This window comes from Urocitellus parryii, chromosome X (genome assembly GCF_045843805.1).
Source record: "Urocitellus parryii isolate mUroPar1 chromosome X, mUroPar1.hap1, whole genome shotgun sequence".
In the NCBI taxonomy this organism is placed as follows: Eukaryota; Metazoa; Chordata; class Mammalia; order Rodentia; family Sciuridae; genus Urocitellus; species Urocitellus parryii.
The window spans coordinates 126,362,810-126,593,363 of record NC_135547.1 but is presented as its reverse complement, the minus strand read 5'-3'; the positions used below and the strand labels follow the sequence as shown (position 1 = coordinate 126,593,363).

The following is a 230,554-nucleotide window of genomic DNA, read 5'->3' as shown; positions in this document are numbered from 1 at the left end:
GCCTCTTCAGAGTACCCAAGAAGACAATAGGACTAAATGCAACGGGGTACCCTAAATGGGATCCCAGGACTGAAAGAAGGACATTAGGGGAAAACTAAAGGAATCCCAAAGGTACATCTGTTAATAATAAGGCACCCATGTTGGTAATTAACTGCAACAAATGTGCCATGATATGTAATCTGGGGAAGCTAGGGGTGGGGTGCATGGGAGCTCTGTGCTGCTAACTCAATGTCCTTACAAATCCAAAGCTGTTTGAATGCCAGCTGCCAGCAGAAACTGCAAGGGCAAAGAAATAGTCTCTCCCGGTGACTCCGGAGTGGGCACAGCCCGGCCCACACCTGGATTTCAGATTTCTGGCTTCCAGAACTGTGAGAGAGAAAAAAAAATTGTCTGGATCTAAGCCACCAAATTTATAGTAATTTGTTATAGTAGCTCTAATAAACTAACAGGGCATCTCACTGCAACCTGCCCTAATGAAACTCATTGCTTCCCCTTGCCTGCTCCTCCACTCCCATTTATCCATCAAGCTCCACTAGGTTACTTAGGTGGAGCTCCAGGAGTTGTTTTTGACACCATCCTCATTTCCTTGTGGATGTCTCCGAGTCCTCCCCTCCTGAGCTGTGCCATTGTCTCTTCCTGGACAGCATCTGCCTTTTAAAGCATTTTTTTCTGTATGCCGCGCTGAGGATGGAGCCCAGGGGCTACTGCGGGCTAGGCAAATGCTCCACCACTGAGATATGCCCCAGCCCTTTCCCTCTGCTCATGCCAATCAGCCCAGATGGCCAAATCTCCCAGGTGTTTCACTGGTTCCCTCCATAGTTTCTGCAGATCCCCATCTCCCTCCCCTTTTCCACTCTGAAACCCTCAAGCATCAGCAGAACCACTCAGTCTGCAACCTCCTCTCCAAATGTTTCCTGATGCAGCTGGCTCGCAAGGAGGCTTGGCTCTGCCCAGGTCTCTTCCTGGGCCTCAGCCCTGGGTGCAGGCTCATTTCTCCTCCCACTCTGCCAGGCTACCACAGGGGCTAAGGGAAGACCACCTCCTGGCTCCCACCAACCCTTCCAGACAACCAGCTCTCTCCCTCCTTGTAAAAAAACTGTATCATGAAGCTGCCATGTTCTGGGCACATGCCCTCAGTGAAATTATTTGCTGATAGCCAAGTCATGCCCCTTCATTCCCTGTAGCAATTGGTGCCATCTGGTGATATATATATTTTTTGGTGCTATTGGGGATAGAACTTAGGGGTGCTCTACCACTGAGCCATACCTCTAGCCCTTCTTACGTTGAGACAGGATGTCACTAAATTTCCCAGGCTGGCCTCAAACTCCCCATCTTCCTGCCTCAGTCTCCCACGCAGCTGGAGGACAGGTATGTACTACCTTGATAAATCTTTACTATTCAAATGTCCATGTAGATGATTCCTCTACTTCTGTGGCCTTTCAGTTCCTCGACTGGTCATCTTGTCCTCCTTGACTTTAACTACCACACTGAATCACACCTTCATCTCTGTCCCTACCAGCAGTGGCTATGATCCCTCCACAACCTCAAGGTCCACCCTTCAGATAACCTGGGGGTGGGGTAGGACTACAATTAGAGTGCCCCTTCAGACATGAGGACGATCTTTCAGAACCTGGCTTCAACATTGTCTGGAACCTTCTATCCTCACGAAGAGTTCTGCTTTCCATTCCTGAGGCTTTTCAACATTCCCATGAAGGGCTGTCCTGTCAACGGGCAGTCTTCACTCCTGGGTCTCCATTTGCTGAACCCTCCCTCAACTTCCTCTCCATCTCCAACTTAGTCATTATGGCTTAAAAATGCCTTTGAGATATTTTTTGGGGGGACAGTGGGTGATGGGTGAAAAAAAGTTCTACCTTTGTGTCTATTTAACATTTCCACAATGCAAGATGAAAAAGAAAAGAGTTGGGTGTAGTGGTGCTTGGGAGGCTGAGGCAGGAGGATCACGGATTCAAAGCCAGCCTCAGCAACAGCCAGGTGCTAAGCAACTCAGTGAGACCCTGTCTGTAAATAAAATTCAAAACGGAAGGGGCTGGGGATGTGCTTCAGTGGTCAAGTGCCCCTGAGTTCAATCCTCGGTACCAAAAAGAAAAAGAAAAAGAAAGAAAAAAGAAAAGGAAGATGTCACTAATGGCTTTTTATTTTTTCTTCTCTTCACTTTCATTTCTCTCCTGCTGGCACTTATAATTAGAAGCTGTTTAGCACTTAATTGTGCTGTTATTTTTTTCATGGATTTTATTAATTTTTTCTTACAACTAGAGTTAATTTTCATATTTCCTGCATCTTTTATATTCCTTGACACCCCTTCTCCCTTAATTGGGCAAGTAAGAAGTGCTTAGGAAATCTTACTCACTGGCTATGTTATTTTTTAAAAAAATAGTCATTGAAAATTTTTTTCCAAAACCAGGAGTGGTGATGCATGCCTGTAATCCCAGTAGCTCGGGAGGCTAAGGCAGGAGGATAGTGAGTTCAAAGCCAGCCTCAGCAACAGTGAGGTGCTAAACAATTCAGGGAGACCCTGCTCTAAATAAAATACAAAATAGGGCTGGGGATGTGGCTTAGTGGGTGAGTGCCCCTGAGTTCAATCCCTGGTAGCACCCGTCCCCCCCAAAAAAGGATTTTTTTTTCCAGAACTAGGAATTGAACCTTGGGCTTTGCACATGTTAAGCCTATACTCTACCATGGGGCTACCCAAGTCAATGAATTCTTTCTAAAACTGTATCTTAAAATATAATTTTTTTTTAAACCATGGCTTCAGGTAAATATTCCCTCTTTCTCTTTAGTGATTCCTGACTTAAAAAATTAGGTATTGATATGTATCTACATTTATTGCATAATATAGATAAATTGATCTATCTAGCCCTACTCACTACTTATTTAATCCTTTTAGATGCCAGAAAGAAAACCTGACAAGTCCAAATTATTTTTAAAACTTTTTTTTTTCTTTTTTTGCTGGTACTGGGAATTTAACCCAGGAGAGCTTAATCACTAAGCTGTATTCTTAGCCCTCCTCTCACTTTTTTTTTTAAATTTATCTTTTAATTTTGAGACCAGATGTCACTAAGTTGCTTAGGTAGGGCCTTGCTAAATTGCTGAGGCTGGCTTTGAACTTGAGGATCCTCCTGCCTCTGCTTCCCAAGTTGCTGGGATTACAAGCATGCATTACCACACCCAGGTTTTTCTTCTTCTTTTAAATGGGCTTATTATTGGGTTCATTGGGCATACCTGTAATCCCAGTGATTCAGGAGGCTGGGGCAGGAGGATCACAAATTCAAGGCCAGCCTGGCCAACTTACTGAGACCCTCTCTAAAAATAAAAAAATATATATACATAAAGGGCTTGGGATGTAGTTCAGTGGGTTCAATCCCCAGTATGAAAACAAACCCAGCATTATGGACATATAATTATATATACATCATATATGCCCTCCCCGCCCCAGTGCAAACCACTCTCTGCTACAGGTGCTTTTCCCCATGAGTAGAAATTTCCTTCAATGGACAACTGGGCTCAATGACCTCAGGAAAGTTATCTGACTCCTTTGGGTGTTGGTGTCTTCGTGTGTAAAATGGAATAATATGCACAACAGGCACATTTGCTGAGAGGACCTAAATTCATTCATATTACTCACCTAGTACATAGTAGGCACTCTTTGAATGATAGTTACCATTTTTGGTGAACCTGGAGCCTCATGCTGAACATTCACTCTACCTTTGAACTACACCCTTGTTTTTTTTTTTAATATTTTATTGGTGGCTATAATTATGTATAGAAATGGGATTCATTATGCCATATTTGTACATGTACATTATTTGACCAATCTCATTCCCCAGTAGCTTCTCTTCCCCCCTCATTTTTCCCCTCGATCAGCTTGCTACACTCTACTGATCTCGTTATTATTTTAGTTAATGCATTATAATCATATATATAAATGAGACTCATGCTCATATACATAGCATAATTTTGTATTTTCATTTTCCAGTACTTCCCCATGCCTTCTCCTCCTTAACCCTTTGTTTACTCTATATTGGTCTCCTGTTTATTTTCATGAGAGCCCTTCCCCACTCCCCCCCAAAAAATCATTCAATCTTTGTCTTTCTGAGTCTGGCTTATTTCATTTAGCATGATGATCTCCACTTTCATTCATTGAACAGCAAATGACATAATTTCATTCTTCTTTATGGCTGAGTAAAACTCCATTGTGTATGCATACCACATTTTCTTTATTAATTTGTCTGCTGATGGTACCTAGATTGGTTCCATAACTTGGCTATTGTGAATTGTACTGTCATCCCCTTACCTTTTAAAAATTATCGCATGGTGCTGGGGTTGTGGCTCAGTGGCAGAGTGCTTGCCTAGCATGTGCGAGGCACTGGATTTGAGTTGCAACACCACATATAATAAATAAAGGCCCATCAATAACTAATAAAAATGTTTTTTATAATTACCACATGAAAAAGATTTATGGAAAGTCTGACCCTACCAACTGATTTACCCACTAATTAGAAAGGTAAAATTTAGAACTTCATCCTATAACAAATTTTGAGTGTCTCTTTTCTTCTTAGAACAAAGCAAATAATTTGAGCTCTAGTTCATAAAGATTAGCTATTGATTCTTTGAAAGTGGGTTAGTTTGACTTTTATTTATTAACTCATTCACTGTTGACAAAGCCAAAGCAGAAGTACCTTCAGTTTCCCCTCTCTCTTCCCTTTCCAAGGATGTGTCAGATTTGTAAAAGTGGAACAAACACCTGTGGGTATTGCACCTTTCAACGTAGGTCCTCTGGAGTTGTGTTCTCAGCAGGCCCACAAGAGTATCTGCTTGCTAAAAGTTCAAAGAGAAGCAACAGAGACCAAGTATGTCTCCAGCTTTCCAAAAGGAGTCAAGACAGATTGTGAAACATATCCTACCTCTGCAAATTCCACCCAAGTCATGAGTTCTCAAGAGTCCACACTAGTTTAATGTCATACTAAACTCTTCCCAAGGGGATGCAAGGCTGATAAATTATGGGTAATGTCTTGCAGTCACAAGATGATAGTAATTTCAAAAGATGTTTGACAGTAGTTGGTGATGATGTAAAAAATAGGATACAGAAATCTAGATGTGTTGACAGCATGGACAGACGTGCTGAACAACATAACCTCAAGAATGCTAAAGAAAGGATTTATGATTTTGAGAGGGTATCTGTCTCATAGCAGGTCACATAAGTCTTGGTCCAGTCCCTTTAGCATATTTATTAATGTCAATATAGACAGCAGCCTTATAAATATTGAAGTAATGCTAAACTGGAGGGATGACTAATGTGAAATTAAAAAAAAACAAAACCCTTCAGCAAAATGATGTTTAACAAAGTGACTATAAATTTGCACCTAAGTTTTAAGAAATAAATTGAAGAAAAAGTATGAGCCTTTCAAATGGCAGTTGGGTAACCTGAGGATTACATAGTGAATATACAATGTTAAAAAGGACTTTGGGGCTGCATATAATAATGATGGATTTAAGGCAGCAACAAAATCACTGTTTCTGCTATGTAGTGTATCTATGGTCTGGATTTCAGTGGCAGGTAAAAGTTGAGACTTAAGTCATTACCAGTTTTGGGGGTAGGGGTGGGAAAAGGAGAGCAACAGGGACAGGGAACCTTCTGTAAATTCCAAAAAGCACACTAGGCCATTAACATTTGTCTTTTTCTTTTTTTTTTTTTAGAATTGTAGATGGACACAATACCTTTATATATTTTTATGTAGTGCTGAGGATTGAACTCAGTGCCTCACATATGCTAGGCTAGCACTCTACTGTCACAACCCCAGCCCTAACACTGTCTTTTATCTTTTCTTTTATCACATCCATCTATCCACTTCTTAAACTCTTTATTTGTGCATTGTAGCTGTGCACATTGGATTTGTTACATATGGATATGATGTAACAATGTAATTTGGCTGATATCCCTGCCCAGCACTCCCTCTCCATCTCCCACTCCTGATCCCCTTCCTCAATTCTGATCTCCCTTTGCTTTTCATGTGATCACCCCCACCACCACCACCCCACACACATGAACACACTTTCTTTTTTTCTTCTTTGTGGGAAGCCGGTACTGGGGATTGAATTCAGGGGCACTCAACCACTGAGCCACATCCCTAGCCCTTTTTTTTTTTTTTTTTTTGTATTTTTATTTAGAGACAGGGACTCAGTTGCTTAGTGCCTCACTGTTGCTGAGACTAGCTTTGAACTCTTGATCCTCCTGCCTCAGCTTCCCAAGCTGCTGGGATTATAGGCATGCGCTACCATGCCCAGCTCACACTTTCTTTTCCTTATTCCTCTCTGGCTTCCACATTAGACAGAAAATACAGGACCCTTGACCTTCTGACTTTGGTTTATTTCACTTAACGAAATGGTCCCAAGTTCCATCTACTTTTCCTACAAATGACATAATTTCATTTTTCTTTATAGCTGAATAAAACTCCAATATGTATGTAAACCACATTTTCTTTATCCATTCTTCTGCTGATGGATACCTAGGCTGGTTCCATAGTTTGGTTATTATGAATTGTGCTGCTATAAACATGGGTATGCATGTATTGCTCTATTATGATGTCTTTAATTCTTTATTTATTGGTTGGTACCAGGGCTTGAACCCAGGGGTGCTTAACCATTGAGCCATAGCCCCAATCTTTATTTTATTTAGAGACAAGGTCTTGATAAATTGCTGAGGCTGGCTTTGAACTGATGATCCTTCTGCCTCAGCCTCCCAAGCTGCTGGAATTACAGGTATGTGCCACCTGCTAGGCTTAATTCTTTAGGCTAGACACCCAGGAGTGGTATAGCTAGGTCATTTGGTGGTTCCATGCCTAGTTTTTTGAGGAAACTCCATACTGATTTCCATAGTGGTTATAATAATTTACAGACCCACCAACAAGTGTAAAACTGCCTTTTTGTCCACCTCCTCTCCAGCACTTATTATTGTTTGTATCCTCAATGACTGCCATTCTGACTGGTCGATTCACATTTAATTTGAAGAAATAATACAATATATATCTTATGTACCCTTCACCTGCCTCTCCCAATGGTAACATCTTATAAAATTATGGCAAAATATTTCACAGTTGGATATTGACATTAAAACAATCCACCAAGTTTATTTGGATTTCCCATATTTAGTTTTATGTAAATTCATGTGACCACCGTCACAACCAAGATATGCTTGGGAGTCTGGGAGTGTACAATTCAATGGTAGAGAGCTTGCCCAGCATTCTGTGAGGACCTGGGTTCAATTTGCAGCACATGCATGCACACACACACACACAACAAAAATAAAAGAAAAATCCAACAACACTTGGGTTTTTCTCCATTTAAAAAGAAAAAAAATCACCTCATTATTCTAACTGGAGGCATTGTAGAGACCACAGTGTAGAATTTATTTATGGGACAGTAATCATGTGGCAAGAGTCATAATAGGCAACAGTAGAGTATGGACGCTTTAATTCAATTGGCTGAATGAGACTCGAAATGATCAGTTACAGAATGCAGACCACAGAGTGTAAATCCCTCCTATGACCTTTGAAGAAACTCAGACCAGAGGTAAAATTCCTCAATCCGGTTTCAGTGGCGGGGCCCAAAGACCCAGGGATGCCGAACTCTTGGTCCATTGGTTTCCCAGTTTGTCTTTTCCATTAGCTCCCAGCATCTTCACCTGATGGAGCCACTTTGAGGAAAACAGGTGTTCACCAGCGCCCAGCTAAATATACAGATAGCAATGGAGAGAGAAAGAGAGAGAGAGAGAGAGAGAGAGAGAGAGAGAGAGAGAGAGAGAGAGAGAGAGACTTTTGCAAAGCATGCAAATACCTATCAGTACAGATATTTTTAATGTGGGTTGGAATTTCATGGAAACTGAAAAGGGGCAGTGCTATCTACACATTTTCATTAAATCCAGACCACCACTTCCCTTTTGCAGAAGATGTAAACGTGGTGACAGACATTAAGAACTCCTGGAACAATTCTATGAAAGATAAAAAGCAAGGTTTGAAAGAAAAACTTCCTGAGCTATGACAATAGGAAAAGCCCACAAGAAGCCATTCATTAGGCGGGCTGGCGCCACAGGAGAGAACTTGTGGGAGGCTGGGAAGGCGGAATCCTTCTCCAGTCCAGGCTTTCAGGACACCCACTATGGGCCAGGCTTTAAGGCGAGCCCGCAATATGCCCAGGGTGGGGGGTGTTGCAGCCCGGGGTAGGAGAGCGTCTGTGCACACTGAGGGCTGAAAGTACAGACCGTCCTAATGCACGCAGACCGGGGCCAAGAAGTGGCTGCGCAGACACAGCGCAGGTACGCAGGAGGGCCTCCTGCCCTGCTTCCGCCCTCACCTGTGCGGCCTCCGGGGACCAGCCGCAACAAAGGCGGGGGTGCCAGGAGGGAGGCGCGCTCTAAGAAGGAGGGACCCGGGCTCTGGCCACCGCGGCCGCCGCGCCCCGCCCAGCAGCAAGCGGGCGCTTCCGCTGCCTCACCTGCTGCGGCCCGGCGTCCAGGGCGACGGGTTGACCCGCCCCGAGCCTTCAAGCGCTGCCAAGCCCCCGCGCGGGAGGAAGGGCGGGACCTCAGGCCGCCTCCCTGGCCGCCCAGGTCCTTGCTGGCCGCGCTGGCCCAGAGCGTGATCGTCTTACTTCTGCCCGGCCAATTCCCTGAGCGCGCCCCTTCCAACAAGAACCTCCGCGGGCGCGAGCTCCTGCCCGGTGCGCCTCGCTCGCGCGGGCCCCGAGCGCGCCCCTGACCCCGCCCCCTCCTACCCCCAGGGCCCCGGGGCTGGCGCCCCCGAGCGCGCGCGCCCCGCCCCCGGCCCCGGCCCCGGCCCCGCGGCTCGAGCTCCAGCGAGCGCCTGCCCCGCCCCCCCCGCCCCCTCCCCGCCCACCCCTCCCCCGCGCGCCGCGCGCCTGCCCTCCCGGCTCCCTCCGGGGCCGGCCGGCACTTTCCTCCCAAGTTGCAGCGCAAGTTCGCGAGTGGCCGTCTGCGGCGAGGGCACCCGGAGTTTCCCTGGTCTCTGGCCGGCTGGGGCTCCTCGGAGTGCATGGGCGCGGGCCGAGCTGGCCCGGGGGGCTGAGCACCCCGCGCCCAGCGCCATGGAGGGAGCCGAGCCCCGTTCGCGGCCCGAGCGCCTGGCGGAGGCCGAGGCGCGGGCTGCCGACGGCGGGCGGCTGGTAGAGGTGCAGCTTAGCGGCGGCGCGCCGTGGGGCTTCACCCTGAAGGGCGGCCGCGAGCATGGCGAGCCGCTGGTCATCACCAAGGTAAGGCAGCCGCGGGGCCCGCGCGGTGACAGTCCCGAAGTGGCCGCGACGCTTAGTATTGTCCGGGGTAGGAGTACCGGAGGGAGCAGCCCTCTGTTCCGAGGCGTGCGACTGCTCGAGTCAGCGGCAGAGACCTGGGCACCGAGGCTGACCAAGGTGTGTGGTTCCGGCTTCACCGCGGCCGCTCTCAGGAGATTGCAGGCGCCGAACTGAGTTTCAATGGCTCCCGTTCCGGATCCCTTTCCCCTCCCCCTCCGGGAAAGGGCCTGGTGGAGTCCCCTCTGACTCCTGGTCTTCCAGAGGGCGACGACTTCTACCTGCGGGGCTGTCCGGAGGTGAGAGGAGGAACATTCCTAGGAGCCGGGGGGTAGACAGAATCGTCCCCACCTGTTTGCTTCTCTAGGGTCCCTAGTTCTGTACCCGTTATCACTATGAAACCCAGACTGGCAGCTGCCGCCTGCCCAGCTTCTCGATTTCCATCAGCGCATCAATATTTACTGACTTTCAGCTTCCAGACCTATATCCATGCGCACTGGATACCTGCAGAAACTTACAGAAACTTTTCGTCGTGCTTGCTTATGAAAGTAGGACTTGAAGAAAGTACTAACTGGCGTCAACTGGAATATGCATGTGTTGGGGAAGGGTTGCTTTAGAACTGGAACTCTCTTATCTCAAAACAAAATTCATCCTGAAACTTACCATTCCAAATCTGGATAAACCTGTAAAAACAAACAGCAAACCAGTCTGTTTTCTGCTAGTTGAAAGTGTCTAGTGGTCAGTTTCTTTGAAAAGCGTTGAGCCCAGCCATTGTTAGGGACAAAGTTCCCTTTAAAATGTAAATATTCCTGGCTACTAGAAGCTTTTGAAGGTGACTTACTGTTTTTCTCTGCTTTTCTCCCTCACCACAGCAGGAAGAAATTAAGTGACTCCTAACCCACCCCACCGGTAGTGAATTAGGGAAGTGAGATGGCTTTGTGGTCCAAACAGCAAATGAAATGCCAAATTTCTCTATTCTGTATTTTCTCTCTTCCTGTCTCTCCTCGGACTGGGTTTGAACCTGAAGGTCTTTGCCCACTCCATGAGTATTCCACCACAGAGCTACAACCCCAGGACCTCTCTTACATTTATAAAACTGGAGACTTGAAGGGGATACTTGCTTAGCTGTACACTGAATTTATGTTGAATTCAGGAAAGACAGTGGCCTCAGGAAAGAGGTTGTCATTGTTATAAATTTAAGGATGTGATCCTTTATCAAATTGGAATCTTTGAAAAATCAATGGGCAGTCATAGAGTGTTTACCCTCCCATCCAGGACATGCTTCTGAATATTTCTTAAAGCACATTAGCTTGTGCATTTAAAACAAGGTTTTAGAAGCCATTTCTTTCTTTCTTTCCTTCTTTTTTTAATGGATTGAACCCATGTGAGGCAAGCACTCTACCAACTGATCTATATCCCCAGCCCTTAAAGACCATTTCTGATGGCAGCAATTGAAAAGATGTCAGGTAAATAACACAGATCTTTAGCATTTCATGTACTTCTTTTCTTAAAACAATGTAGCCAGGCGCATTGGCACAGGCCTGTAATCCCAGCAGCTTGGGAGGCTGAGGCAGGAGAATCATAAGTTCAAAGCCAGCCTCTGCAACTGCACAGAGACACTAAGCAACTCAGTGAGACCCTGTCTCTAAATAAAAATACAAAATAGGGGTGGGGATGTGGCTCAATGTTCAAGTACCCCTGAGTTCAATCCCCAGTACAAAAAAAAAAAATTAAATTTAAAAAATGTTTTTTAAAATTCTATCTTTATAGCAGATGGAATAATTTATAAAATATTATTTGACGTGAAGTCTTGTGTTTTGGCCCTGCATGGTGTAAGAAGGTTGGTGGAGGTTACTTTAACTCTAAAATACACTAGTTTCATCAGAAGTTGCTCTTTTGTACAGGTACTCCAAGTTCTAAAAAACTCTGCATTCTTAGTGGCCCCCTGGTTCTTCCTATTTCTAGAAATTGAAAGATGTTGCTGGTCAAGCCCAGTAATGCTAAGCCCTCTACTACTGATCTGTATTTCCAGCCCTACTTAACTTTTACACATGCTCCAATGTGGTTTTGTTGCTTAGAATGGAGGGGATTCAGAAAATCTTGAGGGCATTTGTCCCTTATTTCCCTGCATATATATATGTAAATAGATACGTGCAGTTGCACCCTAACTTGTGCATGCATATATATTAGCCACATGTTCTATTGCATAGTATCAGCAATTTTTCACCTACCTGTCTTTTCTCCTGTGTTAAGATCACTGGTGATGCTTGCATATAGCCTGAGAGCTGGTAATTAACTGTCAAATTATTTAAAAGGAAGAAGGAAAATGTGTCTATTTATGGCTACTTGAAGAGTGAAAGCAAACTGTTGTGTTGGAGACTAGGGAAAATTATTCTACCACCAGAATTTGAATTAATCCAAATTTTGAATCTTCCCTTCCCAGTGGCTACTGAAAAAATCATCAGAAATCATTAAACAATAATTCTTGAAATAGTTCTTTTGCACTTAAAAAATACTTTGTAATTAAATGGTTACTTATTGGAGCCTTGGGATTTGCACAATTTATTTTCTATTTAGCCAGCTTTGAATTGAGAGTAGTTTGATCCAACAGCAAGAGGACACTTTTTTTTTTTTTTTTTTAAATGATTAAAGTGGTGTCATTCGAAAGTCTCACAGGAGTGCACACTTTAGAACTGGAAGGAGCTGGGGGTGGAGCTCTTGCCTAGTATGTGCAAGGTCCTGGGTATATCCCCAGCAGCACAGAGAGCAAGAGACTGGAAGGGATGTTAAGAACAAGGCTGGTTCAGTACTAATCTTCAGATGGAGGAGTTTCATTAGCCTATTTTAATAGTTGAAACAGCTGTGGCCAAGAGAGATTAAATGGTATATACTGAAGTCACAAACCTGGGGAGTCCTGGGAAGGACCCTGAATCTTCATCCCTCCTCCTCTAATCAGTGCTATCTACTTGCATCTGGAATTTCTTGGCAATGTCATGTTGAATAACTTGGTGACATTCATTAGGTAACAAATTTTCAACCTTGGCACTGTTGACATTTTGTGTTGAATGATTCTCTGTTGTGGGGACTGTTCCCCAAATTCCCTGGCCTCTACTTGCTGGATACCATTGGTTATCTGTCCACAGGTGTGACAACCAGATATATCCCCAGATGTTGCTTTATGTTAACCCAGTTGTGAATCACTTTGTTGAGTTAATGGTGTGTTACCTTTGCTCTTAAAGTGTCTTTGTGTTTATTTAATTCTTTTTGCCAACCCTGGCCTTGAGGGTGGTGTGTTTGGAGGCCCCTGGCCATTTCCACTGTTTGTGTGGAGGGCTGTTTTCTTTCCAAGTATTGGTCCTGAGAAAGGAGTTATTTACATAGTAAAAGGCAAACAGATACTTGCTTCATCTGCATTTTCATAGCCAGAAAAAGGAAATATCAAGTGGGACTCCCCTACTGCATTTTATAGTCATTCTGAGTGGCCTAGGTAAGGTCTGACTTTTCTCTGGGTCTAGTATAAAGTTAAAGGACACTAACTTCCAGAGAGCTTAATATTTATGGAATTTGAGGTGCATGCCTGAAAACCATTGAGACCACTGCTGACCGATGGCAGCATATGTAGCTCAAAGTCTTCCTTTTGTTAGTAAAAAATGCTTGAGAACCTATTTTTTCCTTGCTCTTTTTACAGAGAAAGCAGGAATAATGTTCCCACTCTAAGACCCTGCAGAGACTTGCTAGTATTTCAGGACCCTGTCTCAGGGCCTGTGTAGGCAGACGCGGTGGAGATTTGCAGTCCTGCTAGTTTTGCATATTTCTTTCCTCATCGGTTCAGCCAACAGAAAACTTCAATGGGGGAGGAGAGGGTGCTGACTTATAAACTTCACCCTAGTGGCTTGAATTCCCAACAGGCAGTTGGGGAATACTGTTCATTTGGAAACTTTAAGTACACCAGCTGGGTGTCAGGCGGCCCCCTGCTGCCTCAGGAATGTTTGTCAAGGACAGAGGAATGAAGCCTCAGCCCCGCCCATTCATGTTTCTTAGAGTCCCCCCACTAAGAATGCCAGAACCTTCCAAGAAGACATTCTTTTGGACCTGGCCTAGTCCCTCCCCTGGCAGCGCCCTTGGGTACCCATTAGTTTCCAGGTTGCCTTTGGTAACAGAGCAGTCTTGGAGGGGGACTGGACTGCTCTGGAGCTGGATGCTTGAAGATTTCCATAGGTTCCCCACCTGACTTGCCCTCTCAGAGTGCTTCAGGTAGGGCATTTTGCTGGATATGTGAACATTATGTATGTTTTTTATTGTGAATGCTCAAGGCAGAATCAGGGCACATTTGGTGGGGTGTGCACAATATCCTACATAAAGCATTAGACCAAGATGGCAGAGGGCTCAGAAGGACAGATCGTTAGGGATGCTTGGGGATGAGAGACCCCAAGCCTCTCACATTACAGTGATTTGATAAGGGGGGTTCACTTTAGGGGGCTGGCTGAATCAGGGTCACAATTGACTTGGGGACTGGGGAAGTCGGAGCAGCTGCTCTTTATGTCCTTATCTTTGTTAGGAGCCAAGTTCTTTGTCAAATATTAGTTAAGTCTTTGAAAAAGAGGGGTCCTTGAATTCAGCAGTAGATCTGGAACTGATGGATCTGAATTTTGTAGAGTTGGGTCAACTTCTGTGTTTACCCACAATTCATGCTGCTTTTATGGGTGTCTGAGAAATGGTAGGTGGGTGAGAGTTTGCGACCCTCTGCCTTATGGCATACCTAAGTGCTGTGGCCATAGCAGGTCTTTGGAATTGTAAAACCCATTCCCTTTTTGATGACAGTTACAGTGTCTTCTGAATTATTTAGGATGAGTGTACTTCTAAAGGCTCATTTGTACTTGAGAATTAATAGTATGCTTAAAAAACATGAGGTGAGTTTTCTTTCCTGTGCTGAAAGACCTTTTCAGTTGGGAGACCTTCCTTGCCAACCGGCTTTCAAATAGATCTTTATTACCCTTTCCCAGCCTGCAAATTAACTTGGCCCTGCTGAATTCTAATCCTTGTTCCTCCAGAGATGTTTTGGACAGTGGGGTGGCAAACTGCCTTTTAAAGTTCTTTTCCAAGGTCTGGTACCTGGAGGCTTTGAGGTTCAACGGGTGGAGGGTTCTTCCTCTTTGAGACATTAGTGTGCTTGACTCACACCTATAAATCCAGAGGCTTCCAGGATTATGAAAAGCTATAACTTAAGCTATGTATCACACTTCTGAACTATGTTGAATTTGGTCTTCGTGGCTCAGTTATGAGTATTTCTTAACATGTCCTAACATCTATCTGTTAGGGGGGGAAAAACTAGTTCTCCTGAGAGCTAAATGTGGAATAACAAATAGTAGTTTTCACCTTGTCATAATGAGCTAGGGTTTCTTAACCATTTTTATATTTCATGGCCAAAGAAACTGGGCTCCTCACTTGGGGAGGGCTGTTGTTTATTTTTTTAATTTAAAGAAATGCAGTTTGGACTTGTCTCCTCTCCCAGGGTTGTTTACTGTCAGCATGCAGATAAACCTGGATTTGTGACCAAGCTCTTAGGGGCAGAGGAGGAAAGCCCTAGGCTCTGTGGAATTTTTTTTTTTTTTTTTTGCACCCTGGGCATGTGGAGAGATTCTACAAGATAATTTTAGGGTATGAAGGCTGAATAGTCTTTTTATTCAGGTTGTCTTTTAGTTTCAAAGACCAGGTAGGAGTAGGGCAACACTTTGAGCAGAAATTCTACAGGTTTCTACAAGCCACAGCTTTTCCTACACATGTGAGCTAAAAATTTTAACCCTCAACAAGGATTTTGAAAGAACTCTGAATTCCATGTACTCTTTTAGACCTTAAAAAAAAATATATATATTGACTGGAACTGGGGGATGTAGCTCAGTGATAGAGTACTTGCCTAGCTTGTGTGGGGCTTCTATCCCCAACTCCACCCCAAACAAGCAAAACAAACTAACAAAGCACTGTCAGCCTCTGATACAAGGAGGGTATAGTTTGAAAGAATTATTTTCCTGTTATCTTGTTTGAGCAAAAATTTGCATTGTAGGAGATGGAGCCTGCTCCTTTTATGGATATGAATGAATGTAGACTTCTTGTTGGGGAAACATGTGGAATGAAGATGGTTTATCATTAAAAAATAATTGGGACTGGGGGTTTAGTCAGTGTTAGACACTTATCTAGCATGTATGAGGCCCTGGATTCCATCCCCACCAGGGAAAGAACAGAACAAAACAAAAAACAACTCAGAAAACTAACCTCACTATAGTTGAACCTTAAGCTAGGTTTTCTGAATTGCAAAGGTAACATTTTTTTTTTTTTTAAATCCCTAAGTATTAAGTTGCAAGTGATGTTGACTGATCTGTTGTATGAAGATGGCAGAAAAAAAGTGTTCTGGATTGGCTAGAAGGGTAGGGGTTACCTTTCTTTTGGCCAAAAGTGAATAAGACTTTCAGATCAAAGGCAAATACTGAAGGTCAAGGAGAAACCAGGCTGGGTAGATTGTGTGCCCTTGAAAGGCTCACTTACTGGATGAAGAAAGGAGACAAAGTGTCAAAAAATATATCTTTTTGATAGTTTGTTTTTATGTTTATCAAAGTGGCTCTTGCACAGAGTAAATAATCAAAAGACTCTTCTGAGTTGTTACATACCAACAGCTCCCCTCCCTAGAGACAGCCATTGAACTTGTGTCTTTTGGCACAGCCATCTCTATCCTTAAACAGTGGGTTTGCATTGTATATAGCTGCCACTTTTGTTGCTGTTTTGTTCTTTCCCCTATAGGAGGTTAGGGTTTAGATTTTCCCCCACTCTCTCTCTTTTTTTTAAAGAGAGATAATTTTAATATTTATTTTTTAGTTTTCGGTGGACACAACATCTTTGTCTGTCTGTCGTGCTGAGGATGGAACCGGGCCACACCGGGCGGCAAGCATGCTACCTCCTGAGCCACATCCCTAGCCCTTCCCCCACACTCTTTAACTGCCAGCCTGTCTTCTCCCAGCTTCATTTTTTTTTAACTCCTCGAACTCTCAATGTAATTACATCATAATTTTGTTTGGAAGGATTTTTTTTTTTCAGCCTTGGCGCTGCTGACATTTGGCCCAAAACAGTTGTGAGACTGTCTTTTTTGTAGTAGCCTCCCTGGCCTCTTCCCACTAGGTGCTAGTCACACCCCTCCACCTGTCTCCAGATATTGCCAGTTGTCCCTTGGGGGCAAAATAGCCCTCTTAGAGGAGCAGTGAGTTAACAGTATTCAGTGTTGACATTGTTTTGTATTTTTTGCGGGGCTGGGGGTCTAACCCAGGGCCTGGTGTACACCAGGCAAGCACTCTACCATTGAGTTAAACCAAAGATTTTATAGCTCTCTTGTACTTATTTTTTAAATTTTTATTTATTTTTTCTTTGTAGTGCTGGGGCTCCAACCCAGAATCTCACCTACGCTCTGCCATGGGAACCACATTCCCAATACTATATTGTTTTGATTACAAATGCTATCACTCTTGAGTCTGGGGGTACATACTTATTATTATTTTTCCTGCACAATATTTTGCAGTTGCTGGGATTAATTATACTTTTTCTTTGCTTAATTTCCTGTCTACTTATTATTGATTCATCTCCCAAATCTTCCTCAATTATGAAACATCTCTTATATTCACATACAGAGTGTGTCACCTTTTGAGACCTTCACTATCAGCAAATGTCATAATTTTATCTTGAGAAGTTTCATGGTTTGGTAAAGTCTCTGTTGGAGATTGTTGTCTCTTAGCACTCTGAAGGTGGTCTCCTTTTGATGCACAGTATTGCTAGAGGGACATCAGACTTTTCATCCTTTTGACTGGCTCTAAACTTATTTTTCAGTTCTTTATATTTTTGTTCTAGATTTCTAGGAGATTTTGTGTAACCTCATTTTCCAATCCTTCCTTTGAGTCTTAAATGTATATACTCTTTTTTTTCCACATTCCAAAATGTTGTTTTTTGGATGTTCCTTTTATATATGGTACTGAGATTGTTTCATGGTTCTTTCTTTTCTCTGATAATAGTAAGCTGGTTTCTACTAAGTTATCTTTCCACGTAGAGTCTATTTCCAAACTCTACTTTCATTGTTTGCTTTGGCTTCTCTCTTTCCCCATAGTAGTTTCCTTCAAATGTCTAGTGCTTCTTGGCCATCTACTGGTATTGAAGAGTATGTTGCCCAAAATAATGGAGGCTCTGTGCGTGTGGGCAAGTGATCTGGTGAGGCTCTTCTGTGGACTCCTCTAAGGCCATGGGCTTCAGATCATTTCCTTCTGAACTGGCCATGTCAGATAGTAACTTTTTCCTCTACCTAATAAATTTCTTGTACAGAGCATATTTAGAGGTGATGGGAAGTCTGCCAATGGAGGGGACCCTTGCCTTGCTCACCTGGGTGAGAGTCCCCATCTCTGTCCCCTTCTCTGACCACAGTGGTTCCAGTTTGGAGGGAAGGTCACCATTAGTAGTAAGTGGCAGTGCTTGCTTATGTCTGAAGCTGGATCTTGCATTTGGTTTCTAGGCTTATCTAATCTTTTTTTTTAAAGCTATTATTATTTTTAGTTGTAGTTATAGAAGGACACAATATCTTTATTTTTATGTGGTGCTGAGGATTGAACCCAGTGTTCCACATAAGCTAGTCACGTGCTCTACCACTAACTACACCTCCAGCTCCCCTCGGCTTATCTAATCCTTAATCCTTCAGTCCATCAAACTAGAATCACTTCTGTTTTATTGTATTAACATGGGGATTAAGTGAGGCAGTGTGTAAAACTAGCTGTAATAAATTTGAATTCCTTCTTAACTCTCCTCCCTCCATTTCCCTAATGAATTCATTAAGAATTCATTAAGAATTTGGGAAACTTGGCTGGATATGATGATGTACACTGGTAATTTCAGCAATTACAGAGGTGGTGGCAGGAGGATTGCAAGTTTAAGTTCAGCCTGGGTAACTTGGCAAAGCCCTCTCTCAAAGTAAAAAATGAAGAAAGGTGGGGATGTAGCTCAGTGGTAAAATACCTCTGGGTTCAATCCTTGGTACCACTGGTGGGCATTGGGGGGTATGGGTTAAGGAAGTATTTGGAACACTATTTTAGAAATATAAATTTATTGAATGACCCATATAGTATAGACAGATTCATAGCTAGGTTTTGAATGGCATATGATTTTGTGACTGGTTTTAACTGTTTAGTATGGGTTTATAGGAATGCATTTAATTACCAGATGCATCTATTGCCAGCTCCAGAATATCGTCTTGTGTTATATATAGTCCACTAAAAGTGATTATTTCTTCCCCACCTTCTAAACCACTTAAACCCCTCCTTTTAAACCACTTAAAAATAATACTGTTTTTTCTTTTCATTATAATATTTATGATTTTTTAGATCATATGATATTCAGAATAATATGATTTTTTTTTTGTGTGTGTGTGTGTGTATGTGTACTAAAGATTGTAACCAGGGAGGTTCTGCTACTGAGCTTTATCCCCAACCCTTTTTATTACTTATTTTAAGACATAGTCTTGCTGAGGCTGACACTGAACTTGAGATCCTCTTACCTCAATAAGCCGAGTCAATGGGATTACAGGCATGGGCCACCGTGTCTGGTAAGAAAACATTTTTAAAAGGTGATTTTTAGGAAGTGAAAACAGTGGAAAAGATGAACATTAAATATGCCTGTGACAACAGACTCCATGTCTTCACTCTTTGGCAGTAGAAAACCTTTCAGGGTGTACAGCTGTACCCACAGGTGTTTCAGGGATGCTGCTCTGCCGAAGTCGGTATCTTCTCTTCCTAGTGGGCATGTGTTAGACTCTGTATCCCAGCTTCTCTTGCAGGTGGGTGTGGCCATGTGACAGTGTTACCCAGGGGAGTGCTTGAGTAAGGGATGTCTACCATTTTATACTCCAGCTTGCCTTACTAGCACAGGTTCCTGAATGACAGAGGAGGTGACTTGTCATGGCATGTACCATTACATGAGCCAGAAATAAACCAGTGTTGTGTTTTGGTTCTTGGATAACATGCTGTGTCAGCCTATTCTAGCAAAAGAAATCTTGAGACAAATCAAAAGTTTTACATTCCACTTTGAGAGAAAAAAAAATAGATTTCATTTATACCCCATGAGCCAGTGTGACTCTTCAGTTTGTTGAAGGAATCCCTGTGGGTGTCCAATTAGCATGTAGCTTATTGCCTCCATACTTTAAATTGAGACTTTCACACCCAGTCTTTCCACCCCAGTCTTTTCTTTCTCTGAGCTGATAATTTGATTTTTCCCTCTGTCATGTTTTTCCTTCCCTTCCGTGCAGGTGATTGCCTGGGAGCTCGGGAGAGGTAGGGCAGGAGGCTGGGAGGATGCCCGGTGTAGAGTCGTCAGGTAGGGCTGGCCAGAGGCAGAGGGGGGTGGGCTGTCGGAATGGTTTCAGGGATTGGACCTTTCTCCTGGCTCTTCTGTCCTTCCTAACCACGTGGGTTTAAGTGCAGAACATTTTGCCTGGGAGGGGTACACTTTAAGTCATCATTAAGGGCTGTTATCAGATTAGTTAATTATAATCCTGTATGGTAGACTTTTTCTTCCCCTGAGGAATAGCACACAAGTACAGGAGTTAGATCAGCAGTGGGAAAGGAGATGAAGATGAGGGCCAAGTACAGCTGGCTTCAGGAGGAAGGTAGAGCTGGCAGTGGGCTGGGGAGGGTGCCTAGGAAGTGGAGAAGGAGGGCCTCATTTGTTCCAGGTACCATGTCACCTAAGGAGGAAGAGTTAGGAAACCTTATGGGGCCCCAGGGCCTGGATGCTTGGAGCTGCAACCCTCCCTGGTTTTGCAGTGCAGGTGAAGGTGATTCTTTGCTGATGGCTGGCAGATTCTGAAGCTGAGGAAATTCTGCCCCTTTGTTAATTGTACATATATGTGTAACTTTGTAAACACAAAGATATTTATCAGTGCTCATTGTACATATGCTTATAAAGTTATAAGGGTAGTGTTCTCTTTTTATTTTTATTCATTGCAAAAACATTAAGACAATATTGAAAACAAATTAAAGGAAGAGACTTAACAGTAGTCCACATACTTAGGTAAGCATTTTATTTGTGGAAGTACAACTATATTAATTCCCCTTCCCTCTATTGAATGCTTTACTTTGAATCGTTAGACCCACTTATTCATTGGTTGATGGTAATTCTTAAGAATTCCATTGTCAAGGGCTAGGAATGTAGCTGCTCAGTGTTAAAGTGCTTGCCTAGCATGCATGAGACTGTGGGTTCAGTCCCTAGCACTGCAAAAAAGAGGAAAAAATTACATTGTCAAGAGTCTTTGGGATCAGATCATAAATTAAAGGAAGTTTTAAGTTTTTTATATGACACTTGAAATGTTAAAAAGTGACATTTGGGGCGGGGTGGTGGTGGTGGTGGTGGTAGTGTAGCTCAGTGCTAGTAAAGCACTTGCCTAGTATGCACAAGGTCCTGGATTCCATCTCTAGCATCACCAGAAGGAAGAAAAAGAAAATAAAAAACAAATGATATTTTGTTATCATAGAACATATTAAGTTTTGTAATTTAATCTTTTCTAGATGGGCATATTACACACACACGCACGCACACACACACACACACACACACACACGAAAAACCCTACTTGTTTCTGGAAAACAAAGTTTAAGTTGATCAAAATGTCAGTTTTTGCAGCAACTGGGTTTCTGTTATGTTTTGGTATGTGCAGCTTTTCTTAACATTTTCATTATGTTTTTGAGGCCCTAAATCTTGAAGTTTGGAAAGAAAACATCTGGACTTAAAAAGACAGGCTTGCTTCTGCTCCAGTCATATTTATTTTCTGTTGATTTAACAACAGAAGTTTGTACACAGTGGATCCCACTTAGGGTTTATGAGCTGGGGGTGGTAGAGTTATCTTCACTCCCCCTCCCCATTTTCAGGGGCTGGTGTTTTGGAGAAGAGTAATTAAAACCCCATACCATTCTGCATATTTGTGAAATTTCAACCACAAAGATACTTTTGCATTCTTTGCTGCTTTCTGGGAATGGGTGCTCCTTCTTGTGCCCTGAAGAGGAACTCCCTTTGTTTTTACAGAGAGTTTAATTCTCAGATTACCCATGCTGTAATTGCAGTTCTGAAAAAGATGTTTAATTCACACACACACCACAAAAAAGAAACTCAGTCTCCTTTTCTTTTGAACTATTTTTGCAGTGACCTCTACGGGCTCATTTCCTTTGCCCTTTGCTGGAATGTTGCTTTCTCTGGAAGGGTTGTCTAGGGGGGGTCTCCTGTGCTTCTTGAACTGAAATGTGCATATAGACACTCATATCTACATGTGCAGTCTCAGCTGCTCTTCTGAACTCTGGGAATGCCTGTGAGTGTTGCTAAGATCCTTCAAGTGCAGCATGATCCAAATGGAAATTTTTCTTTTACCTTCTCTAATCCCTGTCCTCAATTTCTAATTTTAAAAAAATTCTTTTTAAAGATGTTGATAGACCTTTATTTATCTTATGTGGTGCTGAGAATCGAACCCAGTGCCTCACACATGCGAGGCAAGTGCGCTACCGCTGAGCCACAGCCCCAGCTCTTACAAACTTTTTTTTAAAAATTGATTTATTTTAAAATTTTGAGACAGGGTCTCTCTAGGCTTAGGGCCTTTGTTGGCCTTGAACTTTAGATCCTCCTGCCTCAGTCTCCAGAGTCTCTGGGATTACAGATGTGCACCACCATGCCTGACTTCTAATCTCCACCATGGATTCATCACTGAACCCAGAATTCATCCTTCATACCTCTCTGCCTTTCACTTTCCATAGCCAACTGATCACAAAATCCCTTTGGTGCCTAAATATCTTGGGACTTTTGCTTCTTTTCCATTTCCAGAGTGATTGCTTCTGTTAATCTTTGCCTGGTTAATCACAGTAGTCTCTAACGTAATCCTTGTCTGTGCAGACTATTCCAGACCACCAGCAATGTATGTGCCAGAACACCAAAGTGGTTTTCATGCCCTTGCCAGAAAGGCCTCAGGAACTCCTTCTAAAACACCTCAGCTGGGTGTAGAAAGTTCCTTATATTTTTGCTTCTATTTTCACCACCATTTGCTACTAACTTGTCACATAATACTTTACCCAGGGTATCAAACATTTTCCTCCCTGTGTCCCAGTCTCATCTGTTACCTTGGTTCTTTTGTCCAGAATTGTCTGATATGGTGACCACTTGTCATATGTGACTGCTGTCCAGTGATATTTTAACTGTAAGTTATACACACTGGATGTTAGAGTTAGTGTGAAACAACACCAGTGTATCATATTTCATTAATAACTACTTTGTATTGTATATGATCATGTGCAAATGATTATATTTTGACAACATTGGGTTAAATAAGTAAAATTATTAAAATTAATATCTTTTTACTTTTAAAAAAATATTTTTTAGTTGTCAGTGGACTTTTATTTATTTATATGCAGTGCTGAGAATCGAACTCAGTGCCTCACACATGCTAGGCAAGCACTCTACCACTGCCACAATCCCAGTCCCTATTTTTACTTTTTTAAGTGTGCTTCCTAAACCACTTAAAGTGTGTGTGTGTGTGTGTGTGTGTGTGTGTGTGTGTGTGTTTGTGTCTGTCTCTCATTTCTGTTGGACAGCTCTACTTTATACTTTTTCTTTCTTTTTTTTTAAGTATTTTTTTTTTTTTTAGTTCTTGTGGTGCTGAGGATCAAACCCAGGGCCTTGCACATGCTAGGTGAGCACTCACCGCCGAGCCACAACCCCGGCCCCATACTCCCCACCCGGCTTTACTGCCTGCCTTTTTTTTTTTTTTTTTGGTACTAGACATTGAACTGAGGGGTGCTCAACCACTGAATCACATTCCCCTTCTTTTTTTTTTAATATTTATTTTTTAGTTGCAGTTGGACACAATACCTTTACTTTATTCATTTATTTTTATGTGGTGCTGAGGATCAAACCCAGGGTCTCCCACATGCGAGGTAAGCGCTCGCTCTCCCGCTGAGCCACAACCCCAGCCCATATTTTTTATTTTGAAACAGGGTCTTGCTAAGTTGCTTAGGGCCTCACTAGATTGCTAAGGCTGGCTTTGAACTTTGGATCCTCTTGCCTCAGCTTCCCGAACCCCTGGGGTTATAGGAACTCCCTGCTGCTTTATACTTTTGTCAGGCAGATTTTTGTCCTTGGACCAGCAGCCCCTTAGAAGTGCAGAATCTCAGACCCTGTGTCAGACCTACAGAAACAGAATTATTACATGTAACAAGATCCCTAGGAGATTCGTTCAGATGGTGAAATATGGCAAGTACTGCTTTGGAGAAGGATTTGTTGGTCCCTTAACATCCTACATTATTTGAGGCTTTGCCAGGTTTCTTTCTGAGACATTCATAATTTTGTGGAAGGCTTCTCTCTATTGCACCACTCAGGAGAGTAGCTCCTGATCCTCCCTCCCTGATTATGCACAGTACTCCCATAGTGCCCTTCATGGACCTCACTAATCATTAATCTCACAGCCTAGAGACCAGTGGGCTAAGAGGTTCCTGTGATGCAGTTTGGATTGTACTAAACATATGCACATTGTTAATTGTTGCAATTAAACACTGCCAACTCTCAGAGTTGCTGCACAGATCACCTCAGTACACAGAAATCACTTTTTTCTCCTCCATGATGATATGCAGCAGATGGTGCTCATGCATGCAGTATGTTCCAAGGGCATACCTGGGCTTTGGCAGACCATGAAACAATTCTGCACCAAGGGAAAGAAGAGTACTTTTAAATTAATCTACTGCTGCTGTTTGGATAGCACAAGCTCATGATAGCTAGTGGTGTACGTGAGTGTGTTGAATAGAGGGACAGCTAAAAATCTTTGATTTGGGGGGTAGGGGAAACTGAGGATGGAACCAAGAGCCTTGTGCATGCCGGGCAAGTATACATCACTGAGCTGTGTTGAGGAAGGTGTGCTGGATCCACTAGACACTCCCTTGGTGGGAGGATCCAGAGCATTCTGTGGTATGTGATGGCCTATGGTCAGAGTACCCTTCTTTTTGTTCCTGTGTTCCCTGTGATAATTCCCATTGAATGAGGTCTTTAGAAAGGTGGGGTCCCAGGGGGCCATTTCCTTGGGGTGCAAAGAAAGTAGATGTGTGACTTACATTTTTACATCCAGCACTTGGGATCTTGAGTATTGCATAAATACAAGGGACTCTGTCCTTAAGGGAAGGTCACCTCTGTGACCAGCCTGCTGTGGCTGACAGGCCAGGTGGCTGAAACAAGAGCCTAGATTCTGTGACCTGAAAGGTTGGCCTCTCAGTTTCAGGCCACCTGGTTTCTGGCCCATTTTTCAACCCTTCACCCAAGATTTCACCCATGTTTCTGGGAGCATCGTAGCAAATTGCCTTTCAACTGATGTGTAAGAGTTGGTTTCTGGTGCTTGAAATGACCTAGTAAAAGGCTTGCAGGTTTTGGCACAGTATCATTTCTCATTTGTTACCTGATACATATATGGCACCAAACTGCTGTGGGAAAAGCTAGTAGTCTGAAGGGTCTGAAGCGTGGCGTCTGGAGAATGGCTGTGGTGAGTTGGAGGCGGCAGCTGTCTTTTAAACACTGACCACTGAGAATGAGTTTCCATTCTACTCTTGCTGGTGCTGGCGGATCTGGAGTCCTAGTAGAGCATTAGAAAATGACACCTGGTAGGTACTGAGCACCTATTGTATGCTAATCATTGTGCATTATGCTACAAAGTCTTGGGCACTGGGAATTGTCATATCTTGGTATCACCAAGTCATGCAGTGTTGAAGTTGTGCAGCTAGAATCCAAATAGCATCCGTAATGTTTCAATCTCTGGTTAATTTTATGTGAATGTCATAGCATTTCTGAGTAGTTTGTTATTGTTTTTGTTTGCAGTGCTAGGTATTAAACCCAGGGCCTCAAGCATACTAAATACATGGCTCTACCACTGTGTTCCATCTGAAGTAGCCCTTCAGGGTAGGTTTGTATTGGTGCTGTGGTCTGAACATTCCTATCCTTCCTCCACCCAAATTTCTGTATTGAAATCCTTGCCTCCACAATTTTGTATTAGGAGGTGGGGTCTTTAACAGGTGATAAGGTAGAGCCCTCATGAATGGGAGCTTGGTATAACAGTGTCCTTGGTACCCTTTCTATTGTGTGAGGACATAGTGAGAAGATGCCATCCATGAACTGAGAAATGGAACCTTAGCCTGCCTTGATCTTGGATCTCCAAAACTGTGAGAAATACATTTCTGGAATATACTGTAAGAAATGCATTTCTTGGGCTGGGGTTGTGGCTTAGTGGTAGAGCGCTTGCCTGGCACATATGAGGCACTGGTTTTGATCCTCAGCACCACATAAAAATAAATAAAATAAAGGTATTGTGTCTACAACTAAAAAGTAGGGGAAAATGAAAAAATGTATTTCTTATTTTTGAGCCATGAAGTCTATATATTTTTTCTTTTTCTTCTTTTTTTTTTTCTTGGTACCGGGGATTGAACCCAGGGGTACTTAAGCACTGAGCCACATCCCTAGCCCCCTGCCCCTTTTTAAAAGGAATCCAGTGCTATTTTTTTCCAGTGCTTTTTTTTTTTGTAGTTGTAGATGGACAGCATGCCTTTATTTTATTTGTTTATTTTTATGTGGTGCTGAGGATTGAACCCAGTACCTCACAGGTGCAAGGCGAGTGCTCTGCCCTAGCCCCCAGCCCCTTTTTGTATTTTATTTAGAGGCAGGGTCTCACTGAGTTGTTTATGTCTTGCTAAGTTGCTGAGGCTGGCTTTGAATTCATGATCCTCCTACCTTAGCCTCCCAAGCCACTGGGATTACAGGTATGTTCCACCATGTCTGGCATAAGTCTATGTATTCTTGTTATAGCAGCTAGAACAGCCTAAGACACTAGTGAGGAGAGTTAGGCTTAGAGATGTTAGGGATTTTCCTAACCTTGTAGCAGGTAATGTCTTCACTCAGCACAGCAGGTGTACTCTGGGGCTTATCAAAAACGGTTTCATTTTCATAAGGAGAAATGAATTTTTGGTACTAGAATTTTTTATTTTTACTTATTTTTTTGCTTTATAGTACTGGGGATAAACCCAGGTCCTCATGCATGCTAAGCAAATGCTCTACCTTAGAGCTCTGTCTCCAGCCAAGAAAATGTTTTGAAATATATTGTTTTAATATTAAATGTTATTCTATGTAATGTATAATACATATAGAACAAATATGTATCCTCAAGTTAGATTCGTTTAAGTGACAAATATGTAATTTTCATATGATGTATATTAATATATCAATGTTAACACAAGCATAAAATGCAATTTTAATACTTTTCCTATGGAGATAGGGCCCAGGGAAGGCTTCTGCAGTCAGGGTTACAACTAGCAAATGAAGAAACTAGGTTTTCATTCCTAGCTTTTCAGGGTAGGAGGAATAGTTCAGTGGTAGGACATGTACTTAGGATGCACAAGGCTCTGGATTCCATCCCCAGGATCCCAAAGAAAGAAAAACAAAGCATTCTAGCCTGTTCAAGGTCTCGTGAAGGTCTCTGCACTAGGTTCCCCAAGAATGGTCATAGCTAGTCCTGGGGCCATACCTAACACATTGAAGCCCACTCATTAGAGATTTGATAGTGCAGGATGGCCATCTTGTAAAAGGGCACTTGAACTGCTGGTATCCAAGCATTCATTCTGGTAACAGGGCCTGCATTGCTTCAGGTATGGGAGTTAGGGGGCCAGGGTCAGAGCATTCCCAGGACTGGGATGGAACCTAGGCCCTGTGCCCCCTAAGCACATGTCCTACCACTGGGACATGAGCGACACACCCCTGCTCTAAAAGGCTGAAATGAAAACCCAGCAGGTCACAAAGGGGCACTGTTTTCCATGAGTCTGGGCCACAGGGGCCTGTGGAGAAGCTGTGACTGCAGAGGGACTAAAGGAAAAGGCCTTAGGTATTTCTAAAAACCGAGGCTGAGGCATAACATGAAGGCATTACAAAATCATCCTTCCAGAGGCCTCCCAGCAACGTGCCATGTTATGTATAATGGAAATAAAGTCAGACTAAACCCAGTGTACTGGTCTAAACTGAAAAAAGGAGGAGGAGGGAAAAAAGTACTCCCTTCTCCAGCTCAGAAAGAAGTAAGGCAGACAGATTACAGTGGATACAGCAACCTGACTTTGTTTCCACTTTTTCAAATTGCTGGTAACGTGGCAATAAGGTACACTCACATATTTAAAGGAAACCTTGTTGAAGGTTCTCCCTGGGGACTGGGACCTGGGCATACCCTGGACTGTCAACTTCTTGCCAAGATGACATTTTTCTCTATTAGCTACTTCTAAGATCCTTTTGTGACTAGGTTTCAGTGTCGAAGGAAGGTCATGGAGGGGAGTGGCCCAGCAAGTGTGGAGGGCAAGATCCTGATTGATGTTGGCTGGTCTTGGGAGGAAGGCACACTTTGGCACAGGTAGCACTGAGCTGTTAGGCTGAGCTCTGCAGGAGGTCTGTCCAGCAGTTCAGAGTTTCCCTAGTCCAACTTACTTCCAGACCTTGTAACCCTGAGAATATTCTGATCTTGGGCTGTTTTAAAGTTTCTTCTAGTAAGTATGACCATTCTGAACACTCTCTGATTAAAGGTGGACGGACTTTCTTTCTTTGTTTCTTTCTTTCTTTCTCTTTTCTTTCTTCTTTCATTGAACCTAGGAGTATTTAATAATTGAGCCACATCTCCAGCCCTTTTTAAAATGTTTTATTTAGAGACAGGGTCTTACTTAGGGCCTTGCTAAGTTGCTGAGGCTGGCTTTGAATTAGCAATCCTCCTGCCTTAGCCTCCCAAGCCACTGGCATGCTACTGCACCTAGACATTTCTTTCATTTGTTATCTCCACATATATGTATTTTTTTTCTTTTTTCCTTTCAGTACTGAGGGCTAAACCCAAGGTTGCTCTAAAACTAAGCTACATCCCCAGTGCTTTTTATTTTATTTTGAGACTGAGACGGCGTGTCACTCAGTTGCCCAGTGTGGCCTTGAATTTACGATCCTCCTGCCTTGGGTGGAGGATGCTGGGGATAGCTCTGAAGGTAGGAGTGTGTCTGCAGTTTTTACTCCCCTCTCCCCTCCCTGCATCCCACCTGCTGTGTGGAGGGCATGGCTGAGCAGGGGTTAGTAACAAGGGTGCTGGTTCTTCCATCTGCGCCATGAGTGGGGCAGTTGGCATCTCCTCTGACTCACAGAAGCAATGGTGAGTCTGCTGTAGACCCAGCTCTTTTCTGTGCCCAGATACAGTTGGAGCTGTGGCAGGTGCTGCCTCAACATGCTTGCTCAGGGACACGTGGAGCAGGTGTGCTCAGGTGCCTCCAGGGGGGGCTGGGACTCCCCAGGGCCTCTGTTTCTTCCTTGAGGGCTCCTGCAAACTGGGGCACTGTGCATTGTCTATGCTCAGCCCTAACTGCTTGCAGAGGGAAGGACGCAGTTTATTGGAGAAGACTCCTTTTGGGAGATAATACAACTCAATGTAGAGCGCTTACCTAGCATGCACGAAGCCCTGGGCTCCATCCCCAACCCTGCCAAAAAAGGAAAAGAAGAGCTAAGACTTCATTTTTTTGAGAATTAGAATTATTAATGAATAGTTATCTAGCCAAAACATTTGGGTCACTTTGATTTAAATTTCCTCCTTTTTTATGAAATGGAAGTCATAAGGATGCCACAAATACATGAGAAGTGTGGGTGGGTCTTTCCTGAAAGGGAAGATTAGAGCCTTTCTTTTCTTTCTAAAAATAACATGCAGCCATTCATGCCTGGTAGGGATTGAATGTGATATTCAAAATTTTTGGAGCTCAAGAAATGACAAGACAGCAAATAAGAGGTTGTCCGTATCATTAACAAACAGCTGTGAAAGGTATCTTTTTTGTTTGTTTGTTTGTACTGGTGGTCAAACTTGGGTCTTTGCACATGGTAAGGATGTGCTGAGTACATTCCTACCTCTAAAAGTGTATCTTTATTGGAAGTATTTTCACTGTTTTAAGGGATGACACTTTTTTTGTGTGTTTAATTAAGAAGGTAATTTAAAAATCTTCCATAATCTAGCAAACACTAAAGAGCTTTGTGTTCATTTCTTAAGCTTTGGGGATCTAATTCCAGTGGTAGCATTTAAAGCCATATTTGCCCTTGTAATTCTACTTCAATTTGTGATCCAGTATAAATAATCAGTATAAAACTGTCACTCATCAAAACCACCTAATTTTGCACAGAGCAATAATCATTCCCTTTTTGGTGTGTATGTGGTGGGGGAGTATGTAACTGTGGATAGAACTGAAGGCACTTAACCACTGAGCTACATCCCCAGCCCTTTTTATTTTTTATTTTGAGAAAGGTTCTCACCAAGTTGCTGAGGTTGGCCTTGAACTTGCAATCTTTCTACCTCAGCCTCCCAAATCACAGGAATCATAGGCTTGTGTGCACTGCTGTGCCTGGCAATAATCATTCTAATTTTGTGACTACTACCAAATTATTTGCACTGTAGAATAAAAGCCTATTGTTATGGGATCAAATCAATCTTTTCAGTGTTTTTTTTTCTCATAAATTTTCTTCTTCTGGGGCTGGGGATGTGGCTCAAGCGGTAGCGCGCTCGCCTGGCATGCGTGCGGCCCGGGTTCGATCCTCAGCACCACATACCAACAAAGATGTTGTGTCCGCCAAAAACTAAAAAATAAATATTAAAATTAAAAAAAAAATTTCTTCTTCTTCTCCTCTGCCTCCCCCTCCCCCTCCTCCTCCTTTCCTTTTGCAGTTCTGGAGTTTCTTGTTAATCACTAAAATTTGAATTGGTGCCACAAGAAATGACATCTTAGATTGTGGGTGTGGCTCAGCGCAGCACCTCAAAAAAAGAAAAAGAAAAAAAAGAAATGGAATCTTATTTTTGTAGTCAAGATTTCAGTTCACATAAAATCATACAGTATGTCATGAAAACATAATCAGTTTCTATTCTGTACCTTTTCCAATAAGAAGCAGAATCCATACATGCTAGGCAAGTGTTCTACTACTGAGCTACACCCCCACCCAGCCTCAACATTTAGTGAATGATGTTCACTTACATTCTGTATCCCCATAATCTTTTTGGTTTAAAGAACAGTTTAAAAATTAAAAGACTGTCTGTTTCCAGCAAGAAAAGGGAACGTGTAAGTTGGGATACATGGACCTAGAAATTTTCCATGGATTTTTCCCTTCCTCCTCCCCTCCCTCCCTTCTTCCCAAGGAATCATTCATTTGGACAAAAGCAATTGCGTGAAACCTTTCTTAGCAAGCTCCTGGTGCCCACTGTGGAGGAAAGCTGGAAGAGCATTTGGGGTTTTGGAATGCTACAAGCTGATCAATAGCCCTGCTGAGCTTCTGTGACCCCAGTGTGCAAGAATTCCCTTTCTTTCAACTGTACAGGGTCTTAGCCTGGCTGGGCTGGATGATGATGTGGCTGATTTCTTCTATCAGGATGTCAATTACCTGTGAGTGTAGGGAGAGATGCTCCAAGGAAAACACTCCCCAGATTCTTCTGTGGGGTGACACTTGAGCAGCCTGCTCCCTGAGATATTCTCAGGATTGGAAAGGGGTGGGATGGGGTTTGCTTTCCTGTGAGGAGTGAGCCAGTTTTTTTTTTTTTTTTTCCCCTTCCTTTCTCTCTCTGTCTCTTGTTGTTCTTTCTTTTTGAAGTACTTATTTTCAGGTGGAGTGGAGCAGAGGCAGGAAAGCTTTCTCCTGAGTGAAATTTCACTATTTCTTGGAATGAGAGCTTTCGAAAAATCTCCCTAAATATTAGCATACAAAGGTTATAGAATAATATGTGTTTGGAATAGCTTTTAAGGTCTCTATCTAGAACATTCAAGTTGTTAAAAAACATTCTGTTTTCAGCTTGATAGTTAAAGAAAAAATGGGCCACTTTGGAAAAAGAAAAAAAGGAATCGTGAAGAATCATTTAAACCAATGTCCTTCTTGGGAGTTACTACCCTGTGACTCTCCTAGTAGACACCCCTGTTCTTTGTGTTGCTTTGTCTTCACTTCTAGAAAACAGTATGTGAACCAGTAATCCCATGACAGCATGAAATTTTAATTTTGACTTTCAAAGCTTCTTACAACATGGTGAGAATCTTCTGTTATTTTGTTCCCATAAACTCAATGGGGATGAGAACATTAATGAACAGGCGTTTTAGAGAAAGTTATGTTGTAACTTCCCTTCCTCTTCCTCTGTTTATGTCCACACTGATAAACAATGTCCACACTGATAAAAAAAACGAACTTTGTATAGCTCATTCACCAGGAACTGGAGTGTCAAGGACAGTCTGCTCCGCCCTGGGGAAATGGGCGTTACCTACCATTTATTTTTTTTTATTGGAAACTGGGGGCTCAAAGCTGTATTTTTGATGCCATAAGCCGTGTGTGTGTGTGTGTGTGTGTGTGTGTGTGTGTGTGTGTGTGTGTTTTCAGGGGCTTTGCTCTCTGTCATTGGTTATTGACCCTGACTGAACATTTTACCCACCTGGGCACTTTTTTTTTAAGGTGGCTTCAGAACCTCTGGGTTTTAAGCTGTCCGGGTGATTCTACACTCAGCCAAGGCTAGGAGCAAGCCTGCTTTGACCTTCAGCCTGCTGCAGGCACACCTGTCTCTACCTAGGTGGGAGTATGTGCTTTCAACGGTATCAACACTGGGGCTTCACAGTGTGGACCAGGGCTCTTCCAGGAGCAGCGTCCCCACTATTCTGCCCAGCATCTGCCATACTTGAGGTTCTCATTGAATGTTTCATGCATGGGACTTGTTAAATTCAGGAACTACCTTTCCTTCCTTTGGCTTCTTTGTGCACATTGGATTTTGCAAGCAGGTCTGTGGTCCCTGGAGCCATGCACTTCATGAATAACCTAGCCTTTACAAAGCATCACTGTTGGGCTCTGACAACCCAGAATAGAGATATAGAGATTATTCAAAATGCAAAGTTATAAGACATAAGTCTTATTCAGAAATAACCTCTACTTTAATGGCTATCACTTTTAAAAAAAAAATCTCTAATTTATTTATTTATTGGTGTTACCGACTGAACCTGGGGCCTTGTGCATGCTGAAAAACCCCTAAGATGAACTTTAGTTCTTATTGATCATTTAAAAATAACAGAAAAAGTCACTGCATAACTTTTACCTTTCACAGGATGAACAAGACTTGGGCGGATTCCCCATAAAGCTCAAACACTTTTGAAACATGGGCAGTGGTAAAGAATGCTGAGCCTTGGGGCCTCTGTTCAGATTTTAAAAGTGGTGAAAGAACTGCTCCTTAAGAATGTTACTGTAGGTCTCAGGTCTGTTTCCTCCAGTGCTGTGATTGAAGTCCTTGCTGCACATTCAAGTCTTCTGGGGCAACTTGGTCATGCGATTGGGGCCAGGCTGAGATGAATTAAGTGAGGATCCTGGAGCTGGGCACAGGTATTGGAGTTCTTGAAGCTCACTGAGTGCTATGATTGGAAGTGTCTTCCAAAAGCCCTTTAGCCTTGCTGTAGGCACACCTACCCCTACCTAAGTGGGAGTATGTGCTTTCCACGGTATCAACACCAACACTGTTAAAAAAAAAAGACTTTGTGGCCAGTGTCTGGCACTATGGGAGGGCGGTGGAAGCTTTAAGAGGGGCATTGTGGGAGGAAGTGGGGTCACTGAGGGTGTGCCCTTGAAGAGGATATTGGGACCCCCACCTCTTCTTCTCTGCTTGCTTCTGGATTGCCCCTGCCATGGTGCTGCCAAAGGCAACAGGGTCAAGCTGCCATGGACTGACACCTCTGAAACAGTGAGTCAAAATAAACCTTTCCGTCTTGTAATTTGATTATCTTAGGTGTTTTGTTAATAATAGCACAATGCTGATGTAACACACCAGTTTTACAGATAGCAAAGCAACAGTTATTTCCATTTTGGACCGGCAAAAAAACAAAAACAAAAACAAAAACTTAAGCATGGTAAGGTATAAAGATCATTGAGTTTTGTGTGCACTAGAAGTCCAAATTACTAATCCTTTCTGTTGATTGATTTTGAAATCTGTGGGCACAGATTTCCCATGTCTAAAGATGGGAAAATATAACTTCCCAGGGTTGTTGGAGAAGCTTTGGCAGCAGTATACATATTGGCTCATGGTGCTTTTATCAACAACACTAGCTAGATTCTCCATTTTTCAAATGCCCTTGTAATAGATGTGAGTGACTTGTTTGACTGTGAGCTGCCCCAGAGGTCAGTGATGGCAGTGACCAGGGACATTCTTTCATGATGGAATCCAGGCATGCTCATCCTGCTGATAGAAGAGGGACAGGGCTACTATCTATCCAGAGAATGGATGCCGGACTATGATTCCTTTTCAGCCCTCAGGGCACGTTGAGGTTTCACTGTCAAATTACACACACACACACACACACACACACACACGCACATACACACACGCGCGCGTGCACGCATATATTTTAAACATAAAAACAGGGAGGGAGAATCTCAAGGTTGAGAAATTACTGTTGGCTGAGGGTGAATCACAGGTGAAGCAACTTTCTAAAGTTAGCTTGTAAGTCAGATAGAAAGTGTGATTCAGATTTGGAAAAACCACTTAACTGCTTGTCATAGCAGAGCTACCTGAACATGCTTATTAAGACATTCAAGTTAGGGTAGGTACAAGATGATTTATCACGCGTGCTTTCAGGATGAGAAAATGAAGGACACAGACCTAATGTGATATTCTAGCTTCAGGCTCAGTTGATGCTTTTAGGAGACCGTTTTGAGGATGATTAGTTAATAGTTGAGATTAGTTGTAGATTCACAGCGTTGTCTTTTTTTGGGGGGGTGGGGTAAGCAAGTCAGGTTGTTTATGATAGGAGATTTGGAGAGGACCTCGAAGTCTAATTTGACCATCCATTAATCCCCAGAGGGAAGTGAAAAACAAACGAATACAAATGGTACAAAATGATGAAATTACTTCTGAAGAATTATCAAAACAACAATAGTTGATATTATTAAAAATCACATTGAAATTCCACTGGCTCAGGATGCTGAGGAAGAAGGGTCACCAGTTCAGAACCAGCCTCAGCAACCTAGTGAAGTCCTAAGCAACTTGGCAATACCCCGTCTCAAAATAAAAAATAAGAAGGGCTGGGAAGCCAGCTTGTGGTGCATGCCTGCAACTCCAGTGGCTCGGCAGGCGGAGGCAGGAGGATCCAGAGTTCAAAAGCGAGGTGCTAAGCAACTCAGTGAGACCTTGTCTCTAAATAAAATACAAAATAGGACTGGGGATGTGGCTCAGTTATCAAGTGCCCCTGAGTCCAATCCCTGGTACCAAAAAAAGAAGGGCGAATGCTAGGGATGTGGCTCAGTGGTAAAGCACACCTGGATTAAAAATCCCTGGTACAAAAATAAAAATTATACTGATAAAAGTCAGCCATTATTCTAATCTAAAATCAAGACAGATTTTGGTTCCTTGGTGTCTCTGTGGACATGATATTTTTTCCAATTAGAAATTTGTGGGCTGGCAATGTGAATTATAGGGTTAAAGTTTGGTTTAGATATTTCCAGCGGAGCAAAAAATTGTTACTTCTTATAAAGTGCTATAATGATTTTTTTTTGCCCCTCTGGGGATTGAACCCAAGGCCTTGTGCATGTTAGGTAAGTACTCTACCACTGAATTGCATCAGCCCCGACTCTTATTTATTTATTGGGCATTGGTGATTGAACCCAGGGCACCCGCTTTATCACTGAGCTACATCCCCAGCCCTTTTTATTTCTTATTTTGAGACAGGTCTTGCAAAGTTGCCTTGGCTAACCTCAACTTGTGGTCCTCCTGCTTCAGCTTCCCTGGTAACTGTGAGTAGCTGGGATTACAAGCTTGTGCCATCAACATAGCCTTTGAGAATTCATCTTTATACAAGTAGGTTTTACCATGTTAACTTTGCAAACTGCTCATTGATGGGAATCTTCCCTTCTAAGACAAAGTTTACTATAAATATAAAGATCTCATATTTTTATTTCAAAATGGGGAGTCAGGAAATTTGATCTGTGGTGCCAGAGGAGACCTGTTCTCTAATATTGCTTGGAGGACCAGAAATCCACAGGGACAAAGGGCATTTTTATGAATCTGTCCATCTGTCTCCCTCTTCCCAGCAGTTTTAATGTTTCAAGCCTTGCTGTTTATTCTAAGAGAATGAAACCAGCAGCACTTCATCTGTGGGGAAGCACATTACAAATGCAGACAATAAGTGAAAAAACAAAAAGAAACCCCTAGCTATGCTAGGTTTTAGGTAAATATTGCAACAACCCTTCTGTCATCCTATCAGGGTTGCAGAAGGCGCAATGAAATGAATTGAAGTGAAAGCAGAGCTAGTATAGTCCACGCATACACCCAGAAGTTTGCAGTTTTTATTTTATTTGTTTATTTTTATGTGGTGCTGAGGATCGAACCCAGGGTTTCACGCGTGCTAGGTGAGCGCTCTACCACAGGGCCACAACCCCAGCCCCCTAGGTTGCAGCTTTTAGAACAAGCAAATTGTAGAAGAATTTTCATTTTAGAAAACTGACTTTTTTCCAGAGCTTTTGAACAACACCAGCCCTGGCCTAGGGACTGGATGGACAAGCCCGCCTTGCTCCACCCTTCCTTCTGGCTCTGAGCAGAGGTTTTTGCTTGGAGGATAAACACAGGGTTTCACCTAGCAAAGCTGGCTGGGGCTGGAGTTCTGGAACCTGTCAGGAGAACTTCACTGAAGAGCTGTGCCCGGACCCAGAGCCACAGGCCACCCACAGAGCTGGAAGAGCTGGGCAGGGGAGCTTGTAGCAGAAGCCCCATGCCAGCTCTTTAAAGCTAAGCCCTTTGAAAGCCTTTCTACTAGAGAGAAAGGCTCAGGGTTTCTTTTTCCCCTGGACAGGTGACCTCAGGTGAAACAGGAACCATGGTCAGCCTCTTTTCCTCCTCTGTGAAGGGAGGATGACACCCTTGCAGCATTGTTCCTGGAGTCTGTCAGGCCTGACATATTGCCCAACACATAGATAATGCTTAACAGATTGGAACTAGAATTGTTAAGATCATTCTGACTCCTGTGCATGCATCTTTGGAATGTCTGCCTCCCCCCCACCCCCATCCCATTGCTGTCCTTAGGCAGCCTAGGGGCCTTTCTATCTTTCATTCCCTCCGCCCTTTATTTCACAGCTTTATGAAGGTTATAAGTTCCACACTAGAGAATTCACCCATTTTAAGTGTACAATTTAGTGACTTCTTGCGAATTCAGAGTTGTACATCTAATACCACAATTCAGTTTTGAAACATTTCCATCACCCTCCACCACCACCACCCATCGTTGGTCTCTTTGCTGTCTGTTCCAGTCTCAGCCCCAGGCAACCATGAATCTATTCTCCCTGTGGATTTGCCTATTCTGGACATGCCCTGAAAATGGACTCATATACTGTTAGTCCTTTTGTGTCTGGCTCTTTTATTTACCATGATGCTTTCAGGGTTTATTCATACTGTGGAACATATCACACTTCATTCTGCTTGTGGCTGAGTGTTGGTTTGGTGGTATGAATGGACCATGCTTGCCTGACCTGTTTGTCAGCTGATGGGCACTTTCCTTGGAAACAAGAAGTGTGAGACTGTGCACACAGAAAGTGATCAATCTCTGGAAATGACTAAGCTGAGTGGCTTCGGGCAGGTCATTTAAGTCCTTTGAATATAAACTCCATTGCTTATGATTGGGGTGAGTTTTTTTTTTTTAATAGCTGTATCCTAGGATTGTTAGAAAAAAATCTAATAAGCCAGATATTTGAAAAATGTGTTTCATGTTGCTTCTCTCTGACCTCAGGAAGTAACTCTCAATTCTGGTCATATGGAGAAAAATCTGCAACTTCATTAATCTGACAATGGAATGGGTAAAGCTCCTGCATAATCCCCATGCTATTTCTCAGGAGATACGACTGTACCATGCACATGGTTCAGGCTTCCTCCTGATGGTGTGGAATGTGAAACATGCTTAGAAAAAAGGCATTACAGTAGCGGCAAGTTTTGCCAAAGTGTGACCCTGGGCTGCACTCTGAAACACTCTTTCTCTGGTTGTGCTTTGTTTTCTTTGTTTTCTTTTTCTTTTTCTTTTTTTTTTTTTTAAAGAGAGAGAGAGAGAGAGAGAGAGAGAGAGAATTTTAATATTTATTTTTTAGTTCTCGGCGGACACAACATCTTTGTATGTGGTGCTGAGGATCGAACCCGGGCCGCACGCATGCCAGGCGAGCGCGCTACCGCTTGAGCCCCATGCTTTGTTTTCTTACTTGGAGATGGCACTAGGTGGTCAGACACCTGCAGGCCCTGGTCATGTGTCTGAGCTTTATTAAGAATGCTGCCTGGTGCCTTGTGCGCCTGTCTCTTCCTTCTCAACCTGGAGCCCAGTGTCTATAACATGTAGATTACTCCCCACATCAGGGAGGGTGCCTTCTGTAGGACACTGCAGTCATTTCTCCCAGCCTCAAGACAGTGAATGACACTTGCTCCTTAGGACATGGAGGTCACAATGCAACAGCTGGGATTGGGTGTCCTGGACATTCCCTTAGGGAGTAGGAATACTGAGTACTGAGGTTTGGGTGAGATTGGGTTATTGTTGGTACCCAGGACAATGGAAAACTGCCTGGAAAGGTTTACTGTAAGCATGTTTTATTTTGTTGTGTCACAGGGAACCTAGAATGCACAAACTCACAACATAGATCTTGATCAAATGTTGTAAATGAGGAAGGTGCTATAGTAATTTGCAGGGTAGTATCTAGACAGGAGGAACCCATTGTCACAGTATAACCCTTGTTTCCTTTAGACATTTTTAAAAAGTTTTCTTTTTTTTTTTTTTTTTTTTTTTTTTTTTGAGATTGAGTCTCACTTTCTTGCCCAGGCTGGTCTTAACTCCTGGGCTCAAGCAATCCTCTGCCTCAGCCTCCTGAATAACAGAGGTAGGTGCTTGACTTTCCTCTCAAAAACTTTCACAGTAAGTGATGCAAACCTAAGCCTCCCAGCAGTCAGAGGTAAGACAAATGAGCAAAGAGGAAACAAAAAACTTACGTAACAGAATTTTAAGACAACCTCCCCTTCCTCCCTTTTATGCCTCAATTTAGTTTGGAAAACATTTGCATTTGATAATCCAAGAGGGCCAGCACAGTTGTCTAGAAGTGGTATCAGACATTTCACTTGTGCAAGAGAAATGATCCGCTGAGATGCAGCTTGTAGTCTAACAGGGAAGGAAATTGGAAACCAGAGAAGAGAGGTGGATGTGTGAAAAGACCTGCGTCTTTCTTGACTGAAATTTCACCAGGTGGCTCTTGGCATTGAGATAGACATCACTGAGTGGTATCAGGTTATAACGAATATTAATTATTTCTTTCACTTCATTTTTGGTGTCCCAGATCTGGCAGCTGATATGTGTGTGTGTGTGTGTGTGTGTGTGTGTTGAATTCGTGAACCATTGTGGGTTTTTCCACAGCATTGATGTGCATGGCTTGGGGGTGCAGTCTTCTACAGGGTCCTCTCTGGGGTTTGGGTGCAGTATATTCAAGGGTTGATCACTTTCTTTCTTATCACCCATATTTTCTTACTGGGAATGGAATCTGGCCAGAAAGTAAATCTGTTTGTTAATGTCTCTTGTCTGTCTGAAGAGCTTCCTTCGTCCTGTGAAACCACCATCACAGTCCCAGAATGAACAATAGCCATAGTCCCCTTTTGCCAGTTCCCTCTAGCCCAACACAGGTGTGCTTTCGGCCTCTCTAGGTCAGTGTGCATTTTCTGGAATAAGTGTGAAGGGAGTCCTATTCAGGTATTCTCTTCTGGCTGGCTCCCTTCAATCAGAGTGATGATTTTTGAGGTTCACCCTTGTGGTAAGGATGAACCTCATTCCTTCTTATTACCATACCTCATGTAATTCACAGAGAGGACGTTGGGAATTGTCTCCCATTGCAGCACAAGTTCACATTCTTCATCTCCTGTTGCAGTGTCAGATGCAAGTTAGATGCTGGTGGATTTGCTTGCTCTCTCTCTCTCTCTCTCTCTCTCTCTCTCTTTTTCTTTCCTTTCTTTCTTTCTTTCTTTCTTTTTTTTTTTTAATATGGTGCTAGGAATCAATTCAGGGCCTCACACCTGCTAGGCAAGCCCTCTATCTGAACTACTCCAGCCCAACTTCTGTCTTTTGATGCATAAGTTCATTTGCAGTGCCTCTAAATGCAACTCTTAATGCAACCTTGACTTCACTTCCCAAATTTAGATAAGACCTGTTCTCTACCTATTAGGTCAGGCAAGGTCTCCTTTACTTTTTCATCAACAGAAGGGTGGTAGAGTAATTTGGAGAGAGAACCCATTGAAAGAAAGGCCTGCTTTCTTTCAATGCACCCGTCCCAAGGCTTCTTTATATGTGTGTTTGTGTGTGTGTGTGTGTGTGTGTGTGTGTGTAATCTTTAAAAAATTAAAAGAACATGCATATACTTAGAGGAAGTCTTGGTATACAGCAAACATTTATACATTGAGCTCATGAATAAAGTCGGTTCCTGTTTCAAATTCCTTTCAATATATGACAGAAAACAAAAACTTTTAACCTCAGAGTTAAAATCTATTGCTGCTGCTATTTGCACAGTTGCTAAGTGAAAACAGATTCAGAATTCTATGAAATTGTTCAGATGCTGGCTTCTCTCTTAGAAATCCGAGCTGCTGTTTATGAGGAGTTTATAGTAGGGCAACGGCTTCTAATTTAATGTAAAACTGCATGTGCCGTGGGGAAAGGGGAGAATAGAATTGGAGTGCATTGAGATACTGAAGGGTCTTTTGGTTGAGAAGTATGGGTGAGTCCCCCCTCACACTACTCTTTATACTTTTGTGTAATGTAAAACTTTGTACTGAATATTTTTGAAAAGCAGATAAATAAACATGATTTGCAAAACAGTTTTTCTCAATAGGGTTTCTTGAAAATTGAACGTCTTTTGATCTCCTTTTAAAGAATTCTTTGTATCCTTCATGGCAGTGAAGACCAATAATAATGTGAATGTGAAGTAAAATTCTATGCATGTGAGGACTTGATAATGCATAAAATCCTGTATAATGTGAAGAACTGTACTTGCTTTTTGATTTGGTTCATTCATCTTTTCCTTTTGGCTTTTGTTATCATGTTATAATGAATGATAAAGTCCCTGTAGAGTTTGTGACTTGGGCCATGTTGGAAGAGACGGGAGAGAGCGTGGGTGTAGGGTAATTGAGTTTTTTTTTTTTTTTTTTTTTGTCTGCTTTGTTACCCTGCTCAGCACCGGTCCCTTTTCTGCATTATTCTCAAGGGTTAGTAGTCCCCTCTACCTGCCCAAGGTCACCCAGCACAGCCTCAGCATTTGAGTCTCCCTAGAGCTGAGTATCTGGCCTTTCTGGCCATACTTTAGTGAGTACTTTGGATTGAGTTATATGCAAAACTGATTCCAGAGACTTGAGTGCAACAGGCCATTGAATTGAGTCTTTTGATGTTCAGTTATCCACATGTTGTGTTGTGACGCCATTGTGTGGTGTCTGCTTATTATAGTAATCTGGCAATTTATTTAGTGAACGCAGTCATAAACTTGTCATGTATGACTTCCTCGGTGTCTTTTCATTCTTGCTACAGCAACATAAATTTAGAGAGTTTGGATGATTTTCCTCTATTGTTCTACTTGGTGGTTGATACATTTTTTTTTCTTTGCTGCACCCAGGGCTTGTTGCATGCTAGGCACATACAATTGATGCATTTTTATTACCCCCCCCCCCCAAAAAAAAAAAAACCTCCTGAAGATCCACGTGGAATTGAGAGAGATTTCTCCAAAACGCACTCACGTCTTTTCCTTTAACCGTGGCCGGTCTGCCTGTGCCTGCCTGAGTCCTTGTGAGGTATTGGCTGTGATAAGGCATACAGTGGACCACTTCTGATGATCAGTTGTGAACACAGTGTCCCTGGAGAGCCAGTCTTGAGCCCCACTCCCTCCTTTAGTCTGAAGCCAGTACCTCGTTTGATGAACAAGCAACCATCTATGGCTCAGGGCTTTCAAAGGAGACCCCCCCCACACACACACACCACAGCCCACCACCACCATGAAAGGCTGGAGGGAGCTAGGGAGGTTTCAGGCCAGTTGTGTGGTCGTTTGATTTCCGCACAAACGCTAACCCAGAGGAATGCTGCCCGCCCCTGCATTCCACTGGTGGCCAGGAACAGGCCTGGCTGTTTCTGGATGTCTGCCCCTCCCTTTGCTCCCCTTCACTGCCCTCTGACCAGGGAGGCTGTCTCTGGGAGGGCAAAGGAGCCTGGAACTGGCCCCCAGATCTGTCTGGAGCTTCCCTTGCTCTGACATGGGCTGCCCATCAGAAAGGCTGGGTGCAGTTGGCAGGTGCTGTTTCCTGTATGTCGTGTTTCCTGGAAGTGCCTGTTAGGGACTCTGGGCTCAGAGGGCAGTGCTGGTCACTCTTGGGGTTGAGCATTTTATGACCTATGCGAACACTGGTACCTGGGCGTATTCTCATGTACCCCACACCCAGGTTCCCCCATTGTTAGTACCTTGTGTTGCTATGTTCATCTGTCCAAGCCATGGCCCAAGGTGGCGACGTTAGTTATTGTTAACTAAACCCCATCTCGATTCCCATATCCTTAGCTTCCCCTCAGACATTTCTGTCCCAGAATTCCATCCAGGATACAAGATTCCATGTAGTCTTCTGTGCCCTTGGGTTCATCTGGGCTGAAATAGCTGCTCAGTCTTCCTTGTTTTTGAGTATCCCAGTCCTTCTGAGATATGGGAGACTGCTTCTCTCCTGGAGTTCGTCTGATGATCCTCTCATGATAGAGTGAGTTTGGTTTTGGGGGAAGTGGAACACAGAAGTAAAGGCCATTTCATGTCACAGATATGTGAGATATATACGTAAACACACACACACGTACGCACACACAATTTTATTTTGATTTTCCAAATTTTTTTTCTTCTTCTTTTTTTTTTTTTTTTTTTTGTTTGTTTGTTGCTATTGGTAGAACCCAGGACCTTGTGTGTACCAGGCTGTTGCTGTACCCCTGAGCTACATCCCCAGAGCTTTTTATTTTGAGAGGATCTTACAGAGTTGTCCAGGCTGACCTCAAACCTGTGATCCTCCTGCCTCAGCCTCCCAAGTTGCAGGAATTAGAGTGCACACCACTATACCTGCCTCCAAGTTTTCTTAACTGTAAGAATCAAGATTTTTCACGTTACCTGTTCTTGGGAAAATTTCCATTAGTGATGAAATTCTTTTTTATTTGTTCTAATTGGTTAAACATGACAGTATGCATTTTGACACATCATACATAAATGGCATACAATTTCTCACTCTTCTAGTGTACACGATGTAGAGTCACACCTTTTGTGTAATCATATATACACATAGGGTAATGATCTGTCAAAGTACCTGTATTCTTCCCTAGCCCCTTAGTGATGAAAATTTTTTATGAAAAAAAACTAATTTTCTTCTGAAAGCACACTAATGAAGAAACTTTGTTAATTGGAATATTTTTGATATTGAAAATTAAATGCAGTGGAGATATAGTAGATTCATGGAGCTAATTATCCCAGAGAGGAAGGTCTGCTGAGTGTGTCCTGTGGTTATGTTGTCTTACTCTATATTAGTCTCTGTCCTAAAAATAAATATTTTAGGTTTTAAAAGAACATTTGGAACTCCTAGGTGAATTGATCTGCTGTGGTCACTTTACTGTTACTTCTGCAAAGTTACATTGTTACCCGCTTAAATCTTATGGTGTTAGGTTTACAAGTTAATATATTTCTCAAGTGCAGGAGTTGGCAAGCATTTTCTTTTAAGAGCTAGACAGTAAATGTTTTAGCTTTGGGCAGTCGCCTGATCTCTACCCTACTCAATGCTGTTGTAGCAGTTCCAGGCAATATATGGATGAATAGGTGTGACTTTGATTCCATAAATTTTTATTTGCAAACACAGGTGGCAGGCTATAGTGTGCTGACCCTCACTCTAGTGAAAGTGTTTGCTTCTTTTTTCCTTGTTCTTGGTTTTTGCTTTTCTTGGAGAGTCTGTCTCATTTGGTAAGTATTTACCGAATTTCCTCTGATTTTTAGGCAGCTAAGTGCACTGTTGCTAAAGAATGCTTTGGAGTGAGTTAGACCCACCCAGTAAAGCAGCCAAAGAGCAAGCCTGAACAGTTAGAGGGGGTCTCAGTTCTGCATATCATCTACCCTTGATTCCTGTAGGACTGCTTTTTAAACTGCAGGGAGGGGGGTCATTTCAAGCTAATGGACCTACCACACCAGCATTTCTGTTCTTCCTGAAAAACAATGGCTTTTATTATCTCTAGTGGTTGGGAAGGGCCAACAGGGTTTGGCTTCGGGAGTCAAAAGACCCAGACCCTGGAGTTGACCCTCACCTCTAGGCACACCAGCCCTCCTGGCTTCCCCCTTATTCTTCTTCCCTTCCTTCCTGGTTTGGCTCCTCCCAACTCTTGCTCTCATCTTCTCTGCTTCAGACAGCCCCCATTGTGAACTGAGAAACATTATTCCCTGCAGCTCCAGCATACAGCCCCTTCCTCTGAGTTGTGTGGTATGAACACAGCTATGTGACCCACTGCTGAGGTCGAGAAATAGAATGTTCAGGGCTGGGGATGTGGTGGAGCACTTTGCCCGGCATGCAGGAGGCCCTGGGTCCAATCAGAAGAGGGAGAGGAGAGGGGGAGGGGGAGAAGGAAGGAGAGGAGAGGAGAGGAGAACATTGCTATTGATATTCTAGGAAGGTTTGTGCTCCCTCTGCAAAGATGTGGCTCTCTTGAATGTTCATACCATAGGTCTACTCTGTGTCTAACTTTTTCTTGTAAATATTATTTTTGTGAGATTTATTCCTTTTTGCCAGTGACAGTAGTAATGCATTCATTTTCTTTGCTGTGGACACTTTATTTTTTTTAAAGGGTACTTTTGAAAACTTTTACTGGCCTTAGCCTTCTTGTGATCCCTTTTCATCCTTCCCCAGAGATTAGCTGTCTGCAGCACAGATTTGGCATCTGTGTTGCCTTAAAGCTCCTGCCCGGCTGCTCTGTGGCTGGCATCTGCCTTCCAGGAAATTCGTTGTTTCCCCACAGCCACTTTGCAACTGTTTCAGAAGAGTGTTGGGATTCACGCTAGCTGCTTCTGGGTTTCATTTCACCCAGGTTTGCATGTTTGATGGTTGTAAAGGTTGGCGGGGGTGAGCTTATAGAGGGAACCTGGACTCCAGGACACATTAACTTCCCACTTTTAGAAAGGCAATCCAACTGCCAGAACACTGTCTTTGATCTGTTGGTTTTTTTCATTTTGGTTTGTTAAGGCTGTTAAACATTTTTATTGTTCTGTGCTTGTGTTGGCTTCAACTCAATATCCATGAAACCAGACAAATCTTGTAGAATAAGCCTGGCAAACCAGACTTATAACCTGCAGCCCCCATGGAAAGGAATTAGACCTTGAAATTGTTGTAGGTCAGACTCTATTGGTCCTTTAGTGATTGGTTTGTTTTTATTATAAGATGAGTGAGCATATTATATTGTTTGGGCCAGGGGATCAGTTTAAGGACTTTCCGGGTTGAAGGCCTAGTCTGCCTGATAAGACTGTTGTCTCATAAACAGTCTTTTGCTGTGAGTGACCTGTGGTGTGTTGGAATGCAGCATGTGCCAGTGGCAGGTGGCATTTTTTTCTTGTTGTCACAATAGCTATGTGAATTTAGAAATGGCCTGAGAGTAACACTCTTCTAAGTTATTCAGCACAGACGAACACAAGAGACACTGGTGTGAGGGTGACAGAATAAGTTGAAATCCAAAGAAAGGGGGAAGTGAGGAGTGGGGATAACTAGGGAAAGATTTTTATCACGAGAATAACTGGTCAAACAAGCAGTGCCATAGCATGTGCTGGCAGTTCCTCGGAGGTCTTGGGGCAATCCTTGGCCGTCTCCAGCACAGTACAATGTGCTTGATACCTGGGACTAATTTTATGTAGTTCTGTTGTCCTTGCTAGCAGATTTGGAGCTTGCATTCCCATGTATTGCTAAATGCTTGTGCTGAGGTTCCTTTGTAAACTGCTATACGTGACATTCCCTAGTTCCTGGATATTTACAGTGTCTGCTGATTTTTTTCTAAGAATTTCTTCCATTCAGTTTACTTATGCCCCAATGAAATGGTTGTGTTCCCCCACCACCCCAAATCATTGGTTTTTTTACTTTAATTTTTGACATCTGTAGCTGCTCTTCTCCTTACCTGCAATTCTCAGGAAAGAGGTGGAAGGAGGGATATGTTATAGATTTAACATTCTGGGGACTGTTTGCCAAGTGCCTGAAAAGCTTGTATAATAGGGGGTTAATAGTACCCCTGTGTTATGCCAAATGCTGTGTTTAGTAAAAGAGTTAGTGTGGCTTAAATCTGTAAATCTATATTTATAGATTCCCCAGGGAATGGCTCGGTCACAGAGCAGCTCAAATACGTGTATTCCCTTGTGGATATTTTTGTGACTGAAATTAAGTTGGTTATGTGTCAAGAAGCTTGTTCTAAAAGTATTTAAGTGCTAAATATCTAGGAACGAAAAATCCCTTTGCCCCAGGTATCTCAGGAGAGGAATTGGGAGGAGGAGGAGCCTTTACAGGCTGATTTATGCTCCACCTCTGATTAGCTGTGTGACCTTGAGCAAGTTACTTCATATCAGAGCTGAATGAATAATCTGTCTGTCCTTTGACCAGTTTTTTCTTTTCTTCCTGAAACTTTTTATCTAAAATCAGGGACATTCAGGTACATCTGGGTTAAGGGATGGTTTAAATCATGATGTATGCTAAGAACCCAGATGATACCTCCATGTAAGCATTTGGTGAAAGGTATTCTGTGTTATTCCTAGAACATGTAGATTCCACTTGTTTACTTTGATCCACCTAAAGGGCCAGAGCAAATGTATTCATTCATGTCACTCCCCTCTGCAATGAATGACCCTGTTTCCATCTGCCAGGAGCTAACAGTATAGGGGGACCTGCCCATGTGTCTCCCAGAAGATAGTGCAGAGGAAATGCAGTGTATGGGTGCTAAATATCCATCCCTCCCTGGCTTCCTGTGCTTCACTGGTCTGGAGTTCTGAACTGGCCAGGGAGGGAGGCGTCTATAAGCAGTGGGAGCAATTGTGCTGTAAGCTGGATGCATCTAAGGGCCCAGTTAGATGGAGCATTTACCTTGGTAGTTAGGCCCAGATGCCATGAGGAGAGACAGCTGGTGTAGGCTAGCAGGAGTGATTCATATGGTGGCTTCCCCACTCCCCAGCTCCACTTCCCCCTCTGTGAATCTTGCATCCCTGTGCAGCAGCTTCCTAACCCTCCTGCGGTAACTTGGTCAAGTTAAACACACTTTTCCACAAGATGACTTCACAGCCACCCACCCATGGGGTACCATTGCTGCAGCTTCCCTAGGAGGCTGCTGGTAGCCATGAGGCACAAGCTGGGCAGGCATGACTGGGAGTTTGGAGCCATCAACCAATGTCTTCTCTGCTGAAGGATCACAGAATCAGTGGCCTAGAGTTGTCTTTATTGGCCCATGGATCAAGGGCCTTCTGCAGTCAATGGAGGGCTGAGGCCTATTATCTCCTCCCCACTCCTTTCAGGTACTTACAGTAATACGTCCAGTTAACTTCCTTTTTTTTTTCTTTCTTTTTTGTTTGCACACACACACACACACACACACACACACACACACACACACACTCTCTCTCTAAGGATTGGAACCCAGGGTGCTACATTCCCAACCCAGACTGGGTGTTTACAGTGGTATTGGTTTAAAACTAGCATCCATGTTTGCCAAGACTAGAAGCAGAACCTTTGATATGCTTTATATCACTGTTTCTTCTGGTCACGGTAACTTTCTGTTAATTTTTTTCTACGGACCACGTTGCTAACGGCCTCCTGAGTGTCTATGACAACAGAAGAAAGGCCACATCACTGGAGCTCTGGTATGCCTGTTTTTGAATCTTAAAAAAAAAAAAGTGAGTTGTGAATTGGTACCTGCTTCATCAACAACTCTCATTGTTGCTTCATGAGAGTTCATCATATCTTCAGAAACAGACCACCAGGACTGGGGTGTAGCTCACTGGTAGAACTCAGGCCTAGCATGAATGAGGCCTCGGTCTTGTCCCTGGCAACACACACAGAGCAGACAGTGGGCCTGTGTTTGCTGTGTGCTTGACTTCCTGACTCACACTCCCCTTCCCCATTTCCTTATAAAGGGGATCCTCTGCTTATTGTTGGGAGGTCTTGGCAGAGTGGTCCCTGCTCCCTCCACAGCCTCTGAGGGTCAGCCCAGGTGGCTGTGGATCCTGTTCCTGCACCATCTATCTTCATGATCCTCTTTTTGCCAACCCCTCACCCCCCTTTCTTCTTGCTCTGTCTTCAGTGCTGGGGATGGAATCCAGGGCCTTAAGCATGCTGGGGGTAGTGTTCTACCACTAGTTACACCCCAACCCCAGTCTTTTCTTTTAAATTAAACTCTTTATTTTGAGAAGATAGATTCACATGTAGTTGTAAGAATAGGGAGAGATGCCCTGCATCCTTTACCTGGCTTTCCCCCTGGCCACACAAGAAACACTGATAACATCACAACTGGGAGACTGATGTGGTTATAGTCAAGTGGAGAACATTTCCATCCCTGCGTGGATCCCTCCTGTTGTTTTCTTTTCTGGTCTTGAACTCCTGGACTCAAGTGATCCTCCTGCCTCAGCCTCCTGAGAGCTACAGGTGCACCACTGTGCCTGGCTTAGGATTGTGTTTTTTCAATATCTTACATAAATGGAGCTGTATTGCATGAAACCCTATCACAGTGGGTTCTTTTCGTATGGCAGGATTCTCTGGATTTGTCCAAGTTGTATGTTCTAGTAGTTGATTTCTTTTTATTGTTGAATGTCCTTCTATACTTTTCACCTGCTGAAGGACCTTGGACCATTCTTTTGTCTCTCCAAGTCTTTGGACTTTGGTCTTTGTGTGAGAAAGGAAGGAAGGAGGAAGCTGGTAGCATATTACCCAGCTTCCATGGGACCTTGGCATCCGCCCTAGCCAGTCTCTCTATCCCAGACATGCTGCGCTGTTTTTTGCTACTTTACTTTCTGGAAGTAAAGTAGTCCTGTAGACTCCTTGATTATAATGTATTCCACTTTGCTTTTGAAAAATGGACTTTTAGAGGTGCTGTCAATCAGAACTCTCAATATCAAGTCCATCACCCCTGTGTTAACTAGCCATGGGGGCAACTGAGATTTAGATCATGTGATGCTGGCCACTTAGACGTATGGCTTCCTTACCTGTTGTTATAGCATTTTCCTGTGAAGTGTACATGTGCTCACATAGACACATAGGAAGATACAGTGTGTTCTCTGTCAAAATATTGCAGTTTCCCCATATTGTATGTTTTTAGTTTGTACCTTGTGATACCACCTCTGCCTTGCTTTTGTATAGATAGAATCTTCCAAACCTTATTATGTTGTAAAACTCTGTTAATCAATTATCAGCCATTTGCACTGACTTAGAGTGGAGGATGTTCCCCAGGAGACTGAGGTCTGTTTTATCACTTCCAGCTTTTGGTTGTGAATTAACAGGAGTTTACTGTATTGGGGGAGATCATTCTGTTCCTTTAAAGAATTATGGTCTGGTGGCAGGGAGTATAACTATGGTAGAGTGCGTGCTTAGCATGTATGAGGCCCTGGGTTCCACCCCCAGTACCACAAAAAAAAAAAAAAGAGTTATGGTCCAGCAGGAAGGGCATACTCATTAAAAGCAGCCTCTCACGAAGCTGATCAAGATATATTGGAATGCAAGGCATGACTAGTAGTTGGCTGAGCAATTCAAATGCTTTGGAGCAGGTTAGTGCCCATGAAAAGGTTTATGGAATGGTCTGAAGAAAACTCCAAGCTATCTCCTGGCAACACATTCAGCCAAGGCTTTATTGAAACATTTAATGAACTAGATTTTTTTTTTCTATGCTGCTTGTTTATGAAAGATCCCCTAGGGTTGGGTGTGTAGCTCACCCAGTAGAACATTTGTATAGCATTCTAGGTTCTATTCTCAGTATTGCATGTATGCATAAGTAAATATTTTTTACACACACACCCATTCACATGGATCCAAGGATCCACCACTCTTCTTTGTGCTTTGGGAGGACAGTTGGTACCAAATGTACTGTCATTTGATTCTAGAACCACCTGCAAGGAGTTTTTCAGCAGGTATCTGTTAGGCTTCTTCTTGTTTTTTTTTTTTTTTTTTTTGTAGCATCTGAGACTTTATTCTTTTTTGTTTGTTTGTTTTTGTTTTTTTGTGGTGCTGAGGATTGAACCGTAGCCTCATGCTTGCTAAACAAGCACTGTAACACTGAGCTATACCCCCAGCCCTTTTAACTTTATTATTATTATTTTTTTAAAGAGAGTGAGAGAGAGAAAGGGAGAGAGAGAAAGAATTTTAATATTTATTTTTTAGTTTTCAGTGGACACAGCATCTTTGTTTGTATGTGGTGCTCAGGATCGAACCCGGGCTGCATGCATGTCAGGCGAGCACACTACCGCTTGAGCCACATCCCCAGCCCTAACTTTATTATTATTATTATTATTATTATTATTTTGAAATCAGGGGTGTTCTACCACTGAAGTGCCAGCCTTATTTATTTATTTGATACTGAGGATTGAACCTAGGGGTGCTTGACCACTGAGCCACATCTTTTGAGACAGAGCCTTGCTAAGTTGCTTAGGGCCTTGCTAAGTTGCTGAGGCTGGCCTTGAACTAGCGATCCTCCTGTCTTAGCTTCCTGAGTCACAGTGATTACAGGTGTGTGCCACCCTACCTGGCCTGAAGTTTCTCTCTTATTTTCACCACCTTGAAAGCCTGCCCTCAACTGGGTCTCCTAAAGGCTTTCTCCTGTTAGGCCCATTCTTTTCCTTGGTCACAAGTTTAAAGACAATAGTCTTTAATAGTTTAACCAACAGTAAAATTGATTATAGTCACAAAATTTTAAAGCCCCAAAAGATCTTGAAAATAAGCCAAGACTGAGCGGATCATTTTATGGATAAGGAAACTGAGAACAGCAAGGTTACTGGTTGGCCCCTAATGTGTTTTTGTCTCCATGGGGAAAGCTGGAGATTTACTCTGATCCTTCCGTCAGTGGGACCCAGCCTGTGTATGTTTTCAGTGATAGATGATAGAGACCTACTATGTGCCTCATGCTGCTGGCATGCAATTTAAAACAAACCAGAAATGTTATTGTCTAAAGCTTGGAGAATGTACTTCTCAGTGGGATTTTAGGTTGTTTTCTTTTTAAGAGGAAAGCCTATTTTTATGTTTCTTGGGTATAATAAACCTAGCACCTCCAGCTCACAGGGAACCCATGGTTCCTGCTATAGGTAGGAGGCAGAAGCATCGCACGGAGGAGCCAAGCACACCAGTCCCCCTGCTAGGATCCAGGAGTGGGACAGTGGGAGGGGTGAGATGAGTCTCCTTGGGGTCCAGCTGTGGATTCTTAGGAAAGCTGGAGCATGGGACAGCCTTGTCCCATTCTGGAGAATTTCACTGGCCACATCAGCAGTTCTTCATATGCATCTTCATAGGCTTTTTCTTTAGCAAAAAGGGAGCGTGTATTAGTTACCCAGGGCTTTCATAACAAAGATGTACAGTAAAACTTCTGGAAGTCAGACATCTAAAGTCAAGGTATTAGCAGGGCCAGTCACCTTTTGGAGGTTCTAGGGGAGGATCCTTCCTTGCCTCTTTTAGCTCCAGGCATTCCCTGCTCTGTGGATGCCATCATTCCAGCCTCTGCCTCCGGCTTCACATACTTCTCAGCCAGGTCTGAATTTCCATCTTCTTAAATGTAGACCAGCCATTGGATTAGGGCCACCCTACTCCAGGATGACCTCATCTCAATTACGGCTGTAATGATCCTGTTTCCTAATAAGGCCACATGCACAGGTTCTAGGGTTAGGGTTTCAACATCTTTTTTTGGTTATACAATTTAGCTCAAAATAAAGGGTATTATATTTTTCTTGAGATAAAATCTGCATACAGAAAAGTGTTCACGTTGTAAGCATAGACCTTGATGGATTTGCACATAGTGAACCACCCTTGTAATCTCCACCCAGATGAAGGAGTAGAAGAGATGGTCTCAATAAAGACCATCTCATACCCCACTCCTTTTAAGGAAATCCTGTGTTGGAAGGCATTTTCCCAGGGGCTCGTTAGTCTTCTCTATGCCTTTTAGGGTTAAATCTGACTCATCCTTGACACTTCAGGCCATATATACTACTATATAATAACCAATAATGTGAGATGTCTGTTATGAAGCATATCGTCCTAAAACAAATTTCGTCTTCAGTAGGAATTAGATTTAAGTCAGAGGTTCTGCCAAAGGTTCCTTGAATGAATCAATCTCAGGTGTGGCCAGTTACACCCTCAGGGCAGAAATGCTGCTCTCATCTGTCTTTACTGCTGTAGGAGAACCCTGGGCTCTCAGTCAGGCCTTCTCTCATGGTTCCATTCTGAGTGCCTTTTCTATAAGATGGTTGGTTTGTGTGGGTGACTGTCTTCAATGGGTAGCAGGAAGGGACTGTAGCCAGTGAGTGCTAGCACTGTGTCACACAGTCTGAGAGAGCTGAACTTCCTTGACACCAGCATGCTGAGGGCACCCAGATAGGGGTTGGAAGTCCCTATCTCCCTTTATTCTATGCTTGCTCCCATTTCAAACCCATACCATTCTTCCTGTGCTGTTCTTGTGAAAGTCACACATGGCAACTGTCACAGCAAGTCACTTTATCTTTGTGATCCTTGGTTTGCTTTCCTGTAGAGCTGAGAAGGAAATACTTGCCTGACCTCTTCATCTCTGAGTTGTTTTCAGAGCTGGGATCAAAGCTGGCAGGCAGGATGTTTAGAACCGTCGCTGTAGTGGATTCTGAGAAACCAAGCAGGGAATGAGTGAGGAATTCACTATGAGCAATGCAGGACGACGGTATTGAAATTGGGACCGCACTGTGGAAAGTTAGTTACATCGTTATTGAATTGATGAGCAACAGAATACAGGGAACCATGAGAGTCATACCACAGTATTGCAAAGTTCTCTTCAATGACCCCCTCCCCTATACTGGAGACTGAACTCAGGGATGCTTTACCATTGAGCTTTTTGATGTTTTATTTTGAGATGGGGTTTGTTAAGTTGCTGGGGCTGACCTCCAACTTGAGATCTTCCTTCTTCCTCCTTTAGACTTCTGAATCACGGGGACAGGTGTGTGCCACTGTGCCCTGCTAATGATTTTGACTCTGGCTCTTATGTTCCATGTCAGAACCAAAAACCACATTAAAGAATACAGCAGAGATACTGAAATGTTCCAGGGCTTTTTTTCCTTCTAATTTTTTATATGGGGCCTTGCTATACTGTTCAGACTAAGCCTTAAACTCTTGGGCTTCAGTGATCCTCCTGCTTCAGTCTCCTAAGTAGCTGGGACTACAGGTATCTTGCCATCACACTCAGCTCAGAAATTCTGTTCTAGTCTATGGTGAAAAGTATCTATTGTTTCCCTTTTTCTGAACACAGTGATAAATATCCCTATAGTGATCCTAATAGATAAATGTATTTATTATTTTTCATCAAAGTTTGTCCTTGAAAGAACTGAATGAGGACAGTTCAGGAGATTGGAATGGGACGAGGTTGTTGCTAAAGATGGCTTTGGTGCATCCTGGAGGTGGAGCTCCTGGGTATATGCTTAGTATGCATAAAACCCTGGGTTTGATCTGCGGCACACTACACACACACACACACACACACGCACACACACACAGGCTTTAGGAGGAATGGTAACTCCATCCTTGATTTGTGCAAGCGTGGGGTTAGAGTGACAGGTCATCACTTTGCCTTCCTCTGCAAGCTGGACACACACTTTACCCACTGTTTTGTTTTGTTTGCTACCTGGGATTGAACCCAAGGGCATGTAACTGCTAAGCCACATCACATTCCCACCCCCTTTTTATTGTTTATTTTGAGATAGGGTCTTGCTCAGTTGCTTAGGGCCTTGCCAAGTTCCTGAGGCAGGCCTCAAACTTGCAATTCTCCTGACTCAGCCTTCTGGTTGCTAGGATTACAGGAATGTGCCACCACATCCAACTTCACCCCTATTTTATGCCAACTGATGAGTAATTCAGTATTTAAATTGGGATGAGGGGACTGGGGTTGTGTCTCAGCGATAGAGCGCTCATCTAGCATGTGCAAGGCCCTGAATTCGATCCTCAGTACCACATAAAAATAAATAAATAAAATAAAGGTATTGTGTCCAATTACTTCTATAAATAAATATTTAAAAAAATAAATTGGGATGAAGTAGAAGTGACTCCTAAGCAAGTCCTGCCCTCCTGGTGGGAGGTGTCGGCCTCCCCCTACCCACTGAGCACATAAAAACCTTGTTCAGCTGCTCCACTTTAGCTGAGGCAGAAGTGCTACTGTGTCAGAAGAATTAGAAATTTTAATTCAAGCCATTTTTTTAAAAGAGTTAAGTATTATTTTTTAATTCCAAAACCATGAATGGGAGAAATAAATATATCTCTGAGGAATTAAGGTTTTTCACATCAGAATTGGTTGCTGATTAAACCAACAAAGGGTTTCTGGTTTTTGTTCAGTCTTGTCCTGTTTAGACTGCTGTAATCTTAAGGACTTTACTATTTTTAATTGGAGGATTTCAAGTTAGATAATAATTTGGCTATTTTTGTTTGATTCTAGTATTGAATTGGCCCGAATACTAGTACTGATGAGATGATGAACTGAAAAATCTGCCTCCAGGTAGTCCCTCTGCTTGTGAACTTGGCTCTCCATATCCCTTGGTTCTGCACCCATAGATTCAACTAGCCTCAGATAAAAAAATATTCAGAAAAAATTGCCTGTATTGAACATGTACACTTTTTTTCTTGTCATTACTTCCTAAGCAGTACAGTATAACAATTATGTACACGGCATTTACACTGTGTTAAATAATATAAATGATCTAGAGATGGTTTAAGGTCTACAGGAGGGTGTGTATAGCTTGCCTGCAAATAGTAAGCCATTTTATTTAAGGGACTTGGGCATCCTCTTACTTGGTCCCCCATGTATAGGAACAACAATTTTTCTTTGCCAGCAAAGAATGTAGGGATTGGATAAATACAAATGTCATACTCCATTGTAACTGGTAGATTTTTAGGGCAGATACAGTATATCTTGCTCTTTTTCTCTTTTTATGGTGCTTGAGATTGTGAATCCAGGACCTCACCCACAGAAACCACAATATATCATTGTTTTTCTTAGCTTATTTTTTAGACACAATAATACATTTTAACCCCTTAGTGGTTCTTTTTTAACTACAAAAGCAAGCAAAGTTTTGCTGTCTAGGACTGTTCTGTTTATTGGTGAGTTTTAAAAAGTATAAACATTAGAAGAAAAATTATTTGTATTGATAAAAAATTATGAACCATTCTAAAATGTTTTCTGAAAAGAGTTATCAGTTGTCCTGACCAACGTCTCCAGCCTTCCCAAGAGGATGCTGGGACTCCTGGATCAGCAAGTTCACTCATGCACCGGCAGCTCCTGGGGCTGCTGCATCCCCAGGCATCCTGTCTTTGTTTAAGCCCAGAGAAAAGGGAAAGGGTGGTCCTAGATGTCTCTGCCCTTTGAGTGGAAACAAAGGTTCTCTGCTGCAGCCCCCAGCTGACTTCTGCTTTCCTCTCTTCCTCCTCCTGCAGGCCACCTCACTGCAGGTGGTGGGGGGTTAAGGGGGTAAAGGGAGGATGAGGTTCCTGCAGGCTCTGTCTCTGAAGTAGAGAGCCAGGCCAGCAGCCACCATAGAGTGACATTAGTGATGAGGGAGGGAGGGGGCATCACTTCCAAAAGATGCATGAAGGAATCCCAGAGAACTTGGGAATTGATTGAAGCTCTGAAAGAGAGGTCAACTTTGGAGAGTCAGAAGGTCGCAGGTTAGTAAAGTCCAGGACAGAGAAGATAGCACAGGAATGTGGAGAAAACTGCCTTGGTGATCCTAACATAAAGGGGGCTGCTGTTCACACCTGAGAGTAGGATGTGAATTACCCAAATCAGAGGGTGCCAATAGTGGGTTACACATATGTGACCATCAGGCATGAGTATTGGTGGGAGGGGGTGGGGTGCTAGGCTGGCGGTCAAGTGGGGTAGGGGAGTGTTTTGTTTTCTTTTCTTTTGCATACCAGGTAAGCGCTCTACCCCTGAGCTATAACCCCAGCTTGGGTTTTACCTATTTTAAAAAGTGAAGATTGCTAAAATTTGAGGAAAGAGGGAGTTTACTCCTCTAGCATCCAGATTTTTAGTTGCTTTAAACAAACGGAAAAGCGTGTCTACCCTGGACAGTTAAGCCCCATGGTACTAGATGGTAGCTACACCCTGTGATGGCAGGACTCTGCCACTGCCCACAGGGCCCACTGCTGGGGCTGTGTGTTTTGTATGCCCGGCCGCTGCACTCACGTCAGCCCCTTACTAACCCCAGGAGCCTTTGCCTGTGCAACCCAGAACTCCTTGTTTTTCTTCCATTTCCTTAGGCTATGCTGACTAGGCTTTACAACAGGAATCGCTGAAGAATTTTTCAAAAGGAAAGCTAGCCCTTGTGATGAGTGAGGTCATCCATATTTTACCCACGAGAAAGATGAAGGCTTGTAGGGGATGTCTCCGAGTTCACTCCAAGGAAAGGTGAGGGATTCTCGCGCTGTTCCCCCTGGTTAATGCCTCCTAGGCAGCATTGGCTTGTCTGGAGGCCAGAATTGCCTTTGAATAGTGGTAGGATGTGAATGCCCATGAAAAATAAACAGCCCTCTGTGCAGAGGAGCAGGGAGACTATGTTCTCGCACCCAGCGGCTCCGCTTCCTGTTTCTCGATTGCATATCTCTTTCACATTGTGTTTTCACTTTGAAAACTGTAGATTTAAGTAATTCCAGCCATCTCTATTTAAGCAGGCACTTAAATGACCAGACTCATACATCAAAAGAGAAAGGGGCAGGGAGCAGGGCAGATCTGTGTTCCTAGATTGGCGGGAAGCCTGCTTGAGGGTCTTGATGCCACTAAAACCTACTTGAAAGGGCCATGATGGTGTTTTTCTCTTTGCTCCCATGGTTGTGAGATGAAAGCTGGGCTTTAGACAGGAACTCTGCTTATCTTTGCTGGTTCATTTCCTCTCTCTTTCGTTCTTTCCTGAATTGTCGCCTATTACATTGCACTGGACAAGTATATAGCACAGGAGGAACAAAGATGGGATTTGGGCTTTGTCCTTACAGAGATGGCAGTCTTATGGTGGCAAGAAGCATAAGCACGTTAGGAGCAGAGGCTGGTGGTGGTCCACAGAGGAGGGAGCCCTGTCCCATAATGGAAGCTCAAGGGCCCACCTGGGGTTCTAAGGACTGAATGGGGCCAAGCCAGGAAGAGCATGTGCATGTCAGTGATGGGGATGGATGGTGTGGCCAGAGGAGATCTGGTAAACAAAGCTTTGCAGTCAAGAAAGACCACTTTCTCTGAGGAGGAAGGACAGAGGCTCATTGTTGCAGTGTGTGATGTTTAGGCAGGGTTGATGGTGTCCAGAACCAGGCCTGTGTTGCATGGGAATGACAAACACTGTGGTTTGCCATTGGTTCAACACCGTGGCCCCCACCTGGCCTGACCAACCTGGTCTTTTGCAGAGGATTTGTGTGAGGCAGTGGCCGCCTGCTTCCTCCATGGTAAAAAAGGTGCCTTTAGAAGCAACTTGGTTTTGTTTTTCCTGTTCCACATGAGCCTTTCTGACCATCTCTAAAGGAGTGGTTCCGCACTGGGGTGATCTTGTGCTCTAAGAGATATCTGGAGGCATTTGTGGTGGTTACTTCTGGGCAGGGTGGGGGTGTTGTGCACTCAATACTAGCTTCTAGTGGAGGTAGGCAGGCATACTGCTGAACATCCAAAAGAGCACAGGACAACCCCCACCCCTGGCAATCAGTCATTGGCCTTAAAGTCCATAGGGCCAAGGTGGAAAAGCTTGATCTAAAGTATTCCACTGTTTGGTTATCCAAATGCTGTTGGTCATTGTAGCCAGTGTTGAGCTATTATAGATGGTACTGATACAGATATTCTTCTGTGGGTCTTTTGGTTAATCTGATTTGGCCTTAAAATATGTCCTGAAGGCTCATGTGTTGAAGCTTTGGTATCCCGCCTGTGGTGCTCTTGGGACATGTGGGACCTTTAAGAGGTGGAGCCCAGTGGGAGGGAGTTAGGTCAGTATAGGTGTTCCCTTGAAGGAGATAGGGGACCCTGGCCCCTTCCTGACTCTTTCTTTGCTTTCTGGCTGCCATAAGTTAAAAAGGTTTCCTCTGCTAGGTGCCTCTACTATGAGGTACTGCCATGCCACAGGCCCCAAAGCCATAGGGCCAAAGGACTGAAAGCTCTGAAATTCTGAGCCAAATAAAACCTTTCTTCCTTTAAATTTATTATCTCAGGATTCTGTTACAGCGACCAGAAGCTGAGTAACACATACTCATTGGCTTAGTTCAATTTGTTGTGTCAGTTGATGCATCTACCAAGTATGCAAGATTTGCAGAAATGGGAAATAGTCCAAATATCCCTGGGCAGATGGATAGATAAAGAAAATGCAGCCAGTACACATAGTGGGATGTTATTCGCCTCAAAAAGGAAAGCAGTCTTGTCACATGCTATAACATGAGTTAGGCTGAAATGACCCAGTCGGTCCCAAAAGACAGATGCCCTATGATCCCACTTATATGAGCCATCGAGAATAGCAACTGTACAGAAACGGTAAGTAGAGAGGTGGGTGCCAGAGGCTGGGGTGATGGAGAATGGGGAAATCAATGGGTATGTTTTCAGTTTTGTGAGGTAAAAATGTTTTAGAGATCTCTTATACCACAATGCAACTGTAGTTAATGCTACCAAATTTATATGATTTTTTTTTTTAAAGCACAATTGAAATACAAAGAGAGATGGATGTGCTTTCCCTTTTGGGCATCTTGTACCTAGTTACATTTCTGGAGTTTGGACACATTACCTACGGCACTTGTCCCATGTTGCCGGCTGCGTGGTCAGGCTATGCCCACAGGACAGGCCACCTCTTTCCAGAGGTCAGTCAGGAAGTAGAGGCACTTTGAATATTTTGGGGCAAAGAGATTGTAAAAGGAATAAAGTGATTGTGATTGTGGGAGAAGGACCACAGGGCAGTGTTGGAGGGTCCCACACTGTTTAGTTACTAACTGGTGTATTTGAGTAGCTGCCCATCAGTTTGGGGAAGGGACACTGTAGGGAGCCCAAGGAAAGCCCAGTCTTCCGTGCATCTGAGCCGGCATCTCCTGGTGGGCCTGTGGTCATGGTTGGTTTGTCATAGGACCCCGAACTGGGAAGAAGAAGGGGATGTAGAACAGTGGGGTATGACAACATGCTGATGCCTGCCTGGGCACCTCTTGCCCTGTGTGACTGTGATGTGACTTCTGGCATATATTGTCTGCTGCGTCACTTTTGCCTTCCATTCTTGGGCACCTTCCTCTTTTGACCAATTTAATGAAGAACCCTATAGGGACAGAGATTCTGGAAAACATAGTTCCCATTTTTAGCAGGATGGCTGGACACTTATACCTAACAAATAAATACTTGACCTATGCAGATGGTGTACTTTCAGAGGGCCAGCTGGGGAGATGTGCACACACTTTTAAAATTCATTGTTAGATTGTAAATACATGACATTTAAATCTATTTTTTTTTTTTGGTACCAAGATTTGAACCCAGGGATACCCAACCACTGAGCCACATCCCCAGCACCACCCCCCCTTTTTTTGAGACAGTGTCTCACTAAGTTGCCCCGGGCATTACTAAGTTGTTGAGGCTGGCTTTGAACTTTTGATCCTCCTACCTCAGCTTTGAGTCACTGGGATTACAGGCATGGGTCACTGTGCTCAGTTTCATTTTGTATTTTAAAAAGGTATTTATATCTCGAAAATTTAACTGCCCTTTAAATCATGTCTTTTCTTTTTTCTTCTTTAAATGGGGAAAATGTGACCTGGTTTCTATGTAATCCACTTAGGCTACACTTCCACAAAACGTTCCATTTATAAATTGCTACTTTCTGTGCTCTCTCTTTCCTAAAATGCTGTAGAAGGTTAAAAAAAAAAAAAAGGAAAATAAAACATTACATTATGTTTAAAGTAAATAGTAAGAATACCTAGGATAACTAAGCTTTGGGGTTTTGTTTTGTCTTCAGTCTTACATAAAAGAGTTTAGGAACCACTCTACCTAGATATCTGGGAGATTGTAAATGGAGAACTCTCCCTTTCTAGTAAACTATTTTCCTAGGAAGAACCTGATAGTGTGTCACTGAATCTGAGAGTGAGAATACCTTCCACAAGTGTCCAGACTCAGTTTGGACATAAATAAATTATAACAATAATAAATAAATAATTTGTAAATAAATACACTTGTACAATGCTTTGGAATTTGCAACATGTTACTTTCATCTCCCTGATTATCCTAGGATATAAGACAACTCACTCTTATCATCACTTTTGGGTGACCAAACCAGTACTAAAGAAAATTAAGTAACTTTCCCCAAGTCATGTAGAGACAAGTCTTAAGTGTCAGATCACTCCATCTTTTTGAAGCCTTCTAGGATACACAGTCCCTACCCCACCCTGTGATCTATTTCTTCTTCTTTGTCACCAGGTTGCCCTGTGCATGTCTGGTATTGCACTTGTCTCATGGAATCTGTATCAGTCCAGTTCCAGTTAGGAGGCAAACCACACGGTAATTGAAACAAGGAGTGTTTAATATAAATCAAGACAAGATGAATTGGCCAAATCTCACCATGCTCCCTTGCTAATTGTCTGTACTAGAACAAGCTTGAGCAATTGCTGGAGGGGGAGGGACCGTGTGGCTCACAAAGCAAAAATTATTTATTTATTCTGTGGCCCTTGATGACAGTTTACTTGCCCCCAGTGTGAAGAATTGTTATCTGGATGCAATGGTGTGTGCCTTAGTCCCAGCTATTTGGGAGGCTGAGGCAGGAGGATCACTTGAGCTCAGGAGTTCAGGGACAGCCTGGGCAACGTAATAAGAGGCCATCACTAAATAAGATAGTCAAGAACAGTGACAGGTTATTATTTACTCATTATTAACTAGTAACAACCACAGGTAAAGAGAGCTCTTAATTCCCCACCCTTGATATTTATCTCTTCCTAAACTACATACCCTTTTTTCCATGCCCTGGGTTTCATCTGTTTGCTCTAACCTTTTAACATGCAGTGATTTCTATAAACTTGTGCTCCTGGTGTGTGGGGTCATCAAGCATTTTCAATGGCCGGCTTCCACAAGTAATAAAAATTCACACTGCGTCTTCAGGTCACGAGAATTCATTTGTCCTCTATTTTCATTTATACTGTTTGCTTTACTCTCTGATGTGAGTTTATTTTGCATTTCTCTAATTTCTGAAGATATTAAGCTTCTTTTGATTATTATAAAGGGACTTGAGTCTCTCACCTTTTCTTTGGCATCCAGGTCTTTTTCTTGTTTTCAGTATTTTGTTATATATGAGGCAGTTAGTTTCTCCCAAGCTGTCACTTCACTTTGTACTCTTTAACTTTGTCACCTGGAGAATATGAGTTTTATTTTATTATATCCCAGTTTATGGATTAAAAAATATTGTTGGTCTAACTTTAGAAGGGGACGGGGAAGAACTCTTAACAGTACAGGCATATAATAAAGGAGCGGGCACTGACTACCTCCAGGACCAACCGAGGCAGAGCACCTGAGGAAGGGAGCAATCTGGAACTGTGACCCTGGATCCTTCCAAAGCCCATTTTCACATCTCATTGGCATGTGTGGACTGTGGTCCTCTGGAGAAATTCACTGAGGGTTCTCGGCCAGCTGGTGAGCCAGCGGGAAGCAGGCTGGGCGGTGGGTGGGGCCCACTGGAAAGCCACCTGAGGAACTGTTGTTAAAATTCCCTGGGGTGCCAGTGGAACTTGGTAGGAAGCCACCTAGCACCACAAGGCCCCTGGACTGCCAGGTCCCTCTGAGGCAGGCAGAGAACACTTCAGAAATGGAAGTGGGAAGCCCCTTCTTCCTTCTGTGTCCCTCTACTGCCCCCTGCTGACAACACTAACCCAGTGCCAGTCACAGGCTCAGGAGAAATGTTTCCAAGTCCCAACCCAGGATCACAGCCTGGGCAAGGAAGGCCACTGGGACCTGAATCTGGGCTTTGGAGGGGCCGGGTAGTGTGGGCTGTGGATGTCTCCCTTCCTTAGGCGTTGCCCTTCAGGCCTGGAGGTAGCACCTTCAGCTGTGAGTCCTGGATTTGGAGCTGAGGCAGTGCTCAGCTTATAAAGGAGTTGGAGTAGATTCTCCTTAAGTAGATTCACCTCAGGATTGTGGCTTCCTCTAACACACAGTGGTGTTCAGGGAAGGCTTCCTCAATGATGCTGTCTGTGAGCTGTCTCTTTGGGGGATCTTGGCTTTGCACTGTGGAGTCTGGTGCAGACTTGATATGGGCTTTGCTGTGTCCTGAGACCCTCAAACCAAAGCCAACTGGAGAGGAGGCTCCCAGCTCTGGGCTTTATTCTGCTCCCTGTGGAGACGGTGAGTCCTTGGCACTGCATGCATGCTCCTCTTTGGTTTCCTGTCCAGTTGGGCTGGGTGATGGTTCCACCCCTACCTAGTTCTCACCATCAGTCCTTGAGCAGTCAGTTCCATTTGGCTTACTCATTGCAGTCTCTACAGCCTCCATCTCCTCTGCTTGTCTTGTGAGGCCCCATGGCCTCCTCCCTTGCTGTTGTTGGTAGCCACATGCCCTCCTTGCACCTGAGCTGATCTTCAAGCCATGGCTTCCCTGTGGTCATCTCCCTCGCCTCTCTGTGTTTATCAACCAGCCTGGCTCTGTCTCCTTGTCCAGACCACATTTGCCTTTCTATGTCTTGTAGGTGTGTGTGTGTGTGTGTGTGTGTGTGTGTGTGTGTCTGTGTGTGTATGTGATATAACCAGCCCTTATTTAGGGGAGGTATGAAAAGATTGACCTTGTCTTTGTGTGTGCGTGTGTGTGTGCGCGCGCGCGCACATACACATTGCACCAGGGATTGAACTCGCATGCCGAGCACATGCTTTACCACTGAGCTACACCCCCAGCCCCTAGACCTTGATGTTCTTAAGCTCTGGACTAAATACCTATTGGATTATCTAGTTCCAAAGCATCTGAGGTGGAGTCTTGGTTTATTTTCCTCTCTTTTTTGTGTATTAAGTTTTTTCTTGCTTTTTTGATGTTGTTTGGTCACCTGTAAAGAATGGAATTATTTTTTCTTTTCATAATTAAGATTTTGGGGGCTGGGGTTGTAGCTCAGTGGTAGAGCACTTGCCTAGCATGTATGAGGCACTAGTTTCAATTGTAATCATCACATAGCACTTTATGTTTTATTTATTTATATCAACAACTAAAATTAAATTAAGTTAAAAGAATTTCTAAAAATAAGTGATAATTAGGATTTTGTTGGTTGGGCTGAGGGTGTAGCTCAGTGGTCGTGTACAGGCCATGGGTTCCACCCCCAGCACTGAAAAGCAAAAACAAAAACAGTGACTGAAAATAGTTTATGGGTTGTTTTGAAGATCAATACACAAGACATTCCAGTTTGTACACAGTTCTTAATGTTCTCTTCAAAAATCTAAAGTGCCATGTAGTTGTGATTCTTTCTAAACAGGAATAAATTTCCAACTTAAAATCTGAAGTCAAGTTTGCCTAAAGAGGATCACAGGAAGCAGTCTCTTCAGATGGTGATAAACTGTTAGGTCATAAGTTATCATTAATACTACAAACTCAAATTTTCTTTTTTCCTTTCCTTTTCTTCCCTTCCCTCCCTTCTTCCTCTCTCCTCCTCTCCCCTTCTCTCTCTTTCCTACCTCTTCTTTCTTCCCTTCTTTTCAGTAGGACTTGAACCCAGGGTCTCATGCATGTTAATCACCTGCTTTACCACCAAGCTACACCCCCAACCCCAAACTAAAAAGTTCTATCCTTTGAAGCATATTAACAAAATGATCAGGAAAATAGGCTGCCCTTTAGGGTACACGTATTTCTGACCAGGAGAGGTAGGGTGAAGGGGCAGGTTCTTTAGGAAACAATTATATTAAAACAACAGCAGCAAAACATGGGATTAGAAACTACTTAAATTGTTCGGGATGTATTAACTGTATATTGCCAGGGGACTTTGTACTACAGGGTATAAAAACTGCACCTCCTTATCTGTGATCATTTAACCTGACACTCAGGATAAAGCCTTGCCAAATTCAATATCCCTCTGTGTTCTAGTTGTACCAACAAATAAACAACCAGATGACTTTAACCTCTTAATAAAAAAAAAAGGAGAGAGAGAAAAAGAAAGCATTTGTACTTTTTAAAAAGGGGGCAGAGGTGAGGCAGGATTCTGTCCTTTAAAATGTTTCTAAGTTGGGTGCAGTGGCAGACACCTGTAGTCCCAGCATCTCGGGAGGATCTTGAGTTTTAGCAAGGTCTGGGCAATTTTGCAATACCCTGTCTCAAAATAAAAAGTTGCTGGGAAAGTAGCTCAGGAAAAAATAAAAAGTTTCTAGAGCCACTAAAGACTCACATTTACAAAACAGTTGGTGAATATGTTCCTCTGGCTCCAGGAAGGGAGATGGGGAATGCTGATGAATCAGGGTATTGATGTTAACCACATTACTTCTTTCCTGCTTCATCATGGCTACACTCTCATTGATGGTGGTTTCTCCTTTTTTATAGATAGAGCCTGAGTTGGCCCTTTGCGCCCCTTTCTTTCCATGTTGTCTGCACCTTCCCGTCTGAAGATGCATCCTTTCCTCTTGCCTTTTGGGCTTCATTTCCATGTGTGTCATCAGTTTGGCAGCCTCACCGGCCTCCTCTGGGCTCTCCTTTCTCTGCCCCTCAGGTGGAGTGAGTGGACATTCCTCTTGGGCATCTTGGCAGTGCTACGTGCCTGCACACCAGAATCTTTGTGAATCAGCGCTGCCTGGCTTCTGCCTCTTCTGCTGACCCAGCTGCTGGACCTGCAGTAGGAAGCCAGGAATTGATATTCTTAGTCTTGACACACTGGGCAGGGGTTTTTATTTTTCGTGGGCTCTCTTTATCAGAGCACAAGTGGATGAGGACTAGTCAGGTTATTTCGTCATCTGCTGCCTTTCCTGGATGAGTCAGGTTTCCTTTCTAAAGGAACCAGTCTCAAGAAGAATGAGTAAGAGAATTAAATTAAGCTTAGTAAGGAGGTGACTTCAGTGATTGTCCTGTCTAACAAAAGGCCTGGTCATAGTGTGAGAGATTCTTCTCTGGAAACTGGAACCATTCTCACAAGCGTCAGAACTGATAAATTGCAGGTGTGATTCATGGGCTTTGAAGTATGTTAGTCTTAGAAAACAAAGTTGTTTGTTCATGCATCTTTAATTTTGATCTCTGGTCACTGTGATCTTGCAAATCCCTCAGGCTCTTAATTGGGGCCATAGAAGTGAGCTTTGCATACAGAAATACCAATTAATAACTAAGAAAACAGTATTCAGCTCGATCTATGAACTTGGTGCTTTGTGTCTGTGCATGCCCACAGTGAGTACATGGACCGGTATGGGTGTGGGTTAATGTTTCTCCTGGCTTTGCCCAGGGACTTTTTGGAATTAGAACAAGTAAAACTAAGGATTTTTCTTAGCGACTCAAGAAGGGGAGTGCTCCATGATTGACTCTTAACATTCTACAGTCATTAGACAGTCACAGCCTAGAATAAAATAAGCATCATTTTGAATTCTGTAATGCATGTTGTATTTACCGTGGGAAAGCTGACAGTTATAGTATTCTCCTATGAAAAACAGTACCAACTTAGGTTTGTTCTTCATCAAGTTCAAGCCTAATTAGCTAAACAGAACTTTAGAGTTAGATGTGTCTAGAGCATAAAGTTTTGCAAACTTTTTTATTTCTGAGTACTTTCTCCATGAGTACAATAAATATCCTAGAGATACTTGGCAAGGAAGCCATTGATGGTGATGGGTGTTGGGATACTACTTTATCTCCCAAATCCAAACACTTTTGTTGGGAAATGAAGGTGGAGTATGGTTTGAAAAGGCAGGTGGTTATTTTGGAAAGTGATCTTCATTACTAGTGGAGGAACTGTAGGGAGCTTTGCAGATGAGAAATAACAAGATATTATCCTCTCTAGCGTAGGTGAACAGAGTCCTTAGTTGGCCGTACTCTGCAACCGTCTCTTGTTATAACAAGTGTTTGTGAGAATGAGACTGAGAACCCCAGCTGTAAAGGTTGAGTCAGACACAGGTAATGTGCCTGCTTCAAAACTATCCCAAGACCCTGAAAGGTCTCTAGCCATCATGGTTTTGCCTAAAGATTTTCTTGTAATACGCAGATTCATATCAGGGAGAAGGACCCACTTGTTTGGCACATATTATTCTTTTATTTATTTTTTTTTTATTGTTGGTCGTTCAAAACATTACATAGTTCTTAATACATCATATTTCACAGTTTGATTCAAGTGGGTTATGAACTCCCAATTTTACCCCGTATAAAGATTGCTGTATCACATCAGTTACCCTTCCATGGCACATATTATTCTTACACTGGGAAATAGTTTTCTTGTTTTTAAATATTGAGGAATGCATTTTTTTTCATGGTAAAAGACACATCAAATCCTAGCCCCCCTGCCTTTTTTTTGGTAGCAGGGTTTGAACTCAGGGGCACTCAGCCATTGACCACATCTCCAGTCCTATTTTGTATTTTATTTAGAGACAGGATCTCACTGAGTTGCTTAGTGCCTTACTGTTGCTGAGGCTGGCTTTGAACTCATGATCCTCCTGCCTCAGCCTCCTGAGCTGCTGGGATGACAGGCATGCACCACCATGCCTGGTGCTATTTTTAAGTATATAATTCAGTGGCATTAATTGCAGCTGTATACCCATCACCAGTGTCTGTTTTGAGAACTTTCCATCCTCCTAAACTGAAACTTGTTGTCCATTAAACACTCCCCATTCCCTCCTCTTCCCTGTCCTTGGCAACCATCCTTCTACTTTCTGTCTGTGTTGGACTCCTAGGTACCTCATGCAGTGGAATATACAGTATTTGTCTTTTTGTGATTGGCTTATTTCATTTAGAATAATGCCCTTAAGGTTCATCCATGTTATACCATGTAACAAATTGTCCTTTTTTAAAAAAAGCTGAATAATACTCCATTGTGTATACATACCAGATTTTACTTATCCATTCATTTGTTGATTGACATTCAGGTTGTTTCCATCTGGAATGTGTAATTGCTTAAAGGCAAAATCAACACGAGGTTGTTTCTCAGCCCACCCATCATGGTCTTGGACATCTACTGGATAAATGGGCTCTTTATCAGGATTCTGCAGGCTGACTTTAGTCAGTGATCCCCGAGTGACCCAGCTTGAGTGTTGGGGGTCCTCCCTCGATCCAGTGTCACTCTCCCTTCATCTGCTTCATGTACTTTGGGTTAGGGTGAGTTTCCATGACTCATTTATTCACATATATCTTCACATATATCTTTGGGGTACTCTGTCTTCCACTAATGTTGGAGGCCCAGGATTATTTCTGGGTATTCAGCCATCCTCCATGGTCTGTTTTCTGACTGGACATTTTCTCTTAGTACCCCTCAACCCCAACTCCAGGCTTTAAGTGCTTTTTATCATTGGTTACCCAAGTATAGACCATCTTTCCCTGGCCCCATCCCCAGCCAGCCAGCCGCCCACTAGCCCTTCTACCTGGATGGCCATTGTATCTCTTGCATGGGACCTGTCAAAACCAGGTGCCAAGTGCATCTTGACTGAGATGGCTGAGAGTGCACTTTTGGGCAGGTGGATATACTTAACAATCTACCTGCTAGGACACTGGGATAAAATTATCTTGATTTTTGAAGCCAGTTGTGAGTGGAACTAATTGCTTCATATTTTTGTTAGTTCTTCCAATTTTGTATATGTATGGCACTGACTTGCCACAAATAATTGCCTTTTTGGGAATAGGGATGGGTACCTGGGATTGAACTCAGGGCACTCAGCCACTGAGCCCCATCCCCAGCCCTATTCTGTATTTTATTTAGTGACAATGTCTCACTGCGTTGCTTGTGCCTCGCTTTTGTTGAGGCTGGCTTTGAACTCATGATCCTCCTGCCTCTGCTTCCTGAGCCACTGGGATTACAGGCATGTGCCCGGCAAATAATTGCTTTTTAGCCTCAGAATTTAGTTGTCCTGGGATATAGGATTTCAGGAAAATGTGTAGACTCATGGCCCAGGCTTCCATTGTAGGCTGTTTCATGAGCACTTTGGGCTGAGTTTTGGAGAGGTTATCCTCAGGTTAACTGAGGCCTACAATCATGGAACCCTGAACTTTCAAACTACACCAATGATCTGGAAGCGTCTCTCGCATCCCTATTGGGTTTCTTCACAGTTTGTAAAGCTTTGAGAGGTAAAACAGGAGTTGTCAGACCTTGTTAGAACTATTCAACTAGTAAGTATTTTTGCCTTTTTGGTTCATAGGACTCAGTGCTGCCCGGTAGCAGTGTGTCAATAAATAGGTGTGGCTCTGTTCAGGTAAAACTTTAATTGTGAACAACAACAGCAGAAGCAGGAAGGCAGCTGGTTGGATTGGGCTCCCTAGCCACAGTTTGCCAACCACTTGTACAGAAAATAGGCTTATCAACTGAGGTGAATTGCTCAGGTAGACTGGGGAGAATTGCTACCGAGTTGTATTATTATAGTATAAGAAAAACTGGTTAAGATCAGTCTTTCTCAGGATGAAAATGATCATCAAATGGATGACACTCAAGCCTGTTTCTTTTTGTGTGTTTGTGTGCACGGTGCTAGGGATCAAACCCAGCTATGTGCGCATGGTGCAAGTGCTCTACCATTGACCCATACCCCCAAATCCACATTTCAAGCTTTTGAGGAGCCATTGAAGACATATTCAGAGCACACTGTTTAGTGCAGTGTAGTAAATATCTTAGTATAAACAGCTTAGTATAATAATCTGACTAAGACCTTTATAAAAAACAGATGGTCATTGCTAGCAAAGGTGGACAACTTGGAACCTTCATGCACTGCTAGTGGGAGGTGTTGGAGTTGCTTTGGAAACTAGTCTGGTAGTTCCTCAAAATGTCAGACATAGTTACTGTAGGACTCAGCATTTCGACTGCAAGGTCCATTATATGACAGAAATGGAAAAAGTGTCCACACAAAAATGTGTACACCAGTGTTCATGGCAGCATCGTTCTTAATAGCCCAAAGTAGAAACAACTTGTTTATTCCCTGATGAATGGATAAGCAAAATGTAGCTTATTCATACCATGGAATTTAATTCAGCCATAAAAAGAAATGAAGTACTAATGCATGCAATAATACGGATCAACCTTGAAGGCATTATGCTAAGTGAAAGAAGCCAAACAGAAAAGGTCACATACTTCACGATTCCATTTATGTGTATTTTCCAACTTGGACACATCTGTAGTAGACACAGAAAGTCCCTTTCTAGTGATTGCCAGGGCCTGGGGGGGTTGAAAAGTGGTTGCTAATGAGCTTGAGCTTCCTTATGGGCTTAGGGAAATGTTCAGAAATTGGTAGTGGTGATGGTTGTACAGTTCTGTGAATAATAAAAATGGTCCAAAATTTTTGTTTGGATAAAGGAAATCTAGAAAACGAATCCATAATTTTGGAGTCCATATTTTTATTACGATTGTTTCTGAACTTTTCCATTTCCTTCAGTGAACAGCCTTCCACTTCTGTGGGGAGGCAGACCAGGTAATGGTTGGGTGAAAGAAGCCGTGTGTTCATGCATCCCTGGTCTGCTCGGTGGGGACTTGGTCAGCCTCAGGGGCCCTGGTCATTCCAGTCTTCCTGGCCCCAAATGGGTCCTTCTCTTGTGGTAATCCAGAAGCCAGTCTGGAGGGCCCATGAGCTGCATGTACCCCAGGGCATGTAGCATTTCTAGCTGCCTTCCGGGGGTTCTTCGCTTTTTCTCAGGAGTCACTTGCTCCTCCGTGAGGCTCATGGGATATGTTTCTTTGTCTGTTACAGATTGAAGAAGGAAGTAAAGCGGCAGCTGTGGACAAGTTGCTGGCTGGAGACGAGATTGTGGGCATCAATGACATTGGTCTCTCAGGGTTTAGACAGGAAGCTATTTGTCTGGTGAAAGGATCCCATAAGACCCTTAAGTTGGTGGTCAAAAGGTAAGATCTGTGCCTCCTGGTGTTTACCAAGATAAGCAGAAGTGTCTGTCCCTTCTATCTCTTCTACATGGTGTAATATTTGCACGTAGCTTTCCCATGTCCTCCTGTACGCTTTAAGTCTAGACACGACTTAATAATACCTAACATAATGTAAATGTTCTGTCAGTAGTTATTATATTGTATTGTTTAGGGAATGACGGGGGAAAGTCTGTAGATCTTTAGTACAGATGCAATTTTTTGTGTATGTAAACACTTTCTTTAAAAAAAAAAATCCATTAGAAGCTAGGGATGCAGAAACTTGGAGGTGAAGGGCTGTGACTGTATTCCTTGGCAAAGGATGAACCCAACACCAAAATTTTTCTTTTTTTTTTTTTTAAATTAAGCCTATTGAGTTCTTGTATCTTTTCTTGGATAATATGCAGATTATTTTCTTTGCAGATAGAAAGCCATGCCTGTGCTCCCAGTGAGGTGAAGTGTTGTTGCCTGCTGTTTACACAAGGTGGCAGGCTGCTGATTTTAGTTTTTATGCTGGGAAGGAAAGGGTGCTTCCCAGCAGCTGGAGGCCTAGCACTGTTCTGAGGTCTGGGGGAGCAAGATGCTTATTCTTACCAACTAAATTGTTGGTGGGAGCGTGGATGTCTCTCAGCGCTCAGGGATACGATGCTTTCATACACAGGGACGAACGTGATCCTCCCGGGCACCACCCAAGAGCTTCTTAGAAATCGTTCCCTACATTTTGTATTTGGCTGATCCAAAGCAAGGGTCTGCATGTCCTTTTTGACAGAATTAATACATTCTTTCAAAGGCTGACAGTAAAATTTTTTTTAATATTTAATTTTTAGTTGTAGGTGGACACAATATCTTTATTTTCTGTTTATGTGGTGCTGAGAATCAAACCCAGTGCCTCACGCATGCTAGGCAAGCACGCAACCACTTGAGCCACATCCCCAATCCCTGAAAGTAAATTTTAATGAGTAAATTGAGCCAAGCATTTATTTCAACATTTTAGCACAGACTTGAAAACATACTCCTGAAGAGAGTGTGTGTGTGTGTGTGTGTGTGTGTGTGTATGTATGTGTGCTTTGTTTGCCTCAAACAGCATCTAAGGTGGAGGTTCAGAAATGAGGAAGTGAATATGTTCCTTCATTTATCTTCCTCATCTTTAAGAGGTGCAAGCTATTCCTGAAGACCCTTTCAACCAGTCCTTGTAACTCATCATGGCAGTTTCTGAGCCTTTGAGGGGAGGGGGGTGGGCTATGAGAGGCGCTGGCATTCCCTGGGAGCCACTTCATTAATGCCTGGAAGGCAATCTGTTGATTCACTTAGACTCACAAGGGATGATGATGGGAAGAGCAGCTTATTTTTGCAGAGGTCAGATGTGTTTAGAGCCGTCTCTGTGGATCATCCCCCATCCCCCAGACAGGTGGCGGTTTTCCTCTTCTTCTTCTCCTCTATCCTCTTGGCTCCAGGCTGCCAGAGCCTTTCAAACATAGAAACTCATTCTTTGGTCTCCTCTGACTCTCTTTGGTGGGGAAGACAGTTAGTCAACACAGTGGCCAAGTTTTGTGACACCAGGGTCTCTCTGTGCATCTGAATTCCTAGCTGGGGAGTTTTGGAGTCCGAAGATAAATACATTGTGAACTTTTTTAGACATTCTAGAGACCTCAGATCACTTGTTTCTCTGCATCGTATCTGGTACAGAGTCTTCTGTTTGTTTTTTTTCTCTATGAATGTGATAGGTGAGAAATTGTTTTTATCACGTATGTTTGAATTTCTGTCACTATGAGTGAAACTGGGCTTCATTTCATGTGTTTAGTACAATATGTATAATTCTTTTTTCAACTAGAGGTACTATAATGTGAAACCTTTTCAAAGGGAAGCATCAGTGCCACCTGAGAGGGAAAGAGGAGGCCACAGGGCACCTGCTGGCTGATTTAGCTGGGTAGGTATTTAAAAGACTCTCAGGAAAGGGACCTAAACTTTTGCCCTGAAGGACTGATGGGAGCCACTCTGTAAAACCCCCACTTTGCATTTCACAACTCGGTTTCCTTTAAACAAGGGGAGTACAGATTGTGAAGTTTACATAGGATTTAATACTTTAACATGTAGAACGATATGTAAAAACAAAAGTTTATTCAAACCAATTTATTTTCAAACACACTTTAAATAACATACTCAGATGTTTTAAAATTCATCAAAATAATTTGTATAGGGCCTGGGATTGTGGCTCAGCAGTAGAGCGCTTGCCTAGCATGTGCGAAGTCCTGGGATTGATCCTCAGCACTACATAAAATAAAGATATTATGTCCAACTACAACTAAAAAATAAATATTGAAAAATAATAATTTGTGTTACTTTATAATAATAGATGTAGGGTTTTTTTTTTTTTTTTTTTTTGGTTTGTTTTTGGTACCAAGGATTGAACTCAGGGGCACTCAACCCACTGAGCCACAACCCCCCCTTGCTGTTGCTGAGGCTGGCTTTGAACTTGCGATCCTCCTGAGTCGCCTGGAATTATAGGCGTTCACCGCCACACCCAGCTGATGTAGGGTTTTTTTGTTTATTTGTTTGTTTTCCCCAGTTGGGCAGAAAACAAGTCTGACATGGAAGGAAGGACTGGGGATGTAGCTTTCTGGTAGAGTACTTGCCTAGCCTGTCCAAGGCACTGGGTTCCATCCCCAGCACCACACAAACGCGCGCGCACACACACACACACAAGTAATATTTGGTGTTTGGGATTCAGCTCAGTGGCAGAGTACTGGCCTAGCACATCAAAGGCCCTGGGTTTGGTCCTCAGTCCTGAGGGAGGAAAAGTAGGGAGATGTGAAGGAAATTTTTCTAAGCCATTAAATTAGTTAATGTTAGGATTTCTTGCTGTCACCTTAGCACATGGCGAATGACTAGTCTTAAAAGGTGTACATAATGAGGACTTGTAAAACTCTTTCTTTATTGCAAAAGCACCAGTAAGTACTTTTAATTTTGGGGGGTGGAGGGATAACTGGAGATTGAAACCAGAAGCACTTGACCTCTGAGCTACATTCCCAGCCCTTTTTATTTTTTATCTGAGACTGGGGCTCACTAAGTCACTGGGGATACTCCTGCCTTAGTCTCCTAAACTGCTGGGATTACATGCATGTGCCACTGCACCTGGCATAAAATTGTTCTTAAAGCTGGGGACATATATTCTTTATCTGAGTTTTAATCTCCCTACCATCTTCTTTCTCCATCCCCAAACAACCACTAATCTATCTTCTACCTCTGTGGATCAGTTAGCATTGATGGGCGTTTTATGTAGAGCTCCAAGACTGACTGCGCTAAGGTGGGGTGTAGCTCAGTGGTAGGCTATGTTCAGAGGCCCTGCATTCGATCCCCAGTACTAAGGGTGGGGGTGAATATCTAGTTAACGCATAACTATTGCATATTGCCCTACTTGAAAGCATGACCAAGTGGTAGATTAGGTGGCCCAGTCCTTATGTCAATGTCCCTGCCCAACTGAGGTGCCTAAGAACTGATACCTCTGTTTATAGCACATGCGGCCATGGTTTTTGTTTGTTTGTTTTCGCTGTTTGTTTTTGGTGGTACTGGAGATGGAACCCAGAGGCCCTCTACCACTGAACTACAGCCCCTGTCCTTTTTTGTTGGGTTAGGGGGAGACAGAGTCTTCCTAAATTGCTGAGGCTGGCTTTGAATTTTCTCCTGCCTCAGCCTCCCAAATTGCTGGAATTACAGGTGTGTGCTATCACACCTGGCTGACCGGCTGTCATGAACATTTGAATATTAGTTTAGCCACAAACTCCCTTCCCCTTAGCGACAGCTGCTGGTTGTCTTGTTTTGTATGCTTATTTCATTTTTGGAGACCAAGCTAATGGGAAAAGATGAGGTGGACCATTTTTAATGGAGTGGTGGGATCTTGTTTCATGCAGCATAGGGAAGATCAGCATCAAGAAGCTATGCCTGAGGCGTGGGTTGTGGCTTGGTGGTAAAGAGCTTGCCTAGTATGGGTGAGGCACTGGGTTTGATCCTCTGCACAGCATAAAAATACATAAAATGAAGGGTTTTTTGTGTCCATTTACAACTAAAAATTTTTAAAATAGTTTAAAAATAAAAAAGTTATGCCTGAGAAGACATAGAGATATCCCCCCACTCCCCAATAAAGATTTGTTCCTTTACAAACAACAAAAGTGGTTTGTTCTTTTGTCTTTGCTTTTTTTTGGGGGAGGGGGGTTACCAGGGATTGAACCCATGGGTGCATAACCACTGATACACATCCCCCGCCCTATTTTGCATTCTGTTTAGAGAGGGTCTTGCGGAGTTGCTTAGGGCCTCACTAAGTTGCTAAGACTGGCTTTGAACTCGACATCCTCCTCCTCAGCCTCCTGAGCCACTAGGATTGCAGGCATGTGCCACTGAGCCCTGCTCTTTCCCAGATAGTTGAAGGGGAGTGTTTTCTCTCTCCTAGGCAGGGTTAGCAGGAAGCAAAGTGCTTACATCAGTCATTCCCTCTAAGAGCACGTGTGTTCTTGGCCATGTCCAGGTGTGTCCACGGCCCATGAAATGGGGGTGGGTAGATGGGTGACTGTCTTGGAGGTGATCAGTTGTGGGGTTTGGAGGAGAGCTGAGAGTCAAGCATCTCTGCCTTTGTCTTCTCCCTCCTAAGTGGTTTGTTCCTTTGTCTTTGCCTTGGTCAAGGAAATGTACCTTGGCAGGAAAGTTCAGGGATGTTATGTGTTTGTGCAGGTGACATCTGCACTGTTTCTGTAGGTGCCTGGGCCCATCCCTAGAGATCCTGATGGTCAGGTGTGGAACGGACCTGAGCTCTGGGATCTTGGAAGGCCACAGGCTGTTTGGCTGGGTGCCTCTGGTGGTTTTGTTGCTCACTGGCTTAAGCAAATGTGCTTGGAGAGAAGGCCAAGGACAGAAACCGGGAGGCACTTTGGCATTTTCCTGATTGTCTTCACCCAATAGATAAACCCATTGCTGTGGGAAGGATGTCACTTGGCTCTCTTGGGCTTGTCCTGCTTCCTTAGTGCCAGAGGTCATGTCATTGCTGTTGCTGTTTGATGCCTTCAAATGGTCACTAACAGTTTGGGGGACACATTACCCATTTTTCTAAAACCAGAGGCAAATTATTATAATTTCAGTTCCTAAAAGGTACCTATATTTTCAAATGCCTTAGGGATATTTCTATTAAATATCACATCATAACTTATTTTCTAAAGCTCAAAATTACTCTTTTGATTTTTTTCTAAATTTACATTATAATATCCCCCCACCCCAACAAGTACATATACCTGCCGCCCCATCCTTAATCTCACTCTGTTTTTTCTGGACCCCCATCCTGAGTTGCAAGCAGTTTCCTTGGGGTGGAATCGACCATAGGGTTGATTTGTGCCATTCTCTGCCTCTTTGCTGGTGCCCTTAAACCTTCTGTGGACCTAATTACATCCACTAAGCTTGCATTCAGGAGCGGATTAACACCAAAGGAGATGGTAAGGCTTTTTGCAGGAGGCTGTAAGGGTTCCTGAGATGCTGTCCGGTGGTCACATATTTGAAGAAACAAGACTTCAGATAGAATAACAACATTCTTGCTTGTTCAGAGCAAGTTTCTTTCCATAAGCATCCCGTCTCTGATATTACAAATTCGTTTTGACTTCTGCTTGAAACTGCCACTGTGCAGTGCTCCCCTCTGTCCCTGGCTCCATGGAGCTGTCCTGGAGCGGGTGGCCCTGTGGCCCCAACATTGATCACACAGATGTTCCCGTGAGCCACAGAGTAAGGAGTAAGGGGCTGGCTGGGACATCAGCAGGTTGCATCTCTCCCCTTCTTTCCAGAGAGCTCTTCATGGGGAAAAATGTGGTGCGTGTGTGTGTGTGTGTGTGTGTGTGTGTATGTGTGCATGTGTGTGTTCATGTATTCATGTGTGTGTGTGTTCAGACTGTTTATTTGGAGGGTATGCTCCTATTGGGGGATACTGGGAGGTGAAACCCTGCTTTGGAGGGTGCGCTGACGTTGTTTTCTTATGGTTGTGGGTATGGGTGTGGGTAGGTCTCAATTCTATGAGTCTCTAGAGGCTTATGTGTTTATTTTCTACTTAACACAAATGAGACACTGAGGTTTACATTGGATGAGCATCCTGACTTATTTGGGCTATCATCCAGTATTTACGTTTTGATTAAGTAAAATCAAAGAGAAAAAAAAGTAAATCACATAGATCAGAATCGTTTTATTTGGGGCTTACTTCTCTTTAGGGTTAGACTTATTATGTGGCTTACATAATTTAATCAGATGGCTTTGTTGATTATGGGAGATGTTTCATATTATAAATCAAGTAGAGCATGGTAAGTTATTGGTTTTCAATTCTTTCTTTATTCATTGTGATAAAAGAACGGGGCCTTTAATGAGACCTGTCTGTATCTGTTCATGCTGATAACCAGGGCACGCAAATGAAATGTCGGTGGCATCTAATATGTTCACACACACACATAGCATTTTATTTATTTTTGTTTATTTGAGATTTCGAAAGGAATGTGAATATTGCATAACTGGGCTCACAGAGTACAGATTAAGTTCATTTGGAGTTTTAAGGAATTGAGAAATTAATCACAGCGTTAATAATGATGTCAGTTTTTCTTTCTTTCCTTCCTTCTGCTAGAAACTGAACCCATGGCCTCATACATGCTAAGTACCCGCTCTACCATTGAGCTACCACCCCTAGCCTTATTTATTTATTTATTTTTTAAGAGTTGCTCTAATGAGACCCACCTAATTCACAGCCCTTGGCTTTAGGAGAAAAAGTTTCTCTGTGCTGGCCAAATTCCAAGTTGGAAAGAGAAGTGTCTTGATGAGGATGTGGAGAGAAGCCTCTGGGAATGTCCCGAGACTGGGGAATGCTAAGATCCTGGGGTCTCCCTGGGCTCTGACCTTGTAATGGGCTTTACAGGCAGGAGGCCTATGTTCAGCTTATGTCCAGCGTTAACACCCAACCTTGTTGTCACTCCTAAGGAACAGGTGGCTCCCGAGGCTCTGTCCACCCCAACTGCACCCACTGAAGGGTCCCCCTCTCTATCTGCCCCGTCCTCAACTATAGCTGCACCTGTGGGCCTCATCTCCTCTGTGCTGTTTTGTCCAAGTAGAAATCCACTTTCAGCTTGTTGCCAAGGGGTGAGGAAGAGGTGACGTTGGTAGAGCTGGGAACAGATGGCTGCTGGAGAGGTCACGAAGCTTGTATAGAGGTCACATCTTAGAATTTGGCTGTAAAGGCCAGGCATAGTGGTGGCACATGCCTGTAATCCCAGTGGCTCTGGAGGCTGAGATAGGAGAATCGTGAGTTCAAAGCCAGCCTTAGCAAAAGCAAGGCACTAAGCAACTAAGTGAGACCTTATCTCTAAATAAAATACAAAATAGGGCTGGGGATGTGGCTCAGTAGCTGAGTGCCCCTGAGTTCAGTTCCCCAGTACCTCTGCCCCCCATCCAAAAAAAAAAAAAAAGAGAATTTTTCTGTTAAGCCCAAGGTCCAATCATATACACCCCTTGGGTCCAAGGCAGAGAGTCTTTGGGGGAGAAAAGAAGCTTAACATATGGCATTGGCACTTTTTAGAAAGAGGGGGCATGTGTAACTATTTTTTTTTGTGTGTGTGTCTTTATTTTTATTTTATTTTTTTATTAGTTACACATGACAGTACAATGATCTTGACATTTCATACATTTAAATCAAATGGGGTATAATTTCTCATTTTTTTGATTGTACAGGTTGCAGAATCACATTGGTCATACAGTCACCTATATACATACAGCAATAATAATGTCTATTCTGCTGCCCTTCCTATCCCCCCTTCCCCTCCCCTCCCCTCCCATCACTTCTCTCTACGAAATCTAATGTGACACACTCTTTTTTTTCTCCTCACAACATCATACATGTATTCTGTTTAATGATGAGGGTTTCCTTCCGTCTTCCGTGCAATTCCCCTTCTCCCTCCTTTTCCCTCCCACCTCTCTTCCCTATTTAGTGGTAATTTTCTTCTCATGCTCTTCCTCCCCATCCCATTTTGAGTCACCCTCCTTATATCAAAGAAGACATTCTGCATTTGTTTTTTAGGGATTGGCTAATTTCACTTAGCATAATCTGCTCTAATGCCATCCATTTCCCTGCAAATGCCACGATCTTGTTATTTTTTAGTGCTGAGTAATATTCCATTGTGTATAAATGCCACATTTTTTTTATGCATTCATCTATTGAAGGGCATCTAGGTTGGTTCCATAGTCTAGCTATTGTGAATTGTGCTGCTATAAACATTGATGTGGCTGTGCCTGTAGTATGCTCATTTTAGGTCTTTTGGGTATAGTCCGAGAAGGGGAATAGCTGGGTCAAATGGTGGTTCCATTCCCAGCTTTCCAAGGAATCTCCATACTGCTTTCCAAATTGGCTGCACCAATTTGCAGTCCCACCAGCAATGTACAAGTGTACCTTTTTCCCTGCATCCTCGCTATCACATGTTGTCGTTTGACTTCATAATGGCTGCCATTCTGACTGGAGTGAGATGGTATCTTAGAGTAGTTTTAATTTGCATTTCTCGTATTGCTAGAGGTGGTGAGCATTTTTTCGTGTATTTGTTGATTGATTGTATATCCTCCTGAGAAGTGTCTGTTCAGGTCCTTGGCCCATTTGTTGATTGGGTTGTTTATTTTTTTGTTGTTTAACTTTTTGAGTTCTTTGTATACTCTAGAGATCTACCTGAAGTGTGAGGGGTAAAAATTTGTTCCCAGGATGTAGGCTCCCTATTTACCTCACATATTATTTCTCTTGCCGAGAAAAAACTTTTTAGTTTGAATTCGTCCCATTTGTTGATTCCTGATTTTAACTCTTGTGCTATAGGTGTCCTATTAAGGAAAGACTGAGTGAGTTTGGTTTGGTTCTGCATTGCTTGCTTCCTTTAGGTGGAGAACATGCTCACCACGAGAACAGCTTCATGCCTGACGCCCTTCCCCCAGAGTTTGTCATCCCCTCCTACACCCTCATAAAACCCACCCAGAACAGTGCCTGGGAGCTTGATTTATCATGAAAGAAAGCCAGTTGGTGGAAGTTGAGAGTCTAAAGGCCTCTTTAACCAAAGTGGTGTCATGGACATGTATTCAGGAGGTATTTGCAGAAGGTTGACCACTGTAGCACAGCTGTTGTTGTGAAATGTGTTCTTCAGATAGCTCAGGTCATTCCTGTGTCCAGACCGTTGGTGGTCAGGTGGGATAGTCAGTGTCTTGGATGTCATGGGGCATGGCAGGCAAAGCTGCCTTTCACCTTAAAGAATGGCTGTACTGTCGAAACTATTGTGGTGGGATTGTTTGCATTTAATAAGATAGAGCAAGGTAAGTAAGAGGAGGTGACAGATCTTACTTGAGCATTCCTTCTTGAATTTTCCAACCATGACTGTAGTTCATTAATTAATTTTAATTTTTGCAGTGCTGAGGCTGGAACTGAAGGTATGATAGGCATATATCAGGTATGATAGGCAAACACTCTACCACTGAGCTACACCCCCAGTCCCTGTGTTTCATTACATAAAGGATAAAGAGGGCCATTCTGTGACTTGACGCTTATGCAAGGCAAGAGTGCCTTCCATTCTATATGATTCTATATGATAAAATAGGTGAACATTTTTAACAGCCAGTTAGCAAGAGAACTGGCAGTTTACCATAGTGACTGTACATGTATGGTATTATTGAATAGTTCTCCAAGTATGTAAAGGATCGTAGAGAGTATGGATTAAAATGATAGACTTCTTTTGGAGAAATATTATTTCTATCAGAATAGGTTGTTTTTTTTATTGTTTTGTTTTTACCACTGAACTACATCCCCAGCCTTCTTCTTCTTATTATTTTTTTTTCTCTTGAGAGGGGTTCTTTCTAAGTTGCTGAGGTCTTGCTGAGTTGCTGAGGCTGGCCTTAGTCTTGTGATCCTCTTGCCTCAGCCTCTTCAGTCACTGGGATTACAAGCATGCTTCACTGCACCTGGTGGAACAGCATTTGACTGTTGCCAATTCCAATAACCTTCAGCAGCAGGACCCATACTTTGTATTCAGATGAATTCTTGGTAAATTTCTGGGACCTTATTTTTTTTTTTTGAGTTTAAAGCAGAATGCCATCTCTTTCCATAGTCCTGGCTAACATTTCTTTGCCACTTTGTGACTGATGTCTTTTTTTTTTTTTAGTTGTAATTGGACCCAATACCTTTATTTTTATTTGTTTTTATTTTTATGTGGTGCTAAGGATTGAACCCAGCACCTCACACATGCTAGGTGAGTGCTCTACCGCTGAACCACAACCTCAGCCCCGTGACTGATATCTTTCTTGTGTTATTTTCTCTAAACTTCACAGTTCAGGTGTATATCCCTACTCCGTGTTCCTTTCTCTAAGAGAAATGTCTTCTTAATTTACTGGCTTTTGATCTGGGGATGCTAAAAGTAACCAAAGACTCCACAAACGGAATTTGTGGACAAATCATGAAGATGCAGTTAATTAGCATGGACTTGGATAATGGGCAGAATTCCAGGACAGGCTAGGTAGATTAATGTCATGGGGCCTTTTTACTTTTCCTTCATGTTTGTGTACATAGGTAGGTCTCTTTACATGTAGCATTGCTTATTTATTATTATTGTTGTAGTGCTGGGCGTTGAAGCCAGTGCATACATGCTAAGTGAGCACTACACCCTCAGCCCTACATATGGCATTTGAGGGATAGCAATTCACAATCTCTTGTTGCTTTTTTTTTTTTTTTGGCATAGCTTTACCTTATTTAAAATTTTTTTTTTGAAAATTTTTTTGTGTTTATTCTTATGTATAAGACTCATTGGCTCTGTTGCTAACCCTTAGGGCTATTTATGATACTAATAGCTGCACATTGAATGTCTTTTGAGTTTCTTTGCCAACACATCTGTTCTATTGAAATGTAGTGGGGATGTTTTGTTGGTGCCTTTTTAGACTGTTGGATAGTGGGGAAATGTGCTTTTTGGACCCAGGTGGCTTGGGTACAGGGAGACATTAGTAGGCTTGTAGAAATGAACAAGTAACAGCTGATAGAAGAAACGAGTCACTTGGGTGTGCTCCAACCTCACGTCCTGGTGGGGTGTTCATTTTGTGCCATTGATCCACAGTGGATCCTGCCAGAGTTCTGGAAGGAACACCGGAGGTGTGACCAGAAGCGTGGGCTTGCTTATTCTTCCTGGTGGAGAGGCGCAGAAAGCTGCTGGGCCGAGAAGGTCTCCAGAGCTTTCAACCTGGGTGAATGCTGCTGCCTTTGCTGAAAGTGCATCTTTGATATTTTGTATCAGTTTCAGCTACTGAGGTCATTTGGGAATTTTTATCTTTCTTTATTTTCATGTATAAAGGCAGGAACTACTTGATTCTTATCCCATGGGACCATAGATCTTTTTTTTTAAGATTTTTTTTAATATTCATTTTTTAGTTGTAGTTGGACACAATATCTTTAATTAATTTATTTATTTTTATGTGGTGCTGAAGATCAAACCCATGGCCTCACCTGTGCTAGGCGAGTGCTGTACCACTGAGCCACAACCCCAGCCCAGGACCATAGATCTTATCAGACATGATGTCACCATCCACATCATGGCACCTGTCTGTACCACTGCCCAGGAAAAGAATGTACTGCCATATAAATCTTCTCCCAATGCCGTTCGGGGCTAGTCTGCTTTTTTTCTTCCAGTCAACACACACACAAGGAGTTACCCTTCAGAGTATGCTCTAATACACATATTTTGTACATTCATTTAACTTGGGTAGAAGCACTCCTGCTGGGCCTGAAGTCTTTCCAGTAGGTCCTGCCTTCTGGAAGCCCACAGCTGAGTGGGCCAATAAGGCATGAGCCAGAAAACTCCGACAAGTGGTGACTCCAAAAGAGAAAAGGGTGGATGTAGACCCCAGGACAGCCTTTCCTGAGGACAGGGCAGTGCAAATGTCCTTCTAAGGCCAGGTTTGAGATGTAGATCACAAATCTCTGTGGGCTATATGAGATGCGCTCAAACTGGAAACCAAAGCTGTCAGTTTAAAAGAGTGTCAAAGGGGAAGAAGTGAAAGGGAGGCTTGAGAGGGGGAGGGAAGCGATAATGTGGAGCTCGAGTAAACACATTTGACCCAAGAAAGCCCTGAGATCCCGACACTGGTCCTAAGAATTTACTTTATCTACAAGTCCCCTAGTGATACTGAAAGCCCAGGCTGTGCTCTCATGAACTGCTGGGCTAGATGCTGGAGGACCTGGGAGCATGGGCATCCTTCTGTGGAGTAAGGGAGGGAGAAGATCTGCCTAGAGCTGTGCTGCTGGGAGGTGAATTTGGCAAGTGGGAGAGACAGACTTGGAGAGGCAAAGGTAAGAGGCTTGGTGGAAGGGAGGAAGCACGAGGTCAGAGCCAGGGCTCATTTCATGTTTTAAGAAGGTGTATTTTATTTATTTAAAAATTAGATATATGCATTGCCCGGGGCTAGCTCTTTCCCCCTCTTCCCCACCCCAAGGATTCCAAAGCATCCTACTTGCCTGTGCTCCCTGTGAGACTTGCCCCTCCAGGCCTGTGCACTCTGTCTACCCTCTCCAAGCCCTGGAACTCGTTCCAGTCCCTGAGCCCCTGGAGTATATTCAATTCTTCCCTACCCTCTCGCCAGCTGCCGCACTGACGAGATGAGCTAGGTTTAAAAGAGCTGGCTTCAACATTAGGATAAGAAAACAGCAAAGAAACACGCAACACACAAACATGAGTTTCTCAGATTGAGGGTAGGGTGGCTCTGTGAGTCAGCTGGGAAAAAGAGCGTGCATTCAGAATCTATTTTTATAGGGGGGACCCACAAAGAAGATTCGAAGGAATGTTCTGCACCAAATAAGGAAGGGGATAAGATTTCAAAGGCAGAGTCTTGCTTCATGATGTCTGGTAGTCAGCAGATTGATTGACATCTTGGCAAGTCACACCCATCTCGGGTGCTGTGTGGGATCACAGGCAGAGCAAGAGGAAAGCGCACTTGCATCTCACAGCCCAATCAGTGTGCAATGCCACACCTGCCCCTCATATAGCTCCAATGCACACAGCTCACACACACAGCCCATGGATGGCTCATGACACTACTCCACCCTTTATAACAAGGCCTTTCCAACTTCTGATTCCTGGAGATCAAGAAGTCTTCCCTTACCTGAGTGCAGGCCAAGACCATCCCCTCCACCCTGAAGTCACCCCCCACCTCCCAGCTGATCAGCCTAGCCCCCAGCCAGCACGTCCTGTTACTCTCAACTGATGTGGGGAGGGAGAGGGTGTAATGGAACACAATTGTATTTATTTTAGGGGTTGGTATATCTTTTCTTTCTTCTAAAAGTTTATGAAAATACCCCAACACTAATAAGATTTTTTCTTTTTTCTTTTTGGAGGAAAGGGAAGGAATTCTGTCCTTCTGCATGAATAATAAAGATTTCACTGAAGCAGCCCTTCTAACAGTAAAAAGAAACAGAATATTTGACATCTGAATCTGTTATGTTTCATTGTCAGTGGCATCTTAGCATTGTTTTTGTATTTTTGATCTGAATGCTGTCTTTAAAAAAAAGTCCCTAAAGATTTCCTAGCATATAAAATTGTTTTTAAAAATTACAGTAAGTGTACCGTGAGCCTGAGTTCAGTCCTGAGGACCACGGAGGAAAAAAATTAAATCAATTTTGGTGTAGAATTGGTGAGTGTATGGGAAAGGATTTCAGGAAAACCCTGGAAATTGTCTCTCTCTTTCTCTTTGTAAAAGGATTGAACTCAGGGGTGCTTAACCACTGAGCCACATCCCCAGCCCTTTCTGTTTTTTTTTGTTTTTTGTTTTTTTTGAGAAAGGATCTCATTAAGTTACTTAAGGGCCTCACTAAGTTGCTGAAGCTGGCTTTGAACTTGCAGTCCTCCTCCTTCAGCTCCACCAGGTCACTGGAATTCAGGCATGGCCACTGTGCCCAGCCTCTTTCATTTTTTGTAAGGAATCATTAGAACGTCATGGGTGAAATCTTTGTTATTCATTTTGTGGTGTGGGGAAGTGGGTACAAACTTGGTGCATTCAGAGGCCCCAGCATCAAGGTGCTTGGCTGGCTGTCTTACCATGGCACATACTGCAGAATGTCTGTGGCCTGCTCATGGGATCCTGTGCTTCCATGGGTGAGGTAGTTTAAAGCCGCTTCACTTTGTATCTTGCTGAGAAGGGAATCTCAAATCTCCTGTTCTGTAAGTTTCACTGCTGCCTAGGAGTGGGTAAACAGAGCCAGTGGGACCATGAGTATGGGTGAGCTGTAGATGGCGCCAGAGCACTCTGTCCCCAACTCCAGGGCCTTGGAATAGGAAGCAGCATGCAGGTGCTTCTCCTCAAGGGCAGCTGTTGCCAGGCATCAGAAGTGCTGATGAAGAGAAACCAGCCTGACCCTGACCCTTGGTTGATTTCCAGTTATGTTTGTGATGCACCGGGAAATTCAGAGCATATACATGAGAGACATTTCTCTGTCCCCAATAGCTCTGGCATTTTCAGTGCTAGTACAGAGGAGGGGAACCCTTTTTGCCAAGCATCTTTGCTCTGTATTAGGTAGCCCTCATGAATGTCCTCACTGTGGACTCTGTCTTTGTGAAATAGACACTTGCATTGTGTGTCATCTTTTTACAAAGGAGCCTCTGGGTGGGTTTGCATTCCTTTCTTGCTTCACTGGGCATTGCTCCTTATCTTCGGACAGCTCCCAAAGACATGAGCCAGGTGAGATGCATTTTATGAAAGTGCTAGAAGTTCACTCTCCTTAGCATCACATGGAACAAGAAACGTTTTGATCAGATGGCTAGCTGTTCAAGTCCACATTAGTTGGAAGCTGAATATTGTCATTATAGAATAAACTTGAGGGCAAAAGAGTAAATCTGAAATGTTTTCATTAATTATTATAAGTTTTTAAAAAACAGTCTTTAGGTTTTCACAGAGTAATATTTGGTCAGAGATGGAATTGCTTGGCTGTGTCAGCTGCTAGATTGCTTCTGTGGTCACTGTCTGATTCACTTACAAAATGAATAAGTAAGTTGTCATTAACTCATGAGATCATTGGAAGGGTGAGGGTTTATTTTATTTTTTTTGTTTATTCTGCTAGTGTAGGTTAATGTTATCTACCATACTGCTCTCCCCTCTGATAGTAACTAAGCTTGACTCCACTTCATATTCAAATTGTGTGTTTGGTGCCTGGAGGTGGTGCATTTTCTTCTACAGTTCTGAAGGTGAAGCTCTAGGTACTTGGAAAGGAAAGTGCTTGCTGGATACTTTCAGAAGCAGATTTATAATTGTTATACTCTGTTCTATTCATCTTTGCTGCATCAAAAGTCAACCTGAAATTAGTGGCATAAAATAAAATTTCCAGGGCTGGGGTTGTGGCTCAGTGGTAGAGCACTTGCCTAGCATGCATGAGGCACTGGATTCGATCCTCAGCACCGCGTAAAAATAAAACAAAGATATTGTATCCACCTAAAACTGAAAAATAAGTATTAAAAAAATAGAACTTCCAGTTATGAAATTGCATGACCACAGAGCAGTTTACCTGTAGGTAGGTACATAGAAGTGTACTATATGTTAGAGCTGATTATTTTGAGATTAAAAATTTGCTGAAGATAATCCCCCAGCAGTGGTTATTTACACTTGAAGGTTGGGTGAGTATGCAAGGGATTGGGGGGACAGAGACTTGACATTCATTTTTAAGTATTCAATGTATTTTATGAAGACAGATTTTATTGCTAATATTCTTTACATGTGCTTGCTAATGATAGCTTTTTTGGGAAAAGATTTCCTTCTCCCCATGGAGCATTGCTGCCCAGCTGATCCCAGATAGAACCTCAGGCATTCCTGTGGCAGGGTGCAAAGAGTGTCACCACAAGTGTTAGGCATTTTCTTTTCTCAGCCTTCTTTTTCTTCCTCTTCACCTCCAGTTTCAGTCAGTCTAGTTTATTTCTGTCATTAATTAATTATAAAGAACAATGAAAGAAGTCATGGATATTCTGGCACAGAAAAAGCCAGCTGAAAATGAAATTCACATGGCCAGAGCCTTTCTTACGAGGATTTTGAGAAATTCTATGAGGTACGGTCTTGGTTTTATAATTACTTATTTCTCTGGTGCAATGAATTCCTGTTTCACATGTATTTTTTTTTTTTAGTTCATGGGAAACTATTATAAAGTCAACATACTCCACATTTTACCACTCATATAAGTTTTCTCATTAAAGTTATCCAAGTCATCAAAAGGTTTGTTTTAAATGCTTTTCAGTTCTGTTTTGGAAGTTATTCTTCATTATATAATATTCTTTGATGTTTTCACCCACTAGGGAAAATGTCTAATCTCTCTCTATAAAAGTACCTAAAGAATGCTCAGTTGAGTTCTTTCTCCATTTTTGATTGGTCTATAAATTGTCCAAGGTGAGGTCATTTCTGTCTCAAATTAGAAAAGTGGAAAGTAAAGCTAGCTTCAAATAGTAACTTTGAAGACGAGAGCTTGGGTGGGTCTGTATATCTGACAACATCTAGTCATCTTTGCTGCATCAAAAGTCAACCTGAAATTAGTGGCATGAAGTAGAATTTCCAGGGCTGGGGTTGTGGCTCAGTGGTAGAGTGCTTGCCTCTACCACTGGAGAGACTCCATTATGTAAGTTACCAGCATCCCTAGAGACTTCAGCTGGACACACCTTGTGACACCTGACCTGGGCAGGTGTGCCCACATCTGGGAAGGTGCAGATGGTGGCGTGGGAACCTGGCAAGGTTCAGACCATGTAGAGAGGCCCTGGCTGGAAGGGACTCAAGCCTGTTGGTGCAGGACATCAAGGTCATTCAGTGGTTGAGCTGACAGTACATATGGAGAGACTCAGAAGAAGTTGACTCTCCTAGTCTTGGTTAATGACAAGACAGCTGGATTTACTTAGCTAGCAAATAGAGATATGCAGTCTAAACCGTGCCCCTGTCAGCAGGGCATGTGGGCACACTGACTACTTCTCCACTTCAGTCCCTTCTCACCAAGGAGGCTCAGGGTTCTGTTCAAAGTTATACTACAAAAGACAGGAAAATGTGTTTGCATTCTATATTACAGGGGGAAGAGAGAGGGCAAGTTTTGTTTACTTAGTTATTTGGAATAAATTTTATTTATTTTTTACATGTATAAATAAATGTCTTAATTGACAAATTGCATGTATACATTTTTAATGTTTTTTAGATGTTGACGAACCTTTATATTTTTATATCCATTTATTTATATGTGGTGCTGAGAATCGAACCCAGTGCCTCACATGTGCCAGGCAAATGCTCTACTACTGAGCCATAACCCCAGCCCAAATTGCATGTATTTTTGGATAACTGCTTCACATTTTGGAGCTTGTGATTGCCACTCTGCTTTTGCGCAAAAGGATCACTCATAAAATCTGAAATGAATAAGCCTGCGTGCATGGATATGGTGGGAAGCACGGGGTGCTGCAGATCCCTCCCGGACAGGTGCAACTGATCTCTGTTCCTGGGCTCCTGTCTTGGCACACATGTATCTAGGGTGTCAAATTTCCTCACATGTCTGCATTCTTTTCCAGGAGGAGTGAGCTGAGCTGGAGGCCTCACTCCTGGCACGCCACCAAGTTCTCCGATGGACACCCTGAGCCAGTCTCCTCTCAGTTCCCTGCTGCCAGTGGCTGCCCTTCCTGGCACAGCCGACACCATGCGAGGTAGATGCCCATTTTCCAGGAGGATGTAAAATCTGTAATAGTCTGCAGATGCTCAGATATTCCAGTGTGCTTCTTGACTTCAGAATGACTTTGACATTTCTCATCAGAAAACTCAATGCTTGAGTAGAGTTAGAACTGAATTTTTCACTAAGGAGGCATATGGGTGAGGGTGGAAAACAACTATAATAATGAAACTAAATGACAGTGCAATAATAAGCAAGCATACTTTCTCTCATGTGTCAGGGTGTTAGTGGCAGATAGCATAGTTTTGGGATGTGTGTGTTTATACATGTGTATGTATCCCCATGCATGTGTGAGTGTGCCTGTAAGCATATATGTGTGCATATCTGTGTGTATCTCTACGTATACTTGTATTTGAGTGTGCAAGTGTATCCATGTGCTTGTTAGTTTGTGTGTGTGTGTTTTGAAGCTAACATAACCATTTCAAAATCCATTTTTGGCTATTAATAAATGTCAGCTGCAAAACTACAAAGAAAAGTACTGAAGTAGTGTGAAGGAATTACCTCTCAAATACAGTATTTATTACTTGTTTAAGGTAGTGAGAAATTGGTATTTTTGAAAAGCCATAGATTCTCAACTGAGTCATAAAACTTAAGTGAAAAATGGGCTTTTCACTTCAAAACTAAGTGACTTTAATAGCATCTCCACTTAGTCTATGTGACTAAACACCCCCACCCTCCGAACTGGGGATTTAACCCAGGGAAGCTTAACCACTGAGTGACATCCCTGCTCACTCCTCTTTTTGAGATGGGGTCTCACTAAGTTGCTTAGGGTCTTGCTAAGTTGCTGAAGCTGCCTTCGAATTTGTGGTCCTCCTGCCTCAGCCTCCTGAGTCCCAGCAGTTACAGACATGCACCATCATGTCCAGCTGGCAGTCTCTTAATTAGAAATGAGTACTGCCCACATCTGTGTGGAAACTGTACTTAGTGTTGTTTCTGTCTGCCTGGAGTTAAGAACTTGTGGAAGAATCGTCCCTGGTGGGAGAATTTCAGGAACATGCAGTATTTCTGGTGATGCTGGTTCTGCCCTTAGAGGATGCAGTATAAAAACCTCATGTGACCAGCCAGTCCATTCTCCTCACTACACCCTTGTGCTTGTCATACTGCCTTCTTTCCCATCCTTGTTCTCCCCAAACCTAATTTAACCATGGCTTTTTTTTCTTGCTTGAAGCATGAATAGCACAGCTTTGTGAAACTTCAAGGGAAGAATCTAATATCCTGGATGAATATCTGTATCATTAAGATATATGAGTCATAGCATACAGTTACTATGTCAGAGAATATTTAATATCTTGATCAACCCTTTATTCCTCCTTCTTAGACATCATCCTGATTAGGAATATGTGATTTTTGTTGTTCGTGTATAGCACTAGTGAATCACAAGGTTTAATCATTTACCTGAACACAAGCAGCATATGATCTTGCTGGGAAAGCCTGTTGCTTCTTTTAAATATCAAACCAACTGAGCGTTTAGAGAAGAGCTAATCATACTCTGATATTTGGGTTTGGAAAAGAAATGTTATCCCTAAAGTCTCTTTTTTAACTTTAAAATTGTTCTCATTTGTTTACTTCCTTTGGGTGAATAATCCATAATAAGAATCTTTGGAACTGGGTGCAATGGCACACGTCTGTAATCCCAGCTCCTTGGGAGGCCAAGGCAGGAGGATGGCAGTTTGAGACGAGCTTCGGCAACTTAGCAGGATCCCTTCTCAAAAAACAGGGGTCTGGTGGTGTAGCTCAGTGGTAGACCAAAAAATAAAAAAAGAACTGGGTGTGTGGGCTGGGGTTGTAGCTCAGTAGCAGAGAACTTGTCTCATACATGTGAGGATGAATAAACAAAACAAAGAACTGGGTATATAACTTAGTGATACAGTGCTTGCTTAGCATACACATAGCCCAATCTCTGGTACTATAAGGGGAAAACAAAGTAGGGAATCAGAAAATCATTGCATACACTGAAACAGGGGTCTGAAAGCCGTTCTTTAAAGGGTTAGATAGTAAATATTTTCAGCTTTTCAGGTCAGACAATCTCTGCCACTTATTCACTCTGCTATGGTGGTGCCAAAGCAGCCACAGCCAATACGTCGACAAATGGGTATAGCTGTGCTCCAGAAAACTTCATTTATGAACTGAATTTTGAATTTCATATAATTTTCATAGGTTACATGGGAGAAATATTATGCCTTTGATTTCTTTTGCCTTGACCATTTGATAAGATAAGAACCACTCTTACTTAGCTCATGAATTATCATTTACCAACACCTACAGTTAGCTGTTGATGGGCCATAGGAGTGTTCATCGAGGCATTGCCTCCTAGTGATGTAGGCATGAAGTTGGGAAAATGTGCTGGCATTGCAAGGGGTCTGTTTAAAAGCAGGTAGGACATAGTCTCTTCAGCCTGCTCTCAGAGCATCTCACCAGGCCACAATTGAGATGTGCCAAACTAAAATCTCAGACCCAGGGATCTTACATTAAGAAGTTATCATCTAGCATCTTCACCCTCCACAGAGTGCCAGCCAGCTCTGTTCACAATTCCGTTGCCCTCTGATCTTGCCCTTTGTTGTCACTGGATGCTAAAGCAAACCATTCTTCTTGTTTTTGTAGTTCTTCCTCCCATGACCTGTCTGGCTCCTGGGAGCAGACGAACCTGCAGCGCACTTCTGACCACTTCAGCTCCCTGGGGAGCGTGGATAGCCTGGACCACTCCTCCCAGCCCTCTGGACGCCTCTCAGCTGCCAAGTCCAACAGCAGCATTGACCACCTGAGCAGCCACAGCAAGAGGGACTCGGCTTACGGCTCATTTTCCACCAGCTCCAGCACCCCTGACCACACTTTGCCCAAGGCCGATGCCTCGTCTGCAGAGAACATCCTCTACAAAGTTGGCCTTTGGGAGGCCTCTAGGCATAGCAGCCGGCAAGGCCAGGCCATGAGTGATCCTCAGGTCCCAGAGGACAGGTCACTGTGTTTCCCAGCCAGGGTACCTAATGATAGCAGTAAAAGCCCCTGGCCAGAGGACAATGCTGAGCCTAAGTTGGCCACTTCTGGGAGATCCAGTTTTGGGCCAGTTTGGTATGTTCCTGACAAGAAAAAAAACTCTTCTTCCCCCCCTCCTCCCCCACCTCCTCTGCGCAGTGATAGCTTTGCCGCCACCAAGAGCCATGAGAAGGTGCAAGGCCCTCCATTCTCAGAGGCGGCCACCACGCAGCACTTTACAGCCCTGGCTCGGGCTCAACCCCGCAGTGATTGGAGACCAGAGAGGACTGATCGGCGAAGGCTGGTATGCCCGAGTAGTGGGAAGGAAGTGGGAGGCCATGGCTACCCGCTGGAGGGCCACACGGACTGTGGTTGGCTGTGCTTAGATGACAGGGCAGGCAGTTCCCTAGGGGCTCCCGACAGGCTGTTCGGCACAGAGGTGCATTTCCGGCAACCTCACCCTGGGGGTCAGCACCTGCGCCAATGCAGTGACCAAAGCCACAGGGCCCCTGTGTCACCAAAGGAACTGCAGCGGGTGGCCCTCTCTGGAGGTCGGCAGGAGCCTCCCGCCACACACCACCAAGATGACAACCCCTCTGTGGGGAGGTGGCCCAGTGCTGCCAACCAAAAGGTGGACAGTGGTGGGTTGAGCCACTATTACAGCGTGCCTTCCAGGCAGCCCTTGCAGGGAAGCACCCAGGTGACAAAGCTCCGTGGGGAGTCTTGGCCTTCGGATGCAGCCTCGGGAGCCCTGGAGCATGTTCCCACACACCTGATGGGCCAGAGCCCACGATGCTACCTACCTCAGCATGAGCAGGCTCTGGATGCCCCGGAGAGAGAGCAATGTCCCCTACTGGATTCAGGGGCCGAAGGCTGCTTCTCGGGAATCCAAGAGCCTCCCAGAGCCAGCCGTGCTGAGAAAGCCAGTCTACAGAAGACAGCTGAGGGCTTCAAGTGGGCGGAGGGAGAGAGCAGCAGAATCTCTCGCCAGAGGACACCCATGCTGCACTCCCTGACCCAGGAGGGGATGTGCCAGCCCGAGAATGGCCAGGATGGTGGCACTGAGAAGCTACCGCCATTCGATGCCCAGGTGGGTAAGCCAACACGGAGAAGTGACCGATTTGCCACCACTCTGAGGAATGAGATCCAGATGCGTAGAGCCAAGCTGCAGAAAAGCAAGAGCACGGTGACGCTGGCTGGAGCCAGTGAGGCCGAGGACAGTGCCAGCAGCTGGACAGCTGAGGTGGGTGGCACCCTAGAAGGTTCCTTCTCTAGCACCTATAAAGACCACCTGAAAGAGGCCCAAGCACGGGTCCTGAGAGCCACCTCCTTTAAGCGCCGGGATTTAGACCCCAACCCAGTGGACCAGTATCCCGGGTCACTAGAACACAGGACTGGGGATCACAGCACCTTATCTTCATTCCCTCAGGAGCCAAACTCTGTCCCCCACTTCTGTGAGGCAGGACTGGCCAAGCCACCCTCATCTGGAGGTGGCATGCCCTACGTTCCTCGTATTGGAGGCCGGAAACGGTTCACAGCCGAGCAGAAACTGAAGTCGTACTCTGAACCAGAGAAAATGAATGAGGTGGGGCTCTCGGTGGATTGCAGCCCTCACCAGCATCCCACGCCACCCGAGGATACTGTGGGCACATTTGCTGACCGGTGGAAGTTTTTTGAGGAAACAAGCAAACCCCTCCTCCAGAGACCAGTCCAGAGACAAGCTCTATGTGGAGTCCCAAGGGAGAAGGTGGAGAGGCCGCGGACAGCAGGCCACAGGAGTGAGGGGGCAGACTCTGGGTTCCAGACTAGGTCTCGTGCCACTTCCTTTGGAGAAATCCTCATTGGTCACAGGGAGGCAGAAAAGTTCAGGAAATTAGACCCACCTCAGAGACTTGGGACCTTTGCAGAGTACCAAGCCTCTTGGAAGGAGCAGAGGAAGCCCCTGGAGGCCAAGAGTGCTGGGCGGTATCACTCAGCAGATGACATTCTGGATGTGGGTTTGGACCAGCATCAGAGGCCACAGTACGTCCATGAAAGGTCCCGGTCGTCACCACCCACAGACCACTACACACAGGTAAGCATCCTGCTATGAGCAAGGGCCTAGTCTGCCCCAACCTTGACCTTGAGACATCTACAGGACGTACCCAGAATAGGATGGCCTGTATCACTGCAGGTGAGAGGGCCTTAGGGACGGAATTGGCACCTGCATGGAAGTTTGAAACACTATACCTCTGCAAACCCACATCTTTTGTTCTTAGCCTCCTTTTCCGAATCCCTTGCTTCATAGTCTTTCCCCTTAATTAGTTGTCCCACCTTCATGCTAAACAAGGAATTTGGGGAGCTGGATAGGGTGGGAGAGAGTGCTTTAGAAAATGCTAATGCACCTCTCTGAAATGAAAACACGTGTTTTAGCTAAGGGCTTAACATCTGATAGCCAATTGTCAAACATTGATGCCACTTAATATTTATCTTTTTTAAAAATTTATAAGCACTCTTAGGATTATTCTGGGATAAAGTGGATTTAAAAATGCAGTGAACTATTGCACTATTTTAAGTGACAGTTTTGATGCTGAGCATTAACTCCTATCTTTCTTGAAAACCACATATTCGTATTAGTACTTCAAAGTCCACAATCTTTCCCTTTCTTCTGTCTCTCTGTCCTTCTGTCTCCTTTTTCTTTTTTTGACTTTATTTTATTTATATTTATGTGGTGCTGAGGATTCAACCTAGCGGCCTCTCACGTGCTAGATGAGCGCTCTACCACTGAGCCACAATCCCAGACCCCTATCTGCTTTTTCTGCTTATTCCATCTGCATCTGTATGTTTCAGAGAAAAACATTGTTGCAGGTTGCAGTAATAGATTGTTTCTGTGTGTGTGTGTGTGTGTGTGTGTGTGTGTGTGTATGTTTCTCCATACTGAGCATTGATCCCAGGGGTGCTCTACCTCTGAGCTACATTGCCACCCTTTTATATTTTATTTTGAGGCACACTATTGTTCAGTTGCCCAGGCTGGCCTCAAACTTGCTGTCCTCCTGCCTTAGCCTCCCAGGTAGTGTGGGTTATCAGCATATGCCACCATGCCTGACCAGATGCAGTCACCTGTAAAAGAACCAGTAATAGCCTTAATGCAGGGTGTCCAGAATGTGCATGGAGGCCTCCTGGTGCTGAGAGCCCATGCAGACACTGCGAGATTTTGTTTCTGCTCCCTTGCTGCCTGGCTTTGGGCTGTTAGAGTGACCTCTGGGAATTCTGTGCTTGTTCAGTCAAGAGTGAAGAATTCCAGCTTCCAACAAGTCCACGATGACTTGTGACCAGCTGTCTTTTGTTTGATTTCTTTTGACCAGTGTGTCACATGGTTTCACAGGCTTCATGTAGGAGTTCTATTTCCTGTCCAGAAGTGGATGCTGGGGTCTTAGGTCAGTCATCTCAATGAAACGCTTTGTAGAGCTGAATGGGCATGTTCCGTGGCTGGGTCTCAGTCCGAGACAACAGGCAGCGTCACTGGCGTTGTGGGACAGGCGTGCAGGGCTAACCCACAAATGAGGGGTTTCCTAATAACAGATGAGATGTCTTAGGAGAGCAGCCTGGTGACTGGTCGTCTCATGTGCTGCCTTTGCAGGAAGTGGCTGTCAAGCCGCGAAGGCAGTCAGAGGAGCCGAGTGGGCATCAAGAAGCAGTTCTCTCCACATTCTGTGCCGAGGAGGGACAGTCCGCTGTACGGTAGGTGAAATTTAGATTTGGGATTGCTAAAAATATGACTTGGGGACTTTTTTTTTTTTTTTTTAATGGATGGTGAATGCTGGGCTGACATGGGCTGTGTAGTTTTTCCCAAACCCAAAGTAACTGTAACCAAGCATGATTTCTGACCCCCATGATACCCTGGAGTTCTGAGCAGAGCCCATGTGCCCCCTAGCCCTGCCCAAAGAAGCATTGCCATGGTGGCATTTTTGTTCTTAAAATATACGCTGTGTTTTCTGTGTAGTGAGATGCTTTATGGGAACAATATGTAAAGTCCAGTTTAGCATACTTGAAACTAAGTGCTTTGTACAGAAGTCTACGGCTGAAAGGATGCTTTCACCATCCATCCGCGCACAGCTGTGTTTGTGGGCCAAGGTCTCAGATGCAATTGCAGTTGCATCTAAGGATTCTCATTCAGAAAGGAGTAAGGCAAGCCTTCCTAAATTGGACTGATTTAATGAGTTAATTTTGAGATTGAAAATAGAAGTCAAGTCAGTTGGTGGCAGCAGGGTGCTAGTGTTGCCTCCATGATTTTAGGCAGTTGCACAGACAGCTGTTTAGTTGTGGGAGGATGGGATTTGGATTAAATATATACCATAATCCTGACTTTTCTGCATGAAGAGGGCAGGAGAGGAGAGTGTGCATCTTTGCAGAGGATATGGTGTAACCTTGCTTTATAAGGGCTGATGGACACATGGAAATCAATACACGGATGGAGATCTGAGAGGATTTTTCTCTTGTCTTGGGAATCTTGTTTGATTGGTGCAATGTTCAAATTAAATGCTGGCCCCAACGCTCAGGTTCCTTTGCAGAAATAGCCACTTTAGATGTTTACTTTCAAGAGCCTATGTGATGGGATTTTATTTCATTTGGCTTGAAACTGAATGCTATTAACTTCATACAAAAAAGATCCAATACTTATGTGATTCTGAGGCAACAGGATTGATACGGAGTGTGTGCCTGTGTAGGAAGCCCCTGCAATTACAGATCAGTCTGTGTGGCTAAAATGAACCCAGGGTAAGAGAAGCTGGTGAATAATCCACCTACAGAACTTAGCAGTGTCTGAGGAGCACAATTACAGCTTTATTACTGTGGCTTCTGAGTGAGTCACGTGCCATATGCCAGCTGTGGTCTGTTTGCAAAGCTGGCTTCCAGGCGCCTCTGCAGTTGTGGGGCCAGCTGTGCAGTGCACGGCTGGCAGGGGCTGGCAGCTACCTCTGCACACATGGTGCTTTCTCTGCTCCTGCATTCTGTTCCATGCCATGAGCATGTAAACTGTGCAGAGGACACGCATGGTGGTTGGGGCATAGCTCCACTCCTGTGCATAGAGACTGTCACTGCTAATAGGGATAATGTGCATCCTATTTGTGTGCAAAAGTAGCACTATCCATACTGAGAGGGTCAGGAGGAAGAAAGGAGGGGCCATGTGCTTTTTTAAAATCATAGCTGTGTCTTCCAGCAGACTACATAAACACTCTGAAGAAATTAGTTCCAGAAGCCGCCTGCTTTTGAGCTACAAACCCGGCAATTTTCAGAATTATTGTGTGTGTGTGTGCTTTTAAGAGCAGCAAGTCCCAATGAAATTCTAAAATATGACTATTAAAAAGTCATTTTCAGCTTTTCTCACGGACTGTTTAATTTTCTGAAGGATCAGCAAGAAAGAATATGCTTGAAAAATTAAATGTGAAGCTGGCGTTGTAATATACGCCTATAATCCCAGTGACCCAAAAGGCCAAGACAGGAGGGTGGCAAGTTTGAGGCCGATCTGGGCATTTTAGTGAGACTTGATCTGAAAAATAAAAAAGGGCTGGGGGTATAGCTTGGTAATAGAGCACGCCTAGCTCAATTTAAAAAAAAGAAAAGAAAAGTTAAGTGTGAAAATTATAGAAATAAAAGTTTATAATAAAGTTTATAATAATAGAAATAAAGTCTATTATGTGAAGATATAAAGATACCTAACAAAGTGCACAAGTTTAAAGTAAAATATGCTTTTATAATGAATAAATTACTAACTTGATAACTGATGCAAATAAAAAATGGTTTTTGTTGCTTTCTGTTGGGAATAACATGAAGAACGATGTTAGGAATTATTTTTGTATTTGCTGGCGTTCATCCAAGTCAAATGGAGATAACATCTTTTGTGAGGTTCAGGATCCTATAGAACCTCCCAGTGTAGGAGGGAAAGAATGTCACAAATATTTGCAACTGAAGGGGTGACCTGTAATTATAAATCTTTTAAACTTTCTATTGTGCATCAGAAGTCAGAGGAGAGAGTTCTGTGGCATTTGGGCAGATTACAGTAGTGATTGGACCCAAGGGAGCAGGTCTAGTGGATTTCACTTACCCCAGCTGACCCTAATGACCTGCCTCACAGATTTCATCTGCCTGGTCTTTCCACAGCAGCTTTCTGAGGTTTTGTACCAGGTCCTCAAGCTCAGACCCCAGCAGGGTCTGCTTCTTGCAAAGGGCCACACCCTGCCACTGGCCTTCCCTCCAAGACAGGGTGTGTGTATTCCCTGGGGCTGTTACATTGATCCTTTCACAGTTCTGGAGGCTGGCAGGCTGCTATTAAGATGCACTGTGTTCCTCCTGAGACCTCTCCTTGGCTTGTAGACTCTTCTGTGTCCTCATGTGATCTTTTGTCTGTGTGTGCTAATCTCCTCTTCATATAAAAAAACACGAGACAGATTGGATTAGGACCTACCCTAATGACTTCATTTTATTTTAACCATCTCTTTAAAGATTCTCCCTCCGAAATGTTGTAGTTTGAGATTTGGGGGGTTCTCCCTCCAAAATGTTGTAGTTTGAGATTTGGGGGGTTATGGCTTCAACATACTAATTTAGAAAGGAGTCACAATTCTGCCTGTAACACTTGGAGAGATGTCCCTGCTTCTCCCTTATGTCTTTTTGTGTGTATATGTGTGTGTGGGGGGGGTGGTTTACCGGGGATTGAACTCAGGGGCACTTGACCACTGAGCCACATCCCCATTCTATATTGTATTTTATTTAAATACGGATTCTCATTGAGTTGCTTAGTGCCATGCTATTGCAGAGGCTAGCTTTGAACTCATGATCCTCCTGCCTCAGCCTGTGAGCTGTTGGGATTACAGGCATGCACCACTGTGCCTGGCTCCCTTATGTCTTCATACTAAAAAATTCAGTTGCTTTTGTTCTGAACTCTCTCAATCATTTCATCATTGAGCTGATGAGGTTTCACATTTAGAACTGATGGGGAAACATTTCAAATGAATGGAAATGGGGATTTGGCAAAACCTGTGTGAAGGGCTTTACAGCAGTGTGTAACTACAACCTTAGAAATGCACACCCCTTCTGGTTCTGTAATTATTCTGTGTTAACTTTCAAAGTGGGTGCCTGTTGCATTGGGAACAATGGCATCCTCTGCAGACTGGGATGGCTTGGGGAGGATGGCAAATATCCTATTTGGATGTATCTGCCACACCCTTCTCCTGTTTTCTGGGAGCTGCCTCTTCACTCTTGCTGGACCAGACTGATAGCTCCTGGAAGACCAGGATTTTACTTTTTCATTTTTCAATACCCCGTATATCACACAGTTCCTACACAGATTGGGTGCTAAATAAATGAATAAATGGTTGGTTGGATGAGTGGACTGATTAAGGGACACATGGATGAGTGAACAGATGGATGGACATTCCTCAGGTGGGTGGGTGAATGAATGGTTAGTTACACGCATGCATGGATGGATGGATGGATGGATGAGTGGGCTTATAGTTGGAAGGAAAGATGGGTGGATAAATGGATGGGTATATGTATGTATATATAGATGGGAAAATGGGTGTTGGATGGATAGAAGGGTGGGTGGGTGGATGAACAAGAGTATATGAATTGATGGATGAATGGGTTTGGGAAAATGAGTGATTGAATGGATGGAAGGGTGGATGGGTGAACAGATAGGTATGTGGGTGGGTGGATGGATGGGAAATTAGTGGTTGGATAGATGAAAGAGTAAGTGGATGGATGGATGAGTAGATGGGTACATGGATAGGTGTGGCTGGCTGGCTGCATAGTTGGGGTGTATAAGTGAATGGACAGATAGATGATTGGAAGATTGGGTTGGTGGATGTTATGAGTGGTAGATAAATTGACTCTCCTTGAGTTAGTTCTTGATCATTGTGAATACCAACCCCCGGTGACATATTTTGTTTGCTGAAGTTTTACTAAGATTGTAGTTTACATGCCAGTTAAGTATAACAGGCTTTTACTTATCTTTATGCTCTTGATTTAGAATCAAGAAGATATAAACATCTCAAAAGATGAACATATTTTCTGGATTGATACCCTGTAAGAGAACAAAGATGCAATACTTTTTTTTTTTTTTGGACTATTGCTTCTCAAATTGGAACATCTTTCATGAGCATTGTATTCTGGGAAGCTCTGGAAGATGAAGCTGAGCTGGGGGCGGCTCCTAGGCTGTGGGCTGGCAGAATCCCTCTTCCCTGACTTCTTTCAGCCACTTCCGCCTCCGCCTAAGGGAGCCACTGCCAAGTGCTAACAGGCTGGCGTTAACCCCAGGCTTGCATTTTGTTGGTACAGATGGAAGGAGAGGGGAAGAATAAGAGTGTATCTCCTAAATCCCAATATAGTTAAAAAACTGAGTACATGTGAAATAGAGGTCTTTAGGGGGAAAAACTATGCTTTAACATAAAATTCATAAACTAAACTCTGAGGGTTATCTTCTTGGATGTTTTCCCTGAGAGGTGATTAATGGGAAGACTGATTGTTCATTTATACAACCAGCTCTAAGTAGAATTCAAAATAAGTGACAGCTTTATCATCCAGGCTCTACCCCATGTTTGTTGCTTCAGGTCAGACATTTGCTGTTGCTGGCCTTCAGTTAGCTAAGGGGCAATTGAAGCTTTCCATTCTGAACTGCTTTGCTAGGTAATTATGCAGCCTGTCCTGGATGGGTTGGGATAACAAGGCGAAACTCAAGCTCGGCATTTTTTCAGGGCAGAGCAGCATCCCACAGAGCTTCAGTCCCACGCAATGAAGTCCCCTGAGCAGGTGTGTTCTTTTTGTGCAGAGAGCATTTGCGAGCAGGACGCCGTCATCCCTGAAATGATTGGCAGTATCCATAGGAAGAAGGCGTAGCATGAGACTGGTGGGTTTGTTTTTCTGCCTTAATTTAGAACTACATTTTCCCCTTTTATTTATGCTCATCTGGACTTAAGAGATCTGGATCCAGGACTAGAGGCCACTGTTTTGTTTACTTGTTGATTTGCTCTTGTGACTCCTCATTATTTGGAAGGAAGAGTTTGTAGGACCACAGTCTGAGGGCTGCAGGGTCTGGGGTCAGGGAGGAGAAAGGAGGCCCACCAAACTCCACGTGGAAGAGGAGGCATGCAGAGGTAGGGAAAGAATCACGAGCTGCATGCAGTGCCAGTGCTGAGGGAAATGGGAAGAAAATACAGATGATGATTTAACTCTGACATCTAAGTGGGGGCAGGGAAGCAGAGTCTTCTACAAGCAGCATTTCTGACTGTGGCCTCGGCTTTTGATTGGGTTCTGACATAGAAAGCCGTGCTGAGGGTGTAACTCAGTGGTGCAGCACTTGCCTAATATTTGTGAGGTCCTGGGTTTAAGCCTCAGTACTGCATGGGGGAAAAAGTCTCATTGACATAGGAACCTAACTTGTGCCGTTTACTTTAGCTTTCGAGTGACTTCGGGGCTGTGGCTGATGGTTGCTCTCCCAAGAGAATCCACAGCCCTGGGGACAGATGCCCCTTCCTTCCCCAGTGCCCTGCTTCTGGTGACTACACAAGAGCTCCCCTTATAGCCAGGTCAGTTGCCTGGAGTCTACTATGGCCTCTTTCTGGGTGGAGGAGCTCCTCCTGGTATATATGGGAAGCTACTCTGGTCTCTTCTCTTTGTTGACTGCTTGCTTTCACTCTTTTCCGTTGACCATGAGTTTGCCTGCAGTTGAGTTTTGGCCTTTCTCCAGAACCCCACCTGTACCCATCACCTCCTATAGGTTCTTCCAGCTCACTCCCGTCTTTCCTGTGTTCTGGTTGAGTGCCCTGCCCAGTGGGGCCGAGGTAGTACAGGCACCCACTTGTGAGGCTGTAGGAATTTAAATACCATATATGTTAGTGTCTGTTATTCATATTGGCAAAGCCAGCACTCACTATTCTTGGGATCATCTTTGCCTTTTAATTCTTGTGGCCTCTCATGGCTCAGTGTTTAATTTAGGTGCTTTTGTTTTAATTCTAGAACAAAATTGTGAAATCAGGTTCCTATTTCTTGATTGGGACCCTCTGTGGCATCCTATTTCAAAGATTTTTTTAATTATTATTTTTACTTATTTATTATTTATTCTTATGGTCCTGGGGACTGAACCCAGGGCCTCATGCATGCCAGGCAGGTGCCCTTCTGTTAAGCTATATCTACTGCCCTCATAGATGTTTTCTTGGCTTTCCTACTATTCAAATAGTAGTGAACTCCTTCATTGGACCTGCAGGATTACCCAGTGTTAGCGTTATAAGTAACCCTCATCCCTGGATTGTGAATGTTGGCCATGTGGTCCCACTCCTGCAGAAGGTGCAGCCTTTAAGAGGGCATGATAGCATCAGGTATGGTGGCGTACACCTGTCATGCCAGCAACTGGGAGGCTAAGGCAGGAGGATCACAAGTTTAAGGTCAGCCTCAGCAACTTAGTGAGATCCTGTCTTAAAATAAAAAACAAAATCGACTGGGGATGTAGCTCAGTGGTAGAGCATCCCTGTGTTCAGTCCTTAGTACCTAGAACAAGAGGGCATTATAGCAAGAATGGCCAGGATAATAACATGAATGAGCCATGGTATAAAAGTAGATGTTTTAGAAGCAGAGAAAGACTGAAAGTCTGCCTTGCAGAGATAAGCAAGGCGAAGGGCTATAGAGGCCACACCTGATGACCAGGGAGGATCCTGGCTCAGTGGACCCATTCCTTCTATGCTTCCTGTCACCTAGGCATCCTTCAGCATCGTTTGATTTTAGGAGCTCTGGGAAACAGGCTGCAAATCCAGGCAGCCTCTTTCTTTTGAGTGTGGGCACAGGAACTTAATTGCACTGGATTTTTCCTTGGCTGCTTTCTGTGTGTGCTAGATTTTGTATATGAGAAACCAGCGTTATCTGGTGATATTGTTAGAGAATTGAAGGCTCACTGAGGTTGCGTTCTCTCACAAGACCATCACAGGCTTGTACATCCATACTCTCTGGGTCCGGAACATTCTCATCACCCCTGAGCAAAAACCCTGTACTCATGTCACAGTCCCTCCTGAAATATATTTAATTTTAATGTTGAAAGAATCTTACAGACTCAGTGTCTTAAGTGGTTGTTAGATTCTTGCAGTTAATCTCAGAAAGTACCCATTTTCTGAAGGTTCTACATATGTGAAATGAAGGGGTTTTTTTTTTTTTTGTGTGTGTGTGTGTGTGTGTGTTACCAGGGATTGAACCTAGGGGTGCTAACCACGGAGCCACATCCCCCAGCCCTTTTGTATCTTTCTCTTTTTTTAAAAAAAAAAAAAGAATTTTTTAATATTTATTTTTTAGTTTTCAGTGGACACAACGTCTTTATTTTATTTTTTTTTGTGTGTGTGTGGTTCCATTCCATTTTGAAGGATTTCACTACTATTTGAATAGTAGGAAAGCCAAGAAAACATTAAACCCAGCGCCCCGCGCATGCCAGGCGAGCACGCTACCGCTTGAGCCACATCCCCAGCCCCTGTATTTTTCATTTTGAAACAACTTCTCACTAAGTTGCTTAGGGCTTCGCAAAGTTGCCGAGGTTGGCTTCCAACTTGTGATCTTCCTGCCTCAGCCTCCTGAGTCGCTGGTATTATAGGCATACACCACCACCCCTGACTAGAAGAGAGTTCTTTGAATCACCTTGTCCTCAACATAAATAGAAACTGCATTCAGATATGTCCAAGTCCTTTTTAAGCTGCCTCAAACCCAAGGGAATCCTGCAGGAGGACATTAGAGCCACATGCCTGTGCTAAGTCTGGGTTCCCTGAGGCCACACTGAGCCTGTTTCCCTCCCACAGAGCTCACTATGACCTCCAGCCCTGTAAGAATCCAGGAGAAAGGAAGGAGAAGGAAAAGGAGTGATTTGTGGATGGTGACAAAATGGCCGCCTGAAAGAACATTGAGCTCAGCTTTTCTCAAATATAACACTTTGAGCAAGTCCTGTGAACACTGGCTTTATTATTTTGTTTGCATATACCTTGCAAATTAGTTTTATGGTTGTAGTCTAATAGCTATTTAAAAAAAGGAATATAAAACAGATTTTACTTAGACGTTTAACAATTTAATAAAAATATTCAAAGCCATATAGCACATGATTCCCTTTATATAAACTGGAATAGGCAAATCCACGAAGAGGATTAGCCAGGGGGTAAGGATGGGGGGCAGGGGTGTGGAGACTGTTAATGAGATTGAGATTTCTTTTGGATTGGTAGAAATGTTCTGGAATTAGGTAGTAGTGATAGGTGCATCACTTGGTGAACATCCTAAAGACCAATATAGTCTGCGTATTCCAAGGGTGAATTTTATCTCAATTAAAAAAAATCTTGGGGCTAGGGTGGTGGTTCAGTGGCAGAGCGCTTGCCTCACATGTGTGAGGCACTCAGCACCACATAAAAATAAATAAACAAAATAAAGACATTGTGTCCATCTATAACTAAAAAAAAATTTTTTTTTAAAATCTTGGGCTGGGGCTGTAGCTCAGCAGTAGAGCACTTGCCTAGCACATGTGAAGCTCTGGGTTCCACCCTCAGCACCACATAAAAATAAATAAGTAAATAAAGGTATTGTGTCCATCTACAACTAAAAATATTTTTTAAAATAATAAAAAAAAAAACTCAATATGGGGAATCCACAAAAAAAAGCTCTTTTTTTACCTTAAAGTGAGTCTGTGCATTAAGTGACTCATTCAGAGGGTGACAACCTTTGTAAAGGATGCAGATGATGAATGTTTGGGCTCTCAGAAATGCATATTCCTGGGGTGACTGGAAGCAGCCATTTCAAGCCTTGGTTGTCTTCCTTATCAGCCTGCTAAGGGGAACTTGGCAGGATTTCAGCCTCCGTTTGTCCCTTAGCTGGGCACAGTATCCACACTGTCACTTATACCCAACAGTCACAAGGTCTTTCTCTTCACTTTCCCAGTTTTCTACCCCGCTTTCCTAATGCAGGAACCAAAATGAGCGAAACATCTAAGCTCTATGAGTCAGAGACGTGGGTTTGGGCTTGTGGAACTCGCCTGGCCACCTGCCTTCAGGTCCGTCTGGATTTCTGAGTCATCCTGCCTCCTGGTTCCCTTTTACATATTGCTTTATCTCTCACCAGGCCCACGTTAGGAACTTGGGAACAGTTCTAGGTCTTTAGATAGAACATCTCCAAGCTGCAGTGTATCTTCTCAAGCTGGTTCTCATGTGGGGTCCTCTCCCTCTGCTCTCCCTCCAGGTTCTCTTCTGTTTCCCCTCTAGTAAGCAAATCCCAGGCTGCATCTCACATCCCACCTTGGACCACCTTCTAAATCAGGAGGACGTTGGGTCTCATGGTTTATGATGTTAATGATCCTCTCTCTCCTATGGCACACCCAAATCTTTGTGTGGCATCCAGTGGAACGCTGTGGGACCATACAAGGTTCAAGGATCTGGGTGAGATTCACTTAGAAGAAGAGGTGAATGTGGAAGCCAAATGACCTTCTCCTTTGCGTAGAAAATTATGGGAAAACATCTTTCAACACCCTGATTTTGAGTTCTGGGGAAGCAGGTATGCAGATGATGCAACAGAAGAAAGGCTTGTGCAACCTTTGGTTCAGCCAAGGGTCGGCAGCCTATGGCCCACAGGCCGAACTTGGCCAATTGCTTCTTTTTGTAAATACAGATTTATTGGCATGCATCCCACTTGCTCATAGACTGCTGTGACTGCTTTCTCACTGTATCAGCAGGGCTGAGTTCTTGCAACCGATAAGGTGCCCAGAGCTGAATGTATTTCCTATCTGGCCATGTCCCTCCACGGCAAAGGTTTGTCAGTCATGGGGAATTTAGTCCAGGCGCAGAAGAGATGGTCCTAATGAGTGTGCTTCTAGTGTGTATAGAAGTGTGTATGGATGTTTTCAAAGAGGCTTCACAGCATGATATCCATTTCTCATCACCTTTTCCTAACCTCTGGTGTGGTGGTTTAATTTGGGGAAGTTTGCTTCATCCACCCGAGTACAGGAGGTTTTGTGTGTTTGCAGCATGAGAATGCATGGAGCTGTCAGTGCAGTGCAGGTTCCTTTGGGATGCTCTGCCGTGTTTGTGTCAGCATAGATGGGTTAGGGAAGATTGTCCTTGGACCACAAGGGCCAGGCTTGCTGCGCAGTTCATGGGAAATGACTTGAAAAGGTAAGGTACAAGGCTTCCCTAAGACTGTTGGAGAAGTGAGGAGGGCCAGTTATTTTGGAATGTGCAGGTGCTAGGGGGTAACTTGGTTCCTTTTTTGGGGAATTTTCCTTTTTAAAAGCACATTTTTATGTGGTTTATTGCAAAGATTTATGATTTTAAAGTCCTTTTATTTATTTATTTCTTGGGTTCTGGGGATTGAACTCGGGGGCACTTGATCACTGAGCCACATCCCCAGCCCTACTTTGTATTTAGAGACAGGGTCTCACTGAGTTGTTTAACACCTCACTGTTGCTGAGACTAGCTTCGAACTCATGATCCTCCTGCCTCAGTCTCCCAAGCCACTGGGATTACAGGCATGTGCCACCGCACCTGGGCTATCTATTTATTTATAATTTTGTCTTGAACCAGGTTTTGGCTAAGTTGCCCAGGCTAGTCTCAAACTTGGAATCCTCCTACCTCAGCCTCCCAAGTAGCTGAAATTATAAGGGTGTGCCAATATGCCTGGCTGAATGTCTTAATGGTATTAATACTACACAGTCTCTGAAAAGATCTGAGCCCCTTGTAAGCCTACATTATTAGGTCTCACTCTAAGAAACGTGGATACATGGACACCCTAAATTATAAACATGGATATTGTAAAAATGCCTTCTCTTTAGAAATGATTCTTAGGGGATCTCTTTTAAGAATACATTCCTAGTCAGGTGTGGTGGTGCATGCATATAATCCCAGCTACTCAAGGTTCTACTAAAGAGGGTCACAAGTTCTAGGACAGCTTGAGCAAGTTAACAAGATCCTATCTCAAAAAATAAAAAGGACTGAGAGTATAGCAGCTCAGTGATAGAGTGCTCCTGGGTTCAATCCCCAGTACTACACCCCCTCCCCTGAAACCATTCTTACATAGTCAACACCCAGAGTTTGGTGTCCCGTAGAAAGGACCAGAGCTGCCTCCAGGGCTGGGGCAGAGAATAGAGCAGATGAGCCCACCCGTCAGCAGTCTGTGGAGCCAGAAAGGAAGGACATGCTCAAACACTTGCAAATAAACCCAAGCACCACAACAGGGTATGCCAAAGGGACACACAAGCCAACAGTGACCAAAGCTGGAACAACTTAAGCAACAAAATAAAGTAGTAGTAAGTATAACATAATGCATAAAGTGAATCCATGAGCCCATAGTACATACAGAATTGATTGAATGAATTAATACATGGAAAATAGACAAATCTGTCATGCAGAGAAATATCACACAGTTTCTGTAGAAACTCCACCCTCAAGAAGGTGGAATACAATTCCCCATGCCTTCAGAAAGAGCACCCTCCTTCCAAATACATTATGAAAAGGGGTGGAAAGAATAAGTTACAGTGGAGAAGCCTGATGTTTACGAACTCCACTGGGTAATCAAGGTTGATGTCTTGGAAGTTAGTGTTTTAACCTTGTGGGGAGCCATCCTGACACGGGACTGGGCGACTCCCGGTTAGGGCCTGAGGCGCTCTGGCTGTGTCGGAGCTTTCCCGGCCCTCTCCTGATGAGAGGACCCGTCCGTGTGGGGGTGTGCCTGACCACTGACCCCGGGGGCCCAATCACTGACCCTGACCTTGGAGTGCGGCTCCCCCCCCCCTCAACTTCCATTGGATGGAATTCTCCCCTGAATCTCTTGTTCCCCAATAAAAGGCTACTCCCTGGCGTGTTCACTCTCTCTCTCTCTCCTGCTAGCCCTGAGTAATCCTTGCTGCCCTGCTGGGCGGCTAGAGGAGCGAACCAGAGAGGGGAGCCGTCTCAGACCTGGCAATAGAAATAAGGTAACTGAGTCTGTGTGTTTTATTTCCATCTCTTCTAGCTAACTTTTATGCCAAGAACCTCATTAATGAAACCATTGCGCTGGCCGCATGGTGGATAACCTTGCATTGTGGGGGTGGGGTGGGATATGGACTTTCAGTTCATAGCAGTGTTACAGTAAAATGATCCTAAGGAGACATGATAACTATATTCAGTGTGGTGCCTGGATGGGATCCCAGGACAGGAAAAAGAACATTAAGTAGAAAGAAAATTTGAATAATGTGGCCTTGAGTTCATATTAACACACTCATATTGGTTCATTAATTGTGATAAACTGTTAGTCAGCTTTCCATCATTATACCAAAATACCTGAAATAATTAACTTACAATGACAAAAGGTTTATTTTGGATTATAGTTTTGGGGGGGTTCTACATCATGATCAAATGATTCCATTGCTTTCGGGTCTGTGGTAAGGCAGCACAGAATGGTGTGGTGGTGTGTGGTGGAGCAAAACTACCTGCCTCAATGGCCAGTAGGCGAGAGAGAGAGAGAGAGAGAGAGAGAGAGAGAGAGAAAGAGAAAGGAATGAAGCAAGCCAGGCTTCCATATTCCCTTTAAGGGCATGTCCTTCCACTAGGCCCCACTTTTAAAGGTTCCCAGGAGTCCCGTCCTGGGGACCAAATCTTCAACATATGAGTCTTTGTAGACATTCAACATCCAGATAATAGCAAACACACCATACTAATGTCAGATTTAGTAATAGGGGAAATTAGATATGAGATATAGAAACTCTCCTGTTGTCAGTTTTTCTGTATAAATCTTCAACCTTTTGAAAATGAACTGTTTGTTTAAAATCATAATTCTCATAAAGCATTTTGACTTACCCCATTTCTAAGTACAGATAATGGTGCAAAAGCAAAGCTCAGTAAGCAGAAACCCTGCTCCCAGTTGTAAATTTCGATCTTTTCCCAGGCTGTGGTGTGCCCTACGGTCCTCTCTTGAGGGGGCGGGCAGCCAGCCACAGCTCCATCAGCCCCTCGAGGGGAAGCAGCCAAGTCTACAATGTGTATGTTGCTAACTAAGCTAGGATGCTTGGGTGATGAGGCGTACTACTCAGTGGCACTTTCAACGTAAGATATTTTCCACTTACAGTGAGTTTATTGGGACATAATCCTATTCAAAGTTGAAAAGCATCTGTATTAGGGACACATCTTTTGAGACGTTAATATAACAAAATCATCAGCTGCCAGGTACTTTTTGGATTTCTATTATGTGTGTTGACTCACAATATACATTGCACATTTGTTTGGGATATGAAGACAGCCTGGGGAACCTTAGATGACACCCTCTCTTGGTGGCAGGAACATGTAGTTGGTCAAATAATAGGTAGAGATGAAAAATATTGGAAAGAATATAAGCTTTGAGGCTGAAACTCAAGTTTAAATCCTCATTGTACTCAGGCTGCCCAAGCTTCTCCTGGAAGATAGGGAAGTCCATGGCAGCCTTTCTTGCAGACTGCTTAAATGCTTAATGGCTGTATCATAAATGGATCAGTGCAGTGCTCAAGATCCAGTAGGTGTTGATTAAAAAAAAAAAGTTACTTTTCCAAAAATAGCAATAAATCATTAGAGACTGCAAAGTAGCATGTGCTGTTTGGTGAACTGAATAGGAGTCCGATTAATTGCTGTGACTGAGGGAATTGGTAGATGGAAACAGATTGGAAGGAGAAAGTCCATCCTGATGGCTGAGCTCAGGACTTGGAAGGCAGAGACTCTCTGAGTGGGAAAGGGCTCTTAGGAGCAGCAGTGGGGCAGCTGCTTCCTGCATGGGGCCTATGGCACTGAGGTCTTGGGCCACGCTAGGAGTGGAGGTGGGGCACAGGGACTTTAAATACAGATCATTGTGAAGTGATGAATTGGGTGAGTCGGGGTCAGCATGACTGCTTTGTCTTCTTTCCTGAGTGCCTAGCCCACAGTCAAACTTCCGGAACACTTGGTTGATTGGTTGATGGATTACATTCCTAATGAGTGTGTAATCAACTCAAGAATATCCATAGATGTGAAGTAGTCTACTGAGTGTGGTCTTTAACTTCATTATAGTTATAGAGGTGAACCACGTATGATTATCAAGACTACTAAAATATTTAAAATCACCTGCATGATATTAGTACTATAGACTTTTCTTTTTTAAAAAATTATTGGTGCGTTATAATTATACATAATAATAGGGTTTGTGACATACTTGGACATGCACATAACATAGTTTGGTTAATTTGCAGTAGGCTTTTCTGTATTTCTCCTGTTTTGAATATTAAAAAAAAAGAGAGACCCTTCAAGTCTTTTGGGGTTTAAAAGGAAAAACCTTTTGGGGCTTAAGCCTTGAAGTGTGGGGAGCATTCCCGGAGGCCAGAAGTTGCTCAGTGGTGGAGGTGCGAGTTGCCGGAGCCTGCGTGAACTTGTCCATCATAAAGCAGCGGGCTGACGCTGCAGCTGTTGCCAGCATGGCTTTGAGGCTCTTCCGTGCTGTCAGCAGTGAGATGCAAGGGCTGCGGTGACAGAGGCGGTGTGCCGGTCCCCGAAGCAGGTTACTGTCTTCACAGACTGTGTGAGCTCCGATCCACTGCAGCAAGCACAAGGAGCAGGTGAGGGACTACAGCGTGGGGCATCTCATCCCAGAGGGGGCTGGTTTAAAAAATGCTCATGCTATTTGTTAGGGGCTTGTAGTTCCCAGTGGCTCTTTTGTTCTGCTGTCTTGAAGGGCAGGTTGTTTGTCAGCTCACAATGGCGTGGGTAAGATCTGGCAAGATCTGTAAACATTCTTATTGTTTATTGTTCCTTCTGAAGATGAAAAATAATGCAAATCAGGGTGCAGATTCCAGCTGGAGTTCTGCAAACAGGCACGTGTGTGCGCAGGCACGTTTGCTGTGCTGCATGTAAGCCTGTGGATACATGCAGTTTTTTTGCAGCTTTGGTTTTCACAGTTGGCTAAACACATATTGGAATTGGAAGCCACAGCACCATTGTCCCTACTGATGGGACCAGAAGCCCTTGGTATGTGGGACCTTTGCTCCGTGTGAGTTCTGCAGATGGGTGACCCAAGGGGGCTGGCTCGAAGGTGCCAGCATCATATGAAGACCCGTCTGCCTTGCTATTTCTTTTTTAATAGCAGTAAGAACCAAGCATTCTCACTCCTGAGGCATTGAGTGTGGACATTGAAAGAAAATGGTGAGTCAGCCACATCCTAATGAAGGGGGAAAAACGGTGAAAGGAGGTGTGCATGTTTGTTCATGAGAAATGCTCTGTGGAGACAGCTACAAGGTGCGGGCTGATGGCAGTGAAAAAATTTACGTGGAGTAAATGGGATCACTATTGATTCTTAGCATTTTCCAGCTCTTGTACTTTGCTCTTTGGTGTGATTGTGACAATGTAGAGGCATGCCATTTCTTTAAGGCTGTTTCTGTACATGGACTGGGTGGTTTTTTTGGTTTATTTTGCCTTTTATGTTGTGACAAAAGAAACACATTGTTATTTGGGGCTGTATTTCTAGTGGTTGAATTGCCTTTACTGCTCTGACAGGAGCTTTTGTGTGTGGAAGGGGATGCCATTTTCACAGGGAAATTGCTGCATAGATATGTATGTACACACACATGCGCACGCTCTGTCTGCATCTGCATCTACTCACGCATGGGAGTAGATGTCATTTTGAAATGCATGTTTAGTGATTGTGCGAGTGGAGAGGTAAAAAAGGAAAAGGAGCTTGAAGAGAGGTTTTCAGAAACCTATGTGGTAGCATTTACAAACAGCCTGCTGCCTGTGGACTATCTTAAGATTTATAAAATGAATGAATGAAAAATAATATTTTAACATGTTCATAAGAAAAATCGAAGATTTGTCACAGATTTGATGAATGATTGTATATTTTCCTTGAAAAATAGAACCTTTGAGGCATGTTCTACAAGTATTTTAGATGATTTTGTTGCAGGAAAGTATTGCATTGGTCACAGGAAAAGGGACATATCTATACTTTGTTTTACGTAGTGGAAAAAATTTATACTTTCTCTGTGGCATACATACATTAAGGAAAAACTTTGCAAGGGAATTCTCATTCATACAGGCACACACAAAAGCATTCTTTTTCTAAGGGTGCTAGGAATAGTCCTACGGGTGTGTTAACCATTAGGTGGCAGGTGGCTTCTGTTGCCCAGCTTAAGTGACGAATGGCCCTAGTAAATGTGTGCTAACTGCTATTGTTTTGCATGGGCTGGCTACTCCTCCAAAATCTGCTTTGGATTTTGGACTGTGGGGACAGTAGTAATTTATGTTACCTTTGGAAATATGTTTGCATGGCTTTTGACTACATTTAATTCGTATATACATACACAAATATATACATATATATACATGTATGTATATGCCAAACATAGACACAAATATAAATAAATATAAGAACCCCAGTTATAAATTAGTAGAAGCAAACTGGAGTTTTGTGTCCACCCTTATTCACCCATTCTTCCCCTGCCCTTGGACATTGATTTTCTCTAACTGGCTCTCCTAGAGCAGCTTAGCAGCCAGGTCATTTCTGGGAGACTTGTAGCCATCCCTGGATGTCTGAAGAGATCCAAGAGTTACTTAATGATTACTGCAAATCTTTTGCAAAGTCCTTTTTAAATTATGTTCATGGTGCCTTTCACCTGTGTATCTTGGGTCTTAGAATGTGGGTACCAAGTTCATTTATGATGAAGCAAACTGGGGGTTGCTTCTGGGGATTGGATTCTCTCAGCCGGCTATGGGGAGCTCTGGGTGCAGGGTGGCTCATTTTCAATCAGGTGGTTCCTGCTAACTCATGAGAAAAGGTCATAGGGGTAATCATGGCTTGAATAAAGAATGGATACAAGATACCAAAGCTATTGTTTTATTAGCTTTCTCATTCCTTACCCAGTGTGCTGACATTACAGCGAGAAGGAACTTCACTTTGGGGATAGGGGGTAGTACAGAGACCACCAACTCGGCTGACAGACTTGGAACCTGAGTGTGGCTCAGCTTGCCTTGGTAGAACTTGCAAATTGCTTGAGCTTTCTGACCTTCAGTTTCTTCTTCTACAAAATAAGAAACTTGGATTAAAGTATTTCTAAGGCCCCTTTCGGCCATAGAGTTTTTTATTCTTAGGAAGATAAGTCAGAGATGTAAATTCACCTTAAAGTTATATATATACAGCCACATGGTTACATTGCTTTTGCTCATTGGCTGTCATCATTCATGTGAATGGAACATATAAATACATACGACACATACACATAGGCATAATATCATTGATACCTGTGTGCAAGTAAATTTAGCCCCTGTTAGCAGACTCAATTTTCTGGCAACAGACCCTTGTTGAAGGCAGTTAAACTTCCTTGGGTGTTCTCTGGCAAAGACTCATAAGATCGGCTCACAGGTGAGGTTTTCCTGGGCATGACTTGCAAGAAATTTGATATTTAATTATTTTGTTAGAAAATCTAGCCAGTGGGCCTTTAAATGTATTTGGAGGCCATTAAAGGGGGGAATAGCTAGATATTCTAGGAAGATGTTTAACATTTATTCACATTCCTGCATATGTGTATGTGTATAGATATATACGTGTATGGATGCATGCATATAAGTACGGCAGAGAGACATTTTTCTATAGTAATTAAATTTATATATTTAATCACATGCAGGAAATAATTGAATGCTATTGAGTAAATAATCTATTTATAAATATGGTTTCGCTGAATAGTAATCTGAGATGTGAGGTTTTTCAGAATTTGGGGTCACATGTGATTGGGATAGAAGGAAGACACATGAAGCAAGTGATTTTCTCTGAATTGATGCAGATGGTATATAGACTCTAAGTAGATCTTAATATCTTTTACCAATAGACTGCCCAGAATTCAAATTTTCCCCTTGTTTTGTAAGCTCAATGTATGTTTTTGAGAGCCAGGGTTTGCGCTCATCTAAGCATATAGCTTCCTATGCTGTGGTAGAGTTTTTAATAGTATTCCTTTTAAAAAATCTGTTTTACTAATTAAAACCTTTTTATTAAGAATATATATGGACAGCTGGACATGGTGGTGCACACCTGTAATCCCAGCGGCTCAGGAGGCTGAGGCAGAAAGATTGTGAATTCAAAGCCAGCCTAAGCAACTTAGTGAGGGCCTAAGCAACTTAGCAAGACCTTGTTTCTAAATAAAATACAAAAAGGGCTGGGGATGTGGCTCAGTGGTTAAGCACCCCTGGATTCAATCACTGGTACCAAAAAAGGAAAAAAAAAAAAAAAAAAGAAAACACACACACACACACACACACACACACCTATTCTGGAAAGCAAAATGAGGACATTGAAAATCACCCTTGATCCTATCACCCAGAGATTCCACGGTGGAACATTGAAGAATGTCTCCTTTGAAGCCCTTTTTTGGTGCAGTTACATATTTTTACACATACAGTCCTGCTACACATATGGAATATAAACTGCCTTTAGAAAGTTGGAAATTTATGATGTATTATATTCTTTGTTTGAGGGGGTACCAGGGATTGAACCTAGAGGTGCTCTACCACTGGTGGGGCAGGGGGGAAGACAGGGTCTAAGCTGCTGAGGCTGGCCTTGAACTTGTTATCTTTCTGCCTCAGTCTCCCGAATGGCTGGGATTGCAGGCATGCGCCACCATGCCTATCTTGATGCATGGCATCTTTAAGATATGACCACCCAATGTTGATATTGTACACATTTAGGGCTACTTCTAGCCTGTCACAATTATAAATAACACTGCTGTGAACATCTTTTAGTGAAATATTTGGGCTCTTCCATGCCAGTTTCCTTAGGATAAAAATCTAGACGTGGAATTGGCAGGCATTTAGGAGGTGGTTGCTGTCTATAAAGTGTGCTTATGGTATAGGCGTCAGTCAATAACAATGTAGGAAGTCCTGTTTCTCCTACAACTTTGTTAATATTAGACATCTAAAAATCCTGTGGCTTATTAGGCAGAAACATTATTTCATTTTTAACAAACAATTCTTCATTGACTAGCAAAGTCAAACTTTTACTGTATTAGTAATTTTTATTTGTATGTGTGTGTGTGTGTGCACGTGTGTGACTATTCACACTCATGTTCATTTTCCTATTGAAGGTGGGCCTTTCTTGATCATTGTCATTTAGGTTATAAATACATCTGAGCAAGTGCAGCATGGTGTGTGCTTTTCAAACATTTATGATTGGCTAACACTAGTTTTGTTTTTTAGTAAAGAAGTGCGCTGAATTTTCCTATCATGGCCCTTGCACCTGGTGGCTTTGTGCAGCTAGCTCTGTCTTTTGGTGGCCACAGCTTCTAGTAATTATGCATTACTGTTGCTGGTCTCACGGCAGACAGTGAAGCCACTCTGCCAGTGTGTATTCTCTAGCAGACGTAGACCTTCCTCTGAAATAATATCCAGTGCTTTGCAAAGAAGAAAAGGGTGCTCAGGAAGAAAAGAAACCAGGGTTTCAGATAAATATGTTGTAGAAGGAAAAGCCGAAGTCAGAAGATGAATGTCTGAATTCTAGCACAGATTATTGGGCAAGTTACTTTAGTTTGGGGAACTTTGAGGGTCCTTGTACATGGGTTGGAGTGCTCATTTGTGACAGAAGAGAGCCATACTTTCTCTTTTATGCTTGCACCATGTAAGGGGAGTTGACAGTGAATTGTCTCTGCTGAAGAGTTTAGAAGTGACCAGCTTTGTCTTCACATGTCCCTGTTTGCTCTGGCAGGAGACCTGCGGTCTCAACTGAGGCACGACCATGGTCCTTGCATATAGTCTGTGTTCTTCTTTTTTGGCCATTTTCCCATGTGCCTTTCTGTTTTTTGTTTACATTAGAATGGTTTTCACTGAATATTTTTTATGTTCATTTTGATGCTCATGTTGTGTGTTTATTTTCCCTGGGTAAGGTAGCTCAAAATATTTGCTCATACAGGGTGTGTAAATACATGTAAACAAAACAGGCAGTGGCTATGTTACTATCAACACATTTTAAAGAGAAAGGAGATTCTTAATTCTAGTTAATATTTTTGTTATAGATATCATTTTATGGGAAAATGTAATTATTTGTAATTGCCCTTAATAGGCAAGTAAACCTAACTGAGTCTATCTGTTGGATTTCTGCAGTAATGAGGCAAATGTCATGTTAAATTAACAAGAGGTCTGTAGGATGCGTTAATCAGCTGTTTATTGCTATGACCAAAATACCTGACATTGACAACTTACAGGAAGAAAGATTTATTTTACCTCACACTTTCAGAAGTTTCTATCACTGGTCGGAAGCTCCATTTTTCTGGGCCTGAAATGAGGCACAATATCATGGCAGAAGAGTATTGGGGAGGAAAGTTACTCAGCTTATGACAGCCAGGAGGTAGAGAAAGAGAGCAAGCTGGCATGCAAGGCAGGAGCCAGGGACAAGATGTAGTCTCCAAGGACACTCCCTCCCCTGGTGACGAACTTCCTCCAACCATGCCCCACCTTCCTACAGTTACTGTCACTTCCCTATAGTTCCCTTGTCAATAGTTTAATCCTCTGATGAGGCCAGAGCCATATGATCCAGTCACTTCTCTAAATTTTCACCTCTGGATATTGCTTCATTGTGGACCAAGCCTTCAACACATGAACTTGGGGTACATTCCAGACCCAAACCATAACATAGGGATTCAGCTTGTCCTGACTGCAGCCATTTTGAATCATCGCTGCTGCGATTGCACTGTCAGTTTCCCTGTGTAGTTCCCCCACATACCATAAATACCCAAAGCATTAGAATAGCATGTGGGGCTTTATGTCTGCCTGGACCCTGGCTCTGGGATGTATCTGACTCTTTCATAGTAGCCTAAGATATTAGCAATAAGATAAGGTACATTCCGGTCAAGATGAGGGGCTGGGGATGTGGCTCAAGCGGTAGCGCGCTCGTCTGGTATGCGTGGGGCCCGGGTTCGATCCTCAGCACCACATACAAACAAAGATGTTGTGTCCGCCGAATACTAAAAAATAAAAAAAATAAAAAGATGAGGTTGCTTTTGCCCTAACCCATAAATATATCCCTCTTTCTGACCCTAATTGCAAGGATCCAACTGGTTTTGCTGTTGCCCATAACTACCATTCTGTTGGTAAGCCTCCCAGTAAATTGCATTCTGTGTAGTCCTAGATCTTTCTGCCTCTCTTTTATCTCACAGAACTTTGGGCCGATTCTCATACACTTGGACTAAGTTCTTCCAGAACAGTACGTTCCAATAAACCTTATCGATAATATTGAGTAGCAGTGGGAATTTGGCCCTGGGCTCTAAATTTCTAATCCTCTGGTCTAGAAGGCAAGACCGTAATATAGACAATGATATAGACAATGCTAGCTGAGAGAGGACAAAAGAGACTTTATTTATGTGATAGGGGGTTACAATGAGTGGTTTTCTTTTTCTTTTTCTTTCTTTTTTTTCGGGGGGGGATGGTGTTCTGGGGATTGAACCCAGGTGCACTTAACAACTGAACCACATCTGCAGCCTTTTTTATATTTTTTGAGACAGGTTTTCACTAAGTTGCTTAGGGCCTCGCTAAGTTGCTGAGGCTGGCTTTGAACTTGTGATCCTCCTACCTTAGCCTTCCAAGCTGCTGGGATTATAGGCATTTGCCATTGCACCCGGCTCTAATTAGTGTTTTGTTTTGTTTTGTTTTAGTTGTAAATGGACACAATATCTTTTTATGTGTTTATTTTATGTGGTGCTAAGGATCAAACACAGTGCTTCACACGTGTGAGGCAAGTGTTATACCACTGAGCATTGGTGTTTTAAAGCTATGACTTTATAACTTTCCTGGTCACTCTTTAGTTGCTTCTGGGAGCAGTGGTTGATCCTCATGTGAACCCAAGTAGAATTCCACTAAGTGCCTTTTGAAGTCCTTTTGAATTCCTTTCAGAGATGGGCTGGCTCACGGCTCAAGAAGCTGTTCTGGGAGGAGGAATGTGAACAGGTCCCTCCCTGGCCTGCTTCCTGGGAGCATTCTCACTGTTTTTGCAGATGATGATTTGCAAAAAATCTCAACCATTTCTGCAGATGATAATGATTAGATTTGAGAGAGGTATGCCAAGCCTAGGATTAAAACATCAGGAAAATAGCTTTCAAAATCCAAATGTGGTGGGCAGAAAAGTGGGAGAGAAGGAATTTGGGAGAGGAGGTTTTATAAAGCAGAGATTCTGAATGCTTGCACAACATCCAAATTGCCTAGAAGACTTGCCTTGAAATACAGATTCACAGGAATGTCATCTGTCCCTCACTGTTCCTCCCTCCCTCCCTCCAGACTTGACTTTCTGATTGAGTAAATTTGGAGAGAGCCCAGCTCCTCTGAGTCAAGTCTTGGGATCAAGAATGAGATTTCTCAGCCATAGAAAGAAGAAGCACCTTGGAACGGATTCTCAGAACGTGTGTCTAAAAGTATGGTCACAGTGATATATTTGAGCAGTTAGTCACAAATTGTAATTTCCAAATCTAAACTGGTACAGTGGCCTACACCTGTAATCCTAATCCCAGTGATTTGGAAGGCTGAGGCAGGAGGATAGCAAGTTCAAGAACAAACTGGGCAACTTAGTGTCTCAAAATAAAAAAAAAGGGTTGGGGGTGCTAGGGATGAAGCTCAGTTAGTAGAGTGCTTGCCTTGCATGCACAAGGCCCTGGGTTCAATCCCCAGCAGCCCCCCAAAGCTGGGGATACAGCTCAGTGATAGAGTGCCCCTGGGTTCATTCCCAAACCAACCCCTGCTCCAAATGGGGGGGGGGGGACGGGGAATAGAAAAACCAAAACCCCACCATCACCACTAGTACAAACAACAACAACAACAAAAATCTAAGTTGGACTTTATGGCACATTCCTGTAATCCCAGTTACTTGAGAGACTGAGGCAGGAGGATAACGAGTTCAGGACCTAGGCAACTTAGCAAGACCCTGTCTCAAAATAAAAGGGCTGGGATGTGGCTCTGGTAGTGTATTCCTGGGTTTACTCACTAGCACCACTGCGGGGAAAAATCCTCCAAGTCTAGGAAATCTTTATTACTGATTGGTAATCCCTCAAGAAGTCAGTACCTGTTAATTTGCTTTTGGATCATCTGCGATTGGAATTTCTCTCTTCATCTGTTGTCCCTGCCCCCATGGCCTCTGCTAAACCACAAATTACTTATCGGTCTGTCTAATTCAACTTCATTACCGTGTGGCATCCCAGTCCCTGCAAGCAAAAATAATACCCCGGGGAAGCTGCAAATCCTTTTATCCATCTGTGAAGACATTGAAGAAATAAAATTCATCTGATTTTTCTCAAGTAATTGCTTTTCCCACGTGGCTTTGGGATCTTGGAAAAGAGAACCTGCTTGGGGCCGACAGAGAGGGAGGCTGTGGCCTAGATGTTGTAGTAAAGAATCAAGTGAGTTAATGGTGATTCAGGGCTTATGTTCTCTCAGAAGCTCATTCTACAAGACACAGGAGTTTGAGCAGAACTTGCGGAAACAGAGCTCTCCTTTGTCATTATCAGCCCATCTGTTCATTCGGTAAATACAGGTTGATCATCTCTAACCCCAAGTCTGAAGTCGTCCAAAATCTGAAATGTCTTAATACTGACAAGATGCCACAAGTGGACAAAGCTTGCGCTCGACCTCACGCCACACTGTGACGGTCAGAGTCAAATTCAGGCACATTAAAGAAGGTTATATAAAATCATCTTTGGGCTCTGTAGTGGCTTGGGTCTGGAATGTCTCCCAGAAGCTCATCGGTTAGGGAATGTACCAGTGTTCAAAGGTGAAACTGTTGGTTCACGAGGGCTCTGACCTCATGAGTGGGTGAATACATCAAATCCATCGCTGGATTAACCCACGGATAGATGAATGGGCTACTGGGAAGCAGGACCTAGTTGGAGGAAGTAGGTCACTGGGGCAGGGGTATGCTGGAAGGGCTTATCTTGACCCTCTCTACTTCCTGCTGCCATGAGCTGAGTAGCTTCCCTCCTGCCACACCCTTTTGTCTTGGAGCCAGTTAACCATGGACTGAAAGTATGAGCCAGAATGAATCTTTTCTCCTCAGTTGTTTTTGTCAGGTATTTTGTCACAGTTATGAAAAGCTGACTAACATAGGCTGTGTACGTAAGTTTTATAGAAAGCATAAATGAATTTTGTGTTTAGACTTGCATACCAGCCCTAAGATGTCTCATTATGTCTATGCAAGTATTCCAGAATCCCAAACACTTACGGTACCAAGCATTTCAAATGACAGATACTCGGCCTATATTGTTTCATGCCTGGAAACTGGGCATACCGAGCTCAGACAGCCCCTGCCTCACGGCTGTTTGTGCTCTGGGAAGTCCTGTGGTAAATTGGCATTTCTAAGAAAGTGGCCGATGCCCATTATTCTTGGGTGCTCATGGCATTTAAATGTTTGTCTACTCATTGATTGATAGCTTAGTGGGCAGCCTATCTTGGGCTCTGGTGCCTTCCCCCACTGTCTCCTTTTCCCACTCATTTGGGATTTATGGGGCACTGTGTTGGTAGAAGAGCCTTCTGTGATTTCTGATCAAGTTTATATTTTACAATATCACGTTTATTGACACCCACAACCAATGTTAGTATGCCTCAACAGGCTGCCTTGGCCTGCCTCGGGATGCCCTTCCCAGGTTGGAGGCCTTGGGGGGTTGTGCTGTGTTTGGGGAAGAGCAGACCCTGCTTTTAACAGGTAACAGGGTAAAAGCCCAGAGATATGCCTACCTCTGTCCTTTTGTGGTGATCCCCAAATTTAATTTATCTTAGAGACTTGGCAAAGGCACCCTGGATTTTATGAGCACCTGGTTTCTGTCGTTGGTAGGATTGTTCAGGAGAGAGGGGCAGGGGTGGGAAAGGACATGTACCATACTTTTATTTAGTAGTAGGTCATGAGTTAAGGTCCTGGGAGTGCATCTGCCTTCTTCACCCTGACGTATTTTCAGAGAGCATGTGGCGAGCAGATGGAGTCTGGAAATAAAAACAGTTACCTCTGCTATATGGAAACCTCACAACTAGACATGGGGCTGGCCGTCTCTGTAGCAGGAGCAAAAACCATCCGTGTGAATAATAGTGATGTTGATGGGATTTCAAGAGCGTTTGAGCTTTTCCCTCTAACGGTAGTCTCTGCCCTATGACAGTGTGTCGGAATACTAGGCACGGAAAGCAATCTTTCCCGTATGCTCGGTCTCTTCAGATTACTTTTGTTTGGCTTTGTGGTTCTGTTCTAGAGCATCCAGCGCCTGCCTATTCAACAGTGAGGCCCTTGCAGTGAGATCCCAAGTTCCAGTGGCAGGTCCCTGGAATCTCTCCTGCCTGGAGGCTGCCAGCCTTCTCCCCTCTCAGAACTGACTGCAGCTCTCTCCTTGGTAACATGTCATTAGCATGTTTTGCATGAGAACGAACAGCCAGCCTAGCATGAATATCAATTGCCAGGACTCTGGAATTCAACTGCCTTTGAAATGTTCCTTTGTGTGGCTTACCTCTCTGCTCCAGGGTCATTCTTCTGTGCTGCAACACAGAGTCCCTAAGTCATCTTATTGTCCTGCTTTTTTTTATTGACCTGCTATCACTATTTACTTTATTGTAGAAAGTACAAAGAAGGAATAAACATTTTAAAATAAACTAAATGTTGATAGCAGGTCCAGAGATACACATATATAACACAGACGTGAATGTGTAACACACACCCACATACACACAACCTACAGAACGATACGGCACCTGTATGTGACATACTAGCACAGGCACACACACGCTCCATACATATGACTACACTCATACAACACAGATGCACCCCCTACATACAAATGCTCATTATCTACTAAGTTGTCTCTTGGATCCCTAAATTCCTGGGGGATTTTTTGTCCTTTTTTTCATGTTTGTCACCATGACCTGATTGCCTGGTTTCTTAACTAGGACAATTAAAACCAGTTAGTGCTTTTATAGCTTAGAGTTTGCAGGTTTGTCAGAATCAAGAAAAAAGGGGAAGGTGGGGAACAAAAGGCCCTGAGGTTATCGTGCCTACCTAAATAAAAAACGTCTAGGTGGAGTACCACATGCTAGGCTTCTAGAATTGAAGGGCTGCTGTAGCTCACACCACTCCCCTAGAGAACAGAGCACTCAACTCCCGCACAGGATGTCCCTTAGTAAGGCAGGGAGGAGGCTGTGGAACATTTTTAGTGGATCTTCTGCTCTGAGTCATTATTCCCTTCTCAAAGGGACTTTGTCCCCAGCAAGTGAGTTTACCTTTGGCAGGTGAATTCTCTGCCATTTCTGGGTGGATTGCAGAGCACCCCAGCCTGAGATCAGAGGTTAGCAGTAAGAGATGGTTTTGTAAGTAGAGCTCCTTTTTTAAATCAGTATGCCTCCGGGTAGCCAAAGGCATGTAGATTTGGGGCAAAAATTGCAGCTCATTTAATTTTCCTTTTATGTGATATGGTGGCTATTTATTAAATAACAGATACCAGGTGCTTTTAGATGGGCCTATGGATGCTAGATTTTAGGAGTTTTAATAAGAAGAATTCACATACACCTCAGCTTTTTAAAATGAAGTGAAATATTGAAATGAAACCGGGAGACCTGACCCATGAGTTGCACCTCTTAGAATGCATCTTCAATTTGACAGCATCAAATGTCATCCTATTTTATAACCAGACAGGTGCTAAACTGGTTATTGTTCTCTAAGCCATTTATTGTGGTATCCAATTTTTTTTTTGATAAAACTTTAAATTAGGAGTTTCCATGAGTGTCAAGCTAATACAGTTAAAAATCAAACTTTCGAGTTGGGTTGGTACTTTCTTAAGCTCTAAGTTCGGTTGCTGTGTTGCATCAGAACATTCATGCCCTCTTTCAAGGTTCAGTGGGATTTAAGCTCTTCTGCCCTTCTCAAGATTTTGAGAACTTTAGCCCCGACTTTGGAGTTGTAGGGTCCAGCTCCTTCTGAGCCTGTGGTGATACAGGGGAACAGGAGGGCACTGGTCTATGGTACGTTTTCTTCTCTAGAACATCTGTTAACCCTGGTAGGGACCCTTTTCCCTCACCCAGGACATTGCAGTACCGGCACCAACAGGGTCTAGATTCCAGTACTGCACATGCCATCTGTAGCACCCAGATTACCACATATCATGTCCAGATTGCTCCAAGACATGGTTCAGAAGTAGGTGCATCTCCTGGGCCTTACGGCCAGCCCTGGAGTGAAGGTTTCCACTGTTCTGTTTATTAGTAAATAAGTTGTGTATATCTCTCTCTCTCTCTCTCTCTCTCTCTCTCTCTCTCTCTCTCTCTCTTTTTTGCTTTAACTAGATCTTTTTTAAAATTTGTTTTAATTAGTTATACCTGATAGTAGAATGCATTTATGCACTTTCATATATCATACATAGATGGGATAAAATTTCTCATTTTTTCAGAGTGTACATGTTGCAGAATCATTGGTCATGTAGTCACACATATGCATACAGTAATAATGTCTGTTTCCTTCTACTATCTTTCCTATCCCCACATCCCCTTCCTTCCCCTCCCATCACTTCCTTCTACCTAATCTAAGGTAACACTATTTTTCCCTAGTACCCCCTGCCCTATTGTGAATTAGCATCCATGTGTTAGAGAAAACATTCAGCCTTTGGTTTTGTGGGATTGGCTTATTTCATTTAGCATGATATTCTCCAATTCCAACCATTTACTGGCAAATAATTTCACTCTTCTTTAAAGATGAGTAATGTTCCATTGAGTATATATACCACATTTTCTTTATCCATTCATCTATTGAGGGACACCTAGGTTGGTTCCATTGTCCAACTATTGTTAATTGAGCTGCTATAAACATTGATGTGGCTGTGTCACTATAATATGGTGATTTTAAGACCTCTGGGTATAAACCAAAGAGTGGGATAGCTGGGTCAGATGGTGGTTCCATTCCCAGTTTTCTGAGGAATCTCCATACTGCTTTCCATAGTGGTTGCACTAATTTGCATTCCCACCAGCAATGTATGAGTGTGCCTTTTCCACCACATCCTCACCAACATTTATTGTTGCCTGTATTCTTGATGAGTTGCCGCAGTGTGGCTGGGCACAATTCAGGAGCCACTTGTCAAAAGAAACGAACTTTATTTTTAGAACACACACGCCACACCACACAGCTCCTCAGGAAAAACCCTCAGAGCCCAACTGCCACCACCGGCTTCCCACAAGCCTCTCAACTTCCCCCACTCCTCCTGCTCTTGAGGCCGGTTAGCTGGGTTGCGTGGGCAGAGCCAAAAAAGTCCCCCCAATGAGCAGCTCCCTGGTCTGAAAGGGCGGGGAAACAGCCCAATGAGCATCACCACAGAGGAGCCAATCAGTTGGCAGCTGGAAGTTTGCTGGGGCCCCTTTGGCTGTGGCTCTCAACAATGAGTGCCATTCTGACAGGAGTGAGATGAAATCTTAAGAGTAGTTTTGATTTGCATTTCTCTAATTACTAGAGAAATTACCTTTTCATATATATGTTGATAATTGTATTTCTTCTGTGAAGTCTCTGTTCAGTTCCTTAGCCCATTTATTGACTGGTTTGGTTTGTTTGTTTGTTTGTTTGTTTGTTTTTGGTGTTAAATTTTTTTTGAGTTCTTTATATATCCTAGAGATTAATGCTTTATCAGAGGTGCGTGTGGTGAAGATTTTCTCCCAATCTGTAGGCTCTCTCTTCACATTATTAATTGTTTACTTTGCTGAGAAGAAGCTTTTAATTTGAATCCATCCTATTTATTGATTCTTGCTTTTATTTCTTGAGCTTTGGGAGTCTTTCCTGTTTAGGACATCAGATCCTAGGTTGACGTGCTGAAGATTTGGGCCTATTTTTTCTTCCATTAACTTCAGTGTCTCTATTTTAGTACCTAGTTGATTTTTGTGCAGGGTGAGAGATAGAGGTTTAATTTAATTTTGCTACATATGGATTTTCAATTTTGCCAGCACCAGTTGTTGAATAGGCTGTCTTTTCTCCAGTGAATGTTTTTGGCAACTTTGTCTTGTATTAGATTTAGATAACTGTATTTATGTGAGTTAGTCTCTGTGTCCTCTATTCTGTACCATTGGTCTACAAGTCTATTTTGGTGCCAATACCATTGTTGTTTTAGTTACTATAATCTGTACAAATTTCTAGAGACGTATGACCTACCCAAACTGAATGAAGAGGTCAAACATGATTTAAACAGATCAATTTCAAGTAATGAAATAGAAAATGCCATCGAAAGCCTACCAATCAAGAAAAGCCCAGGACCAGATGGATTCTCAGCCGAGTTCTACAAGACTCAAAAAAGAATTAACACCAATACTCCTCAAAGTATTCTATGAAATAGAAAAGGAGGGAACCCTTCCAAACTCATTCTACGAGGCTAATATCATCCTGATACCAAAACCAGACAAAGACATATCAAGGAAAGAAAAATTCAGACCAATATCCCTGATGAACATAGATGCAAAAATTCTCAATAAAATTCTGGCAAATCGCACACAAAAACATATTAAAAAGATGGTGCACCATATCGAGTGGGATTCATCCCAGGGATGCAGGGTTGGTTCAACATATGGGAATCAATAAACATAATTTATCATATTAATAGACCTAAAAACAAGAATCATATGATCATCTCAATAGATGCAGAAAAAGCACTTGACAAAATTCAGCACACCTTCATGTTCGAAACACTAGAAAAACTAAAGATAGTAGGAACATACCTCAACATGGTAAAAGCTATATATGCTAAACCCAAGGCCAGCATCATTCTAAATGGAGAAAAAATTGAAAGCATTCCTGCTAAAAACAGGAACAAGACAAGGATGTCCTCTTTCACCATTTCTATTCAACATCATCCTTGAAACTCTAGCCAGAGCAATTAGACAAAAGAAAGAAATTAAGGGGTTACAAATAGATAAAGAAGAACCCGAACTATCACTGTTTGCTGATGACGTGATTCTATATTTAGAAGATCCAAAAAATCCCACCAGAAAACTTTTAGAACTAATAAATGAATTCAGCAAAGTAGCAGGATATAAAATCAACGCCCATAAATCAAATGCATTCCTATAATTCAGCATTGAATCCACTGAAAGAGAAATTAGGAAAACTATTCCATTGACAATAGCCTCAAAAAAAAAAAAACCTGGGAATCAATCTAACAAAAGAGGTGAAAGACCTCTGCAATGAAAACTATGGAACACTAAGGAAAGAAATTGAGGAAAACCTCGGAAGATGGAAAGATCTCCCATGCTCCTGGATAGGCAGAATATTGTCAAAATGGTCATACTACCAAAATCGTAAAACATATTTAATGCAATTCCTATTAAAATCCCAGTGACATTCTTTGTCGAAATAGAAACAGCAATCTTGAAATTTATTTGGAAAAATAAGAGACCAGAATAGCTAAAGCAATCCTTAGCAAGAAAATACCAGAATACAATACCAGAACTTAAGCTACACTACAGAGCTATGTCTCTTATTGATACTGAGGCCTCTCTATTGGGTGTCTGTTTGCTGCCCTAGTTTGGATCTCCTTAACTACTCAGAGGTCCTTTTATTGGGTGATGCTGGGGATCAGACCCAGGGCCTGCCTTTCCCATGGGCAAGTGATGGACTGCTGAGCTACATGCCAGCCCTCAAGTCATTTTGTTTTAAATGCAAAAAGCTACTTCCTTAAATCTGAGGTCTGTTTTATTACTCTTGGATGGAAGGAAGGAATGTGTGGGCAAAGGTAGGGCCGGCTCACTTGTTGCACATTTGACAGTTGTAAGCTTCAGCGACGGACTGATAAACATGTAAGCATGCATATGAAGTCTGCCTCTGTGTGTGTGTGACGCATGTTTTATGTATGTATATGTGTGTAAACACCTGTGTTCACGTGACACGAAAGATCCATGAGACATGGTTGTTTCCAAAGAAAATTGCCTTTTTCTCGCTTATCATCACGCATGACTGGTTTTAAAGGTTTTTTGAGTGAATTGATTGGCAGCCCATCTGAGAAAGGTCTTCCCCTGTGTATATTACAGGTTCCCGTAAAGCCACGTAAAAATATAAGTTGAAGTACATGGTTCTGAACAGAGCTGAGAATTTTCATATAGAAAACTTGGTTTTCTAAAACTTCCATGTCATTTTTTATTGAAAAAGTGCAGTTGGGGTGTGTGCTCATGCGTCCTGATGCCTCGTGTTCTATGGTATACCATACCAACATACAGCCTCATGTTGTCTGGGGATGAGGTATGAGAAAGCATATGTGAATTTAACTCCTTAAAGTGGTTTAAGGGGATTGTCAAGGGTTTCAGGTGCATGCAGGGAGAGTGCTAATTGGAATTCTTGACTTATTCTTTTGCATTCTTCCTCTAGGCAAGCAGATGCCCAGGGTCTGGCAGTGAGCCCAGGAGCACCACAGGACCCACCAGATCAGAACCCACAGACCCCGTTCACATTGTCTGAATCATCCCGCACTTGGGAAGCCTCAGAGCTGCCCCAGGAGGGCCGGGGCCGAGCAGGGACTCTACCCCGCGATTATAGGTACTCAGAAGAGAACACACGGGAAGACTCAGGACCTCTGTCCCAGGGAACCCCTTCGTCCCCACATGCTCAGGGAGAGGATTCGTGGCCAGTGAGCACAGCAGCACTCCCCAAGAGGCCAGCCCCGCAGAGGCCTCCACCGCCCAAGCGCGAGCCCAGGAAGCACAGTGCACCTGCAGACGCTCAGCCGGCTGCTCCTGGCAGGCCCATCCCAGCGCCATCCCCTGTGTCCCTGGAGGCGTGTGTGACCCACCAGCCCCTCTCCCATAGCCCCTCTGTGTTCAGCAGTACCCAGCCTCAAGACACCCCAAAGGCTACCACCCACGAGTGTGACATCCAGCATGTGAATGAGGACACGTCCCATCCTCGGCCGGAAGCACTGCCCCCTTCCAGGTTCCAGCACCTACAGGCAACCACCATGGAGACCTCTCGCTCCCCCTCGCCTCAGTTCGCCCCCCAGAAGCTGACAGACAAACCCCCCCTGCTCATCCAAGATGAGAATTCAACAAGGTATTGTCCTGTGGCGGTGGTAGCATGTGTTCATCCTGTTTCTCCTATAGGTGCTGGTTTCAGTGACTCCTTCCCAGGTGGTTTGCAACTGGTGCCTTGCAGTGGCTTAAGACACTGGATTTAAAGTTGCTCCTGGGAAATAACTGTTGGAGGGAAATTACTTGGAATTTTAACTCAGGGGGCTGCTCTTTTCCAATGAGAAGAGCCATTCTCTTCACCTGAGCAGAATGCATTTATATCTATGTCACCCACAGGTATTTGCAGACTAGGGATGTATTTTTCTTGCACATATAGTACTTAGCTGGGGATATAGCTCAGTGGTTAGAGCCCTTGTCACAAGGGCCTATGTATCATCTTCTGTACTCAAAGAGTAAATAAGCAAATAAACATACTCACTTTTTTCTGCACTTTTTTTTAAATGGTAAAAAGCTAAACAACGTGGGCTGGGGCTATAGCTCAGTGGTAGAGCACTTGTCTCACAGGTGTGAGACCCTGGGTTCGATCCTCAGCACCACATGATAGATAGATAGATAGATAGATAGATAGATAGATAGATAGATAGATAGATAGATAGATAGAAAGAAAGAAGCTAAACAAAACACATCCCAGCTTGAGTTGTGGAAGTTTGGCTAGGTTTTTTTCCTCCTGGCACCAGTAGATGGCTCTCTTTCCCCAGAGTGTTCTTTCAAAACACTTAGGCTCCGATAGCCTTTTGGGCACAGTCTCCATGAACATGGCCCAGCTCGGTACCTCTGAGAGCAGCAGGCATTTGTTGTCCTGGGTGAGGCCCTGTGGTGTTGGCCAGGAGTCTTCTTCCCATTCTCTCTCTTTGGGTGCTGTTGGAGCCTCCCTGGCTCCTTTTACCAGGCCCTTCCCACCTCCCCACCCCCTTTTTTAAGGAAACGTGTGCCCCTTGTTGGGTAGCAAGTTCACTGTTTATTGCTGAGATGATCATCACAGTCATTTGAAAATCTATGCAAAAGGTAGCCTGAGGTGTTCGGTGGAGGGTGGAATGCACTTGTAGAGTCTTTGAAGTGGGACCATGGGCGGAAGTGCCCAGTGCGGACTCCAAGGGGCCCTGAGGACATTCTCAAGCAGGTGTGTGCCAACCTGCACTGAGAAACCCTGACCTGAAGCACTCATCATGATTCTGTGAAAAATGCCTATTTGCTATAAGTTTAACCAAGCAGGGCTTATTAAAGTTTGCACTATCATTGGAATAAAAACAAATGAACATTAAACAGACCTCATATTCCTCAACCAACCCCAAGATCCCCTCAAATGCCTATAGGTGCGTGGCTGACAGTTTTAATTAGACTGTTCAGGGTCTAGAGACCCCATGGGGAATCAGATGGGGAAAACCTCTCAACCACCTCTGTCTTATCTAGGACATATGATCTGGCAGCTCCTTACAGGTGGGTGGTTGGTCAGGGATCTTAATCAGGTTCCCTGTTAGGAAGGGACCCACCAGTCTGAGTCCTGGGTTGGAATCCATCTATTGCAAGGACTTCAGGGGACAACTCTTCTCTTTCCAGAATCGAGCGGGTGATGGACAACAACACCACTGTGAAGATGGTGCCCATCAAGATCGTGCACTCGGAGAGCCAGCCTGAGAAGGAGAGCCGCCAGAGCCTGGCGCGCCCAGCTGAGCTGCCTGTGCTGCCCAGTGGTCTGGAGAGAGATCAGATCAAGACCCTGAGCACATCCGAACAGTGCTACTCCCGCTTCTGCGTGTATACCCGCCATGGTGCTGAGACTGAGGCCCCACACAAAGCCCATTCTCTGGAGCCCCAGCCCTCCAGCACCCCCATACCACCTGCAAAGAATGTCTGTGCCTCCCCTCCTGGGCTCAGCTACATGAAGACTAAAGAGAAGACCATGGAAGACCTGAAGTCGGAGGAGCTGGCCAGGGAGATCGTGGGAAAGGATAAATCCCTGGCTGATATCCTGGATCCCAGCGTGAAAATCAAAACCACCATGGACCTAATGGAGGGGATATTCCCCAAAGATGAACATCTCCTAGAGGAAGCACAGCAGCGGAGGAAGCTGCTCCCCAAGATCCCCTCTCCCAGAACCACGGAGGAGAAGTGAGTGGATGTCACTTTCCAACGGGTGCATGATTCTGCCCAGAGCTTCTTTGGCTTAAAAAGGGAGGAGGGCCACATCTGCTTGTGATTCCAGTCTTTGGGGCACAGATTTTCATAATGGTTTCCATTGCTTAGCACTTTGGAGAGCATCCCAGTAGAAAAGGCAGAAGTTTTGGGCGTGGTGACTTTGGGGCCTGGCATAGGCATGATAATACAAGCTGCAGCAGCTAAGCTCCTTGGCTTGCGGCTGGCATGACATGACAATGAGCACAGGTCTCTTTTCCCCTAAGACAGATTCTCAGTAGAGGCCATTGTGTGCCCCAGAGGGCACTTGGCAATCTCTGGAGACATGTTTGGCTATCATGCTGGAGAGGGGAGTGCTCCTGTCATGTAGTGAGAACAGACCAGGCATGCTGCTGTCAACCCACATGCCCTTAGTGCTGAGGCTGAGAAACCCTGCCTTAGTATGAGAGACCATCTGTCCATCTGTTTGTCTTCTGTCTCTCGCTCTCTCTCCCTTTATTCCTATCTTCTATTGACCTATCAATTATTTTTTTCTGTTTAGTCTGTATGCTGTCTGTCTGCCTGACTTTCTATCTTTCTGAAGCACATCACAATTGCTTCTTGGCTGAGGATGGGATGGATATTGAACAGCTCTTTCATTCCTTAGAGATTTTTTTTTTTTTTAAGCATTTCAGTTTACTAGGGGCTCAGGGTGTAGCTCCATAGTAAAAGCTAGCATGTGTAAGACCCTGGGTTTAGTTCCTGGTACCAAGAAGCATGTGCGTTAAGTACACGCGCATACATGCGTATTTTCTTTCTCTCTCTCTCTCTCTCTCTCTCTCTCTCTCTCTCTCTTATATATATGTGTGTGTGTGTATATATATATATATATATATATATATATATATATATATATATATAATCACACACGCACACAAAAAAAAAAAAAAGGAAAGAAAAAACCAACTGTGTTCCATAGACTAAGTATCTATTTGGTGAGGAGTTTTGTTTTAGTTTTAACCTCATCACTACCTTTTTTCCTCCTCTTTGGCTACCTCATCTCCCTGGCTGATGTCTTTCTGTTAGTGCTGACTTTTATCTGTCACAACCCAGGGACATGTCTGTACATCTGGTTGCAGTTAATTGAAGTTCTGACCTCCTTACCCAGGAAGGAAGAGCCAAGTGTGCCTGCCTCCGTGTCTCTGGCCACCAATTCCACCTATTACAGCACATCAGCCCCCAAGGCGGAGCTACTGATCAAGATGAAGGACCTGCAGGAGCAGCAGGAGCCTGAGGAGTACTCGGGGAGTGACTTGGACCATGACCTGTCCGTGAAGAAGGTAGGAAAGAGGAATTCCAAAATACAACTATACTTTAAGCTGGGTGTGGTGGCAGGCATCTGGAGCCCAGTTTGCCCTGGAGGCTGAGATAGGAGGATGGCTGGAGCCCAGGAATTCAAGGCCAGCCTGGGCAATAGAAACTCTGTCTCACAAAAAACAAAATGTGCTGCGGGAAACAGGCAGGCAGGAGGTGCTGGGACCACACTTTTCTACCCTAGCAGAGACTCTACCCCACATTTTGAGGGCATTTGTGTTTAGCTTTCATGCAGGACAAGGAAATGTGGGACAACTTTAGAAAGCGCTTTATGATGAATTCTTTGTTCTCATCTTTTTGTAAAAGTCTTTCTGTAAGGGTCTTTCTGCCATCTTTTTCTAATAAGAATCAATGTCAAATTAGGTCAAGTGGATAACAATCTCTTTAAGTTAAATAGATAGTTCCTTTCTACCACAATTAAAATCCAGGGGACCTCATTGTCTGACCATCAGTGAGTCACCTGTCTTCCTTGAATATCAATTTCAAATATCTGTAACTCAATGTTTGATCATAAATAAATCAAACATTGGATCAGAAAGAACCTTGTCAGCCAAAAGCCATCAGGTATTCAACTCCTAAGAATTCACCCAGGCCCTTGAGAGTTCAGAGTAGACAAAATACTTCTGCTCATCTCATGGGAGAGATGAACAGCCACCACAAAGATAAACATATGATACAGGCATAGCAAACCTGGCCCACCACCTGCTTATGTAAATAAAGTTTTATTCACACAGCCACATCCATTCATTTACACAGGGTCGATGGTGGCTTTCATAGGATGGCAGAATTGACTGATTACAACAGTAATCTAATAGCCTGCAAAGTCTAAAATAATATTTTCTGTTCCCTGACAGTTTGTACACCCTTGACACACTATGTCAAGGCATAGAGACAAATGAGTGTGACCTAGGGGAGGTTGTAATGAGGGGGTTACTGTAATGAGAGAACCAGACTGACATCAGGGGCAAACTCTGGGATGTCTGATAGAGGCAGAAGGGGATTTGGTGGGTGCAGAGGTCCTACAGCAGGCAAGCCTGGGAACAAGGTTTTGGAGAAGCAGAAGAGGCCAGGGGCTGGAGCTACGTGGACAAGGGGTCAGCTTGGAGATGAGGTACAAATAGTACTCGATTTGTGGACAATCATGACAGTCACTGTAGGGACAGAGTTGTATCAATGTCACTGCTATCATGTCAGCTTTAAACCTTCACATGTATCAGTAGCCAGACATGTGACATTAGAGTAATTACCTGTTATATTTAGCATAAAGAGACTATGGCATTGTCAAATAAAACTAGGCTCAGAGGGCAGCATGTGGTGTTTATTTTAAGGGCCTGGAGTTTGCTATAATTATCAGTACTGGGGTAAGAAAAGGAGGTAACCAGTATTGGGGTGGGGGGGATGGGTACTTTTAATGCAAGCTGAGGACCCAGCATAATGGAAGGAATTTGTATAAAAAAGTACTGATTTGTTTTTAAAAAACAAGACCTTTGTAAACAATTATGTTCAGAGTCTATGTCATTAGTGATTTAAAAAATATTACTGGGTGGGGAAATAGCTCAGTGGTAGAGTGCTCACCTAGCACGTGCGAGGCCCTGGGTTTGATCCTCAGCACCACATAAAATAAATGAGTAAAATAAAGGTATTGTGTCCAACTACAACTAAAAATTAATTTTTAAAAAATTACTGACTGGTTTTAATCATGATAGATATATTATGAAGGGCACCATTTTCACTTTAGGAAGCAATAATTTTTTGGTTCGAGGAATTAAATAGGGAAATGGAAAGTGAGAGTTTTGGACTTGGGGCTTTTAGAGGTGTTACTCTGGCTCAGGGTAACATTGCTTTATTCTGATTACAGAATCTCCTCTTAAAAAGAACCGAAAACTTTTTCAGTTGTTTCTCATAAAACAAGAAAAATCAGCCAGGCTTGGGTGCATGCTGTAATCCTAGCTACTCAGGAGGCTGAGGCAGGGGATCACAAGTTCACAGCTAACCTGGGCAATTTAGTAAAACCCTGTTTCCAAAAAATAAAAAAGCCTGGGGACATAGCTCATTGGTAGAATGTTACTATGTTTAATCCCCATCACCATAAAAACTGTAAGACATACAAGTAAAACCAGACAGTCTGAACCATTTCAATTTAGCTCTAGCCTAATATAGAGGACTACCTATATTAGGCTGTCTAAGACCCTGGGTTCAGGGTCTTAGACAGGATGTAATGGATTTTGTAAGTGCAGGCCTGGATGCCACCCACCTCCATCTGGGAGCCACTCTGTCCCTCTGCTCTGAGTTGGGATCCTTCTTCACCAGAAATGACTGCTTTGGGACTGAGTGAGTTACTGTGAGGTCGAAGCCAACTTAGATTTTCAGTTGAATACACATATGTTTGGCCATTGTACATGCTATAGAAATCACAGCTCTCTGTGCTGTCAGCAATTCTGCGGTCCTATTTTTACCCCTTGATTTGACAGGCTACTGCTACGCTCTTTTCCCCCCGTGTCCAGCACTCACACATTCATGATGTCATGCTTGTTCACAGAGCCTACACCAGTAGAGGTGTGTCTACCAGTGACATCGTGTACATCAGGATTTGATTGGCTACCTGCTCTATAGCTGCTTAATAAGGGAAAATAGCAAAACCCCAATTGCACATTGTCCTCTATGTTTGCAGTGCTGGGGATAGAACCCCAGGGCTTCAAACATGCTAAGCAAGTGCTTTACCACTAAGCCACACTGCCAGCCTCCTTTTATATGTGAGTAAGTGTGTGTGTGTGTGTGTGTGTGTGTGTGAGAGAGAGAGAGAGAGAGAGAGAGACAGACATCCATTTTCCATTGCTATAATAGTATGTCACCAACTACAATTTATGAAGAATAGAGATTTTAGCTCAAGGTTCTGGAGGCTGGAAGTTCAAGAACATGGTGCTGGCACCTGACAAAGGCCTTCTTGCTGCATTGTAACATGGTGGAGAGCATTGTATGGTAAGACAGTGTAGGCCACTAGCTCAGATCTCCCTTCCTCTTTTAAAGCCACGTATGCCATCACAGGAGTCCCACTCTCATGACCCCTACCCTAATTACCTTCCCATACCAGGCCTTCAAATGCTGTCAACATATGAAAGTGTGCGGGAGTGGGAGCTCTTAAGCAGGGATAGAATATATGAGAGATTCTGGTGGCCTATACGGAAGCATCATGCTAGGTGGGCTAAGTAAGTTTCTACATCTGGGGTAGCTTAGGTGGACTCTGCCCACCTTATGGGCATTCTTCAGGAGGCGGTTTAAATTTCGAATCTCTGAGGTTTACAACTTCCTTTTTAAGCAAGGAAGTGAATGCAAAGCCCAGAAAGAAAAGGCCTTGCTTTTGTCCATGGAATGAAACCAAAGGAGGGTATCTGGGGCTAAGCCAGTTGGAGAAAGAGAGGAGTCCTGGGAGCCAACCCCCAAGCTTTGGCCCATCTCAATGGAGAGGTAGAGGCAGCCTGTACCTGGCTACCACATAGTCTTATCCTGGCCTCCCGGAATGCCACGTGCTACAGAAAAGAAGTGGGTAGGCTTGTCAGGCAGCACACTCCACAGTGGTGAAACCTCAGCACCCTGCCTGATGTTGACAGCTGTGTATATTTATGTGCCACCCTGAGTCAGGTCTTGTCTCAGAATCCTTGGAAGCCGGTATCTGTACCTTTTAGTGGCCCTTTAACAAAGGGAATATATTTTTAAATAAAAATTTGTATAAGACATCAAAGAATCAAAGAAGGCATTTAGACTCTTCAGAGTGCCCAGTTTCAGGGCAGTCCAGTCGAGGTGGGTTTTGAAGGACAGTTTTCATGCGCTGGTGTGAGATCTTCATCACATTCATTCTTCAGTTGATAGCGCTGAATAATTATTGAGGGGCTGGGGGTAGGTAGCTCAATGGTAGAATACTGCATAGCATGCCACACCCCTGCATCAAAACAAACATAGAACACTGGCTAGGGGTCCTCTTCCGTCTGAGGTATCTCCGTTGGCTGAGATTAGTTACTTAAGTCAGTACTGGCATCAGGTAAGAATCTGGAAAGTTCTCTATACTTTCTGTTTTGTGCTTTTCTCTCAAATGATCAGTATCAAAAATATGGCATTTTCTCAGCTATGGGATTTGAAGGTGCATTTTAAATAATTTATTAGTTCATTTTAGTTATACATAATGTTAGGGTTCATCTTGGCGTCATGATACAAGCATGGAATACAATTTCCTCCAATTCAGTCACTGGTACTTCCCCTTTCCCTCCCCTTCATTCTCCCCATTTCCTTTTCTCTACTCTTAGTGATCTTTCTTACATATATATATTTTTTTAATTAATGCATCATAGATATACATGAAGATGAAATTCACTGTGGTATATTTGTAAATATACATAGGAAAGTTTGTTCAGATCCATTCCACTCTTCTTCCCTCTTCACATTCCTCCTCTCCCCCACCCTACAATCCCCTTTCTCTAATCCTCTGATCTCTCTCCTATTTTCATGGAAACTACCACGGCCCTCCACCCCACAACTTTGTTTTTTCCTTATTTTGGTCCAATTTCTGCATGTCAGATTTTGGGGGGTCTGGCATATTTCACTTGGCTTAATGAATATGGTTTAAACAATCTCTGCAGACAGTCTGGTGAACAGACACACAGGAGTGTGTGTGTGTGTGTGTGCTTATGTACACGTGAGCACAACATGAAAGAAGGGTTGGGTGTAGAAGGGTCTAGCATGCAAGAGGCCCCAGGTTTAATCCCCAGTATGTGAGGGAGCAAAAGGGAGAAATGAACCTAGACTCATATCTGTTTGGTTTGCGGGGGTGGGTGGTTGTTGTTAATTGTAAGGAGAAAATGTCTTGACATCCTGACCTAGAAAAGCCAAAGAAATTTATAAACTCCATGTGGTCCTTCTTAGGAGAATTGTGCAGATTAATCAGCAATGAGACTGGCTGGCTGTAAAACAGCTTACCATTTAATCTGGGGCAGAGCCAGACATGCTGAGCAACAGAAGGCAGATTGAACCTAGAGGATACAATCCCTGCTCATACCTTTCACATTTTGTGATCTTTTAAAAAAAATGCTCAATGTTGGTGTGGGAGCTGGGATCTAGAGTTAGTGTTCACTACTTACATAGTTTCCACTGGGGAAGGTGGAGGGCCTGTGGAGGTGGGTACTGGTGACGGTTACACAGCAGTGTGAATGTCCTTAATGTACACTTTAAAACTGCTTAAGATGAGGGCTGGGGCACCTCGTGAAGCCATGGGTTATATTCCAGCACTAAAAAGAAAAGGGAGAGGGCAGGAATAAAAATAGCAAGTCTTAAGTATATTTTGCCATAATAAAAAAATAGTCATTTGTTTCCATTTCAAGTCAAAGTCATTATGTTCCTTTACAGTCGCTGACATCCCTTTGTCTTAATTTTTAATTGCTAATTATATGTAGAGGGCACTTTGAATCCTAGGTTTTAGTACTAGACATGAAACTCAATAATTTGTATGTAAATCTTTAATTTGGAAAATTCCAAAGGACAAAGCATGAAGTATCCCATGGACTATGTGAATCCTTGCAAAGATACAGGTGGGAATGGCTTCTACTGTGAATAACTGGGACAACTCCAGTATTGTCCGATAGGACATTAACAGAATGAGAATAAGCTTTACTTTTCATTTATTTATCTGTGTAATTTTATGTATTCACTTTATTTATCAAATGTCAATAATTTAGCCAGGAGTCTTCCTCCTTCCTCTAATCTTATAAAATTCCTCCATTGTTTGGTGATGTGAAAATTGATTTTCACTCAGTTCTGCTGAATTCCACCCAGGTGGCATGTGCTGCCGTCGCAGTAACTAGGGGCGCCTGGCTTGGGGCAGTGCTAATGAGTGTGTCCATACCACCCTTGCCCCAATAGCAGGAACTCATCGACAGCATCAGTCGCAAACTGCAAGTGCTCCGGGAAGCCCGGGAGAGCCTGCTGGAGGATATCCAGGCCAACAACGCACTTGGTGACGAGGTGGAGGCCATCGCAAAAGATGTGTGCAAACCCAATGAATTTGACAAGTTCCGGATGTTCGTCGGGGACCTGGACAAAGTGGTGAACCTTCTGCTCTCGCTGTCAGGCCGCCTGGCCCGGGTGGAAAATGCCCTCAATAATTTGGATGACAGTCCATCTCCTGGTGACCGGGTATCTATAGACACATCCAGCTGGGAAATGGGAACAGGGCAGTCTTGTGGGAAGGCTGTCCTTGGGGTGTTGGGAAAGTCAGCTCTTTGAAGCCTAGCGCTGTTTAAATGTGGCCTGTCCACCTCCCAGTGCAAGATGCTATTGAAATGTCCAGTGCTCACCCACCTCTCTTTCCTTTTAATGTAGGGAAAGAGAATGTTAGATAAAGGGAATTGGGGTAGGAGTGCAAAGAATTGAGCCATTGTCACTGGGCTGCAGAGCTGCTGGGAGCCCTCCCAAAGAACATTGTCTCTCTTTGACATCTTTTTTATTTATTCCCTCTGATCATTACTCACAATAATCTCTCCTTGGAACCCATGTCCATGGGTGGAGATTTTTCTCCTCCTGACTCAGCTGTTGATGGTGTTTTATGATTGCTGCTGCTTATGATTTAGCACCAGTGTGTCCAGAAGTCTAGAAAGAAGTAAAGGGCTTGTTTAACATTTCTCCCAGTCCTGAAGTGTGCTGCTCTGGGGACATTTCTCACTGGGTCTTTGAATTATATTATATGCATAATAAGGGGAATACTATCTACCTTGTTGGCTTTACCTCATAGGATGAATATCAGAAAAGCATCTAATTTCATTGTTTGCACACAGTTGGCCTTTAAAATAATCACCCTTATGAATAATAAAATGCCCACCACCCCATCCATCTCAGTAGCTTCCAGGCACTAAAGAGGCCTGCTGATTTTTTTACAACCTGAACTGCAATCCTTGAACCAATTAGCATCTGTTTACCTTTGGATTGGAATGAATTGGCCTGACCTGGTCTCTTTCATTGAAAATATACCGTGTCCTTCTTCCGCACACCCGAGGAGTCGGGTGTTCCACTGAAGCTGGCAGGACACTGAGTGCTTGTTGCTCTGGGCATTCCTCAGGAGTAGCATGCTGAGGGCAGTTCCTGGTGTGGGACACTGTTTATTGTAATAATTCCTCTTCACTGACTTTTTTTGTGTTTGGCACCTTGCAAAGTGCTACCGTGTCCTTGTGTTCTTTCCTTTGGCCGCTGTCCAGCACCCACTGCAACAGCGCAAAGCAACAGAACAGATATGCTGGTGCTTAGGTAAAAGTCAGGAACTCTGGCTGGGGGTGTCACTCAGTGGTACAGCCTGTGCTTGGCTTGCATGAGCTTGGCCCAAAGTCCATCCCCAGCACCAGAAAAGAAAGGAAGAAACTTGCTCCTTGAAAGTGAACGTTGGCATCTGCCAGCCTGAATATGAAGACAGAGAAAACGTTCATCTCATCCTTTCTGAGTTTTCCTTTAATTTGGAGTGGGTAGGGAAGCTAGCTGTGTTCTGTGAGCAGAGAGAGTGATTGTGAGTGTCATGTATTGGGAACAGGGTCTCCTGATTCCCAAAAGAGGGCCCTTGTAGGAAGTGAGGGGCCTGATCCCAAGGCCTCTTTTAGTCCTCCCTTCTATCCTACTCTGCTCCTTAGTTTGTCCTTGTCTGGCAGTATACTCACAGGCTCTCTCTGGCACAAGGTTTAGAAATCCCACTCTGGAATTTCTTTAGGCCATTTCCCTTTCCCCAAATTGCCCACAGTGTTGTCAGGAGATGGCTTTGACACAGATTCCCCAACTTGTTTGCCCCTTATGAACATCTCAGAAGTCTGAGTTTCTGGTCACCTGATTACCCTTTTGCTCATCATGATTTCTGTTGACTGTTCAAGGCAGACAGTGGCAGGAGACCCACAAGGAGCCCTATGCCGCTCCCCAGAGGACTGAGGCAAGAGCCTGCCACAGCCTCAGGGCTCATGCTGCCCATTTCCCGAACATTTCTGTGTGGATGCCATTGGATAATCTGATGGACAGCTGTGGGACCAGCGCGCCCAAAGCTGCCTGGTTTTCAAAGGGTTAGCTGGAACCCCTGCCTTGGTCCTTGCGCTCAACAGACTTCTTTCTCTCCCTGTCCCTCAACAGCAGTCGCTGCTCGAGAAGCAGAGAGTCCTCATCCAGCAGCATGAGGATGCCAAGGAACTCAAAGAGAACCTGGACCGCCGTGAGCGCATCGTGTTTGATATCCTGGCCGCCTACCTCAGCGAGGACAGCCTGGCAGACTACGCGCACTTTGTGAAGATGAAGTCGGCCCTCATCATTGAGCAGCGGGAGCTGGAAGACAAAATACACCTCGGGGAAGAGCAGCTAAAGTGCCTGTTTGACAGCCTGCAGCCCGAAAGAGGCAAATAAGAGACCTGTCCCCAGCAGAGGTCAGACACAAATCCTTCAAGCTCCGTTCCCAAGGATGCAAGTGGAAACCCCAGCCTGTATTTATGTCCTGGAACGAGATTCCTCCATATAGCACAGTGGCTAGTAGAAAAGCAATAATGTCTGTGTTTGTGTAGGATGTTTATTTAATTTTATGATTTTGCTTTGGAATGCTGAGCAGAGTTTGTGTCATGCATGACTCTACATGAAGCTGGACTCTGCTGGCTGGCGAGGCCCCATGGAGGACGAGGGCTGGGCCTGCGGTACATGCATGTGGTCATTTTCAGCAGTGGGCCTGCCGTTCCTCCTGTCCTCAGATGCCAAACCAGCTCCGGGCCGGGAAGTCACCAAGCATGTCCTGGGGGTGCTTGAGAGGGGAGATCCTGGCGCACTTCTCTTGTGACTCACCCGGACACGGGCTGCTGTGTTTTGTCCTTGCTCATCCAACAGTGTGGTCCTTTGTTGTCTCTATCATCTGATGATGTTACCTGACCCAGCAAAACTCATGATGATGATGCTGATAATTTATTAATGTGTGGGAAAGGTGAAAGGTTTCCTAATAGTTAAAAACCAGCTGTGAAATGAACAACCTACATGTTGGGTGCATTCATTCGAAGATTAAAATTGCCACTTAAATCGCATGCATGCTTTAAAACACACCCACACACAGAACAAATACCTGTAGTTCTCACTGACATCCGTATAATCTTTTCCAGCCAAGTAAAATTACGTGGTTAAAAGTATGTCCAGTAATAATGTTCTTGTTAGTTTCCCAAAACCTATGGAATATTTTTAAATGACTTTTCCACCCAGAACATTAACTTTGTGTGCATATGATCATTAATGATAATTGGCTTGTTTTCTCTCTTGTCCTCCAAGTCTGTTGTTGCCTGAGGGCTGCATTCCTTGTACTGGAAGACTTCTTCCTCTGGTTTTTCAGAGGTTCTGTGGACTGTCTATTCCCACACTTGATCTTTTTCTGCCACAGTGTTTAAAGATTCTGTGCCCTATGTCTTGGTTGTAAAGAGAGTCTTACTCATTAAAACAGTACTCATGCCTCGATTCCCAATTGACAAGTCATAGACTGGGAGAAAACACTTGCAAACCATGTCTCTGACACAGGATTTGTATCCAGAATGTACAAAGAACTCCCCAAACCCAATGGTAGGGGGGGGGAAAAACGGCCCAATTTAAAAAGTGGGCAAAAGACTTGGGCAGACACTTCACCAAAGAGGATATATGTATGGCAAATAAGCACATTGAAAAGATTCTCAATCGCTGGTGGTTTGGTTATTACTTACTTATTTTATGTAGTAATTGTAGATCTGGTGTGTTTCCTCAGAACATCTTCACTGGACTAGATGCATGGTTAATGGTAAGCAAGTCCCTCGGATGACTTGATGTTTAGGGATTATTAGAGCATTTATTTTATCAAAGGATCCTTTGAATCTTAATTTCCCCTTAATCCCTTAAAAGAAATTTCTAGCAGGTGCGGGAGTTCCTCTGTTATCAGTGACCATAGCCTTCCCAAAACACATATTCACACACCCACACATATGTGCTCATGCACATACATGCGTGCACACACACGCTCGCATGTCTGAAAGAACCTGAATCCACACTTCCTGAGCCAGAATTGCTGAGCTGGGCTCCAGAGGCACTGTGTTGATGCCATAATGCATTCTGCACAGCAGAGTCCAAACTGGCAAGCTTCCTCGATGCAGGCAATAAACCTTGCCTTTGTGGCATCCTACACATGCCAAAAGGCTGAAGGCCTCTTCAGAAGTGTTTGCTCCTGTTGAATTCAGCTACTTCTAACTTGAAACGTCCCTGCCCTGCCATTGTTCTGTGGCATCTTGCCCCTTCCCACCTGGTGGCTCCTTGCTGTGAATGTCAGTCACGGCAGTCAAGCCGAAGCTGACTGTCCATAGACCCCCTCAAGTAATTTTAGAATGTTGTATTTTTAATTTAGACAAAGTTTTTTACCTGTGATCCTTTCCCCTCACGTACAGTATTGTGATCATTTTAATGATAAGTGTGTAAAATGTGAAGAATCAAATGTGTGTGTCTGCACTCTGCCCTTTTGTGTCTTTTTTTAGGACTTTCTTCTACATAGCAATACATAGTGCTCTAGTATCCTTTTAGTAAAGCACACATAATCACAACCTTCTCATCTGTAACCCTGTTTGCCTCTTAAATGTCTGGTTAGCGGGGACCCAAAGATTCCAGTGAGCGGTGTACATATCTTGTATATAGTGATGTTCTTACATGTAAAAACAATCTGGTGCTATTGATTGGCCCTGGGCATTCGTAGGTGGTGGCTGATCCTCACCCTCTGTCATAGCACAGCTGTGGGACGCTCTGTGTAGCAAGCTTTCTTTTGGTCAGGGGTGTTGTCTGTGGCTTGTGTCCAGCAGTCCACAGTGGCAAATGTGTGCAGATTTCATGCTTGACACTTTCTATCAATAGATCATCTTGCTTGATTTTAACTAAATAAATAATGTCTCTTTGAGTGAATGGAGCATGTCTTTGATTTACCTATGTTGCAGATTTTTTAAAAACATCAGAATATTGGGGTGTAGCTCATTTGTAGAGCACATGGGAGTCAGGTCAAGATCAATCCCCACCATCAAAAGAAAAAAACATACTCTTAAATCTTCACCATGTATTAGATTCTTAAGCCATTTGAGTAAACTTTAGTATTGACTGTATGCTTGCATCTTGCCTGTGTGGTTAAGGCTAATCAGTTGTAGTCAGAAAAAGTCTGAAACACAGGTTATATCAATTAGCTCTTGCATCAGTACTGGTGTGTAACAAGTAACTATGAAATCTCAACAGTGTAGAGTGCGCAGTATTGACTTAGCTCACATGTTTGTAGATCAGTGACTGATCCAAGCTGGGCTCTACACCACGGACCTCTCCTCTTCCTCCTGGTACCAGCAATCAGGCCTGGGCATGGCCTTGGCAGGTACATAACAGAACAAGTCCAGTCATGAAGGTGCTTGTTATGGCTTTGGTCATGTCACACCTGTTGACTTTCCAGTAACCAAAGCACATCCTATGGAGTGACACCAAAGCATCCAAAGTCACAAAGACAGTTTCTCTGGAGCAAAGCCGTCACTACTTAGTTGCATTGACATGAGCAGGTGACCTAGCATCTTTGATCCCCTGTTTCCCCTCTGATTGGACATGTCCTGCTTTGACATTAGTGTGTTGATGTGCTTGGAACCAGTTAGAGAAGTGCTGTCCAAGCTGTGATTTGAGTAGTACCCCATTTTCTATAGGGAATACTTTCCAAATCACCACCCCCAGCCCATTAGTGGCTTCCTGAAACCACAGATAGTGGTTCAGACCCTAGAGGTGAATTCATGAGTCTTGAGTTGTTTCTCAATAGTTGTTACAGAAAAATAAACATTGCAGGACAACAAAGAGCAGGCATAGTTGCTTACCACCTCAGCCAGAAACCGGCACTGAATTAGTTTCCTGTGACTGCTGTAACAAATTGCTCTAAACTTAGTGTTTTAAAACATTAATTTATTACCATTCTCAAGATCAGAAGTGTGTCAAGTCTGACACCAGCCTTACTGAGCTAAAGTCAAGGTGTTGGCAGGAATGTCCTTTGAAACAATTTGTTTGTTTCCAGCTTCCAGAGACTACCCCATTCCTTTCTCATGGCTTCTTCCTGCACTTTCAAGTTTGCTGCTTAGCATCTTAATTCTCTTCAACTCTGTTTCCATTATCTCATCTCTTCCACCAGGAGACCCTCCTACTTCCCTCTTACAACAATGCTTATGGTGTCAGGGAGCCCACTCAGAAAATCCAAGATAACCCCCCATCTCAGCATCCTTAATTTAACCATCCTGCTGCGAGAGGTAACATATCTACACAATCTTCCCTTCTTCTCATGCTTCCCCCCACATTTCTCCCTTTTGCTTTTTACTTTTTAACAAATCAGACATAGGCTGGCCACATGTTTTTGCAGTCTGTTTTTTTACATAGCAACATTTGGAGTGATTTTCTTGATAGTTCAGTATAGTGACTGTGTACTTGCCTGTTTTAAGGGCATGATATAGCTTATTGGACTTATATTCTAAGTGTATCTAAAAGGATTTTCCCCTTTTTGTCCTAGTTATAATTTGTCTCATATCTTCATACATAGTTCTGATCATTTGCTTGGGATAAATTCCTTATCGTAGAAATGCTGTGAACAGAAAGCATTGTCAGGGAATTTTGACTTCTGTTTAACATTCAGTCCCGAGTCCTGCCTTGCTGATGTACTTTGCCTACTTCGCAGCTGTGTTTCCTACAGAAACTTCACTTGAAGCCATCTCCAATCTTAGAAGTCTGTTTCTCACCAATTAGGACTCTCCTTCCATGTATTCATGTCTTACCCAGGTGGACATGTTTCAAACAGGCCTATGATTCAAGACCCAAACCAGAAGGAGATTGTTTCCCATGAGTTGAACAGTGTGTTTCCTGATGTGGTGTTGGTGGGCTTTGACATATAGATGCCACTCATCATTGCCTTTTCATATTACTTATTGTGATACAGGGGATTGTACCCAGGGGCACTCTACCACTGAACTTTGCCCCCAGCCCCTTTTGATTTTTTGAGATGGGGAGTCTCATTAATTGCCAGGGCTGGCCTTGACCTTGCGATCCTCCACCTCAGTCTCCAAGATGTTGGGATTCTAGGCATGTGTCACTTCGCTCTCTCTGCCGTTGCCTTTCAAATAGATGGCCTTACTGCTGAGTACTGTGAGCATGCCTATAATCTCAGTGACTCAGGAGGCTGAGGTGAAGGATCTCAAGTTCCAGGCCAGCCTTGGCAGCCATCGACATCCTTCTTAAAATGTTTTCAAAGGGCGGGGGTGGGTGGGAACTGGGGATGTAGCTTAATGGTAGAGAGTCTTTGGGTTCAATCCCAATACCACAAAATAATTTAAAAAATAAAAATGACATTACCTTCAAGTCTGTTAGAAACAATTTGGGGCGAGAGGCACAAGAAAGTGATGGGAGACATTTCAGTCAGATGGTCTTGGAAGTAGACTGCTGTGATCCATTAATACACATACCCACCCCCATGAAGGCTAACCGATCACAAGGAACCATGATGAAGACAAAAAAACCAAAGACAGCACTGGGATCCATAGAGTGATGGCAGCTACCCTGCTATTCGTGAACTAGCAAGTGAGAACTTGGAAGGTGAGACAATAGGTGGTAGAATGTGACAACAGAAGGTGGAACAGAAGGTCTTGGACCTCCTTATCCATGGTGAGGATGGGACCCCATTGCTGCCTTGGCCACCAAGCCAGCAACAAATAGCCAGGAGGGACCTAAGAGGAGCCTCATCCTTGTCCTGCTGGCCCGAGTCACTGATCATCCTGAGCTTCCAGTTCACTTGAAGAGTACGCTGCTGGTTAGTACAGATTTGTCCTTTATTGTATATTCTTGTGTGTGTGTGTGTGTGTGAGAGAGAGAGAGAGAAATATATACAAGATAACATTCACCACTTGGACCATTTTTAAGGGTATGGTTCAGTGTCATGAAGTACATTTACATTGTTGTGCAACTATTACCACCATTCATCTCTAGAACTTTCTGTCCTTCCCCAAACGAAACTGTATTCCCATTAAATGCCATCTCCCCATTCCTTCCTGCCCTGACCCAGGGTAACCACATCCTACTTCCGGTCTCTATGGATGCGAGTCCTTCAGGCGCCTCATTTAGGTGGAATCATTTGATGATCTTCTGTGACTTCTGTTTCACTTAGTACAATGTCCTCCCGGTTCGTCCGTGTGTCAGAATATTCTTCCTTTCTTAGGCTGTAAGTAGAAATGTTATTCTGTTATCTGTACACATGATCTCTGAGTTAGGATTTTGATTTACGATGGTTCAGCTTGTGGTTTGACAACTTTATTAGGATGTGAAAGAGATGTGTTCAGTAGAAACTAGACTTTGCATTTTGAACTTGGATCTCTCTCCTGGGCTAGCGGGACATGGTAGGATCTCTACAGTCCTCCCTGTCCTCCTGCTCCACCTGCATGCAGGGGGTGTTGCTTTCATCACTGCCTTGTGAAACACCTTAGCCACCCACTCCCATGACTCTCCTGAGGAAACTATCTGAATGCACTCATCCTCCTTTGGCTTTTCTGAAGGAGGACTGGGGCTGGAATGCAGAACAGATCTGTAGCTGCTGCTGATTTGAGTTGAGCACAAAGTGACTTTTCTAATGGTGTTTGAACAACACCAGTGGACTCCTTCCTACCTCTCTGCCCTCCCCTCCTGGTCCTGGAACTTCAGAGGGAGCCCACAGCTTTGATTTATGAACTAATTTTCCTTTCCCTCAAACATTCTCCAACTTCTATGCGTGTGCCAACTGAGGCAGCATCGAAGTCCCTGGCTTCCACACACTTGAATCTCCCTCTTGAACAACCCGTTCAGTGACCTTGCACATTTAAATGCTTCCTGGCAGCCCCTACCACTCAAGGCAGCTTCTAGCATCATCACAAAAGAAATGCTAATGCACCGTCTGAAACCCACTCAGCCTCACTCTCAGATCCCCAATGATGTGCCAGTTAAATTGTCCCTTCAACATAATTTGTTCAGGATTATCTGGCCAAAGAGAATGATGGCTATAAAACATGGTACCTGTCAGGATCATTCTATTAGCAGGGATTTCTGATAACAGTCCCTTATCCTGCCTGCCTCTCCAGGGTAACCTGATGATAAACTGCAGACCCCTCAGTGTTCTCTACAGAAGGCTGCAATGTCTGTTCCTGCCTCACCCTCTTTTCATCCCACTCCTGCAACTCACTGCCTTATGGATTAACTGTCAGTTTCGACCTTGCCCTTCAGGGCACGTCCCAAGCATACAGTGGTCTCCCTCCGTCCCATTTCTAACACTTGGACTCTTCCTTTTGGTTCGGTTAGGACAGCGTTCCCTCTGAGAACTTCTCCTGTCCCACCTGTGCTTCCTCTCTCCATCTTCTGCTCTCCTGTAGCTTGTGTTAGTACGCGGCTCGTAATGCCTGTTTGAACTCCATTTTTCACTTGAAAGAATCTCCTTCCAGGACGAATCTTCCTTGAGTGGGACATGTGAGCTGCTCCTGGATGCTTCCCAGTGCCCAGGGAGGTACGTGCACATAACATCATAGATTTCCACAAATGTTTCCCTCTCTACATCTCTTAAGGACACCAGCTGTGTTTTATTGAGGTCCTCCTTAATGACCCCATTTCAACATCATTACTATTGTAAAGACCCCCATCTCCACGTACACTCACATTCTGATTGTCTAGGGACTATGACTTTGACGTCTCTTTTTAGGAGACACAGTTCAACCACTAATGCTGACATGTAAGTTCTTGTGAGAAATACAAACAGTATGGAACAGGTGTGAAGCAAAGGGACTCGCCCCACTCTGGTGTGTCTGCAGTTTTCAAGGAAGAAGGCAGGGAAAAGGAAGCAACTGGGCATCACCATGAAGGAGGCCAAGTGCCAGCAGGCAGGTAGTCATTCTCTGTGGCCAGTGCCTGCCATGCTGCTCTCACTAGAGGGAATCAGGAGCCACTGCTGCATCTAGGAAGTCCACCATTCCTACACCCATTCACCCACGCTTTCTCTGCACCAAGCCATGTCTGCAGATTGCTGCACAGTGATGAGTAAACAGGTAAGAACGAGGAAGACCAGAAACAAGGAAGGAAGAAAACAAATCCATACATCTGGGGTGGTGACAAAGTGAAGCAGGGAGGGAGTGGGGAGCACTGTCATAGGAAGTGCCATTTCTGAAAGGTGAGGAAAAGCCCAATTAAGAAGAAGCTGTTTGAAAGAGATGAGGCCCAGAGAGAGCCGTGGAATTTGTTAGGGCATATTAAGTGTGCAATACCTATTCGACAATCAAGTGGAGATGTCAGGTGGATGGGTTTTAGGCCAGAAGTCCAAGAAGCACAGACGAGCTTAGTTAAATCCCCAGTGCCAGTCAGCTTGATGAGCCATTTTCCTAGTGGATGTTAGTCAAACTAAGGCATTTGCTTTATAAGCCCCTGGAACCCTGTGAAACTAACACCAGTCAGCCCTGTTTAGCAGGTCGACACAATTCAATTGGGTCTTATTGTTCTCCAGCAAAAGGAACCAGGACTCTTTAAAAGAATAATGATTCCTTCCTCTGTCAGGACACAGGAAATTACAAGCATTAACCTGTGATACTGGAAAGTAAAGAAGTGCTCCAGAAAGAATACAGCTATGCTCATCTCATGAAAATAGAAGGGAGACTGGTAAACTAGAGTAAAGGGACTTGAGGAAAGAAAGAGGGAAAGGGAAGGTATAGGGAATCAAAGTGACCAAATTAAATTGTTCTGTTGTGTGCATGTACAAATATGTAACAGTTCTACAATTATGTATAACTGTAATTGACCAATAAAAAAGTGTACCTAAAATATACATACATACACAGGAGCAAACATGGGAAAATCTCCCACTGGCCAAAGCTGACACAAGTCAAGATATAGAATAAACAATGGTAGCATTGAATTTTAATCTGGAGAAGAAAATAAATAGCCACAAGTTCATACTGACATCAACAATTAAAAGGGAGACAAATGATGATTCTTTCTTACAGAAGGAATTGATAAATGTAAGGCCTAGAAACAGAAAATCACCATTAGAAAATCACAACAATTGGGAGGCTGAGGCAGGAGGGTAGCAAGTTTAAGGCCTGTCTGGGCAACTTAGCAAGACCCTGTCTCAAAATAAAAAGGTCTGGAGAAGTTCAGTGGTAGAGCACTTGCCTAGTATGCATGAGGCCCTGGATCTGATCCCAAGTATTATGAAAAAAAAAAAAAGAATACTGCAGTAATAATTGTTTTAGGAAAGATTCATCAATGAATGCTAAAGTTAGTTTGTAAGAGAGAAGAAAGGATTTGCTAATGTCAAAATAATTCCCCCAAGACAGTTATTAAATACAAGAGGAAGATAAGATGCAAAGAAAGATAAATTTGCAATGGAGAAATCAGCAGGCACCTCCTTGGCCATGAGACCATCACCAACAATAAGACATAGAATCATGGACCCTGGATATGATGCACTGGGAAGGACACATGTCAGTCCTGGCTTGTCTTAACAAAAATGCTAATGTTCATTTCAGTCATAAAGAAACATCTGGCAAATAAAAAAACTGGTAGGCATTTTACAAAATAACTAGCAAACTTTAAGAATATTGAGACCAAGCAAACAAAAGGTGGGATTCTGTATTCGGTCCTCAACTAAACAAAAGAGGGGAGAGTGATGGAATTCAACCTGTATCACAACAATTTACCATCTAGGTTTTGGTAATGGTATCATGGTTACTTAACATCTTAATGTTAAGATCTCTATTTGGGGAATAGCTGGGTAAAGATTAATAAGAATTCTCAGGTCTATTTTGCAACCTTTAAATAAGTTTAAACTTTTTCTAAAAAAAAAAAAATCAAGTTTTAAAAGTCAACATTAGTCCCAGCTTTCCAATGAAAAGCCTAGGTTGAGATGGTAAACCCAGTAACCATCTGGCCTACCCAAGTCGTTGCCTAGGTATCAGAGGTGGTAATGGAAGATGTAGCTGGAAATGGAATCATTTGAAATCCTTGATTAATAGTACCTTGAGAATATAGGGTTTGGACTCGAGTCTCCACAACTGCATTAGTCCATAAATGTACATATTGGCCTTGTTTTCTCACTGGTGAGTTGTGGATTTGCCCTGGGATGACAGTACTCAGCAGTGAAGTCTCTCAAAGGTCAGAAGACATGGATCTACTATTAATGGTACCAGGAACAAATCCCAAGGGAAGTCACTTGGTTGGGGGAGAAACAGAGATAAGCAATAGCAGAACATTCAAGAGAGACCACCCCTAGGGCTGATTCCCCTCTTTGGGAAAGTCCATCTGTTATGGTTTATATATGAGGTGTCCCCCAAAAGCTCATGGGTGAGATAATGCAAGAATGTTCAAAGGTTAAAGATTAGATTATGAATTTTGTGATCTAATCAGTGGATTGATCCACTAAGATGGATTAACCGGGTGGTAACTATAGACAGGTAGGGTGTGGCTGGAGGTAGAGGATCACTTGGGATGTGCATTTGGGGTTTATATTTTGTCCTTGATGAGTAGAACCCCCTCTCTGCTTCCCAGTCTTTGTGTTCTGAGCTACTTTCCTCTGTAATGCCCTCTGTCGTGATGTTCTGCTTCATCTTGGGCCCAGAGATATGGAGTTGGCCGACCATGGACTGAACCTCTGAAACTGTGAGCCAAAATAAACTTTTCCTCCTCTGTTTTGTTATTTTCATTTTTTTTCTGTTTGTCACAGCAAAATAAAAACTGACTAACACACCATTCCCATATTTGTTTGAACACAATGAAAGCATGGAAATTGAACGGAAAAACTTTCATCTGTCCAATGTGGTTTTAACTCTTAAAAAATTAAATGCCAGAAGACATACTGTTGGGTTTGTTAAATAGTCAGTTCTCTCCCAAATTGGTTCCTGATAAATCCAATGATTTATCCAACTCAGTAAAAGTCTGATAGAATGATTCCAAGTCAATGATGACCTGCATCCCCTGACCCTGCCTCAGTGGTCCTATAGCCAATCCCCTCACACCCCAGCTATGACATCAACTGTCAGCATGTTTTGTGATCCACATATTTACACATCTTCCCCTCACTGACCAGCAATTCCTGGAGGGACCATGTTTTTGAGCACATGGCAGCTGTGTGCCCTTGTGCACACAGGCATGCCACCATGTTGCATTTAAATGCTGCCTCTGAAAATGAGGATGTCTTCAGGTCTTTTCTTTTCCCCTGAGAGTTACGTTCTTTTCATTTTATAAATAGCTGGCTTCAAGTTAATGACATTTGTGGAGTCCTGGTGCACATTCCTCCACTCCTGGGCACATGGAAAAGGGTACCTTTAAATAAAAAGGTAAATAAAATAAAATAATAAAGCCCATAAAATACACACTTTCCCCCAAATAGAGCATTGTTTGTATGTAGCATCTCCTCACTGCTGAAAGATTGGAACACATAAGAAGTTGTAGGAAATAAAGTATTTACAAGAGACAACATTTGGAAGTCCTGCTTTCCAAAGTTTTACATGTGTATGTGTGGAGGCATGGAAGAAACAAAAACACAGGCCATATACAGTCACATATATGAGGATATACAATATACATGTCTGTACATTCTTTTGCATCCTTTTTCTTACTTAGCATATAGTGAGGATTTCCTGTTATTAAAACATTTTTGAGGATTTCCATGTTGAATTATGGAATTTACTTAAGCAGCCCCCATTGCTTCACATGCCAGTGGCCTCCCGATTTTCCTTATTCCTATTGTCAATGACACTACTGGGAACATCAATGCGCAGGCACTCTGACCCCACTTCTTGGATTTGTCCATCCAAATTGGTTCCAAGAAGTTGGAGACTGACATATTCCTTAATTCTCTCCTGTTTTAACTCTCGGTAAGTATTATAAAGAATGGATTACTGTAATATATCCTAGGTACTAAAGTATCTGTATGTACTAGAATTAATTAATCCTCTATTGCTTGACAACTTTTTAAAAAATATTTGTTGATTGACCTTTATTTATTAATTTATATGTGGTACTGAGACTTGAACCCAGTGCCTCATGCATGCCAGGCAAGGGCGCTACTGCTGAGCCATAACCCCAGGCCGCTTGACAACTTTTTGAACTTTAGCTTTGCTTTGTTTGCAGTGCTGGGGATAGAACCCAGGCTCTTGAGCATGCTGGGCAAGTACTCTACCACTGAGCTGTGCACTCAGCCCTTGACAACTTTTTAATGAAGTATTTTTATTGTATTCTTATTTCAAAATAATCATGCTCATGACAGACATATCTAAAAGTACTGAATATCTATGCACTATTAAAAATCATAATTGTAGAGTGTGGATATAGCACCGTTGGTAGAGTGCTAGGCTAGCATGCACTATGCCCCAAGTTCAATTCCCAACATGACATAAATAAATAAATATTTAAAAAATCATAATCTGAGTGTCATAAACACTATCAAGTGAAAAAAACCAGTCCACACCCGAATGCCTACCACATGGTTCCCATTTTGAAAAACAGGCAAAATTATTAAGATGTTTAGGATGCATACTGAGGTGATACAACTATAAAGAAAAGCAAGGAAATGGTAAATGGATGGAGTTGTAGAACATCATGGAAGTGAAGAAAGCCAATCCCCCCCAAACCAAAGGCTGAATGTTTTCACTGATAAGTGGATTCTGATCCATAATGGGGATGGGGGTTGGAGCGTGGGAGTTCCATTGGAGGAACTTTAGATAGGGCAAAGGGGAGGCAGGAGAAGGGAGGGGGCGTGGGAGTAGGAATGAGATGGACAGCATTGCCTTAAGTACATGTATAAAGACATGAGTGGTGCGACTCTTCTTTGTGCACAACTAGAGATAGGAAAAATTGTGCTCTATATGTGTAATATGAATTGAAATATATTCTACTGTCATGTATAACAAATTAGAACAAATTAATTAATTTTAAAAAATAAAAGGAAGGAAGTGGTATATTATATAACTTTATCAGAGTGGTAGCTGTATGGCTGTTTTCCAAGTGATAAGCCATTAAGGTATGCATTTAGATTTTGTGGGCTTTTCCATATATTTGCAATGCTTCACAACACCAATAGCTTTAAAAACCCCTCATAATCCTTGAAATCCTTTAAAAATTTCTCTTAGTAACAGCATATAGCCTTCCAGTGGTATAATACATGTCTATGATTATATTAAAACTACTATTTTGTAACATGCTATTGGTGTATTGTGAGCATCTTCCTTTTGGTCACATAAAATGATGACTAGAATGGCTATAATCAAAAAACTATAGGGGCTGGGGATGTGGCTCAAGTGATAGCACGCTTGCCTGGCATGTGTGCAGCCTGGGTTCGATCCTCAGCACCACATACAAATAAAGATGTTGTGTCCGCTAAAAACTAACTAACTAAATAAGTAAATAAATATTAAAAAAAAAACTATAAATACCAAATATGGGAGAAGACATGAATAAACTGGAACCTTCATACATTGTTAGTGGGAGCATAATGGTGCAGCCAATACCTCAATCATTTCTAATGAAAAGTTACATACACAATTACATATGACCCACCAATTCTACTCCTCAGTATCTACCCAAAAGAAAGAAAACATGTGCATAGTTTTATATATGCATGTTTACAGTAACATTAAGACAGGCAAAACATGGAACCCATTTTTAGGGAATTCAATCTAAATTCAATGTAATCTAAATTCTAATTTAAATTCTAAAAATGACGAATGAGTGAACAAATCATGGTATGTCCATGCAAAGGAATACTACTGGATACTAAAAAGTGATACACATGCTATAGCAGGGTGAACCTTGAAAACACTGAGCTAAGTGAAAAAAGCCAAGTACAAAATATTATAACTTGTATGATTCCACTGATTTTTTAAAATTTATTTTCAGATACTGATGGATCTTTATTTTATTCATTTATTTACATGCAGTGCTGATTATCAAACCCAGTGCCTCACACATGCTAGACAAGCACTCCAGCATTGAGCCACAACACCAGCCCCTCCACTGATAGTTTTTTTTTTTTTTAGTTGAAGATGGACACAATACCTTTACTTTATTTGTTTATTTTTATGTGATGCTGGGAATCGAACTCAGTGCCTCACACATGCTAGGCAAGCATTGTATCACTGAGCCACAACCCCAGCCCTCCGAGAGTTTTAATGTTGGCACATAGCTTGATAGAGTGGCTGGAAGCATAAATGATTTAACTATTGTTAGACGTAAAGTAGTTTCCTGTTTTTCAGTATTACAAAGAATGCTGTACTGACCATATCTGTGAATAATGTTTTGGCCAGACTTAATTATGACTTTGAAGCAATGCTCAGAAGTGGAACTGATTGAGGGTTTGTATATTTTAAAGCTCTGGGCAAATATTGCCACATAGCCCTAAACAAAGTTTGCTCAACCTGCACTCCCAGCAGCTGATTGAGAGGGAAAATGCCTTTTTTCTTGAATATATTCCTTCTGTCTGAGTACTGTTCCCCCATAGGGGGCTATCCTAGCCAGAGGATACCACACTCATGATGCCTTGTATTTGTTTGCAGTTGAACTATATATGCTGTTGCCATGGTCTGGCTCGTCAGTAGTGCCAATTGCCAAGTAGCGGGCTTTGCTATTGCCACTGTAGGATGGATCCTGTCTGGCATTTCCATGGGCCTCGTGGAGTGGCGAATGTGGTACATGAACCACCATCCCCTTCCCGCCTCCTCTGGTGTTACCTGTGTGGGAATGTGGAGAGTATGCATTTACAACCATGAAAGTAACACCAGCAAAACCAAAATGTGTTACCGATACACCTACCATGATGACTTCCTTCCACCCAACATTTGTGTTGGTCAGCACCTCTTGCTGGCTGCCATCATCCTGGGGCTCTTGGGGAAAGCCTTTTTCGTCCTTGCCCTGAGGAATGTGTACATGGGAATCCTTCAGAAGAACGCTACCTGCAATCCATTCATTGCTTCAGGAATTCTGAACATCACTGCTAGCGGCTGTATCTTAATTGTTGTGCTCTGGAATTACTATTCCATCATAAGCATGGAGGGGATTGAATTCCCGTCGTCTTTCCATGTGCCCTTCAAGCCAGATGTTCAGGAAGTTGGGAGTGGCCTGATAGTGGCAACACTAGCTGCCTTCCTGCTGTTGTTAAGTGGGATAATTTTCCTTTCTTACACTTTCCCCCTGTACATCCAAGTGCATCCTGAGGTTTGAAAAATAAATTTCCAAGTTGTGTGGACTTTGCAAATCCATTATTTCCAGAAGGTTATGGGAAGTATTATCTGAATGTTCTACAATCTACAATTGAGAGAATGTCTTTGTGACCATTGTATACTGAATTTTTGTTTTTCTCTTTTAGATTTTTTTTCTTTTTTGAGTGTTTGCTCTTTTTTTTTTTTTTTTTTTTTTTTTTTTTGGTAGCACTGGACAAAACCCAGAGCCTCACACATGCTAGTTAAGTTCTCTACCATTGAACTACCTCCCCAGTCCCCCAATTAAAAAAATATATTTTTTTAGACAGGATCTCATTAAGTTGCCCAGGTTGACCTGTAACTTGTGATCATTTGGCCTCAAAACTAGCTGGGAGAGTAGGGGCTGTAGCTCAGTGGTAGAGTGCTTGCCTAGCATGTGTGAGGCCCTGGGTTTGATCCCTAGCACTGCATAAAAAATAACAATTAAAATAAAAGCATGCTATCCATCTACAACTGAAAATTTTTTAAAATATTAAAATTAAAATAAAACTAGCTGAGATCACAGGTGTGCAATACTATTTCCAGTTTTGGATTTTGAACTCACATAGTTGTTCTCAAGTTTTCATTATGGAAATTATCAAGTGTATTCAAAAGTAAAAATGATGGTTCCAATTTCAATAATTATCAGTCTATGAACAGTATAATGAATCCCTGGGAATAGGTATTTTACTCATAACTACTTCAGTACACATTCCTGTGCACAAGCAGGAGGAGGGGCTCAGCCCTGCTTGGCAGCTGCTTTCTTCGTGGTGGCTAGGACATTGCTCCATTCCTCTCACTTTCTCTTGGTGCAGATGTGTGAACCCAGGAGTGCTTAACCCCTGAGCCACATCCCCTCTTTTTTATAATTTAAGTAAAATGTTAAAAAGAGACAAGGTATCACTAAGTTGCTTAGGGCCTCACTGAGGCTGGCTTAGAACTTGTGATCCTCCTGCTTCAGCCTCCCAAGCAGCTGGGATTACAGGCATACAGCACTGCACTCTTCTTGATGAACCTGAGGGTTTGTGTATCCTTAGAGTCTTGGAACAGCTTCATGGTGTACCACTTGTGCTGGACAACACCATACACCTCTCCGATCACATTCCACCCAAACTTAGTGAGCTGGGTGAGATGCCTGCAGCAGCAGCTATACCTCAACATGATCATATTCTTGTGGCCTTATAGCTCTTCCTGAGGCCCATGGCCATCGGTCGTGCAGAGACATGGCTGCTGGTCTTCAATGACTGCCATGGCAGAAGTCTCAATATGCATTTTGAAAAGATAAGACCCCTTTCTCCTCTTCCTTCTCCTCCTTACACCCTTCCCCTCTGCATGTAGTTTTTCCATAACCATGTTGCTACTGTCAAACCAAAAAAGTTTTCAGTAACTTCTTAAGGTTCTCAAATACTGGATTAATGTTCGAATTCTCATGATTGACTCATAAGTGCTTTTAACAGTAACTTGGATTTCTATATGTTCAAACTGTTGCACTTATTTACAGTCACTATTCCTTTTCTCTTTCTTTTTTCTTTCTTTCTTTCTCCTTCTCCTTCTTCTCCTTCTTCTCCTTCTCCTTCTTCTCCTTCTTCTCCTTCTTCTCCTTCTTCTCCTTCTCCTTCTTCTCCTTCTTCTCCTTCTTCTCCTTCTTCTCCTTCTTCCTCTTCTTCCTCTTCCTCTTCCTCTTCCTCCTCCTCCTCCTCCTCCTCCTCCCCTCCTCCTCCTCCTCCCCTCCTCCTCCTCCCCTCCTCCTCCTCCTCCTCCTCCATCCCCTCCTCCCCTCCTCCTCCTCCTCCTCCTCCTCCTCCTCCTTCTTCTTCTTCTTCTTCTTGATTTAACCCAGGAACATTTTACCACTGATCTACATTTCTAGCCCTTATTTTATTTTTTTGTTTAGAAACAGGATCTCACTAAGTTGTTTAGGGCCTTGCTAAGTTGCTGAGGCTGACCTTGAACCTGTGATCTTCTTGTCTCAGCCTCCTGAGTCACAGGGATCATAGGTATGTGCTACCACGTCCATGCACTACTCATTTGTTGATCAAGTTGTCCCATCTTTGGCAGTGGAGCCACAGGGGCGTGTGTGTTCTCTGGCATGTCTGTGTTGGTATTTTTAAGATTAAAAAAAAAACTTTATTCAAGACAAGTTAATATACTATTTACAAAACAAGTCTTCACTTTATCAATAAAATTCATTCTAGAAAAAAAATGATATTCCTGAGTAATGAAATGGTAAAGAGAAGGACATAACAATATGTTCAACAACTGCATTGACTAACTACATGCTGTTGAAATTAAAGCATATGTATTTACACATAATTTTCTTTTATTCCAGTGGTTCTTAACCTCATGAAGATTCTCTCCAGAATAATGTCCATTTGCACATAATTACACACAGGTTCACAGCACTCTTGGAACTTATTCATTATGTTATGGCAAGATTGCAATAAATTACTGAGTCAATCTTAAAGCAGGAGATGGAACCATCTTTATTCACCAGTTGGCAGTCCAGATCCACCAGCTGGCAGGCCAACAGGCAAGCTGCAAAATCTACATTCTTTAACTTCCTCCCAGGGTTTGAGTATACCTTTTATAGTCCAAAACCATATTAATCATAAGTGGCTATTGCTATGATTCAAAATCATAAACAAACGTCATGAGATATAAAATCATAAGCAGAAGGGAAAGTGGGTCAAAATGACCTCAGTTTAGTACAAGTTAAAGAATGTCTAGACAATCTCTGACAGGTCCAAGAAAAATGGGAACCAAGGACAGAACAATTTTACATTGTATAAGAATCGCCCTTTGTGTTGCCAAACATGCTATGCTAAGCAAGTGTTGATGGGTACAGAGGCGGGGCTTTTTTTTGCATGACGTGGAGTCTCAGGGTAAAATGTTTGGTCATTGCCCATATAGCCTGGCCCATAACAATTAGACTTTCAAAATAAGTGACAATTTCAAAAATTCATTCATTTTTTTAATGTACAAGTTGGAAATTCCCCCATCTCCTAATCTTCAGTTATTTATTTATTTGTTTGTTTACTTATGTTATGGTGCTGGGGATGTAACTCAGGGCCTCACACATGCTAGGCATGCACCAGTTTTACATTGCCTTTACCAGTGAAAAACCCACCGAGAGTATTAATGAGTACAGGTACACCCTCCTAAGTATTACATTAACATTTGGGAGTAAGAGTAATTTTAATAAGCTGAAATTGATGCTTAAGTCCTTTTCCTTTCCTCCAGTAAACATGACAAAAACATGTTGGGTTGAGAGGGCAGGATTTGACTGCAGAAGCACTGTCTCAGGAGTGCAGCTCATTCTAAAGGCAGGGAGGTCTTGGAGATATCTCGAGGATCTGGCTCACATAGCCTGCACAGTGGCAATGATATGACAGTGGATCTCATGAGTCTTCTCCTGGTTTGACTTCAAGAATAATTTATTTAAGGGCTGGGGATGTGGCTCAAGCGGTAGCGCGCTCGCCTGGCATGCGTGCGGCCCGGGTTCGATCCTCAGCACCACATACCAACAAAAGATATTGTGTCCGCCGAGAACTAAAAAATAAATATTAAAAATTCTCTCTCTCTCTCTCTCTCCTCTCTCACTCTCTCTTTAAAAAAAAGAATAATTTATTTAAATTATATTTCTGTAACACTTTTGATGGCACATAATTCACATACTATAAGACTTACTCTTTAAGTGTGTAATTCAGTAGTTTTTAGGTCATTCCCTGCATTGTACAGCCATCACCACTAATTGCAGAATAGTTTGTCACTCCTAGAAGAAACCCTATACACATTGGTGGTCCCCATTAGTCTCTGAGACCTTCTCAGGTGTATTTTATACATGACATGCCCAAGATGTTGAATAAGCCATGTCTTTCCTTCAATGAGCCCTGGACTTGGAAACAGAATTTAGAAACCACAATTTGGGCACTGATGATGCTTATTCTACTGGGTTGGCATTACACCTAGGTCTTTTTAGCAGACAAATTAGGATACATGAATATTAAACAAGAATAAAAACATTATAAACTGGGTGCGGTTGCACACACCTGTAATCCCAGTGGCTGGGGAGGCTGATGCAGGAGGACAGTGAGTTCAAAGCCAGCCTCAGCAAAAGCAAGGTGCTAAGCAACTCAATGAGACCCTGTCTCTAAATAAAATACAGAATAGGGCTGGGGATGTGGCTCAGTGGTCAATCCCCGATACCAAAAAAAAAAAAAAAAAGAATATAAACATTATAATATGACTTTTCAATTCAACCTTACAGAATTTCAATTGATCTGCCATTATATACTGCATTTCTTTCTCTCAGATTAAAAACTTGACAATATTAGCACAATTATTTATTAGTTTTATTCTACAATGTACACAGTTGAAGAGTAATGTTAATAATATCATTATTAGCCATAAGATTACTAGATAAAACTTTGGGGGTTTACTTTCTTTTTTATGGTGCAGGGCATGGAAAACAGGCCTTTGCATATGCTAGGCCATGTGCATTTCCACTAAGCAACACTCTCCAGATCCAAGTTGAGGGTTTTTTGAAGCTCCATTTGTCTCTAAAATTAATTTTGTTAGATATAAATAGCCAAAATAGTGCAGTCTGAAGTTATTTGGCATAATAGTCTTCATTGTATGGCTCTGTCACTAACTTGATTAAAAAAAGTCTAGTCATTTTAGCTTGTTTTCTGCTTTTATGGAATGCTTTTCTTTTCTTGATATAGGCTTCTTTTTTAGTATATGAAATGTTTACATAATTCAAAGTCAAAATTATATAATCTGACCGGACTCAGTGGTGCATACCTATAATCCCAGTGACTCAGAAGGCTGAGGCAGGAGGATCACAAGTTCAAACCCAGCCTGAACAATTTAGTGAGACTCTCAGCAACTTAGTGAGACCCTGTATCAAAATAAAAATTTAAAGGCACTGGGGATATAGCTTAGTAGTGAAAGTGCACCTGGGTTCAATCCCTAGTGTGTGTGTGTGTGTGTGTATATATATATATATATATATATATATATATATATATATATATCTGGCTTATTCTGAAAAAAGTCTGAGTAAACTTTTGTTCCTATCCCCTGTCTATTCTATCCCATCAGATAACTTTAGAATTTTTGTTTTATCTTCTAGTACTTTATTTTGCAAAACACTATCATAATGTACATATTGTTTGGTGCCATGCTTTTTTCACCTAATAAATTCATAGAAATTACTCTACATCAGTGTGTAGATATCTTATTGTTTTTATGGCTACAGAATTCCATCATGTGGGCGTACCTTAGTTTATTCAACCAGCTATATATGCGTATATAAGTAATTGTGTGTGTACATATAACTGTGACAATATATTTTTGTATTCATGCCTGTGTATCTTTGGGATACATCCCTAGCATGGCTGTATCAAAGGGTCAGTGAATCTGTAACTTTAAAAAATTGCTAAATCTTCTACTGTGGGGGTGATTCATTTTGCACTTCTATGAGTAATCTATGAGACTGTCTGCTTCCTGGCAGCCTCGTCAAAACAGCATATTATAAAACTTCTGAATTGTTCTTAAGCATGGTAGGTGAGAAATGATATCTCAGCATCGTGTGTGTGTGTGTGTGTGTGTGTGTGTGTGTGTGTGTGTGTGTGTTTGCTGGGGATGGAACCCAAGGTCTCACACATGCTAGGCAAGTGTTCTACCAATGAATAACACCCTACAATCCTTCAAACATCATTTTGTGTTTGTATGTGTGCGTGTGGGGGTACTGAGGACTGAACCCAGGGGTCCTGTACTGCTGAGCTTCATCCCTAGCTCTTTTTATTTTATTTTCAATTTTTTGTGGTGTTGCAGATTGAACCCAGGGCATCATGCATGCTAGGCAAGCACTGTGCCACTGAGCTACATACCCAGACCTCTGGCCTTTTCTTATTTTTTATTTTTTGAGTCAGGGTTTCTCTAGGTGGCCTAGGCTGGCCTCAAACTTGCAATCCTCCTACCTTAGCCTCCCAAGTTGCTGGGATTACAGGTATAATCGCATTGCATCTGAACACAATGCCATTTTATACAAGGGTCTTGAGTATCCGAAGATTTTGTTTTTTTTATGGGGGAGGTGCTGGTCCTAAAACCAATACCATAGGGATACTAAGGGACAATTGTACTTGAATGATTTCATTTTTACTGTAATCATTTGGAACTTATACTGGTATATACTATTAGATATTAGGTAAATTTTTTCTTTTTCCAAGTCTCCTCTTATACAAATATCAGTTAATTTTTAAAAATCTATTTTTTTCAGTGATTTGGGATGTTGCTTTTTTCATATACTGAATTTCCATAGATCCTGGGTTCATTTCTAGGCATTCAATTTGAATTTTAGTGTATTTATGCATTATTATTTCAATACTACAGTGTTTTAAATTATGGAGACTACATCATCAATCAGGGTTCTCCAGAGCCAGAATATATATATATATATATATATCAATGATAGAGATGGGGCCTGAGAAGTCCCCCAACAGGCAAACTGACTGGGGACTCTGGGATGCCAAAGTTGGAAGTGTGGCTCATTCTGAGCCTGAAAGCCTCAGAACCAGGGGGCATTGGGAGCTGCTGATATAAATCCCAGACCCTAGATTTCTGATGTGCAGTGGCAGAAGAAGAATGTCCCAGGTCCAGGAGAGAAAAAGCATTCACCTTTCCTCTGCCTTTGCATTGTATCTCAGTCCCAAGCCGACTGACAGTGCTACCTACATTGAGAGTGATCTTCTCCATGCAGTCCACTAACTCATGTACCAATCTTTAGAAACAACCTCACAGACATACCTAGAAATACTTGTTTACCAGCTTTCTAGATATTCCTTGATCCAGTCCAGTTGGCACCTACAATTAACCACTAGAGATATTTATTTTAAAATTATAGGAAGGTTCATTGTGCAGCCCATGCTCAGCATGTGAAAGAAACCTAAGTTCAAGCTTCAGTACCAAAAAGTAAAAACCAAAAATAAAATAATAGGTATATTATTTGTGTGTCCTATTCCCTCTGCACCCTTAGGACTTTCTCAGTTGTTTGGCTTATTTTTCTATATGGACTTTATATTCATCTTGCCTTGCTCCAGGGTAGGGAAAAAAAACAACATTTTAAAAATTAGGATCATGTCTTTCTCTTTGTTCAAATCTACTTTTCTTTAAGGTGGTTTTGTTTGTATTGGGCTATTTTCAGTGAGGCAATTATAAAAAAAGATACTAGTACACTTGGGTTCAAGCATGAATGCAAGTTTTCATTTCTCTTGTTTAGGTATCTCAGAGAAGTATTGCTGGGGATTATGGTGATTTGTATTCATTCTTAGACACTCAACCCAGGCAAAATGCTGCTTTTTCCATTCAGCATTTATAGTTCTCTTTTGATGATGATGATGATTTTGGTGCCAGGGCCTGCAGCATGCAAGATAAATGCTCTAACACTGAGCTATACCCCCAGGCCACTTTTGGTGTTTTTAACACAGGCTCTTAAAGGTACTTTGGATTTTTAATTTGCATTAGGAGCATAGATCTTGTTCATGCAAATTCTGACTTCCGGTACCCCAACCAACATGTGTGCCTTCCTTGGATTGTGGAAGTCGTTTTCTCCCAAACTTCATGGATGGTCCAGATAGCTCCCAAGGTGACTTCTAAATCCTCAAACAAACTGATTTGATTGAATTCCAAAATCATGGTTAAGGCCAACTCAGGGGAGGGACAGCTTCAGCTTGTTCATGCTCTGGTCAATTCCTTCACCAAACATTAACATCTTTCATGTGGGAGGTGCCACAAAACATTCAACTGAGGACTGTGGGCATATACTGCATGCAAGAGATCAAAGTCACCCTCTACCTATGTAGCTTGAGCAATCATAGCTCTTCAGGTGTTTAAAAGACTACATCAAAAGTAAATAAATGACTAGAAAAGCAAGGCTCTATGAGGTTAAAAATGAGACAGTCTCACTTTAATCCCTGCATTCCATGCACTGATAAGCCATATTGAGTCCACAAGAGAGAAATCAAAGAGCAAACATGGAATGTCTTTCTTCTCAACGAATATTTATTTTAGTCTTTTGGAGCACTGTATCTGAAATTAGTAAGTGGGTAAATACATCTAAACCAACACCAATCATAATTTTTCAATGTCTATATTATGGATTTGCACACCTCGGGGATATAGGACAAAGGTAAAAAGAGCTAAAGCTATTTAATTCCTTGCTTATTCTGAAACATTCATTAACTTCAGATTTTTAAGTAAGTGTGTATATCAAAAATAAAAGGGTAACCATGAGCTGGGCCCAGTGGTTCATGCCTGTAATCTCAGCTACTCTAGAGGCTGATCAGGAAGACCACAAATTTGAGGCCAGCCTGAGCAATTTAGCAGGACCAAGTCTCCAAATTTAAGAAAAAAAATGGAGGTTGGGGGTGTAATTCAGTGATAGAACACTTACTTAGCAGGGATCGATCCCCAATATCTCAGAAAGTGGGGAGGTAACCACTAAACCAAGAATGAAAAAAAATTAAAGGTAGGAGAATCAAAAAGGAAAAAAATAAAATAAAAATTTCAAAGGCAATATACTTACTTATATAGGATATCCAAGAGAAAATGACATAATCATGATTCTATTTGTAGGCATTTTCTAGAAAAGACAGAACTACAGAGACCAAACAGCATAGTGATTGACTGGTGATAGTAGTGAAAATAGGGAGTGACTACATAAGGCCAGTAGGGAACATTTTAGGGTGATGAGCATGTTCTGTAGCTGGATCGTAGTCATAGCCCAAAATTATATAATTTATTACAACTCTTCAAAATATATGCCCTAAACAAGTTTGATTTTATAGTATATAAATTATACCTATATATTAAAAATAAAACCCTATACATTAACAATATATTTGTTTTTGCAGTGAACATTACACAAATCCACAATGAGTTGATTGATATTCACACACATGAGATTGCAAAATGAATGCCCTGTTTCTCTAGCTCATATGTATATTGGAATCTCCTGGGGAGCTCTAAAATACTGATGTCTATTCGTAATGGTAGGCAGCACATGTATTTGTCTGGGCAGACTTTCTGAAACTCAGCATGGTTGTCGTGTCAGCCTGGCTTACTCTTTGAGGGTCTGTCCTTCTACACTGTAGGATGTCTAGCAGCCTTCCTGGTCTCTACCCTCTAGGTGCGTATCATAATCACCCCATCCCAGTTGTCTTGCAATTTAAAAATTGATGAAAAAGCAAGCATTTGATACAGTCCTAAGTGACTTTAATGGTAACTTCATCTTTCAGAAAATAGAAGTCGGGGAGGAGAGCAAGTTGTTCTCTTTTTTTTTAGGATTTTAAATCTCTAATTCTTCTGTTGCTTAGTCAACCAATAGGGGCAAGCCTTGACTTAGAGTCTTTACTCACACAGAGTTCAGAACACAAGCACCGATGTTCACAGTGCTGTAGACACACAATAAACTTTCAATGAACACATGAATGAAATATAAAATGTTCTATGAAGTGTAGTCTTTTTCTGGTCTGACATTTTGGAGCTGACTTTTCTTTGCCTTTTTTTTTTTTTTGTATGTGGGATTGAACCCAGGGCTACTGTATTACTGATACACATATCCAACCCTTTTTATTTTTATTTTGAGACAGGATCTTGCTAAGTTGTTTAGAGCTTTGCTAAGTTTCTGAGGATGACCTTGAACATGTGAGCCCGTTGCCTCAGCCTCCTAGGCTGCTGGGATTACAGGCTTGCCCCACTGCACATGGCTTCAGATAATTCTTTATTGTGGGGCTGTCTCGTGCATCATTGGATATGGAGCAGCATCCCTGACCCCACCCACTGGATTCCAGTAGCAGCCGCTTCCGGTTGTGACAACCAAAAAGGCTGTGACTTAAAAATTCTAGCCAACCAGCCATACACTGTCACTTCAACCCTGTTTCCTGATGCTATACATGACCCCAATGCATGGCGTAGTTTGTTACCTTAAATTGCTACAGGCAGTATGATCTTGGCTAGTTATTTAACTACCCTGTAGTTTCTCCATCTGCAAAATTGGATAGTAATTAGTTCTCTTCGTATAATTGTTGTGAGATTAAATAGCACATGTAATGTTCTGCTACATTTATTGGCGCATATTAAGCACTCAACACATATTCATGGTTGCTGCTGCTGGCACTGTGCTAATACTTAGTCTCTGGCACTGTGTTAATACTTAGACTCTTACCATGATTTACATATGCATTCCTTATTCACAGGTAATTGGTTGTTTTTACTTCTCCATTGTGAACAATGTTGTCCAAGCATCCATTTATTTCGTATCTTGGTCAATTCATACAGATCTCACTCATTCACGGGAATCTAGTCTGGAAGTCTAGTTGGCATTTTATGCAGGGCTAGTATCATGATAATTCTTTTGGTAAACATGGAGATGCCACAGCTGAAGGCAGAGAAGTGTTAACTTGATTTTTAGAAAGATAAAGAAGCACATTCTGGAATCTGAGAACTGGTAAACTTGAGTTCAATCAGCCACAAACCAGGACATGATGGTAGATATATAATTTATGAACTCTTGAGACAATGGCCATCTTCAGTAGCCAACATAAATTTTCTAATAATAATCTAGCTAATTTTATTTCCATTTTTTCTTAGTCTACCTACTTCTTAGACTATTCAGCATTGCAGGTAGAAGGATTGAACCCATGGGTACTTAACCACTGAGCCACAACTCCAGCACTTTTTTATATTTTATTTATAGACAAGGTCTCACTGAGTTGCTTAGGGCCTCGATAAGTTGCTAAGACTGGCTTTGAACTTGCGATCCTCTTGCCTCAGCCTCCAGAGCTTCTGGGACCACAGGTGTGTGCCACAGCACCCAGCTTATTTGCAGTACTCTAAGAACACCATCACAGCTCATGGGAATGGCCACCAGAAACCCATGTCTTTCATTGATGTAGGAAATATCATGGAATGTGCCTATTGCATGATTGCTCTTTGACTACAGTTTAATTTTCTAGTAGATTCTGACCCAGGATAGACCAATCAAATTCTTTTCTGAGGCTGGGAATTGATAGGTAAGTCATATGTAAAATTGAGCTTAGTGAATGTCCAAGACCATCTCATATTGCCCAGCATCATGAATAAACAGTTAAAATGGAAAAAAAAGGTACTACAAATAAGGCATTATGCTGTTGCTCCTTCCCATTTCCTAATGGTCTGATACCAACTCTTTTCAATATCACCTGTTCACTTCCTCATTAATGACAGCACATGAACTTCTCAGGCACATGATAATGACTTTTCACAGAGTGCAATGCTTGATTTTGAGGTGGAAAAACTGAGCATGAATAAATCACCTCTTCAAGGAAACACTTTAGTTGATATTTAATGGCAAACAGGGACAGATTAAAATTAAGCCAAATCCGTGGTGGGAAAAAGAGGAAAGAGAGGAGAGAAAGAAGTTCGGCTTCTGGGAAATTAGCAAACCAAGCCCTGCACTGGAAACATTCTCAAGGAATGTGGAGGTCAATGGTCCATATTTAAACAAAGTCTACTTTAACTAAAGGCACTTTTCTGGAAAAGTCCAATTTTGAATGGAAAGAGACTGTTTTTTCAGCCCATCTGTTGGCATAAAGCTGTGAAAAGGCAAAGTCCACCAACCCAACCAATGAACATGGCATTGCCATATTCCCACCTGGGCAAGTTGGTTGGGAGCTCAGAGCCCCAGAATTTCTGAACGGTGACATGGGCGATGTAGGACACTGGCGCTAAAGTGGAGAGTCCGGCCAGGAAAAACAGAGCTCCCCCGACAACATTGCTGTTTTTCTCCAAAGAATGTTCTCGGCAGCCCAGGTACCTCAGACAGGTGAGTTCCAGGAAGATGGCCACAAGCCCGAGCGAACCAGTGGTGCTGGCCACACACAAAAGGATGCGAGCCACACGCATCTCAGCAGCCAGGTTTTGCAGGGCGGTGTGGCCCTGGCACACACTGCCATGGAAGTCTTGAGTCATACACGTTTCCCAGAGGCCCAGCATGTACCTCTCATTCTCGAGTAAACCTGAGGAGAAAGTCAGCCACTGAGGAATGCACAGAGTCACCAGGGAACAGACATAGCCAGCCACGGAGACCTGGAGCCCCACGTTTTGAGCTAAGCAGAGTGCCCCACTTCCCATCTTGTTCTTTAAGCCCAACTTGTTCTGGTGAATCTGTGTCTGTCAGCAACAACCCGGCTGCCTTGTTGGATGGAAATCTTGAAGAATTTGAAGCAATTTGTGCCAGCTTGACTGCAAATGTGAGTCCACCCCTGCTGACCAACCAGAATATAGCTGCTTTTTAAAACAGGTTACCTGGTAAGTGGGCGGCTAGTGTTCAGCCTTAATTAATGCAGGAAAATCCCTACAATTAAAATAGGCCCTACAGAAAACCTGTGGCCACTACAGGGCCAGGTGGGAGGATGGGCAGGTCCAGACAGCTATAGGGAATTAGTGTCAGCAATTTTATTTTCAAAAGATAAACACTTTGGAATGTGGGATTATTAGGTATTAGACTCACGGATCAGGCTCATTTGAAGGAGTATTTCTTCATTTTTAAATTATTTTAAATTTTATTTAATATTGTTTCTTCCAGGGTTTGGTATCTGGTTCCATCATTCCTAAACCTGTCTTCACAGGAAACCTCTAATTACCTGCACCTTCCATTAAAGCAAGAGATTGGGATCTTCTTGAATTATAAAGGGTGGGACTATTAGGATCCAGCGGCTGTGCTCATTAGTATTTGTTAAAATGAGTTGAAAACTCATGTCTACACAAAACTCACCACAGATGTTCACAGCAGACATATTCCTAGTTGCCAAAACTTGGTAGCAACCCATCTTCAGTAGGTGAACAGATAGTCATACTGTGGTCCATCAAGAGAATGGAATATTATTCAGCATTAAAAGGAAATGAGTTGGGGCTGAGATTGTGGCTCAGTGGTAGAGAGCTCACCTAGCATGTGTGAGGCACTGGGTTTGATTCTCAGCACCACATATAAATATATAAATTAACTAAATGAAGGTCCATTGACAACTAAAACAAAAAAAGAATAGAAAAAGAAATGAGTTACCAGGCCATGAAAAGACATGGAGCAATCTAAAATTCTTAAATGCATTTACTCAGTGAAAACAGCCAGTGAAAAAGCTATGCAATGTATCATTCTAACAATATGACATTCTGGAAAAGGTCAGACTATGGAAATGGTAAAAAGACCAGTGTTCACCAGGAGAGGGGGAAAGGAAGGATGAATAGTTGGAGCATGGAAAACTTTGAGTTCAATGAGACTCTTCTATATGCTACCATGATGATGGATAGATGACACTATATGTTTCTCCAAACCCTTAGAATGTTCACCACCAAAAGTGAGCCCTTGGGCTGGAGTTGCAGTTCAGTGGTAGGACACTTAACTAGCACTGGTGAGGCACTGGGTTTGATCCTTGGCACCACATAAAAAACAAATCAAACATAAAGGTTAAATTCTTTAAAAAATAAGCCCTCATGTAAACTATGGGCCCTGGGCTAAAAATGGGTCAACATAGTGTCATATATTATAAAAATGTCCCACTATTATGGGGCTATTGCTTGTGCTGTGCTTGTGAGTGTGCAGGGGAGCTCTCTGTGCCTTCTGCTTAAGTTTGCTGGGAACCTAAAACTTCTCTAAAACATAAATTCTATTTTTTTTAGAGAGAGAGAGAGAGAGATTATTGAAACTATTATCTTTTACTCCAGCAGCTCCATAACAGCTTCTCATTGCCAGTGATAAAGAAGAATCTTAAAACATTTTTATATTGGGTCCAGAATCATGATCAAACCCCTCAGGTTGCTATTGTGGTCTGTTCATGAATCCTGCCCCCAGTTCCCATTCCTGGACTAAATTTTCTGCACACCCTTCTGCATTCATCTCATCACCATCTAAGCCCAACGCTCCAGATTCCCAATATCTCCTCCTGTGGGGCCCAGGCTCACACCTCTCTCTTGGAGTGCTTTACCCTAATCTCTGCCAGTGAAAATCCAACTCATTCTGGAAACCCCTCTCAAATGACACCTGCTCCAAGAAATGCTTCCTGATCTACCCTGTCCTACACATCACCCTTCATTAGGAGGAATCCCATGTCTGACACATTGTATTTTGAAGAATAGTGATTAGTGTCCACATGCCCTTGTCTGTGAATTCCTCAAAAGCAGAGACCTTTTAATTGCCAGAAAATCTCACACCAGGCTGAGAGCATCAGTGCATGCCTGTAATCCCAGCACCCAGGAGGGTGAAATGAGAGGATAGCTTGAGCTCAGGAGTTTGAGACCAGCCTGAATAACATAGTAAGACCAAACAAACAGACAATGTCACACCAACAATGCCAACAGGACAAAGTGTTCATGCTGCCATATGCATGCTCTCTCCAGGTCCTTTGCCTTTCCATAGGGCTCTCACAGATGGCTCTCACTGCTCACATGCTACCCTGAAAATACACAGGGAAGACACTCAGCATCACGGCATCCAAGGGCCTTGTTCAAGATCACAGTATCAGCCAATGTCACCATCAATGGAATTGTTCTCCAGTACACTGGACATCCTATTATCCTTTCTTCCAAGAAAGGGCATAAATAGGCCTTGACTGCATCAGCCTGCCACAAACACTTATTGAATGGAAGACAGATCCACCCAAAAAGTCCTGCCATCTTTATCCCAAGTGGAAGGTGTGGTTCTATGAGAAAGCTAAGGAGGAAAATATGGAAGCACAGTCAGCTCATCCATTGCTCAATTATTCACCAGGAACAGGAGATTGCTGTTTTCTCCACTTGTAGAGTGAGCACCTGGAATAGTACCACAGACACATACATGCTCCCACACACACACTCACTCACAAGAGCATACATGTGCACTTTGCAACAATATTTCTTTGAGAGATGAAAAGGAGAAAAGAAGGAAGAAGTCTTGACCTGCTGAAAAGAGGCAGTGTCTCACTACAAGAAGGTTGTAATTGCCCCATGGCTCCCAGATACCATCTAGAGGGTGGACGCCCATGGTCAAAGGGGCACACAAGGTGCGATTGTAGCTGTGGCTGGTCAGGAGGCCCTGATCCTTCACTTCAGAGGTAAGGAGGACAAAGACCAGGCTGGACGAATCCCAAACAGGGGTCCAGTATAAGCCTAGTGAGTTTGGGTCAGATTCTATTATTTTAGGGTTAGTTCCCTTATTTAAAGTCACTCACTTAGACCTTTTTATTATATGGCTTTATGGAACCACTTCATGGGCTTTCTTTTATGGGGCAAGTCTGAAGGATCCCCAATTTTAAGCAAAGACTCTGAACACACCCATGTTTGTCTCTGGAAGAGCATTAATTAGCTTCTTATAAGGGAAAACTGAATAATCACAGGCTGAACCAAGATTAAAATATTTACGACAATATCTGTGAGCCAATGCACTGATGGCTCGAAGTTAACTACCACCCAGGAAATGTGCAGTTGCTTGGAAAAGATCACAAAATAACTTCCACACCTTCTGCAGGGAGCCCTGGGGATTCTGCATGAACTCACATCTGGGAAATTTGGTCTCTGCCCAGAAATTCCACTCTATCAGATGTGGGGAGCCATTCTCACATGTGACTGGGCGACTCCCGGTTTGGGTCTGAGGTGTTCTGGCTGTGTCGGAACTTTCCCGGCCCTCTCCTGATGAGAGAACCCGTCCGTGTGGGGGTGTGACTGACCACTGACCCAAGGGGCCCAATCACTGACCCTGACCTTGGAGTGCAGCCCCCCCCCCCAACCTTCATCGGATGGAATTCTCCCCTGAATTTCTTGTTCCCCAATAAAAGGCTACTCCCTGGCGTGATCTCTCTCTCTCTCCTGCTAGCCCTGAGTAATCCTTGCTGCCCTGCCGGGCGGTTAGAGGTGGGAACCAGAGAGGGGAGCCGTCTCGGACCTGGCAATAGAAAAAGGTAACTGAGTCTGTGTTTTATTTCGATCTCTGCTAGCTAACTTTTATGCCAAGAACCTCATTAATGAAACCATTGCGCTGGCCGCATGGTGGAATTGGCACCCAACGTGGGGCATTCTAGATTAGTTAGATTGAGTGGGAGCACGCTATAAAGATAAAGATAAAAAATAAAGATAAAGGAAGTGGTGACAATTTGGGTCACAAAAGTACCTGGAGATATTGAAGGAAAGAGACGTTAAATTAATTAAAATGGGAAATTCAACTTCTACAGATAAGGAAATGTATCTATTTTAGACAGTATAATTAATCAGAAAGGAAAACAGATAAAGGAAACTCAGTTATTACAATTTTTAAAGATTGTAGGCGAATATTGTCCTTGGTTTTGTGAACAAGAGTCTCCAGATTTACTTACTTGGGAGAAATTAGGAAGGAAGTTACAAAAAGTCTGTCTTTCTAATGAATTACCTGGAGACATAGAAAATATTCAGAAAACTTGGACGGCTCTAGAAGTTTGTCTTTTTGAATATATGGGCCAGAGTTCGTGGCCCCCTGAAGACCTGTTAAAAGGCATTCAGTGAGCTATTAGGTCTATTCAAATGGAAAATCCACCTGAGGCTAAGTTAATTCCCTTTCCCTTAAGCCATTTAAAAACAAAGGCTCTAGGGGCCAAGCCAAAGGTTAAAAATGTGAACTTAAACTTGCAAGATCAGGCTAGCCCGCAAGGAGATTATAGAGAGCAACATTATAGAGGAGAAACCTCCGAAGTCCTAGAAAGTTCTCCAGAAGAGGTAGACGATCTTCCTGGGGAGGAAAATCCGGAAGAGATTCCTAGAGGGGCTCAGAGTTCTTCTCCGCCACGTGGCTTAGAAGCCCAATTTCAAAATGGCAACAGCGCAGAGTCTGACCATGACTCGCAGTCTGAGGGAGGAGAATCAGACGTTGAAATTCAGGACTTATAGAGAAATTTTAACAGGCTGCGTTTAACACCGCCTGCCCAGGCTATTCGAATTCAGCCAGTACCTACTAAAAGGACAAAATTTAACAGGTATGCTGGATTAACAATGACTTTTCTTACCCCAGTCCAGCGAGGCGAGGTATTGAGAAGGCTCAAGAATCGGGGGAGGATACTAGCGGTTTTCAACTTTTTCCAGTTTTTGAGCAAGTTAATGAGCAAGATCAGAGAGTTAGAGTTCATGCTGTAATCCCCTTTAAAACCATTAAGGAACTAAAAAGTGCATGTGAGACGTATGGTCCAAATTCGCCTTTTGAACAGAGCCTGATAGAAAATATTTGCTCACAGCCCCTTCCTCCTAGCGATTGTATTTCTTTAGCCAGATCTTGTCTGAGTGGGGGAGATTTCTTGCTCTGGAGAACTTATTGGACTGATTTTTGTACTGAACAGGCAGAAAAGAACAAAAGACAGGATATAGAAATGCCAGTAGAAATGTTTCTAGGGACATGTGATTTTGCTGATTTAGAAAGACAGTTAAATTATAAATTTGTAATATACAATCAAATAACAAATTGTGTGAAACGTGCCTGGAGGCAGATTGTCTCCAAAGGCCAATCCAATTTAGTTCTTACCAAAATCAGGCAGAGTGCCAGTGAACCTTACTCAGATTTCGTAACCTGATTGTACTAGGCTGCAAACAGGTCGATCGGGGACCTGGGGGCGAGTGAGTTCATTGTTAGGCAATTGGCATTTGAAAACGCAAATAAGTACTGTCAAGATATTCTCAGGCCGCACCGTAAAAAAGGGACAATTTCTGAGTTTATCCGCTTATGTTCTGACATAGACTCTACCCATTTGCAGACAGTAGCCTTAGCCGCGGCACTAAAAGAAACTTTGAGGCCACAAGATTTAGTACAAAAACCCCGCGGGAGATGTTAGGTTTGTGGGAAAAATAATCATTTTGCGCTCGAGTGTTGCATGCGCAATTTTAAGTTCAGGGCTCCATCTACTGGCGATAATATATATTACAGGACTCAACCCCACGTGGTGGATCAAGATGGCGCGGATGAGCCCGCCTTCTTGTCATCATTTCCGCCTGGCTGGAACACAAACTTCCAGTCCGCCTGTCCCCGGGCCGAGAATGAGGAAGTAGGTGGTCACGCAATGTGACGTCATCGCGCCGACCATGGGGGCCGCCATCTTTAATTTTACCGGAGCGGAACAAAGTTTCCGTACAAACCCCTAATGTTTTTCAAGGCTTTTAGGAGATATTAATTGGCTGAGGCCATCCTTAAAACTAACTGCTTCTAAGTTAACTCCTTTATTTCAGATATTACAAGGAAATCCTTCTCTAACCTCTCCACGTCAGCTGAACTTAGAGACTAAAACAGCTTTAAAAAAAGTTAAACATGCAATTAAAAATGCACAGCTTACTAAAATTGATCCTAAAAAATAGTATATTTATTGATATTTCCAACTGAGCATACCCCAACAGGAGCCATATGGCAAAGATTAGGAGTTATTGAGTGGATTTATTTATCCCACTCCCCTCAAAAAACATTAATTCCTTTTCATGATTCTATAGCTCAATTAGTAATTAAAGGTAGAACTAGGATTTTACAATTAATTGGATCTGAGCCTGATATCATAATTATTCCATTTTCTGTTCAACAGACTAATTGGCTTTTTCAAACTTCTAGCTCATGGCAGATAGCTTTTGCTGATTTTCCTGGCCAGATAGATAGCCATTATCCTTGTGATAAGATTATACAATTTGCATCATTAACGTCACTTATTTTTCCAAAGATTGTACATGCATATCCTATAGATGAAGCTTTATCGGTGTTCACGGATGGTTCTAACTCAGGTAAAGCAGGTTTTTATAGTCGTGTTCACACAGAGGTAATACAAACTTCTTATACTTCTGCCCAAAGAGCAGAGCTTCAAGCTCTGATTTGTGCCTTAAATTACTTTTCAAATGAGCCTATTAATATTCATTCTGACAGCTTATATGCAGTCAAAGTTACCAAAAATATTGAAACTTCAGTTATTGGGTATACTTCATCACAGGAGTTATTTCAATTATTTCATAATTTACAAAAGACAGTGCTAATGTGAAAATACCCATGTTTCATAGGACACATACGTGCCCATACTAGTCTTCCTGGACCTCTAGTTTCAGGTAATGACAAAATTGATAAATTAGTAGCTTTTTGTCAACAGATGTCTTCATATGACTGTACACTAGCTTCCCATTCCTTGCATCATCAAAATGCTTCTAGCTTACGTAAAAAATTTAATATTACTAGAGAACAAGCTCGTCAGATTGTAAGCCAATGCCCTAAGTGTGTTTTTCATACTCCATCTCTGCCATCAGGGGTAAATCCCCGTGGATTAAAACCAAATCAAATATGGCAAATAGATGTAACTCATATTCCTCAATTTGATAAACAATGTTATGTACATGTCACAGTGGACACTTATTCTAGATTTATTTTTGCCACAGCACATGCTAAGAAAAATACTCAACATGTAATTTCTCATTGCCTAGCAGCTTTTTCTGTTTTAGGGTGCCCTATACAGATTAAAACAGATAATGCTCCAGCTTACGTAAGCTCTTCTTTTCAACAATTTTGCCAAGAGTTTCAAATTAATCATAAAACAGGAATTCCTTATAACCCCCAAGGTCAAGCCATTGTGGAACGAGCTCATTTATCTATTAAGCTGCAATTACAAAAATTAAAAGGGGGGAATAGGGTTGTGACTCCCCAAAATAGCCTTAATCATGATCGACCCGGAGGAACCCCTCTCCAGAAGGAGGAGATATCGGAAAAGGATGAAGAAAGACCAGATTGAACCAGCCAAAAAGCTGATTTCATGGGAAGTCGTGAAGAAGCTAACAACCCAGGCTTCCCGAATACTTCGACACCTAGGAGAGAACAGGACCCCAGTGATGATGGTAGCAACAGTAATTGCCCTGCTGGGCTGTCAGGTAAAGGGGAATCAAGTAGACACTTACTAGACATATTTCCCAGATCCACCCCTGGTACATCCAGCTGTGTGGACTGGAAAATCTATTCCAGTATTTACTAATGACTCATTCATGATGGGAGGATTTACAGATACTCACATTACTCCCAATCATGTGACTAGATTTAATTACTCTGGCTACAGTGCCCAATTACCTTTGTGTTGGTCACACGATAAACATGCTGGCTGTCTGAAAGTATCATTCGAAGAAAAGACAGCGATTGGTAGACCTAGACTGACAAATAATTCTATTTATGGGGACTTAAAACCTTATACTAGATCAGTAATTAAGATGGGACTTTCCCATAACAAGCCAGTCATTTCTACAAAACCTCCACCGATACCCCACTGTCCAAATAGTTCTACAATTGAGATTGGCACCTTTCCTAGATGAATGGATTGTGTAAATACCTTTCCTGTACAACATAAGGTGTCTAAAGATAGTGGGTATATTTTAGACTGGTCACCAAAAATTGATAAGAAACAATTACAAAGAAATTCTGCTATGACACCTGCAGGATTTGTTAGTAATATTTTGACTTATAGTGAAGGAGGTGTTCAAAAGGATGTTTGGTGTTTAATTGCTGCCTCAAAATTCTTACATTTTACAGATAAACCTTTACCAAAATTTGTCGACAAAAACTGTAAAGAGGGATCTTGCTATGGCTTACGAGCCTGTGTCCAATCTCCTTATGTTTTAATTATTGAAAATGTAAAAGTTAAATGGATAGATGACAGATATGTTGTTACTTGTAATAAATGTAACCTAACCAATTGTATTACTAGGTATAATGGAGAAAAAGGAGTGCTGATACTTCATCAGCCCTCTTTCATTTTATTACCTGCAAATATTTTAGAGCCATGGTATGCTGATGCTGGTTTACAACTCTTGCAGCAAATCCATGCCCAGTTAGCATGACCTAAACGTGATATTGGAGTTATAATTGTTGGTGTTTTGGCGCTAGTCTCTTTTATTGCCTCAACTGTCTCTGTGTCTCTGACATTGTCTCAAAATATTCAGCATACAAAATTTCTTAATAATTTAGCTCAAAATACTTCCAAGGCTCTGCATAATCAAGTAAATATTGATGAAAGGATTGAAACTAAATTAAACGCCTTAGAGGCGACTGTTATAGACATAGGTAATAAACTTTCAGCCTTAAAATTTAAAGAAAGGCTTAAATGCCATGCTAATTATAAGTATGTGTGTGTTACAGCTGCCAAGTACAATGCTTCTCTCTGGGATTGGGAGAAGGTTAAAAACCATTTGTTAGGTATTTGGCAAAATAGTAATAATAGCTTGGATATTCTGGAACTTCATCACCATATCCAAGACATTCAAAATAATAGAGCTAATTTTTCAGATCCTTCTTCTTTGGCTAACCAAATATTAAAGGATTTGAATGGATTCAACCCTGGAAATATTCTTAAACACTCCGTTTGGTACATTATTGGATTATTCTCTTTGCTGTTAATTCTCTTTTGTGTTGTAACCATAGGATGGCGAGTCTTCAGAACAAGAATACAGAAACTCCAGAGAGTGAATCGCTGCCTCATTGTTAAGAAAAGAAAGGGGGGATATGTGGGGAGCCATTCTCACACGTGACTGGGCGACTCCCGGTTAGGGCCTGAGGTGCTCTGGCTGTGTCGGAACTTTCCCGGCCCTCTCCTGATGAGAGAACCCGTCCGTGTGGGGGTGTGACTGACCACGGGGGCTCAATCACTGACCCTGACCTTGGAGTGCGCCCCCCCCCAACCTTCATTGGATGGAATTCTCCCCAAAATTTCTTGTTCCCCAATAAAAGGCTACTCCCTGGCGTGATCTCTCTCTCTCTCTCCTACTAGCCCTGAGTAATCCTTGCTGCCCTGCCGGGTGGTTAGAGGTGGGAACCAGAGAGGGGAGCCGTCTCGGACCTGGCAATAGAAAAAGGTAACTGAGTCTGTGTGTTTTATTTCCATCTCTTCTAGCTAACTTTTATGCCAAGAACCTCATTAATAAAACCATTGCGCTGGCCGCATGGTGGAATCAGACCCAACATGAGTCAGAACCCCATAAATAGGAGCTCACAGTTCTCTTTCCATCCCACTAACCTGGATCAGGCACCAAAGGCCTTGGCAGTAACTCTTGTCAAGGGGCTTACAATTCAATCAAGTATGTAACCCTCAAGGCTTTGGACTCCTTTCTGGGACTCTCCTCCTCCTCCTCCCCCTCTTCCCCTTCCTCCTCCTCCTCCTCCCCCTCTTCCCCTTCCTCCTCCTCCTCCTCCCCCTCCCTCTCCTCCTCCTCCTCCCCCTCCTCCTCCTCCTCCTCCTCCTCTCCTCAGTGCCCCGCACATGCTAGGCAAGTGCCCTACCGCTGAGCCACAACGCCAGCCCCCGCTTTCCTTCTTTTTTCCTCTCAAAAACCTTGCTTGGAAAGATGAAATCAAGGCCAAGTTCATCCTACATAATGTCCTCTCAGGTTGTTCAGTGTGAGCCAGAGTGACAAACAACTTCATTTAGCTCAAAGCATTTTGAATAGGGTAATATTTACATTCAATGACACATGAACATATTAATGACACATTTTACAGAGATTGGTATTATGGAATGGATGTTTTGGGATTTTTTTGTGGGGCTGGGGATTGAACAAAGGGCCTTGTGCATGCAAGGCATCACTATACCAACTGAACTATATCCCCAGCCCCTGTTTTGGATATTATATGAATTCAGTTGATCATGCACAAAGATTATAAAATGCCTAGTCAGGGCCCATTGTGTTGCAGGCTTTGCCTTTAGGCCATTCTCGTTCTTCTTGACCCCTTCATCCCTGTGAGCCATAAGAAAGTGGAGGACTTGTAGGAATGGCAAACTTGTTGGGAGGATTCAAAGTCTGTGACTTATATTTCAAGGATGGCAGATGCTATGAGACTGAACCATGACCTAAAATTATCTGGGTCCAATTTTCTAAGCAATTTCTCTTTTATATTATTCTATTGGGAAGGGGGATGCATCAGTGATAAGAATAGAAACGTTGACTTCATCTCTCTGAAAGCCATTAAGTGGACTGAAAGAAATAGTGTCAAATACAAGCTAATTGTTCAAGTTGATTATGTTTGCTCTTTTAGAGATCCACATCAAAGCGTTCCAACCATTTATGCACATATGCATCCATCCAAATAATAAACAATTGTGGAGTACCTATGATGTACCAGATGCTGTACTAGCCACTGACAAGACAAAGATTTGAGGTCAGGCACCACTTGGGCAACCATAAGGGAGAAGTGATGTGGCTGGGCTGGATGCAGGGATGTGCAGGAGGTAGACAGAGCAGAGAATGAAGCATGAAAAAGAGGCAAAGGAGACCATTCATGGATTTGATGCTGAGGAGGAAGCATCAAGGCTGCATTAGCATTATGGAAAGAGGCTTCTGTTTTTGGTGGCAGGAGTGAGATCACCTAGGTCTAGTGGGGAAATGTGAACAGCTGGGTCAAGAGCCTCAGAGACCTCTTAGCTATCCCAAGCAAATGGACTCCAGTGTGCTCAGCAAGTCACTCAGCTGTTGGTGGACCAGGATAAGAACTGAACAGAAATGGGTTTGAATTTTGCCAATGCTACTTATTACTTAAAAGCCGCTGGGTGAATTGCTAAACCTCTCTGAGCTAGAATGACCTCATTGAAAATGCAATGGCATCATAGAGTTGTAGAAGAATGAAATTCGGCCATATGTATTATGGGGCAGTACTTAGCCCATACTAGGTACTCCAATAATGGCACCTGCTCTTATTGTGATCAGTCTCATGCATGGAGTTGGGGCTCCCCAAGGAGACAGAGAAGAAAATAGGCACAGAATAGAGGGAAGAGTAGAGTCTGTGTCAGAGAAGCCAGGGAAGGATGAGGCTGCAAGGACTTGGGGCCTTGCTAGAATGATTTTGGTGCTGTGATGAGTTAGTATAGATGGTCTGTTGGAGCTTGAATGGAGCAAGAAGGGGGGATGGAGAAGCAGGATGGGGTAGAGAGGAAAAGCAAGTTGTTGCAGGTTGACTTGTGGGATTTGTTTTGTTTTGCTCAGAGAGTGACATGGAATGTGTACAAGATAAATATATTGACTTTTATTTTTACCTTCTCCCATAGCTCTCATAGCCTCTGAGTAATTTAGCCCAACTAAAGGGAATGTGGTATCGTGGTGTTTCATCAGTGTCATGGACAGAGTCAATCTCAACAGAATCCCTTCATTTCTTCCCTGATGTCTCAAAGCAGCAGTTCTTAGCCAGTCCCAGATGTGGCCCCCAGGGGACATTTGGTGATGTCTGGAGACTTTTAGGATTTTTTTAAGAGAGAGAGAGAGAGAGAGAATTTTTAATATTTATTTTTTAGTTCTCGGCAGACACAACATCTTTGTTGGTATGTGGTGCTGAGGATCGAACCCGGGCTGCACGCATGCCAGGCGAGCGCGCTACCACTTGAGCCACATCCCCAGCCCTAGGATTTTTTTTTATCAGAGGGATGCTACTGGCATCCAGTTGGCAGAGATGTTGGCATCTGGTTGGCAGAGTTAATCTCTGACTAACAGAGATGCTCTTAGTCATTTACAGTGCCCAGGACAGTCCTCACAACAAAGGGTCATCTGGCCCCAAATTTCCCAAGTTCTGGGGTTGAACAAACAGGAATTGAAGCAATGTTTATTGAAAATCTACTATGTGCCATCCTTAGCAGCAGAAATAGTGTGCTGAAACAGTCCCTGGTTCCCTTGGGGAAAGCAGACCACACAGACCAGCAACTGAGCTCACTTGTTTGAGGACTAGCGTGTAGGAAAACAGAAGCTGCTAAAGGGGCTCTACTAGCCTCAATAGGTCAGAAAGCATTCTGGGAAGGCAAGACTTCTAAACACTGCAACAAAGATAAACCATTGGTCAGGGAAGGGGCACAGGGACCCAAGTGGGCCGAAAGGTGTTCAGAAGAGAAACAGCAATGCAAAGGTGGGGAGGTGAGAGTTGCACAGTCACCCCAGGTGTGGAGATGGTGACTGGGATGCAGGGCAGGATCAGGCTGGTGAGGGAGTCCTAGGGGCCCTGCCAGCTCACCAGCACCATGGTAGCTCCAAGGCTGGTTTGAGGATGGAGAGTGATAGGAGCTGTATTGGCCCTTACCGTGGGGCTTTCACTTGCACTTTGGCCTGACAGAGCCATGCTGGAGACATGGGCTGATCCCAGGTGGGTTGGCAATTTAAAGGAGAGCTGCTAAAGGCCTGAATAGAGGGTATGGCCATGGGAATGCAGAGAAGAAAAGGGGAGATTGAGGAGGCAGCAGTGCCACAGTGTGGGGTTGTTGGGGGATAGAGAACAAACAAGTGTGAGGACTAAAGGAGACTCCTGAGTGTCTCTCTTGGTCCACTTATACAGTCACAAGACAACTTCTGTGGTTCTAAAGTGATTGAGGCAGTTCATAACCAGGGCTTGAAGATCATCGCTGAGTCAGCACAGTGGTATGTGCTACCCACTACTTGCGAAGCTGAGTCAAGAGGATCACAAGGTCCATGCTAGCTTCTGCAACTTAGCAAGACCCTGTCTCCAAACAAAACAAAAGGGCTAGGAGTGCAGCTCAGAGACAGAGCACTTGCCTAGCATTTGCAAGGACCATCTTCAGTACTGGTGGTGTACAGGAGGTAGATCTTCTGTGATAAATACTCTTCCGTCCTTGAATTTTCTGGATACACTGGACTAACTTGAGAAAAATCAGGAGTAACAATGTGTTAAGTGAAAAGGAAGGTATCTAGAAGAAGTCTTGTAACTTCATTAAATCTGACTATGAATGGAGTTCTACTAGGACACTGTGCATAAGAGAATAGGAATTATTATGTCCAGAAACTATAATCTGTGTCATCAAATCTTCAAAAAAAATAACCTTGATAGGAAGATATTGGAATTTGACATTGTTTTTAACACTACAAGGATGAACTCTGAAAATAAAATCTAAGGTGAAAGAAACCAGACATGTGGGTTGCAAACACTAAAATTCTGCTTATATGAAATAACCAGAATAGACCAAAAACAGAAAGTACATTGAAGATTCACAGGGGTAGAGAGAGGAGTGGGGAGTTCATGGGAGGGGAATGAATGAGGAATGCTCATGGCTGCAGGGGGTTGCTTTTGGGGTAATGAAAATGTTCTAAAACTGATGGTAGAAATGGCGATACAGCTATAACAACATATACAAATCACCGAGTTTATACTTTAAATACAAGAATTGTGTGGAAATACATGAAGGAGTACAATATCAATTCTGAATAAAAATAATTATTACACTAAGAAAACAAAGATATTTAGAAAAAAAAGAAAAGTTTATTTGATCAAAGATGAATTTTTAAAGAACACTAAATGTAAATATGTTAATTGTTTTGAAAGTACTGGGAATTCAACCCAATGCATAACAAACCCTAGGCAAACACTACACTAGTAAGACATAGAAAAAAATTAAATAATATTTAATATAGAAGTCCTGCTAAAACACCCAAAACAGATAGGACTGGGCAAATATCCTACATCAAAACAATGATTAGCTAAAATGAACTGAATTTTTAAAAGTGAAAAATTAGTGCAAACGTTAATAATGTTTAAAAATGTACACAGGGAGAAGAGCTGGGGTTGAAACTCAGGGAAACAGCACTTGCCTCACAAGTGTGAGGCACTGGGTTGGATTCTCATTGCCACATATAAATAAATAAATAAATAAAATAAAGGTTCATCAACAACTAAAAAAATTTTTAAAACATACAAAGAAGAAGGAAACAGAAGAATGAGAAGAGGGATAACAATAAAAAAACAATGAAAAACAAGGGAGATTAGAAAAAGAAATAGAGGAAACAGATTTAGCAAAATATAAAAAATTAATATTCTGAACATGGAATAACTACTAGGGGAGAGAAAAGAAAACTAACAAACAAAAAGTAACCTCCATATGAGCACTAAAAGAAATTGGCAGAGAACACTCCTACACACTGCTCTTCAAAACTGGACTGTAAGGAGACTAAAAAACTCAAGTAGATGACACACATGAACATAGGAGGTGTAGATAATTCCCCTTCTATATGAGGGAATACCTTAAATCAGATACCTGAGACTACAGTATCTCATAGGAGGCTTTGATCTTTCCAAAGGTGTCAACCTTTTCATCCTGAAGTCCCAAGTAATACACAGAACCCTGCCAAAGTTCAGAAGCCCTCTGCAGTTCTCCACTGCCGCCCCTTCCAAAGCGCACTCTGCCGTGTGTCCACACGAGGGCAGCACGAGACCGCTCCAAAAGGACTGGCCGCCCACTTTCCCACTGGTGTGAAAGGGAACCCTGCACCTCTCAGGGCTCTCCTGATGCTTGACCTGTCATCGGCACAGCCCGGCGGCACCGGGGAGGCCTTCCTCGTCCTCATGAGGCTAGGACACTCACTGTCAATTTGGGGAAACTGGAGAGAAACCAGGCTTGGCCGCCCCCACACACCCCCCTCACACCCCCCTCCCCAGGGCCAGGCTCTGAGACAGCCCGGGCCAATCCGGATCTGGACCTCCTGGGTTCTACACGTGCGGTCTGAAGGGGCGTCCACAAGTCCCGGAGGCACCAGCCGCCCCCGCCCCGCAGACCCTGCTTCCTTGGTCCACCCTTGCCCACGCAGGACGTCACCTCCCTGGATGTTTGCGGTGCCCTGTGGGATCACAGGCCTCAGGGGTTCAAGGGGAGCGTGCAGGCTCCCTCCTTCCATCGCCCGGTCCTGGGGAAACCAGCCTTTGGATGGGTCTCTGAATGACAAGACGGGTCCCAGCTTGCACCGATTCCGAGAAAACATGGGCCGGGGCCCAGTGGCAGAGTCCCCTGCTGCCCGTGCCTGTGCCCTCTTGACCAACTCTGCCTTGGCTGCTCTGAAGAAGGACCTAGCCACGGACACACCCGAAGGCACCCTCTCTGCCAGGAATCGCTCTGGTTCCGGCCGCGAGGACGAGGCTCCTTCCAAGGATGGGGCACGTCCTCGCTCTCTGCTGTCACGCTCGGCGTCGCCCTGGTAGACTGCCTTGGCACCTAGGGGTGTGTGTGTGCCAACGTGGAGATTGGTGATGCTGAAGGGCGGCCAGAGCGCAGGGCTGCATTGTCTTCCGGTCCCGGTGACAGGGGGACCCATGGCGACATCCAGCTTCCGGGTTGGATCACTGAGGAACGGACGTGCGGCATGTCCCATGGGGCAGAATGGGTCCTGGCATGGGGGGCACTGGGGTGTGGGTCCCTGGATTTGGAATCGGGGGCTGGCTGCGCCGCGGGCTGCCGCGCAGGCTCGGGGGACGTTGTCACGCGTGGGGCGCTCAGCTGAGAGGCCACGGTGGCCTAGGACCATCGCGACCCGGGGAGGTGAGGCTGACCCGGCAGCAGAGGCCTGTTCAGGGTCCCAGGGAAGGCTGCCTCCGGGGGCCGGCCCCAACCCTGGCGTTTCCACCCCGGCCCAAGGCCGCGGGTGTCAGGGAGGGGAGCACTCCCATTGGGGGCATCCCTTGCGGTCGCCCTGAGGGGCCTGGGAAGAAGGGCTGTGTGCATCTTTGCCCTTCAGGGACTTGGCAGGCTGTCCCGGAGCCTGGATCCGGGTTAGGGCTTCTTGCTGAGAACAGCCTTGGCCTAGCCTCCCCTGGGTTCTCCAGGCTCCAGGACTGGGCCCTGGGCTGGCTTGTCTTGGCGAGCCCGGTTGGTCCACTGCTCGTGACAGGAGGCAGTGGGGTCCTCCCCTCTAGCCCGGGACCCGTGCTGGCTTCAGGAAAGAAGGTTCGAATAGTGAGAAAACGCTAGGGAGTTTGAAATGAGACAGACAAGACTCTAATGACTTTGAAAATCAGCTCCAGGGCTCCTCCTCCCAGCTCCAGCCTAAAGCCACCGAATGTGGTAGCCGGGTTTAGTGAAGACGAGAGGAGAGAGAGAGAGAGAGAGAGAGAGAGAGAGAGAGAGAGAGAACGAACGAGAGAGAACAAGCCAGGGAGTGTACTTTTATTTTTTGGGGGGGGGGAAACTCGGGGGGAAAATCCCATGGAATGAAGATTCAGTGGGGAAGCATCCCAAGGTCAAGGGCAACGATTGGGTCTTCAGGGCAGTGGGCAGACATGCCTCTGCACGGACAACCCTCGGACCTGGAGAAGGGTGGGGAAAGCTCGGACACAGCTGTGCCTAAGCGGCCTCTCACCCAGGCAGGGAGGTAACTCAAATCACATGTGAGGATGGCCTCCCCAACTCCCCCCTCCCAGGCCCCTTGCTAGCCTCCTTTCAAGGAAGTGAAGGGTGAGCCGCATGCCAGGGCGGTGCCCCTCTTTGTGACTTGGGCTGGCTGTGAGCACGCCACCCTCCTGCCTCAACCTCCCCAGTCCTAGGCAGGAGCCGCACCTCGAGCAGTGAGACTGCAGGCCGAGGGTCCGGATCTTGCAGGGCGGGAGGAGAAGAAAGAACACCCGCGGGGTGCGTGCGGTCCAGCTCAGCCCGCCAGGCGTGAGCCCAGGAGAAGGCCCAGGGAAGAAGAGACCAAGCAGACGGTGCAGGCACCCAGCTCAGGTAAGCGCTCAGAGGGCTTTTCTCGGAGCACGCGTGCTCCCTTGTCTTCACAGCCCTCCCGCTGCAGGGGGACTCCAAACATCAAGGGCTTGACACCCAGACGGGATGGGGGTCTGGTCTCCTCCTGCTCTCTTCGCGGGGATTCTTTCAACCAGGTGCCTGAAGACTGCAGGATCTCATGGGAGTCGTTGAGCTTTCCAAACGTGTGTCGCCCTTTTCATCCTGAAGTCCCAAGTCATTCACAGAACCCTGCCAAAGTTCAGAAGCCCTCTGCAGTTCTCCACTGCCGCCCCTTCCAAAGCGCACTCTGCCGTGTGTCCACACGAGGGCAGCACGAGACCGCTCCAAAAGGACTGGCCGCCCACTTTCCCACTGGTGTGAAAGGGAACCCTGCACCTCGGGGCTCTCCTGATGCTTGACCTGTCATCGGCACAGCCCGGCGGCACCGGGGAGGCCTTCCTCGTCCTCATGAGGCTAGGACACTCACTGTCAATTTGGGGAAACTGGAGAGAAACCAGGCTTGGCCGCCCCCACACACCCCCCCTCACACCCCCCTCCCCAGGGCCAGGCTCTGAGACAGCCCGGGCCAATCCGGATCTGGACCTCCTGGGTTCTACACGTGCGGTCTGAAGGGGCGTCCACAAGTCCCGGAGGCACCAGCCGCCCCCGCCCCGCAGACCCTGCTTCCTTGGTCCACCCTTGCCCACGCAGGACGTCACCTCCCTGGATGTTTGCGGTGCCCTGTGGGATCACAGGCCTCAGGGGTTCAAGGGGAGCGTGCAGGCTCCCTCCTTCCATCGCCCGGTCCTGGGGAAACCAGCCTTTGGATGGGTCTCTGAATGACAAGACGGGTCCCAGCTTGCACCGATTCCGAGAAAAACATGGGCCGGGGCCCAGTGGCAGAGTCCCCTGCTGCCCGTGCCTGTGCCCTCTTGACCAACTCTGCCTTGGCTGCTCTGAAGAAGGACCTAGCCACGGACACACCCGAAGGCACCCTCTCTGCCAGGAATCGCTCTGGTTCCGGCCGCGAGGACGAGGCTCCTTCCAAGGATGGGGCACGTCCTCGCTCTCTGCTGTCACGCTCGGCGTCGCCCTGGTAGACTGCCTTGGCACCTAGGGGTGTGTGTGTGCCAACGTGGAGATTGGTGATGCTGAAGGGCGGCCAGAGCGCAGGGCTGCATTGTCTTCCGGTCCCGGTGACAGGGGGACCCATGGCGACATCCAGCTTCCGGGTTGGATCACTGAGGAACGGACGTGCGGCATGTCCCATGGGGCAGAATGGGTCCTGGCATGGGGGGCACTGGGGTGTGGGTCCCTGGATTTGGAATCGGGGGCTGGCTGCGCCGCGGGCTGCCGCGCAGGCTCGGGGGACGTTGTCACGCGTGGGGCGCTCAGCTGAGAGGCCACGGTGGCCTAGGACCATCGCGACCCGGGGAGGTGAGGCTGACCCGGCAGCAGAGGCCTGTTCAGGGTCCCAGGGAAGGCTGCCTCCGGGGGCCGGCCCCAACCCTGGCGTTTCCACCCCGGCCCAAGGCCGCGGGTGTCAGGGAGGGGAGCACTCCCATTGGGGGCATCCCTTGCGGTCGCCCTGAGGGGCCTGGGAAGAAGGGCTGTGTGCATCTTTGCCCTTCAGGGACTTGGCAGGATGTCCGGAACCTGGATCCGGGTTAGGGCTTCTTGCTGAGAACAGCCTTGGCCTAGCCTCCCCTGGGTTCTCCAGGCTCCAGGACTGGGCCCTGGGCTGGCTTGTCTTGGCGAGCCCGGTTGGTCCACTGCTCGTGACAGGAGGCAGTGGGGTCCTCCCCTCTAGCCCGGGACCCGTGCTGGCTTCAGGAAAGAAGGTTCGAATAGTGAGAAAACGCTAGGGAGTTTGAAATGAGACAGACAAGACTCTAATGACTTTGAAAATCAGCTCCAGGGCTCCTCCTCCCAGCTCCAGCCTAAAGCCACCGAATGTGGTAGCCGGGTTTAGTGAAGACGAGAGGAGAGAGAGAGAGAGAGAGAGAGAGAGAGAGAGAGAGAGAGAGAGAACGAACGAGAGAGAACAAGCCAGGGAGTGTACTTTTATTTTTTGGGGGGGGGGAAACTCGGGGGGAAAATCCCATGGAATGAAGATTCAGTGGGGAAGCATCCCAAGGTCAAGGGCAACGATTGGGTCTTCAGGGCAGTGGGCAGACATGCCTCTGCACGGACAACCCTCGGACCTGGAGAAGGGTGGGGAAAGCTCGGACACAGCTGTGCCTAAGCGGCCTCTCACCCAGGCAGGGAGGTAACTCAAATCACATGTGAGGATGGCCTCCCCAACTCCCCCCTCCCAGGCCCCTTGCTAGCCTCCTTTCAAGGAAGTGAAGGGTGAGCCGCATGCCAGGGCGGTGCCCCTCTTTGTGACTTGGGCTGGCTGTGAGCACGCCACCCTCCTGCCTCAACCTCCCCAGTCCTAGGCAGGAGCCGCACCTCGAGCAGTGAGACTGCAGGCCGAGGGTCCGGATCTTGCAGGGCGGGAGGAGAAGAAAGAACACCCGCGGGGTGCGTGCGGTCCAGCTCAGCCCGCCAGGCGTGAGCCCAGGAGAAGGCCCAGGGAAGAAGAGACCAAGCAGACGGTGCAGGCACCCAGCTCAGGTAAGCGCTCAGAGGGCTTTTCTCGGAGCACGCGTGCTCCCTTGTCTTCACAGCCCTCCCGCTGCAGGGGGACTCCAAACATCAAGGGCTTGACACCCAGACGGGACGGGGGTCTGGTCTCCTCCTGCTCTCTTCGCGGGGATTCTTTCAACCAGGTGCCTGAAGACTGCAGGATCTCATGGGAGTCGTTGAGCTTTCCAAACGTGTGTCGCCCTTTTCATCCTGAAGTCCCAAGTCATTCACAGAACCCTGCCAAAGTTCAGAAGCCCTCTGCAGTTCTCCACTGCCGCCCCTTCCAAAGCGCACTCTGCCGTGTGTCCACACGAGGGCAGCACGAGACCGCTCCAAAAGGACTGGCCGCCCACTTTCCCACTGGTGTGAAAGGGAACCCTGCACCTCGGGGCTCTCCTGATGCTTGACCTGTCATCGGCACAGCCCGGCGGCACCGGGGAGGCCTTCCTCGTCCTCATGAGGCTAGGACACTCACTGTCAATTTGGGGAAACTGGAGAGAAACCAGGCTTGGCCGCCCCCACACACCCCCCCTCACACCCCCCTCCCCAGGGCCAGGCTCTGAGACAGCCCGGGCCAATCCGGATCTGGACCTCCTGGGTTCTACACGTGCGGTCTGAAGGGGCGTCCACAAGTCCCGGAGGCACCAGCCGCCCCCGCCCCGCAGACCCTGCTTCCTTGGTCCACCCTTGCCCACGCAGGACGTCACCTCCCTGGATGTTTGCGGTGCCCTGTGGGATCACAGGCCTCAGGGGTTCAAGGGGAGCGTGCAGGCTCCCTCCTTCCATCGCCCGGTCCTGGGGAAACCAGCCTTTGGATGGGTCTCTGAATGACAAGACGGGTCCCAGCTTGCACCGATTCCGAGAAAACATGGGCCGGGGCCCAGTGGCAGAGTCCCCTGCTGCCCGTGCCTGTGCCCTCTTGACCAACTCTGCCTTGGCTGCTCTGAAGAAGGACCTAGCCACGGACACACCCGAAGGCACCCTCTCTGCCAGGAATCGCTCTGGTTCCGGCCGCGAGGACGAGGCTCCTTCCAAGGATGGGGCACGTCCTCGCTCTCTGCTGTCACGCTCGGCGTCGCCCTGGTAGACTGCCTTGGCACCTAGGGGTGTGTGTGTGCCAACGTGGAGATTGGTGATGCTGAAGGGCGGCCAGAGCGCAGGGCTGCATTGTCTTCCGGTCCCGGTGACAGGGGGACCCATGGCGACATCCAGCTTCCGGGTTGGATCACTGAGGAACGGACGTGCGGCATGTCCCATGGGGCAGAATGGGTCCTGGCATGGGGGGCACTGGGGTGTGGGTCCCTGGATTTGGAATCGGGGGCTGGCTGCGCCGCGGGCTGCCGCGCAGGCTCGGGGGACGTTGGCACGCGTGGGGCGCTCAGCTGAGAGGCCACGGTGGCCTAGGACCATCGCGACCCGGGGAGGTGAGGCTGACCCGGCAGCAGAGGCCTGTTCAGGGTCCCAGGGAAGGCTGCCTCCGGGGGCCGGCCCCAACCCTGGCGTTTCCACCCCGGCCCAAGGCCGCGGGTGTCAGGGAGGGGAGCACTCCCATTGGGGGCATCCCTTGCGGTCGCCCTGAGGGGCCTGGGAAGAAGGGCTGTGTGCATCTTTGCCCTTCAGGGACTTGGCAGGCTGTCCCGGAGCCTGGATCCGGGTTAGGGCTTCTTGCTGAGAACAGCCTTGGCCTAGCCTCCCCTGGGTTCTCCAGGCTCCAGGACTGGGCCCTGGGCTGGCTTGTCTTGGCGAGCCCTGTTGGTCCACTGCTCGTGACAGGAGGCAGTGGGGTCCTCCCCTCTAGCCCGGGACCCGTGCTGGCTTCAGGAAAGAAGGTTCGAATAGTGAGAAAACGCTAGGGAGTTTGAAATGAGACAGACAAGACTCTAATGACTTTGAAAATCAGCTCCAGGGCTCCTCCTCCCAGCTCCAGCCTAAAGCCACCGAATGTGGTAGCCGGGTTTAGTGAAGACGAGAGGAGAGAGAGAGAGAGAGAGAGAGAGAGAGAGAGAGAGAGAGAGAGAGAGAACGAACGAGAGAGAACAAGCCAGGGAGTGTACTTTTATTTTTTTGGGGGGGGAAACTCGGGGGGAAAATCCCATGGAATGAAGATTCAGTGGGGAAGCATCCCAAGGTCAAGGGCAACGATTGGGTCTTCAGGGCAGTGGGCAGACATGCCTCTGCACGGACAACCCTCGGACCTGGAGAAGGGTGGGGAAAGCTCGGACACAGCTGTGCCTAAGCGGCCTCTCACCCAGGCAGGGAGGTAACTCAAATCACATGTGAGGATGGCCTCCCCAACTCCCCCCTCCCAGGCCCCTTGCTAGCCTCCTTTCAAGGAAGTGAAGGGTGAGCCGCATGCCAGGGCGGTGCCCCTCTTTGTGACTTGGGCTGGCTGTGAGCACGCCACCCTCCTGCCTCAACCTCCCCAGTCCTAGGCAGGAGCCGCACCTCGAGCAGTGAGACTGCAGGCCGAGGGTCCGGATCTTGCAGGGCGGGAGGAGAAGAAAGAACACCCGCGGGGTGCGTGCGGTCCAGCTCAGCCCGCCAGGCGTGAGCCCAGGAGAAGGCCCAGGGAAGAAGAGACCAAGCAGACGGTGCAGGCACCCAGCTCAGGTAAGCGCTCAGAGGGCTTTTCTCGGAGCACGCGTGCTCCCTTGTCTTCACAGCCCTCCCGCTGCAGGGGGACTCCAAACATCAAGGGCTTGACACCCAGACGGGACGGGGGTCTGGTCTCCTCCTGCTCTCTTCGCGGGGATTCTTTCAACCAGGTGCCTGAAGACTGCAGGATCTCATGGGAGTCGTTGAGCTTTCCAAACGTGTGTCGCCCTTTTCATCCTGAAGTCCCAAGTCATTCACAGAACCCTGCCAAAGTTCAGAAGCCCTCTGCAGTTCTCCACTGCCGCCCCTTCCAAAGCGCACTCTGCCGTGTGTCCACACGAGGGCAGCACGAGACCGCTCCAAAAGGACTGGCCGCCCACTTTCCCACTGGTGTGAAAGGGAACCCTGCACCTCGGGGCTCTCCTGATGCTTGACCTGTCATCGGCACAGCCCGGCGGCACCGGGGAGGCCTTCCTCGTCCTCATGAGGCTAGGACACTCACTGTCAATTTGGGGAAACTGGAGAGAAACCAGGCTTGGCCGCCCCCACACACCCCCCCTCACACCCCCCTCCCCAGGGCCAGGCTCTGAGACAGCCCGGGCCAATCCGGATCTGGACCTCCTGGGTTCTACACGTGCGGTCTGAAGGGGCGTCCACAAGTCCCGGAGGCACCAGCCGCCCCCGCCCCGCAGACCCTGCTTCCTTGGTCCACCCTTGCCCACGCAGGACGTCACCTCCCTGGATGTTTGCGGTGCCCTGTGGGATCACAGGCCTCAGGGGTTCAAGGGGAGCGTGCAGGCTCCCTCCTTCCATCGCCCGGTCCTGGGGAAACCAGCCTTTGGATGGGTCTCTGAATGACAAGACGGGTCCCAGCTTGCACCGATTCCGAGAAAACATGGGCCGGGGCCCAGTGGCAGAGTCCCCTGCTGCCCGTGCCTGTGCCCTCTTGACCAACTCTGCCTTGGCTGCTCTGAAGAAGGACCTAGCCACGGACACACCCGAAGGCACCCTCTCTGCCAGGAATCGCTCTGGTTCCGGCCGCGAGGACGAGGCTCCTTCCAAGGATGGGGCACGTCCTCGCTCTCTGCTGTCACGCTCGGCGTCGCCCTGGTAGACTGCCTTGGCACCTAGGGGTGTGTGTGTGCCAACGTGGAGATTGGTGATGCTGAAGGGCGGCCAGAGCGCAGGGCTGCATTGTCTTCCGGTCCCGGTGACAGGGGGACCCATGGCGACATCCAGCTTCCGGGTTGGATCACTGAGGAACGGACGTGCGGCATGTCCCATGGGGCAGAATGGGTCCTGGCATGGGGGGCACTGGGGTGTGGGTCCCTGGATTTGGAATCGGGGGCTGGCTGCGCCGCGGGCTGCCGCGCAGGCTCGGGGGACGTTGGCACGCGTGGGGCGCTCAGCTGAGAGGCCACGGTGGCCTAGGACCATCGCGACCCGGGGAGGTGAGGCTGACCCGGCAGCAGAGGCCTGTTCAGGGTCCCAGGGAAGGCTGCCTCCGGGGGCCGGCCCCAACCCTGGCGTTTCCACCCCGGCCCAAGGCCGCGGGTGTCAGGGAGGGGAGCACTCCCATTGGGGGCATCCCTTGCGGTCGCCCTGAGGGGCCTGGGAAGAAGGGCTGTGTGCATCTTTGCCCTTCAGGGACTTGGCAGGCTGTCCCGGAGCCTGGATCCGGGTTAGGGCTTCTTGCTGAGAACAGCCTTGGCCTAGCCTCCCCTGGGTTCTCCAGGCTCCAGGACTGGGCCCTGGGCTGGCTTGTCTTGGCGAGCCCGGTTGGTCCACTGCTCGTGACAGGAGGCAGTGGGGTCCTCCCCTCTAGCCCGGGACCCGTGCTGGCTTCAGGAAAGAAGGTTCGAATAGTGAGAAAACGCTAGGGAGTTTGAAATGAGACAGACAAGACTCTAATGACTTTGAAAATCAGCTCCAGGGCTCCTCCTCCCAGCTCCAGCCTAAAGCCACCGAATGTGGTAGCCGGGTTTAGTGAAGACGAGAGGAGAGAGAGAGAGAGAGAGAGAGAGAGAGAAGAGAGAGAGAGAGAGAGAGAACGAACGAGAGAGAACAAGCCAGGGAGTGTACTTTTATTTTTTGGGGGGGGGAAACTCGGGGGGAAAATCCCATGGAATGAAGATTCAGTGGGGAAGCATCCCAAGGTCAAGGGCAACGATTGGGTCTTCAGGGCAGTGGGCAGACATGCCTCTGCACGGACAACCCTCGGACCTGGAGAAGGGTGGGGAAAGCTCGGACACAGCTGTGCCTAAGCGGCCTCTCACCCAGGCAGGGAGGTAACTCAAATCACATGTGAGGATGGCCTCCCCAACTCCCCCCTCCCAGGCCCCTTGCTAGCCTCCTTTCAAGGAAGTGAAGGGTGAGCCGCATGCCAGGGCGGTGCCCCTCTTTGTGACTTGGGCTGGCTGTGAGCACGCCACCCTCCTGCCTCAACCTCCCCAGTCCTAGGCAGGAGCCGCACCTCGAGCAGTGAGACTGCAGGCCGAGGGTCCGGATCTTGCAGGGCGGGAGGAGAAGAAAGAACACCCGCGGGGTGCGTGCGGTCCAGCTCAGCCCGCCAGGCGTGAGCCCAGGAGAAGGCCCAGGGAAGAAGAGACCAAGCAGACGGTGCAGGCACCCAGCTCAGGTAAGCGCTCAGAGGGCTTTTCTCGGAGCACGCGTGCTCCCTTGTCTTCACAGCCCTCCCGCTGCAGGGGGACTCCAAACATCAAGGGCTTGACACCCAGACGGGATGGGGGTCTGGTCTCCTCCTGCTCTCTTCGCGGGGATTCTTTCAACCAGGTGCCTGAAGACTGCAGGATCTCATGGGAGTCGTTGAGCTTTCCAAACGTGTGTCGCCCTTTTCATCCTGAAGTCCCAAGTCATTCACAGAACCCTGCCAAAGTTCAGAAGCCCTCTGCAGTTCTCCACTGCCGCCCCTTCCAAAGCGCACTCTGCCGTGTGTCCACACGAGGGCAGCACGAGACCGCTCCAAAAGGACTGGCCGCCCACTTTCCCACTGGTGTGAAAGGGAACCCTGCACCTCGGGGCTCTCCTGATGCTTGACCTGTCATCGGCACAGCCCGGCGGCACCGGGGAGGCCTTCCTCGTCCTCATGAGGCTAGGACACTCACTGTCAATTTGGGGAAACTGGAGAGAAACCAGGCTTGGCCGCCCCCACACACCCCCCCTCACACCCCCCTCCCCAGGGCCAGGCTCTGAGACAGCCCGGGCCAATCCGGATCTGGACCTCCTGGGTTCTACACGTGCGGTCTGAAGGGGCGTCCACAAGTCCCGGAGGCACCAGCCGCCCCCGCCCCGCAGACCCTGCTTCCTTGGTCCACCCTTGCCCACGCAGGACGTCACCTCCCTGGATGTTTGCGGTGCCCTGTGGGATCACAGGCCTCAGGGGTTCAAGGGGAGCGTGCAGGCTCCCTCCTTCCATCGCCCGGTCCTGGGGAAACCAGCCTTTGGATGGGTCTCTGAATGACAAGACGGGTCCCAGCTTGCACCGATTCCGAGAAAACATGGGCCGGGGCCCAGTGGCAGAGTCCCCTGCTGCCCGTGCCTGTGCCCTCTTGACCAACTCTGCCTTGGCTGCTCTGAAGAAGGACCTAGCCACGGACACACCCGAAGGCACCCTCTCTGCCAGGAATCGCTCTGGTTCCGGCCGCGAGGACGAGGCTCCTTCCAAGGATGGGGCACGTCCTCGCTCTCTGCTGTCACGCTCGGCGTCGCCCTGGTAGACTGCCTTGGCACCTAGGGGTGTGTGTGTGCCAACGTGGAGATTGGTGATGCTGAAGGGCGGCCAGAGCGCAGGGCTGCATTGTCTTCCGGTCCCGGTGACAGGGGGACCCATGGCGACATCCAGCTTCCGGGTTGGATCACTGAGGAACGGACGTGCGGCATGTCCCATGGGGCAGAATGGGTCCTGGCATGGGGGGCACTGGGGTGTGGGTCCCTGGATTTGGAATCGGGGGCTGGCTGCGCCGCGGGCTGCCGCGCAGGCTCGGGGGACGTTGTCACGCGTGGGGCGCTCAGCTGAGAGGCCACGGTGGCCTAGGACCATCGCGACCCGGGGAGGTGAGGCTGACCCGGCAGCAGAGGCCTGTTCAGGGTCCCAGGGAAGGCTGCCTCCGGGGGCCGGCCCCAACCCTGGCGTTTCCACCCCGGCCCAAGGCCGCGGGTGTCAGGGAGGGGAGCACTCCCATTGGGGGCATCCCTTGCGGTCGCCCTGAGGGGCCTGGGAAGAAGGGCTGTGTGCATCTTTGCCCTTCAGGGACTTGGCAGGCTGTCCCGGAGCCTGGATCCGGGTTAGGGCTTCTTGCTGAGAACAGCCTTGGCCTAGCCTCCCCTGGGTTCTCCAGGCTCCAGGACTGGGCCCTGGGCTGGCTTGTCTTGGCGAGCCCGGTTGGTCCACTGCTCGTGACAGGAGGCAGTGGGGTCCTCCCCTCTAGCCCGGGACCCGTGCTGGCTTCAGGAAAGAAGGTTCGAATAGTGAGAAAACGCTAGGGAGTTTGAAATGAGACAGACAAGACTCTAATGACTTTGAAAATCAGCTCCAGGGCTCCTCCTCCCAGCTCCAGCCTAAAGCCACCGAATGTGGTAGCCGGGTTTAGTGAAGACGAGAGGAGAGAGAGAGAGAGAGAGAGAGAGAGAGAGAGAGAGAAGAGAACGAACGAGAGAGAACAAGCCAGGGAGTGTACTTTTATTTTTTGGGGGGGGGGAAACTCGGGGGGAAAATCCCATGGAATGAAGATTCAGTGGGGAAGCATCCCAAGGTCAAGGGCAACGATTGGGTCTTCAGGGCAGTGGGCAGACATGCCTCTGCACGGACAACCCTCGGACCTGGAGAAGGGTGGGGAAAGCTCGGACACAGCTGTGCCTAAGCGGCCTCTCACCCAGGCAGGGAGGTAACTCAAATCACATGTGAGGATGGCCTCCCCAACTCCCCCCTCCCAGGCCCCTTGCTAGCCTCCTTTCAAGGAAGTGAAGGGTGAGCCGCATGCCAGGGCGGTGCCCCTCTTTGTGACTTGGGCTGGCTGTGAGCACGCCACCCTCCTGCCTCAACCTCCCCAGTCCTAGGCAGGAGCCGCACCTCGAGCAGTGAGACTGCAGGCCGAGGGTCCGGATCTTGCAGGGCGGGAGGAGAAGAAAGAACACCCGCGGGGTGCGTGCGGTCCAGCTCAGCCCGCCAGGCGTGAGCCCAGGAGAAGGCCCAGGGAAGAAGAGACCAAGCAGACGGTGCAGGCACCCAGCTCAGGTAAGCGCTCAGAGGGCTTTTCTCGGAGCACGCGTGCTCCCTTGTCTTCACAGCCCTCCCGCTGCAGGGGGACTCCAAACATCAAGGGCTTGACACCCAGACGGGACGGGGGTCTGGTCTCCTCCTGCTCTCTTCGCGGGGATTCTTTCAACCAGGTGCCTGAAGACTGCAGGATCTCATGGGAGTCGTTGAGCTTTCCAAACGTGTGTCGCCCTTTTCATCCTGAAGTCCCAAGTCATTCACAGAACCCTGCCAAAGTTCAGAAGCCCTCTGCAGTTCTCCACTGCCGCCCCTTCCAAAGCGCACTCTGCCGTGTGTCCACACGAGGGCAGCACGAGACCGCTCCAAAAGGACTGGCCGCCCACTTTCCCACTGGTGTGAAAGGGAACCCTGCACCTCGGGGCTCTCCTGATGCTTGACCTGTCATCGGCACAGCCCGGCGGCACCGGGGAGGCCTTCCTCGTCCTCATGAGGCTAGGACACTCACTGTCAATTTGGGGAAACTGGAGAGAAACCAGGCTTGGCCGCCCCCACACACCCCCCCTCACACCCCCCTCCCCAGGGCCAGGCTCTGAGACAGCCCGGGCCAATCCGGATCTGGACCTCCTGGGTTCTACACGTGCGGTCTGAAGGGGCGTCCACAAGTCCCGGAGGCACCAGCCGCCCCCGCCCCGCAGACCCTGCTTCCTTGGTCCACCCTTGCCCACGCAGGACGTCACCTCCCTGGATGTTTGCGGTGCCCTGTGGGATCACAGGCCTCAGGGGTTCAAGGGGAGCGTGCAGGCTCCCTCCTTCCATCGCCCGGTCCTGGGGAAACCAGCCTTTGGATGGGTCTCTGAATGACAAGACGGGTCCCAGCTTGCACCGATTCCGAGAAAACATGGGCCGGGGCCCAGTGGCAGAGTCCCCTGCTGCCCGTGCCTGTGCCCTCTTGACCAACTCTGCCTTGGCTGCTCTGAAGAAGGACCTAGCCACGGACACACCCGAAGGCACCCTCTCTGCCAGGAATCGCTCTGGTTCCGGCCGCGAGGACGAGGCTCCTTCCAAGGATGGGGCACGTCCTCGCTCTCTGCTGTCACGCTCGGCGTCGCCCTGGTAGACTGCCTTGGCACCTAGGGGTGTGTGTGTGCCAACGTGGAGATTGGTGATGCTGAAGGGCGGCCAGAGCGCAGGGCTGCATTGTCTTCCGGTCCCGGTGACAGGGGGACCCATGGCGACATCCAGCTTCCGGGTTGGATCACTGAGGAACGGACGTGCGGCATGTCCCATGGGGCAGAATGGGTCCTGGCATGGGGGGCACTGGGGTGTGGGTCCCTGGATTTGGAATCGGGGGCTGGCTGCGCCGCGGGCTGCCGCGCAGGCTCGGGGGACGTTGTCACGCGTGGGGCGCTCAGCTGAGAGGCCACGGTGGCCTAGGACCATCGCGACCCGGGGAGGTGAGGCTGACCCGGCAGCAGAGGCCTGTTCAGGGTCCCAGGGAAGGCTGCCTCCGGGGGCCGGCCCCAACCCTGGCGTTTCCACCCCGGCCCAAGGCCGCGGGTGTCAGGGAGGGGAGCACTCCCATTGGGGGCATCCCTTGCGGTCGCCCTGAGGGGCCTGGGAAGAAGGGCTGTGTGCATCTTTGCCCTTCAGGGACTTGGCAGGCTGTCCCGGAGCCTGGATCCGGGTTAGGGCTTCTTGCTGAGAACAGCCTTGGCCTAGCCTCCCCTGGGTTCTCCAGGCTCCAGGACTGGGCCCTGGGCTGGCTTGTCTTGGCGAGCCCGGTTGGTCCACTGCTCGTGACAGGAGGCAGTGGGGTCCTCCCCTCTAGCCCGGGACCCGTGCTGGCTTCAGGAAAGAAGGTTCGAATAGTGAGAAAACGCTAGGGAGTTTGAAATGAGACAGACAAGACTCTAATGACTTTGAAAATCAGCTCCAGGGCTCCTCCTCCCAGCTCCAGCCTAAAGCCACCGAATGTGGTAGCCGGGTTTAGTGAAGACGAGAGAGAGAGAGAGAGAGAGAGAGAGAGAGAGAGAGAGAGAGAGAGAGAGAGAGAGAAACGAACGAGAGAGAACAAGCCAGGGAGTGTACTTTTATTTTGGGGGGGGGGGAACTCGGGGGGAAAATCCCATGGAATGAAGATTCAGTGGGGAAGCATCCCAAGGTCAAGGGCAACGATTGGGTCTTCAGGGCAGTGGGCAGACATGCCTCTGCACGGACAACCCTCGGACCTGGAGAAGGGTGGGGAAAGCTCGGACACAGCTGTGCCTAAGCGGCCTCTCACCCAGGCAGGGAGGTAACTCAAATCACATGTGAGGATGGCCTCCCCAACTCCCCCCTCCCAGGCCCCTTGCTAGCCTCCTTTCAAGGAAGTGAAGGGTGAGCCGCATGCCAGGGCGGTGCCCCTCTTTGTGACTTGGGCTGGCTGTGAGCACGCCACCCTCCTGCCTCAACCTCCCCAGTCCTAGGCAGGAGCCGCACCTCGAGCAGTGAGACTGCAGGCCGAGGGTCCGGATCTTGCAGGGCGGGAGGAGAAGAAAGAACACCCGCGGGGTGCGTGCGGTCCAGCTCAGCCCGCCAGGCGTGAGCCCAGGAGAAGGCCCAGGGAAGAAGAGACCAAGCAGACGGTGCAGGCACCCAGCTCAGGTAAGCGCTCAGAGGGCTTTTCTCGGAGCACGCGTGCTCCCTTGTCTTCACAGCCCTCCCGCTGCAGGGGGACTCCAAACATCAAGGGCTTGACACCCAGACGGGACGGGGGTCTGGTCTCCTCCTGCTCTCTTCGCGGGGATTCTTTCAACCAGGTGCCTGAAGACTGCAGGATCTCATGGGAGTCGTTGAGCTTTCCAAACGTGTGTCGCCCTTTTCATCCTGAAGTCCCAAGTCATTCACAGAACCCTGCCAAAGTTCAGAAGCCCTCTGCAGTTCTCCACTGCCGCCCCTTCCAAAGCGCACTCTGCCGTGTGTCCACACGAGGGCAGCACGAGACCGCTCCAAAAGGACTGGCCACCCACTTTCCCACTGGTGTGAAAGGGAACCCTGCACCTCGGGGCTCTCCTGATGCTTGACCTGTCATCGGCACAGCCCGGCGGCACCGGGGAGGCCTTCCTCGTCCTCATGAGGCTAGGACACTCACTGTCAATTTGGGGAAACTGGAGAGAAACCAGGCTTGGCCGCCCCCACACACCCCCCCTCACACCCCCCTCCCCAGGGCCAGGCTCTGAGACAGCCCGGGCCAATCCGGATCTGGACCTCCTGGGTTCTACACGTGCGGTCTGAAGGGGCGTCCACAAGTCCCGGAGGCACCAGCCGCCCCCGCCCCGCAGACCCTGCTTCCTTGGTCCACCCTTGCCCACGCAGGACGTCACCTCCCTGGATGTTTGCGGTGCCCTGTGGGATCACAGGCCTCAGGGGTTCAAGGGGAGCGTGCAGGCTCCCTCCTTCCATCGCCCGGTCCTGGGGAAACCAGCCTTTGGATGGGTCTCTGAATGACAAGACGGGTCCCAGCTTGCACCGATTCCGAGAAAACATGGGCCGGGGCCCAGTGGCAGAGTCCCCTGCTGCCCGTGCCTGTGCCCTCTTGACCAACTCTGCCTTGGCTGCTCTGAAGAAGGACCTAGCCACGGACACACCCGAAGGCACCCTCTCTGCCAGGAATCGCTCTGGTTCCGGCCGCGAGGACGAGGCTCCTTCCAAGGATGGGGCACGTCCTCGCTCTCTGCTGTCACGCTCGGCGTCGCCCTGGTAGACTGCCTTGGCACCTAGGGGTGTGTGTGTGCCAACGTGGAGATTGGTGATGCTGAAGGGCGGCCAGAGCGCAGGGCTGCATTGTCTTCCGGTCCCGGTGACAGGGGGACCCATGGCGACATCCAGCTTCCGGGTTGGATCACTGAGGAACGGACGTGCGGCATGTCCCATGGGGCAGAATGGGTCCTGGCATGGGGGGCACTGGGGTGTGGGTCCCTGGATTTGGAATCGGGGGCTGGCTGCGCCGCGGGCTGCCGCGCAGGCTCGGGGGACGTTGTCACGCGTGGGGCGCTCAGCTGAGAGGCCACGGTGGCCTAGGACCATCGCGACCCGGGGAGGTGAGGCTGACCCGGCAGCAGAGGCCTGTTCAGGGTCCCAGGGAAGGCTGCCTCCGGGGGCCGGCCCCAACCCTGGCGTTTCCACCCCGGCCCAAGGCCGCGGGTGTCAGGGAGGGGAGCACTCCCATTGGGGGCATCCCTTGCGGTCGCCCTGAGGGGCCTGGGAAGAAGGGCTGTGTGCATCTTTGCCCTTCAGGGACTTGGCAGGCTGTCCCGGAGCCTGGATCCGGGTTAGGGCTTCTTGCTGAGAACAGCCTTGGCCTAGCCTCCCCTGGGTTCTCCAGGCTCCAGGACTGGGCCCTGGGCTGGCTTGTCTTGGCGAGCCCGGTTGGTCCACTGCTCGTGACAGGAGGCAGTGGGGTCCTCCCCTCTAGCCCGGGACCCGTGCTGGCTTCAGGAAAGAAGGTTCGAATAGTGAGAAAACGCTAGGGAGTTTGAAATGAGACAGACAAGACTCTAATGACTTTGAAAATCAGCTCCAGGGCTCCTCCTCCCAGCTCCAGCCTAAAGCCACCGAATGTGGTAGCCGGGTTTAGTGAAGACGAGAGGAGAGAGAGAGAGAGAGAGAGAGAGAGAGAGAACGAACGAGAGAGAACAAGCCAGGGAGTGTACTTTTATTTTTTGGGGGGGGGAAACTCGGGGGGAAAATCCCATGGAATGAAGATTCAGTGGGGAAGCATCCCAAGGTCAAGGGCAACGATTGGGTCTTCAGGGCAGTGGGCAGACATGCCTCTGCACGGACAACCCTCGGACCTGGAGAAGGGTGGGGAAAGCTCGGACACAGCTGTGCCTAAGCGGCCTCTCACCCAGGCAGGGAGGTAACTCAAATCACATGTGAGGATGGCCTCCCCAACTCCCCCCTCCCAGGCCCCTTGCTAGCCTCCTTTCAAGGAAGTGAAGGGTGAGCCGCATGCCAGGGCGGTGCCCCTCTTTGTGACTTGGGCTGGCTGTGAGCACGCCACCCTCCTGCCTCAACCTCCCCAGTCCTAGGCAGGAGCCGCACCTCGAGCAGTGAGACTGCAGGCCGAGGGTCCGGATCTTGCAGGGCGGGAGGAGAAGAAAGAACACCCGCGGGGTGCGTGCGGTCCAGCTCAGCCCGCCAGGCGTGAGCCCAGGAGAAGGCCCAGGGAAGAAGAGACCAAGCAGACGGTGCAGGCACCCAGCTCAGGTAAGCGCTCAGAGGGCTTTTCTCGGAGCACGCGTGCTCCCTTGTCTTCACAGCCCTCCCGCTGCAGGGGGACTCCAAACATCAAGGGCTTGACACCCAGACGGGACGGGGGTCTGGTCTCCTCCTGCTCTCTTCGCGGGGATTCTTTCAACCAGGTGCCTGAAGACTGCAGGATCTCATGGGAGTCGTTGAGCTTTCCAAACGTGTGTCGCCCTTTTCATCCTGAAGTCCCAAGTCATTCACAGAACCCTGCCAAAGTTCAGAAGCCCTCTGCGCAGTTCTCCACTGCCGCCCCTTCCAAAGCGCACTCTGCCGTGTGTCCACACGAGGGCAGCACGAGACCGCTCCAAAAGGACTGGCCGCCCACTTTCCCACTGGTGTGAAAGGGAACCCTGCACCTCGGGGCTCTCCTGATGCTTGACCTGTCATCGGCACAGCCCGGCGGCACCGGGGAGGCCTTCCTCGTCCTCATGAGGCTAGGACACTCACTGTCAATTTGGGGAAACTGGAGAGAAACCAGGCTTGGCCGCCCCCACACACCCCCCCTCACACCCCCCTCCCCAGGGCCAGGCTCTGAGACAGCCCGGGCCAATCCGGATCTGGACCTCCTGGGTTCTACACGTGCGGTCTGAAGGGGCGTCCACAAGTCCCGGAGGCACCAGCCGCCCCCGCCCCGCAGACCCTGCTTCCTTGGTCCACCCTTGCCCACGCAGGACGTCACCTCCCTGGATGTTTGCGGTGCCCTGTGGGATCACAGGCCTCAGGGGTTCAAGGGGAGCGTGCAGGCTCCCTCCTTCCATCGCCCGGTCCTGGGGAAACCAGCCTTTGGATGGGTCTCTGAATGACAAGACGGGTCCCAGCTTGCACCGATTCCGAGAAAACATGGGCCGGGGCCCAGTGGCAGAGTCCCCTGCTGCCCGTGCCTGTGCCCTCTTGACCAACTCTGCCTTGGCTGCTCTGAAGAAGGACCTAGCCACGGACACACCCGAAGGCACCCTCTCTGCCAGGAATCGCTCTGGTTCCGGCCGCGAGGACGAGGCTCCTTCCAAGGATGGGGCACGTCCTCGCTCTCTGCTGTCACGCTCGGCGTCGCCCTGGTAGACTGCCTTGGCACCTAGGGGTGTGTGTGTGCCAACGTGGAGATTGGTGATGCTGAAGGGCGGCCAGAGCGCAGGGCTGCATTGTCTTCCGGTCCCGGTGACAGGGGGACCCATGGCGACATCCAGCTTCCGGGTTGGATCACTGAGGAACGGACGTGCGGCATGTCCCATGGGGCAGAATGGGTCCTGGCATGGGGGGCACTGGGGTGTGGGTCCCTGGATTTGGAATCGGGGGCTGGCTGCGCCGCGGGCTGCCGCGCAGGCTCGGGGGACGTTGTCACGCGTGGGGCGCTCAGCTGAGAGGCCACGGTGGCCTAGGACCATCGCGACCCGGGGAGGTGAGGCTGACCCGCAGCAGAGGCCTGTTCAGGGTCCCAGGGAAGGCTGCCTCCGGGGGCCGGCCCCAACCCTGGCCGTTTCCACCCCGGCCCAAGGCCGCGGGTGTCAGGGAGGGGAGCACTCCCATTGGGGGCATCCCTTGCGGTCGCCCTGAGGGGCCTGGGAAGAAGGGCTGTGTGCATCTTTGCCCTTCAGGGACTTGGCAGGCTGTCCCGGAGCCTGGATCCGGGTTAGGGCTTCTTGCTGAGAACAGCCTTGGCCTAGCCTCCCCTGGGTTCTCCAGGCTCCAGGACTGGGCCCTGGGCTGGCTTGTCTTGGCGAGCCCGGTTGGTCCACTGCTCGTGACAGGAGGCAGTGGGGTCCTCCCCTCTAGCCCGGGACCCGTGCTGGCTTCAGGAAAGAAGGTTCGAATAGTGAGAAAACGCTAGGGAGTTTGAAATGAGACAGACAAGACTCTAATGACTTTGAAAATCAGCTCCAGGGCTCCTCCTCCCAGCTCCAGCCTAAAGCCACCGAATGTGGTAGCCGGGTTTAGTGAAGACGAGAGGAGAGAGAGAGAGAGAGAGAGAGAGAGAGAGAGAGAGAGAGAGAGAACGAACGAGAGAGAACAAGCCAGGGAGTGTACTTTTATTTTTTGGGGGGGGGGAAACTCGGGGGGAAAATCCCATGGAATGAAGATTCAGTGGGGAAGCATCCCAAGGTCAAGGGCAACGATTGGGTCTTCAGGGCAGTGGGCAGACATGCCTCTGCACGGACAACCCTCGGACCTGGAGAAGGGTGGGGAAAGCTCGGACACAGCTGTGCCTAAGCGGCCTCTCACCCAGGCAGGGAGGTAACTCAAATCACATGTGAGGATGGCCTCCCCAACTCCCCCCTCCCAGGCCCCTTGCTAGCCTCCTTTCAAGGAAGTGAAGGGTGAGCCGCATGCCAGGGCGGTGCCCCTCTTTGTGACTTGGGCTGGCTGTGAGCACGCCACCCTCCTGCCTCAACCTCCCCAGTCCTAGGCAGGAGCCGCACCTCGAGCAGTGAGACTGCAGGCCGAGGGTCCGGATCTTGCAGGGCGGGAGGAGAAGAAAGAACACCCGCGGGGTGCGTGCGGTCCAGCTCAGCCCGCCAGGCGTGAGCCCAGGAGAAGGCCCAGGGAAGAAGAGACCAAGCAGACGGTGCAGGCACCCAGCTCAGGTAAGCGCTCAGAGGGCTTTTCTCGGAGCACGCGTGCTCCCTTGTCTTCACAGCCCTCCCGCTGCAGGGGGACTCCAAACATCAAGGGCTTGACACCCAGACGGGATGGGGGTCTGGTCTCCTCCTGCTCTCTTCGCGGGGATTCTTTCAACCAGGTGCCTGAAGACTGCAGGATCTCATGGGAGTCGTTGAGCTTTCCAAACGTGTGTCGCCCTTTTCATCCTGAAGTCCCAAGTCATTCACAGAACCCTGCCAAAGTTCAGAAGCCCTCTGCAGTTCTCCACTGCCGCCCCTTCCAAAGCGCACTCTGCCGTGTGTCCACACGAGGGCAGCACGAGACCGCTCCAAAAGGACTGGCCGCCCACTTTCCCACTGGTGTGAAAGGGAACCCTGCACCTCGGGGCTCTCCTGATGCTTGACCTGTCATCGGCACAGCCCGGCGGCACCGGGGAGGCCTTCCTCGTCCTCATGAGGCTAGGACACTCACTGTCAATTTGGGGAAACTGGAGAGAAACCAGGCTTGGCCGCCCCCACACACCCCCCCTCACACCCCCCTCCCCAGGGCCAGGCTCTGAGACAGCCCGGGCCAATCCGGATCTGGACCTCCTGGGTTCTACACGTGCGGTCTGAAGGGGCGTCCACAAGTCCCGGAGGCACCAGCCGCCCCCGCCCCGCAGACCCTGCTTCCTTGGTCCACCCTTGCCCACGCAGGACGTCACCTCCCTGGATGTTTGCGGTGCCCTGTGGGATCACAGGCCTCAGGGGTTCAAGGGGAGCGTGCAGGCTCCCTCCTTCCATCGCCCGGTCCTGGGGAAACCAGCCTTTGGATGGGTCTCTGAATGACAAGACGGGTCCCAGCTTGCACCGATTCCGAGAAAACATGGGCCGGGGCCCAGTGGCAGAGTCCCCTGCTGCCCGTGCCTGTGCCCTCTTGACCAACTCTGCCTTGGCTGCTCTGAAGAAGGACCTAGCCACGGACACACCCGAAGGCACCCTCTCTGCCAGGAATCGCTCTGGTTCCGGCCGCGAGGACGAGGCTCCTTCCAAGGATGGGGCACGTCCTCGCTCTCTGCTGTCACGCTCGGCGTCGCCCTGGTAGACTGCCTTGGCACCTAGGGGTGTGTGTGTGCCAACGTGGAGATTGGTGATGCTGAAGGGCGGCCAGAGCGCAGGGCTGCATTGTCTTCCGGTCCCGGTGACAGGGGGACCCATGGCGACATCCAGCTTCCGGGTTGGATCACTGAGGAACGGACGTGCGGCATGTCCCATGGGGCAGAATGGGTCCTGGCATGGGGGGCACTGGGGTGTGGGTCCCTGGATTTGGAATCGGGGGCTGGCTGCGCCGCGGGCTGCCGCGCAGGCTCGGGGGACGTTGTCACGCGTGGGGCGCTCAGCTGAGAGGCCACGGTGGCCTAGGACCATCGCGACCCGGGGAGGTGAGGCTGACCCGGCAGCAGAGGCCTGTTCAGGGTCCCAGGGAAGGCTGCCTCCGGGGGCCGGCCCCAACCCTGGCGTTTCCACCCCGGCCCAAGGCCGCGGGTGTCAGGGAGGGGAGCACTCCCATTGGGGGCATCCCTTGCGGTCGCCCTGAGGGGCCTGGGAAGAAGGGCTGTGTGCATCTTTGCCCTTCAGGGACTTGGCAGGATGTCCGGAACCTGGATCCGGGTTAGGGCTTCTTGCTGAGAACAGCCTTGGCCTAGCCTCCCCTGGGTTCTCCAGGCTCCAGGACTGGGCCCTGGGCTGGCTTGTCTTGGCGAGCCCGGTTGGTCCACTGCTCGTGACAGGAGGCAGTGGGGTCCTCCCCTCTAGCCCGGGACCCGTGCTGGCTTCAGGAAAGAAGGTTCGAATAGTGAGAAAACGCTAGGGAGTTTGAAATGAGACAGACAAGACTCTAATGACTTTGAAAATCAGCTCCAGGGCTCCTCCTCCCAGCTCCAGCCTAAAGCCACCGAATGTGGTAGCCGGGTTTAGTGAAGACGAGAGGAGAGAGAGAGAGAGAGAGAGAGAGAGAGAGAGAGAGAGAGAGAGAACGAACGAGAGAGAACAAGCCAGGGAGTGTACTTTTATTTTTTGGGGGGGGGGAAACTCGGGGGGAAAATCCCATGGAATGAAGATTCAGTGGGGAAGCATCCCAAGGTCAAGGGCAACGATTGGGTCTTCAGGGCAGTGGGCAGACATGCCTCTGCACGGACAACCCTCGGACCTGGAGAAGGGTGGGGAAAGCTCGGACACAGCTGTGCCTAAGCGGCCTCTCACCCAGGCAGGGAGGTAACTCAAATCACATGTGAGGATGGCCTCCCCAACTCCCCCCTCCCAGGCCCCTTGCTAGCCTCCTTTCAAGGAAGTGAAGGGTGAGCCGCATGCCAGGGCGGTGCCCCTCTTTGTGACTTGGGCTGGCTGTGAGCACGCCACCCTCCTGCCTCAACCTCCCCAGTCCTAGGCAGGAGCCGCACCTCGAGCAGTGAGACTGCAGGCCGAGGGTCCGGATCTTGCAGGGCGGGAGGAGAAGAAAGAACACCCGCGGGGTGCGTGCGGTCCAGCTCAGCCCGCCAGGCGTGAGCCCAGGAGAAGGCCCAGGGAAGAAGAGACCAAGCAGACGGTGCAGGCACCCAGCTCAGGTAAGCGCTCAGAGGGCTTTTCTCGGAGCACGCGTGCTCCCTTGTCTTCACAGCCCTCCCGCTGCAGGGGGACTCCAAACATCAAGGGCTTGACACCCAGACGGGACGGGGGTCTGGTCTCCTCCTGCTCTCTTCGCGGGGATTCTTTCAACCAGGTGCCTGAAGACTGCAGGATCTCATGGGAGTCGTTGAGCTTTCCAAACGTGTGTCGCCCTTTTCATCCTGAAGTCCCAAGTCATTCACAGAACCCTGCCAAAGTTCAGAAGCCCTCTGCAGTTCTCCACTGCCGCCCCTTCCAAAGCGCACTCTGCCGTGTGTCCACACGAGGGCAGCACGAGACCGCTCCAAAAGGACTGGCCGCCCACTTTCCCACTGGTGTGAAAGGGAACCCTGCACCTCGGGGCTCTCCTGATGCTTGACCTGTCATCGGCACAGCCCGGCGGCACCGGGGAGGCCTTCCTCGTCCTCATGAGGCTAGGACACTCACTGTCAATTTGGGGAAACTGGAGAGAAACCAGGCTTGGCCGCCCCCACACACCCCCCCTCACACCCCCCTCCCCAGGGCCAGGCTCTGAGACAGCCCGGGCCAATCCGGATCTGGACCTCCTGGGTTCTACACGTGCGGTCTGAAGGGGCGTCCACAAGTCCCGGAGGCACCAGCCGCCCCCGCCCCGCAGACCCTGCTTCCTTGGTCCACCCTTGCCCACGCAGGACGTCACCTCCCTGGATGTTTGCGGTGCCCTGTGGGATCACAGGCCTCAGGGGTTCAAGGGGAGCGTGCAGGCTCCCTCCTTCCATCGCCCGGTCCTGGGGAAACCAGCCTTTGGATGGGTCTCTGAATGACAAGACGGGTCCCAGCTTGCACCGATTCCGAGAAAACATGGGCCGGGGCCCAGTGGCAGAGTCCCCTGCTGCCCGTGCCTGTGCCCTCTTGACCAACTCTGCCTTGGCTGCTCTGAAGAAGGACCTAGCCACGGACACACCCGAAGGCACCCTCTCTGCCAGGAATCGCTCTGGTTCCGGCCGCGAGGACGAGGCTCCTTCCAAGGATGGGGCACGTCCTCGCTCTCTGCTGTCACGCTCGGCGTCGCCCTGGTAGACTGCCTTGGCACCTAGGGGTGTGTGTGTGCCAACGTGGAGATTGGTGATGCTGAAGGGCGGCCAGAGCGCAGGGCTGCATTGTCTTCCGGTCCCGGTGACAGGGGGACCCATGGCGACATCCAGCTTCCGGGTTGGATCACTGAGGAACGGACGTGCGGCATGTCCCATGGGGCAGAATGGGTCCTGGCATGGGGGGCACTGGGGTGTGGGTCCCTGGATTTGGAATCGGGGGCTGGCTGCGCCGCGGGCTGCCGCGCAGGCTCGGGGGACGTTGGCACGCGTGGGGCGCTCAGCTGAGAGGCCACGGTGGCCTAGGACCATCGCGACCCGGGGAGGTGAGGCTGACCCGGCAGCAGAGGCCTGTTCAGGGTCCCAGGGAAGGCTGCCTCCGGGGGCCGGCCCCAACCCTGGCGTTTCCACCCCGGCCCAAGGCCGCGGGTGTCAGGGAGGGGAGCACTCCCATTGGGGGCATCCCTTGCGGTCGCCCTGAGGGGCCTGGGAAGAAGGGCTGTGTGCATCTTTGCCCTTCAGGGACTTGGCAGGCTGTCCCGGAGCCTGGATCCGGGTTAGGGCTTCTTGCTGAGAACAGCCTTGGCCTAGCCTCCCCTGGGTTCTCCAGGCTCCAGGACTGGGCCCTGGGCTGGCTTGTCTTGGCGAGCCCGGTTGGTCCACTGCTCGTGACAGGAGGCAGTGGGGTCCTCCCCTCTAGCCCGGGACCCGTGCTGGCTTCAGGAAAGAAGGTTCGAATAGTGAGAAAACGCTAGGGAGTTTGAAATGAGACAGACAAGACTCTAATGACTTTGAAAATCAGCTCCAGGGCTCCTCCTCCCAGCTCCAGCCTAAAGCCACCGAATGTGGTAGCCGGGTTTAGTGAAGACGAGAGGAGAGAGAGAGAGAGAGAGAGAGAGAGAGAGAGAGAGAGAGAGAGAACGAACGAGAGAGAACAAGCCAGGGAGTGTACTTTTATTTTTTGGGGGGGGAAACTCGGGGGGAAAATCCCATGGAATGAAGATTCAGTGGGGAAGCATCCCAAGGTCAAGGGCAACGATTGGGTCTTCAGGGCAGTGGGCAGACATGCCTCTGCACGGACAACCCTCGGACCTGGAGAAGGGTGGGGAAAGCTCGGACACAGCTGTGCCTAAGCGGCCTCTCACCCAGGCAGGGAGGTAACTCAAATCACATGTGAGGATGGCCTCCCCAACTCCCCCCTCCCAGGCCCCTTGCTAGCCTCCTTTCAAGGAAGTGAAGGGTGAGCCGCATGCCAGGGCGGTGCCCCTCTTTGTGACTTGGGCTGGCTGTGAGCACGCCACCCTCCTGCCTCAACCTCCCCAGTCCTAGGCAGGAGCCGCACCTCGAGCAGTGAGACTGCAGGCCGAGGGTCCGGATCTTGCAGGGCGGGAGGAGAAGAAAGAACACCCGCGGGGTGCGTGCGGTCCAGCTCAGCCCGCCAGGCGTGAGCCCAGGAGAAGGCCCAGGGAAGAAGAGACCAAGCAGACGGTGCAGGCACCCAGCTCAGGTAAGCGCTCAGAGGGCTTTTCTCGGAGCACGCGTGCTCCCTTGTCTTCACAGCCCTCCCGCTGCAGGGGGACTCCAAACATCAAGGGCTTGACACCCAGACGGGACGGGGGTCTGGTCTCCTCCTGCTCTCTTCGCGGGGATTCTTTCAACCAGGTGCCTGAAGACTGCAGGATCTCATGGGAGTCGTTGAGCTTTCCAAACGTGTGTCGCCCTTTTCATCCTGAAGTCCCAAGTCATTCACAGAACCCTGCCAAAGTTCAGAAGCCCTCTGCAGTTCTCCACTGCCGCCCCTTCCAAAGCGCACTCTGCCGTGTGTCCACACGAGGGCAGCACGAGACCGCTCCAAAAGGACTGGCCGCCCACTTTCCCACTGGTGTGAAAGGGAACCCTGCACCTCGGGGCTCTCCTGATGCTTGACCTGTCATCGGCACAGCCCGGCGGCACCGGGGAGGCCTTCCTCGTCCTCATGAGGCTAGGACACTCACTGTCAATTTGGGGAAACTGGAGAGAAACCAGGCTTGGCCGCCCCCACACACCCCCCCTCACACCCCCCTCCCCAGGGCCAGGCTCTGAGACAGCCCGGGCCAATCCGGATCTGGACCTCCTGGGTTCTACACGTGCGGTCTGAAGGGGCGTCCACAAGTCCCGGAGGCACCAGCCGCCCCCGCCCCGCAGACCCTGCTTCCTTGGTCCACCCTTGCCCACGCAGGACGTCACCTCCCTGGATGTTTGCGGTGCCCTGTGGGATCACAGGCCTCAGGGGTTCAAGGGGAGCGTGCAGGCTCCCTCCTTCCATCGCCCGGTCCTGGGGAAACCAGCCTTTGGATGGGTCTCTGAATGACAAGACGGGTCCCAGCTTGCACCGATTCCGAGAAAACATGGGCCGGGGCCCAGTGGCAGAGTCCCCTGCTGCCCGTGCCTGTGCCCTCTTGACCAACTCTGCCTTGGCTGCTCTGAAGAAGGACCTAGCCACGGACACACCCGAAGGCACCCTCTCTGCCAGGAATCGCTCTGGTTCCGGCCGCGAGGACGAGGCTCCTTCCAAGGATGGGGCACGTCCTCGCTCTCTGCTGTCACGCTCGGCGTCGCCCTGGTAGACTGCCTTGGCACCTAGGGGTGTGTGTGTGCCAACGTGGAGATTGGTGATGCTGAAGGGCGGCCAGAGCGCAGGGCTGCATTGTCTTCCGGTCCCGGTGACAGGGGGACCCATGGCGACATCCAGCTTCCGGGTTGGATCACTGAGGAACGGACGTGCGGCATGTCCCATGGGGCAGAATGGGTCCTGGCATGGGGGGCACTGGGGTGTGGGTCCCTGGATTTGGAATCGGGGGCTGGCTGCGCCGCGGGCTGCCGCGCAGGCTCGGGGGACGTTGTCACGCGTGGGGCGCTCAGCTGAGAGGCCACGGTGGCCTAGGACCATCGCGACCCGGGGAGGTGAGGCTGACCCGGCAGCAGAGGCCTGTTCAGGGTCCCAGGGAAGGCTGCCTCCGGGGGCCGGCCCCAACCCTGGCGTTTCCACCCCGGCCCAAGGCCGCGGGTGTCAGGGAGGGGAGCACTCCCATTGGGGGCATCCCTTGCGGTCGCCCTGAGGGGCCTGGGAAGAAGGGCTGTGTGCATCTTTGCCCTTCAGGGACTTGGCAGGCTGTCCCGGAGCCTGGATCCGGGTTAGGGCTTCTTGCTGAGAACAGCCTTGGCCTAGCCTCCCCTGGGTTCTCCAGGCTCCAGGACTGGGCCCTGGGCTGGCTTGTCTTGGCGAGCCCGGTTGGTCCACTGCTCGTGACAGGAGGCAGTGGGGTCCTCCCCTCTAGCCCGGGACCCGTGCTGGCTTCAGGAAAGAAGGTTCGAATAGTGAGAAAACGCTAGGGAGTTTGAAATGAGACAGACAAGACTCTAATGACTTTGAAAATCAGCTCCAGGGCTCCTCCTCCCAGCTCCAGCCTAAAGCCACCGAATGTGGTAGCCGGGTTTAGTGAAGACGAGAGGAGAGAGAGAGAGAGAGAGAGAGAGAGAGAGAGAGAGAAAGAGAAAGAGAGAGAGAGAGAGAGAGAGAGAGAGAGAGAGAGAGAGAGAGAGAGAGATTGATTACGAACGAGAGAGAACAAGCCAGGGAGTGTACTTTTATTTTGAGGGGGGGGAACTCGGGGGGAAAATCCCATGGAATGAAGATTCAGTGGGGAAGCATCCCAAGGTCAAGGGCAACGATTGGGTCTTCAGGGCAGTGGGCAGACATGCCTCTGCACGGACAACCCTCGGACCTGGAGAAGGGTGGGGAAAGCTCGGACACAGCTGTGCCTAAGCGGCCTCTCACCCAGGCAGGGAGGTAACTCAAATCACATGTGAGGATGGCCTCCCCAACTCCCCCCTCCCAGGCCCCTTGCTAGCCTCCTTTCAAGGAAGTGAAGGGTGAGCCGCATGCCAGGGCGGTGCCCCTCTTTGTGACTTGGGCTGGCTGTGAGCACGCCACCCTCCTGCCTCAACCTCCCCAGTCCTAGGCAGGAGCCGCACCTCGAGCAGTGAGACTGCAGGCCGAGGGTCCGGATCTTGCAGGGCGGGAGGAGAAGAAAGAACACCCGCGGGGTGCGTGCGGTCCAGCTCAGCCCGCCAGGCGTGAGCCCAGGAGAAGGCCCAGGGAAGAAGAGACCAAGCAGACGGTGCAGGCACCCAGCTCAGGTAAGCGCTCAGAGGGCTTTTCTCGGAGCACGCGTGCTCCCTTGTCTTCACAGCCCTCCCGCTGCAGGGGGACTCCAAACATCAAGGGCTTGACACCCAGACGGGACGGGGGTCTGGTCTCCTCCTGCTCTCTTCGCGGGGATTCTTTCAACCAGGTGCCTGAAGACTGCAGGATCTCATGGGAGTCGTTGAGCTTTCCAAACGTGTGTCGCCCTTTTCATCCTGAAGTCCCAAGTCATTCACAGAACCCTGCCAAAGTTCAGAAGCCCTCTGCAGTTCTCCACTGCCGCCCCTTCCAAAGCGCACTCTGCCGTGTGTCCACACGAGGGCAGCACGAGACCGCTCCAAAAGGACTGGCCGCCCACTTTCCCACTGGTGTGAAAGGGAACCCTGCACCTCGGGGCTCTCCTGATGCTTGACCTGTCATCGGCACAGCCCGGCGGCACCGGGGAGGCCTTCCTCGTCCTCATGAGGCTAGGACACTCACTGTCAATTTGGGGAAACTGGAGAGAAACCAGGCTTGGCCGCCCCCACACACCCCCCCTCACACCCCCCTCCCCAGGGCCAGGCTCTGAGACAGCCCGGGCCAATCCGGATCTGGACCTCCTGGGTTCTACACGTGCGGTCTGAAGGGGCGTCCACAAGTCCCGGAGGCACCAGCCGCCCCCGCCCCGCAGACCCTGCTTCCTTGGTCCACCCTTGCCCACGCAGGACGTCACCTCCCTGGATGTTTGCGGTGCCCTGTGGGATCACAGGCCTCAGGGGTTCAAGGGGAGCGTGCAGGCTCCCTCCTTCCATCGCCCGGTCCTGGGGAAACCAGCCTTTGGATGGGTCTCTGAATGACAAGACGGGTCCCAGCTTGCACCGATTCCGAGAAAACATGGGCCGGGGCCCAGTGGCAGAGTCCCCTGCTGCCCGTGCCTGTGCCCTCTTGACCAACTCTGCCTTGGCTGCTCTGAAGAAGGACCTAGCCACGGACACACCCGAAGGCACCCTCTCTGCCAGGAATCGCTCTGGTTCCGGCCGCGAGGACGAGGCTCCTTCCAAGGATGGGGCACGTCCTCGCTCTCTGCTGTCACGCTCGGCGTCGCCCTGGTAGACTGCCTTGGCACCTAGGGGTGTGTGTGTGCCAACGTGGAGATTGGTGATGCTGAAGGGCGGCCAGAGCGCAGGGCTGCATTGTCTTCCGGTCCCGGTGACAGGGGGACCCATGGCGACATCCAGCTTCCGGGTTGGATCACTGAGGAACGGACGTGCGGCATGTCCCATGGGGCAGAATGGGTCCTGGCATGGGGGGCACTGGGGTGTGGGTCCCTGGATTTGGAATCGGGGGCTGGCTGCGCCGCGGGCTGCCGCGCAGGCTCGGGGGACGTTGGCACGCGTGGGGCGCTCAGCTGAGAGGCCACGGTGGCCTAGGACCATCGCGACCCGGGGAGGTGAGGCTGACCCGGCAGCAGAGGCCTGTTCAGGGTCCCAGGGAAGGCTGCCTCCGGGGGCCGGCCCCAACCCTGGCGTTTCCACCCCGGCCCAAGGCCGCGGGTGTCAGGGAGGGGAGCACTCCCATTGGGGGCATCCCTTGCGGTCGCCCTGAGGGGCCTGGGAAGAAGGGCTGTGTGCATCTTTGCCCTTCAGGGACTTGGCAGGCTGTCCCGGAGCCTGGATCCGGGTTAGGGCTTCTTGCTGAGAACAGCCTTGGCCTAGCCTCCCCTGGGTTCTCCAGGCTCCAGGACTGGGCCCTGGGCTGGCTTGTCTTGGCGAGCCCGGTTGGTCCACTGCTCGTGACAGGAGGCAGTGGGGTCCTCCCCTCTAGCCCGGGACCCGTGCTGGCTTCAGGAAAGAAGGTTCGAATAGTGAGAAAACGCTAGGGAGTTTGAAATGAGACAGACAAGACTCTAATGACTTTGAAAATCAGCTCCAGGGCTCCTCCTCCCAGCTCCAGCCTAAAGCCACCGAATGTGGTAGCCGGGTTTAGTGAAGACGAGAGGAGAGAGAGAGAGAGAGAGAGAGAGAGAGAGAGAGAACGAACGAGAGAGAACAAGCCAGGGAGTGTACTTTTATTTTTTGGGGGGGGGAAACTCGGGGGGAAAATCCCATGGAATGAAGATTCAGTGGGGAAGCATCCCAAGGTCAAGGGCAACGATTGGGTCTTCAGGGCAGTGGGCAGACATGCCTCTGCACGGACAACCCTCGGACCTGGAGAAGGGTGGGGAAAGCTCGGACACAGCTGTGCCTAAGCGGCCTCTCACCCAGGCAGGGAGGTAACTCAAATCACATGTGAGGATGGCCTCCCCAACTCCCCCCTCCCAGGCCCCTTGCTAGCCTCCTTTCAAGGAAGTGAAGGGTGAGCCGCATGCCAGGGCGGTGCCCCTCTTTGTGACTTGGGCTGGCTGTGAGCACGCCACCCTCCTGCCTCAACCTCCCCAGTCCTAGGCAGGAGCCGCACCTCGAGCAGTGAGACTGCAGGCCGAGGGTCCGGATCTTGCAGGGCGGGAGGAGAAGAAAGAACACCCGCGGGGTGCGTGCGGTCCAGCTCAGCCCGCCAGGCGTGAGCCCAGGAGAAGGCCCAGGGAAGAAGAGACCAAGCAGACGGTGCAGGCACCCAGCTCAGGTAAGCGCTCAGAGGGCTTTTCTCGGAGCACGCGTGCTCCCTTGTCTTCACAGCCCTCCCGCTGCAGGGGGACTCCAAACATCAAGGGCTTGACACCCAGACGGGACGGGGGTCTGGTCTCCTCCTGCTCTCTTCGCGGGGATTCTTTCAACCAGGTGCCTGAAGACTGCAGGATCTCATGGGAGTCGTTGAGCTTTCCAAACGTGTGTCGCCCTTTTCATCCTGAAGTCCCAAGTCATTCACAGAACCCTGCCAAAGTTCAGAAGCCCTCTGCAGTTCTCCACTGCCGCCCCTTCCAAAGCGCACTCTGCCGTGTGTCCACACGAGGGCAGCACGAGACCGCTCCAAAAGGACTGGCCGCCCACTTTCCCACTGGTGTGAAAGGGAACCCTGCACCTCGGGGCTCTCCTGATGCTTGACCTGTCATCGGCACAGCCCGGCGGCACCGGGGAGGCCTTCCTCGTCCTCATGAGGCTAGGACACTCACTGTCAATTTGGGGAAACTGGAGAGAAACCAGGCTTGGCCGCCCCCACACACCCCCCTCACACCCCCCTCCCCAGGGCCAGGCTCTGAGACAGCCCGGGCCAATCCGGATCTGGACCTCCTGGGTTCTACACGTGCGGTCTGAAGGGGCGTCCACAAGTCCCGGAGGCACCAGCCGCCCCCGCCCCGCAGACCCTGCTTCCTTGGTCCACCCTTGCCCACGCAGGACGTCACCTCCCTGGATGTTTGCGGTGCCCTGTGGGATCACAGGCCTCAGGGGTTCAAGGGGAGCGTGCAGGCTCCCTCCTTCCATCGCCCGGTCCTGGGGAAACCAGCCTTTGGATGGGTCTCTGAATGACAAGACGGGTCCCAGCTTGCACCGATTCCGAGAAAACATGGGCCGGGGCCCAGTGGCAGAGTCCCCTGCTGCCCGTGCCTGTGCCCTCTTGACCAACTCTGCCTTGGCTGCTCTGAAGAAGGACCTAGCCACGGACACACCCGAAGGCACCCTCTCTGCCAGGAATCGCTCTGGTTCCGGCCGCGAGGACGAGGCTCCTTCCAAGGATGGGGCACGTCCTCGCTCTCTGCTGTCACGCTCGGCGTCGCCCTGGTAGACTGCCTTGGCACCTAGGGGTGTGTGTGTGCCAACGTGGAGATTGGTGATGCTGAAGGGCGGCCAGAGCGCAGGGCTGCATTGTCTTCCGGTCCCGGTGACAGGGGGACCCATGGCGACATCCAGCTTCCGGGTTGGATCACTGAGGAACGGACGTGCGGCATGTCCCATGGGGCAGAATGGGTCCTGGCATGGGGGGCACTGGGGTGTGGGTCCCTGGATTTGGAATCGGGGGCTGGCTGCGCCGCGGGCTGCCGCGCAGGCTCGGGGGACGTTGGCACGCGTGGGGCGCTCAGCTGAGAGGCCACGGTGGCCTAGGACCATCGCGACCCGGGGAGGTGAGGCTGACCCGGCAGCAGAGGCCTGTTCAGGGTCCCAGGGAAGGCTGCCTCCGGGGGCCGGCCCCAACCCTGGCGTTTCCACCCCGGCCCAAGGCCGCGGGTGTCAGGGAGGGGAGCACTCCCATTGGGGGCATCCCTTGCGGTCGCCCTGAGGGGCCTGGGAAGAAGGGCTGTGTGCATCTTTGCCCTTCAGGGACTTGGCAGGCTGTCCCGGAGCCTGGATCCGGGTTAGGGCTTCTTGCTGAGAACAGCCTTGGCCTAGCCTCCCCTGGGTTCTCCAGGCTCCAGGACTGGGCCCTGGGCTGGCTTGTCTTGGCGAGCCCGGTTGGTCCACTGCTCGTGACAGGAGGCAGTGGGGTCCTCCCCTCTAGCCCGGGACCCGTGCTGGCTTCAGGAAAGAAGGTTCAAATAGTGAGAAAACGCTAGGGAGTTTGAAATGAGACAGACAAGACTCTAATGACTTTGAAAATCAGCTCCAGGGCTCCTCCTCCCAGCTCCAGCCTAAAGCCACCGAATGTGGTAGCCGGGTTTAGTGAAGACGAGAGGAGAGAGAGAGAGAGAGAGAGAGAGAGAGAGAGAGAGAGAGAGAGAGAGAGAGAACGAACGAGAGAGAACAAGCCAGGGAGTGTACTTTTATTTTTTGGGGGGGGGAAACTCGGGGGGAAAATCCCATGGAATGAAGATTCAGTGGGGAAGCATCCCAAGGTCAAGGGCAACGATTGGGTCTTCAGGGCAGTGGGCAGACATGCCTCTGCACGGACAACCCTCGGACCTGGAGAAGGGTGGGGAAAGCTCGGACACAGCTGTGCCTAAGCGGCCTCTCACCCAGGCAGGGAGGTAACTCAAATCACATGTGAGGATGGCCTCCCCAACTCCCCCCTCCCAGGCCCCTTGCTAGCCTCCTTTCAAGGAAGTGAAGGGTGAGCCGCATGCCAGGGCGGTGCCCCTCTTTGTGACTTGGGCTGGCTGTGAGCACGCCACCCTCCTGCCTCAACCTCCCCAGTCCTAGGCAGGAGCCGCACCTCGAGCAGTGAGACTGCAGGCCGAGGGTCCGGATCTTGCAGGGCGGGAGGAGAAGAAAGAACACCCGCGGGGTGCGTGCGGTCCAGCTCAGCCCGCCAGGCGTGAGCCCAGGAGAAGGCCCAGGGAAGAAGAGACCAAGCAGACGGTGCAGGCACCCAGCTCAGGTAAGCGCTCAGAGGGCTTTTCTCGGAGCACGCGTGCTCCCTTGTCTTCACAGCCCTCCCGCTGCAGGGGGACTCCAAACATCAAGGGCTTGACACCCAGACAGGACGGGGGTCTGGTCTCCTCCTGCTCTCTTCGCGGGGATTCTTTCAACCAGGTGCCTGAAGACTGCAGGATCTCATGGGAGTCGTTGAGCTTTCCAAACGTGTGTCGCCCTTTTCATCCTGAAGTCCCAAGTCATTCACAGAACCCTGCCAAAGTTCAGAAGCCCTCTGCAGTTCTCCACTGCCGCCCCTTCCAAAGCGCACTCTGCCGTGTGTCCACACGAGGGCAGCACGAGACCGCTCCAAAAGGACTGGCCGCCCACTTTCCCACTGGTGTGAAAGGGAACCCTGCACCTCGGGGCTCTCCTGATGCTTGACCTGTCATCGGCACAGCCCGGCGGCACCGGGGAGGCCTTCCTCGTCCTCATGAGGCTAGGACACTCACTGTCAATTTGGGGAAACTGGAGAGAAACCAGGCTTGGCCGCCCCCACACACCCCCCCTCACACCCCCCTCCCCAGGGCCAGGCTCTGAGACAGCCCGGGCCAATCCGGATCTGGACCTCCTGGGTTCTACACGTGCGGTCTGAAGGGGCGTCCACAAGTCCCGGAGGCACCAGCCGCCCCCGCCCCGCAGACCCTGCTTCCTTGGTCCACCCTTGCCCACGCAGGACGTCACCTCCCTGGATGTTTGCGGTGCCCTGTGGGATCACAGGCCTCAGGGGTTCAAGGGGAGCGTGCAGGCTCCCTCCTTCCATCGCCCGGTCCTGGGGAAACCAGCCTTTGGATGGGTCTCTGAATGACAAGACGGGTCCCAGCTTGCACCGATTCCGAGAAAACATGGGCCGGGGCCCAGTGGCAGAGTCCCCTGCTGCCCGTGCCTGTGCCCTCTTGACCAACTCTGCCTTGGCTGCTCTGAAGAAGGACCTAGCCACGGACACACCCGAAGGCACCCTCTCTGCCAGGAATCGCTCTGGTTCCGGCCGCGAGGACGAGGCTCCTTCCAAGGATGGGGCACGTCCTCGCTCTCTGCTGTCACGCTCGGCGTCGCCCTGGTAGACTGCCTTGGCACCTAGGGGTGTGTGTGTGCCAACGTGGAGATTGGTGATGCTGAAGGGCGGCCAGAGCGCAGGGCTGCATTGTCTTCCGGTCCCGGTGACAGGGGGACCCATGGCGACATCCAGCTTCCGGGTTGGATCACTGAGGAACGGACGTGCGGCATGTCCCATGGGGCAGAATGGGTCCTGGCATGGGGGGCACTGGGGTGTGGGTCCCTGGATTTGGAATCGGGGGCTGGCTGCGCCGCGGGCTGCCGCGCAGGCTCGGGGGACGTTGTCACGCGTGGGGCGCTCAGCTGAGAGGCCACGGTGGCCTAGGACCATCGCGACCCGGGGAGGTGAGGCTGACCCGGCAGCAGAGGCCTGTTCAGGGTCCCAGGGAAGGCTGCCTCCGGGGGCCGGCCCCAACCCTGGCGTTTCCACCCCGGCCCAAGGCCGCGGGTGTCAGGGAGGGGAGCACTCCCATTGGGGGCATCCCTTGCGGTCGCCCTGAGGGGCCTGGGAAGAAGGGCTGTGTGCATCTTTGCCCTTCAGGGACTTGGCAGGCTGTCCCGGAGCCTGGATCCGGGTTAGGGCTTCTTGCTGAGAACAGCCTTGGCCTAGCCTCCCCTGGGTTCTCCAGGCTCCAGGACTGGGCCCTGGGCTGGCTTGTCTTGGCGAGCCCGGTTGGTCCACTGCTCGTGACAGGAGGCAGTGGGGTCCTCCCCTCTAGCCCGGGACCCGTGCTGGCTTCAGGAAAGAAGGTTCGAATAGTGAGAAAACGCTAGGGAGTTTGAAATGAGACAGACAAGACTCTAATGACTTTGAAAATCAGCTCCAGGGCTCCTCCTCCCAGCTCCAGCCTAAAGCCACCGAATGTGGTAGCCGGGTTTAGTGAAGACGAGAGGAGAGAGAGAGAGAGAGAGAGAGAGAGAGAGAGAGAGAAAGAGAAAGAGAGAGAGAGAGAGAGAGAGAGAGAGAGAGAGAGAGAGAGAGAGATTGATTACGAACGAGAGAGAACAAGCCAGGGAGTGTACTTTTATTTTGAGGGGGGGGAACTCGGGGGGAAAATCCCATGGAATGAAGATTCAGTGGGGAAGCATCCCAAGGTCAAGGGCAACGATTGGGTCTTCAGGGCAGTGGGCAGACATGCCTCTGCACGGACAACCCTCGGACCTGGAGAAGGGTGGGGAAAGCTCGGACACAGCTGTGCCTAAGCGGCCTCTCACCCAGGCAGGGAGGTAACTCAAATCACATGTGAGGATGGCCTCCCCAACTCCCCCCTCCCAGGCCCCTTGCTAGCCTCCTTTCAAGGAAGTGAAGGGTGAGCCGCATGCCAGGGCGGTGCCCCTCTTTGTGACTTGGGCTGGCTGTGAGCACGCCACCCTCCTGCCTCAACCTCCCCAGTCCTAGGCAGGAGCCGCACCTCGAGCAGTGAGACTGCAGGCCGAGGGTCCGGATCTTGCAGGGCGGGAGGAGAAGAAAGAACACCCGCGGGGTGCGTGCGGTCCAGCTCAGCCCGCCAGGCGTGAGCCCAGGAGAAGGCCCAGGGAAGAAGAGACCAAGCAGACGGTGCAGGCACCCAGCTCAGGTAAGCGCTCAGAGGGCTTTTCTCGGAGCACGCGTGCTCCCTTGTCTTCACAGCCCTCCCGCTGCAGGGGGACTCCAAACATCAAGGGCTTGACACCCAGACGGGACGGGGGTCTGGTCTCCTCCTGCTCTCTTCGCGGGGATTCTTTCAACCAGGTGCCTGAAGACTGCAGGATCTCATGGGAGTCGTTGAGCTTTCCAAACGTGTGTCGCCCTTTTCATCCTGAAGTCCCAAGTCATTCACAGAACCCTGCCAAAGTTCAGAAGCCCTCTGCAGTTCTCCACTGCCGCCCCTTCCAAAGCGCACTCTGCCGTGTGTCCACACGAGGGCAGCACGAGACCGCTCCAAAAGGACTGGCCGCCCACTTTCCCACTGGTGTGAAAGGGAACCCTGCACCTCGGGGCTCTCCTGATGCTTGACCTGTCATCGGCACAGCCCGGCGGCACCGGGGAGGCCTTCCTCGTCCTCATGAGGCTAGGACACTCACTGTCAATTTGGGGAAACTGGAGAGAAACCAGGCTTGGCCGCCCCCACACACCCCCCCTCACACCCCCCTCCCCAGGGCCAGGCTCTGAGACAGCCCGGGCCAATCCGGATCTGGACCTCCTGGGTTCTACACGTGCGGTCTGAAGGGGCGTCCACAAGTCCCGGAGGCACCAGCCGCCCCCGCCCCGCAGACCCTGCTTCCTTGGTCCACCCTTGCCCACGCAGGACGTCACCTCCCTGGATGTTTGCGGTGCCCTGTGGGATCACAGGCCTCAGGGGTTCAAGGGGAGCGTGCAGGCTCCCTCCTTCCATCGCCCGGTCCTGGGGAAACCAGCCTTTGGATGGGTCTCTGAATGACAAGACGGGTCCCAGCTTGCACCGATTCCGAGAAAACATGGGCCGGGGCCCAGTGGCAGAGTCCCCTGCTGCCCGTGCCTGTGCCCTCTTGACCAACTCTGCCTTGGCTGCTCTGAAGAAGGACCTAGCCACGGACACACCCGAAGGCACCCTCTCTGCCAGGAATCGCTCTGGTTCCGGCCGCGAGGACGAGGCTCCTTCCAAGGATGGGGCACGTCCTCGCTCTCTGCTGTCACGCTCGGCGTCGCCCTGGTAGACTGCCTTGGCACCTAGGGGTGTGTGTGTGTGCCAACGTGGAGATTGGTGATGCTGAAGGGCGGCCAGAGCGCAGGGCTGCATTGTCTTCCGGTCCCGGTGACAGGGGGACCCATGGCGACATCCAGCTTCCGGGTTGGATCACTGAGGAACGGACGTGCGGCATGTCCCATGGGGCAGAATGGGTCCTGGCATGGGGGGCACTGGGGTGTGGGTCCCTGGATTTGGAATCGGGGGCTGGCTGCGCCGCGGGCTGCCGCGCAGGCTCGGGGGACGTTGTCACGCGTGGGGCGCTCAGCTGAGAGGCCACGGTGGCCTAGGACCATCGCGACCCGGGGAGGTGAGGCTGACCCGGCAGCAGAGGCCTGTTCAGGGTCCCAGGGAAGGCTGCCTCCGGGGGCCGGCCCCAACCCTGGCGTTTCCACCCCGGCCCAAGGCCGCGGGTGTCAGGGAGGGGAGCACTCCCATTGGGGGCATCCCTTGCGGTCGCCCTGAGGGGCCTGGGAAGAAGGGCTGTGTGCATCTTTGCCCTTCAGGGACTTGGCAGGCTGTCCCGGAGCCTGGATCCGGGTTAGGGCTTCTTGCTGAGAACAGCCTTGGCCTAGCCTCCCCTGGGTTCTCCAGGCTCCAGGACTGGGCCCTGGGCTGGCTTGTCTTGGCGAGCCCGGTTGGTCCACTGCTCGTGACAGGAGGCAGTGGGGTCCTCCCCTCTAGCCCGGGACCCGTGCTGGCTTCAGGAAAGAAGGTTCGAATAGTGAGAAAACGCTAGGGAGTTTGAAATGAGACAGACAAGACTCTAATGACTTTGAAAATCAGCTCCAGGGCTCCTCCTCCCAGCTCCAGCCTAAAGCCACCGAATGTGGTAGCCGGGTTTAGTGAAGACGAGAGGAGAGAGAGAGAGAGAGAGAGAGAGAGAGAGAGAGAGAACGAACGAGAGAGAACAAGCCAGGGAGTGTACTTTTATTTTTTGGGGGGGGGAAACTCGGGGGGAAAATCCCATGGAATGAAGATTCAGTGGGGAAGCATCCCAAGGTCAAGGGCAACGATTGGGTCTTCAGGGCAGTGGGCAGACATGCCTCTGCACGGACAACCCTCGGACCTGGAGAAGGGTGGGGAAAGCTCGGACACAGCTGTGCCTAAGCGGCCTCTCACCCAGGCAGGGAGGTAACTCAAATCACATGTGAGGATGGCCTCCCCAACTCCCCCCTCCCAGGCCCCTTGCTAGCCTCCTTTCAAGGAAGTGAAGGGTGAGCCGCATGCCAGGGCGGTGCCCCTCTTTGTGACTTGGGCTGGCTGTGAGCACGCCACCCTCCTGCCTCAACCTCCCCAGTCCTAGGCAGGAGCCGCACCTCGAGCAGTGAGACTGCAGGCCGAGGGTCCGGATCTTGCAGGGCGGGAGGAGAAGAAAGAACACCCGCGGGGTGCGTGCGGTCCAGCTCAGCCCGCCAGGCGTGAGCCCAGGAGAAGGCCCAGGGAAGAAGAGACCAAGCAGACGGTGCAGGCACCCAGCTCAGGTAAGCGCTCAGAGGGCTTTTCTCGGAGCACGCGTGCTCCCTTGTCTTCACAGCCCTCCCGCTGCAGGGGGACTCCAAACATCAAGGGCTTGACACCCAGACGGGACGGGGGTCTGGTCTCCTCCTGCTCTCTTCGCGGGGATTCTTTCAACCAGGTGCCTGAAGACTGCAGGATCTCATGGGAGTCGTTGAGCTTTCCAAACGTGTGTCGCCCTTTTCATCCTGAAGTCCCAAGTCATTCACAGAACCCTGCCAAAGTTCAGAAGCCCTCTGCAGTTCTCCACTGCCGCCCCTTCCAAAGCGCACTCTGCCGTGTGTCCACACGAGGGCAGCACGAGACCGCTCCAAAAGGACTGGCCGCCCACTTTCCCACTGGTGTGAAAGGGAACCCTGCACCTCGGGGCTCTCCTGATGCTTGACCTGTCATCGGCACAGCCCGGCGGCACCGGGGAGGCCTTCCTCGTCCTCATGAGGCTAGGACACTCACTGTCAATTTGGGGAAACTGGAGAGAAACCAGGCTTGGCCGCCCCCACACACCCCCCCTCACACCCCCCTCCCCAGGGCCAGGCTCTGAGACAGCCCGGGCCAATCCGGATCTGGACCTCCTGGGTTCTACACGTGCGGTCTGAAGGGGCGTCCACAAGTCCCGGAGGCACCAGCCGCCCCCGCCCCGCAGACCCTGCTTCCTTGGTCCACCCTTGCCCACGCAGGACGTCACCTCCCTGGATGTTTGCGGTGCCCTGTGGGATCACAGGCCTCAGGGGTTCAAGGGGAGCGTGCAGGCTCCCTCCTTCCATCGCCCGGTCCTGGGGAAACCAGCCTTTGGATGGGTCTCTGAATGACAAGACGGGTCCCAGCTTGCACCGATTCCGAGAAAACATGGGCCGGGGCCCAGTGGCAGAGTCCCCTGCTGCCCGTGCCTGTGCCCTCTTGACCAACTCTGCCTTGGCTGCTCTGAAGAAGGACCTAGCCACGGACACACCCGAAGGCACCCTCTCTGCCAGGAATCGCTCTGGTTCCGGCCGCGAGGACGAGGCTCCTTCCAAGGATGGGGCACGTCCTCGCTCTCTGCTGTCACGCTCGGCGTCGCCCTGGTAGACTGCCTTGGCACCTAGGGGTGTGTGTGTGCCAACGTGGAGATTGGTGATGCTGAAGGGCGGCCAGAGCGCAGGGCTGCATTGTCTTCCGGTCCCGGTGACAGGGGGACCCATGGCGACATCCAGCTTCCGGGTTGGATCACTGAGGAACGGACGTGCGGCATGTCCCATGGGGCAGAATGGGTCCTGGCATGGGGGGCACTGGGGTGTGGGTCCCTGGATTTGGAATCGGGGGCTGGCTGCGCCGCGGGCTGCCGCGCAGGCTCGGGGGACGTTGTCACGCGTGGGGCGCTCAGCTGAGAGGTCACGGTGGCCTAGGACCATCGCGACCCGGGGAGGTGAGGCTGACCCGGCAGCAGAGGCCTGTTCAGGGTCCCAGGGAAGGCTGCCTCCGGGGGCCGGCCCCAACCCTGGCGTTTCCACCCCGGCCCAAGGCCGCGGGTGTCAGGGAGGGGAGCACTCCCATTGGGGGCATCCCTTGCGGTCGCCCTGAGGGGCCTGGGAAGAAGGGCTGTGTGCATCTTTGCCCTTCAGGGACTTGGCAGGCTGTCCCGGAGCCTGGATCCGGGTTAGGGCTTCTTGCTGAGAACAGCCTTGGCCTAGCCTCCCCTGGGTTCTCCAGGCTCCAGGACTGGGCCCTGGGCTGGCTTGTCTTGGCGAGCCCGGTTGGTCCACTGCTCGTGACAGGAGGCAGTGGGGTCCTCCCCTCTAGCCCGGGACCCGTGCTGGCTTCAGGAAAGAAGGTTCGAATAGTGAGAAAACGCTAGGGAGTTTGAAATGAGACAGACAAGACTCTAATGACTTTGAAAATCAGCTCCAGGGCTCCTCCTCCCAGCTCCAGCCTAAAGCCACCGAATGTGGTAGCCGGGTTTAGTGAAGACGAGAGGAGAGAGAGAGAGAGAGAGAGAGAGAGAGAGAGAGAGAACGAACGAGAGAGAACAAGCCAGGGAGTGTACTTTTATTTTTTGGGGGGGGGAAACTCGGGGGGAAAATCCCATGGAATGAAGATTCAGTGGGGAAGCATCCCAAGGTCAAGGGCAACGATTGGGTCTTCAGGGCAGTGGGCAGACATGCCTCTGCACGGACAACCCTCGGACCTGGAGAAGGGTGGGGAAAGCTCGGACACAGCTGTGCCTAAGCGGCCTCTCACCCAGGCAGGGAGGTAACTCAAATCACATGTGAGGATGGCCTCCCCAACTCCCCCCTCCCAGGCCCCTTGCTAGCCTCCTTTCAAGGAAGTGAAGGGTGAGCCGCATGCCAGGGCGGTGCCCCTCTTTGTGACTTGGGCTGGCTGTGAGCACGCCACCCTCCTGCCTCAACCTCCCCAGTCCTAGGCAGGAGCCGCACCTCGAGCAGTGAGACTGCAGGCCGAGGGTCCGGATCTTGCAGGGCGGGAGGAGAAGAAAGAACACCCGCGGGGTGCGTGCGGTCCAGCTCAGCCCGCCAGGCGTGAGCCCAGGAGAAGGCCCAGGGAAGAAGAGACCAAGCAGACGGTGCAGGCACCCAGCTCAGGTAAGCGCTCAGAGGGCTTTTCTCGGAGCACGCGTGCTCCCTTGTCTTCACAGCCCTCCCGCTGCAGGGGGACTCCAAACATCAAGGGCTTGACACCCAGACGGGACGGGGGTCTGGTCTCCTCCTGCTCTCTTCGCGGGGATTCTTTCAACCAGGTGCCTGAAGACTGCAGGATCTCATGGGAGTCGTTGAGCTTTCCAAACGTGTGTCGCCCTTTTCATCCTGAAGTCCCAAGTCATTCACAGAACCCTGCCAAAGTTCAGAAGCCCTCTGCAGTTCTCCACTGCCGCCCCTTCCAAAGCGCACTCTGCCGTGTGTCCACACGAGGGCAGCACGAGACCGCTCCAAAAGGACTGGCCGCCCACTTTCCCACTGGTGTGAAAGGGAACCCTGCACCTCGGGGCTCTCCTGATGCTTGACCTGTCATCGGCACAGCCCGGCGGCACCGGGGAGGCCTTCCTCGTCCTCATGAGGCTAGGACACTCACTGTCAATTTGGGGAAACTGGAGAGAAACCAGGCTTGGCCGCCCCCACACACCCCCCCTCACACCCCCCTCCCCAGGGCCAGGCTCTGAGACAGCCCGGGCCAATCCGGATCTGGACCTCCTGGGTTCTACACGTGCGGTCTGAAGGGGCGTCCACAAGTCCCGGAGGCACCAGCCGCCCCCGCCCCGCAGACCCTGCTTCCTTGGTCCACCCTTGCCCACGCAGGACGTCACCTCCCTGGATGTTTGCGGTGCCCTGTGGGATCGCCGGCCTCAGTTAGGGTTAGGGTGGTCGTGTGTATTTCACATGTGGCAGAAAGTTTCCTGGCATGGGGCAGAGCTGTTTGCGTCCCTGGATTTGAAAATGCGTGCTGGCAGGACTTGGTGGTGTAATGCAGGCACCGTTGGGTTTGTGGAGGTATAGGGTGCACGGGTGAAAGTCCGTTGTGGCCTGGGCTCATTTTGTTTTTTTGATCCGAGGCTTACCTAGAAGTAGTGGCCTTTTCATTGTTATATGTAAAGTTTATCATAGTCCCAAACCGTCCTTCCTCCCCCCTCCCCGGGCAATAACGAATGAGCACTGCCATTTTGTGTCTTTCTTGCCTCTGAGTGGTATTGGAAAAAGGGGTCTATTCTTGTTTAGCATTTAGTTTCTTTTTGGTTTTTGCAGTATTCGATATCTGTGTTTAGGCCCTTTTTTTTGTTTTGTTTTTTCTGTGTGGCCTTTGCGTAATTTCCCCTTCATTTTAGTGACTGCTGGACTGCCCTTTGGACTGGTTTCTTTTGGATTGCTGGAGAAGTTTACCTGGTCCTGACAGATGGCAGGGTTTTTTCCCCCTTTTTACATCCTCCACCATTGTCTTTTACAGAATTAATTGGTGATTGTTATGACTGTACTGGGTCCCCACTTTTTGGTGTTGAATTGCTGTCAACTTGTCACCCTCTGGCCTCAGCCTGGAGCGTCATCTTCAGGAAGTGTATCTTGAGCAGTGAGACTCTAGGCCATTGTGTTGGCTCCTTGAGTAGGAGGAGTAGTAGAAATGGTGGATGTTAGAACAACTGGTATTGTTATGACCAGTTCATCATGCCAGGTGTGTACCCACAAAATGGTATAAGGAGAAACAGACCTAAGACATCTCACATGTTAGAGGCCCTTGTAATTTCTCATATTTTTCCCCTTAGAAGACTCTCATTTTCTGCTCTTTACACCTTTCCTGGATTATTCGGAAGTTGAAGTGGTTACAGAAGGAAATGATGGACATCATTTGTTTTTTGTTTTTGTTTTTGTTTTTGTTTTGAGTTGTTCCTTTACTTACCATAGTGTCTTATATTTTCAAGTTTTTCTTCTTTTTATCTTTAACATTATGAATAATTGGAGGAACCATGAAAGATATCAGATTTTCTCTAAAGTTTGTTCCTGGCTCTTTATTCGGAGTGTACTGTTCTGTTTTTCCACCCAGTGGCGTTCCATGGAGTTATTCTGCTAATGTTTAGGACTGGTCTGAAACTGAACCTTGCATTTTAATACCTCTGTGGATATGTCACTGGCATAGTATAAGTTCACTGCAGATTCTTTCTTCTCTAGAAGTAAGGACATTCACTGTCAACTTTGCAATATGGGAGAGAATCACATCTCACTCTCCCCTTGGGTGGGGGCATGTCCTGGAAAAAATGGTGGTAACTGGAAATTTTATTCTCTTGTCTATGGACCTGTGATGAAAAGAGGAATGCATAAATTGTGGAAGCCCAACATGATTCCTGTGAAGTTGTGTTCTGATCCACACCTTCCCAATCAGGGCGTATTCTTCCTCAGTCTTTGAGATCTTGACTTTGTAACCAGGTTCAAGTTTGTGTGGTGCCTGTAGAGTCATTCAATCTACGGACATTCCATTTGGAATTCATGCTTTTAACTTTCTCTAAATCATGTGATTTAGAGATTTCTCTGAATCTCTAATTCACATATGAACTACTCTGACAGAAATATTATGGGAATTTAATCCATGACTATCTGGTTGTCATGCATATTCTCTGGTGGCCATCTGTGCCTAGGCTAGTTTAATAAAGACCTAACCTCCGACTGACCTGAGATCTCCTTCTATGCAATCAGTTCTTGTTCTTCACATCCTAGAGGGAATGTTCCTCCGACATTATGGTGCATACCTTCTCTCTCTGATCTTCCACTTAGACTCTCTAGTAGGAACCCTCAGCACATAGTGGTGTGGTCAAGTTTCAGTATCTGCAGGTGAAGGTTACCAAAGTGCACATGCTTTATTTATTTCTTGTTCAGGTTGCAGAGGGACCCATGCTAATCTCCAGCTTGTTGGTTTGATCTCTTACAAACTGAATTGATTAATATCACATCAGGGAGAATTTATTTTCGTAGTGAGAATCAGTTCATTTGTTAAAATTCGTAGTTTATTGTCTCATGATGGAGCAGATGGGTTTATTATGGGAAATTTCTTCATGGTTGAAGAACTAGGCAGGTACTCATAATTTTTGTTTAATGGAAAAGTCATTGGTCATTTTATAGGATGAGCCACATTACTCTTGTTTAGTCATCATTTTTTTTTCCACCTGTGTTCTTTGTTGGCTTTTTGAGTAGTTTCTTCTGAATTTCTGAGGACTTTCTGAAACATACAGTCATCATACCTAAGCCTCTGAAATTGCTAGAATACCTGAGTAAGCCTTGTGGCCTGGCTTTCCTGGATCTTTGTTTCTAAGTTGCATTCTGCAGTTACCACATTTTACCATGGAAGCAGCAAGGAGGGAGGGTCCCTTTTTCTTCTATCCTCTTGACTGCAGTTTGATATTAAATTGGCCTTTAATTATCTTTGATCGCACGAGTCTTACACATTTTTGTTGTTGATTTGTTCTCTGTAGCCCTTTTTGTCATTAAGGTTCTTTTTCCTATTTTTACTTTATTGTGGCTTGTTAAGAGAAATGGGTGCCTTGTGCCTACTGCTTAACCCCTCTCATTGCTTCCATAGCAGCCCTTTTAATCATCAGTCTTTTTTTTTTTTTTTTTTTAGTATTAATGTGTGAATTTTTTTCCTCTGTTCCTGATTTGGACTGAATCTCTACCAGAAGTATATGATCTACACAAGCCAGATAATTGAAGGTAAGCTTAATAAAGGGACATGCATCTATAAAGACTTCAGCATGTTTGGCACCTCTGGGGAGGGCTAGTTCGTGATCTATAGTTGAAAACTGTGAGCAGTGCTGGACACCTCAGATCCATAGTGGCAGGAAAATCACTGGGTGACAATTTTCTCTGGCTTTCCCAGCATTCCTGCTCATTCTGGTTTTTCTGAACAAAGAGCACTGGGAAGCTTTGTTCTATGTTGATTGGTCAGCAACCAGCCTTGGGAACTAGAGATAGTGGGCCTCATAAAGATAGGCCACAACCCTTCCCAGGAGCATTCCAAGATCCTAAAGTCTGTTTTTCCTTGCAGGCAGTCCTTGACTCACCTTCCAGCATTACAAATCTAAGGATTCCTTCCCCTCTGCCCCCAAGGGTATTAGTGACATTCCAGATAAGCTGTCCTCTTCCTGGAGGGGAGGGTGAACAGGTCTCTAGCTACCCTGATGAATCCTGTGCCTTAACTCAGAGTGCCTTTCCTATGGTGCAATCCAGGCAGGTGCAGGTGAACACCTGGCCCTCCCAGCATGGCCTGTGGGAATTGGGGTCTTGGGCATGAACCCAATTGCTCAGGCTGTTGCTTTTTATGTGAATAATAAGATTTTTTAATCTTTAAAGAGTCTGTATCTTTGACCAAGATTCTGGGTACTTTGGTCAGTATATGTAGATGGGGCAGGATATCTTGTTAGATGGCAAGGGAATCAAATCTCAATCCCTCCACAGTTTCCAACTTCCCAGGAATGAGCAGAGACCAGGAAGGGAACAGCAGTGATGGGAGCTAGGCTTTGGTAGAGGGATACAGCCAGCTCCAAGCTCATTGTATGAGTCCAGAAATGCCCTAATACCAAAGATTCTGGTGGTTGGGACTGGGGGAGAGGAGATCAGGGACATCTTGGTATCAGAGTGCAAAGTTTCAGTTATACCAAGTGAATTCATTTTGGAAATCTAATGTATAGTATGGTGACTATAGGTAAAAATACTGTACCATGAACTTGAAATTTGCAGAGAATGTAGATCCTATGTGGTTTCCCCAAAGAAAAGTTAAATATATGGGTGATGAATATTTAATTACCTCGATTATGGTGATTATTTCACAGTGTATATGTATACTTATCAAGTTGTACACTTTAAATATATACAATAAAATAATTTAAAATTATTTTCTAATTTTAAAAATTTTCCCACACATATTTTTTTTTCCTTGACATTTTGGACTACCAAGAGTTGATTTATTTGAGAATTGAATCAGGAGTATGAGATAGAGTGAAGACTCAGGTGTTTTAGAAATGAAATTTTAAAATTCAGTGGCTAAAAATACAGACATTACAATGTGACTGAGATGGACATTCCCAGTCAGTGGGTGTCTTGGTTCCAAATATACATACAGGGATTCAGGTTCCACCTGGTTTTCCCTCTTTCTTCTAAGGTGTTGCCCTTTTCTTTAGGTCAATGATGTGGGCCCTCTGTGCCTGGTTGGTCACAAATATGAAGAGAGAAAACACAGCATTACTTCTATGCTCATTGACAACTTTGGAGCTACTAAATTTATCCATGTGTCCTGAAAGAAGGGGAGAATAGATTATGGTAACAACTACAAGTCCCTTTCCTAGGACCCATCAATTTTTTTTTCCTAGATGACTACAAAGTTGCTTAATACAATTTATCAAACAGTCCCAGTTCCCATATACTAATTTCTTATGCTATGTACTAATTTCATTTCATTTTCCCATTAATCTGTCTCCTTAGTAATACTTCAGTGATACTATTTAAAATTATATTCACTTTACAGTATGTTTTCATGTGAATTAGACCGTATATTCTCACCTCTACTTTTCTTTTAAAAGAAGATTTCTGACTTTTTTCTTCCTCCCTTTTCCACATGAACTTTAAGATGACTCCTCTATTGTAACAAATATACTGTTATCATACTTGAGATTTTTAAAAATTTATAGATTAATTTGGGGATTTCTTATTCAAGCTCTTCCATCTCTGCAAGGCTTCCTTTGAATCATTTACTGATATTTTAAGTTTAATAAAAATATAATTTTGCTATTTTCTTCTCAAGTTCTTATATGCCATTTTCTCTGTACAGGATAGTTTTAAATGATGGGCCTCTCCGCTGGTGGAAGATACCATTTCAAGTTTTCCTTTCTATTATCAAACTACTGCATTTCCTTTGTGGGAGATTCTTTTCTGTCAATTGCTTTTGTGATTTGCTCTTGACTTTTGTGTTCTGAAATTTTTATATGATATGCACAGGTGTACATTTGTTTTTGTATATCCATTCTGATAATTCATGTCTTTCATCAACTCCAAAAAATTCTCAGCTGCTATCTCTTCCAATATTTCCACTCCTCAATCATCTCTATTCTCTCCTTTTGGGATCATTGGACATGTGTTGAAACTTCTCACTTAATCCTTGAAGTTTCTTAGCCTTTCATTTTCCCCACCATTTAGTCCCTGTGTAGTACATTCATGGTAATATCTGCAAATCTATTTTTCCAGTTCCCAGGTTTTCTCTTTAACTTTTTTACCCATTCATTGAGTTTATTTCATTGACCTACTTCCCATCACTACCCAGTAGTTCTCTTTTATCCTTGCCCAATTTCTTCCTACTATTTTGGTGTAGTGCCTTGTTATTTGATTATAGTTTCTCTTCCTTCTTTTATGTGTATAAACAATTGAAACCATTTATTTGATGGTCTGTTTCAGATGGTTTTATGTCCTCATTTCTCAAGCTTCTAATCCTCAAGGGTGTTGTGTCTGCCAACTCTCCCTGATGGTAGATCATTTATTAGTTTTAGCTGAATGATTCTTCTTTGGGGAACCCTGTGTGTCCTGGATCATGCAAGGGCCCTGTAGAGTAGATTGGCTTTGTTTCTACCAGATATGCTAGGGACTGGACTGGGGCCAGTTTTTCCATTAATTCCTCACCTGTGGTTTTCCCTACCTCAAGGATGTGTGCATTCTCACTCCTCTACTATGTCACACGGAGCATAGGCTAGAGGTTTTGTTTTCTTACAGTATTATTTCTTGCTCCCTCCCTTGGAACACTGATAAGAATCAAGCTTTCTTGATTCTTCCCTGAGAGGGTGAGAAATTTCCCTCATCCTCCCTTTGGTAAAACAGGTAGTTGATCTGCATCACAGCTTTATTCAGGGTCTCTTGGTTCCATCCAGCTTTACATGCTGGGGGGGGGGGAGGGAAAACGTGATATCTTTTATTATTCCTATACTGGTATTAAAACCCCAGCTCCCAGCAAGGAGTATCTATTATCCAGGAAAATGTCCTGTCTTTCTAGTAGTCTATGTATTTAATATTTGTATTATATTTTATACAGCACGTCTATGTCTTTGAAGAAATATGGGGGGCATGGGATGCATTACCTCAATCTGCCCAATTGCCAAAACTGGAAGTTGGAGTCTGTTTCCAATTTTTTAATACTATAAATAATGCTATGATGAATATCCTTACCCATTAATCATTATACACATTACTGGTTATTTTATTTGGATAAGTGCCCAGAAATGGCCAGAGTTTGAACATTTTAAGGTATGTGTGTGTATGTGTGTGTGTGTGTGTGTGTGTGTGTGTGTGTGTACACACACACACACACACACACACATACATAATCTCAAATACCCCATTGACAACCTCAAAGAATTCATCATTTTACATTCCTTGAGATTTCCCATTTTTCTGTGCCATTTTCCAACATTTTAAAACTTGAAAAAGATATTCACCAATTAGTTAGCTAAAATATATTGTAAACACAATATTTTAAATATTTTAACTGGTAAAAAAAATTTGTGACATGAAAATTCTATGAAATTCAAATTTCAGCATCAACAGACACAGTTTATTGGAGCACAACATATCCATTTGTTTACATATCATCTGTGACTGCTTCCTAACCATAGTGGCAGAGAAGAGTAGTTGTGACAGAGACCCATGTGCTGCAATGAATGAAATACTTCCTACCTGACCATTCACAGAAAATGTTTACAAATCCATGTTTAGATAAAATAAGCCCATATACTACTAAACTTTGATATGTCATACAATGAAATCCTAATTGTCATTGAGACCAAATAAACCACAACAATGCACAATGACATGAATGAATCTCATAAGCATAAAGTTGGAAAAAAAGAAGCCAGTTGCTAAAATGTACAGGTAGAATGTGTCCTGTGAGAGTGACCTGTGCTGACAGATGTCAGAAGAGTGGCAATCCTTGAAGGAACAAGATAGAGACTCTGAAGTAGCTATGAGTGAACCCCAAGGCATGCCCATTCAAGAGGAGGGAAATAGACTCCATCTCTTGATAAGAGTAACAGAATGCATTAATAGCCTTCTTTAATTCACTCAGGACTTTCATTAGGGTGATAGCAAAATGACTGGATTTCACACTGCTTCCTGGTTCCCCTGGGGTACTAGGGCCTCAGTGGATTTCTGCAGATACTCCCCACCCCTTTCCACATCATAGGAGACTTCTGCTGAATTGTTAATGTAACATGTTTATGTTCCCATCATCCCAGCACCTCTTACATTACCTCAGTAACAAATACACACTTTAATAATTGACTGAGAAATTGTCACTTTTTCATTTCAAATAAATGCTGCTTTATATTCTGTTGAATATATATAACATCAGTGTGATAGCAATTATTTTTACCTGAACTTTAGTTGAGTTTAATGCTTCTTAAATTTTAATGTGCATAGGAATCACCTGAGATCTTGCTAAAAAATAGATTCTGATTCTGTAGGGCTGGGGTTTGGCCTGAGGCTCCCTGTTTCTGATGCAGATGCTGATGGTGCTGCTTTGTGGACTACAGAGGATGGGTGTCTCACACTATTGTTGGGCACACTCGGACCACAATGGGATTCATTCATTTAGAGCTCACTAACTTCCAAAGCACATACTAGCCACACAAAGGGCTATTTGGACCTTCCATCAACACTTGCTAAATTGACACAGAGCTAAAGGGGTCCTTTACAAGGAACATAAATCAGTTGGTTAGTGATGAAGTAATTTATTCAGTTGACAG

The 230,554-nt window shown here is 46.5% G+C and overlaps 2 protein-coding genes across 2 annotated transcripts; both read left to right on the top strand.

The window, feature by feature from the left end:
• The first annotated feature begins 9,117 nt into the window (after positions 1–9,117).
• Shroom2 (shroom family member 2) lies at positions 9,118–140,612 on the top strand. The gene is made up of 10 exons (XM_026414577.2): positions 9,118–9,282; positions 69,429–69,580; positions 87,175–87,306; positions 89,931–92,373; positions 93,919–94,019; positions 125,610–126,287; positions 127,823–128,374; positions 129,546–129,717; positions 135,659–135,931; positions 137,894–140,612. Exons 1-10 carry the CDS (start codon positions 9,118–9,120, stop codon positions 138,158–138,160), a joined length of 4,935 nt encoding a protein of 1,644 aa, XP_026270362.2. The 3' UTR covers positions 138,161–140,612.
• Positions 140,613–152,365: 11,753 nt separating this feature from the next.
• On the top strand, positions 152,366–153,007 carry Cldn34 (claudin 34). Its single transcript, XM_026414579.2, has one exon. It carries the CDS (start codon positions 152,366–152,368, stop codon positions 153,005–153,007), a length of 642 nt encoding a protein of 213 aa, XP_026270364.2.
• Positions 153,008–230,554: the final 77,547 nt, after the last annotated feature.

Bases quoted from the DNA above. Each gene is read 5' to 3' on its own strand.
- Shroom2 (XM_026414577.2), top strand. From the start codon at position 9,118: ATGGAGGGAGCCGAGCCCCGTTCGCGGCCCGAGCGCCTGGCGGAGGCC. The intron at 9,283-69,428 runs GTAAGGCAGCCG...TGTCTGTTACAG, and splicing joins AGCCGCTGGTCATCACCAAG to ATTGAAGAAGGAAGTAAAGC. The intron at 94,020-125,609 runs GTAGGTGAAATT...TTCTTCCTCTAG, and splicing joins GAGGGACAGTCCGCTGTACG to GCAAGCAGATGCCCAGGGTC.
- Cldn34 (XM_026414579.2), top strand. From the start codon at position 152,366: ATGGTCTGGCTCGTCAGTAGTGCCAATTGCCAAGTAGCGGGCTTTGCT.